Below are 234,465 nucleotides of genomic sequence, written 5' to 3' on the forward strand. Positions count from 1 at the left end.
GGAAAGACAGGATAGAAGGTGCTGATTGGGTAAGCTGTAGAAGATTCTGGAAGTGTGGGCTTTCGATTAGGTGAAAAGGGAGGTTTAGACTAGTAAAAGTAGTCAAAAGCTGCTTTTTCCATAGATCGTCTGAGAAGGGTATGGTAGGATTGGTGGTTGGGGACCTTGGGGTCTATTATTAAATAGCTTATTAGCTTTTTTGTCTGAAAAAAAGATAGGGTGAAAAGATGGGATAAGAAGAAAAAAGATCTATTTACCGCTTTCTGCATAAGATGCTGAATGCTAGGGCGCTTTACCCTTATTAGGCAGCTCTGTAAATGCCGCCGGACTGTATTTGTACCAGTTGCCTTCCAATTAGGGTGCACAAGTAAGGTATTACAGTGAATACACATAACCTTAGGTTCTCCAGTCTGTAGGCTAGCAACTTGCTGTAGACTTACCCAAATCTCAGAAGATTGACGTTTTCGGTCCCATTTCATTGAATTGCTAGCTGGTTTAGTCCCATACTGGGTTTTCAGCCACCAATCAACGAAATTTCGACTTTCTACCTTTGTCCAGATAGCATATTCAAAAGTTTGAAGTTTAATAGTCCGAATTGCTGGTGGGAGGGGTGGTGGTGGTAGTAGGGGGTATGGTAGCTGAACAGATGATATAGAATCAGATGGATCGATACCATCATAACTATCACTATAAAGTGATAATTGAGACATATGGGGTATATGTAAGGGGTAGGTAGGAGAGAAGAATAAGAGAATAATAAGAGAAGAGAGTAAAAGGGGTAAATTATACTAAGTGGGGCTAGTATTTGCTGAGAAAAATTGTCTAAGTCTAACAATTCGAACCTTTCATCCGAACTTTTATACTATTTCTAGCTATTTTTTATCAATTGAATAAAGAATATAGATAACAGGGGGTCTAATTCATTAGATTCTACTTTGAAATAGTTCAAAAACGCACTTTTGGGGTAAATTTAGTACTAAAGATGGTATGACCAGAAACATAGTGAGGGTATGCATGTACGAAATATATATCTTCATACCTCAGCAGGGTTATTAACCACTACTCTATAATATACCCTATACCCTTCCCTTATCTATTAAAAATAGCTGTTATACTAATAAAGATATATATTATCTATCCATCAACAGGGATATTTCATAAAAATACAATAGAGAAGATAGATAATAGGGTAGGTGGTATGTGTTTTGACGAAAACAGGGGTAAATAACAAAATTAATTTCGGATAAGTCATCAGATTATGCAAGAAAAATCAGGCAGAAACTAGCAAAATCAGGCCCCCACGGGCTTTTTTAGGCCCGTGGGCATGCCCGTCATGGACATGGACAAAGGCCCCCTGTCCATGGTGGACATGGACAAGGGGTCTCTGTCCATGGACAGGCCCGTGATAAAGCCTAATCAGGGTCGAACAGCATGTACCAATGGTATGGGTCACGTCTGTGTACTTGTCTGGTATTCTCTAGTCTCCACCACAGCAATTTAACATGTGGTACGCTGACTAATAAAGTTGATTACATGATCCATTGTTCCGACAAGACATGGTGAGGCTACAGGCATTGTGAGGCAGCCCCAATAAAACCACTCCCTTTAAGGTTTAAGGTGCCGGCCGATCATTTCGATCTCGCCGTCCCACTTTCCACCTGTCATCTTATGCACCCTATTCCTGACGATACTTTAGCCATTGGTAAATTCTTGATGAAAGGTCAATTAATTGGTGCGAATACTACAAAGTATCTTCTTGCTCATCTCTGTAATCGACGCGCTTGGCAGGACAAAACCTGAGACTTCACGAGTACCTTTACCCGGGCAAGACTTAGGCTGATCTGCGGGCCCTGCTCCTACCGCTCAAACTTACCGGCCACGGACCCGCTGCACTTCTGTTTCCAACAACCTTGATTGGTGAGGCATCTACAGTCCATCATGACTCACAACCCCACCACGCCTGACCAACCAAACGCCAGCCTGTCCTCTGGAAAGGCGTCGATCCCTTTTCAGAATTCCCATGTGGTGCAAGACCCACTATCGATATAACATCCTGGACCAGGAGCCATGGAACTCCATCCTTGACCGGGCTTACAAGCTAAGCTGCGAGGTACCTGCACATTCAACCATCATTACTATTTATCTACATGCGCGGTGTTATCTAATAACAGCGAATGCGATGATGAGTTGACATTTAGTATGAGTACTGTTTAGAGCCAAAACTATTACCTTGTCCCGGTGGTGAATTACTGGACTACACGGACTACCGCGATGTCAGCCATGGACGACTGTGGCGCCAAGACCACCCACCAAGACGTGTAAGATCAGTAGAGAAGATGTGAGTGGGTGATTTGGCCTTTCTGGTCGCTTAGTTCATCTTCGTATATCATCAAAATTATATAGGATGCGAAAACATAGACCTGAGCGAAATTCTTGGCAGAGGAGAGATACAAAATGGAATGGATTTATTACGTTGAATACACTTGAAGATTACAATCATATATCTTGGCGTCTATAGAATACAACCATCGTTTCATCCAACGCCAGCCCCACCACCCGTATGTAAATATTACGGAATTTTACCTTCCCAGCCAAGTCCAGCAATCAGGTGACTGCGATGGCCGTGCGTGAGAAAACATTGTGCGTGGGAGAATTAGATCAGATTGCGTGACCCACTTTTGCTATCTGCTGATGATCATCAGCGTTCAGCTGCGATCCTCATCCGCGAAGCGAAAGATTAGCACGCGCCCAGAGTGGCAGCCAAGTACCAAGGCTGACCCGGACTGTCCTACGGCAGAGCATACAGGGCGATACATGGGAGGCAGCCATAGCCAGTTCTGCGAATGCCATGTGATCCATAGCGAATCAGAACTGATACCGTAACCTCGGTACTCAGGGGTCTGCGGCGGTTGACTGGCTGACAGTGATTGGAGCTCTGAAGCGGCGCCTTCTATGGAAATAGTAGGAGCAGGTGTCGGTGGGTCGCGTAGAGCGATGATACCAGTATCGCTATGAAGGCAAGAGCCAGTAGCGTCGAAGGAGAGATTGGATACTGCAGAGCCGATCTCAACAGTCTGCAGGCAGGCGCCGGTGTGTGCATCCCAGATCTTGATTGTTTTGTCGTCTGACCCAGACGCCACGCGGCTGCTGTCGTGGGAGAACACCACTGATCTGACCCAGTCATCATGGCCCTCTAGCGTCTGCAGGCAGGCGCCGGTATGCGCATCCCAGATCTTGATCGTCTTGTTCCAAGACCCGGACGCAACGCGGCTGCTGTCGTGGGAGAACACCACTGAGTTGACCTGACTGTCATGGCCCTCTAGCGTCTGCAGGCAGGCGCCGGTATGCGCATCCCAGATCTTGATCGTCTTGTTCCAAGACCCGGACGCAACGCGGCTGCTGTCGTGGGAGAACACCACTGAGTTGACCTGACTGTCATGGCCCTCTAGCGTCTGCAGGCAGGCGCCGGTGTGCGCATCCCAGTCATTTCCCATCAGCGGCATCATCGTGATATCTTGAGGCCTCTTGTCCTCGAGCTCCTGGATCATACTCCGCGATGGACTGAATACAAGCCCACATCCGTACGCCTGCAGGGGGTAGTTCTCGATCGCGCTTCGGTGGTACAGAATGAACCGATACGCATCTTGGACGAGGCCGCAGATCGTGACAGAGAGAGATAGGAGGGCATTTGAGGCGATGCTTCGCCCAATGCTAACCTTCCGGCCGGGAGAAAGAGCGACAGTACAACAAGCACTGCACTCAGAATGGATGATAGGCTGGAGACAACCAGCCCTTGAAGAGAGTTGGGATACTTTTCATTCTGTGATGAAAGGAACACGGAAATAAATATCTCATAAGTAGACAATACTGGTTTTTTCATCTGGTGGAGTTTAGGTTATCATAATTCTGTAAAAATTCCGCCAAATTGTTTGCTGACGAGAAGCCTGTTCGGCGCAATCAATCTTAGTCTTGTACAGTGGGCATCCTTTTGGTGACTGGTTTTCCTCGCTTGTCGACTTTGGTGGAATTATCTTCTATATAATCAATGATATCGAAGCCCACGTCAGGAGATTATAGAGATGATTATAGGGATAAATATTTAATTTCAGGTGTTCATTTAGCCGAAAGCCTCCCACACAGAGCGTAGGATAGCCAGCAGCGCTCCAACTCTCACTGTTCTGGAGAGCCTGTTTGACTTTTCTAACAACGCACTGTCAAATTACCATAATATTCAATTGCCTTGCACGCACAGAAACAAACATAATGCTGTTGTCTCAGAAATAGTATCGAAAGGCTGCAGCTGACGACCACATCCATCGAGATTTTCGTGAGTATCGTAACGGGTAAAATCATCAAACTTGATTTGGTGATGGGTTTGGAGTGTCCTTAAATAGGCAGGTTTATCGAAGGGCCGTCTTAAGGAAGAAAGCGGAAGGTGTTACCTTTAGGATTCTGTGTGCCATATTTCTCACCTTTCCTCTCTGTTGGAGCCATAATGATTTCAAAACACCTCTTCTGACCTATTGGCGCATCAACTTCTTTTGAACCTTCGGATTCCTTCTAGCACTCGAGAATTTCTATACTAGGTATTAAACCCATAGGCAGTCAGGTGAAGGTGAGTAGAAATAGGCAGGGAGAGGTAGTCAGTGTATTTCACTAGGATGAGCACCATTGGACTCTTTAAATATGTCCGATAGAAACGAGAAACATTACATGTGGTCCCCATCTTAGTAGACATCATTCAGTTGAAAGGGGCCTCAGTTTAGCGCATGGTGAATTTGGATCCTTGATACATCTGTCATGACCCTATGTATGGACCCTCAGCTTCTGAAAGGGCTTATTCTCTTGAAGCTCCTAGGGGATCACGCATTATAGCATGAGTAGTGGGGGATTGGATGCCCTCCAAGGTAAGCACGAAGAACGACACTACAGAAGATTTTCAATTTAGCCTCCGGTGGGATTGTCTTTTTTCCGGCCCTGTAGAAAAAATTGGATGAATGGTTGAGTAAATTGCTGTCTTATTCATTTAGGAATCAAGTGAAACGAAGTGGAGGTCATCTTTTTGACCAATGTTGACCCCTTCAATTCATCACTCTCCCAATTCATCACTCTCCCAATTCATCACTCCCACAATTCAACCTCACTTCCTCAACCATTTGGTGGTCTTAAACGATCTCCTGTTCAATCCGTCGTTCCTCGGTCGCTGTGACACGAGATGACCCCTTGATATCAACGGTAGTTTGCTCACGCTCATAAACGCCCTCACCAACTCCACAGCTAGTAACAATGGTATCTTCCTGCCCAGAAGCATCATCACGGTATCGCTCTTCATCATTCGTTGTCGAGCGTCTGTGACGTCGATCCATCCATCTCCGCCATGGCTTATAAACCAAAACGCTCAGCCCTCCAAATATAATAAAGCAACCGCAAATGCCGCCACCAATGGCATCATAATAATCGCCGGCCACTTGTACGCCATCCCAGAACTTTCCTGTGGCGTTGGTCACATTGAGGACCATGGTAAGGAGCTGGATTACTCCAATCACAATGGCAACGATGACAGTCAAGATGGTGAGCACGATCGAGAAGTACAGGAACGCGATAGGGTCTCGATGGTTATCTCTAGACTGAGGTAATTCGTCGCCATCAATCGAGACTGTTTCTGATTCATCATTGGCAGCCTTTTGGGAAAGGAAGTTCTGTGCAGGCTGAATGTACAGGGAGAACATGAGGGCTCCGTCAATGGTGTCCAGAAGACACATACCAGCTAGGAATGGTTAGTGAAAACTGAAGTTGATCATCATTCAGATCCACTCACCGGTGAACAATGCAGGAAGAATCAAAATCACCCAAAATGATGTTCCCTTGGCAGCCTCAATGGACGAGATCCCGAGCAGCGCAATCTCTGATGAGGTGTCAAAACCAAGCCCAAACAGAACACCAAGAGGATACATTTTCCAAGGACTGAGAAACCGTCAGCTGGTGATGAATGATCGGAATTTTCGCAACATACCGGTCAATCAATTTGAACATTTTCTTCAAGATGGCAAACAACGGACCTCCACCCTCGATCTTCCATGCTTCGTCCTCTTCTCCTTCGGCCAAGTTGTACACCTTTTGCATTTGTTTGATTAATTTAAATAGAATATAGGCATTCATCAGTCCAAGAATGATCAGAAATGCTGCGCTGACGGAACTACCAATGATTCCGCCGATAGTGCTGAAGCTATCGAACTTTGAGGACACTGCAGCAGCTGTAGCTGCGACCACAATGGATGTGATGATCACGATCCTAAAAATACGTTAGGGCGGCCAGGATGTATTATTGGCTTATTACTCACGTGGAATGCCCAAGAGAAAAGAACGTTCCCACAGTGACAGGTTTTTGGCCGGTTGCCAATAATCGACGTGTCATCAAATCAATGGCCTTAAGATATTCGTGTCAGCTTGCACATATCGAAGTATGGATCCGAGGTGAACTTACAGAAATGTGGTCCGCATCAAAAGCATGTCTCAAGCCAAGGGAGTATGCAAGAGCTGCGGTGGATACCATTGTTCTAAAATATTAGTTGGAGTGTGTGGACAGGACAGACAGAAAAACATACGGATGAAAGTGCTGTCATGCCGTTAGCTTGTTTCTACTTGATCCACAAATGAGACTGAACATACCAGCACAACCGCCGCCGCAGCCCACACAATGATATTCAAAAATGCAATCAGAGTGATGATGGCGATGGCTCGAAAAGGAATCTTTCGAAGTCCCGGCATTCGACTATGGGACCGCTCAGCCTTACGGATCAGAGGCTGTAAGCTCCATTTCTTGTCACTTTCCAGGCTGGTCGAATCCGCAGGCGTTTCGTCAACAAAGGAAGTCATTTTCAGATATCCGAAGGTCAACTATATGCTGATCTGTGGAAATGCAGATCTTGAAATCGGATGAAATCCCTGCAGCTTCAATCGGAGCACAAAAACAGAGAGTGCCACTTATTATATCTTTCTTGCTCTTAGTCTTGGCTTTCACTTGGCTTGCAACAAAATTGGATACTTCGTAGCAGAGTTTTCCGCTAGTCTTATCGTCGCTTTTCCTGCCAAGGTCCCCGACAACTTTAGATCCACTTGGCGGGGAGATTCCCTACAAACACAACAGAAATGCTCAAAGTAGAAACCTCAGCTGTTGGATCAAGTCAGATAAAGTCTCTCTGAATTATCTCCATCTGTATTTGCGAGGCAAAATGCTCATCCGCAACAAGTAATCACAGAGCCACAAGTGGGGGATTAACACGTGATATGGCGGGGCAAGCCGTAACGGAGGATGCCGGTTCGATGGATATGATATTTATTATTCATTCCATCGATTCCAATATGATAATTTTTTTGGTTTCCATCTCCACTGCGTGAAATATGACTCCACCATCTTGCTGAAATCCAGGACTTGAGATCACCCGGTCGGCAAGCTCAGGCGTTTAAGCAAAACCGTGGATCGGCGACGAATAGGGTTCCGAAAGGAATATGAATATTCATGAATATTCACGAATTTTTGTGAATATGAATAATATGAATTGAATAATATAAATATGAATAAAGAGCTTATTCATATTCGCAATATTCATGTTAAGTATCACGGTGGTTAAAGCCTGTGGTGGGGATCATCATGAGACATATAAATAGATGAGGGTGTCCCACCTCCAACAAGGCAGACAACTGAAAAAAAAAAACTCATTACAGTCACTTTGATTTCAACAATTCATGAATATATGAATAATTCATATTTATTCATATAATAAAATACCTTACCTTACCTTTCGTTTCATTACGTTCGAGTAAATCATCATCGCGTACACTCTGTTCCATGGTGAATTACAGGCTAATCTTCTTTCCGAAGCATTGGAAATGACATGCATACATAACAAAGATGAAATTTGATTTTAAGACTTTTCTCTCAACAACATCAACCATCGCATAGTCTCCGCGTTCAGGCGATGTCTTCGGAGGCCCAAGATATTTCGAGCATTGCTGAACTCGCGTTCCACCCCAACCTCTGCCGAAGGAATAGATAGATAATCGCGAGCGGCTTTTGCCATGAGTGGAAAATTAAACGTGTTCGCCTTCCACCACTTTAGGACCCATTCTGCGTCCGCATCACCAATCATATGGTGGGACCAGTTGACCGGCGGAGAATCCAAATACTTATCAACATCCGACAAAGAAGCCTATTTGGATGGCTGGACTTTGCACAGAGCTCTCCACATAGTTTCCGACATCCCCGGTGGACGTGTATGGTTAGCTTCACGGGAGACGAATGGCTCTGGAGGGTATTCTTTCTTTAAGAATTCCCGCACTTGCGAAACGATAAGGGCCGAATCTTGCTCGCTCATTTGAGACACAATCAAAGATGACTTGATGCGTGGATCTAATACGGAAGCCACATAGTAAAGAAGATTGTCGTCCATTTTTCTAGCGAACTTGTTCATCTTCTGAATGCCTCTCTCCACCGCATTGCGAATTTCAATGCTTACGTCTTCAAAATCACCCTCCGCGTTTTGAACATCATTCAACAGATCGTCCAAGCTCCAGTAAATCGGAAGACTTTCCACAATCGTCGGGCATGTCTTTGAAACAGAGTTTGTATGGTCCCAGAACGGCTTGAGAACCTTCGCTACTTGCTGAAGTGTCGACCAGTCGCCATCGGTAAGCTGGAGGGCCTGAACCTCTGGATGTATTCGCACGAATTGCCCCAGCTCAGTCTGCAGCCGTAGGGCATCTTGAATCATGATATACGTTGAGTTCCATCGGGTGTCAACATCATAACTGACTTGTTTGCTCGGAGATATTTCTTTCCAATTTTGGCGGCGTTGTGGGCTTCGAGCAATCCATAGCTTCAGAAGCCTGATTTTCATAATTGCTCCTTTCGTGCTATGAAGGGAGTTGAACGATGGACTAACATGGATGGCCATGTCGTCTAGTATCGCCTTTGCTTCCCGAGCCGAGCCAGCCTTTAAAGAGGCTAACACATCTTTGCAAATCAGGTTGAGGATGTGGGCAAGGCATGGAATAAAGCTCTGCCGTCCACGGAACCGCATGAGAGGTCTGATGCGAAAGCGGTCATCATCATTGTCATACTTCTTAAGGAGCTGGTCATGCAGGCTATCACAGAGTGTTCCATTATTGCCTGCATTGTCCCCGGTGATAGTCAGGAGCTTGGGTGCGATGTCTAGTTCGTCGAGCATCTTTAGCACAACCTCCGCTAGGTTCTCTCCAGAATGCGGTCCGTTAATTTCGGTGAACTCAAGGAGTTCGTCTCACTTTTCAAACTCGGGGGATATCCAGTGACCGATGATACCCATGATTGGAATTTGATTTTCCGACATCCACACGTCAAGAGACAATGCAAGTGTCCGGCTGCTCCTCTTGAGTTCGTCTTTCACGTAAGCCCTATGTGAGTGGAATTCCTCCTTAATTCGGTTGCTCAGAGTATCAGCGGTCTTGATGGGCAAAGAAGCCCCCGTTGCTTCAATAAGTGCCTTGAAAGCCGGGTGCTCCACTATTGTAAAGGGCTGTCTTGTTTGAATGACCCATCGAATTAGCATCTCTTCAACGCCAGCCTTCCTTCTTGGCGTCTCCAAGAATCGGTCGATGTTTCCTTCGGCCGCGGGTAAGAAAATGGAGCCGGTCCCAGACTTGATATGATGCTTGGTTTGGAGGTGCACCAGCAAATTTGAAGTCGAACCATAGCGCGCCGAATCCGTGGAGGACCAGTTGCAGTGCTTGCACACCAGTAGTCGATCTTTCTTTGGCGGGCCATCCCGCCGACACCAAGTGCTATCGAGATCTGTGGTCCAAAAGTGCTCGACAGTCCAACTGGAATACGACTTGGTCTTTCGTCTTTTTGACGGGAGCGGACTCGCCGTATCTCCGCTACTCTCCAAGAATGCGGGATCAAGTGGGGAGGGTGAAGAGCTCACTAAAGAGTAAGACCATTTTGACTGAGGCGTTTAGTCGGTGTGCACAGGTAGGGACGGCTCGGGAGAGAAAGGGCTTTCTATTTCACCGATCGATTCCTCGGATTGCTCCGAAGACGAGGAAACGAGGCCATTGTGTAGAGCATTATAGTCCCGACGTGGAAGACCGCGAGTCCGCCGCAAGATCGGATGAGATATAGATGCCATGCTACTGTTTCTTGGGGTCACTATCTCAGGGAGGTATCAGCAGTAATGTATAACATACCTTGAGCTACCTGGATTGGTTGTCCTCCGGTAGTACAATAAGGAGCCGGCTGGCAAGGGATTTAAGGATGATTCCGGACGAACTCAATCATGTTCGCGCTTTTATTCCCTTCTTGATGTGGAAAATTGACAGGTCTCTTCTCAGCTTTCAGCGACGCGATCTTGATGGGTTTGAAAGTAAACAAAATGTAGTTAGGGCTACCGAGAGCTCGGCAACGTGCGGCAAACGCGTTTTTACGTGTTATTTATCGAGTTTATTGTATAGACAGAGCTTAAAGTGGATAGAAGGTATATAACAGGGCTGAGCAGGTCTATTCAATAATTTGACCCAAGATGAAATGAAACTGGGTATGTAGATATATATAATCTTCAAGGATCTTTGTGGCTGGTGTTAACGTTTCCAATGTCAGCACCCGCAAATAGGGAAAACAGCTTGAGTTACTTGCGTACGGAATAGCAGAATATGAATAAGGCGTTTATTCGCATTCCTTTATTCCTTTCGGAACCCTACCTCTTGCCATGCTTGTCCTCTGAGGCAACGCAGGTGTTGCATCGTGGAAAGTGATTGTTCGCAAACGATGCATCAAGGTCGTTTAACGGGCTTTCTTGGCAAGGATTTGAAGGAACTGACCTTTGCACAGGGAAGATGCTGTCATCTTTCGTCATAATAGGCAGTACAGTACTACAGCTTCTCACTTCACGTGACACTCCCGCTTCTCACTCCTATTCCCACTTCTTACTTATGGTTTCACTTTACGGCTCTTAATTCACTTTTCTTATATTTGTCTTTCTTATATTCTGATCTAGCTTACAAGGGTACCTGATTGAACATATTTAAAGTAGGTAATAGTTATTTACAGGAGTTTAATTAAGAAATCATGAGTCAGGGTAGAAGAAATATATATATTTCATTCAGAATACAGTCAACGCTCGCTTACGCCACTCCCTCTTATGGCCCAATCGCGGTTAGGGCACCACCTTCGCGTGGATGGACCCACTTTTATTGATTTTTACATACAAATTTTTGATAAGAGCCACATTCACCTTTACCACCACTTTTCATCATAATTTGCTGAGTCATCTCGCGCTTAATAAGCCGTATCGACCAATCAAAATGTCTGGATCCGAGGATAATGCCCCACTTCCACCCCTGACCACTGTCCGCCCACCTGTGCAGCAAAAAGTGCAAAAAGTGCCAAAATATGCTAGAAAAGGCGTATCTGACGCACAAAAGCAAGCGCTTAGGGTTTATTACTCTCAAACAACTCCTCGTCCATCACACAAAGTGTGTGCAGATTGGTTTTCGTCTCAATTTAAACGACCAATTAACCGCTCAACTATAACAAGAGTGCTTTCATCCAAATACGCCCACCTTGATAGTAGCCCAGCAGGCTTATCTATGCGTGCTTCTGCGTCTAATTGGCCACTTTTAGACGAAAAGCTTAATCAATGGGTTAATTGGGTTATTGCTCAGAAAGACCACCCACCTCTTACTGGCCATATCCTTCAGATGAAAGCTGCTGAGCTTTGGAGGACAATACCTGAATATCAAGATATGCCAAAACCACAGTTTTCAGATGGATGGTTATACCGTTTTAAGAAGCGGCATAATATCCAATATTACCGATTTCATGATGAAGCTGCTTCGGTTCCAACCTCTATTCATGAGGATATTAAGCCAATCCGGGCAATTTGTGATCAATATAACCCTGAAGATATCTATAATATGGACGAAACAGGGTTATTGTGGAGACGTATGCCTAATGGGAGCCTTGATAAGCAGAAGCAAGCAGGGCAAAAGCTTGATAAAACTCGAATTTCGGTTATTGTTGCGACAAACGCTACCGGAAGTGATCGGGTGCCCCTATGGTTAATTGGGACCGCAAAAACACCTCGCGCACTCCGGGGAGTAGATAGCCGAAAGGTGGGATATGTTTGGAGAAATAATAAGAAGGCGTGGATGCGCGGTGATATCATGGAGCAATGGTTACGCTCCTTTTACCAGCGAATTAGTATGGAAAGACGAGTCGTCCTATTGCTTGACAATGTGTCACCACATCTTGTTGGACTCCAAAAAGCACCCCCACCGCCCCGAGTTAAGGTTATTTTCCTCCCAGCAAATTCAACCTCGATTTATCAACCTTTGGACCAAGGGATAATTCAAAATCTGAAGCACCACTATCGCAAATTTTGGGTCCGGTAGATGATTTGTCTATTGGATCAAGGTCGACCAAACCCACAATCGAGGATGACTTTATTATATACTGTCAATTGGCTTACAAAGATGTGGGCTGTGAAGGTATTGGACGAAACCATATTCAACTGCTTTCTTAAAAGCACGTTGATTCGGAGATCTCCAGCTATCACCCCTACAGACGATATCCCTATACCCACAAGTACACCCCTAACAGAGCCCGGTTTAACCGAAAAATTAGGGGTGCTCTTTAACGAAGCTTTAATAAAGCTTGGGGTCAATAGCCGAGAGGGGGCCCCAGAGGCGTTTTATGACTATTTAAACCCATCAGACGAAAGTGATCCACCCCCTGAAGACCTTGATTTTGGTGGTGGTGGAGATCTATATATCACAGATCAACCGTTGGACGAAACCTTGGACCCCCCTGCAGATATGGTCCCGTCCGATAGATTGATATTAGACCATCTTGATGATATGCTACTGTGGGCTAGTATAAGAGATGGGGCTACTTCAGACCATATACGTACGATTCATGGTCTAATGCGTGACTTCAGCCGAATTCGCATAGATGGTGTCGCTATGGAGAATCATAAAATTAGGTAATCTGCTTTGTCATGCTAGCCTTAGTCAGGATCCGCACATAAGAACTGTGGTTCGAGGGCGGGTAATAATTCAGACAATTACACGATCGAGTACGGACCCCATTGGTCGATAAAATACGTCCGTTTACGTGAGCCGACATGACCGTCGAGTCACGTGAGTACTGACGGCATGTGACCTTCATTGCTGACAGATTCGCCAGGACTGGATTGGGCATCAAGGGATGCCAGTCATTTGGCGGCTGGAATCATGTCACGACTAATGCTCTATCCCTCGTCGGCTGGAAAGCCTCCGATGCTCAGCTTTCCCAGAAATTCATTTGATGCAGAACCATCATCGTCCTCCAATACCTTGTTATCAGCGAAAAGGCTGGCTCAAGCTCTGTCTGCAGATGTTGTCGATGAAAGAGACGAGAGAGAATTAACCATATAAGAAACGAATACTTTCCAGTCACAAGCTCGATCAATTGCCAATCGACCAAATCGAGACCAAACATTGTACTGGAAAAGTTCCTATTCCTTGTCAACGACCATCCCTGCGACCCACCTCGGACACGAAACGAGGGAAGTATATCATTCTAAAGCTCTGCCCAAAACGGAGCAAGAATCAGAAGAGTGATGAACGCAAACCGGGCTTTCTTGTGCTCTCTCATAGATCGCAACGCTATCGAAGGTAAACTCGTTACCACTAGCAGGAAATATTTTTGCACAGCTGCCCGCAACGCCGATTCGTCATAGTCTACCTGGTGATGCCGAACTGTCTAAAGGAACGATCGCGAAGAGGACAGCGACGATGATTCCGGGGATACCTGGTTCGATATTGACACCATTTTTCCGGGTGCTGGATTAGTGCTCTCCCTCTACCCATCTTGAAGCGGCCCCGAGGTGTCGGGAAAACAGAGACCATGCGACAGTTCAACTCAAACTGCATTCGAACGATATCACACCACCGCTACCTGTATTGCATTGAATGACAATTCGTCGCACCTGCAAAACCCAGTGTCGTCTCCTATCACGATGGTCTAGTTCTTAACCAGCAGGTGACCCTTTCTTGGAACTTTTGGCTATTCACTTGAAGACCCTACCTAATTGCTGTCAAATTGGAGAAATAAGCTCCACGGCAACGCAGAAGTTATCTACCAACAGGCGATCGAAGGCTGACCGGCACCAGATCTTATCGCCGCGAATAAGGATCTGGTCTCCCAAAAACAAAGCCATGGAATATTTATAATCGAGAAGGATTTCGTATGAGAGTTGTGTGACGCGCAAGGAAAGTCTCAAGCAGAGCCTGATGCGCGTGATAACCTAGCGCTCGGACCCAGCACCCATGCCGGAGCTAACACAGAGTCTAGTTTTCGAGGCTGGAATGGGAAGTATTGAGATCCAGTCGACGAACTTCTCTCTTCAGCCAAGATCTTTGACATGGCTTGCAAATTTGGTAAAGATAATCTCTCGGCTTCGCTGAATAGATCTCACGCTCTGGAATAGCCTTCACAAATGTCAGGATTACGCAATTATTGAAAGCCTCAGTTCTATCACATGCACTGAAAGGGAGATTCTGGCGATCAATGACCTATTATAAAAGTGTAAACACCATGGAACAACGCTGTGAAGCACTTGACGCTTTATTATTCATGCGTTTATTGGTGTTTTCCCAGCCACTCGTACACTCGGTCTGCGATCTCAATGTTATTCTTCTCCATGAAGAACATGTGTCCGTTACCATGAATGCCCTCGTTTCCTAGATCCGCGTAATCAACGTCTACGCCAACTTGCTCCAGATATTTGACGGTACAATAATCGTATGGCGCATGGAACGATGCTTCGCCTGTAACAACAAGTTCCGGGATTTTTCTCAGGTTCGTCAACTGCTTCGCTGGGTACTTCTGCATGATGCACTGCTCGTGATCAGCGTCGATTGCTGGCTCGATAGTTGTCTCGATATTTTCGGCATTCTTGCCTGCAGACGGTTCGTATCCGATTGCAAGGTCGGTGAGACCGAAAGCGAAAGCTGAGTCATTCCCAAACGGCGGCCGAAGCGTGAACGGTGGACCAGACGGCTCGAGCTGGACTATACCCTTGACTAGATCTGGCCGCATATCTCCGACCCTCCAACCTACTCAATTGTTAACCACTTCAGCGAGTGATGTTGTTTGGCTGAAGTTACCGTATGCACCCGCCTGCGAGTGACTAATGATAAAACAGTCGCCTACGAGGTCGACTAGAGCTGAATATGCCTGCGCATTTTGCTCTTCACTTATGAAGCGATCGGTCTGGAACTGCATCTGGCTTCTGTAGAAAGCGTCGAACGTTGAGTCACCAATGCGACCGGTGCCAGGCCATTGGGTATGAAGCTTCGCCTGTGGCCATCGGTTGCCGTTATTTGCTACGTCGGTGAAAATATCAGAGACAGAATTGGGGGAGCCAATGTACCCAATACTTCTCTGTCCGGGAAACCAGAACGAGCGGCCGCGCGCAGGTTGGTCTGAGAGGTAGACTGTGTGACCTTTGGAGATGAAATAGGATGCCCATCCTGGCCGTCCGTCAGGAGTATCAAGGAAATTATTGCCGGTCTGAGCTGCGCCTGCAATAAAAATAATGGGAAGTGGTGGGTTCGCTGGGGTTGGCTGGGGGGAAAGCCTCTCGACGTAAATTTGCCCTACCATAGCCATTGATGGAGAATTGATTGCGTTGTCCTGTTTGGCGATCTTAGACACGCGTAAAACTGGTGGGAATCAATACTTGCTGTGATGTTCGTGTATTGTCCGCCAACGTAGAGAACCTCGCGCTTAGGAACAATGTCCCTAAGCTGGGAACTATGTGTTTGCACATTGCCTCCTAGAAAAGCGACATGCATCAAATAAATGAGAGAGGTCAAGGTACGAAAGCTGAACATATTAACCAAATTCTTTGAGAACTGCAAAGTTTCTGGGAAGGATACGTTGGAAGGAGAAAGATTAGCTCCAGCTCGAATTTGGAGAGGAACGGTGCTTTCCGCCTTACCTTCAACCCACCCACACCGCTTCTCGTTGTTGGTGTGCCCCGGCGAGTTTGCATATTCACCTAACCCGTTTGGGAGGAATCTACCAGAACCCCTTCCAATATCTCTAAATCCTACCCCTTCCTGCCAAGGATTGCTCACCATACCCTCCGAATTCTCATTTAGATATAGCCTCATATTTGTAATGCTATTAGGATGAATACCGACAGACTCAACAGAATTTGATCAGTTTTGTCAACTCAGAGGTTTCAGGACGCACTACAGTAATATCGGAATGGACCATTGGTAGGACTGCTGCTCTGTGTTGGTGGAGTTGGCTTATTGATAATTTAAATGATCTGTTCATCGCCGCCTAGATCTAACTTAAATTTTATCAAGGATCTCAGGTGCTTTGATTAGGAAAATCACTGTATCGCGAGGCATGCTGAATACTTCGATGTGGTACACTATCAGTTTGGATAGCCGGTAGGAGGATGAGGAAGACGGTCTTATCTAGCCCTATGATGACAATACTGCTGAAGCTTGAACTTTTCCCTCTCGAGAGTCTGTTAATATGCATGATACCAATTCTGATCAATAGGCTGGCTTGAAATGGTCACATAAGGAATTAAAAACTATGCTTTGACGGAAGAAACTCTGTGATCATATGTCCAGGATGACTGTCGACGGAAAGTAGTCATCTCTTGCCAATTGCCTTTGATTTGGTCTCTTTATCTGAGAAAGATAGCCAATCAATGACAGTCTCACCATTAGTATACCGGCTTGGTGTGATATGCTAGAATGATAGAGATTCGGTCCACCTGGCTACAATTGGGAACTAGCTTTGCGACGCCTGGCAAAGGTTACGGAGAAAGAAGCTCCGTGCGCTTACACAAGGCGTCCCTAGATCCTCCATCAATACGGCGCAGAGGAAGTTTAAGAAAGCCAAGTCCGTCCTGTAGGAAGCGCGCCCATATGGTCGCGCAGTGTCGGAACAAACGGCGATCTGTATAGCCGTATAGGGACCATCCTGTAAATGCTAAACAGAGTTCTTCCGGATCACCGAAGGTAATTTGCAAAGTATATGAACAAGTCAATAAAACTTTAGCAAGGTCCACCACATTCTATATCGTGAGGGTGAGATTGAAGCCCCTTCATACTCATGTACCGGCAACCCGCTGGACTAGGCCACCACCAGCCACATCTGCTGGGATCGGGACTGTTTCAGCAGCCTACAGAAATTCGCCAATGTGATTGAGCCGTTACTAGACCTTTAATCGGTAGCAGCACGTTTGTAGAATTCCTTGTGTAACGCCAACGCCAACGCCAACAACAGACTATCAGCAAGCTGCGCTAGCCTGACCGCAGCCAGCCCAACTAATCATAACCGGTCCGATCTTGGACAAGGCTGGCAAGCGCTAAGCAAAGCTTTGTCTTTCTTCTGCATTACAAATTTCTCCTGATGCCCCGTGATCCCACTGCTCGCAAAAATATGCGCTTCTGGTGTACTCGGCAATGAAGTGTCTGCTGGCCTCAATCCATTCCTGCGGATTCTGATCCCACTCTCCCCAGTGTCAGTTCCTCGTCACTTGAATTTGTATTTTCCTGCCAGATATCCATACGTGCTGTGATTCTGCGGCTACTTTTGTCGCTGTTCTTGATATGCGGGGGTTCTGCCGACTGAGAAAGACTGCCGCTTCTCTCCGGGCTATTGTTGTTACTCTCCCTCTGCAGCCGCGCAGCTTGTCTCACTTTACTGCAGATTCGCCGGTAAAGATGCCGCGTGGTGGGCAGTATGCTAGCTATCATGTAGATGGAGGGTTCGACGAGGGCATATATCATGGGACCTCCTGAGGCGTGCCATGTTGGGTCCGAGAAGAGTGGGACGGTGAAGAACACGGAGAAGCGAAGTGCGCATGTTATTATTCCCCTATTTTATATCAATATCTTTTATTCTTCATCTAGACGAGACGCAGAAATAAGCGGAGGAGAGGCGTGATACTTACAGCGAAGCAGCCAGAAAAGTAAATATCAGGCCGATTTTTTCCGAGGTATGCATTTGTAATTTGAGAACAATTGGCCACGGGAGCACCAGTATCATCACATCCGTAACAAGACTCGGAATGCTATAGCTCTTATAAAAAAGCATGACGTCTCCACAAGTTCCATCGTTGACATCAGCTGCCTGGGTCCAGAAGTACCTGAAAGGCCGGCAAATCGAAAACGCTAAGATGATAGAAATCAAGCCTTGAAGGATGATAATCACGCCAATGCCGGCGATGACGCGACGATAACGGGAGACTTCGAAGACTTGATAGTAGAGAAATAGAGTGGCAAGCTTGGCAAACATGACGGCAAGTGTGTAGGTGAATTCGAGGACTTTGGATAATTGCAGCCAGGTCTGAAAGATGCTCACAGGGATGGCATTGACGTGGGACCCTACGCCGCCTATTTTAACCATTACTATCGAGCGTCAGTGTCCATAATTCACTAATCGAGTCTCTCAGCTTGAGTTAAGCCATCACATCTTCATCGTTGGCTTCTTTCTTTTATAGTGAAAAATGGTCAATGCTTCCGCCTCATTCATATTCTTATATTTGCTTCTTGTAGCCCATAGCCCATGCGAGAAGACAAGATGGAATACTTACAGATTCCCGTTGTCGCACTCCCCATACAAAACACATAGCACATCGTATTGCACATCAGCATGGGCACTCCCACGGCCTTGGGATTGAAATACCGGCTCACGTAGAAAACCAGCATGAAAAATGTGTCAATCACAATGAAAGCAATGCTGACCCGCTGGTCCAGACTCGGATCATTTTTCTCGGCCAGTAACTCTGACGACCCCACCGTTGAGCCTGCCATGATGGATAGAACGGGTTTTTAGGAGACGGTATATCCAAGGTCATGCACAGTGGATGTCGTACTGGGGTGTAGAGGACGCGCGTGTTCTACGTATCGGACTCACAAGTCTTTGAATGAGGAGCTCTGATATATATCTCTCTGGAGGCGGTGAATTGCGCAGATGTCCCATAAGGTCTGGTAGAAACACCAATTAAGCTAGAGCGATGAAGGAAATCGGTAGCTGTAGCTCAGGTGTACGCCCCAACTGCTTGAGTATGCAACTGGCCGTCATAGTCAATACCTCGAACCTTGAGTTGCAGGAGAAAATTAGGTTTCGCAAAACCTAAATAACAAAAAGTGGAATTTCGACAAGTGATCAAACGCCACCAAAACCATCGTGACAAAGTATAGTCGATGAACCATGGAAACGTTCGGTCGCCATTTGAAATTTTGCCAAAGTAATTAGGGTTTAAGATTCCGTCTGGTTAGAAAGCTTATCTATAAATACCGGCTCGGGCTTACTGAACGAATTTATCTGTCTGAATATTATTGAAAAGAATAGGGACAGTCGCTATGGACTCATCGGCACATAGACATTACTATAATTCTCAATGTCATCTTGATCCCTAGGTTAATAAATTTTCATGGCTAGGTGCTTGAATGATACACTTTCAAAACCGCAGGTGGTGGGGACCTTCACTCTAAGTCTAGGTCATTTCCATAAGCCAATCAGCCGCTCGTTGCAAACCTTTGTCCTAGCCACGAATAGAAAAGCCTTGATTAGGGCTTACCGTGGGTAGTCGTTTATCGTCTGGATTTCAAGTTGTCATCAAGGTATGATAGTAGCGTTAAAGTCTCATAGGGTGGGGTAATAATCAACGATGTACCTAGATAATGATCTTTTGACAGCAACAAATACCTCACAGAGCTGCCCTGGATATTAACATTAGCCCCTACTTTGCATTGTCAACAAGTTCTAGATCTTCCATTGTTCGATAAAGAACTCTAATGAGATTTGACAATGGACATTGTTGCATTCTGCCATGTCTCACAGTAGCCTTGGTTGACAAATCTTGGAGTTGAAATTCAAATTCCGCTAGCAAAGGCCACATTGTTGCTTACAGGTATAATGTTGTGCAAAATGGGGCGAAACATGATATTTCCATCTTTCACCTCGTTTCAGGATTTTGAATTCAGTCTCCACGTTGACTTCCAAACCTCTACCTCCCAGAGCAACACGATGGATCGGATCCTTTGACTTAATCTTACTCATACAGACAAAGAATGGGAAAAGACCCTAAGAACTCTCGGAGTGGGCCGGACAAGGACTGTCAAACTCAAGCCGCGTACTAGTAGACCTCTTGTCACTTACCCTTGATCTACTCGGTCGAAAGTTTCCGCTTCCAACGGGAACTGTGATCTTCTCAAGTCGGTATTGAAGCCATAACAAGAATCGGTATTCTGATCTCTACCATTGCGTTTATGTCTTGCTTTACAAGTTACGGCGCTCACCACTGTTTGGATTATGTGCTCTTGGTCCACGATATTTTTCAGGGACATTTCGTGATGGAAGCGACTCAGAGGAAAGAACGTGAAGTCACCCATTGGAAACGTCTCGATGTGATGAGTCAGATTGAAGACGAGTTTCGAATGGCTCTCGCGGAGAAAGATGACGAAAAAGCCGACGGCTCCAAATTTGTGCAACAGCTGCGTGCTGAACGGGTTCAAGAGAATTCGAAGTCGCAGGAAGCTATCTCAGTAAGAGGAAACGCCTTAGCTGAGGGCGAGAGACTTCAAAGAGAAGTTTTAGAATTGAAGCGGCAGATAGAGTCCACGAACGCCGCCATGCAGGATCAGGTCCCATAGAGTGATATTCAGGTGTTCTTGCATCAGGCAGATGACGAGCTAGTATCGGCGACCAAGCAATTATAGAACGCGATCGACGCTCTCCAGAACCGTAGACTAGCATCCTTTTTGCCCGGCTATGGAGTGATCCACGGAAATTGGACGGAGCAGTACGGCCCGCTAGGAACCTTGGGACACGATGCCCTTCCCGGGTTCTCCGCATCGGGAAATCTCCCACTAGATGCTCAGCAAGAGCCTGTGGCAAACAATGTATTCGACTCGCTTGTGTGAAGTGTCATGATCTCCGGGTTGCTGTGGATCCAATCCAAATTGATGAACCTTCATTTTGATATCACAAATCATGACATGCTTAGTTACCTCATGATCGCGTCGTCGTCTTCGTCCTACAGTCATAGCATGACTAGGTTGATAATGAAAATGATTTTATTGCCAGTCTTGAAAGAACGGAGATCTTTCCAAAAAGAAAAAAAAAAGATGAGTCCCAATCCAGGCAGTATTGTTCACCGCCAAGCGAAGTAGCCCGTAACTTGGCCCCATTACTGCTGGGTTCCCCCGATCGGTGGATCATGATCATCTCCTCTCTGCTCCGCCCTAGGCCCCACACGGAAGATGATGTTCCACTCAGCCAGTTCTAGCAAAGTCAATTCAAAGGCTTGCCACGGGTCATATGATTTGGAATTATCTGCCCAAAGCCCTGGATGTAACGCCAAAAATCTTTGCCAGTGTTCACGACAATCATTTGCTAGGCCGGCCGCTCAAGTTTCCAAATCTTGCTTTCCATTTTGTCACTCTCCGAGTTGGCAATTTTAGTAAGTGGGTCATATTGCAATGACCCGCCGGCACGAGAAAGCTTAAACGGCACGTGTTAATCCGTCCGTGCGCGCGTTCTAGCCAGGCCAGATATGGTGTCACACCGGTGGCCGTTTTCGGTATTTACACTCAAGACTAACTTACTGAATGATTAGCGGCGTTAAATCAGAGGCTTCTCTGGTTGGCCATGCAGCAGGATGCTGTGGCAGCTAGATGGGAAGATACGGTCACGTGAATCATTTAGCATTACTTTGGTAACAAAAATCTATCACATCCTAGTCTGAAAGTTGACTGGCGACGACCGGTCCACTCAGTCGCTGAACCCTCAGATGTAGAATCCTGAAATTTTGGGGCCATTGTCTCCATTGCTGCCTCCACGGCTACCAGCCGATCAACAACATCCTCCAGATCACTGCAAATAGTTTCAATCTTATCTGTAAGAGTGCTCAGCGAGCCTTGAATGGACCTGAAACAGTCAGCGGTGTCATTATATGCTGTGAAAGGGCGTGACTAACTTCACTCGGGTGTCTAATCTGAGAAATGTACGGTTAGCAAGTAGCTAGGGGAGTTGATTTCAACGCAGACTTAGACACTCACTCTGCGATGCACTGGAAAGCGATTATGATACGACTGTCTGAAGTCTCAGGCTGTCCTTGGATATTCCGTTCTTCTCCAATTTCCTCTCTCTGTATCCAGTCTTCAATGGCATCTTGCGAAATGCTACCCACCAGGTTCGTCTCACAATGGAGGCTGGGGAAGTGGTTCTCCTCCTCAAGAGATTCAATATCTGTAGTGTCACCGTCTGCCGATGGCAAAGAACTTTGTGCACTGTTCGAATCAGAAGGTGATAGCGACAAACCGCGCTCCAACCGACGTCGAAATTCTTCGTGTTGATTGGGCCGGGAACCCTTTCGAATTCTAACCATGTTTGTGCTAAAGAAGTGTTAAACCAGCGAATCTTTTGAAGGCAAAAACTACGCAGCCTTTAAAAGATTTGTCCGTAAGAGTTGAGTAGGCAATTCATGTTCTTTACTGTTGCGACAACGATAAATCTATCGGTATTTTTCGAAAATATGTAGAGCCATGAGTTTCAAGGAGGTTGCAACAATGGGCGTTTAACGATTCTTAGTGAGGTCAAGCAAGACTAACAGCAAGTACAACATACAAGTTCAACAGGCAAGGTCAACATGCAAACTTCCAACATGCAAACCTTTAGCATGCAAGTTCAAGATATGAGGTCAACACGCGAGGTCACCATGCAAGGTCAACATGCAAACATCACTCTAAACGCATTTGACTACCTTTTCATCCAGGCTGGGCATTTTGAGCATTGTTCAACAGTAATGGTCATTGTTTCTCAGGAGCGACAGAAAGATGGAAACAAATATTTAAATTCTGAATTTTAGAGATTGGTGAAAGTTTATAATATGGAGCGGCTTCAGGATGCAGAATCCTCGAAATGGCTCATCAGATCAATCCACGGAACAGATTTTGGCTTGGAGAAGTCTGACCGACTTCGCCACTGAATTTTGCTTTTAACTGACTCTTACGAAGTTTCAAATCTCAGCCTACTCCCTTCAACAAACAATCACAACTGCCCCGTCAACATCAGTTAAAGAATCACAATGTCCCCACATGGCATTATGAGCTGGTCGGAGCGAGAAGAAGAGAACCTTCTTCGCTGGTTGGATGAGAATCGTGAATTACCATGGAAAGACCTTCCGGACGCATACAGTGAGGAGTTCGGTGTGAACCGAAGCGTTGAGTCTTTACGTGGGAAAAAGTACCATATTCTGCGGAAGAAAGGTTGCACGAATGCCCAATCTCCAAACACTCGAGGTCGCCGTAAACGACCAGGGCCACCAGGGCCACCAGGGCCAAGACGCCGCGCGGTTGAAAAGAAGGCTTCACACTCAGACGCCCCAGTCAAAGCTGCACCCCAAATCAACATTGACCTGTGGTTCCAGACAATCCTCACGTCCGAAGCTCGTTCTGCTGATAATAGCGAATCAACGCTGACAAGGAGCTCCATTTCAGGTATGAGCCCGCCAAAGCCATTTCTACATGCATGCTGATTTCCATTTAAATCGCTTGACGCCAGCGCTTACCAATTACCGTCCCAAAAAGTCACGAATATCATCTTGGATTTGGGAGTATGTACATCGTGTCTGCGCCACTGGAAAGCTGGAGTTGTCAAGCACGGCGTGTGGGTGTGTTGTGAGGTATCACAAGAGAGGACCAGGAGTTAAATAGGGATGTAGAACCAATGCAAATTACCGTTCAATTCACAAATATGGTTACATGATGAGGCATGCAGCCGTTACAGGGAATGTCAGTTGCCCCTATATTCAAAGATCTCAAATAGTAGACAGATAATTGGATACAATTGAACAATTCTAAGTATACCATCGTTGTTGGTGCAACTTGTTCAAAATTGGAGGCTGTGCTTGCTTCCTAGTGGAGGATCTGAGCGACTTTCACGCGTGCTTGGTCAAGCTGCGCTCGAAAATGACAATACCATCACTCTGCGTCTGCAAGCGGTCGAGGCGGTCTGTCAAGTTCGCATGGCCTCAATTTTGAGACAATTATGCATTCTGAGCTCAACTTTGTGCCCAGTCAGGACCATTTCCCATGAAGGTACGTGTTCATTCAAAATAGACCGTCCTTAAAAAGCCGCTCACTGGTATCTCATTTGCCAGACGGTACCTCGAATTGCGTGCATAATGACCATACTCGGGTTGAAAATCCGAACGAAAATTAGTTCCGTCAAAGCATCCTATTCGCCTCAATAATATAGTATCATGGGTTTGTGAATCTCAAACAGCGTCCCCTTCATGAAGCCCAGGTCTTTTGCTGCGGAATATCCGACTGAATCTGTGATGGCCTCAGAAACCACCCAGCACAGGACTTCCCAATAAATACATGAACAGCTGAAGGCTCTTACTACCACCAAGTCATCAATCACCTCCACAGACTACACGTGCGAAAGTCGCAGTCTCCATCATGCGCCTTTCTGTGCTCCTCTTCACGCTCCGCCCGCTGGTCTTCGGCAATACCTTGGAGATCATGGACGTGGGTGGCCTGTACTATATCTACTCAAACAGCACACGAGGCTGCACATGATCCTCGGAGGCTATCGCGCCGTTAGATGGCACTTACTGCTCCAGTAAGTACAGCTACATACCAATCGGTTATGGCGCAGTTCCACTGACAGCCACCAGATCTCAGCACGATAGGGCACAACGAGCGCACCGAGACAAACGCAGTCAATATGACTGTCTGTCGTCCCCATCGACAATCTGGTCAAGAGCTTGCTTGGAACACAGCGGACAAGAGCGGTCTTCTCACGTTTTAAAACATCGGAGGAGACACAGCAGACTGTACGATCGGCAAAGAGTTCACGGTGGGGACTTTCTGCTCTGCCTCGGTGATAGTTCGATGGAAACAGCCACAGAAACGTCTGCATCGATCTCGTCTACCAAGGTCACAAGGGCTAGTACTGTCGGTTCCTCGAGCATGAAACCGACGTCACCCAAGCCCATCTCCATGGACTGCTAATCAACTGGAGCGGAAGTCGGGGACGGTCGTCTTGAATCAATACCATGCTCCCTACTGCACCCATTACTTTTCACTCAATTTTTCCTTGCACTTCTGATATTTAATGTCTGGTCTCCAGTGGACTCGTTGATGTCTGCTCGTCTTGATTCGATCTGAATGTGTTTCTGTGGTGTCAGCTGAGAAAGGATAATATGAAGACTGTCAGTAAGATTTCGAGCGTGAGTCATAACTAAATGAACTTAAACTTCGTGATTGCATTGAGAGAAACAATTGCATAACTTCCCGCTGCCTTGCGGTCCCTGGGTGGGACTTACTTTTCTCTGCCATCTACGTACTACAGAACGTAGGAGGAGATTGGAAGATGCTCCAAACGCTTAGGTGCGAATGCCAGTGGAGCTATATGCCGTAGGACAGCCAGCGTCAAGAAAGATGAGACGCATTACGTCCCACACAGTCTATCTTTTCCAACTATACACAACGACATCAATAGCCCTTAATGTAAAGATTGACTCCAAGTGGGGTTAGTGTATGATTATAGACCAGGATTTCATTTGTTCGAGCATAAATTTGAGAGTTTTCAACTTCTGCGTCCAGTCTGCCACGTGGCAAAAATCAGCTCAGCCGTGCGTTCTCAAGACGTTGTAGTATCCTGCTGAAAGCATGAAGGCCCTGATATTGGCTGTGAATATCTTGATAGAGGTTTTGCAGCACTAGCCATTTTATCTGCGATGATTTTGTTGCGTAATGTTCATCCAAAAGGCGATGGGTCCTCTCCGCTGAGCACTTCGGGGGTGAGCCAGGAATCCCAGTCAACTGCATCTTCTTTCTCAGATTGCAGACCATCGGATTGGCGGATCTCTTCCTTCTTCATTGGAGACTTTGGGGTGACGTTGACGTTCTGTGCAGTATACGCATGTTTGGGAGAAACAGCTGCAAGAGGTTTTATCAGTAAGGCTGGCACTTTGCTGCCGCTAATAGACTCACCTGGCAGCTCGCTTCGTTCAATTTCTGGCACAACCAGCGATTCTTGATCAGGCAGGAAAATTTTGCGGGTCCGAAGGAGAAGAACATGACTGGAAAGTCTTCCTGATGCACTTATCAGGGATAAATGGTAAAGTTGGAAAAAGGCTGAAAACTCTTCCTGAATACCTGAACAACAGGACAGGGCAAAGGCTTCGCGGTAAACTTGTCATGAGCCCCGATAATCTGAAATTTAGTCGGGGGTTGCTGATTGCTTCACAACATGAACGCAACGATGATAAAGAGTACTGTCACCGGCATGTGAGGTAGAGGTGAACGTGAGAGCAGGAAGAGAGAGGAGGTGAAGAGCTGAAGAAGAGATAGGAATGGACAATAAGCTTCAAGGTCAAAGCCCTAAAGCTATGAAAACTCAACTATGTGATCATCAAAAAAAGAACTCCAATTACTCTTCATGATCTTAAGCTAGGATAGACAATGCCTTGAAAATGGTCACGTAGGGATGAGACCAGCGCTTGTAGTATCACAATTAGTAGCGCCTCGCCTAGCCCTGAAATCCTTGGGTCGTAACTCATTTGAACACAATTCAAGCCAAACGCCGCTTTCGCTTTCTTGATCGACCGTGCTTGCGCAGCAGATTGACTACTTTCGAATGCTGCCCGTGTTCTGCCCACCAGAGTGGGGTTCTTCCTTGATCATCAATCAAGTTCAGGTTGATATCAGGATGTTTCAGTAAGGTTTCGGTCATGGTAACATGCCCATTAGAGGCGGCAAAGAAGATGGCTGTCCATTGTTGACGACCACGGGCGTTAATGTTGACCGTGTCTCTTTGACAGAGTAGCAGAGATACAATGGATAGATGGTTGGAATACACAGCTACTTGGAGCGGCGTGGTTCCAGTAGGGCCTCTTTGATTAGCCTGGACTGACCTCAGACGAAGGAGTGCCTTCACTGCGGGAGAGTTGCCTGCGCGGCATGCAGACCAGAGCGGAGGCACAATGTGTGTAGACTGAGAGTTGATGCATATCTGCCGCTGTTGCAATAGCAATTCAAGGACGGACAGAACAGGCCTCTCGGCAGCTCGGGCTAATGGCGTCACCCCATATCGATCAGGATCGTTCAATCTCAAATCGCTTTGACGTAGAAGTGATTTCACAAGGTCATAGTGGCCACGGTTGACTGCGTGCCATAAAGCCGTTTGTTCGTTGATGTCCGATATGTTCACATCTAATTTCGAATGCGAGAGAAGAGAGTCGACCATGAGAACAGATTGCAGGTCACTGAGCCTTTTCACAGCTAACAGGAGAGGGGCGTCATGCTGGGAGCTCTGATGGTTGATATCGATTGCTGCATGTCGCACCAGCATCTGGGCTGCTACATGATCTCCTTCGAGAACCGCAGCTTGCAGTGGCGTCCAGCCGAGAGAATCTGCGAGATTGACATCCACTCGAGAATCAGCAAGTAGAAGTTGGAGGGCAAAGTACTCGCGATGCTTCAGCGCGTATACTAAGGCAGACAGCCCATCCGAGCATCGATCGTTGACATCAAGCTCCTGAGACTGGAGAATCCGCTCCACGCTAGCAGCATTGCCGCCCATCACTGCAAGTGACAGGGGCCCTCGACCTCCAAAATCGCAGCAATAGCGAACATTGGGCCGATATTGCAAGATCAGATCCACGGCCTGTGAGTATCGCAGGTCAATAGCGAGAAGAAGCGCATTCTTGCCAGCGTGCAGACAATTGATATCGACGTGGCATTTTTCGATGAGCAGCGCTGCAATATCCAGTCTCTGGGCCTCCACGGCACGAAAAAGCAGTGGAACTTCATCACACACGATGCGTCGGAAGAGCACATCGGTGAAAAGCGAATAAAAACGTTGGCAGACCAGGCGCAGCGCTAGAATGTCTTTTTTAAGTAGAGACTCGCAAATCCCGAGCAGGAGCTCTGTCGGAAGTTCGGAAAGCATGAGAGTGTAGTGATGTCCTACTGGATATGTTGGGAAAATGAAGACAGGGGACCGCGGATGTTCTCACCAGTGGTCTCACAACGCGAGATGTGCTTCCCCTTTTGTGCACATTTTAGCCTGGCATACTCCTATTCCGGTAAGGCTCAGATCAGCGACTTAATTCGCTCACGCCAGAAATGCTAAACTGCATGTCGCGTGATGCCCTACTTGGATCCCCGAATCAACGACGACGGTTCCAGAACACAACTGCGGAGCCCCAGGAGCGATCTAGCTCCTAGGCCCACTGGTAACGTTCCCAATGCCAGTTCACTCATTCGCAGGATCACTGATCAAGATCCCAGGATCAGTTATCGCTGGCTCCGTGCGGGCCATGTGACGATCGTGGAGCGTTCAGGTTTGACCACTACGCTAGCTGGCCAAAGGGCACATCATCTGGTCAACATGAAAACGCCTGAGGTACTGTAACTACTGAATACCTGACAGACAAAAGGTCTGCACGTAGAACCAAGATGCTTGTCCCAAGAGTACCTGACCTAGATCCCCGAAAGCAAAGTTCTCGCCCTGAGATCAAGCACAATTACTCCAGGACATGGTTCAAGAGCCCCAGGAGCAGACTAGCTCCCAGATCCATTGGCTGCATTCCCATTTTCGCTTCAGTCATCCGTAGGATCACTGATTGGGATCCCAGGGCCGATTTTCGTCAACTCGCTTGAGCTAGAACTTTGCACGTGAGATCAAGTCCCGCCCCAGGAACACTTCACCTAGATCCCCGAAAGCGAATTATTACCCTGGGATCATAGGTGCGCGTTTTCGGAGCGCTGCAGCTCCCAGGACCGGTCAATATGGTCCTATACTCGACTTTGGGGAAACTAGGATAGGTCTCCAGGGGCCTGGGACTAGCTTCCGAGTGTTTTCCAAATCATCTTCAGTTACGCGCTAGGCCGTACTTTCTCGTCAATTTTGTCTTGTCGCTCCAAATTATAAATATATGGTCTTTTCTTTATTTTCCGATCTCAAAACTCACTACTGCAACAAGTGTGGAAGCTGAAATGATTACCAAAACCTATGATAATGTGGAACTGCCTCCGCTGGACCTGGCCGTGGAGAAATCTATACGCTTTGGCTGCGTAAGTCGTCCAAGCCAATTTTCGCGAACATCATCTTATCTATGCCTCTAGGCGTTCTTTCCTTGGTGTGATACTAAGCTCGACGAAAATTCATACGGGGATCAATGGACCGACTTGGAGACAGGGGATTTGCAGAAACTCCCTTTGGCATTCGTCATGCCTGACCAATCCCATCAATGGCTGCTGGAGGTAGGGGTGACCATACACTAATAAATTGCCCTCACCCAGCATCAGGTGGCCATGAGCCTCTCTGGACCGCCCTCCTTCTTGATCTGTCCCATATTTGAAATTGCCTGTGCTGGCGAGCTTTTGTCGCAGCCTCCAATATACCTGCAGCCACCTCTTCATGCCAACACGGACATGAAATAAGAATCCGCAATGGCTTAGGGTTGCTGGGGATTCAAACAGCTGGATTCTCTATGTGGGGGAGACCAAGTACTTCAGAAAGCTTGTGAATGCACCTGGGAGATATTTGCGTTCCTAGCGCTTTTTGCATTCAGATTTGTTCTATTTATTCTGTCTTGTCATAATACATTCAAAATGACTCTGGTTGTCGATCGCCATATCTGTACCAATGGATAGTGTGATAATCGCATTTCTACATTCTGTAATATCAGTCCCGAAAAGCAGCATAGACAGACATCAGGTATAGAATCGTAGTCACTGGGCGCCCCTTGACCGTTGATCTCAGTAGATCTGGAATTCCAACATCAAAGGCTCTCTGGCTAGCATTGGCCGAAGTCCGACTGATGGTCTCAATCATCGATGTTTGTTGTCCCAGGCGGGTCAAAATAAGAGCTGTAGCACCACAATCAATGCAGCATGGCTGCAGTACACTCAGTGGAAATCTTTTGAGTGGGCGATGGCTTAGACCCTGAAGATTCGATCATCAACAAGTGAAGCGACTTACTCAGAACACAGCATGATCGCCGGCCTCTGTTTTGAATCAACAGCCAATCATGAAGTGCAGATGATGGTGATAAAGGTGCATGCTGTCGCAGTCGAGCGATGATCGCTGCCCATCGTGTTCAACTGTTGAAAATAAGGTCGTTGAGACAAGGTTGATCGTTGATCAACGCTCTTCAGACACAATAATAATTAAATTAAACATTAAAAAAAAAAAAAAAAAAAAAAAAAACAGTTTAAAAATTTATTATTATTTTAAAATTCCAGAAATTGACTTGAAGGCATGATTCACTCTGACCATGACCATTCACTTTTCGTCTGCCTATTGACTTTTGCATAGCCCGTCACCTCAAGTAAGTCGAAGTTCAACAGGCCTGACTTTGCACAGGCAACTTCGATGCACCCGAAAACAATGCCCCCTAGAAATTGATAGACAGGAAAAACTTCACCGCGGCAATACAAAGCGGGCGGTAACAAGACTAGTCAAGAGACCTATAAATATGGCCTCCTTCCCTGGTTCTCTGTCGAAATAATTATCTTCCTTACTGCATCTGAAGGGTTCCCTCGAGCTAGAACCAAGGTGCATTCCTGCAGCAGACTCATGATCCCATCCTCTTTGAACCCAAGCTCTTGCTCTTACTGACGCCCACGGTGCACACTTAAGCCACCAAGTCACCTGCCTCTCTCTACCCACCGGTGGTTCACTCCGCTGTGCCCGTCTTCGTGCCTGTGGGCCAGAGCTTGAGCGTTGACTGGCGAAAATTCTTTGGTGAGTGCTGTATTCATGTGCCTTGTCGAGTGGAGCTAACAATGTGACTTCTGACTAGCTTCTTGACCACAAGATTGCAAGTGAGGCATCCTGCAGGTAAGTCCCTTGTCAACCCCATGCCCGTCGGCCAGTGCTGAAATTCCGAATGGTATGACCAGCCGGGTTTGTTAGATACGACGGCCCCAAGTCAGGACTCCGAGTGGATACATCTACCTGCCAGTCGCACCGATAAAGAAATTGCCATGAGACCACGCTTTTCATGTAAGTGATGAGCTTGTACTTGGGTTCCACTAGTGACATGTGCTTGTCAAACAATGACCTCAGCGAGATCATTAGCGATACCATCAGCCAAACCTCCGAGTATTGAACACCGTCATCCTCGAGCCCTTCCGATGCACATGTCGCCGATATCCTCGATGGTTCGATGTTCTGATAGTGTCTCAAGCATGGCTACTTGAGCACGCCATCGCGGCCACAGGTCTCGCGCGGCTGGACGTCCGTTGGATAGATACGTCTGCTCGGTGCTTCTACCCTATCACCACCCATTGATCGTCAGCCATGATCTTGGCTGGAGGGCAGACGGACCAAACCGACCTCATGGAGCTGCAAGACAGAAGAGGCGTTGGGTCAATTTGGAGTTGAGACTTGTCTCCGCAGGGCGACTTTTTTATTGTCTTGGCAGTGTCGTCCGTCGTAGGTGCAGGATAAGACTAGATAAAAAAGACCATGAGTGAACCCTCATTATCAGACACATGCCAACCATCTTGCAAGGCCACTAGTCAAGACGCTGCGAGAGATGACGTACAATTTAACGAGCCTCGCACGCGTCTTGCACTGTCGCTTCCTTTCCCATGAAGCGATGTATCCCACTTGAAGGCCATTTCGGATTGTGAAAGTCGACGTGAATGGAGAATGCCCGATCACTCCACTCTTTTGCCTTACCCACTGATGCCGACCGAGAACACCAGCTCCTACTCCACATCCTTGGAAAGCTGAGGCAGCCATGCGACCAACATACCGTCTGAGAACACACGATGCGTTGTACATGGATGCGCCGATATGCTCGGATGTCGGAAGCTTTTATGGTGGGATCGGCTTCCTCACCTGCAGAGGGTGCGAGTAAGAAGATGGCCATGAGCATTCAGATCTGCCACAAGGCTTGTGGCTTTCTGCTATTCTCGTGCCCCTGTCAAATCTGGTGGAAGCCATTGTCACCAGAGGATAGAGTCATCGCTTTCGACGACAGTGATTAATCTGAAGAGACATGCGGCTGTCTTGCAACAGCAGATCGCGGGCATATCGTTCATCCACTTTGTGCAGAACCAGCGACAGCGCCAGCTCCTACGGTCAGGCGATAAGTGAACGAAGCGACATTCGCCCCCGCGTCGGAAGACAAAGTCCTTTGCGTCACAATCGCCCAAGCGTTGGGTTCCATCCTGCCTCTGACAACTGCGCGAGGCATCTCCATTGGTAGCTTGCCAGTTTCTGTCTCGACAGCGCATCGAAGATCGTTGTCCACCGTGCACATATTGCCCTTCATAACTGGGTGCTACCATTGGGCAGAAAAAATCATTCGAACCCTGTTCCGTGGTGTACCAGAATCAGTTGTGGGCAAATTCCCTAATACAGCGCTCGTCATCGCCACGAGAGGGATGGGAATGACTTGGGTCTGCGATGCCGCAGCCTGAGCATGGCATCATTCGCGGAAGGGCCCATTCTGTTTTCATAGGCCCCTGATGCCCAAGATAAGTTCCTCGCCTTTGATTTGCCTGCGCCCCACTTCCTGACACAAACAGTGCACGCCCTGAACAATGAAGGCACCCATTTCCGATACGCCGTTGATGTTTCACCATCAGCTCGCGTCTACCAGCCAGTACCAAGGTCACAAGTCTAGACCACATCACCATATCCCGTACAGGAAGTATTGATGAGCCATGCCGACCTGAGCTGACCGGACACCACCTCTCTCAGCTTCCTCAGCCATGACAACACGAGCGATTCATCTCGTGTAGCTATGTCCCAGCCAGCCCAATATCATCGGAGACTGTGTTGAACATCGAGTCATTCGACCAGCCCAATTCATACTGGTTCGTCCCAGGTCAATACGAGGATGGTTGAACTGCCAGCTAGCTACCAAGACATGTGAGTCAGAAGTGTTTCTCTGATCAACTGACTAACCGTTCCCATTGGACATGCCTCCAGGCACACCTCGGGCGAATGATCAAGGCAAGCTACGATAGACCGCCGTCTTTCAGCCCATCTTGTATCAATGCACACGCCGCCAATGTCTCGCAAGAGTTGAGAATTGAATCAGTGTGCCAGACAAGTCTACAAACACACTCCGCCATGAACAAAGAGCTATAGTAGAGCAATATATGTGCGAGCTGAAGAATTTCTTTTAAGAGTCCCTTGTCAGGTGCGAAATGACTCAACGACACGGTACAAACGCTCAAATTCCCCCAACGACCCGCTTTCATCCCACGAGAACTCTTGAATCGACATGAACAGGAAAGCAGTCCCAGACGAAGTTCTGTACTCCCAGGCTGCTCAGAATTTGGCGCGACTGCAGGACGCTTGATCACAAGTAGAGCAGCAATCTCTTCGATGAATCCGATAGTGCGGCCTACCCATTGTGGCGAGAAGAATGAGCTTCGCAGTTGAGAATACGCTGTGACGGGTATATCGATTTGAACTCGGCGCCTAAGCTCGAAAGCATAAGGTCGACTGCAGAGGAATGGCATTTCACCTGGCGCCTCAACGTCGAATTCCGACACTGAGTGTCCCTCGCCAATCCCGACAACTTGGTATTTTCAGCCGAGACGCCAATTACAAGACCACCCTCGCACTACACATGGGTGACCAGATGATTAAGGGCGACTGAATTATATCCCATACGCTCCTGGAGCCCTTGGTATTCGTGCTTCCCATTTTGAGCAGCCCTCATCGTTAAGACTGAGGCGGGGATCTTAGGCAGGGACCATCACAAACTTCGTCTGCCTTCAAGCCCAGATATTGAGCCTTAGCTCTTTTACCAGACTTTCCAAAAGGTCACCTTGATGATTGGGCAGTCTCAAAATGAGTTTTATGAATTTGGATTCTGCACCCGTCACCCATCCTCCAATCGCCCGTCAAAACGCTGATCAGTCATCGGATAAAAGTGAGTCAAGAGTCCCTGTTCTGATCTACTTGCTAACATGTGCCCAGCAGAATGTGCCTCCGTGCGAAACCCAAAGCACGTCAACACCGCCGCAGGCGTTTGACTGCCATTTCCGGATATGCAGTTCATTTCGAAGTACACGTTGCCACATTTCTAAACGAAAGGGCATGCTGAGCAACATGCTCATATAGGGCTTGACCGCCACGGTTGTCTGGCTCAAGTCAGTGCCATGGCTGGACTTGGTCGGTCTTAGAGTCGGTCTCGTGGGAGTCGGCCTTGTGGGTGTTGGCTTGTGGGAGTTGGCTTGTGGGCGTTGGCTTGTGGGCGTTGGCTTGTGGGCGTTGGTCTTGTGGGCGTTGGTCTTGTGGGCGTTGATCTTGTGGGCGTTGCTCTTGTGGGTGATGGTCTTGTGGGCATTACTTTGTGGGAGTGGTTCGTGGAAGTCGGCCGGGAGCCGAGAGGAAATCAGATACATCTGCTCGAGGTATGCTCCATGGCCATTTCAGTCGGCTACAGTTGTGATATCACTTACGAGAGAGAGAGAGAGAGAGAGAGAGAGAGATCCGAAGCGATCTTTAAGAGTCGACTAGAGCGAGCATTGATTGACTCAAACTTGAGATCGGCAGCGCCACGAATACATGGGTTGTATTGTCAACTGGGAGCCAGCAGAGCGAGCCGAGTTCTAAGCAAAGTCGAGTATGAAGAGCTGTGAGGAGATCTTTTCGATCTGATGTCGACTGACTTTTTTCAAAGGCCAGTGTCATGTGCGGACCAACTCCGCGGGACGTCTCGTAAACAATGCTGCCCCCGCGGCTGGGACGACCTCACCGCCTTTGCCGCCGCGTTGGATCAATAGCGTCCCTTGTCAAGCACTGTTGGAAAGGCACGCTGTAGCCAACCATTCCTCGCTTTGGAGATGCGATGCTGTGTTTGCGTCCATAACGTGCAAGTGCCAAAACCGTTTTGCATCTTTGCGTAACAAGGAGCTCAGCTTGCAAATGTTCAGTTTCTACCCTGACTACCTGCCGCGCACCCGACTTCCACCGATCTCCACGGACACTGCAGTAGTCGAGCAAATGTGCATTCGAGCCTGATCCACTCGACATTTGCGATGATATGCTAGCGGACGCCGTTCTCGTGCTTGAACAGTCCGCGATCGAGACAAGGCGGAAAGCTGAAACTTCAGTAGAGCTTCAGCACAGTGAATCATCGTAGGCAATGAGAATTTTGATGGACTAGCTCTTTTCACGGGTTGATTGGACTTGACTTCCAAGTGGCGCTTTTCAGAGTGCGCCCGCTGGTACTTGATGTTCTGTCGGTGGATCGATCATGTCCAAATGTGGGTGACATGAAGCCACATCTGCCCAGCCATGCAGTGCAGTCTGCGAGCGCGGCAACTCTGGCTCAACTGACCGGGCCAATTACGGAGCCACCATCGGTGTTCTCAGCCGAGAAGCTTGCATAGTCTTCCAACTTCAAGCCCTTCAGAAAGCCTTCTCTTGAGCACATCATTCGTTCTAAAGTCTGGGAGATCTAATGTAAGGTGTTATGAATTTGCGCCGTTCCTCGCAGTATCGATCAAATTCCGGTCCTGCTCGAGCCGTTCAAAAGGATTGGATCTCTCGAAATTCTTGTTGGTTGCTGACCCGAATGCTCTGATGGTTTCCTCTCAAACGGCGTTTTCACGTGACACGTGCTACGACCCCGATGCTGCTGAAGAGAAGTCGATTTGAATTTCCCAGAATCCATGCCCATTTAGTGGCGAATCAAAAAAAACCAGAGAATTTGGTACTCGGTGATATCGGTCTCACCCTGGAATTCACTCTGGTTAGGTGTGGGAATCTATGAAGAGGAAGCCATGACCGTGTCTGGCCGACACTTTGAATTGCCAATGGCAGAACAAAGAACGGCTCTTGCACATTTGTGCTTGATATCTAGCTCAGTTCCTTGTCATTCAGGCACAACAGTGGGAGTTGCGCTAGAATGGTGTGGTGCGAGATGCAAGCTCGGTGTCTCTCTACGCTGCATTGTCCTGTCGAGTCCCTGTGACATCTGCGCCGTCGCGTGCATGCCTGCATGGCTGCCTGAAATTCATCTTTGCTCGCTTCGGGCCCTCCTCAGCGCGCTTGTGTGTTCTTCCAAGCACAGCAAGCTCTGCTGACTTTGTCCTAGGGAATGCCATCGTGCTGATCGCGGGTGATGGGTCATGACACGACGCTTCTCCGGCCACCTCATCAAATATATCTCTCAGCTACCGCGCAGTCATGTGTCTTATCAGACGAGCAGCTATGCGTCGCTGTGCAGCTGATCACAACGCATGATCCCCACCGGGCTTTGACTTGCCTACTTAGGCGCAATTTATGTTCCGCGTGAAATGCTGAATGACGAAGAATGACTGGGCTCTTTCGTAGATTCCCAGGTGCTCTCATTCAATCAAAAAGAGCGCAAACTCAAACCCAGGACCAGGTCGCTCTTCAAACGGGGCAGACTAGAGGGTGTCGGATGCCTCATCAGGGTGCGGGGCAGGGGACGCTCGCAATGTACGTGTACAGTGTCATTTCATCGGATCAACGGCTAACGCACATTATCTGACTTAATATGGAACTTACATTTGTGACCGTGGTGCTGAGCATTCGCTTCATATTTGTATCATACTTGGTCGACTTCGAATTGACATAATCCGATCTGTTTCATGATGTAGCGCAGTCGTACTTGGAAGAGACCGGTGTAGACTTCATTGGTCATTTTTTTGTGAGGCCACTAGAGAGATACAAGGCACGCGTGCCACTTTGATGTCATAGCATCTATAGTGCAAAAAGGAATGTGTTGTTTATTTATTAAAAGATGTGCGGCTGCAATATGTATATTTATTGGTGACCTCACGCAGTCAAGAGGAGCAAGAAGAGTTTAGTTTGGCCGCAACGAGTTACCTGTCGCTGCGGTCGTAGACCGTGGCGTCAGATAGGCCCCGTCCGCGCTCCCTTGAAGGGAGGCAATGTGTCTGTATTGTAGTGGATTCTATATACAGAGGGAAGGTGGGAGGGACAAAATTGACACTAGACTGCCTGAGAGATGACGAGCTACCCGCAGAGGCCATCAAATGACTCTCGTGAGGCAGTTGTAGGAGGAAGAGGCCCTCGGAAATGTCGGTGTAGATATCACGTGAGGCTACAGACATGGTGAGGCTACAGGCATTGTGAGGCAACCCCAATAAAACCACTCCCATAATGTGGAGTCTGGCTGCATCTGAAAAAGTAGCTAGTCAACCATAACGATCACGCAGGAAGCCCAAGGGGAAACCAGCATCGCACTAGCTGATCCCGCCCTCCTTGACAAGATCGACAAATTTTTTGCGTGCAATGTGGGAGAATTCATTGATCTGCCACGGCTGGTCATGGTTGGAGACCAATCCAGCGGGAAAAGCTCCATCTTGGAAGGTCTATCAGCCGTTTCCCACTCTTCATCCGATTCCGACTCTACTTCAACCCCTCGTGTCGCTTCCGTTTCCCATTTCAGACATATTTGAAATAGATAACGCGGTGGGATGGTTTTGGCCGAGTCTTTGCTTCTGTTTGGCTATGCACTCTCGTAACAGATTGATCGCTTCGGCATGGCGAGTTGAAGATTTCCAAGTGCAAGCGAGATTCGCCATGCTTTTCAGCGTGTCAGGATGATCTTTACTAAGCTTCGTCTTGCTCGTCTCCATCACTTGCACAAAGAACTTGCACAAAGAGCTGCTCGGCCTCTTTCCACCGGCCCTGGTTCCAGTATACCACTGCTAGGTTGCCTATGCGAGTGAGTATATCAGGATGATCCTCGCCGAGCTTTGTCTTGCGAGCCTCCATCACTTGCATGTCGAGCTGCTCGGCCTCCTCCCACCGGCCCTGACTCTGGTACGTTGATGCTAGGTTGCTCATACTCAACAATGTAAAGGGATGATCCTCGCCGGGCTTCATCTTACTCATCTCAATTTCTTGCACCTGGCAGAACGCATGCCCCTGGGATAGACAGTGTAGTTCCTAGGCGGTGCAGTGCAGTTCACAGGCCGTGACGGTTGATTCCCAGAGGGCACCTGGCTCCTGGACCCTGCTGAGGTATTCCTGGAGCTTGCTGACTAATTCCTAGAGACCGCTACTGGGGTTTTGGGAGCTCATGTCAGGCCTCCCAGAGACCATGATCTTCTCCGGATAGTCATGCATTTTCCCTCACTTGGCTCGTAGTGTCGGGCAGATTGCCAGGCCCTGTCATGCATTCAAGCAATCAACGCCTTGCGAGACTGACTATAAGTTGCCGTTCCACTGCATGGATTGTATACCTATTCTTTACCATTCCATTTGACACACTTTGCATTTCTCTGTTTGTCTCCCCTAATTGCACCTTGCGTCCCGAGATAATGGATCATCCATCTTGGCTGTGGAATTCGCTCTGAGGCTCACCAAAATTCGGCAGGAAATCCTCAAAACAGGTCTACATAAAGCAGTCATATTAAGGCTTATCAACCAAAATACTCATGAGCATATGATCAAAAAAGGTGTTTGCAATCAGTAGAGATCATTTCAATCTACCCCCACTTTTACCTCTCCTCGCAAGCTCAAAGCTTGCCTTTGAAATCCAACATCACCCAATATGCCACCACACAGAACAAAGCGAATGTGCCAATTCACTCGTCGGCAGCCGTCCCCCCACCAAAAGTTCGTTCAGTCCCATTCACTGAAAGCAACCAAGACTGTCCAGGAGCAATACATGCCCTTATTCTACCCAACAGGGCGTACAGTGCGTGCAGGGTGCAAGAAGGAGAGCGAAGATGATCATTACGGAAATCTCCGCTGAATGCACAAAACTGCTTGGTACCCACCATAATACCAGGATCTTGCTACGAAAAGAAGAATAGGAGAAGGCAAAACTTGAAACACAGATGCAATACCTGGTTTATTGTCTTCAGGCAGCTGAGCTTGGAGGCTTGAAGAGCGCGTCAACACGTTGGAGGCTGAAGTACAAAAAGGATCTTACCACATAATGGAAATGATACAACTTGATATTCGATTCGAATTGAAAAAGAAAATATAACACTCTCATGTGAAAGTTCCTATGCAATAGTTATAGCCCAAACATAATAACACAACGTTTACGGCCAAAGGTCAAGGTGAAAGTTACAGGCAATAATTGTCAATCGAATTTCCAATTGATCAATTCCTTTAGCGAGAAATGTACTGCCACGCGTGTTCCCTGAAATTGTTCGGCTTCTGCGATAACTTACATTTTTCGTACAATTCATATCCTGGGTAAATTTTACCACGTTGTTTCTGTGGTTTTAGGCAACGAATTGGTAAGATTCTTTTTGTTTCTTCTCAAATAGTGACGCTCAAAACCCAGTTCGAAAGCAATAAATATTCGTTTGAACGAAGTTCTTCAAAACGAGCGTAGTGGTGCCATCTTGATTCGAGGAAGTGTCACAGAAAGGGTGTTGATGATCGACGATCATGATTTGAAGCTCATGCCAGTCGGTAGTTATCTCTGTTCTGGGGAGTCGTTCCTCAATTAAGATGGTGGTTATTGTGGCTCATTTTTATTGTGGGCGGGTAGCCTTCAATGCGCCCAGGTGCTGCCTGTGAAACGATTGAAAAGCATGCTACCCAGAAAGGCACCGCCAAGTATTGACAGAAAGTAGCCAACATTCATTGTCATTACCGCCAGCATACTAAATCAAGATCAGTGATATTCATCACCAAAAATCAGAGATTCAATACTCACAGCAGATAGCTCACCCCCACAATTACCATATCGATTACGCCCACTGTCACGGCTTCATCGGCTCTCCATAGGCGGATCTGAACTTTCTCTTCAATCATGGTAGGCGGAAGCAGACTTCCACTGCGCTTCTGCTTGGCCGCGGCCGTGATTTTGAAGAAGTTGATTCGGAAAGCGATCAAGGCCCGGAATATCACGGTGAACGCGATGAGGAATATGCATGCGCCAGCGTACTGCCCAGTGGTGCTCGGAGTAAACGCAGACGACCAAAGCGGTGTGCTTGTAGAGGTGTAGAAGACCATGTCCATGGACTGCATGCTCATGCTCATGGCCATAGAAGTGGATGAGGTCATTGCCATGGAAGTGGATGTTGCCATGGACATAGAGTTTGCTGTTGAAGTTGACATATCCATATCCATGGTGGATGATAATTTTTTTGCTTTGTTTATGATTATATGCAGGAGAAGGAAGGGGAAGATAGCTCAAGATATAGGAAAGCAAGAGTTTGTAAAGGCAATAAGTGTGCTTGAGTTAGGAGGCGCACGCGATTTGGGAATGAAAAGTTTCAGGCAAGCAGGAGAAAGGCTCAAGGCACAGATTTTGATCAATTGCATGTCATGTTGTGGGGCGAATAATATTGCAATGATACTAGTGGCACGCGGAGAATATGCACCGGCCCCCAGTGGAACGGATATCGGACACTGGACTGAAGGCGCGGAGCAGTGCACGTGGAATGGAAACAACAATGCACGAGTGTTGGCCAATTGTAGCTGTTCTTGGCGGGAAACTGGGCCATTCGGAATGTCGGAAGAAGCTTGGCAGTCTGGAGTCCAGACTTTTCTCGTCACAACAAGATTTAATTTGCTCAATCGTCGGACTTGATATTATACCCAAATATTTCAATCGTCTTTCTTAGCCTTGCGGAAGATAAATCTACAGATGCGCGGAAACGAGACTTGGTCATCCGTTCAGGATATTTTCGCATCGCGAATGACTTGAAGTTTCAGCATCTCGCCTACTCGTCTACACGTCCACATATCCTTAATGAGGCCAATATCATTGATCGGAACAATAAGCGAGCACCCAATTTGATGTGTCATCAACAAGCTCAAATCTGCTCATCAAGCCTCCGCTACGCCGTTTTCGTGCGTGGCGGATGGTTCCGTGGCGGGCTAAGCCGCCACGTTGGAGCCCAGTAGTTCGGATAGCCCTGATCGATAATGAGCTTGGTGCAGATAATTCGAGCCAATCACGAGGCACCGGGTTGCGAAATCAAAGTATTTCTGTTGGACTGTTTGAGTCACTTTGCAACGCCCAAAAATCTTCGGTAGAATATTATCATCACATCGAAATGTCCGCAGCCTGGCTCACCTCCCCGGTTCAACTGACAGGGAGTCGTGAGTTCACTTGCGATGGTTTCACCACGGAACAATGTGAATACTACGTGCATCGGTGGCATTTTTGGTAAGAATTCTTCCTCGACGGCAAGGCCCTGGCAGTTGTCCCAGCTTCTGACCAAAAGATTATCGAACAGGTACATTGCAGACCACGTCTACTCGCTGCCAACAATAGCATTTTTCATGTGTTTAATTGGAATCTTCATCATTGGCCATTTCATATCATCGCAACTGCTGGGCTATCGAAGGTTTCACGGCCCTCGTGCATGGCAGAGATTGATCGCCGTGATCCGATATTTATCTTACCGTGGCTTCCACGTCAAGGCACTACGATGGAATTCGGCTCCCTTAGGAGTTCTATTACTGGGTGCCGCAGGAACTGTATTTTTCTTTTGTAAGCTGCAGACGACGCTTTGCTAATATCGGATCGTGAGCTGATTGCTGTACCTTTAGGCATGGACCTCATTCCTCAACCCTACTATTGGCCAAGTCTTGATTTTGGTGGTTCACCCCCACTGGCAACCAGGTCTGGCTGGATGGCTCTGGCATGCATGCCGTTTATCTTGTAGGCGTCCCGAGTGACTGGGACATGTTTCACAATACTGATTATCCATAGCGCGACCGCCACAAAGACGAATTGGATCACACTCCTCACAGGTGTTTCACATGAGAAGCTTCAGGTGTTCCACCGATGGATCTCCTACGCATTTTTCATTCTTGCACTATTGCACACATTCCCGTTTATCGTCTATCATATAAGGTTCCATGACATGATGATGCAAGTGGAGATGAGCCTCCTGTTCTACTGGACAGGCATTGTCGCCATCATCTTCCAGACTTGGCTTACCTTTGCATCTCACAGTGTTATCCGGTACGTGCCAATTGTGCAGATCCATTACACTCGCTCAATCGAAAATTCATTCTCAATATTAACACATTGCAAAGGAAATTTGGCTACGAATTTTTCAAGGCGACGCACTTCTTCGCCGCTGTCATGTTCGTTCTTATCTTCTTTTGGCACTGCGATTATACTCTCACGTCTTGGTCAGTGCAAGCAGTCACCCCGAAAAGCTCTATGGCAAACACTGATATCTTCACAGGCACTACTTCATCGCGACGGCAGCCGTATACGTACCTTGCTTCATATTCCCCATGTTACGGACCTGCTTCGAGTACGGTCTCCGGCAAAGGGCTCAGGTCTCTGTGGAAGAAAATGGCTTTATACGCATCACAATTCCAGTGGACTTCACCTGGCGCCCTGGGCAGCACTGCTTCCTCCGCTTTACAAGCTTCGGTATTTTACCAGCTCTCTCGGCGCATCCTTTCACCATATGCTCTCTGCCATCAAGGCAACTAGGTGTAAAGTCGCAGCTCATCTTCTATATTCGTCATCAAGGCGGCTTTACTGCCAAGGTGTACGACTATGCTATGAAGCACCCCAATGCTATGGTTCCTGTACTTATTGATGGTCCATATGGAGGCATCAACATGCAGTCATATTTCCAGAGCGACCATCTTCTTGTGATTGCAGGAGGCTCGGGCGTGTGTTGGACTTTGCCGTTCATCGAGCAGTTTATCACGTGCCGTTCGACGCCCATTGATGAGGAATATGGCCTGGCTGAAGAACGTGACATTAAACAGGCAACAAGTGACAACGAGTCCCGTCGTGTTTGCAAGATCTCTGTTCCCAGCTCGCTGCGACTGATACTAGCGACCAAAGACATTACCAGCCGAGCTTGGTATATTCGAGCTGTCAACAAGCTCCTGGCAGAGCACTCAATGGCAAATTCACTGCCCAAAATTCAGATACAGGTGCACCTGACTGGCGAGGCTATAGAAGAAATCCATTCTTCGGAAGAGCAGTCCGCGTTGCCAGAAAAGTCCAACGGTGGAAGAAAACCAGCAGAAACCTCCACATCAGTGGAGGAATGCGAAGGCCGGCCACAGCTACCTATTATTATTCAAGAAGTGGCAAGGGCCATGGAAGTAGGTGAGTCGCTTGGCGTTTATGTCTGCGGGCCAACAACTATGCAAAATGATGCTCGCAATGCTGTTGCAGATGTGAACTTGAACATCCTTCAAGGTTCAAAGTCTGGAGGCGCTTATCTACATTGCGAGCACTTCTCATGGGCATAGTGTCAAACATTCAGATATTTCATCACTGTCTGCAGATCTGATTTCTGGTCAATAAGTTACTCTTCGCCTCGGCATTTATGGAGCTATCTTCAATGAAGACAATGATATTTAGATTTCCATTTCAAATCGCTATAGTACACGGCCTCTAACGCGATCATGAACATGCACACGATAAACATGCATGGGAATAATGCATTGTAATTCAATTTGAAAATTATTAGATGAGTGCCTTGATATTAACCAGTCATTCAGTATTCGTAGTGGGCTTACTGAACGTTGAGTTGCAGAATCCCCGCTACCGTTCTATTTAGGACATAATCCTTCGGCATCCCAATCCTCACTACCAACGCCAGTTCGGACAATAAATAGGTTCTCAGGGTCCCACTTCTGATTCAGTCTGTAGAGGCGTGCATAGTTGGAGCCCCAGAAGCTGTCCTGGAAGTCTTCTTCGTAACCGTCCGCCTCATTGAGATAGCAACCACCCTCCGGTGCAGAATCTAGCGTCTTGAGAATCGGAACCTCGAGGTCACTTTGAAATCCTTTACGGCCATGATTGGGGAGATTTGATAAGCCCCCTGACCACCAAAACTGTCATGCCCCTGAGTTCTTTCTGTCTCTTCATGTAGCATGGGACTAAAAGCAAGAAAGTTACCCAGTAGTATACGGAAATCGCTATCTTCAAGCCAATGGGGCTTCCTATATGATGAAATTTTGATTGATAAGGCCTACCTATTCCACCCCGCACGACAGGAATTGACTTAGCTTTCATCAACGCGGACCAAGCCGAAGTAAACTTTGGAAACACTTTTGATCGAGCATTTCGTCTATATCGCGCGACACATGCTGCATAAATAAAATAAGCAGCGCAGAATTCCCCGAAGCGATCAACTCGATGTACCGTTGGTATGAAGAAGCCGAGATATGCTATACGTGTCTTGCGGATGTACCATCTAAATGTGAACTTCAGGATAGCAGATGGTTTACTGGAGTGGATCCTTTGAGTACTTATTGCTCATACAAACTTTATGTTACTCGATGAGACATTGAAAGAGCTTGGGAGTAAGAAAGGCCGTCAGCTTCAAAGTATTTTTTTACTGTACTCGTATACCCTTCGGATTTCTCTCTGGAGAAGACAATCTCGACCTATTCAGTGTCGCTCTCAAAATGTCCTAATAGATTCTGGTGAGGCCCAAAAAATTGAGTCAGATTGACCCTCAAGCCAACTCTTCTCATTATTGATTTTAATTTAAGTAAGAATCAAATATCCAAGAGACTGCAGTAAGTATCATCCTTTGCGGAGATTTTAACCGACATCGTCCACTGTGGGGCGACAATCACACCCCACCCAGGTTTATCGAGGATGCCAGCGACCTGATCGACTTTTTCCAAACTCACAACCTCCATAGCTGTCTCCCCCCAGGAACGGCGACTTACTGGGCCTTGAACAACCCAGGCCAAAACTCGACCATTGACCTGACAGTAACGGATAACCCCGAACTGCTTGTTAATTGCCACCTGTATCACGAGAACTACGGGTCGGACCACCACGCCACGTACTCGGAATGGATTCTTCAAACCCAGAGTAAACTAAACGGCAAAGCGAGAAAAGCGTATGAGCGTGCGGATTGGGCCAGAGTTGGCGAGGAGGTAGCTCGGAAGATGAGCCCCTGGAAGGATATCAAGACCCGGCCAACGCTTGACCGGGTTGTGGAAAAGCTCACAGCAGCGACAGCCTAGGCAGTCGACCAGTTCACGCCCGATACTCGCCTAAGACCATACTGCAGATGTTGGTTCACGCCAGATCTCAAAGTTCAACAGGTCGAAGTCAATCAAATACGCAGAAGATGGCAGGCGAGCTGCGCGGAGCTTGGACGAGACCATGCTAGCACCACTGCTGCTTTTCAGGCCATGCAAATTAAACACCGATCATGGACTCAAACGATCGAAAAGGCTCAAGCGTCACACTGGAAACAGTTTCTACATGAGGCGGGCGAAGGGAAGCTCTGGAAAGCTGCGACCTACATGAAGCCACGAGAAACATAGGGGTGCACCCCGACCCTAAAGGTAGGCTTAGAGGAGCTCACCCGGAATGAAGACAAAGCAAGGGCTTTCCTTAAAGCGTTCTTTCCCGCAATGAACCCACCAGATCCTAACCTACCAGCGTCACCACAACTGGAGCTCCTATGGCACCCGATCACCGAACTTGAGATTGAGCGATTACTGAAGACAGCGAAAGGGACCACTTGCACCAGGGGAGGACAATCTACTGATGCTAGTCTGGAAGAAACTATGGCTGTATTTGAAGGCGTTCATGACCAGCATCTTCACGGCGTGCGTAGACTTAGCATACCATCCGAAACAGTGGCGCAACGCGAAGATAATTGTGTTTCGGAAACCGGGTAAGCCAGACTACTCGTTAGCCGGCCTAAGTTACTTCTCGAAACGACGTCCCATTAAAAATCACCTAACCGCACACTTGTAGGAGAAAATCAGTCTCACCGCTACATTAGTCTTCGATATACAGTATAATAGAATAATGAGCGAAGAAAATGATAATGTTTACCACAAGCAGAAAAGGCTGCAAAAATACAGTGTTTCTGGTAAGAGCATTACATATATATTACGACACAGCAAGCTAGTGTTGCCGTCTTTCAATACGATTCAATATTTGAACCGAGCTAAGCCGGAAGTGGGTAAGTGTGTTTCGGACTAGGGTTCGTGTTGTTGCATGTGTATCTCAGTTGTATTGTTGTGGAGTTCTGTGGGTCACGACCCAATACTATAGATACAGGTCCAACCCTAATTATGAGTAGTGCGTATCAGGGTGACAGAACAATATCATAAATACAGGTGCTCCAACAGGAATACCCTGGAACCCGGAAGATAGTGATGGTGTAATTACAAAATTGGCGGGTCGTGATCCGTGCACCACGGATTTTACCTACCACACCACGTTACATAAGCTACCCTCTTACATAATTAAGAGATATCGGGAATCCTCGGAAGAAAATCACGTGCTATTCAACGTCCGATATCAAATTTTCATCACTATAGTAACCAGATTTGGGTAGATAAACGATAATTTACTCTATTCTACCCTTTTTTTTACCATTTACCTTGGCCTGATCACTCTATCTACCATAATCTGCCCTACTTTGCCCTAAAATACCACAAAAATGGCTACCAATTCTACCTTATCTGCTCACGGAAGTAGGTTATATCCTTTTCTCTGATCTTTTATAACTGATAATAACCTAATTTAGACCTTCTTCCACCCCCTGAAGCTTCATATGCTACTCGAGATGAATTAATCGAATCCGTCCGGAAGCATGCCCTCTCTCAGGGCTATTGTACTGCTATAAAAAGCAGTAATTCTGGCAAGGGTCAATATGCTTACGCGAACCTTTCAATCCAATGTGTCAAATCAGGCATACCTTTTCGGCCGATTGATAGGCCAATTACAGGCCTAAATCCTCGGGAAACAAGCTCAAAACGTCAAAATTGCCCCTTTAGGCTATATGCAAGTAATAAAACAGGCAAATGGGAGCTCCAGGTACGTAATTCATCCCATAATCACCCTGCTGACGATCCAATAGTGTTCCACCAAGCTCGGAAGCTTAATTCTACTCAAATTGATAAGATTAAAGACCTGAATCAGATCAATTCTGCCCCTAGAGATATGATCAAATTACTCCGTTTATCTACAGATCAACCGATAATCTCACGTGATATATATAACCTCTCTGAACACGTAATCAGGGTCGAACAGCATGTACCAATGGTATGGGTCACGTCTGTGTACTTCTCTAGTCTCCACCACAGCAATTTAACATGTGGTACGCTGACTAATAAAGTTGATTACATGATCCATTGTTCCGACATAACCAAAAAGCAAAATTACTCCGAGATAGGTATGGATATCAGGGAGAAATGGAGTATTTTCTCCAAAATTGGCAAATTAAAGGATATAAGTATAGATTATCTTTATCATCTGATGATAAAATCGAGTTTTTAGCGCTTGCTAACCCTAAATCTATTGATCTTGCTAATAAATACTATAGGGTTTTCGTCCTTGATTGCACTTATAAGACTAATAAGTACGGTATGCCTCTTTTAGAGGTTATTGGCATAACTCCGACTAACCAGACCTTCTTATTTGCTACTTGTTTTATGCGAAATGAGAGTGAAGAAGGCTATAAGTGGGCCCTACAAACCTTATTCTCGGATTTTATCCATTTATCTAATAATTCAGTATTGATTACTGACAGAGCTTTAGCACTTATTGGGGCAATTGAAGAGCTTTTTCCTAATATTAGCCATTTACTGTGTATTTGGCATATTGAAAAAGCTGTTTTTACTAAAGCACGTGAATTTATTTGCCAAAAAACAGCAAATCAGCCCCAAGACGACCCAAAAACACAGAATTCACAGAGTTTATGAAGATATGGAGAGACCTTTATTCATCTAATATATCAGAGGAATATAAATTAAGGTTATATAACCTTAAAACTAAGTTTAACTACCCTAATCTGATCCTTTATCTCGAAAGAATATGGCTAATCTATAAACAGAAATTCGTCCGCTGTTATACTCCGAATATTACCCATTTTGGTAATTCTGCAAGCTCACGGTCTGAGGGTATTCATGCAAGGCTTAAGTCCCATCTTCATGGCTCAAATAACGATTTTATTACCGTTTTTAGTGCCATTGATGCTGTTATTAATGGCCAATTAGATGAAATCCGCAAAGAAACAGCCGAAATCCAGACTAAAATACCGAAATTCACCATGATTCCGCTTTTTAGCCACCTTCGGTCCCATCTCTCCCCACATGCTTTGCAGAAAATCAATAATCAACGGCAATTAGCCTTAGAAAAGGGGCCAATAGGCATTTGCACCCATTATTTTACTAATTCAATGGGTCTACCCTGTAAGCATATGATCCGTGAGTTATTGAAGGTTAATCAGCCAATAGGACTCGACAAAATTGATCCTTTTTGGGTTACTCGACCACCCACAGCTGAATATCTCTCAATTCTACCACCTCGGGTCTATCTACAGCCAAAAAAGGAGGAAAAAAAGAGAAAAAGATCAGAGGAAATCACGGAAATATCGGAGATAAAGAGGCCTAAGGCCCCTAGTAAGTGCTCAGGGTGTGGAGAAATAGGGCATACTATCAGAAGTTGCCCTTTGCGGAGAATTTGATTTACTCCTGTACTTATAATTTGATATCGGACGTTGACTATCACATGACTTTAGTCCGAGGATTCCCGATATCTCTTAATTATGTAAGAGGGTAGCTTATGTAACGTGGTGTGGTAGGTAAAATCCGTGGTGCACGGATCACGACCCGAGAGTAACTAGTTAGTTATACAATTACGGCATCAGGTTCCCACAATTTGCGGGTGCGATTCGCACACCGGTGGGGCCGGTAATTTGAACTCATGCGTACGGAGTAGACCCGATAGCAGGACTGGCAGGGCAGCTACGCCACATGCTCAATAGTAGAAGAAAAAGGAGCAGCCACGTAGATCCATCTGTTGTTCCATAAGTGTCGCAATTCTTTTCAACATTCAGATAGTGACTGAAGCATCAGGTGACTCATATACTCTCTATTTATCCTTGTTATGCTGAGAGCCTGTAGGATCTTTCTTCATTTAATCTAGATCCCTTAGTGCCAATAGACCTGCGGAAAATCTGTTGAGAGCGCGCCTAAGTTGCCAGGTCTGCGAAGTCTGCCATGAACCTTCTAAACCCTCTTTCTTTACAGTAGTCCCCGAGAATGTCATACTCCTGGATGAGGTAAAATAGCACTAGAGCTCATGATAAACGCCATCACGATCGTTCCAATCTATTGGGAGTGAGATTTTCGCATGGAGCCTTCAAGATAAGTGGGCCGGACCTCAAAATCTTGGGAGTGGATCCAAGGGGCGGTCTACTAGAACGGTCTAGACACATACGGATGATTTTCCCGATCCAGCAGATCACACCGTAGACTATAAGTTAGTCTCTGCTTCCGCTTATGTAACAAAAGAACAGAAATAGAGTAAAGCTAGACCTTGATTTTAAGGTGACCCCTGTATTATAATGGTCACCTATAAAATATCATTTATCTTTCATTCAGGAAATCTTGACGTGACTTCATTATTGCACTACAGTGTTTTTGAGTTTTTGAGGGCCTAGGACGCATGCTTAGGGGTGAAGCTCGAATCGGCTGGATGAGAAGATGAAGTTCTCAAGGGCTTTCCCTATAGTCCCAAGAGAATGCAATGGAGACACAAGCGTTTCAAGCTGCGAGAAGCCTACCAGCGAAGTCCTCACTGTCGGCGTGCCGGCAGCCATTTCAGGCGTGTAAGTGGAACTTACAAAATACTGATTTTTTGTTAACCTTTATTTAGGATCGTCGTGGCGGCTATCATTGTTTTCGTTTATCTTCATTTCCGGAGCCGTGCGATTGAGAGACGTGAGGGTCTCAGGGATATAGAACTCGCGTCTAGGTACCACCATGGAAGGTCCCAGGTGCCAGGGAGCCATTCCACGACGCATCACTTCTCCGATCATCAAACAGCTGGAAATGGTGGACCTTATAGCACACCTAGCACCTCTATGCTACGATATGGGCTAGTAGCACCGACAGCGATGTTGAAAGCTGAAGGCTACCAGGAGATCCTTGAGCCTCCGTCTTATGAAAATTCCCAAGCCACATCCAAGCAATCTGATCGCCCAGAACGTAACCTGACTGGCAACGGCAAGGTTGCCACTTCTTGTTAGCGGTGAACTTCCTTTGCGTTGAGGACCTCGGTAGCATAAATTCGCTTTGAATGTACAATACTATTCGAGAAATTGATTCTATGTCTCAGGTATTTGCCCTGGAAACATGTTAACAGCGGACAGAAGGTAAAGATGGACTTGGCCCAAAAGTATTGCTTCCTTGATAACATCATCGGGTAGCAAATTATTTTCAGGATGAGCCATGTGGCATTATCTCCATCTATCTTGAAGCATAATTTAAGAGCACGAACAAAACTGGCGCAGGATTAAATCATAAGATGACCATCGTCAAAGAGGAGTGATCATCTCGAGATGGGTGAAGTTGTATCACAACCATCAGTTCTGTCTGTGACTCTCTTGCCTATAGTCATCGCGGGAACCGTTATGAAAATTTGCTTGTTATCGCTAGTTGTAATTCGTTACTCCTACTCAAACGGCGGCGTACTCTGACTAAAGTTATCTTGCTTCTCTTTAGGTAGTGCGAACGGTTAAAGGTGTAAGAATACGCCTCTAATATCTTATGTATGGTGGATTTGTACCAAGAGCCGGCATAGGTCCAGGAGCAATAAAGACTATTAACATTGAAACCAATAGTTCGCAATTGAACACCAAGTCCATAGAATGCCACGAGCTTATATGTAGACAAAATGCCTTCTGAGTGTCTTGAATGAATCACGCAATCAAGGAAAGTAGTATCTCGATATCACTTTCGACAAATACCGAAAGGCTGATGGTGGTGAGGGCAGACTTCAATCTCTTTGCGGCAACATAATTTACTGCATCCTGTCCTACTACTAACGTGCTGACCCCGGATTCCGGGGGTACATAACGCTCGACAACATAGATATCCGAACGGCTCTAATAATATCTGCATTGCAAGCCTTCCGAGCCGCGCTGGAATACAAAAGGTTGATAATTTTGGATTTTATGAGGCTGAGCCTCAGATCACTTGGAGATGACTGGTCGTGAGCGTCAAGGTAGACTATCCTTTCGGAATGTAGTTCTGGAATTGTCAAATCAAAGGCTTCATCGGAGAAAGCAGGTCGCCTTTCGTTTCGCTTTGATAACTTCTGATCTAGGAAGTTTGTCACCCAGAAAAGGGCCCTGGGGTAGCTTTTAGAGTTGAGGTGACCGCCTAAAGAGATTATCTGCGCCGCAATGCCCACATATACATTTATGGCTTCATAGCCTCCGGAGCACCCACGGCCCAATGCCTGTAAAGATTTAGCAGCGGTCGACAACTGTACGATATATTATGTACCTACCAGCATCATGATATTTGAATGCCATCAAAAGTGACTGGCTGTGCTAGATTCTCCGGGACCAAATTCTGAGCCTCTAGCTCACATCTCTCCAAGTCAACGACAGAAGATACATCAGGAACATTGTATGTGACAAAATCAATGAATGCGAAAATTTAAGCCTGAGAAGCATGGCATGTATGTCCGCCAAAGAATGCAAGGATTCTACTTTGGAAGCAAGGAGCGTCGATAATCGGAAAAGTGCGAGCCAATCGCGAAGAGCTATACAAGTTCAAACACTTTTGGACCAATGACTGTGGTAATAGTCTTTGACTAAACTCAGATTCTGACCGAGAAGCCTTGAAATGATCCATGGTTGAAGAGGGTGGTTGGGAAGCTCTGACTGTATCATGTCCCGCATCTCCACTGTAAATCTTGCTTTCCACTTTTTGCTGCTGGGGGAGAGAGAGTATTGACTTGCACAGACTGGCTTGAAGATTGTCTAGCAGATTTAAAATGTATGTCTGATCCCTTACTCAAAGAATCGACAGAATTCAGAATTGCAGAACTCGAGGTCGAGAGTGTGGCTTCACGTCGCCTTGTCGCGTAGGGACAATCGATAAGTGCCTTTTCTTGAATCTGTCTATAAAAGTGGGCATTAAATTTAGTTTTCCAAGGTTGAAACAAGCAACTGACTTCGAGAAGGACCACTTCATATTCTTCAAGCCATATGGGCGGATGAAGGTACGATGGAGATGTCGATGTTCACACCATTCACATGTAGGCTTCTTATGATCACATTGGATCTGTAACTCGTTGAGAATTATCTTTGCTCGGACAGTTGATATAAATACAAACCTTCTTTTGACGACACGTATCACAAGATTTTAGCAACTTTTTCGCCATGACAAGATTAGACCTCGCCAAACGTGGGTTTGGGTTAGGTTTTCAATTTCCTTACCCGCCCACGGGCAACCCACCGTGGGTTTTGGCCTTGATGAACCCGCCCATGGGTTCTTAGCGGGTACCCGCAGGTTGCCCAGAATACCCAAAAATATGCAAAAATCGTGGCTAAACCTGATTAGTCACCTAGTGTAATTTTGGTAATTCATCTCTATCACGCTTTTAGGTATATATTACACTGAAATAATAAACGCTATCGACCTAGAAATATATATTCTCTATAGATAGATCACCACCCTTATGTTACGGACCCACTTTGAGTACACCTCACCGGGAGAGATGAGGGCCAACCAAGTTCCCAGGAACGAGTGGTACGGCGGCTCACCGCCTGCGCCATTTCTGGCCTCTTATTCTCCATGTCAAAGATTACTGCTACTTGGGTCCTGATGAAGCTTATAGTGTGTACGATATTCTATTTAGTGCTGAGAGTTTTCCTATCCCAGTTTAGCTCCGACTGGGTTAGCTCGATTCTTGAGTCTGATTTGCTCCTTGTTAATTCTTCTCTCTATGTTGATGTTCTTGATTTTCATATTTTCAATTAGGATACTGTCCTTGAATATGCATTTTTGTCGACTTGTCGACTTGATCAATAAACGGCTTCGATGGCAAGATTATCAAAGCTTTCGAGCTTATCACAATCTCCAGGTATCCACTCAACACGGAGGGCAATCCCACGAGCCCCTGGTGTCAGGAAGCGTCCGAGTAGACGACAACGTCGGTCCTGGTACATATAGTTTCTGCCTGCTCCTTTGCTGTCTTTGCGTATGTCGCGATCTCAGCCTCCGCGTAGGCTTCACGCCGTCATGGCGGGTGTGGTTTGGGTCGATAGTCTTAGCTCGTTTGATACGACGTGCAGTACGTCTCGAAACTGGTGCTGCCTAAAATCTCCACCCCTACTGCCAAGATACACTAAACTCCATTAGGATTTTTCCGAACCTACATTGCGTTGTGTTTTGTAACATAGGGTTATTAATACTTCAATACATATATTTTCCCCACTTATTTTGACATCTCGGTTAATTCATGCGCTAATCAAGCCATTCTAAAAAAGCCGCGAGGTTTGGCTTTGACCGGCAATTCCGGCCTTTGTCAAATTTTCATTTCCTAAAGAATGGAGCCAGCGCTAGCAGGAAGGCTGTCGGTCTGCTCGTAAGATTAGTTTGCCTTAAACCAAACGCCGTGAGAGCCTCAATGATGGAAAAGGGGGCAAGGCGGATATGGGAACGCGCTCAGTCTTTCCTGTTCGGCGTACACTCTACCGGATTCCTGCACCACCAGCAGGGGGAGAGTGAGGTTGAACTCGTTACAGTTCACTCATCAAAACATGATTCCGAATTGTTATTGAATGGCCGCCAACATCAATCTCCACCACCAGATACGAACCAGCTTGGCAGCACGGTATCCCAAGACCCTCGCTGGATCACCGGTGTCTACGCCTGCGCCCGTCTAGGAGGCTGTGTATTCTTGATTAACGTGATCAGCATATGTGTCGCAGCCGGGCTATCCAAGAAATATGGTACAATCTCTGAATTATCAAACTCTAAGATCATTTACCAAGGGACCTGTTCCGCCGTCAAGAAGTGGGATACTGGTATTCATTTGATTATCAACGCTCTAAGTACGAGTATCATAGGCGCTAGCAACTACTGCATGCAGTCTCTTGTTGCACCTACTTGAGAGGAGATTGATACATATCATACAAAAGGGAAATGGCTGGATATTGGTACCGCGAGCATGGGGAACTTATTCAAAATCGGTCGACTTCGAGTTACAATGTGGTTTATCTTGCTGATCACGGCTACGCCATTCCATATGTTGTACGTGCCTGCGACGAGAGACTGGTAGTATTCGAACATAGCTAATTGAAGCTTTAGATACAACTCCATGATCTTTGAGTCAATTGCGACAAATGAGTTTGGGGTCTTCATTGGACCGCAAGATCTTACTGCCAATAATGTGATGAATCTGACAACTCCTATGCTTGACAAATGCTTCCGCCCAGGTTGTACGTTTTGCGATTTTGGAGAATACACCTGGAACCAGTTTTCTTCCGAGATCGCAGCGGGCAACTTCACCCGTATTAGCTTGGCTGAATGCATTGATATCATCGAAGATAGTAATGCAGCGGGAACGAAAGCACTCATGATTCTTGTCGAAAATCTATCTGTGAAAGATGGAGGCAACCGGGCAATCCAATACAGCTCGCATAGCGGCCTTCCTGATGCGAGCGATAAAGCAATTCTCTCGACCACGGAAACAACTGGCTCGGATAAGATAAAAGTGGATGGACTTTATTTCTATAAGAACGTCACATCAAAGACTAGTGGAGATGATGATAACTTCGCCTGCGTTTCTCCAGTCGATATTGCCTACGATGAAAGTGGCTATGGTAGCTACGGTGATGTTTATTCTACGAACACTGCGCAGGGTTGCATACGAATTCCCACAGAGGAAAAATGCGAGCTGCTCTACAGCCCGACGATCGCTATAATTGTTTCTCTATGCTCGCTGGTAAAAGTGGTCGCGATGTTTTTCGCAGCTCGAATCAGTCGCTTTCGCTCGGCGCCTCTTCTCACCTTAGGCGATGCGGTAGTATCCTTTATGAAAAGGCCAGATCCCACCACGGACGGAATGTGCTGGATATCTCAGAGTGATGTTTCTCGCGGAGTCTGGCGACCCCTCGATAAATCGAAAGGGATGGCCAAGAGAGCTCTCTTTCGTAGGTCATCGAGATCATCCCGGTTATCGAAAGACAGGAGCATATCCTTTGAAATATTGGAAGAGAGCGAACCATATGACGTGGTACGACATGAGAAATTCAAGCGACGCAAATGGTATATGCAGGTACCAAGCAAAAAGCGATGGGCGGGTACTCTTCTTCTGTAAGATCATCTAGGTAACTTCATTACTTAACATTGGCAGATACTAACTTTACTGGCTTAGATGTGTTTCGTACATTTCCGTGGCAGGATTTCTCCTGAAAGAGGGAATTAAGTCCGAAAATGGAAGCGGCGTACTCTCTACACGCTTGCTTAGTGAATGGTGGAGCGAAGGACTCAGTATAAGCAACTACAATATCTTTTTTGAGTCGGGTTCTATGATCGGAACAGTGATGTTCGCCAATATACCACAATTGTGGCTCACTGTTAGCTATTATTGGTTAAACAAGCTTATAACCGATATGCTGAGTGCGGCAGAGTATAACTCCTACGGTATCACTCGCAAACCGCTTAGAGTATCGCGTCCCGTGAAAGGTAGTCAGCAAAGATCGACCTATTGGCTGAGTATACCTTATCAATATAGTGTGCCGCTATTGCTTCTGCATGTGCTTCTCCACTGGTTGATTTCGCAGAGCTTATGCTATATCTTGGTTATCCCATAAAATATTCAGGGAGAGGCAAACTACAGCGATAAACTTAGTGCCGTTGGTTGGTCACCCTTACCAACCTTCTTGGCAATTCTTGTTGGTTCTTTGCTGGTTCTTCTGATGATTTTGCTGGGCTGCAAAAGGTTCAAGTCCAACATGCCGTTGGCTGGGGGTTGTAGCGCTGCAATTAGCGCTGCATGTCATCCACCCTGGTGTGAAAATCTGGACACTGCAACTCTAGGCCCGGTCAGGTGGGGACAAACGATAGAGCCGCCAAATCGGGCTATTGGTTATCCAGGTTATATGATGGATGAGGATCAAGGTCATTATAGCTTCACTGCGCTGGACACGGTGAATGCAACTCTGACCAAGTTGTAAAGTCTCTTGAGACATACTTTGCGAGAGACGAAACTCTGCAGTAATCGAACTCTTATTGATCCCCAACTATAATATAAAATTCGAGTGGCTATCATAATAAACCATCAATCCCTATCTACTGTGGGAGTCCAGCATTACACGAACTCGAACGAAATTTGATTCAATGATCTTCGTGAATGGAAGCTTAAATGTGGGAACAATTAAGGCGGATGACAAGATCTGTGTTCAATGCTTCCAGAGCGAGCAAGAATTTGAAGTGGGGAGTTTGAATGAATTCTCGATTCTGGCTGACGGGCCAATCTTTTGCAAGCATCCAAGATGCAAGACATGCGAGGAAACTATAAGATGGACGGTACCCAATGAAATTCTAGGGCGGCCTATTCTTTAGAGTAATTTGTATACCTTCTGTTACAACTTTACTGCAAAAGATCACATCTGTAATGGATGCTATGAGCTCGAGCATCAAAGACTCAAAGTGAGCAGACCTCTCAAGTTCGAGCACAAAAGTGTCTGTTCGCTTTGAGCTTTTTGTGTCAGAGCTCTTAGCAGCCACAGCAGATGTGATACTGTACTATAGGTCAAGTGACACAGGTTGAACGACGGTTCATAGCGCTACAGTATAGTAGAAGGTTCTCGTGAAGCGAGAAACTTGCCTCTCTATAAAAGCCAAACGATATGTGTCCGTCATTGAACTTCTCTCTCTTCCAATAGATTCAGATATCTGCACACGCCCATCAGCTTCAAGATCTTCTTTACAGAAGCCCATCATTGTTAGTAATATGCCCTAGACGCCTTCATGATGTCTGACTTGCATCTTTTAGCTCGCTTTATATCAACTCCCATTTATGAGTATCTAAGGCGCTTTGCACTTCCTGCTCCCCCTGTGGAATTTGATGATGTGTAGATACCTAAAAAGGGAACTAGCATATCTAAATAGAGCATGAAATGCTCTCTAAAAACCCACCATAACCAAAAAAGGACTTCTGCTTTCTTTTTCGAAATCTTCTGCTGCCATAAGACAGCTGCCACAAGAGAAAAGTGGGACTGCCTAAATGTGTGGATCCGAATCGAATTCTTTTTTCATGTCTTTTTCATCATTGGTACCAACTCGAAAATGTGGACAGCGTGAATTACAGTCTTTCCCCCGCTTCATTGGATATTTTTCGGCCTGGAGTGTTCGATTACAGGGAGGATCGAAATCAATTTCACCACTTCGCATACACGGAATCTATCTCGAACCCCAGTCCGAAACACACTAACCCACTTCCGGCTTAGCTCAGTTTCCAATATTGAATCGTATTGAACTGGAAGACGCGCGCGTTGCGCGCCTCGGCCCTGAAACGAAGGATTGGAAGGGAGAGAAAAAGCATTTATATTGTGTGAATTGAGCGTCAAATATATGGTAAATAAGATCGACCAATGAGGGATAAAGGATTATATGACTAAGAGCCACGTTATCGAGCCAGGTAATCAAACAGACTTACTATTCAGTTTCTATATTTCGATTATGCGAGCACATCAGCCTCTTAAGTTGCAACTAGCCTTTGAGAGCACTTCTCTAGAGTAGGAGAGCTATCCTGTGGTAAAGGCCTTGATTTGTCTGCCGTATCTAGAGCATTTGTTTTGTTGGGTTCAGAGTAAAGCTGGCTATTGAGAGAGGAGTTTAATAGGTTACTGTATAACGTTTATCCATTCAGACCTATAGTCTGCAGTATGGCCAGCATATAACGCTAAGTCGAGTAAGAAGCGGAACCTAGCAGTCATCAAAAGAAGAATAAGACGATATTAAAGATAATACAGCTTCACACTGTATACGCAGCGAACACCCGACAATAGGTATATAGTTAGCGCTAGACCTCGACATGGTCCGGTTCTGGTTCCATGATTTGAGACCTAGACCGCCAAGAGAACCGCTAAGAGAACCGCTAAGAGGTATAAACACGATTTATAAGTGAACAATTTCCTTATTAGGAGGCTTTATACTGAAGAAATTTCTTGGCGGTTCTATATCGAGGTCTAGTTAGCGCCCACATCTATAGTAAGGCCGATTAGATAAGATTTCGAAACTAGGACACAAAAGCGAGACGAGGGACAAGTACAAGGGATAACATACTCAATGGGAATCGTAGTGGTAATAAACAGCACAGCGTTGCAATAAAATGAAGGCCAAGATGCAGAAGACGAAGCAATCATAGTTGCCGAACGTGCATAAATATGCAGACATAACCCTACAACCCTAAGCCAAGACGATCTAATCCGAAAAAAGCGGCAATAATGCAGGTACCAGTGGGCAGTAACAGCGAATGAGCGACGTGCGTGGCAGAACAGTCCATACGTAGTTAAGCCACCTCTTTTTGCAACATCTCACGCACACGTACATCCGTGTTGATTACTGGAAGACGCGCGCTGGGGCACGCTGTAAGCCCTGAAACGACGTGGCATTAGTGGAAGTTGGTCTATAGAGGGTGGCAATAAAAACATGAGGCATTTGAGGCAAAGAGGCTTTACCAGACAGTTCAAGCCCAAGCCGCAAGGGTCTTGGCTTCTAAAGCACGCAATCTGCCCATTTCCACGATAAGGTCGGGGTCGGGAGAAAAGCGGAGATCATCAAGACTAATCTTCTCGAGTAAATGGAGACCTTGAAAAGACCGCAGCCTAGAAAGCTGAACGTAAAGGGAGCAGTACTTCCGGTGAGAATCTTGTCCTCGCCGCGCTGAGCCATTTTTTAGGTCTAGGATCGCGACAGAGAGAGTCGAGCCTTGTACTTTGTAATCGGTGAGACAGAAAGCTGGGCAGATTGGGATCTGCTTCCTTCTCACGGACACGTCTTTCACTGCGATGGAACGTTCTATTGGGAAGATCGGCATAGTCGAAGGTGGAAGATGGTCAAAACGCGTTTGCAAAATTCGATCCGGTTTGAATATTACGGAGGCAGGCGGTCTTGTACAGAGCGTGTAAAGGTCGTCCAGATCAAACAATTCGGCTGTGAAAGTACACTAGTGATGCGTTAGGATCTCGAATATCGAATAGACTTTCCAGCTGGATCCAGAACAACCCCCACTGCGGTGCCCGTGGCACCGTTGACCTGACCAAGAGGGGTGCAGCCGTTAGTGAGCATAACGGTCGGCATATCTCTCGTGTAAAGAAGAAGACCTGGGAAGAAAATCTGGGCACTGTGATCTGGCTGGAGCAGCAAGTCATGGGCTTGAAGCCGAATGTTCACGGGGCCAGTTGACTTAGTCCGGGTGTGAATGGCGGGAAAGATATAAATCCTCTGAGATCTCCGCCGAGCGAAATTCTCAATACGGATCCGGTTGATTGGGTGCCGTATGGCATTTAACTTGACAATGAAAGTGGCATCCTCTGATATTGGATCTGTGAGTGAGGGATAGACTTGGAATTCAGGCGGGCAACGTCGTCATCGGTCAATGCTGCTTGCCTCGTGCGCGTCAAGAACCCACGAAACGAAGGATCCTCGGATTGTCTCATTTGCTCATCGAGAATGATAACGTTTTCGAATCTATGCCAAATCAGCCGGCCGGCGGCATCATCGTCAACTCCAGATCTGGGTTTTTTCCATAATGGTGGGCCGCGAACAGGAGGGAACTGGAAGAAATCGCCCATAAGAATCACGATTGGAAGGCCGCCAAAGTGGTCGGGAGAGGACCTCGGCAATGACCGAGCGACTTTGCATTGGTTGTTGATCACACTTAACATTTTCAGATCGACCATGCTCATTTCATCAATAACCAGGATGGTCTTTCGTGCCCATAATCTTCGAACGCGGGTGCTTCCAGCAGCTTTGTAAGAAAGATTGATACCAAGAGAAGTATAATAGGTGTTCCCTCCCAAATTGTCTGCTGCGGCCTCAGTAGGGGCTGTGAGGATAATTTCGTGTTTCCGGCCAAGAATACACAGGGCGGCTTCGATGGCCTTTGGTATCCGCGTCTTTACTGTGCCACCTTCGCCCGTAATACACAGAAGTAGTTGTCCGAGTCGTGATGAGTCGCATGGATGTTCAGTCCACGACATAATTTCAGTTAACAACTTTCGCACTACAAGTAATTGCTTCGTATTTAGTGGGATATCTTTGACGATCAGCTTGAGTAGAGAATCTGATGTCGGATATTCGAGATCCAGCCTTACTGGTGAATGAATCACCAGGCGTGCTTGCGTTGATCAGTATAGGCTGCAGCATGCCATCTTCATCTATTAGATTAAAGTCGGGCAGGTGTGGGGTAGGATTAGAAAGGTCTCCGTCCTGAAAAGGCTTTTTATGGCTGGAGAGTTGATTTTCCCAGTCTTGCAGGACTGTGGGTGCGACTATTTCTAAATCCAAAGTATGATCAGGTCGGAGAGAATGGGTACTGGAAGGAAGTGGATTCATCCGTGTGAGATTGTGTGCGCGGCAGAAAGTGGCCAAGACCGGTGCTCTCTTTGCTGCGATGAAACAATCTTGGCCCCAGGTTTTGGTTACTGTATTGTAAGCGGCGATCAAAGTCTCCGCCGTGAGCCGCTCATCTTCGGGAGCCATGAAATCATCACAATCGGGTGCGTCTATCTGCTCATGGCCGGCCAGATCTATGTTATCAACATGACGGTCGTACAGCTCAGCGCGGTCGTTCAAAGGGTGTCGTAATCTAGCATCGATTTGGCAGTCGTCTTTCGATTTCCGAAGAAGTTCGATATTAGTGGCAAATTCCTGGATATATGGCACCAGTGTGGGCTTGACCGACGACCAGATATGTGACAAGACATTGGATTCAGGGGATCCACAAAGAAACCTCTCACGTAGCTTGTCCCAGGGAACAAAAAGACCGAGAAGTATCTCCGCGAGATCATTCGCAATGGCATCGGTCATTGGATGCCCTCCGCGGATGGAGTCTTCCGCCATTTGATACTGTGTGAGCTGTCCACTGAATGCGACGGTGGCTACCTGGGACGGTGAGCGGGCGACATGCTGGACGCGAGCGCCACATCTCGGGTGGCGCGGGTCAAAGTCAAAGTGATCATGATGATTTCTCCGCTGCCTTCCTATTTGGACTAGCATGCAGTACTCGAAGAATGAGAAGGTAGCAAGGCCGACCCCCCGCCATTTATAGTTGTCGAACATACTCACTGGAGCTGTTTCCCCAGCCTGGAATGTACAAGGCTCGTCGGCAGTTCCAGCAGAAGTATCAACATTTGCACTGGACCCACTTCGAAGATCACGTACATACTGCCTTAGCCACCACAGGTTGACACGGACGAATTTGGTGTCAACAGTGTAGTAGTTAGGGAGATGGAGTAAGGTACTAGCGACCTGAACACCGCTCACTTCCCGGTCGCGCGCCAGACTATTGAAGCAACGGAGCGCGAAATTATCCATGTTCCTTTCCCGAAGCCGCAAATCATTAGCAGTTGGTGGGTCGGCAGCTTTTGCTTTTTCAATTGCTTGCTTCAAGAGTCCTCCCTTCGCTATCAACTGCCATGGAGAAACGTCGTCTTTCGTGGCGTAGTTGGTGATGTAGTAGACTAGGGCCAGCGATTTTGAGACGGTCGGGATCCAGGAGATATCGTGATTTGAACGGAGACAGCTGGCAATGGCGGGATTCCATGGATTTATCCAGGGATGATTCCGAGCTAGGTGAATCACCCCAAGATCGTCGATCCTAGACGAGGGCACGATTTCACGGGGCATACCAAAACGACAAGTGCTTTTAGACAGGTCTGTTGGGTGGTTTATAAAACAGGTGGCGAAGTGCCTCTTGGAGTGCAATTGCTTAGATCGAGCAACGAGGTTGCTATCATCGGCTAGCCTGATGTGGAAATCATGATCCGATTCTGGGTCGGAAGCAGACGGGCTTATCGGCGCAAGATTGACCTCCGGATCAACGAGGGTACTCTCATCAACGCTCTGGATGATGACACTTTCGAGGTAGTGGAGCACACGCGTAGCAAATCCAGCGTCGGCGAGAACGCGGCTTCGCAGATTGGCAAATGAGAGGTTGCCTTTAAGCCACACCATTGCGTGTAAATGCAGCATTCCTCTGCCATTGGTCTCAACTACGCCATAATGATTTGGAACATCCCCAAGAATCCCAGTGCGATCGCGTCCGCTAGCGAACAACCCGTCCAAAACAGCGGTACAAACACTATGGAAAAATGAGGCAACCGCCACTGGGTTGGATGTGGCGGTCGCACCTCGAATAGCGGAATTTGAGGCTGACAATATATTGTCGGAATACTCAACACCAGCCAGGATGATGACAAGTGGACTCCGTAAATCGGAGGGGTTGATGGTAATCCAAAAAGCAGGCATTCCAAAACGGACGATGAGACCTCGGATTTCAGACCGCATTCTCAATTTTTGAGCGAAAGAGCCGGGGGCCCACATGGCAATTGCTTTCATAACATGTAGCAGACGGGAAATCCCTGGGTCTTTGATTTCATGATGGATCTCTAGATCTTGTAGTGCATTACGAAGTCAATCCTCAGTAAGAGAAGAGATGTCGTCAGTGGTTTTTGACCAGTGCCGACGTTGAAGGACCAATTTATTCGCGAGGGAAGATTTTCGAATCAGAAGCACGTCATATATCAGATACATGAAGGTTCTGTGGCGCGCAAACCTGCTCTAGTCAGAGACGGAAGTTCAAAAACTAATACTATTGCATTCAGTAAACCATACCTCCTGCTATGGTGCTTTAATGCCCACTCCGCGAAGGAAGACAAAGAGACGTCGAATGAACGCTCGTCCAGATGGCCGCCAATGCCGAGGGGAAATAAAGTTGGAAATGCGCCAGTAAAATACGCTGGATCATGCCAATGGTCAGCAAGGGTTGCCTGGCCCCGAATCCTGTAAGAAAGGCTAGGGATTTGCTGCTGGCCGCGTGTAACTGTATTTTGGATGGATGAGGCGAGAGGGTTCGAAACCATGTCCAACAAGGCTTTCAAAAGGCGCTTGTCGGGGCTCTGACGTTCACCGTTAATGTCGGTGCAAACAGACCCAGTCATCAGGGGTGCATTGATACCAGTCTCCCGGCCAGCATCTTGTGCAGCCTGGAAATCATTTTCGTGGTTACCCGCATCCAAATGGACCGCGTAGCCCTCTAGTTCCAGCCCATCGGACAGATCCACAGGAATGATATTTTCTTCAAGATCGGCTGGAATGAATTCGTCATCCCACATGTCGATCATTTGACGGTTGATAGCAACGTCGTGATAAACATGATTATGACGTGTCAGATATTGAAGAGCCGTAAGAACCCTTTGTCTACGTACCAGCAAAAATGGAGATAAGTCCGCATAGGTGGCGGGCTGCTTTCCTAGCCAAAACACCCTAATTACATCATGCAACATTACTGCTGGGCTCGGAAGAATTTCAAGAAGTGGCTCCGGATCCTGCGGAATGACTATGAAGTGGCCGCGCAGAGCACGATAGGATACCGGCGACATGTGGCTCCCAGGGCGCAACTTCCAAATTATCCCGAGGGGATGACACCTAGCAATAAGACACTCCTCGACTGGGGTGAGGCCTTCAAGCGCCGACGGATAGTTTTGACACATTGTCACATTCACACGGTTCAAAGCAGAAAGTCTCGGCACAGGATTTTGAGATAGAGACTTGAGGCAGGATAAACATATATCCCACTCATCGCCATGTTTGCCGCAATAGTCAAGGTGGGTAGCTAGTGGCAGGAGCAAAGGGTCACTGACCTCCATTTCTACAATCTCCGGAATCGGCACAAATGTCCCGCAGGATGAGCAGACGCCTTGCTTTGATGAATCTTCAATATGATTTTGATATTGGGCAATGGAAGCTCTTATTTGAGCTTCAGTCAGCACCGGTGGAAAAGTCGTAGAGGCTGAACTTCTCGACTCAAGATCATCACGCAGCAGTTTTAGAGCCTTATCGATGATGTAGGTAGAGTCAGTATCGGTGTCCAGCATGCGCCGCTTAGGTTGCGGAAGCGTTTGAGACGGGCCCGACCTCTTTGTTGGGGCGGCGGATTGAAGCGAGCTAGGTAGGTGGGGAATTGATCGGTGGCTGTAGGAATCCGGTCCTAGGAATCCATCGGTCGAAGCCCTCGGCATAGACTGGGACTGTGGGGCTGGAGACACCCCATTCCGAAGCAACGGATCTATGGCAACGGTAATTGAATTTGGAACAACTCGACCGCCAGTTGCCGAGACTGTGGGCAGACAGGGTCTTGTAGTCGTATCCAGGGTCGGTCTTGGAGCAAGAAGACGAGGACGTGATGAAACACTTTGCCTGCAAGGGCCGGCGCGGACGCCGGAGGTGACTTTAGGTGGGGGATTTGGCGGCAGTATCGTCTGCGAGAAGCCAGGTGCAACCAAGGTAGAATGGACGCTCGACGGGGTAATATAGGATGGGGGAGGGAAGTGAGGATAGGGTGGGGTCAATTGAGATGGTAGCGCCGGAGCCGGGGAAAAGCCAGTAACATGATTGCGACGAGTTGGTGAACCGTATGACGGAGGAGGGAAAGGACATGGACGTGGGGCCGACGGGGTGGGTGGAAGGAATGTAAGAGGTGGGGAGTCGGGCTGTACAGCACCAGGCCGGTAATCTGATGGGAAAGGTTGAGATGGCGAGGAGAAAGAATTCCAGAAGTAGTCGAAGGGCATGCCTGGGTTGAATCGCAGAGAAGGACATATCGATATCAAACAAGAATATGTTTATGTCTCCGTCATATCTATATGCATAGCAGGCAAGCACTTCAAGAATAAAAAGTAGACAATGGAAGGTTTCAAACAGCCCCGAAGACTTTGATGGATAAAAAAGTTAAAGCCCCAAACACAAGAGTACAGGTAAAAAGAAGCGGTGTATCTAGACACGTCAGAGTTATCTAACCAACCAGATGAAGCTCCTAAAGAAGTGCGTAGCAAAACCATGCACATAATGAGCATGAGGATATAACGAATGAATAGGAAGCACAAGGCACGGACACCAGGGTTAGAGAGTCAGCTGTTAGGGTTATAGTAGAAAGAGCCAATGATTAAGGATAAAACCCGCCAACACTAAACTGAACTGGACATTGCTCGAACAGCAATCAGAAGAGGGCGTGGAATGAAAAGGTAGCGAATCAGAGAAAGGCAGTGGATCGAAGTAGCGAATGAGAAGTCGTAATTTGGCTAACAACAGCGAAAAAAACAAAGTTTTCAGAACAGGGGTAATCCCCGCGGGCGGAGAATCCCTTCCTCTCACTTCGTTCGTTTCAGGGCAATACAGTCGTAAATAACCCCACAAAATTAGCTACTGTATTGGGCTTGTATGGCTTTCGGAGATTCTAGAATGGTAATCCTGCAAACAAGACAAACAAAAGGGAGATCTCCCTAATCCGGTTGCTAGGCCAGAGTTCGGATCCCAGTCTGTCAGCCATTCAGCTGCAGAGTGTTTGTGTGAGTGAAGCGTATACTATACAAGTTTCTCGCTTTTGTGACAGACGGCATTGTTGACTAGCATTCGCTAGACTCTGAGTGGATGAGACTGTGCTGACGTTGGATCTGTTGGATTTATTAGAGCCTTAAAACGCACGATGACTGCTAGCTCGTATTGCAATGAAAACGATCTTCAACCCTAAGACCTCGACCCTGTGGATCAAGATTCGCAATATGCCCCCACTCCAGGATATGTCGGTCATGCCTTTACGCCAAAGACCGGGCTTAGTCCTTCACCATAGTATTTCTCCGAAAGCGACCCAGAAGAGCTGTCCCAAAACGAACCAAACAGACCGAGACTACTCTAATCATCCGAATGGAACGGCGAGCTTCTCTGCACTTGATATAGATGTTGGGGCACGGACCTAGTATGTTCCTGAAGTGATGGTCTTATCATATGCAGGACCGACCCAGCATTTTATGTAGGTGGCTGCTTGTCAATTTCCGTGTCTTAGCGCCGCCAAAGTCACCTGATGATGAGGCTAAGGACATGTGCCCCTCCTTCAGCAGAGACTTAGGCAATGGCCCTCTACATAGACACGGATAACGTCTAGTGATCATGACATCGATATCTTTTGCTGGTAACAACCATGGGATCCAGGTCGGACAAAGCCATGGCTCAATCACTGCAGAGTTTCATCTGCCGCCGCGTAAGTTCGAGGAATGGGACAAGCTCCAGCCGTGACTAATCGCCGCATCCTAGTGCGACCGGAAACTCCACCCAGCCCTCTATCGACTGTCCCATTCGCGCGTGATCCAGACTTTGTCAGTCGCGACACTCTACTTCATCAGATCCATGAGAAGAGCTCCGCACCAGGGTCAAGAATAGCGCTGGTCGGCCTTGGAGGTGTCGGGTAAGTAAAGGGTCACCATTTTTTTTTAATTTCTTCATGGCTCACAAATTCGAAGGAAATCGCAACTCGCCATCGAATATTCCTATCAAGTCCGATCCCAATCGCCAGCGACATGGGTTTTTTGGGTCCATGCAAGTAATGAAGCCCGGTTTGAGCAAAGTTTTCGGGACATCGCGGACCAAATCAAACTCCCGGATCGTCAGGACCCTAAAGTCAATATATTTAAACTCGTCGAGAATTGGCTCCGGGATGAGAGTAGAGGAAGATGGCTCTTAATACTTGACAACGTTGATAACGATCAACTGCTCAGCTCATTTCCGGTAGCAGGCAAGAAAGATCCGGTCAGCAGCCGAACGAACGCCTCAACAAAACCACTATCAGAATATATTCCTAGAAGCCGAAATGGCTCCGTTATTTTCACGAGCCGCGCCAGAGATGTTGCATTAAAGATGGCCAATCATAAGGACCTTATTGAGATTAAACCGATGCAGGAATCCGAAGCGCTAGAGCTTCTCCAAAAAAAGCTTGATCAACCAAGGCAAAGCGAAGATGGTCAACAGTTAGTGAACGCGTTAGAGCTGATGCCGCTAGCGGTCGTACAGGCCGCTAGCTATATTCGAAATCGGGCACCCCGCTATTCGGTATCACAATACCTAAGAGACTTCCAAGGGAGTGATCATGAAGCAACAAAGCTTCTTGAAAAAGAGGCAGGTCACCTCTACCGAGACTGGGAAGCAAAGAATTCAATTTTAGTAACGTGGCAAATATCTTTCGACTACATCCGCCAAACAAAGCCATCAGCAGCAGAGTTACTTTCTCTCATGAGCTTATTCGATCGGCAAGGGATACCGGAGAGCCTTATCCGGAATCAACCCAAAGCCAACGACACATCGATTTCAGAGCTTCTAAGTGACTCTAGTGATAGGGAAACATCTGAATCTGATTCACGTCCGGATTTTGAAGATGATGTCATAACACTGCGGGATTTTTCTTTCATCTCTATCAGCGAGGACAACACTTTTTTTACCATGCATCGGCTAGTGCAACTCACAATGCGTGCGTGGTTGAAATCTCATAAACAAATAAATCAATTTCGGGAGAGATTCATTCGTATCCTATATGATGAGTTTCCTACCGGTAAATACGAAAACTGGGAGAGATGCAGGCCACTATTTCCTCATATCAAAGCTGCGATGTCACAACGGCCGGCATCACCTGAGTATGGAGAACTATGGGCTACATTGCTTTATAGAGGCGCATGGTATGCGTCGGAAAGCGGTATTATTACGGATACAAGAGAAATGGCAGCGAGATCAAGGGAACAAAGAATTATTTTGCTAGGTGAAGAGGATGAAGAGGCACTTGATAGCACAGGCATGTTAGCAATAGCATATCGGCTTGACGGGCGGTGGAAGGAGGCCGAGCAGCTCGAGGTGCGAGTGATGGAGACGAGCAAGACGAAGCTCGGCGAGGATCATCCCTCAACGCTGACGAGTATGGCTAACCTGGCGTCGACGCTTTGGAACCAGGGCCGGTGGGAGGAGGCCGAGCAGCTCGACGTGCAGGTGATGAAGACTCGCAAGACGAAGCTTGGCGAGGACCATCCCGACACGCTGACGAGCATGGCTAACCTGGCATCGACGTATAGGAACCAGGGCCGATGGGAAGAGGCCGAGCAGCTCGAGTTGCAGGTGATGAAGACTTGCAAGACGAAGCTTGGCGAGGACCATCCCGACACGCTGATCAGTATGGGCAACCTGGCGTCGACGTACAGGAACCAGGGCCGGTGGGAGGAGGCCGAGCAGCTCGACGTGCAGGTGATGAAGACTTGCAAGACGAAGCTCGGCGTGGACCATCCTCACACGCTGACGAGCATGGCGAACCTGGCATCGACGTATAGGAACCAGGGCCGATGGGAAAAGGCGGAGCAGCTCAACGTGCAGGTGATGAAGACTCGCAAGACGAAGCTTGGCGAGGACCATCCCGACACGCTGATCAGTATGGGTAATCTGGCGTCGACATACAGGAACCAGGGCCGGTGGGAGGAGGCCGAGCAGCTCGACGTGCAGGTGATGAAGACTTGCAAGACGAAGCTCGGCGTGGACCATCCTCACACGCTGACGAGCATGGCGAACCTGGCATCGACGTACAGGAAACAGGGCCGATGGGAGGAGGCCGAGCAGCTCGACGTGCAGGTGATGAAGACTTGCAAGACGAAGCTTGGCGAGGATCATCCTAACACGCTGACCAGTATGGGCAACCTGGCGTCGACGTATAGCAATCAAGGCCGATGGGAAGAGGCGGAGCAGCTCGAAGTGCAGGTGATGAAGACTCGCAAGACGAAGCTTGGCGAGGACCATCCCGACACGCTGACGAGCATGGCCAACCTGGCGTCGACGTACAGGAACCAGGGCCGGTGGGAGGAGGCCGAGCAGCTCGACGTGCAGGTGATGAAGACTTGCAAGACGAAGCTCGGCGTGGATCATCCCGACACGCTGACCAGTATGGGTAATCTGGCGTCGACGTACAGGAACCAGGGCCGGTGGGAGGAGGCCGAGCAGCTCGACGTGCAGGTGATGAAGACTTGCAAGACGAAGCTCGGCGTGGATCATCCCGACACGCTGACCAGTATGGGTAATCTGGCGTCGACGTACAGGAACCAGGGCCGGTGGGAGGAGGCCGAGCAGCTCGACGTGCAGGTGATGAAGACTTGCAAGACGAAGCTCGGCGTGGACCATCCTCACACGCTGACGAGCATGGCGAACCTGGCATCGACGTACAGGAAACAGGGCCGGTGGGAGGAGGCCGAGCAGCTCGACGTGCAGGTGATGAAGACTTGCAAGACGAAGCTTGGCGAGGAGCATGCTTCTACGCTGACCAGTATGGCCAGCCTGGCGTCGACGTATAGGAACCAGGGCCGATGGGAAGAGGCGGAGCAGCTCGACGTGCAGGTGATGAAGACTCGCAAGACGAAGCTTGGCGAGGATCATCCCTCTACGCTGACGAGCATGGCGAATCTCGCTTTTACTTGGAAATCTTTAGCCCACGATGCCAAAGCTATGAATCTGCTGCGAGAGTGCTTAACCAAGCAGAAGAAAATACTCGGCGTAGACCATCCCACCACTTTATCTAATTCTGAAACATTGCTAAAATGGGAAAGGGAAGCGATACGAGGGATCGAAGGAGACTGGGAATCATATGGGGAATGGGAAACGGCTGACGAGTGGGAAAGTGATAATGAATAGCAACGAGGGCGCCGAAGATAAGTAAAGTTAATAAGCTTAGGAGTATATGCTTAGATTGTGTTTTCTGCCTCCGGTATAAGTTACTTCTCGAAACGATGTCCCATTCAAAATCACCTAAGCGCACACTTGTAGGAGGAAATCAGTCTCACCACTACATTAGTCTTCGATATACAGTATAATAAAATAATGATCGAAGAAATTGGTAATGTTGTCCATTTGTCCACAAGCAGAAAAGGCTGCTTGGTCTCCTCTAACGTGCGTGCCACAATGCAAGTCACATCCCTGCTCCAAACATGTGCGAAGGGCAATTATGCGATAGAGGTTTAGGTCAGGCAGGCCATGACGCATTAGCAATCGAGAATGTTCTTGAGATGTAACTTTATTCCCGACTATCAGGTGTCTAATCTAAGCGCATTCAAAGAACATGTTATGGGCAGCATATGTACAGGAGCTCGCTGTTATGATCAAATTTAGAATGAGACAAGGATCTAGAGCTAGCTTGTAAGCCCGGTCAAGGATGAAGTTCCATGGCTCGTGGTCCAGGATGTTACATCGATAGAGGATCTTGCGCCACATGGCAATTCTAGAAAGTGATCGACGCCTTTCCAGAGGACAGGCTGGCGTTTGGTTGGTCAGGCGCGGTGGGGTTGTGAGTCATGATGGACTGCAGATGCCTCGCCAATCAAGGTTGTTGGAAACAGGAGCGCAGCGGGTCCGTGGCCGGTAAGTTTGAGCGGTAGGAGCAGGGCCCGCAGATCAGCCAAAGTCTTGCCCGGGTACTTACCAGGGTACATGCAAAGGTACTCGTGAAGTCTCAGGTTTTGTCCTGCCACGCGCGTCGATTACAGAGATGAGCAAGAAGATACTTTGTAGTATTCGCACCAATTAATTGACCTTTCATCAAGAATTTACCAATGGCCAAAGCATCGTCAGGAAGAGGGTGCATAAGATGAGAGGTGGAAAGTGGGACGGCGAGATCGAAATGATCGGCCGGCACCTTAAACCTTAAATAGCACGTGGGTTGGTCTCGAGGTCCAGTCCTTCGTGCATCTTGCTGAACACCACTGTTTGGTTTCTCAGAGTCTGGTTAAAACAAGGACAACTGCGTTGCAGCAGCTCATGGTCGATGCGCGACAATAATGGCAATAGTACCTATGATCGCACTTGCATGGCCATTGCGTCTAGCCCTCTCTGGATGCTGTATTGTATTACATCTATCGCAACTTGCAATGTAACGCAATTTCATTGCCACAGCGATCGTATCCATGGAATCCATTGCATCAATTCTGGTACCCAGTTGCCAATGTAACCCATCGCGAGAAATGACCAGTCTACATGATCGGTGTGATGGAACCAAGGGCTGGTCCCCCTGGCAACATGAGACCAACCACGGATCCATGGGGGGGGGGGGGGGGGGGTGTCTTCTGGCCAAAGAGCTCCAAGTAACTTTCCAATGCCCTCGCAAATCAGTGGCCGTTCCTATGGATTTGCGCAGGGGGTTTCTGTGAAGAGACGTAGCCGACTTGACATAAAAGGCGCGAGATTTCCGGCCCAAAATAAATCAGGACTTTCCTCCTCACACTCCCGTGTGTCATGGTTTCCATCTCTTGTCTGCAGGCTCGAGAGGCACCATGGCCACGGCTCCGCAGTACAAGCTCTGCGTTATCAAACATGCTTCGCAGGATAGGTCTGCGTTATCAATATGCCTCGTAGGAGGGCGCTGCGAGAACAAGTCCACCCCGCAGGATAGGTCTGCGTCATCAATATGCCTCGCAGGGGGGTGCTGCGAGAACAAGACTACCCCGCAGGATAGGTCTGCGTTATCAATATGCCTCGTAGGAGGGCGCTGCGAGAACAAGTCCACCCCGCAGGATAGGTCTGCGTCATCAATATGCCTCGCAGGAGGGCGCTGCGAGATCAAGACTACCCCGCAGGATAGGTCTGCGTCATCAATATGCCTCGCAGGGGGGTGCTGCGAGAACAAGACTACCCCGCAGGATAGGTCTGCGTTATCAATATGCCTCGCAGGAGGGCGCTGCGAGATCAAGACTACCCCGCAGGATGGGCTCTGCGTTAGCAACTGTTCCCCGCAGGATAGGCTCTGCGTGATCAACTGTTCCTCGCAGGATGGGCTCTGCGTGATCAACTGTTCCCCGCAGGATGGGCTCTGCGTGATCAACTGTTCCCCGCAGGATAGGCTCTGCGACACCAACTGTTCCTCGCAGGATAGGCTCTGCGATACCAACTGTTCCTCGCAGGATAGGCTCTGCGTGATCAACTGTTCCTCGCAGGATGGGCTCTGCGTGATCAACTGTTCCTCGCAGGGGGGCGCTGCGTTACCAAGTGAACTCCGCAGGGGGACGCTGTGATGACAATCGAGACCCGCAGGAGACCGCTGCGTTAACAAGTTCTCCGCAGGGGACAGCTGCGAAACCAAGAGACTCCGCAGTACGATGCTCTGCGAAATCAAGTGCTCCGCAGGGGACAGCTGCGACACCAAGGGACTCCGCAGTACGATGCTCTGCGAAATCAAGTGCTCCGCAGGGGACAGCTGCGACACCAAGGGACTCCGCAGTACGATGCTCTGCGAAATCAAGTGCTCCGCAGGGGACAGCTGCGACACCAAGGGACTCCGCAGTACGATGCTCTGCGAAATCAAGTGCTCCGCAGGGGACAGCTGCGACACCAAGGAACTCTAGCAAAGTGCAGGCACCTCTACGTGGTGCTAGGGACCAGTATTCAACTCTCGCTCTGCAGTTGAAGAAGCCAAGACCTGCGCCAACATCGATAGTTCACTTGTGTAGGCTCAGGCCATGGGCGAAGAGACTGGCAGTAGGGCCAGGAGAGCGCATTCAGAGCCTGTTTTCACTTCTAGATAACGTTGTATAGAGAACGAACAAACCCAGAATTTTGCTCTTACCGAATTCGCCGTGCATTGTAGTATCAAGTCCAGAATCCGATCTCACAAGATGTATACACACGTAGAGCATGTATACACACACATCCAGGCTGGTCGCTCGGTCAAAGATCATCACATTTGGGCAAGAACGCATTATTCACGTGTGTCTCAGAAGTCTGGAAACCCAAGATGACTGTTGAGGTTGGCTTTGGTGGTGACGGGTAGATGCGGTGATCAATAGTCCATGGTGGCAACCAGCCTGCTTCGGTGATAGTTGACTGAGCGTCGTGAACCGTTGCATGAGCGTGCGTAAATAGTTGAGTCTGCTCTGATAAATAGTTGAGCCGGGCCTGGTAAATAGTTGAACTGTTCTCATCAACAGTTGAATGAGCGTGTGTAGACAGTTGAGTCTGCTCTGGTAAACAGTTGAGCCGGCTGTCTAAACGGTTAAACGGCTTCCTCAACAGTTGACCGGCTTTCCAAACAGTTCACCGGCTTTTTAACAGTTGAAATGCTATGCAAACAGTTGAATGAGCGTTGGTAAACAATCGAGCACGACTTCATGAACAGTGACCAGCTTAAGAACCGTGACCAGCTTGAAACGTGACCAGCTTGAAACCGTGACCAGCTTGAAACCGTGACCAGCCTGGAAAATAGTGGCCAGCACTGGAGACAATTTGTCGATGATGACGGTGCCGATGCGTCGATGGGCAAAAAAGCTGAGTCTGGACGCGTTGTTGTCAAACGGGGTGAGGCGCTCAGGCGGTGTGTCTTCCCTCGCGCACGCTCCGTCCGACTTGGAGGAAGATCCCGCCCACAGCACTGTATTTCTCTCATAGGCCAACAGTGGTTGTCAAGTCCTCTCGGACAAGTAACAGAGTTTTGACATACGGTCGATAATTATATTCCATACGGAAAGCTACATCACGTCAAAAATCCCAGTAATCTACACCAAGAATCCACTCGGCTCAAACTTCCCGATATATATACCACATGTGTACAGTATATGACACCTCCAATGAACGAACAACATTTTTTTTAGCACTACGTATACTACTGTATGACATCTAAATCGCATGCATGACTGGGATTTCTAGCGGTCTCACAAAAATATGACCAATAAGTCTACACCAGTCTCCTCTGAGTACGACTGCGACACATCATGAGACAATTGGGATCAAGTTGATTCAAAGTCGACCACGTATGATACAAACATGAAACTAATGCTCAGCAGCCCGACCGTTGAGTCCCACATCACTGCGCGTGAGCCCTAGATCCGATGAAATGACACTATTCACATCCTTTGTGTACGTCTACGTTGCGAGCTTCCCCTGTCCCACACACTGACAAGGCTACCATCCCAGACATCGAACAAGTCGGTCTACTGCATGTGTCTCACAAACAGCAGTCATCAGTCTACGAAAAGGATACACCATCGAGTGTTATCAGGGAATTACGCAGGCGGTTGAAAAAGCAGCATGCAGGACGAAAGCATAATGAGCCCTGCATCACCGGCCTAGACTTTGCCTAGCATGACGAGCACTCGTCTTAGAACTAGATGAAAGCATTTGAGAATGCCACGAACGAGCCTTGCAGTCTTGCTTCGTGAGTCAACAGCTCACGCGTGATTCGAAGCCTTGTGGGAGCAATACATCGCAAGACATCAGCTACACAGCGACGCAAAGCTGCCCATCGGGATGAAAGACATAGCTACATGATTAGATGCTCAAGACTGCGATGTGGACGCGTGCCGTCATGATGCAACGTAGAGACGGCGAGCTCGCATCTCACACCACATCACTGTAGCGCAACTCCCACTGTTGTACCTGAATGACAGGCAACGGAGCTAGATATCAAGCACCAATGCGCAAGACCCCTTCTTTGTTCTGCCATGGCAGTTCGACGGGTAGCCTTACACAATGATAGCTTCCTCTTCATAGATCCCCACACCTAGCAGACTGAATTCCTGGGCAAAACCCATATAACCGAGTACGGAATTCTCCGTTATTTTCGATTCGCCAATAAAATGGGCATGGATTTTTGGAAGCTCAAATCGACTTCTCTTCAGCAGCATCGGGGCCGTAGCACGTGTCACGTGACAAAGCCGTTTTGTCGGAACAATTGATCATGTAATCAACTTTATTAGTCAGCGTACCACATGTTAAATTGCTGTGGTGGAGACTAGAGAATACCAGACAAGTACACAGACGTGACCCATACCATTGGTACATGCTGTTCGACCCTGATTACGTGTTCAGAGACGTTTGAGAGGACACAAGCATTTCGAGACCTCCAATCACTTTGAATAGCTCGAGCAGAACCGCAATTTGACCGATACTGGGAGGGACGGCGGAATTTGGTTATCTGAGACCTCCCAGACCTCAGAACGACTGACAAGATCAGTACGGAAGGCTTCTGAAGGGCTTGGGTTGAGCCAAAGTTGCCGAGCTCGCAGACTGCACTGCATAGCTGGGCAGATGTGGCTTCATCTCACCCACCCTTGGACATGTCGCTCCACCGACAAAAGACCAAGTACCAGCGGGCGCAATGTCATACGTGCCGCTTGATAGTTACGTCCAATCAGCCCATGAAGAGAGCACATCCATCAAGATTCTCATTGCATGAGATGAATCCCTGTGTTGAACCTTTACTCAAGTTTCGAGTATCGTCTTCTCTCGACCGGACCGAGGACATGGTGACGGCATCTGCTTGCATGTTACCGCAAATGCCGACTGGATCAGCCTGGAATGCATATTCGCTCGACTACTGCAGTGTACGTAGATCGGTAATAGTCGGTCGCGCAGCAGGGAGGCAGGGTCGCCAAGAATGATAAACATTCGCAAGCTGAGCTGCTTGTCGGGCAAGAATGTCGAATGGTGTCGGCACTCGCACCCTCACGGATGGAAATCAGCCTGGTGTGTCCAAAGCGAGAGAGGTTGGACTGGCGTTCCCGTCCACCAGTCTGACGCGACGGCAAAGGCGGTGAGGCCGTACCAGACGCGTGGTGCAGTGTTGTTTGCGCGACGTCCGGCGGAGTTGGTCTGCACATGACAGTGGCCGTTTGAAACAAGTCAGTCGACATCGGATCTCATCGCTTGTAACACTCGGCTCTACCTGATGTTTGATCCTCTGATGAAGTCCGGTAGATATTACAGACCACGCAATTGCTCTGCCGGTGTCCAAGTTTCGACTCAATCAATGCTCGCTCTAGTCAATCTTTCAAGATCGCGCTGGGCCTCTCTCTCTTTCTCCTAGTTGATATCAGAGCTGTAGTCGACAAGAAAGGCTATGAAGCATACCTCGAGCAGAGGTATCTTCCCCCTAGTCCTAGTCGAACCAATTCCACGAGCCGAATTCCACATATCAATGCCCACGAGCCCACTCCCACGAGCCGCTTTTCACGTATCGATGCTTTCACGTATCGAAGCCCACAAGCCAACTCCCACAAGCCAACTCCCACGAGCCAACTCCCACGAGCCCGTTCCCACAAGCCCATTCCCACAAGCCAACTCCCACAAGAAAACTCCCACAAGAAAACTCCCACAAAGCTGACTCAAGACCGACCAAGTCCAGCCATGGCACTGACCTGAGCCAGACAACCGTGGCAGTCATGTCCTTCGTGCGCATGTTCTTCAGCATGCCCTTCGTTCGAGAAACCGACAACGCGTACTTTATAATGAGCTACATATCCGAAAAAAGCAGTCAAATGCCTGCGGCGGTGATGGCGTGCTTTGGGTTTCATCGAGACAAATTCTGTTGGGGATACGTTAGCTCACAGATCAGAAAAGGGACTTTTGACTCACATTAATCCGATGACGGATCAGCGTTTTGACGGGCGATTGGAGGATGGGCGACGGGTGCAAAATCCAAACTGAATGAACTCATCTTGGGACTGCCCAATCATTAAGGTGACCCTTTGCAAAAGTCTAGCAAAAGAGCCAACGCTCAATATTTGGGCTTGCGGGCCGACGGTATTTGTGATGATCCCCGTCTCGGATCCCCACCTCAGTCTATGTGACGAGGGCTGCTACCGGGAAAACCAAGCAGGAGTGCATGGGATATAGATTGTTCGCCATTGATCACCCGGCCAGCCATGTGTAGTGTGAATGCGGTCTTCATAATTGGCATCTCGGTTGAAAGTTGGTCACTGATACCCCCAGTTGTCGGGATTGGCGAGGGATACTCGGTGTCGGCATTTGACCTTGAGGCGATGGCGGAACTGCCATTTCACCGCAATTGATTGCATGCGTGTCAAGGTCGAGACGACATACCCGTCACACGGTATGCTCAAACGAGGAGCCCATGTCTCTCGCCAAATGGGCTGGCCGCATTATCGGATTCATTGAAGAGATTGCTACTCTGATCGTGCTGATCAAGCGTCCTGCAGTCGCGCCGACTTCCGAGCAGCCTAATGCCACAGACTTTCGTCTGCCACTGCTATGTTCATGTCGAGTGATGATCTTCCCCGCGGGAAGGATGCGTTATTCGAGGATAGCGAGTATGTGCACATTGTGTCGTTACGATGTAACGCACTTGACGGGTGACTGTTCAAAGACTGTTCCAAAGATGTCAGTATACATCCGGCGATATGGGACCACTCACATTTATCATCTTGGACCTCAACTCTTCAGCCCATACATAAATTGCTCCACCATACCTCTTTGTCCACGGCGGAATGGGTTTGTAGACTTGTCTGGCACCCTGATTCGATTCTCAAATCGCGAAATATTGGCCGAGTGTGCATTGATACAAGATGGGCTGCAAGGTGGCAGTCTGTCGTAGCCTGAAGCATGGATCTTTTGCTCGACGTGTGCCTGTAGGCATAAAAATCGGGGTAGCTAGCCCTAGACAGATCTCGCATCAACGCCTCTGCCTCTTCAGTCGACTGTGCCTGCGCAGCAAGTGAACAACTCTCGAATGCCCCCCATGCTCTGCCCACCAAAGCGCTGTCCGTCCTCGGTCATCATTCAGGCTGATGTCCATATCAGGATGTTTCAGCAACGATTTGGTCACTGCCAAATACCCATTGGATGCGGCAAAGAAAATGGCTGTCCATTGTTGAGGACCACGGGTATTGATCTCGACCCTGTCTCCTTGTCGGAGAAGCAGAGATACAATGGATAGATGATTCAGAATGATAGCTACTTGGAGCGGAGTAGTTCCAGTAGGGCTTTTCTGATTGACCTCGAGTGACCTGCAACGAAGGAGTATTTTTGCCGCCTGAAAGTTGCCTACGCGACAAGCAGACCAAAGCGGAGGCACAATTTGCCTAGTCTGCGAGTTGATGCATATTTCCGGCTGTTGCAGTAATAACTTTAAAACTTGCAAGACAGGCATCTCAGCAGCTCGGGCTAATGGCGTCACCCCATATCTATCAGCATCATTCAATCTCACATACCTGTGGCTAACAAGTAATTTCACAAGATCATGGTGTCCATGATCTACAGCGTGCCACAATGCTGTTCGCTCGTCGGAGTCAGATATGTTCACATCAAGGTCGGGATGTAGGAAAAGAGACTCCACGATGCGGACTGATTGCTGTTGATTGAGCATTTTCGCAGACAAGAGGAGAGGTGCATCATCGTAGGAGCTCTGGTGATTGATATTGATTCCTGCCTGTCGTACCAGCATCTGCGTGGCGATATGATCCCCTTCCAGGGTCGCAGATTGCAGGGGCGTCCGATCGAAATGATCTGCAAAGTTGACATTCGCTCGGGGGTCAGCAAGCAAGAGATGCAAAATATAGTGCTCGCGATGCTTCAGCGCGTATGCTATGGCAGAGAACCCGTCCAAGCATCGATCATTGACATCAATCTCCTGTGATTGAAGAATCCGCTCAACGATAGCAGTATTTCCGCCGATAACTGCAAGTGACAAAGGGCCTCGGCCTCCAGAATCGCAAGAACAGCGAACATTGGGCTTATATCGCAGGACCAGATCCACGGCCTGTGGGTATCGTAGCTCAATAGCTAGGAGGAGCGCGTTCTGCCCTGCGTACTCAGCGTCGATATTCACGTGGTATTCCTCGATCAATCGCGCTCCAATGTCTAGTTTTTGGGCTTTCACGGCACGAAAGAGTGGCGGAATTTCATTAGAGACAAGGCACACAAAAAGCGCCTCAGTGAAAATAGAATTGGTTCGACGACTGACCAGGCATAGACTCAGAATGTGGTCTGTTTGGAGGAATTTGCAAATCCAGAGCAAGAGCTCTTTTGGAAGTTCGCAAAGCATGAGAGTGTACTTTTGCCGTGTTGGGTTGATTTAGGGGATCAGTATCAGCTGATGGCGAAATTGACTATCCGAGGTCTCACAGCGCCGTGTGTGCTCTTCCTTTTATGCACTCAAACTCTAGAACACTATTCAATTTGAGGTTCGAGGATCAGGTTCTCCACTCGGGCCAGAAGTCTGCACGTGAATCCAAAGTGCCTCTGCCAGGGATACCCTACTTCATTCCCTGAAAGCGAAGGTTTGGCCCTAGGATCAAACACAACGGCTCCAGGACATGGCTCAAGAGCCCCAGGAGCAGGCTAGCTCCCAGGGCCAGTGATTGCATTCCCAGTTTCGGTTCAGTCATTCGCAGGATCAGTGATTGAAATCCCAGGACCGGTGTTTTCACTGCGTGCTTGAGCCAGGAGTCTGCACGTGAAGCCAGAATGCCAGCCCCGAGAATACCCGCCTTGGGTCCCGGAAGCACAACCCTGGCCCGGGATCTTGAGTGGGTATCCTAGGAGCGTTACAGCTCCCAGGACTGATCAAGATGATCCTAAAATCGACCGTGTGGGATATGGGAGTCGGCTTCATGAGTCTGGAACTAGCTTGTGAATTCATCAACGCAAATTGCCACATGGCCGCAGTAACCACAAACATGAATGTCTGCTCTCATTCCTGGCCCACGCCTTGTATGAGAAATCATTTGTAGCGCGAACGATGGGCTATGCAGAGATTGGCGCTGGGTTCAGGGGATCACTCAACCAAGAATTATTTTGAAGATTCAGTCAAGGGTATATGCGTTTTGCCAAGGTGGTGAATAAAGTTATTTCTACAGTACTAGTAAAGAACAGATCTAGCGTTGCCGGTATTTCTCCTTGCTAGGTTTGTAAGATTTCCGGCTCATCTACATACATAATAAAATCATACATACTGATCATTATGCCAAGCCGAGTGAAGGTGTCTTCCTCGCAAGGTCAATTGACTCCAATTGGTGAGGGAAGTTGTCTTGCTGTTCTCAAAGTTGTTGACAATTTCAACCACCGACGTGATTGTTATTTGTTCATTCAATGAGCAGTAAGTACCACTAGCGAGGAGAGTAAATCAGTGCATCAAAGTGGAGCGTCTCTCAGCTCAAGGTTCGGTAGATGTATTTGGCGTAGTATGTCTCGCGAATATACCAATTTATCTCACTTAAGATTATCAACAGTAAGAGAAGTACACAATCAGCCACGTAGCCATAGATAACCATGGTATTATTCCTGTCGGAAAAGACGTTCTACTGGGTATAGCGAGGCTCAAACATGACCATGGCGACAGTAGTGGATCTCAAAGTAGGCTGTAGACAAGATCACCAGGAAGGCTGTCGCCCTTGATAGAGGCTCTCGATACATCAGCTACCGCTGTGACCTTTTGAGACAGGATCGTTCATCGTTCACCCAACCTCTTCAAACTTTTGTACGGTATTCGGATTAGAATTGGACACCATAACACGCCAGACCCCGGAAAGTAGGTCCCAGAGATCGCTTTAGAAAATCTATGAACCTTCACACAATATTAGGACTCTATTAGACATGTCCATTACTATCCAGTGCATCAATCCCTCATCCTGTTGAATACCATAGCGAGGCAGCCCCGACACCGGAGCCAAACTCATGTCATCCACACAATGACTCAACATTTACTGTACCAGTCGTCGGTAACACCTACTGATCAACTGTGAATACAAACGACGGGTACTGCCCAGTGAAGCCTTTTTGTGCCACGTGGCGAAAATACCGACCTCCCGTATCGAGTGAGTAATGACGGGACGGGCCGCGATGCGAACCCCTGATCCGCCCGACCGCGATGAACGCGAGGATACGCCACCGCGATCGTCGAGACCGAAGCGCACCACCAAACCACCGAAAAACTATGCTCGAGAGCAAGAGATCGACAACGAGCAGAGGAAGACGCGACCGCTACCAAAGAAGAGAATCGAACCCGAAGACCAGCCTGACGTGGCAACTTCGGACGACTCTGCGACCGAGAGCGACGACCTCGATGTCAGCAATTTGGTGCAAGAGATCGCCAAACTCAGGAGGGAGATCAGACTCCGCAATGAGATACATATGGAAGAACTACTAAAAGCCCAAGCAGAGTTTGGTGCCGCTCTCGCCCAGGTCCGACACGAGCTACAGAACCTGACTGATAGACCCTTGACACCGCAATGCCACTCCGAGGCATGCTCTCAGAACAACCATGATGCGATTCTCCGCGAGATTCAATCCTGACGCAAAGAAATTAGCGTCCCCGCTCCCACGAGTTCCCCATCCTATGCAGATGTCGCGCGCACTCCTCCAACCAGTTACCCGACACTAGGAAAGATACTCGAATCAATGGTTGATATCGACCAACATAACCCCCACCCCTTCTTCCGACCCTACTTACCCACCACCTCGTGCTACACATGGTAGACGCGCTTCAACTGCCGAAGATAGGATGTTGAACACTTGGAGAAGCGCCTTCAAGCCAGCCTACTAACCCACTTACTAACCCACGAGAAACTCGCTGCGATACTGCTTTCTGGAAATGTTATATGTTCTAAGGTTTTATGTATGGGCTTTCAGGAGACACAGCATACACAGATGGACATGTACAGTAGATTAGTGATAGTTGCCCTTTCGGCTCAGCCGCCGGGCGTTAATGAATTGTTTGTTTGTATGCTCAGTGAGACAAACAGCACGACACTAAGCCCACCTCCCAGAACAATGGCTACGTAGGCCAATTTGACGTTATGGTTGTTTGCCATCTCCCTGTAACTCATTATATGGCGTTTTATCAGCCGGCGGTTGAGTGCTTGTCCAATTTCATTATCGCATTCCTCAAACACAGACTTTGCATAGTTAGCTTTGAAGTAGGCGAAAAATTGATTACCAGGAGGGGAGCTGTCCGCGAAAAGGCGACGTAAACAATGCAACGGGGCATCGGGGAACGAAAAAGGATTATAATGTGTGGCTCAAAATAAAATCCAGGCGGAGTGTCAATGGGAAATACCTTGTGTGACATGCCACACTGCGAGTATGAGCAATGTAGGGAGACCCAACCGCAGGATGTTGAAATTCTCAGTTGCCTACACATCCTCCTCCCGTGTATTCCGTCTTGCGCTTTTCACTGCATCCCTGTACTCTGGCTAGACCTATGCTCGAGATACGGGGTGGGCCAAATGAACCATCCTGGGCGTCTTGGCAGGTTCAAATTGAGGGTCCGGGCCAGGTATATATCCGGTAGCAAGTCCATTCTTCGTATTTGCGAATCTCAGGAGCGAGAATTTCATTTCTTGCTGTGCCCAACGTGTTGGGCCAACAGGTGGGGCATCAGCTGTTTACTGGTGAATCCTGATTTGTTGAAATTTTAACACTTAGCGGTCGTCTTACTAGCTCATAATGTAGAAACTTGAGTCCCGTCTATTGTATAAATCTCTCCGTTGCGGCATGATTCCTTTCATCCAGCAAGCAAGCCCAATGGACCACCCACCTTCTCCTTCTTCTGCAGATCGACCCGCTAAGAGGCAGCGCCGGCTATCCAAACAGCCAATGGATGATGTCCATGTGAGAGATTTCCAGTCAGAGATAGGTCATGCAGCGATCGCTCCCAAGGTCAGTCTGTTCCCGACAGCTACCGTAATGAACGACACTAAATACTCACAGACCCCCGTCAACGCGGCCGGTCTTCTTACAACGCAGCTCATGCAGATTCTGCGCAGTCAGGCGGACCTTGCCGTGCCCGCTCTCAAACTTCTCGACCTTTTTGTCTCTGGGACTGTTAGGTCGTGAAATCCGCCGAGAAGATCCATCTGGATGAAGAACAGCAGGAACTTCGAGAGTCCAACGAGTGGCTGGAAGTCGAGAACGATCTTCTCGTACAGCGCTGTAATGAATAAGCACTATGGTTGTGGAGCCGCGAATGCGTGCTTCGTGAACTTCATGCCGGCATAACTTCAGTCCTGAAAGCGAGTGGTGAACAGACTTTTCGTGCCGACATGCCTTTGGCAAGACCCGAGTAGCTTGAGAGGAAAGGCAGGGGAGTTTTGGGGGGTTTTGCGTATCTCAAGCTCTTTGATAGCCAGTTCTTCAATGTCTTGATCAATGTTGATGGTGGTGAGATGTGGTTAAACACTGTTGAACCGGGTGAAAGATATCAATTCTGACCAATTCTGTGGTATTTTATTGCTAGACTCGTGGAAATGGAAGCTTTTCACTGCCCCTGCTGCCACGCTTCGAAGACATTTAAGCTGTCAGTCTCTACATCAATCTTCTTTCTTTCAGCTATTCTACCTCGCTAGTCAATAAATACCTGGTCTTCTGCACCACATCCATATCAGTAGGATAAAATGAACATGAATGATCTAGTTCGGGATGGTAAGTACGCGTGGATTTCTTACCAACATGTGCTCACGGTAATACAGACTCTGACTTCGACCTTGATCTCCACGCAATCTGGCGAGAGTTCTCTGGTATACCGACACCACCTCCCTGTCTTGCTGCTGACCACGGGGGTCATGCATTTGATCTTCTCACCCATTCTGCGAGAATGGACGCTCTGCCACCCCCCTTGATTGAATGCTTCTTCCACCCCAGCCACGATGATGCATCCGGCTTCCAATGGACCGGTCCGGATCCTCTGGCTATGTCCACGCAACCTGAAGATATTTTTCTCCACTTGTCGGCGTTCTTTCTCTCGGAGCATATACACTGGGTGGAATTTCGACTGACACGGCTTGATCAAGTCACCGGGAACATGATTGGCGAGCATCTGTTTTTCCTGCCTCGGATGGAAACGGTCATGGGAAACCTACGCCGAGTACGTGGGCAGATGCTCGACATCATCGCGCAATCCGCCGTTGGACCAAGGGTCTCCAGTTTCCGATTGTCTCTATGGCCGCGCATGGAACCTCTACCATACTTCAGTCACTCGGCCTTTCCCCTTCAGCTACACTGCCCACGATGCCAACCCTAGACACGTCCTTCTTTGTACGTAATATGTTGCCAAATTACAGTCAAAACTAGAGCAAGTTTTGAATGAAAGTCTAGTGATTGACTATTGCTCCGCTATAAGCGGAACTCCAAAAATTGGCTGTAGTGGCCCCTGACCGTAATTATTGCGCCACATTCCATTCCACATTTTTTCGAAACGAGCAATTTATAAAAGTTTGTCTCATTCAAGTAGATACCTACATACTATATATCAGTCTGATAATTTTGACATCAGACTCAGCACAGTCGAGCTTTCCCTCACTCACAAAGATCGACATCAACTAAGTCCGCTAGGTCACCTCTCGGGATGTGATTCCACTGGTTAAGCATGCCAGTCATGTGTTCCTGAGATGTTCTCAGTGCCTGGTCAAACAAGCGCAGTCGGGCTACTTGCTGGTCATGGCGAACTTGAAGGCTGTCCCTATCATTACTTAGGTGCACGCCAGCCTGCTTCAAGCATTGGTTGGTTTCACTTGTTTTCTCGCAGTCGCGGTGCTTCGCCACGCAAGACTCCCAAAAACGACGATAAATTCCAACAACTCGAGAGGCTTGAAAGGCAAGCTTCCGGTCATGACGCTCGAGATCTGCCAGTGCCTCCAGTACCGTTTGAAAGGGCTCAGTCAGCAAGATGTCAATATTTCCATATTAGTTGCCTTGCTGGTAATATTGCATTTCAGGAATGCCCCGTCCTATGTAGATGCATTATCTTAGTCTCGATCGGCTATGCTAGCCTCTGTTGACCCGAGAATTTTGGGGGAAGAACTTTCAGACGTCGGTGCTGGAGGACTAACAAAATACCACGAAGTCTGCTGCTGCATTGACTTGAACATCTAGTTAAAATTGCTCACTCAAGTAATACTGTACTTGCTCATTCTCATCAAATGTGTTTTTAGCCTGGAATTCCACCCCTGCCATAGCTGAAATGATATATAAAATATGAAATAAAAAAAACCCCCAATAATGGCCGAGTCACAGAAGAACCCAGGTCATTTGGAAAATCCGCCAGGGAGCATGAGCGGATTCGCACCTATATCTTGGCTGGCCAATCATGAAGTTCAACCGTGGGGTATATGATCGGCTTCAAGGTCTTTCGGTACTGTGTAGCCTGTTCAAATGCATATGAAGCACCGATAACTCTAGCCTCATCCCACCTACGGCCTACGAATAGAATGCCAGTTCTGGAAACGAGAAAGTCAGCCATTGCTGTGACAGCAACCTCAACCCGGGAATTGCAGTCACTTACGGGATCTCAGGTCCTGTTGAGATGAATTCATTGTGCATCTTTTTCAGAGGCCAGTCTTTGGGATAAGCTTGTAGGGGTACGGATACCTGTGGACAGCCGCCCAAATTTGCCGCTGTCTCTGTCCATGCTGGTGCAACCAGTATATCGCAATCATAGTGGTCAAGAAGACTTCCCAGCTCCTTGCCCATTTTCAGCCGAAGAGAGAGTGATTCTTGATACTCCTCTGAATTCATACCGTAATGTTGGGCTTGTTGGGCTGCCGTGTCGAACTCCGTTAATTGATAGTCTTCCGCTTTTTCCTTGGAGAATTTTCTTGTGTAGTTCCTGATATCGTCAAGAGTACGAATACCTTGCGAGTTTTCAGAGAATGAGTTCAAGAATGATTCAATATCTAGCACAGATGGAGAGTCAGCTGAGAACAGAAATGTGAAATCATCACGGGTTGTGCCTCACTCTGTTTCAAAAGTAATCGCGACGCAAGTTTCCACTTATCCCCGAAGTGTTTGGACATGTTTAGCGTCCACGAAGAAAATTTAACATCATCAACGATCGTTGCACCGAGGTGCCTCATTTTACTAAGTGCTTCATTGAATTTCTCGGTGGCAAATTGATCCCGCTTCATGATGTGTCGTGCGACCTGTCCTGTTTAGCCTCATAAGCCACATAAGCGTGATGAAATTACTCCTACTGCTACTCTTAAGTTTTGAAGACCAGAGGTTATACAGTGCTCTACAAAGTTAGTGCAACCGAGGGGTCGAGGGACGCTATGCAAGTCTCGTGGGTCAACCTTCTCGCAGGAATCCTCGTCTTTTGGGTCTGTACAGCATCAGATTATACCTAGACAGAAACAAAGAGGAGATCGAATGACTGACCGGCTATAGCGGTGAGTATGAGGGCTGCATCTTTGACAGTTTGAGATAAAATTCCCACGCTGTCTTGATATTCGTTGGCAATGAAAACTCCATCTCGGGAAGTTAAGCCCGCAGTTGGTTTCATCCCGATAATACCGCAGCTACGAGCTGGCGTTGCAATGCTTCCGGAAGTCTGATGATTGTCAGATCAGTGCGAATATTCGAGTTCTAAGCATCTAACCTCTGTACCCAGTGCCGCGGCCGCCAATCCCAGAGCTGTCGCAACAGCACTCCCCGTCGAAGAACCACCGGCATCCTGATTCGCGCAGAAAATACCGGCACACTGGTCGCCTACCGGAGACCAGCCATTTGGGGCAATACCCGGAGATCTGAAATTCAGCCACTCAGACATGGTTGTTTTGCCAAGAATGATGGCCCCTTCCTCGCGCAGTTTGCGAACCACAGTTGCTTCAAGTGTAGGTTTTGCGCCTACCAGACCGCTGAATCCCGCTGATCAATATCGATAGCGTTAGCGTATTGGTGAAAATATAAATAATCTGGATGCAACGATGGCCAAGATGTAGAAAGATCTTACCTGTTGTTGACATGGAATCTGTGGTAGAAAACACATCTTTCAAGAGAATTGGGACACCGTGGAGCATGCCACGAATTTGGTCATTCTGACGTTCATCATCACGCTCTCTTGCGATAGCCAAAGCATCTGGATTGATCTCACTGACGGCATGCACCTTTGAATTGACTTCTTTGATGCGAGCAATGTATATCTGAGGATATTAGACAAGTGATCCTTATTCTCTGTTTGACTCACCTCAACTAGTTGAACGCTTGTCAATCTCCGTTCCTGTAACTCCTGGAGAAGCTCATCGATTGACGCATTGCTCAGCCGTAGCCGAGACTGGCTCATTTTAGATGTCAGTCTCTGCAGCCTGGATGAGACGGAAGTGGCTAGAGTAATGACGCAGGTTGCTAAATGAGGTCTTGAGTATGAAAGAAGCCGTTACCCCGGATGTGATGAACTTCGTGAACAGGAAGTTGTTGTTGTTCAACACTATCAGTTTCTTTGTGCTTTTTTTCTTTCGTGATGTTAGGTGTTTAGGACTGTAGAGGAGAAAGAGCGGTGGTGACATTGTGATCGGGGTGTGCTACCTTTTATACAAAGTGACCGGGTGACTCAGTATAGGGTGATGACGCGTCTTTCGGGTGGAGACGATTTCATTGGGTGTCAACGAATGTTAGTAATAGAAAGATGCCTGAGCTATCATCCCTTGGTTCTATTTAGATTGACAAAACTATGGTGTGTCCTGGCTCACGGGGCGGCCCAGTGGACCTAGACCGAAAAGCGTACTTCAAGATGTGATGGCTTACCATTGATTGCATTAGCGGTATTTCACGGTGGCGTAGGGAAACTATCGATTATTCCTAAAATAGGTTGATTCGAGCAAGGGTGCCGAGATGCTCCGAAGGCATACATCAAGTCTTGGTCTCATTCCCTGTACCCTCGGCCAGGTTATCCGTATTGGGTAACGCGAGAGATACCACGCCCCACATCGCACTGAATTACAAGAACGTTTTATCTCATTGCAGCTGTACTGAGTTTCTCTTCAACGAGGTAGGAAAATCTCATACTTTCAAGGTGTTAAGACTGCTTTGAAGCAAAGTTTGATGGTCTTTTGCAGGTCTCACGTTTCGCGACGTGCAAAATTAGAAAAACCCACTTATTCAAAAATTTCCATACTTGATCAACAGTGAGGGATATTTCCATCATTTTTTACGTACTTGCGCTATTCCAAGTCGGCCGATTCTTGTCCACGTGGACAAGATTTGACTGATTTAGAGTAATGCTCCTGCAGCCCATAATCTGAAAACCACCCTCGTACTCCTTTCCCTTTACAGACTTTTCTGTTGTTTTATCCCTTTGGAGCTTCATGTTTCGCTCCCGCAGGAGATCTGATTTCTTTCCGGCTGTCGATCGGCCATTATATTTCCCGAGTCGTGACGTGTCTGTTATCCTCTTCACTGCTCGTGGTCTCGACGTCCGAGCGAGCTGCAATGAAATGGTTATCACAAATGTGAGCCTGCTTTGCGGGTCCGAGGCGCAGTCGTTGTTGCAGTTCCTCGAGTTTTAGTGTGAGTGGCTGCTGAGTGCCTGCGTATATCTCGGTACCGTTTACAACTACCCCTGCGTTTGTGCTCGAGTCTCAGTCCCAAGGGTACAATTGATAAATGGAGATGTTTTTTTACTTTGTCTTAGACCGTCCACATCTTCATGAGATAGACCTATCCTGGCTTTTCACTATCTGCTGAATTTTTCTTGGTCCTTCATTTGCGTGTATGTATCTAAAGAAATAGTTGTGGATTCCAGTTTAAGTGATGTTTTTATGTGAGATTTTATTGGAAATGTACACAAGGTGAGTTATGTCAAGAGAGATCACATGCCTACTGGGTTCAAAAATCCTATCATTCCATGGTGTGGTTTAAATCTGAACTCCTATAATATAAATATATTGCAACTTCATAACCACCTTCTTCCGTACTAAAAATAGCGTTGCCAGCAGAAAACACTATCCTTCACTTGCACACACCTTTTCAAAGTCAATCTGATCGATGAACAGATCTCCATTAACTATCCAGCTAGCTCTAAAGCCCACCCAGCAATATCATCATTCACGACCACACGTCGTATTGCATATTTTTCTTTTGTGTATATGCTGAGTAGCTCCTTGTGGGAGTTTCATCCCAACCGCTTCTGTGGACTCCCACCGGGGCAACTGCTGCAAATCTGGCGCTTGTGGCAATATAATTGCCAGGGCTTACAAGGCGGAACTGATACCTACCCTATTCCTGTGAAAGCGTGTCGTTTGCAAGTTATGAACTTGCCTGCGGTGGCGCTGAAGAGTGTCACTGCGTGTAAAAGCCCGTCCGCAGTCAGTAGCCTCACAAGGATATTGCTTTTCCGTCGAATGATTCTTCATATGGCGATCCAAATGCTTTTGGCTCTTGAAATGCCTTTCGCAGCCGGGCTCTTTACAGCGGATACGCGGGGACTTGGAGATAGCGCTGGGTCCCCTTCCATTTATGCTGTCAAGCTGAGCTTGTTCCCCTTGTTTAGAGGACTTAAGATCCTGATGGAGAACAAATCCACTTTGAGCTGATTCTTCACAAGGTGAAAAGGTCGTGGAGGTCCCAGTGCTCGATAGGGATGCCGTGGTAGACAACATTGACAATTCAGAGGAGGGAAGCTGCTGCTTCAGATGGCGAGTACAAGGTTCGATGACCAGAATGTGATGAAGAGACTCTTTTTTGGTTGAACCCTGCCGTGTTATCGAGTTACGGGATGATATACCCTGCAGTATGTCGAATACGGGCGTCGAACTCAGTATGGGTTTCGGCTGGGTAGAGGTCATCAGGGACCCGAAGGAGAGATCTGGAGACTGAGAGTACCCATTCTCTTTTGACCATGAGACCTGCTCTGATGTAGAGCATTCATTGGAATTTTGAGCACCTTGAAAGCCAGTGAGTATTTCGGGGATGAAGTTTGGCTTGATGGATATTTGGCACTTACGAGATAATTGAGTCAATCTCCATATGTCGTACTTGCGCACCGAGAGAGCTTGTTGGAGTGTTCGTCGGGTTTGTGAACTGATATTGGCTGTTTGCAAAGATGAGTTCAACTCCGCCAAAGGTACTCCCTGATCTCCACACATGATATAGAGGAGAGTTTCCGTCGTCTCTGTGAATTTTAGCAAGGACAGAAAGCCATAACCAGGTTTTCGTTACCTACGCTCTTGAGTCAATAGTTGCCGATTTATTAGATCATTGTTCACGGGCCAGCAAGGATTCTTCCAATGAGGGAGATTTTGATTTCCTTCTACTGTTTTCGTCCATTGTACCAGAATTTCACGGCTCTCATTGGAATCCAGGTCGCTGATTATGAATTCATATAGAGCTGTTAATGACTGAGGGCTTTTCCGCGTCGACAAATACATTTGCAAACAGAGTTCCTTGGTCATGCATTCTATCATGGCGAGCTGCATTTGGTTGAATGGTATGTCGAATCCTAAAGCGCGCGTCAGAATGGCTTTTCCAGCCAACGGCCAGGAGGATTACCGGTCGCATATCTCTCCATTTTTGAAAAATTCAGGACCATATCATCAGTCTGGATGAGATATCAGAAGATGACTCCTGATCGAAGCTTGCAGCTTTTGAGTCAATTCTTGTGCGAATGGGCCACCATCATCCCTCAATGGCTAAGGCTAGGCTATAGAACCCCTGAGAACCTAGTAAGAGTGGTTCCTGATCTTCGCCGATCGGGCAGATTTAGGCTTAGCAAGGATATTGATATGCTATACCTAATCAGTCATATCTTGGCCGAGTGGACAACATTTGATAGTTTGGGAATAGCGTAAATTAACTAGCTGCATATACGAGTAGTGATCTTAGGGAAACGTTCCCATCAAAACTTTCCCTACGATCCCTGTCTGAAGTAGCCCAAACTACGAAAGTTAATTTCTTTTCCAACTTTTTGAATGTTAAAAGGAAGTAGCACCCGACGCAGTGAATGTACTGAGAAAAGTATCCTTCGTATTATATGTATCATCTCGCAGATGATCGCGAAAATCTGGTTTTCTGCTGCTTTCCATATAATCGATCACCCTCTTCTTTACCGAGTACGAAACTCTGATGGGAATCCTATCACAAACGAGTATGTATCATATGCCGAGACCACTGTCTTACGACCTAAAATATTCTAGGGTTAGGCCTATAACTAAGAGTTATACAAAACCAACGACGCCATATCTCATCTCAGCCTGTTCAAAAGTGGTTTTGCCTAGTCAGACCACCTGGTTAATGATCCCTGCAAGTCCATTCCATTTTAGGCAAATGTCTTTGTTCCAGAAGAGATTTGCCTAAAACGGAATGGAAGGAAATTTATCCAGCCCTCTGAAGTCTTCGTAGAGTCAAGTGGGTGAGGTAGAGGCACGCCCAAAGACGATTGAACGGTTCGAGAATTTGGAGGCTCCAGAACGTCTTCCGAACAAATTATTGCCTTGTATGCACAAACAGAAGCAAAGACCGTAAGTTACTCGGGTAGAGTAGTAGGTCTGATGCTCTTAGCCGACAGAAAATCAAGTGGAGGTAGAATTTGTCCCAATGGTGACGCGTCTTTGGAAAGGCTCGACAAATAGTAAGACCAGGCCGAGACTGGTGGAAGACATCCCGTTGAAGGAGGGTAGGCATTCTGCGCTATACTGTTCTGGGGGAAATGCTACAGCCATCCCTCTGTGGCGAGGAATAGACAAGATGATTTCGCCCTGCCGTTCTTGGCATTACAATACTGATTTTGGTCGCTGTCCTCGGTTAACGAAATTTCAGAATTCACGGCAGCATCGATTCGATCTGTCGCAGTCAAGGCTATCGGGGTGGCGTTTGAGGCCGAGGTACTGACTTGTCTGCCTTATGGTGTTCTTTAGAGTTGGCTCCTGCAAGCGCTATGTACCATCAAGCTAGTGGAAACGAGAACTACGGAATTTATTACAAGAGTCTCTATGGAGATGGCAGAACATGTTCAGGATAAAATAGAGATGGATAGCCTATATTTCTTTGAGCTAGACTGCTTATCGGCATTTCCCCAGGCGCCAATCGGTCTAGAAAATCGGTTTAAGTGTGTTTCATCTACGATGCACATCAGAAGCGAGGCAGGCATCTTCTGGATACGGTCGGTTCCTTGGTATAAGCATACTTGTTCAATATGTAAGAAACAACGAGTCCACCCACGAACATGGTCCCATGCACGGCTGGAATTAACCCTGGTCCGCATCCCCTTTGCTTGAGCAGGTTCGTGCGCGTAGTGGGGATATGAGCCAAAGTTCGGGAGTGATTCTGGGGCCACTGTTCTAAAACAGGAAAGAGATATTCATGTGAATGTCCAACAATGGTGTTAGACAGTTAGTGACGTGGTGATAGGAAGGTAATGGCGCGGTTTCCCACATCGGGACTTCCTTTCAAGGCTCCCCGGTCTTTTGGAGTGACACCTTCCTTTCTTGGATCTTATGCTTCGGTCGGTGAGTATGGTTCGGTAAAGGCTGGCCAGGCCAATGGAAACAATCTTGACTCGACTGTGACCTTTCTTTTATGATCTATTGACAAGATATTGACTAGCTGCAGGCTTGACTAGAAGATTGACTATGCAGTATTCAGATTTAAGAATTAGGCTTGAGATTACTGCTTAACCTATGAAAAAACCCGAAATTCTCTAGATCGGCCCAGAGCTGAGGCTTGAGATATCATACTTGAACTTGTATGGCCTGTGTTCTACTTTTCAGGCGAGCCCCGCTACAGAGTAAAAATATATAATAATAGTTAACTAAATAAAAATAAATAAAAATAAAAAAAATGATCTCGACGTGCCGGAAGGGGAATCAATGCCAAAGGTAGGGCTAGAACACTGGTCTGAGCGGAGTTCCTCCTCCTATTCTTTCCACTCCAGCCTCGTCCCGTCCCGCGGGTCTCGATAGTTCTAATGGTCAATGAACTGTAAAGTGGGGGGGGGGGCCCTATCACCGGACTTTGATGCAGCTGTATCACATGGCTTGGGCTCGGTGCGCCTCAGTGACCGACGCCCCCAATGTGTGACCAGGAAATAACCAACGTCCTAGGAGGAGCGCACAGGGCGGTGTGCCAGAATCGCTTTATCATACATATATCTTCAATGAGCCCTCTGGAAATGAAAAGTCAATCTCGTGGATAGATTTCAATTTTGTCTCCTCCATTATTATCATTCCCCGATTTAGATCATTCGGTGCTGTGGCAAAACGTCGAACAACCACCGCATGAGCATGGCTGGCGCCCAAAAGCAACACAGTCGTGGTGGTAAGAAGGAAGACGACAACGATGCATTGATGCGTTTGGTTAGTTGCCCCTTCAGCTTGATGGAACATCAAAGATCAGACCATAGAAAATCTTAACTGACCTCTCCAAAGCCCGACAAGGAAATTGCAGGATGCATCAACGATATTGGAATCCCGTTCACCTCGACCGACCTCGCGAATCCGAATCCGCAACATATCCAGATAGTCTTCGAACGGTTCGCGGAACTGCTCATGAATGTGACTCGAGAAACTGTCGAGCCAGGAATGCATGCAGCTGCAAACGAAGTTTGCGGAGACTATCCAGATATTTTTCCCAAGGAGACCCGTAACCTCATGGGGCTCCTCATTAGAATCCAAAAGCTGTTGTCGGAGGTATGTCACAACGAACGCCTCCACAAGTGTTGGCGAAGAAAATTAAAATGCGCGCAGTGCGGTATTAACGACTTCACTTTCACCGACCTGAACAAACCAACCCATGATCGACTTGTGAAGGTCTTTTCCTACCTTATCAACTTTGTCCGGTTCCGTGAATCGCAGACTCCGATCATTGACAAACATTTAAACGATACTGAGGAGATGACAACGCGCATCCAAGAGCTCTCTGCCAAAAACAAGGAGATGCGACAACGCCTAGCAAGATCGCAACAAGAACAGCGGATAAAGCAGCCGGAATTACACGAAAAAGTGGCACGAAACGACGAGCTCAAGGCCCGGCTTTTAGATTTACGTCGTGAGCAATCGCAGGTAGCGGAAAATATTGATCATATCAAGTACCAGCGAGCACGGAGGCAGCAACAGCTTGAAGAAAAGACACAGAGATTGGTTCGAACTCGGCGTGAAGCTGAGAGGCTGCAACCTTACGCTTTGGAATCTGCGGTCACATTGCAGTCATTATTGAGTGAGCTAGCCGGAAAAATTAGGCGGGAGAAAAGCCAGATTGATGGATTGCAAAAACGAGCACGAGAATTGCAGACCTTGTCAGAATTGTTCACAGTGGCCTCAAATAATGTCCAGACATGTGTCACGCTACTTGAGGAAATATCCACCGAGATGCAGAAGGAAGATGAGGAAAAATCTCGCGCCGCCCGGAACAAGGAAGCTATTTCAGATCAAGGTGCCAGTGTACGAGATATTGAGCAGACAGAGAAACTCCTGCAACGCCAACTAGCTCACTGGGATGAACGAATTGGACGCCTTCATAAGAATGCCCAAGAAAAGGCAGAACTTGCACAGACCAGGATGGAAGAACTTCTAAATGTACAGCAACAACTCCGAGAAGAACGTGCAGAGAAGCAAATTCCTATGGAGCAAATTCGAATCCGCACTGAGCGGGCAGAGAAGAAGGTACGTATTTTATGCCTGTTTGCATTCGAGAGACATGCTGATTCATCGAACTTCCTATCTAGATGGAGGATCTCAAGGAGAACATTGAGAGCGAGATCCAAGCAGCAAACAGCCGGTATCTCCAATTGGCATCACGTATTGAGCTCTATATGACTGAGCTAGAACCGCTACTGTGAGGCATCAGTCATTGTAACCTCCGTTTAAATTCAAAAGTTCGGCCTGAGACTCAAAGATCCCCGAAAGAATGTTCATATTCATGAATTTTCATCATGTTGCAGTGTTCTGCTCTTGTCGTCCATCAGTATAAGCTTGTCTTTTTTTCATCAAGGGTCTCCATCAAAGCAAGTTGTTTCATGGATATATTAGGTCCGGCCCAATTTCATTCATCACAAATTCGCCCCGAATAGTTTAACAAGGGAATCTGAGTATCCCATAATCGGTTTTCCCACTTAGTACTAGGAAGATTTACGCCATAAACATATTCACCGAGGAGCAAATCTCTCTCTACTCGCGAGGCTGCTATGGCGGTCGCGGCTAAGGCTCTGAATAGCCCTTGACCCGCAAGCTCTGTTGTAATAGTAAACGCTACGGCATCTCGTGATTGAAGCAACTCATCTCCAACAGCGATAACCAACTCAGGCGGAAGGTCAAGAAGCCTCATCTGGTCTAGATTCTGGCACTTGAAGGAATGCATGCTTGGGTAGGCGGTACTTTGTCGCCCAAATGACCAATGTCTTTTGATGTACAGTATGAGAAAGGAAAACAAAGAAACGAAAAGACACAAATCGGTACATGGTTCGGCCTTTTATCTCTGGTAAGGTAGATCAATTAATGAACTGGCATTCTCTGGGAGGTTATAAATCTCTAATTCTTTCCAAAACACACGATCAAGACGTCAACATGAAATACTAAGAGAAAATTTTGTATGTTCTAGGTTGTCTTATATGATTGTCAGCATAAGTCGTAAGGCCAGCTACAAGCACCAGTACAAGAAGTCATTGATCAGGCCAGGGCGGAGATCACAGTGTCACAATTGAGTTTTCCGGAAGGACATCTCCTTCATGATGGAAAGTCCTTCATGATGGAAAGTCCTTCAATTCCCAATATCAATCCCACATCCAACCCTTTTTCTTAAAAGAAGTAAATAATTCATCATTCTCTTTTTGAGTAAGGGGCTGCCAGGTCAAATCTGGAAAGTTTTCTCGGCAGATTTTGAGCCATTCTTCAGATCCTAAGGACATCCGGAGTAGCAGCTGCGGTGGGCATCGAAAAAGCACATGATTTCTTTCCTCTGGTGTTTCTGCCTTGGCAGCGATGCAGAAAAAGAAGTCATCGGGCTTTTCAGTGCCAAAGCAAAATTCGTAGCATTTAGGACAATTTAAGATTTCGTATGGAATAAGCTCGTAGAGATCTCTCTTTCCGACCCCAATATCGTAGAGAATTTCTTTCTGGCGAAGCAACCGAGCTTCGATCTCCTCCTTGCTTGCGGAATCGTATGTGACATTCCAGAGAGTGCTTAGCTTTTCTGGAAGCCAGGTATTTCCCAGAAGACTTCGGACACGCATTCGCAGGCGGAAATCCTCTTTCACTTTCTCTTGAAGGAGGTGGACAGCCGTATGCGATCCTAAAGGATCCCGAATAGCATCCTTTAAGGCCGTGACAAGATCCTCCGATGGTTCGCGAACTTCCCCAAGAGAAGCATTTGCAGGCAAAGTCTGCGAGGCGCTTGAAAAGGAGGGCATCGTATTGAGTTCAGGTGATTTTGAGATGAAGAGCTGAAAGGGGGACTTGTAAACGCAGGCAAATTGGCTCAGAATTTGGCTAGCTTTACCTTCCAGCTCTCGCCCAAGTCGTTCTCTGGGATACTGAATGATAAGAAAACTGAATGATTGGAATACCTAAACCCTGAGGGCTCTCTCATTTAAATCGTTTGCAGGACTTTCATTCATGATCTTGTGGGCCTTTCTATTGGCCGTCAAGATGCCAGGAGCGCGAATTTGTCCGTCTTCTATATCCAATAGCAATAGGTATGTAACCGCCAGGCCTTTCCAGTCTTGAGTCCTCACGCTCAAGTGCTCAGATGCATGTGTGTGATTGCAAACTGCCATACTGCAGGCCACGTCAGCAGGAAACTTAAGTTTGGAAGTTCCTGGGCCCTGTGGCTCAAATCCTTGCTCCATGCCAGCACTGATTGCCTCTACAAGCATGCTAGAATAGGCTGTAAGTGACATTATCTTCTACCTTCTCGATGCTTTCTCCTATAGCCTACTCGCGAGTGGCCCAAGGTCCTAGTCTACGTGCAAGTCCCCAAACATGGAAAAACATAACATCCTGCACTCATCCAGTCCCTGAGTCGACCCGACTGATACTGGCTTAAAGTATCAGCCCCTCACATCTTATTTCATGAAAGACTGTTGGAGATAATGGGCCGGAGTCTATTCACCATCACGAAAGTTTTGTCGAGCCGGGTGAAGGGGGCATACGCATGCCCTTGCCCTAAGATGACCGAACGAATTTTGCGAATTTTTTGACTTTTCCCAAAAAGAAAAAAACAAAAGGCCGTCTTGGTAAAATTCTGTTCTATGAATGATGCGTCTTTGAAAAGTACCCACACAAAGCAACATTCGGGCGGAATTTGGGAGAGACATGATGTTGAAGGAGGGTATGCATTCTACGCTATACTACTTTAGGTAAGATTCACTGGTCTTCATGGCAAGAAACAGCCAAGGAAGAGGCAAGATGACCTCACTTTGGTCTTTGTGTTCAAAAGAATTTGATCCTCGGCTATTTCTTCAGTCTACGAGAAATCAAGACAAGCCGCGGGACTATCGACTCGTCACAGCCAAGACCATCGAGATGGCATCTGGGCCAAGAATGACATCAATTTTTGGCGGTTTTGATAATACATGGAGTCTGCGAGCGCTATGAATCATGAAGCCAGTGTATCATGCCAGTGTATCTATGTTGAAAGTCATTCAATTCATTAATGTCAATGAGAGGATGACTTACAATGGAGGTTAAAGACTATGAGGCTATCAGGTTTTAAGCGGGATTTTTCATTGAAATATCAACAGATGACAATCTTATTAAAAACTCGCAGTACATGTGCCTTGTCATTCGGCAGAGCTTGAAGGATGTGCTTGTCTCTCCCGTCTTAAAAAGTCGCTATTCGCTGACTCTCGTGACCACTCCATCCACAATTTTCCCCTCCAGTGGGAGCGGCTCAAGATCAGCATGAGTGTATCAAAGTCTATATCACCATTGACAAGAAGACTTCCGTTTGTTACTGTTCCTCCGGTCATGATATGAGTGCGAGTTATATCCGTCTGTGGGCTACGTTTTGCGTCACCATTCATAACTAGCGATTTGCCGCTGATTCTGGTGCTGACGCGACCTTTCTTAATATCCGTGACGGGTTTTATTGTCTCTTTTGGTACACGAGAACCGGAGAAAGATTCGTTCAGTTCATGATATAAATTGTAAATGAAAAATCGAGTTCTGGCTGATAGACTTGGTACCTTTCTCATCCAGGAGCGCATTGATCATGGTGGTCTCGGTGCTATCTGACAGGCCTGAACAAAGCATGAACAAAAAGTTGGCAAAATCTCAGGTATGCAACATACCTTTACTAGCAGTGTCATTTTCTGCATGGTACGCCTGGAGATCGAAAATGCTTGCAGATAGTGGGCCGAGTTGCGAAGCACGCTTTTCAGTCATTCTATCATTAGCCTTGTGATTCAGGACTAAAAACATCAAACACAGTCATACCGTGTGATCGTGCTCTTAGTGGGAGTCCTCGGAGTTTGGGTTGGTGGCTGCTACTTGAGCTTCGATCTGCTGGATCCCGTCTTGAGACGGTTTTATATGCTGACGAACCATTTGGAAGGAGCGGTTGAATAGCAAAGCTCTAGTCTGAGGGGATGTTGGACTGAGGGTGAGCACTTTCGTCCCGTGGTGTTGAAGAGTGTCGGTCAGTCGGGGTTGGGGGGAACGGCAATCCTACCAGTGACTTAGTGCACAGGCTTAGGCCGCATTGATAATCAAACAATCCTGCCCAATGGGACTTGTCTCGGGAACGGGCCCACATCGTCTTCTGTTGGCTGTGATAGGGTCAGCCCGACTAATCTAGTCTACACGTAAAATCACATTCTTACCACTTCCCAGGCTGTTATGACCAGTACACCGTTCCGAGAAGGACTTATGCCCCTTTCTTGGCCCGGTAATCAGCCCCAGCACCCATATATGCATCTTGCCAGTATTCCTGCCTATTTTGATAATGCCGGCTTGATCCAATCGCAGACGACCCGTTCTTATTATCTCGAATGAAGGTCATTGGGACCCACATCTGCGTGGCAAGATCGGCCTTATGGTATCGGCATACCTGATTAATACGTCCGAAAACGTATTCACCTACGGACATGGTTTCATGCGTGGCTGAAAGCATCCCTGGTGGTCATGGCCCCGTGAGCAGGTTCGTGCGCGCAATGGTTGACATGGATCAAATTGAAGAGTGATCATGGGACCCTTGCTCTTAAATAAGAAAATGATATACCTGCGAATGTCCAACAATGTGGTCCGGTAAGCAGTGCTGTGGGGACACCAAAATTGAGGGAGATAGCGCAGTTTTCGACGTCGGGACTTCCTTTTCGGGCTCCTCGGTCTTTTGGAATCACAGTTTCATTTCCCGGATCAATGCTCTGGCTAGCCGTTTGGTCTCACTTAGGGGTGGTCTAGGTTCGGTGGTCTAGGCTCTTGAGGATACGTACAAACAGGGCGGAACTATTCAATTGTCACCCATGAGAATTCACCAACGAAGGGGCTTGCGCTCCGATTGCCTTGCTGAACTGAATGTGTAGTATGAAGCTTGGAATGCGCTTTATATAAAGTAGAGTCACTAGAAAGTCAAATTGAATCGAATTCCCACGATTGAACTTGCATGCGCTCCTGCTTTCCATTCCGGCGAGCCTAGCTACAGCCGAAGCCATCTCGGCAGAACACCTATTTGACTCATTCTGTGAAACGTTTTGTGTATGTCATTCGACTGAGTCGACCTGGAATTCACTGATTTCTTTTACAGCATCTTACGAAATCTTTGACCCTTTGTTTTAAGACAACATACGATGTTGCACAAGCCCACGAAGCGGGCGAAAGGAAGATTTCCTGACATCGAAAATGGTCTCCTCACTTGGATGAAATCTCAGCAGAAATTGGGTTTTATCCCAGCGACTGTGACATAAGAAAGAAGGCTTTGGATTTGCGTGATTCTCTAGGATGATCAGAAATGTATGATGAGAAAATTCGCTCTGCTGCTTGGATGGAGAGATTCAGGGTCAAGATAGTCCAGCAATGAAATACTTTATCTGCTGTAGGCAGTGCTTTCATGGCTGCATCTCCAGAAGTCTTCACGCGTTCCAGACACTTTTCATGCCTTATTTCTCAGACCTACATCTTGCTATTCAAGAATATGGCGAGATTTCGTGACAACAGTGTCGCTGGAAGTCGAGAAAGACTTTGCGAGACGCTTCGTTGCATAGTGCTTGCATTCTTTAGATTTTGAAGACTCTTCTTCGGCCATCATGTGTTGTCATTAATCTTTCGTATTCCGAAGCCCATCATCTGGAAATGCCGGCCCGGTACTGGTGGAGGATGCGTTGGAATCGTTTGTGACCTCTGTCCACCTCCCGCCCGTCTAGCAAGATGAAGTGCAGACCGAGGCAGTCTTCGCCTCAGTGGTCTGACTTTGATTGGCTAGCTCAGCAAGTCTTTCCGGGTAGGATTGAGTGGGATGAATCTCCTCAATAGAGAGTTCCACGGCGAAGAAATGTCTACTGTGACCTGTTGGTACCGGCCCTCGACAATTACCAAACAGCCTCATATGAGCATCACCCCAAGAGCTGGATCAGATGGGGTTTGAACGGTTCAAGATATTTTGATTCATTCGCAATGTAATCTGAAGCAGCTTCGATTTATCGAACGTCGTTTCGAGTAGGCTCGAGCAGGGGGGTCTCGTGAATAGATGTGGGGACAAAGAGAGGTAAAAGCCTAGAACCATGATCTGATCATTAGCCCGGATGGCAGGTCATTAGAGAGAACTAGACATACCACCATGTATAAGCATGTAGCATGGCCGGAGGTTTACAACTGTAGGCAAGAGGCGACCACCCTAGACACGTATTGATTTTGCAAGTGTCGTGTCGGAGAACGCTCGAGCAGGAGCCGATGTGAAGCAATGTGAGGACCGAGAGAGGAAACACTGGTATTATAGTCTGAAAATCAGCTGAAGTACGTATGACAATCTATCAGAGTCAGGTCTACCACCGGGAATCAGCATGATGCAGGACCGGGGGGTTGCACTCGAAGACTAGAAGTATTATCAAGCATCGACGTTGTGATTTGATTTGAAGTGAGCAGGGCGTATTGAATGAACCATGATTTCAACATCTCACAAGCAAGGGAATTATGTCGGCTGATGAAATTGGTCGAGATGATGGAGAAGCGACGTTGGTCTCCAGGAAGGGAATGGAAAAGAAGTAGCACCTGCGAGCCCGGATGGTTCCTACTTTCCCACCCATCACTCCCCTCCACTACCCCCTACCATCCCAGGATCTATTTTCCTACAAACTATCAGCACAATGTCATTTTCACAGAATACCTACCATCACCCTCCTGTGTCACGATCTTGATATAGTATGACTCGCTCAGCTTATTGACTTATGTCATTGTCTGAGCGGGGGATGCTGGGCCCGGTCGCCTACGACGAAGTGATTTCAGAATTTGTCTGTGAGCAGTGAGCACTAGTTCTCGAGGAAGCTATATGCTTCATTTCAACAACTCCGAATAATTGGCAGTCAGGATTTGAAGGCCGGTTTTTGATGCCTTCATGGCCAGGTTGTATCTGACCTGGTTGATTGCCACAGCTGTCTTCTGTCAGGGCACCCATTCAGCTTTAGTTCACATGGTACGTATTGAGCTTCCGCAGAAGTCTTGACTTTACTGAGCCACAGAAAGCTGAAAATCTGATCTAGCACTTCACGCACATCCTCGTACTTTTCACGTTCCCCTTTCCAGTCCACTTCCGACGACCGCTGAGCTCACACGTCCTTCAGAAGACTTGAAGCTCGAGATTAGCACAATCGAGTCACGACGGCATATTTCTGCTAGCTGGAAATAATGGAGGTATCATCACTTACACTCTTTTCCCTTTCCAGCTCGACTAACCTGCAGCTGCAGCCCATTTACGGAGTCAATCGATTCTATTGAGGCAACAAGCAACACCTCGGGCTCTGTATTCAGTAATCTTGTCCCTTGACTGATACTGCCAATTCTAGGTTTCCAAAAGCTTCTTTCGCACGACACGATCTACTTACACCAATCCGCCCGAGTGTATTTCGCAGCAAGCCTCCGCGTGAACGCCGTGTACATCATCTCGAAGTCGCCGACTTTTACCAGATTTACAATCGTGGCACACCGTGTCTTTCTGATAGAGATGAGCACCGATTCAGAGTTCCTGGCAATACAAGAATTCCACAAAGCACACCAAACTTGCTGTTAAAAACGAGGATATTGAGCTAGCCCGCTTTGGTCTTTCAGTGACACATTTACGAGAATAAGGAGGAAAATACATTACTGGGTATAAGCAGATTCAATTGACGTCGTTGAAGAAAGCCAGAACTTGGATCCATGAAGCTCAGCAAGGCTATTCAATGAGCATTCATGACCCTAGAGCTCAAATACGCTAATATCTCTGCATTCCCTAGTGCAGTTCCAGCGGTCCTATCTCTAGCCCGACATGTAATACCTTCCGGGATCGTTGATTTCATCCTAATCCCAAGTGTCTTTGGCAATCATCGACGGCCATTGAAGTAGCATTCTGCGCGGTGGAAACTGGTCATACATTGGAGGGAAATGCTGCTCCTCTCCGGGAGAAGGCGGAAAACCCTCCCAGGTCGCTCCAGGTGGGAAACTCGGATCGGCATATGCCAAGTGAGCAAGATGGTGGTAGGGAATGGTTCTTCCAGGCAAAGCTTCCTCGAAGCTCCACGGCTCGAGAGAGGAATGACCATTGAATACATTCATTTGTCCTCTTTCTTGGACGGGCAACTGACAGCCACGTGAAAGACTGCCCTGTGGTTGTGGAGCTATCTCAGAGATCAATAAAAGATCTATTGCCTGACGTGCAGTCATTTATTCATGTCCAAAGAGAACACCACTTCCATCCTTTGTCAGGCTCTGCAGGGCCGAAATAGAAGTACAGAATACAAAATCAGTGACTTTTTGAACAAATGCCCGCTTTGGGTCGTTGTTGTGAGATCTTCTAGAACTGGACGATCTCAAGTGGTATGGTATATTGTCGTAGACGTCAATTAAGCCTCGAATGGTTTCAGGAGTCAATTTAAAGCCCATCTCATTCCGGGATATCATGTCGATGTGTACGACACGAGCTTGGATAAAGCGGATTTCTGATTGAGTTGCTTGTTGCATCCCGACGTCTTTCCTGGCTCTATAGAAAGCTTGAAACAGATTGGTCACGCACAGTGTCCATATGGCGGTGTCGGGTGCTAGTATCATATTCAGCAGAATACCCTGCCCGGAAGAGTCCCTTCGCCGGTGGATCCTGCATTTTGCCGGCTTTGCGATAGCTATGATCTTCGCCAGCCTTTCACTAAACTCAGGTTTGAGCACTATGAGCGGTTTGTCACGAAAAACAATGCCTTTCACTGAAGCCGGGAGTATAGTGCGTGAAATGGCCGGCCTGGGGTACAGTGGGATGAACCTCGCTCGTCGCGTCAAGCGGGCTGTATCCCCTGCATCAGTGGCCCGTGGCAAACTCATACGACGCAATCAAATAGGATTGTCAACCTGGCCAAGTCAGTTCAGAACTAGTCTGGTTGTCTCATTACCGAGCTAAAGAGTGATTCTGGGCCCCAGCAGCTAAAGCGATCCACTCTTCCAAATTAGATACCGCTTATTGGCTTGTTCCGCCAATGAGTCTAGCCTCGTGCCTCGCATTCAATTGCCTAGAAGGGATAATTCATTCTTTTCAGCCATGTTGGATTTTCCTCCAAATATTGAGCACATCAACAAGGGATGTCGATATCGACACCAGGTCTCATTGGAAAAGATCAAAGCATTGCAGCGGCGTGACCTTATCGCCAGTCAAGGCAATCCTGGAGATACTCAGACTTGGAAAAAAAGACTCGCACCCGGTGCGCCGAAGGCAAGAGTGGTATCAAAGGCCGCGGAAACATATTCACGTGTTTCTGAGGACCGGCGAAAAGAGTCAAGATCAACCAGAATGTATTTGCCTCGTATGAGCCGTAAGTACGGCAGCCAAGTAATGTCCTGGACAAGTAAATTTTCACAAAATTCGTCGTATTGAAAGTCTCTGTAATCTCCAGAGCTTCTACGCTCCTGGGAACCGGGTGTGGGCTCGCATATGGTGGCTAATGCACCAGGGCTTCCATTTATAGGCCCCGGGCCCCTTGGAGTTTCTTTGATTACCAAATCATTACAGATGGGTGCGCGCCCATTTCAATGTAAGATACACCTGCGAGTGAATTGCGTGTGCCGATCGTGGTGAAGAGCCATGTCAATCTCTTCCAGATTGCCCCCTCTTTGGGGCTCTTGCAGTGAGTATCATCACAGTAATGCATACTCCATTCCAGTGGCACCTTGTTCACGCTCTTATTCTGCCACATTGTTTGTCACTTCAATGTCCAAATTTGCATCTTCGTCATCAAAACATGTCCACTATACCCCCTTCACTTCCCCCGACCTACCGCTCGCGAGGTCTCGAGTCCCTTCCCTGGGTTATTTTATTTGAAATTGCTATATTGCTGGACGACCGTGATTTCGTCCACCTAAGCCGTCTTAGCAGGACGCTGTATGCCTCTCTCTGGACTGATCCCATCGCACGCAAGATCGTTGAGGTCAAAAGACCACCCCCCCTTTCGGAAGCCGAAAGCTGACTCTACACAGAACTTTCTCCCGTTTAGCAAAGAGGCCCACTGGGCCAAATATCGGAAAGACTATTCCTACCAGAAAGCTATTGAACATCGTTTAGAACACACGAATCAGTCGCTACGGCGGCGCCATATTCCGTGGCAATCTTAGCCTATGGAACCGACTTTCTCTACAATCAGGGGGTGCTTTGCTACCGGATAGAAAGCGAAATCCGTCTGCTGGATGCGCATGCTGTGGAAAAGCGGGAGCGCGTCCTGGGCTTATCCGTGGCTCTCCAGAGCGTGAGCCCAGAATCGATGGGCGCGGATGCTGTAGGCCGCGTGTCGTTGCTACGCTACGCAGATAACATCCTCGTCTTTCGGGTTCACGCCGAAAATGATCGAGCCGATAACAATTGGGCCGGTGACGATCAATCCGAGAATGATTTGTTTGATGATGACCTATCCGAAGATGATCTGTTTCAGCCCGTGAATGATCGGGCGCTACGCGACTTGATCGTAGTGGTTGACATGACCAGTCATCTGATCCGCTTCTCAAAGCAAATCCCTTTGAAAACTCCCGTTTTTGTCCGGCAAAGTGATACCTATCTTTGGTATGGGATTTTCAGAGCGACCGATATCTCAAACGGTAGATGGATTGTCTATGGTGTCGACCTTCGTGCCGCGGAGCCAGAGCCGATCGAAACTTTTCGTATACAGGCTGCGAACGGTGCTCTTGACCAATCTGTCTGTTTTGAGATGTACAAAAAGCATCTCTATGCCGTATCTATCCAGGATGGAGAACTATTTCTCGTACTACCATTGCTTCTGCAGTGCTCCTGGCGAGAAGAGTGATAAGCTTCGTGTTTGCAACAGAAGTCTGTGGCGCCGCGAGCATTCCGAAGGTTCCATCAATGAGTGGTGGGCCAATATGTCAATCCGGACAGATGAGATCACTGGCCGACCGGTCATCTTGGAATGCCGTCGAGAGTGGGCCGGCAACAGACGCGAGCACCATCGCACCTACTACTCACAGCCACTCCCAATACCAGAGGAATTCCTTGCTGAAACTGGCGAAGAAGCCGCAACGGACGAATTTGAGAGCGATCCTCTCGAATCTGAGCTGTCAAACCGGCACCGCAATGAGCACAGGCCAGCAAAGCGACTGCGTCATGAATTTCATGCGGAATATGAGCCAGCCGACAGCCCAGAGGATCGACAAGAGTTCATTCGTGCACGCACAAGACATTGTAGCTACAATCTAGCTGCTTTCACCTATATTGATCTTGTCAACGATCCACTACCCAACAGAGTGCGGCTCCAAGAACGTCTCCGTCTCCGCACCAGGTCTCGAAATCATGAGGATTTCATTGATGAGAAAGACGCACTACTTCCGCACAACCTACTTTCGAGCACCACAAAATGCAATGAAGGCGAAACCCCCATAACAGGCTTGAAAAAACGCTACGACTCTCATCGCACCTACCTGTGGCCTCCAGAGAACGCGTCAGTCGAGCTTCGCCGGCTCCTCTGTCCTCCCAGTTCCTTCAAGACACTGCGTGCTGTCTCAGATGAGCGCTCCATGGTCTACTCTGTACGATATCCAAATCTACCAGCAAACTATCGGGCTTTGGTTTTAGTCAGCTTTGATCCACAGATTGGTTTCAGCTTTCTGTCAGCATTGGACGACACAAAGGATTTTCACAAGAATCATCGATTTCCCTCGCTGGCGATGATAAAATCACCGGAGCCGTCGCTCCTGAGAGAGACAAACCCGCTTTATGAGCACATCCAGTGGGGATATTGGTTACGATGACGTGGGTGATAGGCCGAGGTTCATGGACACTTCAGCTGTGTAAGATAGACAATGTGAACTATAGAAGCTTCAGTAATGACATATCTGAATGATCGATAGCCTATTTTCTTGAAAAAAGACCATCAGAAGGCTTTTAAGCTCAATTGCAGCGCTGAAAATTCTTACCATTTGCGTTCCAGAATTGGTGCTGAGCTGCCGCTCCGTGCACCACTTGACGACACTATAGCACGCTATACGACTAGGCAACCGCGGAGAATCGGCGGGATCAGGCACCAAATTATCGCGCCCATGACAATATGACTCGGGGGTCTTCTATATTGTCGAGTGAGAGGGCGATGAGTAGGACTGAATCAAGCAACAGCATCGCGGGTACTTGCCAAATCGGGATCTCTTCTGGGCAGACCAGAGCCGATTGGACAAGGAGTCACCTGCCGAGTCTCCATGAATGTGCGCATGTGATCATTTCAGCTGGTACGTGCGAAGGCTAGGAGGCTTCCACGACTTTCTCAAGACTACTGAGTCGGGCCCGGGGCGTAGTGGCTTCGGGACCCTCCTTCTGGATTCTAGAATCCACCTCCTAGACCGCTAACCATCAAAGCTTCTACCCCTACCACGAGATGCATTATCTTCGTCGCCATGACAATGGTCAGGCGCCTTTGTATCACCCTGGTGTGCGTTTGACCGCAACTGAAATGAATGCCCCTATTCATGACCTACAAAGCCTAGCTCCGAATTTATTGTGAGACTTTTAGATCAGATCAGTTTTATTATTAGGATGCTTCTTCGCTTCATGTATCTGTGGTATACACAATAGCTTTCAACACGACACAAGAGTTTATCATGAAGAGTTCAAGTTAACATCTATAAGAACACTGCATGCAAGAAGCGCTCCACTTCCAGCACAAAATACCCCTCAACCCATTGTACGACTTCAATGGTAGATTTTGGTAGTGGTGTGAGTGGAGCCTTCGTTTTTATGTAACGACGTCTGCGCAGAAAACTTTTGGATTTTAAAGGCCGCTCCGGAAACGGGCTGGGTTTCGCAAGCCGGTCTGATTTCGGAAGTCTAGCCTCCAAGAAGTCAAGGAGACGGCAAAGCTTCGCAGGGGACGAAGACTCACCGGTGATCATCACGAATTCAATGGCGACGCGATTCATTTGCAGGAGAGATTCACGATCCTGACTCAGACGATGAACAGCAGCGTGACGAATTGCGGACACTGGTCCTTTCATTCTCAGTAGAGCGCGACTCGCTTGGCGGAAGGCACTGTGCTGTACTCGGGTCTTATTCCTTGCCAAAAATATGAAGAATCTGTGTAGCTCTAATTCTTCTGGGCACGTCCACCTGTTCATGAGAGACTTCACCGGCAGCCATTTGTGAGCAAACCGAAATGCATGGAACTCAAGGTGTTGCTGTATGGCTTGGAGGATTCGATTTTGGGCGCGAAAGGGAATTTTTCCTGATCGTATTCCCAAGAGTGAAGAGAGACTCTCCAGAACTGTGATTCAAGTTCGTTAGTTAATATTCGTATTGGCAAAAGATGTAGATTTGGAACTCACTCGAGATGGCATCGATCTTTCTTGGGCGAGACATTGTGATTGGTTTCGATGTACTGGAGAAGATGGAGAGAAGTTAGCAAGCACAATGAATTTATTGTGGCTGCTCACCGTTGCTTCGCAGGACGTGATGATGTGGCTGCGTTGTATAAAGGGCTGTAAATATGATCTCGATTTGACACAGATGATGCAAGTACGCTGCGTTTACTTCCTGGCATATCTTGCCTCATAGGTTGTTGGTGGTTGTGTTGACTTTGCAGAGGACAAAAATTAACACTGATCTGCAAATGATGGGCGCGGCAAAGACCCCTGGACCACTGAAGCCTGACCGTTCAGGGTTTGAAAATGAGTCCGTCGTGCCCTGACTATCAAGGTGTGATGGTAGCGTTGCAATATCAGGAGATCGACCAGAGATCGACACGGACCCAGCTGACGTGCCATGGTAGCAACGAAGGCTCTTCGGAGTTGGACTCTGCATGGGCGGCATTGTTGGGATCAACGAGATTCTGCCCTCCCGCATCGAGCCAGGATCAAGCCAGGACATTGACATGCTTCTCGGACGAGTATGACGACTCTGCACAGTCCAGAAATGACTGCTTCTCGACTGCTACAAGACCGCTCTTTTTTGCTAGCTCGTAAAAGTAAAGTGCAACTGCTGAAAGAGAGCGCTCGTTCAATCAGAGAATCTTTAGATGCTGCCCAAGTTAGTTCAAAAGCACCATGGAGCAAAGGCAGGGTTCCGTGGTACTCCTTTGAATGGTTCTGCAGTACTCATGGTGAGGCCGCGCGGTTCTGAAACGGGATCGACGCTGCCCGAAATCTCGGCTTTGGCTCTATTTGTCACCCCTTTCTTTGACGATCTATGATTGGGACATATTTGCAGGAAGATGAGAGCCATAATATTCCCGAGTGTTCCTACTTCAAGTCTTCCACCGGGAAAGTTCGACAGACCCATCTCTGTTGCGGTAAATGGCCTAATTGTGTGACGAGTGTGGTTCGAGTCTAGCAGAGCTTGGGTCCCAAATCCAGAGTGGAGAATTGGAGGGCCCAGAACGGAATGATCGCTCGGGAACACAAAGTCTAAATGACACGTGGTATTTATCCCATGGGTCAGGGTCCACGACGAACGACTCATTTTTCAGACCGGAAACTTTTTGGTATCCTGTTTCTTGACCCAAGTGTCGCGGTTTTTATGAAAGGCCGCGTAGTAGAGGCAGAGCACAGTGCTGGGATATCTATGAGAAGTTTATTAGGGAAGTAAATTTCACGTTCCCAGTCTGATACCGGTTGGAATTACTACGACGCGCTTATCCGGTCTTTATTGCTCTTCTATGACCACTCCCTTGATGGCTGACACCACAGCTCACAGTCGGTCGCAGTTCTCTTCCAAATAATCACGAAGGTCTTGACCCGGCTAGCTTCGTAGTATAAGTAGCATTCGCAATGCTCGATACCTGCAGTGCACCTCACTGAGAAGGATGCACTAAACTTCAGATATCTTCTCTGATCATGAAAACTGATCAAGTCATTGCCACAGAAAAACTTGACACTCGGTTCGCAACGCATCGCAGCGATCGGGTTGTTCCGCAAACCTCACTCTTTCGGAGTGACGCCCGCTCTCCTTCAACCCTGGTCTAAGATCCAGTCGTTTCGAGCATTTTACTTGATACTACTCACTGGGTTCTCAGAAGGACGTAAACAAGGACAACATGCGCTGCAGAGGCTTTTCATCGTTGCGCGACAATAATTTCAATGGTACCTATGATTGCACGTGCATAGCCGTTGCGTTTAGCCCTCTTTGAATGCTCTATTGTAATACATATGTCGCAACTTGCAATACAACTGCGTTGCATTGCCACAGCGATCATATCCATGGTTTCCATTTCATCATTTCTGGTACCCAGTCGCCAGTGTAACCCACCGCAGGAAATGGTCAGTCTAGATGATCGATTTGATGGAACCAATGGCTGGTCCCCCTGGCAACATGAGACCAACCACGGATCCATGGGGGGTGTGTCTCCTGGCCAAAGATTTCCATGTAACTTTTCCAATGCCCTCCCAAATCAGTGGCCGTTTCTATGAATTTGCGCAGGGGGTTTCTGTGAAGAGACGTAGCCGACTTGACATAAAAGGCGCGAGATTTCCGGCCCAAAAAAAATCAGGACTTTCCTCCTCACACTCCCGTGTGTCATGGTTTCCATCTCTTGTCTGCAGGCTTGGGGGTCTCCGTGGCCACGGGTCCGCAGTACAAGCTCTGCGTCACCAAACATGCTTCGCAGGATAGGTCTGCGTTATCAATATGCCTCGCAGGAGGGCGCTGCGAGAACAAGTCCACCCCGCAGGATAGGTCTGCGTCATCAATATGCCTCGCAGGAGGGCGCTGCGAGAACAAGTCCACCCCGCAGGATAGGTCTGCGTCATCAATATGCCTCGCAGGAGGGCGCTGCGAGAACAAGTCCACCCCGCAGGATAGGTCTGCGTCATCAATATGCCTCGCAGGAGGGCGCTGCGAAATCAAGACTACCCCGCAGGATAGGTCTGCGTTATCAATATGCCTCGCAGGGGGGTGCTGCGAGATCAAGACTACCCCGCAGGATAGGTCTGCGTTATCAATATGCCTCGCAGGGGGGTGCTGCGAGATCAAGACTACCCCGCAGGATAGGTCTGCGTTATCAATAAGCCTCGCAGGGGGATACTGCGAGAACAAGCAACTCTAGCCAAGTGCAGGCACCTCTACGTGGTGCTAGGGACCAGTATTCAGCTCTCGCTACGCAGTTGAAGAAGCCAAGACCTGCCCAAACATCAATACTTCACCAGTGTAGGCTCGGGCCACGGGCGAACAGACTGGCAGTAGGGCCATGAGGGCGCATTCCAGGGCCCATTTTCGCTCCAAAATAGCGTTGTAAAGAGAACGAATAAACCCAGAATTTTGCTGTTACCGAATTCGCCGTGCATAGTAGTATCATGTCCAAAACCTGATCTCCCAAGATGTATACACAAGTAGAGTATGTATACACACACGTTCAGGCTGGTCGGCTCGGTCAAAGACCATCAGACGGCAAGAACGCATTATTCACGTCTGTATCACGGGTCAGGAAACCCACGATGAGTGTTGAGGTTGGCGTTGGCGGTGATGGGTAGATGCGGTGTGGTGACGGGCAGATGCGGTGATCCATAGTCCATGGTGGTAACCAGTCTGTTATGGTGATAGTTGACTGAGCGTCGTGAACCGTTGAGAGTGCTTAAACAGTTGACTGAGCGTCCGTAATCAGTTGAATGACCATTCGTAAACAAGTGAGGCTACTTTGGTAAACAGTTGAACTGCTGTGTAAACAGTTGAACTGCTGTGTAAACAGTTGAACTGCCGTGTAAACAGTTGAACTGCTGTGTAAACAGTTGAACTGCTGTGTAAACAGTTGAACTGCTGTGTAAACAGTTGAGCCTGTGCTGATAAACAGTTGAGTGAGCGTTGGTAAATAAACACTTGAGCCTATTCGAAAAACAGTGACCAGCTTGGAACGGTGACTAGCTTGGAACGGTGACCAGCCTGGAAAACGGTGACCAGCCTGTAAAATAGTGACCAGCACTGAAAACAATTGTCAATGATCACATTGTCGGCGCGTCGACGAGCAGACTGTCAATGCTGAGTCTGGACGCGTTGTCAAACGGAGTCGCTGGGGCGGTGTGTCACCCCTCGCGCACACTTTCGTCCGACTTAGGAAAAGACCCCACCCACATCACTGTATGTGTCTCGCCAAAAGCCGTTGTCAAGTCCTTCTGGAGGAAATAGAGTCATAGTATAGGGTCGGCAATTATGTAAAATTTGAAAGCTATGTCTTTCACTGAATTGGGAGGCCCTACACCAAGAATCCAGATGGCTGGAGCTTCCCGGTACATATTGTATACAGTACATGTATACAGTACATGTATATATATATTGTAGCCGCACCTCCCCTCACCAATAAAAAAAATTATCTTTTTGAACTACAGATGCCATGACACCAAAGCCACACGCGTGACTTGTATATCTCTATGACCTCACAAAGACATGACCAATGAAGCCTACACCGGTCTGTTCTGAAAACGACAGCGATACATCATGATAATACTTGGGCTAAGTCAATTCGAAGTCACCACGTATGATACAAATATGAGACTAATGCTCAGCAACTCCACGGCCACAAATTTACTGTAGGTTCCATATGAGATTGAAGACAGCGACGAGCCTCATATTCGACAAATTGACACTATGAAAGTACAAGGTGTTTATACATTTTGTGAGCTGCCGTGCCCCATATCCTGACGAGGCTGCCGTAGTGCGACCATCGAACAGTATGGTATGCGTTTGTATTACCGATAGCCGTCACCAGTCCACGAGAAGAACACACCATTGAGGACTTACTCGTTTCGGGAGCTACGTAGGCGTAAGTAGCGTGCATAATGAGCCTTGCATCACCGGACTAGGGTCTGCCCAGCATGACGAGCAATCTTCTAAGAACTAGATGAAGCACCCAAAAACACTACGAAGGAACCTCTGAGTCGCTCGCTCTTCATCAGTCAGCAGCTCACGCGGAACATAAGATGTGCCTAACAAGGCAGGTCAAGGCCTTGTAGTGATCGTGCGTTACGAGACATCAGCGACGCAGCATGCACGCTGTGTATCTGATGAGACATGACTGTGTGGTAGTTGAGATCTGTGATTGATGAGGTGGCCAGGAAGCGTTGTCATTACGCATGACCCGCGTTCAGCACGATGGCATGCTCAAGGACAAAGCCAGCAGAGCTTGCAGTGTTTGGATAAAGAGCAAACACACGCACACACGCGCTGAGAAGGGCCCGAAGCGAGCAAAGATGATTTCACGCAACCATGCAGAAATGTCCGCGACGGCGTAGACGTCACAGGGACTCGACAGGACGATGCAACGTGGACACACCGCATTCGCGTCTCACACCACACCACCGGGGCGCAACTCTCACTGTTGTATCTAAATGACAAGCACCTGAGCTAGACATTCAGCACCAATACGCAAGACCCTGTCTTTGTTGTGCCACGGCAGTTCGACGGGTAGCCTTACATGGTCATGGCTTCCTCTTCGTAGATCCCCACACCCATCAAAGTGAATTACTGGGTGAAACTGATATCACCGAGTAGAGAATTCTCTGAATTTTTCGATTCGCTAATAAAATGGGCATGGATTTTTGGAAGCTCAAATCGACTGCTCTTCAGCAGCATCGGGGCCGGGGCCAAATATCACGTGATCGGATGGCAGGGGTCGTTTGGAAGCCATGGTGGCATTCGGGCCAGCAACCGACGGGCTGGCGGGAGATCCATTTTAGTTGTCCGGCTCGAGCAGGACCGTAATGTCATCGATACTTCGAGAGGCGGCGTAAATTGATAACACCTTGCATGAGATCTTTTAGACCTTGACGCGACTGATATGGCCAAGCAGTGCCTGCGATACAAAGGTCGATGGAACCCTGCCGCCTGAAGTCGATCCATCGGTAGTAGCACTCGGTAACTAACTTTGCAACGATGGTCAGATCAAAGTTCCCGGTCTTGCAGACTGCGCTGTGACCCACAATTGCACACATCGCTCCGCTGACAGAACATCAAGTACCAGCGGGCGCGACTTCATACGTGCTGCTTGGCAAATGAGTCTCCAGCCCCCATAGATATGGGTGGATCGATTGACATTCTCATCGAATAAGGTGATTCTCTTTGTTGCACCCCTGCTCCTGTTCGAGTATCGTCTTCTCTGGACTGCGAACATGCGTTCAAGCATGAGAACGGCAATCGCTGGAGTAGCTGTCCATGTCATCGCATAGGACGAGCAGATGACAGGCAGGGATCCACATTGACTTAAATCTGGTAGACGGCCTGTGGAGGTCGGTAGAGGGTAACCGCGCAGCGGATGGACTGGTTGGCAAGAACAATAATTTTGGCGGCTGAACTGTTTGTCGAGTAAGAATGTCGAACGGTGTCAGCGCTCGCACACCATGGATGGATATACAGCGTCGCCTTTCCAAAGCGAGACGTTGGCATTGGCTTTTCAGTCCATCAGTGTCTGACGAGAGGAAGCTGCTTCCTATTCAACGCGACGGCAAAAGCGGTGAGGTGCTCCCAGACGCGGGGCGCATTGTTTACGCGACATCCCGCGGAGCTGGTCCGCGCATGACACTGGCCTTTGCAATAAGTCAGTCAATATCAGATTGAGCTGATCTCCTCACAGCTCTTATACTCAACTTTGCTTAATTCTCGGCTCGTTCTGGTGAATTTCAGCTGACAATACAGCTCATGTACTGGCAGCTCTGCCGGTCCCGAGTTCGAGTCAATCAATGCTCTCTAGTCGACTCTTCAAGATGCCTCTGACCTCTCTCTCGTGGTTGGTACCACAGCTGTAGCCGACTTGAATGACCATGGCGTATACCTCAGAGTATGCCTCGAGCAGATGTGTCTGATTGATTCTCAGCTCCTGGCCGACTTCTACAAACCACTCCCACCAGCCCAAGCCCATAAGCCAACGCCCACATATCAATGCCATATCAATACCCACATACCAATGCCCACGTATCAATGCCAACGAGCCAACTCCCACAAGCCAACTCCCACAAGCCAACTCCCACAAGCCAACTCCCACAAGCCAACTCCCACAAGCCAACTCCCACAAGCCAACTCCCACAAGCCAACTCCCACAAGCCAACGCCCACGAGCCAACGCCCTCAAGCCCACTTCCGCAAGCCGACTTGCGCGTATCAATGCCCTCAAGACCGACACCCACAAGACCGACCGAGTCCAGCCATTGCACTGACCTCAGCCAGACAACTGTGGCGGTCAATCCTTCGTGAGCATGTTGCTCAGCATGCCCTTTGGTCTGAGAAACCGGCAATGCGTACTGGAAACCGGCAACGCGTACTGGAAACCGGCAACGCGTTACATTTCGGAACAAGGCTGTCCAATGCCTGCGGCGGTGATAGCGTGCTTTGGGACTCGCACGCAGGCACATTCTACCGGGCACAACTTAGCATATCCATTAGAACAGGAAATTTTGACCCACCTTTTCCAACGATTGATCAGCGTCTTGTCGGGCGATCGAAAATTGGATGACGGTGCAGAATTCAAATCAATAAACTCATTTTGACACTGCCCAATCACCAGGGGACTATTCGGAGAGTCTGGCAAAAGAGCCAATGCTCAACATTTGAGCTGAAAGGCAGACGGTGTCTGTGATGATCCTTGCCTCAGATCCCTGCCTCAGTCTAGTGGATGAGGGCTGCTCGTATTGGAAGCGGGAATACCAAGGGCTTCTGGAGCGTATGGGAGTTAATTTGGTCACCCTTAATAATCCGGTCTCCCATGTGTCATGTGAGGGTGGTCTTATAATAGGCATCTCGGCTGAAAGTACCAAATTGTCGGGATTGGCGAGGGACACTCGGTGTCGGATCTTGACGTTGAGGTGCTAGGTGGGTTGCCATTTCCTGCAGTCGATCTCATGCTTTCAAGCCCTCGTGCAATGTCGAGACGACATACCCATCACACGGCTCAACTGGGGGGCCCATAATCTCGCCATGATGGGTTGGTCGCACTACCGGGACCATCTAGGACATTGCTTGATCAATCGTTCTGTAGTCGCGCCCAGCTCCGAGTAGGCTGATGCCAAGCACCTTCGTCTGGTACTGCTCATCCACGTCGGTTCAGGGTGTTCGTGGGATGAGAGGCGGGTCGTCGGATCAATTCGAGCGTTTGCACCATGTGCCGTCGAGATGTTCCACACTTGACAAGTCATCCTTCAGAAGATGTTAGTATACATCCGTCGAAAAGGGTTCACTCACAATTTATCATCCTCGACCTCACAACTCTTCAGCACATATAGTGTGCCACGATAGCTCTTTGTCCATGGCGGAGGGTGTTCGTAGTCTTGTTTGGCACACTGTTTCAATTCTCACATCTCGCGAGATATTGACGGCGTGTGCGTTGATACAAGATGGGCTGCAAGGTGGCAGTCTGTCGTAGTCTGAAACCCGGCGCTCGGCGTGTGCCCGAGGGCATGTCCTACTGGGCACGGTATTAGTGACTGAATCAGGAAACGAACTCTGACTCACCTTTCCAGGTACCGGGCTACAGTCGAACCACCCCTGTAGTATTGACCTGAGGTGGTTGATGGATTGGGCTGGTCGCAAGTTCGGTGTTCGGCGCAGTCTTCAATTGTATTGGGCTGGCCGGGACATAGCTGCAAAGGAAGATTCGCTCGTGTTGTCATGATGAGAAAGAGACGCAAATTCGGTCGGCTTGGTGGCTAGGCTCACAGGTGTCATCCACGCGGGATATAATGATGCGGTTGAGACTCGTGACCCTGGCCCTAGCTGATAGACACGACCGATGGCGAAACATCAACGGGCAACGGAGCTCGATGAGTGCATCCATCGGGAGGTGTAGGGTCTGTATCAGTGAGTAACGAGCACCGGCACCGAAGATCAAAGGCGAGGAACTTATCTTGGGCAGGGGCCTGTGAAAACAGAGGGGTCTTTCCGCATATGATGCTATGCTCAAGATACGGGCTCGCAGACCTATGTCGCGCCCATTCCTCCCTCAGCGATGACGAGCGCTGTATTGCCGGATCTGCTCACAAAAGCTTGTGGTACACCACGCAGAACGGATCGAATGACTTGTTTGGCCCAATGGTAGCACCCAGCTGTAAAGTTCAACGTGCGCTGCATAACGATTTATAATGCGCTTAGGAGAAGAAAACTGGCAAGCTACCAATGGAGACTTCTCGCGCAGTTGTAAGAGGCAGCAGGGAACGCAACGCATGGTTGATTGTGACGCAAAGCATTGTGTCTCAGCCGTTGAGCAACATTCGCTTCATTCACTTATCGTATGACCGCAGGGAGCTGGCGCTGTCGCTGGTCCTGCACGAAGGGGATGAATTATATGCCTGCGATCTGCTGTTGCAAGACAGTCGTATGTCTCTCCAAAGGAATCACTGTCGTCGAAAGCGATGACTCTCTATCCTCTGGAGACAACGACTCTGGAGACAACGACACCATATTTGATAGGGGTAGGAGAATAGCAGAAAGTGACGAGCCTTATGGCAGGTCTGCATGCTCCATGGTCATCTTCTTGGACTGGTCCATGCCGATCGTTGTCTGTCCCGAAAAGCAAAATCTGTCCACCTATCGGATAGACTTCCGGCGTTCTTCTCACTCGTACCCCCCACAGGTGAGGATGCCGATCTCACCATCAAGGTTTCCGACCACTAAGCATATCGCTGCATCCATGTACAACGCATCGTGTGTTCTCGGTCGGTATGTTGGTCGCATGGCTGCCTCCACTTCCCAGAAAGTGGAGTAAGAGCTGGTTCTCGGCTAAGACTGCAATTCAGTCGGCATCGGTGGGTAAGAGGGAAAAAAACGAGGGATCCGGCAATTCCAATTCTCGTCGACTGACACTTCGAACTGGCTAAAGCGAGATACATCGCTTTCATGGCGAAGGTGGTGACGATAGAAGATGCATGCGAGGCTCGTTCAGCTGCACGTCATGTCTCGCAGTGTCTTGGCTAGTGGCCCTGCAATATAGTCAGCATGTGTCTGATAATGAGGGCTACTCACGGTCTTGTTATCTAGTCTCACCCTGCACCTACGATGGACGACACTACCAAGACAGTAAAAGAGTCGTCTTGGGGAGACAAGTCACAACCCTAAACCGACCCAACGCATCTTCCGTCTTGTAGTTTCATGAGGTCGGTTGGTTCCGTCTGTCCCCCAGCCACGATCATGGCTGACGATTAATGGGTGGTGATGGGGCAGAAGCATCGAGCAGGCGTACCTATTTCGACAAAAGTTCAACCACACATAACTTGTGGCCGCGATAACGTGCACCAGTAGCCTTGCTCAAACACTATCAGAACCCCGAGCCATCCAGGATAACGGCGACATGTGCATGGGAAAGGCTCGAGGATGGCGGTGTTCGATAACCAGAGGTCTCGCTGGTGATCTCGCTGGACGCACTGTTTGACAAGCACATGACAGCAGTGGAACCAAAGTTTGTCTCATGAGGATTATTATCGGTGTGACTGACAGGTAGTTGTATAACCCTGGAGTGCTGAATTGGGGCTATTGTATAGACCTGGCCGGTCGTAACATTGGGAGTTTCAGCACTGTCCGACGGTATGCGGCTGACAAAGGACTTACCTGCAGGATGCCTCACTTGCACTCTGGTGGTCAAAGAAGCTAGTCAGAAGTCCCATTGTTAGCTCCACTCGACAAGGCAAATCGATACAGCACTCACCAAAGGATTCTCGCCAGTCAAGGCTCAGGCTCTGGCCCGCAGGCACGAAGACGGGTACAGTGGAGTGAACCGCTAGTGGGTAGAGGGGGCCAGGTGACTCGGTGGCTTCTGTGTGCACCGAGGATGTCAGTCACAGCGAATGCTGAGGGTCAAGGAGAAGGGACTCATGACTCTGTTGCATGGGTATCCGTCAGATACAATGAGGAAGATACTTATTTCGACAGAGAACCGAGGGAGGGAGGCCATATTTATAGGTCTTTTGACTGGTCTTGTTACCGCCTGCTTTGTATTGCCGCGGTAAAGTATTTTCTGTCTGCAGCTTTTTGGGGGCATTGTTTTCGAGGGTATCGAAGTAACCCGTGCAAAGTCAGTCCTGTTGAACCTCGACTTACAGGGCTGACGGGCTATGCAAAAGTCAACAAGCAGATGAAAAGTGAATGGTCATGGTCAGAGTGAATCATGCCTTCAAGTCAATTTCTGGAATTTTAACATAATAATAAAATTTTAAATTTTATTTTTTTTTTAATGTTTAATTTAATTATTATTGTGTCTGAAGAGCGTTGATCAACGATCAACCTTGTCTCAACGACCTTATTTTCAACAGTTGAACACGATGGGCAGCGATCATCGCTCGACTGCGACAGCATGCACCTTTATCACCATCATCTGCACTTCAGGATTGGCTGTTGATTCAAAACAGAGGCCGGCGATCATGCTGTGTTCTGAGTAAGTCGCTTCACTTGTTGATGATCGAATCTTCAGGGTCTAAGCCATCGCCCACTCAAAAGATTTCCACTGAGTGTACTGCAGCCATGCTGCATTGATTGTGGTGCTACAGCTCTTATTTTGACCCGCCTGGGACAACAAACATCGATGATTGAGACCATCAGTCGGACTTCGGCCAATGCTAGCCAAAGAGCCTTTTATGTTGGAATTCCAGATCTACTGAGATCAATGGTCAAGGGGCGCCCAGTGACTACGATTCTATACCTGATGTCTGTCTATGCTGCTTTTCGGGACTGATATTACAGAATGTAGAAATGCGATTATCACACTATCCATTGGTACAGATATGGCGATCGACAACCAGAGTCTTCTTGAATGTATTATGACAAGACAAAATACATAGAACAAATCTGAATGCAAAAAGCGCTAGGAACGCAAATATCTCCCAGGTGCATTCACAAGCTTTCTGAAGTACTTGGTCTCCCCCACATAGAGAATCGAGCTGTTTGAATTTCCAGCAACCCTAAGCCATTGCGGATTCTCGCATTTCATGTCCGTTTTGGCACGAAGAGGTCGCTGCAGGTATATTGGAGGCTGCGACAAAACCTCGCCAGCACAGGCAATTTCAAATATGGGACAGTTCAAGAAGGGGGGCGGTCCAGAGAGGCTCATGGCCACCTGATGCTGGGTGAGGGAAATTTGATAGTGTATGGTCACCCCTATTCCCAGCAGCCATTTCAGGGATTGGTCAGGCAGAGTGGTGATTGCCCTGGAGAGTCGGTGCAAATCGCTTGTCTCTAAGTTGGTCCATTAATCGCCGTATGAATTTTCGTCGAGCTTGGATTCACACGAAGGAAAAAACACCTAGAGGCATAGATTAGATGATACTCGCGAAGATCGGCTTGAGCGACTTACGCAGCCGAAACATAGATTTCTCCACAGACAGGTCCTGTGGAGGCAGTTCCACACAATCATGGGTTTTTGCAGTCATTTTAGCTTCCACACTTGATTCAACGGTAATTCTTGTGATGAGGAAGGGTGGGGAGAAAGGACGATGAATTTATAATTTCAAGTGACAAGATAGAATAGATGAGGAAGAGTAAGGCCTAGCATACAAAGCAGGATGGAGATTTTGAAAACACTCGTTATCAGTCCCAGACCCCTGAAGACCTATCCCATATACAGCTTGGTAGGTTGTGAGGATCTCACGTATCGTTTGGTGAGGAGCGTGTCTTCCAAATGAATAAACAACATTAAGAAAGCTATAGTCGACTCTAGATACAAGACGTAGGGCGAGGAAGCAAAAGGAATATAGCTTCCTCGCGTTCAGGGGAACCCAGATGCGCCATGTGGGCCCGTTTCCTCCGTTAGCGTGTCCGCTTCGTGTATATCCCTGACATAGGTGCGAGGAATATCTTGACCGGTCCTGGGAGCTCTTGAGATCCTAGAATGCTCGCTCAAGATCCCAGGATCAAATTTGTATTTTCGGGGATCCATGTGCGGTATCCTCGGGATAGGCCCTTTGATTTCAAAATCGAATCCTTCAAGCCATACAGCAACACCTCGAGTATCATGCATTCCAGTTCGCTCAAAAGTGGCTTCCGAAGAAGTCTCTGATGAATGGGTGGACGTGTCCGGAGGAATTAGAGCTACACACATTCTTCACATTTTTGGCGAAAAACAAGACCAACGTGCAGCTCAGTACCTTCCATCAAGCCACTAGCGCCCTACTGAAACTAAAGGGCCCGGTTTCCGCGATCCGCCATGCCGCTATCCATCGCCTGATCCAGGATCGTGAATCGCTCCTACAGATAAACCGTGTTGCCATTGAACTTGTGACGGCTATCAGTGGATCTTCACACTCTGAGAAGCCTTGCCGTCTCTTTAACTTCTTAAAGACTAGACTTCCGAAATCAGACCAGCTTCCGGAGCAGCCTTTTAAATCCAAAAGATCTCTGCGAAGACGTCGCTACGGGAAATGTAGCCACAGCTCACGCTGCTACCTAGATCTACCAACAGGGTCTTACAATGGGTTGAAGGACTTTTCACCCTGGAAGTTGAACGTTTCCTGCATGCTGTATTTTGATGATATTAGCTAGAACTCATCGTGCTCTGTCATATCTGAAGTGAATAAATATACCTGAAATAAAGCTGGCTATGTCTACTGGTTCTCAACACGAAACCGGAGCAATGGTCCATAGGTCATGAATGAGAAGAATCATCGCAAATCCTGCCAGACACACGCCAGGCCGTCATAAGTGCCTTTGACTTTCGTCTTTGTGGTGGGCACCACCTCCGTCAAAATCATCTACTGTGATCGCGATCGTGTCTGAGGGGTGATGATGGTGGCTCCTTATGCCCTAGAGTGGAAGAACAGTGTGAAATGAGATGTAAAATGGGTTCCTGCCCGACCTTTAAGTTGAGGCTGCCTGGTGCATCTTTAAGCGTATTCAAGAAGAATGCAACAAAATTTCAACTTGTTTCCACCATACTCTTGTCAGATGAGTGCAACACTGAATTATTTGTACCTTTGGCACAATCCGGGCGTCTCAAAGAAAAACCAGTGGTGTCATAATTTTATCAGTGTTGATGTTTAAAATGTCCAATGTGACTTGAAAGAATGGAATCCTTTTGAATCGACGGCCTGTTACGTACATGATGAGATCAAGGGCTGTTTAAATATATAGGACAAGAGCTACGACGACTGTCAAACATTACGGAGTTGATTGATTGACTGGGAAACTTCCACTGAAGACAGCCGGTAATCGTCTTTCGCAGACTGCCAGATTATCTTCTGAGGCTGCGTTTTCATTTCCGCCGGAATAGCGAAACATGACTGATCAATCTCTGCAGCCTTTTGCGTACTGTATTGCCCATAGGCCTTAACCGGGCCTTGGTCTCCTCGGGTCCCTAGGTCTTCTCCTCGGTTTCCTCCACGTTTTCCTCCTTGGTTTCCTCCTTGGTCTGCACCCTGGTTTGCTTCCACCACATAGAGGCGTAGCGGCCCTTCAAATTGAGGAGTTCCTGATGAGTACCTCGCTCAACCACTTGACCGTCGTGAAAGACTAGAATGGAATTCGCACCTGTCACCGTGCTAAGCCGATGAGCAACAACGAGTATGGTCCGATCATGAGCAAGATTTGCAAGGGATTTCTGCACGTGTTCTTCGGTGTTCGTATCGAGCGAGGCCGTGGCTTCGTCTAGCAAGATGATCTTTGCTCCTTTCAGTATCGTGCGAGCAATGGCCACGCGCTGCCTCTCACCACCGCTCAGGCAGAGTCCTCGTTCGCCAACCATGGTGGCATATCCGTCGGAAAACCCCAGGATTGTGTCGTGTATACCGGCGGCACGACAAGCCTCGTATACGTCTTCTTCTGTCGCATCCTGGTGAGCGTATTTCAAATTATACATCACCGTTTCATTGAAGAGCACTGCATCCTGTGGTACGACTCCGATATGCCTGCGAAGAGAATCGATTGATATGTGGCGTACGTTTTGTCCGTCAATGAAGATGCCGCCCGCCTGCAGATTGTAAAATCGAAAGAGAAGCCGAAATACGGTTGATTTGCCTTGGCCAGACTCGCCCACCAAGGCAGTCGTAGTCCCGGCTGCACAATGGAAAGAAACTCCGTTTACGGCATTTTTCTTGCCACCGTATGAGAACGTGGCATTTTCCAACCGGATCTCACCCCTGCATGTAATGAGCGGAAGAGCCTGGGGACTATCTACAACGGCGGGTTGCTGTTGGAGCAGCTTTAATGTTCTTTCTGAATTCATCAGGAGTGTCTGGACCGACTGAGAGACACCAGCGGCAAAGTTCAAAGAACTGCGTAGTTGCAACAGGTACGTCGTCAAGCTCATGAATTGGCCAACGGACAGGTGCCCTTGCGACACTCGATGCGCTGTCATGAGACAAATGGCCAAAAAGCTGATCATAAAGAAAGCAAGCTGATAATTATCCGACAGCGCTCGATACAGCGAGTATCGATACTCGGCGATCTGGCGGGTTTCAATGGCATTGCAGTAGCGCTTTGCCTCGTACTGTTCCGCATTGTAGTATTTCACTGTCTCGTATAGTTTCAGTGATGCATTCCTGTAGCCGAATGTCAGTACTGTATTTCGAAGCGCCGTAGTCCCGACACTTACTTGACTGAGGATTCTTCCCGGTAAGCGACGACCGTTCGTCTTTGGAGCTTGCTTTCCCCCTTGGCCAGGCGTGCAGTCAAACAGATGTAGCCGAATATCAAGATACATAACATGAGACTCGTGTATTTGTCAAAGAGGATCCAAAAACAGCCCACTGCGATGCCGAAATCAACGAATGTAGGTATGATCCGGAATGTTACCAATTCTAAAAACGCAGTGATCGCTTCCCCGTCTTTCATAGCCGACAACAGGTCCTCATTTTGCTTGCCTAGATGAAAGTCCAAGCTTAGATCGTGTACGTGTTTGAAAGTAGCGGTGGAGAGCTGCATGGAACAATGACGCCTGACATGGTCCCAGAGAATGGAATGCAGGGATTTCAGCAGTCCTTTTTCGCCTTGGAGCCAGATGTAGATAATGTACCGCAGAATATCCCGGTAGGAATTATTTGAGACGTCAAGGAGTCTTGCAAACATGGCCTCCGTCTGAGAGGGGATGAGAATGTTGACGATACGCTGGAAAGCCATGAGAGCGAAGCAGAGACAGGCAACAAGCTGTAGATGACGTGACTTTGAGGGCCACATGTATGGAATCAGGGCTTTGTAGCTCGTGAAACATTTCCGCCAGCCAACCGACGGTGTCCGTTTCGTGTTTTCGGTTTTCTGCTGCGAATGTACAATTTCAACGTCCTCGGCCCGTTCGCTTTGTTCATGGCTCTGGGTACGCTCTGCATTGATGGAAGAGCCACGGGGATGCGTTTGATGCACCGATCCGCTGGCCTTTCTATTATTGACTTTCGAGGTATACAGTAATCGATAGAGAATGATCAGAAAGCACAGTGTAATGACTCGAACGGCTTCGAAGATCAAATTGTCCGCCGCGGTTTCGATGAATTCCGAAAACCAGCTGCCATTCCCTGTGAGTGCGTCCGACTTCGTAGGAACCAATGTCTTGGTCGACCGAAAAGCCTTGAATGTAGCAATTTCAAATGGAATAGCAATCAGCCAGCAAAAGAGATGCGCCACCGTCGGGGGTGCGTTATTGTAAATCAGAACAATCAGCTTGGTTGCGTAAAGGACGGAAATGCTCAGTCTGTAGATCTGCTCTCATGGTCAGTCGGTTGTCATTGATTCCGAAAAGTGTGTGCCAGTCAAGAACTTACTATAATCAAGTATACATGCCCTTGCTTCCTGGGAAGTTGCAAAGTAGCCAGCAAAGAGGCACATCCTTCTGTGAGGGATGTCGCGAACAGCAGCGAAGAGAGCCCAGCGAAAAGCCGCTTCACAGCCCGGGAATCCTCCTGCTTCTGTTCAGGGTCTCCTGCATCAGTAGAATCCTGGAGCGGTGCTACTCCTTTCAGAGCTTGATATCGCTTGAACAGTATTGAAAAAGAACAAGCGGCGAAGATGGAGATCAGAAAAATGATACCGCATGAATGAAACAACTCCAGTGACTCAAAAAGCACGCGAGCGTCCATGGCAGCTGAAACTTTCGCGAATGTTTCATAAAAACCAAAGTAATTATGATCACGCGAAGAGGACTGCGTCAACCTTGCAGGTTTAGAAAAGCTGATGTCAAGTTATCGGACAATTGGGCCAAGTGGAGTGATGAAATTGTAGCGACTTGGCTTGTGACTTAAGCGGACGCGTTGGTGAGGTGAGATGAATGGGTTGAAAGTAGACAAGAAATCGGATGGTAGAAACGGACAAGATCTTGGGGAAAGGTGGGAATAACACTGCGTAATTTACTACGAAAGGAATATATTACCCCCGGCAGAACTTGTAGTCCATACAGCTGGTCCCGACCATATACGCTTGTAAATTACGGCCTCATTTTGCTAAAGTCGTTGTCCAAGGCTATGCGAGTTTGAGTAACAGGGGACGAGCGCCCTAGGCCGACCTGCGAAGTGCAAAAACCACATTAAGCTACATGAGTAGGTTCGTCTCAGAATTGACTGTCCATGAGCTCAGCACCCAAAGCAGAACTCTGATATCGCTCCAAAGCATGGGGTTTCACTTCTGGACAATTGAATACGAGGCACGAGGCTGGGCCAAATGAAGGCTCCTGACCAATAGTCTGTATCTAACTCGGAAGAGTGGACCGCGTTAGCTGCTGGGGCCTGGGATTCCTTCCAGCTTGGCAATGAAGAAACAGGCTAATTCTAACTTGGTTAGCCAGGATGATGATCCTGCTTTATTATCTCGAGTGAGTTCGCCACGGGGCGCTTCTGCATGGCAAACCGTACAACCCCCGTTTGTCTCCACAAGCGAGAGCTCCAACCCTTCTGTACTCCATCTCTGCCATGCGCCGCCGGCCTTTCCTTCCGTCTTCAGCGAAGGCTTTTGCTCCTCGTGACAAACCGTATATTGTGCTCAATCCAAAGTATTCGGACTCACTGGCGAAAGTTCTTAGACAGGCAAAGCCGGAAGATTACACCATGCGCAAGCGAAAAGACTCTTCCAGACAGGCAACACTGCTGAGTATACTACTAGCACCCGACACTGCTATATGGACAATCTGTGAGACCGATTTGTTTCAAGTTTTATACCAAGCCGGACAGGAATATGGGCCGTCTCAAGCAAGCCTTACAGAGACCCGCTATATCCAAGCGCATGTCGTACATGTTGACACAATATCACGGAATGAGATGAGCTTTAAATTGACTTCCGAAACTATCCAAAGCTTGATCGAATTCTACGACATTAATATTTCATGCCATTTGAGCTCCTCCATTTCCAATGAGCCTCAGAAATCAACGGCCCCTTACCACAAAGATCCAAAGCAGGCATTTGTTCGAAAGATCAACGGATTTGTATTCTGTACTCCCGTTTCGGCCTTCGAGAGCCTGAAGAGTGATGGAACTGGGACTCTTCTTGGGAGACAAGCAATGGCGGCGCGTGAAGCTATAGAACGTCTGTTAGTGTCTGTAATAGCTACGCAGCAAGAGGGCAGTCTTCCGCAGCAAGCGGGCAGTCTTCCGCAGCAAGCGGGCAGTCTTCCGCAGCAAGAGGGCAGTCTTCCGCAGCAAGAGGGCAGTCTTCCGCAGCAAGAGGGCAGACTTTCGCAGCAGAAAGAGGGTCTGTTGCCGACCCAAGAAAGAGGACAGATTGGTTCTTTCAATAGCCATTCCTCTTTCGAGCCCTGGAGCATCGAGGAAGTTTTGCCTAATATGACCATCCCCTACCGCCCTCTTGCTCACACGGTATATACCGACCAGAGCTCCTCGCTCGGAGCAGTCTGGGGACCCCTTCCGCTTTTATCTAGAGATGAGCAGCAGTTTCCTGCACCTTATGCCCAGTTTTCATCGCGCTCTTCACTGCTTCAATGGCCGTCGACAATTGCAGGAGAGACTGGGGATACGGAGGAATTCGACGAGTCCGGAAGGCATTTCATGTCGGGCTAGAGGTAGGGCCGCTAGGACTGCTGTAGAGAACATAAAGACATTAGAAATGTATTCCAGACAATTGGTTTAGAATTAATCATTGCAGAAGCTTGCTGCGCTTCCTTGAATATGAGCTCTGACCTTTCATCAGCGACGTCAATCGAGTCTACTGATATTCAGTGCTGATTATTTTTCCTGGTTTCAACGCGGGCTGGCCCGATAATCATCGTTGGTCACACCGAATTTGATGTGCTTTGTTCAAGTTTCATCTGGCCAGTGACCTCTGAATTGGTTCCCGCCTCTACCAAAAAGACCCGAGGTGCCTCGTCAAGCAACCCCGACCCCGTGATTCCATGACCGCATACCAGGCGATTTCGATGCGAATCGGCGACTTCGAGGCGATACACCCGGCGGCTAAGCAGGGGCTAGTTTGTGATGTACTGCGGTAATACATTCGGACGGAGTGCGATACGTCATTCATTTCGTGCGAAAGAAGCTCTTGAAACCCTAAGGATGAGAATATCAGTGAAGGGATAAAATAGCTCAATACAGAACGTGAGGTGTTGCTTATTGTTCCAAGTAGAGCAGACCAGCTCAATAAACTGGCCGCAGCTGCCGGTGTGTCGAGCTCGAAGGAGTAGAAGGGGTACCCGAAGACACCTAGTCATTCTGACCTAGCAGAAATATCCATTCATGAATTAATTGTGCTCAATTTGAGCCTTCGGTCTTCTCAAGATGCGCGAGCTCGGCGGTCGTCGAAAGTAAGCTCAGATAGGGCAACGTGGAGCGTGCAAGCATTTGGATGAAGCGCTAGACCAGGCAGTTAGCTTTCCGTGGTTGAGCGAAAGAAATTGCTTCTGGGGAAGTAAGATACGTACCATGTGAATCAAAGCAGGACGGAGCGCCCTAACAGAGGAAAGCTGTGGCAATCAACCAGGCCAGATACAATCCAGCCATGAATCATACAAAGACCAGGCTTGCATTTCTGAGTGCATACCATTCTGAGCCGGTGAGAGAGAGAAGGATCACGGCTACCTCGAGAACCAGGGCTCACTGCTCACAGACAAAATTTGAAATCACTTGGTCGTAGGCGACCGGGCCCAGCATCTCACGCCCAGACAATGTCGATAGTCGTCAAGCTAAACCATCGATATAACGTCAATATCGTGACACAGTAGAGTATTGGCAGATAATCTGTGAAGATGACATTGTGTGGAGGAAGAGATCCTGGGATGGTAGGGGGTGGATGTAGGGAAGTAATGGGTGGTAGGAACATGTCCGGGCTCGCAGGCGCTACTTCTTTTCCATTCCTTTCCTGGAGACCACCATCGCTCCTTCATAATCTACGTCCCAATTTGTCGGTCAACATGATTTCTTCCCTTGTGGGATCGAATGGTTATGGTTCATGAATATGCACTGCTCATTCCAAGTCACGCCACAACTTCGACGCTTCAATTTACCTCTTGCCTACAGTTGCAACCTCCCGGCCATGCATCATGCTGATTCTCGGTGGTATACCTATATTCCTCTGCACCACTCGTCATGTATATTCTAGCTGACAATCAGACTATTGTATCAAGTTTTTATCTTTCTCGGCCCTCGCATCAATTCAGACGAGCCCCCTGATCGAACCTACTCGGACACCATGCTCGAAACTCAATGCAACCCCAGATGAGACTGTGAATCGACGAAAAGATTCTCTGATGATTGAGAGTCATACCCGCCTTATGCAGTTGGTTGGTTAATACTGATGACGTGCGGTGGACTGGTGTTTGTCAAGGGCCGGTTCCGTCAGGTTATAAGAGACGCTCCTTCGCTGTGGAGTTTGCTCTACTGTCTTTCTCGAGCTCCTTTCTAGTCGAGCCTACTCCGACAAGGACTTGCTGAGCCAACCATGAACCAACGGCAGAACGCTGAGATCAAAGGTGCCTCGGCTTGAATTACTTCATCTTGCTAGACGGGTGGGAGGTGGACCGAGATCGCGAACGATTTGAACACACCCTCAGTCGGTGGAATTGCCGGCATATACAGATGTTGGACCCTCGACACGAAATTTTGGTGGCTACACATGAGTCATATGAGAAACTTCAAAGTCTATAGAACTCGGGTACTATGTGATGGGACGTTTTCAAAAGTCTTTCTCGACTCCGAGAATCACAAGCAGCATTAATTCCCTACCATGTGTTTCATATAGCCATATGTGAAAGTCAACATATGCAACCTATCTTAAAGGCGAGGAGGAGCTTGAAGTGGAAGATAAAGCCATAGGTATACTATATACAGAGGACAAGGTCTTTCATTGAAGGGCTATTTTGACCCTGATTCTCTCCATCCAAGTAAGAGAGCGAATTTTCTCATCATGTCCTTCCGAACATCCTAGCATAGTGCGTAGTGCCACGGCTTTATCCCTGATTTTACAGTCGCTAGGATTTATCCCCAATTCCTGCTGAGATTTCACCCAGGTGAGGAGGCCATCTCAACGTCGGGAAATCTCCCTTTTGTTCGCTTCGTGGGCGTATGCACCATAGTGTGTATTCGAAGAATCAAGGTTCAGAAAGCTGGCAAAGTTCTGTTAGAGCTATCGGGCCAGTCCTGCCCAGTCGAATGGCATACCTGAACTGTTTGCGAAGGCGAGTCAAATGGATGTTCCAATTTAGCTGGTGTGAGGGCAAACAAGACACTGCCAGATGCGATCAGTGAGTATAAAGCCGCTAGGTGAGAAGTTCAATTTACAGGACTGAAAAGAAAGAGAAGAGAAACTTCGCTCAGACCAGCGTTCTGGCCCTTGCTTTTGGCATCTTCTTTTCCGGAGGGCCGAGATAGTCATTACTCTGTAGCCGGGCTCGCCGTTAAAGCAAAACACAAGCCATGCAAGTTCAATTGTCATATTTCAGCTGACCGTTTGAGCTTTGAGCTGATGAATATGATATCGATTCTTTCAAAGGGCATATTCAAGCCTGATACTAAAAATTCGGTACTGCGCAGTCAATCTAGGCGTAAAGCCCGCAGTTGGTAAATATCTATTTGAACAGATACAGTACGCATTTTCAAGAGTCTAGGCCATAACAGCCTCAGCCGAACCCGACTGACCAGTCGGGGCATAAGATCCAAGAAAGGAAGGTGCCACTCCAAAAGACCGGGGAGCCTGTAAAGGAATGCCCGACGTGGGAAACCGCGCCGTCTCCCTCATATCTGGTATCACCACGCCACTGCCTATCTACCACCATTATTGGACACTGATAGGAACATCCATTTCCTGTTCTAGAGCAGTGGGCCCAGAATCACTCTCGAACTTTGGTTCATATCCCCACTACGCGCACGAACCTGCTCGGGCAAGGCAATGGGTACTAGGAACGCTTTCGGTCATGCATGAGACCATGTCTGTGGGTGGATCCGTAAATCTTTACCTATTGAACAGGTACCTTGATACCAAGGAACCGATTCCGCCAAGCAGATGCACCTTACCTGTTCCGCTTCCGATGCTCATCATGTGGACGGACTAGTGAGATAGTGTCACTGTGGTCAATCGGCCCGCGTTGCTGACACACAGGTTGACAACATGACACTATGCGGTTCAGGTGCTTCAAATTTTGACCAGTCAAGCACAGGGGTCCATCAGTTTGCCGAGAAGCTGTCTTGGGCCTATCCCACCTTGGGAAGTGGAGAATGTGATTCCGGGCGTAGACTCTGGGTGACTCAGCCTCGGTGATTTGAGCCGTAGCTGACCCTATCAGTCCCAAGAGAAAGCATTGTGGGTCTTCTTTCGAAACAAATCGTATGGGGCTGCTTTGGTAGACTAGCGATGCAGCCTAAGCCTGTGCACAAGTCACCGGTTAGGTCTCCCTTCCCTCCTGGAAGGCCCCAACTCACCCAGACTTTTCAACTTCAGGTGGTAGCAATACTCACCTGCAAGCTCTCCTTGCTCATTCCGTGTGTACAGCTTTGCTGTTCAGTAATCCTTTCCAAATGGTCCTTCGGCACTTCACGTCGCACCGAGACGTGATCCAAGACGAGGCAGTCGACACGCCTCACGCCAATCTAACTCCTGATGGCTCCGAAACAGGCGAAAGTGGCCAGGTATGGCTAAATGTGAAGTTTATGCTGAAGCACTGTGCTTATGACAGGATGACTAGAGGCCTGCCCCGCGACCCGGCCCGCTACCTTCCTCAAGCATCACCGATTCAAAAGCGCACCATGCAGGGAGTCACACGGCTGGTAGAGGTATGTTGAGCCCCCGAGTTGCTGTCACTCGTTTGTTCAAGCTCTCTCTAGGACCATCAGACAGCACCAACACCACCACGCACAGATCGCGTGACAATGAGCAAGGTATCTTCTCCATCAGCTGAAACTCGGTTCTTCAGTTGCAATTTGCCTCATCTACTAAGCCCAGGCATTTTTAGGTCTTTGGCTTTCACATGAGACAGAGAAAACCAGCACGCGTGGTGAGGAAGGCCGCATTTGCACTGAAATAAGCGGCGGCTCACAGGTGCTGAATGGCGATGCGAAAATATGGCCACAGGCAGGTGCGAGTCGGACTCATACAATCACAGGGGGGGCAATAACACGTGGAAGCGTTCTTATCAATGGTGATATGGATCACGATACGTTCATGAAGATTTTTGGTCGGTCCCGCTGAGGTCAGCCTTTGTGGGATGGAATATTCACGGTATTCAGCAAATGACAGCTATTCCATAAATTGGAGAGACTGGCACATCCCTCAAGCTTCACTGGTAGATGATGCACATATACTCCGATTCTCTGGACAGACTAGCGCCTCCGGAAGTTCTGTTTAGGAGTCCAGCTCAAAACAATGTAGCCTCCATGTCTTTTTCATCCTCAACATGTTCCGTCATATTCATAGAGATTATTTCATAAATGTCGTTACTCACAACTCCATCAGCTGAATGGTACATAGCGCTTGCAGGAGCCATCTCCGACCAACACCACAAAGCAGGCAAGTCAGTATCTTTCTCGGCCTCGAACGCCACCTCGATAATTTTGGCTGCGACAGATCGTATCAATCCTGCGGTAATTTTGAAATCCCATTGACTGAGAAAACCGACCAAGGATCAATATTTCATGAGCCAAGAACGGCAAAGCGAAATCATCCCGCTTGTTCCTTGCCATAAATTTCCAAGGATGGCTAGTGGCATTTTTACCCAAAGCAGTATAGCGTAAAATGCATACCCTCCTTCAACGGGATGCTTTCCACCAGTCTTGACCTGATCTTACTTTTGTGGAGGTTTTCCAAAGACGCATCACCATTGGAACAGACTTTACCTCCACTTGACTTTCTGTCGGCTAAGACCATCAGATCTACTACTCCACCCGAGTACGGCCTTTGCGTCTGTTTGTGCATACAAGGCGACGGCGGAGGCGGAAATTCTCGAGCCGTTCAACCGTCTTTGGGCGTGCCTCTACCTCACCCACTTGACTCTACGAAGGTTTCAGAGGGCTGGATAAATTTCCTTCTGCCATCTCAACAATAAATTAGAAGACGGGTTGTGATGGGATGAAAGCTACATTGTCACTATCAGGTTTGGTATTCTCCATACAGAGGCTTTTCTTTCCCGAAAATTACAATAGTCAAACCCACAAACAATCTCCCCAAAGACTGAAAGCTCTTATTGGTGACTGCGGAGTTCCTCTCACTAGGTTGTTTCCAAGAAAGTGAGGCGTCTAATTAGTATTGGTCAAATCAAAGGTGCTTTGGGAAACATATGACACCTTGGAACAGAGCATTGACCGCATAAGGGTCCATTTTCTTCGTTCGTTCGAACAGCGTTGTGAAACCAGATGAAACCAAACAGAGCAAAGAAATGGTGGCTATCGCTACGTTGAACTCGTCACTCAACGAAGGCTGCAGGCTAGTATAAAGTGCCTACTGACACACGGAATTTCCCTTTTCAGCAAATATAGAAAGTCGTTTGGGAGAAACATACTGTATCTTTCCCACGTCTTGATTAATTCAGGCAATGATACAATTCATTCCATATGTAGTTCTCTGCACTATCTCCACGTTGGCTTGAATCTGTCCACAGCCTCCTGCGCCCCATGAAGCCTTTTGAATTCTTGATAATCAAACAATCTGGTTTCCAATTCTTTGGCTGTTTCTACTATGGCCAAAACTTGGGCGGTCTCTAGAGTGCATCTGCGATAGTAGATAGCCTCCAACCTCTTCACCTTCATCTTTTGTACTTCTTCGGGGGGTGAATGACAAAGCTCCGTAAAATATTGCAGAAAATTGCTCCAAAATGATGCTTCGTGATGGGGAAGACTTTGGTCCGACCCAGAGCTGAATGTGTCCATCATTTCGGGCCTGTTGTACCCGGAAACTTCCAGGAAAGCAGTCTCTCCATGAAGAGGATCTAGCCGCTCGATGGGTTTGTCTGCGATCTCGTCCTGGAACATCAGTCTGCGTCGGCTTTCGTCTGCGATCGCTTGAGCATACCTGCGGCGCCCTGAAGCATACATTCATCAATGAGGACATAATGGGTCTTCGACTAGGATCGCTTAGAAAATTTATCACGATGGTTGATAGATTGGATTTGGCCTCAACTTCTCAGACCTGGCCAGGGTGCCCCATTTAAATAGCAGTAGAATGCAAGCCATGCCCAGGGGCCTGCACCTGCTATCACACGTTCTGTGCTAGCCTAGACCCCCGTGCCTATCTCTCCAAGATTTTGTTTCGTTCTAAGCCTTTTTGGTTTAATGCCGGATTTCTGAGTCAGCTGCTTGGGATAGCCAAGTCGTCCCGGCAGTAACGAACTCCTTGCTTCACATATCGACCATGGCGAGTCTCCGCAACCCACCAGTCACGGCGGAGGGTCTGCTGCGAGACCTTTTATTTCAAATGGAGCATATGCTAGATTTTCTGGAAACGGATCTTACGCCTGCCATTATAGGACCGAAAGTAACCAAAGACAGTCCATGTGTTGTCGATCTCATTTCAGCCGGTGCAAGCTCCAGCAGATGGATCCTTCGGCTACGAACTATCCTTGAATGGTCGTCTCTTGCATCGGAAGAGGAGCATTGGCTTCAAGCACATGAAATGGAACTGGCGCCTCCAGGGAGTCACATCCAAGGCGTCTGGCTGATGCCGTCGTTTCTTCGTCATCTAGGTCGCTCAAACGATCACAATGCCCGCAGTGATCTCCAGCAGGGCAGGAAGCTGAGGCGAATGGAAGTGAAACTCGGTACTGGGATTGCGCTTGTACTAGCTCCCGTGATGCCTACCTTTCGGCGACTGTCCCTTGCGGAAGAAGCCAAATTTATTCAGCTTTTAGTGTCGGACTACCCAAGCATACTTTGCGAGACTCAAAGACTTCGGAATTTAAAAATGAAGTATCAAACATTGGTAAGTCAATTTGGCCTTGGTTGTGTCTAGTAGCTGATTTCGTCCCGATCAAGGTCACCCACCCGAGCCTTTCGTCATGCTAGGACATGAAGCGCCTAAACCATCATGAACTCGAAGACCTCTGAGCCCAGCATGTCATACCCCATTGGATCGCCACTGTTCCCTTGCCAGACAAAACATCCCCCGGCAGGCATTTCTATCTCCATTCTGATCGTTCCTTTCACGAAAAGGATTTCATGTGGCTGCAGCTTCCGCACAACTGGTCGCGTCACCAGGGTTGCCTCTCTTGGTAAATCGAGGGGATAAAGTTTGAAGACCACCTTAGCTTCGTCGCCCCGGGCAAGGTCTCGAAACGCCGATACCGCTTCACGCGACGGGTGCGCCAGTCGAGTGCCCCACGTGGAGTGGTCCTCGGTGGAGTGAACAATCACGGGTCCCTGGCGGAGAAGAAAATCGACGTCACCGATGGCCTCCGTGATTTTATTGGCGAACTGCAATCCGTCAGTCTCACCCGATCCATCTTGCGAGCACACCTACTGCGTTGTTTTCATCGGCCCCATGTCGCATAAAGCGCTTGCATGTGTTTGGGTCTCCTCGCCCATAGACGAGGGGATCCCTTTCGACTCTTGGTCTCGAGTGCAGACCTCGCTTCACTTCAGCGCTCATGTCGGGACCCTCCGAGGAAGCCGAAAATACAACGAAGCCTGTTATCTCCATGTCCGATGTAGGCTGTTCGCCTTGGTGAGGCGATATATTCGGAGGTGTTGTCATGTTGGCGGTGCTCTTTTGTCAAAACAGTCTAGCTTGATTGGGAATACGAAAACGAAGTTTTGTCAGTAATGAAAGGCAGCATGCATAGAGGGAGAGGTCTATGGCTTTATATATTCTGATTGATTGAGCAAGGTGAACGTAGGCAGGCAATTATAATAATCCTCGGTTCTCCAAGGGAAGCTCAGCCCAGTCAGATAATAATAGCGTGTATCCTATGGGCATTTTGTCTATCCTGAGCTACGTGTGCCTGTACTCGCGGTCTGGGATAAGTGCCTGAAGTTACTTCAATCTAGCTATGCGATCAAGCCTCCAAATCAACATCGTCCCATCTGACCTACATGTTAGACTACTTGTTATCCCCTAAGTTTGTGGAATACATGAGCCCAGCTTCTAGGCACGGCTTTGCATAAACCGTGTCGGATGAAATACTCTCTGACAAAATCGAGCTATTCAATTTGGGTCGGTAGAAACTGATGCAAATGTATGATTGGCGAAAGTCCTCATCAAAGAAGTCTCTTGCTCCGTACCAGGATGAAAGAAATCTCATTCGCCGCTGCTAGGGACAGTCATGCATTTCTCTGACGTAGAAAACTTCTCAGCCACTTTTTCAAGGTAGTACCTAGCCTCTCGAGCCCTTTCCCCTGTACAGATTGTTTCTAGTCCTTGCCTGAGTGTATTCATACAATTCATAGCATAATGCTTTCCTAAGCCTCGCATATACCAAGAGTAACCTTTGAAATGCTTGTTTTCGATCAAAGAACAGAAAATCCCCAACGCACATGTCGCAGAATCAATGCATTTCTCTGCAGCGGATTGTGTGTCGGATGTGATATCCCCGTCCAGGTAACTCTCAAAAGACGGAAAGTGAGCTGACTGGAGCAGATACTGAATGCAGTATCGCAATATACCCAGCTTAACTTTACACAGCTCTCCTTGCGAGTCGGAAGAATAAGGTCCTGCATAAAACTGGTTGCAGTCGTTCTCGATGCGCGACAGCTCACTCACAACTCCAGGTAGGCTCCATGATGATAAGAAGCCGTATTTCTTGCTTGCGTCGATAATGTCCGATATCGTGAGAACCCGAGACTGAAGCACGGTGAAGTCCATTACCGACAGAGATGAGTCTTCAAAGCTCATGGGCAGGTGCTGCATCTCCAAAGATTCCTTCCAATCGATACCAGCCATAAGGTATAGATTTTGAGAGACCTCTTGATCACAGGGGTCACTGTGTAGCTGGCCATTCATGAAGAGAAGCATTTTCAGGGCGATCCAGAGAGTTTTATTTTCCTCGCAAGCCATTGATTGAGTGGGGCGTCGGTGATAGCTTGTGGAGGTTGCCATTTGGTAAGCGGTGTGAAGATCTCTTGATACGTCTATCCCGCGGTGAACACGGCCATAGATTACGAGTACAAAAGCCTTCAGTGCGGCCGTCGATGGTTCAAAAGGTGGATTGTTGAGAGACAAACAATCCCAAGCAGCCTTCTCATACGCCATCGACAGCCTATCAAACAAACAAGCCCTCTCAGGGACTTCCTCCGCTCGGCATGCCAATGCCAAGATAGCGAACAGCAAGGACAGCCACGAGAGAGGCGCTCCGTCAGGATTCTGGCGGAAGCTCCTATACTCGTCCTCGAATTGGACAAAGGAAAAGGTACAAAATAGCTGTCTTGCCGTCAGTCATCGCACTTCCCGAGAATCAAGAAAAATTACCGGAAAGACGAATGCGAAGTATCGTGCCTTCAGTTTGTCAATCATTTCCCAGCCGGGCAAGGCATTGAGCGGCTCTTTGAATGTCACACAGTCTGACGTTTGATTGGCGTCATCCTCTTCGCGGTCGCTGAAGTCCAAACTGGGGGTGTGGCTTAGCTCCGATAAGGTAGTCACGGTGCTGGCCGTGGAAGGCGAGCCGACAGTATCACTTGGCCCATTTCGGATTCTCAGCGGTCCATTTATATCACAAGCGGTTGAAAGCTGATGAGTCGCCATCTTGTTAGAACCAAGATTTTTTGTCGATGTAAATTCGCACGCGTTCTCAATACTGCGAGCAATGCATGTTTCGCATGGTTTACCTTGACCGATGCAGCGGATTTTTCTTTTTCGGCACGGCAGGCAAGCGACCTTTTGTCTAGGTTGAATGAGAATCTTGCGTTTATTCTTATCATGTGGGATCTTCATTTCCTGGTAGCTTTTCTTGGAGAGCGCTGGCCTTGCTGGTAGGTCTTGTCTCAAAGACCGAGTAGTGCGGTATTGAAGCAATTATTAAAGAGTGATGTTCTTTGAATCCGGCTGGGGCCCAGGATTTTTATGATACAAGCCAGTGACTCATGACAGGGGTGAGCAAGACCCAATCTCGACGGGGTGAACTGCAGTTAAGCCTGGCCAAGAATAGAATCCCATATCAATCTTACTTCGGCGGTGGTGGAGGGGCGCCCGGCTTCTTGACGCCTGTTGTATCGTATGCGCCACGTCTGGAAGTCTTAGCTTGATTCAAAGTCCTCGGTTCATGGGCTAAACTTACCCCAGATTAGACATTGGGTCTTGCTTCAACGCCATATTATTCTTCCGCGTGTGAAAAATGTTTGAAAAGATTAGAATGATCTGACGTGTTCGCGTTGCGCAATTGGAAAGAATCTAATACTTTCAGATTCCTGCTGCCCACTCAAGATGTGGGCATTTATAGAATAAAGGAACAGCTGATAGTGGCAACTCTAAATTCAAATTGACAAATCAGATGTGGGTAATGTCTTACTTTGGAGTGGGAAATCACAAAGAAGAGAACGAATTAGAAAAAAAGCTGATTTGTTCTGCTTCTTCAATTGACTCTGTGTCCAGCACCATCTTGCGTCTATCTCATTGGCCAGTCCTCCGAGCAAGGTTGCAATGAAGTTACTAGGTGGGTCTTGTCTGCGAAGGAAATGTTTTACGAAAGAACCAATTATCGGAAAGGAGTTTCACGACGTTTTGCTAAATTCTTGGATTCGGTAGAACCGAACTAACGACGCATAAAACAAAAGCATTTGGAAAGTTGTTCAAGTCCACCTTCCCGATCTACCAGTTCAATATCAGAGGTTGAAAACTCGACCCGCCATTGCTCAATTACACCGTTCGGGTTTCGGACAGGATTCAATCGCTCCAAGACTGCCTTCTTGAACCAGCGGCCTCCCACGATCGCATCATACCCACCCTTGTATGTCGTCATGTCGTAGAACAAATCGCACTGAATCATAACCTCCCGCTGGGCGGCCAATATGATATGAGTGAACCGGCCTAGCAGGGTGCTCTTGAACTTTTCATCCTCAAGATGTTGGCATAGAAGGGCTTGGAAAGCCTTTCCCAGGTTGCCGTTCATTGTGTAATAGGCTGACCGAGTGATCATTATATCGTAGAGATAGCAGGCTGGAATGAAGTGTGTTTCAACAAAGACGTATTTGTCCAAGCATGCCTCTTTCAATTCATCCGAGGGCTCCATGTAGTGGCCTTTTTCATCGTACCAAGTAACAACTAATGGAATTCAGCATTGCTTTGGCTGCATCTTGTGCTAAACTCACTGTGGGAAAAATCTTTGAATAGCGCTTGTGGATCCATCTGAGGGTTAATAGAAAGCATGAAGACTCACCGGGCAGCTTTGGGTTTTATAATCATCGTCCAGTGGCATTGGGTGCGGCAATCCGACATTGAAAATCAAAAATCAATTCCAATAATATCGTTCCAATGGCTCGAACCTCCCCGGGTCATTCTCACCCATAAGCATTTCTTTCAGAGATCACCACCATCAATGCCAAGATACATCAAAGCACCCAAACAGCGAATCCAGGTAGTCCCGAAAGTTTTCATCGTCTCCACTATAAACCGCCTGGATCAGTTCTAACGAGAAAATCATTTTTCAGCTATTAGTTCAGTTGCAATGGACATTCTGATTGACACATTGCAGCCTAGCTAGCAATTGCGGCGTCCAGGACTTTTTACGGAAGTGAAATACAAGTCATCCACACTCTATGCAGTTACACTGCCCACTTGGATGGCCATTTATCAATTCATTGTGCAAATCACTTCTTAGTGTCTACCCACCACTAAGTCTCGGAGCAACGACGGAACAGGCCGGCCTGGCTCCGGATGCCAGGCATTTCTCACAACTAAAATTCCAAGGCTGCTTAACATCGACACTGACAGAACCTCCCTTACTGGCGTAAATAATCAGCCTGAAGTTATAATTCGCGCGTATCATGATACAAAAAAAGACACCAGCGAGTAAGTCAGCAGTAGTTGGGGAGCGTTTTCCATGCCTCTTTGTTCCCAGCTCGTAGGAAATCAACCAGGTCAGTCAGACCTGCTTCTTTCGCACTTGATAGACTCTCTTTCGAGTATGAAAGAAGGTCCGGGGCAGACGCCTTCACAGATCCAATCTTTCGGAAAGCAAGATCCTGAATGTATTCCAGAATCTCAGGTCGGCCCATTTGGTTTTGATTACAAGCAGCCCGGATGACTTCAACAGCAATATCCTGGGGCCAGCTAGGTGGACGAAGTGGACCTGCTAGAGACATGCGCATCATGACCAGGTGAAGGATGCGAGCACTGTCCTTGGTTTGGCGGACAGTGGCAGCGACCGCACAACTCCTTTGCTCGCAGACGTTATCATTATTCCACAGAAGCCAGCTAGTCGCCTCGAATCGGTCATGCTGGGCTGCGACTAGAAGGGGTGCAACATGGCCAGCTTCGGTGGAATACGGCCAGCATCCGCGCTACGTAAGCCAGTCAAAAAAAGATGCTGGGCTTGGGTGGTATTGAGCCATCGCAGGCCAAGTGATGTGAGGAAGTGTATGGACAGTAGATACAATATCAATCCCACGGGCTAGCATGCGTATAGCCAGATCTTCAGTAGCAAATAAACATACGGAAGCGTAATGTTCATGTTTGAGCACGTTTGACAGATCCAAGTCCGGTATGGATTCAATCTTCGTCCAGCAGGCATTGAACAACTCAGAATTAATCACAGACATCTCAAAGATAGACTGCTGCCAGTCATCGGCCATGATGGAGGTAGGTTCAAATATATGCTCAACGCTCATTTCCGATAATAGTTCACAGGCAATATCCACTCTTTTTTCACAAAGTGCGAGGCGAAAATAACTCTGGCTGCGCTGTTGAAGCCACTTGCAGATATGGCTTTGCTTCGGACAAGCTGTACAAAGCAATCACTTGGGCAACCACAAACAGCAAAAGAAGCCGTATCTAGGAGAAACTGCTTGTCCTGTATGAATTCCAGGCTCGCTGAAGCTTGTTTGAAGTCTTTGTAGATTCCCCAAGAGATTGCCATGATTTCGGATGAGTGCTGAAAGAACATGCGAATTTCATCCCGGGAACTCTCGGGCATCCGTTCATCTTGTTGTAGAATGTTTAGGGCATGAAGGGCCATGTGCGACTCATACGGTTCCGCGTTGAGCAGCTGCTCGTATAGGTGAGCCATGAATTCATAATCAAGGTCATCTGGGGTCTTTGGAGACATAAAAGAGCGGTTCAAAATGGACTGCAAAGATGCTGCCAAAGGGCGATCAATGGGCCCGAAGCTTGGTATGTGGGGGTTATCTGCCGTCGAAAGATCCCAGGCACATCCCGCGCTGAGCGCATCATATTCCTCGTGACTTGCTGGCGAAAGCCAAGTCATCCTATCCTTTTCAAGATCGTTCATTGACCCTCCTTGTTCTGAGCCTGCGTCTTTGATCTTTTTATGAAGTCAGATGTCATACCTAGCAATCTTCACTTTCTTGATGGGCCTTACATTTGACATTGCGTCGAACTCACATATGCAGTATGAGGGTATGAGCTGGAGATCGATCATTCATGGAACGAGGGCTACCAATGGGCTGATGGATGATTTATGTAGTGAAAGGATTCCCAATTCAAAAGCAAAGTCGCTGGATCCTGTAACAGATAAAGGCAATCAAAATTACGGCGTAGTAAATGAAAAGGAAGACTAAGACATAGACCAATTTGTCGAAATATTGATCCATTATCATTGCATTTAGAACGTGAAATTGTTGCAAGGCTCAAGCCGATTATATACCTGAGTACGAGAGCCTGAGGCCGGGAAGTTCCAGCACTAACGCGAATACGGCTGGAGCTGAGCAGAAGACATTCAAAGATAAAACACCCGTTATAATTTAATATTCTAAGCATCCTCTTATTTGTCTATTGTTAATGTCTATCTTGAGTCCCCCAGAACAATGAGGAACTGAGCATGTTGAGGCCTAGAAAGTGGGGCAATATCTACTAGCCACATAGATTGAACAAGGGCAAAGTTGATTCATTCAGGAGCATGCTCTGAAGCGCTAGATGCGGAATCAAATTGAAACAGGAATCCTTTCGATATGCACTTAAGCCAGTCTTCTCGATCCAACAACTTTTGACAGCTTAGTATCTTCTCCACATCCTTCTGCGATAAATTCTCCCCATGGATCGAATGTTCATATTTCACATCGATCTCGGTCTTATTCTTCAAAGTGGCACGCAACAATAAGAATGGGGTTTTTTTCGCCCCAGGCCAAGTTTCGACAGATTAAAATAATCCTAGATTGCGGGTAAACCCCGATATATTGCGTAGAAGCTCCGTAGTCAGACGCTGGGTAGTCTTGATTCCTTAGTAATTTGCATATATAGTGACATAGAGGCGAGACTTTCTTACTCGTCTTGAGTGCAATACATTTTTTGCAGCTGCTCCTTTGATGTGGCGGTTCGTATTTGGAGGTTCAGGCGACATCTTGAGTTTGGACTTTGAGATGAACAAGTCGAATACATAAATATACTTCTTCAAAAAATACCTGTTTTAAGAATTGGCATTTTCTTGGCTTAAATAGCAAAAATGGGTTCTCCCGAATAACTGTGTTATACATTGAAGGAACTAAGTGACCAATGGCTTAAGGAGTCCGAGGCATCGCTGCATTTATACATGATTCAGTACATGGTACCGGCTCTTTGATCTTAAGCTAACTGGTATTTTCGAAAACAACTCCAACAAACATAATGGAAAATGTTGAAATGAGGAATTGATGTACTGGCTAGTACTGTGCATGTCCAATAGAATCGGTTGATTGATTGATTGAAGGTCCCCCAGATCGGTTGAGCGATCTCTGAGACCTATTGACCGTGATCTGGTGTGTTACAACACCCTACCCGTATTTAGTCCTAGTACCATACCAATACTCGGGCAAATTGGGCGAACGATGAACAAGCCTATCCCAAAAGGCCATAGCGGTAATTGACCGCTTCCCAAGTTTGACAGTACACCCCAAACACCATTGTAAGTGCGATATTTTAAATTGTGGTGTTTCAACCTATAAGTGTTCATATAAGTTTGTGTAAGTTTATAGAATATTCAAGTGTCAAATATATCACCCTATTGTGCCAAATCTACTTTGAGGTAAAATGGTTAATGCATCACCCTGTCGGCGTGTGTTTTTGGTAATAAATGTAAATAACTATTTATTGGGAGACCTATACTAATTGATACATTGTCGGGAAATCTTCTACCAAAGATCAAGTAGTCAGGTGTTCTCATTGTTGATATATAGCCACTTTATTGGTGACCTCACGCAGTCAAGAGGAGCAAGAAGAGTTTAGTTTGGCCGCAACGGGTTACCTGTCGCTGCGGTCGTAGACCGTGGCGTCAGATAGGCCCCGTCCGCGCTCCCTTGAAGGGAGGCAATGTGTCTGTATTGTAGTGGATTCTATATACAGAGGGAAGGTGGGAGGGACAAAATTGACACTTGACTGCCTGAGAGATGACGAGCTACCCACAGAGGCCATCAACTGACTCTCGTGAGGCAGTTGTAGGAGGAAGAGGCCCTCGGAAATGTCGGTGTAGATATCACGTGAGGCTACAGACATGGTGAGGCTACAGACATGGTGAGGCTACAGGCATTGTGAGGCAACCCCAATAAAACCACTCCCTTTAAAAAATCGTGGTGTTTGGGGTGAACTACGTTAGTAATCTTGATTAGGTGATCCCCACGATTGTTGGATCACCTAATCAAGTTATTTCTCGACGGTCGGAATATCTATCCACCGCTCCCGCATTGGGGATTATGCGCCGTTGGAGCGTCCAAAGGACCCCGCATCGTCACTCCTGCCCGAAACCAACCCTTGAGGGCCCTCAAAACCAGTGTTTTCCTTTTCATGTGGGTTGCGACGACTTTTATAATCGACTATCCTAATAAATTTTCGACAGCTTCTGCTCCCAATCGGCCAGATCCGGCCTCGCACGTATCGAAACGTCGATCACATCACCCATGGCTACAAAGGTTGTGGGTGAGAACTTGGTCGAATCCCTGGACATACCAGCTTCCATAAAAGACATATACGCCGAGGCTTGCGAAAATGATCAATCTATGGCAGAATCCCTGGCCATTCCTTCTGATCGGATATCTGCCACGCTGTTGGTGCAGGGGCGTGGAAGGGAGGTTATTGCCAAGATTGAAGAACTATCTTTGGTGAGAACGCATGACTCAATTCCAAAATTCTGGCTCTGACTTTGAATAGAATAGGCCGGCTCGAAAAGAACGCCGATTAGACCATACCGGGATAAGACCTGCTATCCAGGTCTTTTCTCCGGGAGTGAACATAGTTGGCCAACCTTATATGGCAATTATACCATTCTATATCAGAGGGCAAGTGACACTCGGGGAAGAAATAGTTCAGATGAATCGTTATTATCATGTATATGGTGCATGTCGATTGATCATCGAGAATGGGGCCAAATTGGGTGTTTGGGCGTACAAATTGGGAATTTAGCATATTCATATCATGGCAATACATCAAGCCCCTGGTGGAATCATAGCCCGAAGTTTTGTTGTGCAGAGATATATTCAAAATCAAAACAAGACCTGGTGGCGATATCATTCAAAAACCCCGAAACATCGATAGGTTGAGTCGAAATTTGCTCATAAAAAATGTCCGCAAATTCCACTTGAGTACTTTCATTAAAATTTCGAGATTCGTTTATATTCTCGGGGTATGCAGCATCTTCAAACTCCGAGGTTTGTGAAACCGGAATTTCCGGGGCTTCAACAGGACACTCCCCGTAATTTCTTATAATTACTGGGTCATGACATGGACTCAATCGCGGGTAGTTCTGTGGGCTCGACATCGATCCTGAATTCTTATAAATAACTTGGTAAATTAGCACAAGAATAAAAGTACTATTAGTACGATACAACTCACCATCGTAAAAATTCTGTAATTCGATGAAGTACGGGCTAAGGTCGCGCACGAGATCAAGCAAATGAACCTTACTTTGCAAAATCGTAACATGCATGTCTTCTGACAACAATTTGTCCGCGAAGTTTGTCATTTCATTGTATCGCAACCTTCGAAATTGGTCGATATGCAGACCAACGATAGCGGAAATTGCATTGCACATGTTCGGGAGATCGCATCGTCCTAGACGGTCGGCAATGATCTTTTCCAACACCAAATGCTTGAGGCCAGCAGATAAGGCTTTGGATGAGAAGTCTTTGCTGTCATATTTGAAGATTTTCTGGGCAGGCTTCCGAAGCAAAGAGTGCTCACAAATTTCTTCAAGCTTCGTCGGTGATACCTTGTCGTCTATCTGCTTATTCGTGAATTCCAGAGCAATCGATCTGAGTGCAAGGATCCTCAGGAGTTTATCCTCATTGCCAAGAAATCGATCCCCTTCCACGCGCCTTATGTGCTCCAGCCGAGGGTCCTCGTCGCAATTCCGCTTGCGAGGCAAAATATGGCTTGTTCCTTTTTGACAAACCTCCCAAGCCCATTCTGCTGATTGCTTGACGCGTTTCAGCAAGTCAGGGACATGATCGGGAGGAGTGGGAGCATTAAGCAGTGCTGGTGATACAATGCTCAGGGAGGAGTCTCTACCTGGTAATAACGGGCAAGTGTCAGGAGATTGAGTAGGAAATTCTAAAAGAGATGGTTGGCGCGATTTCGGAGATGGTCCACCGGGTGGATGTCTTATTGCTGTCGTTTGGTAATCAGGAGAGCCGGCAATCTGAGAAGAACGAGAAAATTGTGGAGATGTAACGTTCGGGTCTCCCAGAGTTTTCTGATGGCTGACGGCAGACTGAAGAGGTCTGGGTGACTGTGGGGGAGATGGGACGCTTGTAAGTTCGCTGGGCGATGCCTGGAAACTGGGAGTCTCCGCAAATAAATTATGTTGAAGACGTTGACCGACCCTCCTGAGTGTCAAAATGGTCTGTGTAGCATGAGAGTGAAGAGAGTGATCAGATGCATTCCGTATTGTATCTAGGGCCAGTAAAAGATCCATTTTGAAGTGAAGCAGAACCAAGTGTAGCTCGAAATAACAAACTGGGGAGTCAGGCGTCCTCTTGAGTCTCCGGCGCCAAATTGCACCCACAGTTGACATTACAACGTGATCGATCGTTCCCTAAGCCTGGGCCCATAGTCGAATGTTAGACATTGCAAAGTGGAGTCACCCGCTGGACCTTGGGATCCACAGTCGTGTATCCAACATGTCGATGCAGGGTCATGCTGTGAGGTAGTTGGCTGGCCTGGATGTCTGTGCAGAGCGCGATAAGCGGCTGGAAATTGCCTTCGGCATCTTTTGTGCGGGAACTGGAGATTCAGTCGGTGGGTCATATGCGAGCTAGGGGCGGTCTGCTGAAATGATTGGACTGGTCGCAAACCTCTCAGCCAATATTTATTGACCCTTGCATGGATGCTCCAGGTCCAGCAGAATTCTCCACAATCCGACAAACAATCTTCGCCCTACTAATTATTCAATTTGGGTAGCACGCTTGGAAACAACAGCGAAGCTGGAACTTGATTGGTTGCAAAGGGGTTTGTCGGTCCGCACCCAACTTGGGTTTAAAGTGTGTGGCAATTGACGCCGAAGCTGCATGATCTTTCCGGGTAACACCTCCAAGGAGCCAGCTGACAGATCCTAGGAGCAGAGCCCCTATTTGAAACCCACAGTTATATTCCTGAAATGTAGAATAATATCTTCGTCTGACCCCCGGGGAAGGGCGCTGGCGTTTTGATCGGTATTTATTGCTACTCTGTGGAGCATGGAGTAGCACCGAAACCAGTTCAATGAAATGGGGATGGGGCTTCTGGGGCTAAATTTATCTCGACCAATAAATGACAGCATCAGGGACTTCCACCAATGCATTACTGCTTTGCACCTGATGGCAATGAAGGACGAGCTAGACATTAAACATATCACTGTCTTCCTTAGCGCTTGATCTTCTCAATTGGCACTGTTAAACCCACTCAAGCCCTGTCGACAGCCTCAAGTGGCAGGACTCCGCTTGAAAGCTCCATGCATATCTCATTGGTCAGGGTGAACGCCTGCATCATAGGATCAAAATTTTTGTTCCCAGTTTCAAAGTGTGTAAATGAAGTACACGGGTTGAATCAATCCTGAATTAAATTATTTGTAGGTCAATCACTTCAATCACATACTATGTACAAGAAGAGGACCAAGTGATATCCGGTAACTCCACCCTTCCACGTAGGTAATTTCCATGTAAAATCAAATAATGCGCAATGGACTAAGACGAATTAAACTTGACACTGTACAGGTACGTGGTTTATGTTTACATTGTGAGCTTCCCCCTTCGTGTGCCCGGCGGATCGAGAAGGCGAAGTTATTATTGACTTCCAACATCATGTAAAACGGGCATTTGTCTCACTGACAGCACGGTCGGCGGTCTACATGAGTGAAGGTATCTCATAATGGCCTGGTAAGGGCAAGTACGCAGAGAGACGAAGGAAATTTTGCAGGATGGAGGCAAAATGAGCCCCGCGTTCAACATCCATGAGCTTTTTCCGGTATGATGAGCAGCTACGTCCCGGTTCTGGATACTCGCTTCTTGGCACTAAAGGAAGGCACCTCGGAAGCCCAACAGTCTTTTTCTTATTGCCATTTTCATTGGTCATACAATTTTTCCTAAGCGATTCTTCGCTGCAACAGGGGCTCAGTGGATAACAAGTCACTCTTGGACATACACACACACGCAATTCATTAACGCCCGGCGGCTAAGCCGAAAGGGCAACTATCGCTGACCTACTTTACATGTCATAACATATACAGTACTGTGTCTCATTGGAGCCCATACATAAAACCTTGCCGTGTGTGTCTTTTCAGCCCGCAGTGTCGCAGCGGATGCTCGTGGGTTAGTAATTTGGTTAGTAGGCTGGCTTGAAGGCGCTTCTCCAAGTGTTCAACATCCTATCTTCGGCAGTTGAAGCACGTCTACTACATACTAGGCCGAGACTGGTGGAATGTATCCCGTTGAAGGAGGGTATGCATTCTGCGCTATACTGTTTTGGGGGAAATGCTACGGCCATCCCTCTATGGCGAGGAATAGACAAGATGATTTCGCCCTGCCGTTCTTGGCATTACAATACTGATTTTTGGTCGCTTTCCTCGGTTAATGAAATTTCAGAATTCACGGCAGGATCGATTCGATCTGTCGCAGTCAAGGCTATCGGGGTGGCGTTTGAGGTCGAGGTACTGACTTGTCTGCCTTAGGACAATGGTACTTTAATAGAGGGGTCGATTGTTAACCTATCCCAAGTTGGCTTAGTTGATTACTTGGCTAAATTTAGCCGGTGACAGCACTGCCCTGCTTGTAGATCGGTAATGCTTAAAGAACAATTAGTCTTAACAAATTAAGAGTAACACAAAAATATGAAGTCTCATTTTATGCAGCATCAACAAACTTCTTATTGCTTTAATATAAGTTGACCCCTGTTGTTGGATCCACGCCATCTTCGCAGGTGGAGAACATAAAAGTTGATTACTATTTAATTAATGATGAACATCAAAAAGCAATCTACCGCAGCGATTGCACTTGACAGTGGGTGAACGTGTTCATATCTAAGTATGTTCCCAAGCTCTTGCCCATTGAAATAGTTGTCGGGCTAAATAAGTCAGTCAAGCGCTAAGAAAGCGGGGGCCTGTGCGCCGCTCGTACGTCATTACTACGAGGGCTAGAGTCCTGTTTTGAAGCCTACATACTCCATGTAGCTGCACACCGGCTCTAGGTTAGACAACCCCAAACACCTCTTGGGCCAATAATGGATACGTTAGACTGTAGGAATGAGGCTGTAAAAACTTTCGTCGGAGTAGACCTAACAACGACCGCAATTGGATATGCGTGGCACAGCCTCGCGCTAATGCACGGGATTTCACGTCGGTTCTGTGCTCAGGGAAATCAGCCGACGCTCTCGGTCCAATGATACATGACATTTTTGACCCTTGTCATGCTGGAGACAAGTTGATCTGAAACCTTCATTGGAGTAACTCTTTGCTGATCCAGCCGTTCGAATTTCATCTTGACAGGGTAGCTGCAGGTGGCGTAGCCGCCGTTGTAAAGTTAAGAAAGCGAGAGCTTTGCACCGCTGATAGTTCTTTCAAAAGCTAGTGAAGGATTGAGCGCCTAGGAATTACTTAAAGGCCACAAATCCAGTTCTTTTCCTCGGAGTATTCCATCCTTTCTTCATCCACTGCTGCATCTTCAAGAAATAACTTTTCCCCATCCTACCATCTCCACAGCTTAGAAAAAAGCATGGATTTCTCACAGACCTATGACCCGACTACCTTTCACAGCATCTCCTCCCTTCATGATGCCAACAAGTATTTTGGTGAAAAGAACGGCCTTTCTTTTGTGGAAACAAAGCTAAAGCCTCTTATTCTGCGATACGGAGTGGAGAATATCTTTGGGGTCGCTCTTGTCCATCGCCATTTCGATCTGGAAGAGGGAACAGTCCTTGTGGAGAAAGACATGCTCACAGCTCCCTGGAAATGTGATGGTTCATTCGTAAAGCATGGTGGAAGAATTATCCCAAACTCTTGGTTCTTTAAAGAGGGCACGCCTCACCCTTACGAATTCGGGTTTTTCCCTTACTCGAAGGCCGATCCTCCACGACTTGAACAGCATGCATCTTTTGTTGAAGACTTTTTTGAAGCTATCAATTTTCACGGGCTGGGTCAATTTGTCGGTCTCCGTCGACTGTCTGGACACGAATCCACAGGAATGCTGGAGTGCACTGAGGGTAAAGTGAACATCATGTTTCCCAGCAATGAGGTTAGTCTACTGGCTCTGGCCTTATTATACCACAAGTCTCATCATAGAACAGATCCCCTCCAGTTATCTCCAAAATGGAACAGATACCATGTGGTTTTTTGATGGCCAGCCACCGTTCAAGATGTACCGATGTGTCTGCACGAACACAGGCAGTTCGTCGAACCCGAACCATAATCATATCGACCAGGCTTGAAGCACACTCAGCAAAGACTCTATTGGTGATTGGAATCCTTCGGCTATTGGCCGATTTGCCCATGAGTTATAATGCATACTTTTCCGCTTCAGATCAACACCCTGAGTGAATTTTGACTGTCTTTCCTGTCATTTCAGTTGTTCGAGCTCTCCTTAGAGCCTATTATTCTGTGGTTGAAAACTACTGTCATTCCGTTGAGCCCCTAGCGCTAGTTGCCTTCGTGCTTGAAATAGTATTCACAGTGATATATTTCGAATTAAATTGTGTGGAGCCAGTACATAAATTTCTTTTGTCTTAAAAGTTCTAATAAGCCTATAAACCAGAGCGAGGTCAAGTGACTTTGTCTAACGCTATAATTTCGCAATTGTCAAACGACGTTCCTGCAAAAATTGAATCACGGCAGACCGATGAGTCATCTTTTGTGGCACAAGCAAGGAGTTCCCCCCTTACATAAACCTTGCGGGCTTCTTTCACCCTCCAAAAAGTCGGCATCGTTAGCTCTTTTTTCTTCGCGTTTTAATTCTGGAAGAATTTTGTACTATAATGACAAGCTCGCTTGAATTGCTCTCTGGAGCCAGTCGCCTTCGCTTGGGAGTTAAATGCTCGCTTGCAGACGAAGATCCTTGCCTCGGTGGCTCACATCTTGTTTTTCAAATTGTCTTTGAGGACTCCGTACGGTGGGCTGCTCGAGTAAACAAAGATCCCGGCAATTGGAAAAGCGAACTGCGTGCCGTTAGACAATTTCAACACATCAAAAGATTACGCCCAGAGATCAGAGCGCCAAGTCTTTTCATTGAAGAACAGCGCCCTGTGCTGTATTCGGAATGGATCAGTGGCGAACCGTTAGCAACCTGGAATTCTCAAATTCCCATGTTTAAACGCTATAGGCTTCTGGAAGACCTTGCAGAGTTTCTGTTGCAACTATGGACTGTACCTGTACCATCCGACGTGGTCCAGGGAAAAAGTTGTCTATACTCTGTCTGGCTCACGGAAAGTCTAGATCGAGGCCTTCGGCGAACTCTCGGTGGCACCGCTAGGTGGGGCAATGCTATTGACTACCTGATCATGCGGTCTATGATCCCAGATTATGCTGCCGAGTTTGATGAATTTGCCGGCTTCGGCTTTGCTCATGGAGATCTGAACGCGCATAATATCATGAAAAGCGACGACTTTCATTTGACGGGGTAGGTACATTCTGTTGTTTCCTCTCCTTTGCATGACAACATTCTAACATTGGACTCATAGAGTCATTGACTGGGACTGGATGTCTGTGGCACCCCTGCCAGCTATTATTCATCATCCTTGGTTCATAGCAGACATTCCCGGATGGAGAAATGACGGTGTCACAGACGGCGAAAGCTTTGTGGATGATCGCCTATACCTCGAGACTTTGGTCAGGATGAAAGAGTCTTCCCAAAGCCTTCCTCTTAGGGCGTCGACACTTCTGGCTCGGTCCAGGAAGAGGCTATTTTTCCAGTCAGCCTTCCATTTCAAAGACGTCCATGAAAAATTTGTCAAGATGCACTGTCCGCGAACAGAAAATAACATCAGAGCTGCGAGACTACAGCTAGATACAGTGCTTACTTTGTATCCAGAGTTAGGGGACAAAGAAGGCGTGCTGGAAATCAAAAATATACTGGGAAGTAATGCTGAAAAATCAGACCCATGAAATAGTTCGGCTGCTTGTTGAAAAAGTACTGAACTGACGTCATTGGTACAAGTAAAAGGGACACTTACGGTTTGTTTATTCTCACTGTTAAAAGAACAAGTCGGTTAATCTCAAATGAAAAATTATACAGCATCAGAAATGGCGTCAGTCGTCTGTAGAAGATCATTGGAATTCACATCTTTCCTCATGTCTGATTTGGTATGCTCAATCCACAAATACTTAACCCTCTCTCGTCCAACTTCTGAAAGTGCGCTGAAGCTAAGAAATTTAATCAAAAATTGCGAGATTCAGTGTGATCCGGCAGGTGCTTGCACAATGGCTCTTCCAATTTTTTGTACTCTTGATCTAGAACAATTACTGTGGAAGTAAATTTCCATCAAACAAGGAAGTAGGCCGAAGATTCCCAGTCAAGAATCCCTTCTAAATTTCCACTATCCACGATAGTAGTAGTATTGACTGGTCGCATTGAGTGAAGCTATAGCGTCGGATCGAGAGCTTGACCATGCATCGGCCGTACCTCACGAACGAGGAGGTCGTGTCTTTCTTGTCAATGCGATCAACGCAGAGTTTATAGGTATGGAGACGCTAAACCGCAAGAGATAAAACCGACCCGAAGAGGCAATGTCTGCCGTTGACAGTACACCTCTTAGGTCGATACTTATTCTGTCGGATTCAATAGTCTCGTAATAACAGGTTACCTAATGAAAAATGAATGGTTTACTGCCCCTTCGTACATAATTGGTATGTGTCACGAGATTCAATCTCTGGCTCACATTGTAGAAAAATAAGTCATACTTGCCTAATTAGGAAGTAGATGCTTTCTTGAAAAGATCGCATTTCTGAAGGGTTTGTGTCTATTTTGATGCTTCTGAGAAGCTTTGAATGTTCAAGTGACCATTTATGGCAACTGCGCAGCTTTGCCAGGACTACCAAAGCTGAAGGGGTGTGTCGGAACTAGACCTGCCAATATGGGACCGGAAAAAAAATATTCTTGTCCAAGTCCCATTTGCCAAGATCCCATGGGATTTACTAAGCGCAATGGGACTCCTATGGGATTCCCATGGGATCCCATGGGAATCCCAGCTAGATCCCATATCCCTTATTTCCTGCATAATTGCCTAAAGAGGAAATGGATTAATTAATGTAAATTACGAAGGTAATTTTGGCTGTTTTATATTTGTTTTACTAGTTACAGTCAGGGATATCATAAAGATATATATCTACACCCAGGGACTACTTATATTTTCCTAGCCTTATGAATCTCTACTTTTTTTCCCTAAAATTAGCTAAAATAGTGATTTTTAATATATTTTCGATTAGAACTAGTCATTTTTATCTTATTTCTTCTAAACTCGATATCAATATAAGAGATTTCCAGGAAATTATTAAAGAGATATATGTTAGCCTACTTATCACGTGATTAACTTCACTAAAAGTTAAACCCCTAATATAGGGGTTCAACTTGATTAATCCAATTCAAAGGTAGAAGAGGGGGGAGAGGGTTATTAGTAGTAATTTTCCTCTGTATCTTAAATCCTCTATACATAGTCAATACAGCGGAAAATTTCAACAAAGTTATGCAGTCATGTGATTATTCCTAATCTGGCTAGATCGAGTCCCATGGGATCCCATGGGACCACCCTTCTTGTCCAAATCCCAGAAGCAGAATCCCATAGGACTTACGTAAGTGGGATTTCCCATGGCTTAACGTGATCCACGGTCGCCCGAGCGACCCCATCGAAAATCCACTTCAATAATAATACATACTTTTTAACCACAACAAAAATGCCACCCCAACGCTCTGAGAAAAAAACAAAATTGATAGAGCAAGAAGGTCGCCTTTTATTAGCTATAAAAGCTATAAAAGATGGTAAATATCCCTCTGCTGCAGCTGCTGCACGATCTTTTGAGATACCTGTCTCAACTTTGAAGGCCCGGATCAATGGGCGCGAATCTGCTGCTGAAAAGAGGGCATCTGGTCACATATTCGCCCAAATTGAGGAGCAATCGATAGAGAATTGGCTACTTGATATGGACTCAAGAGGTGCAGCTCTTACTTTGCCTATGTTGCGAGATATGGCCAATCTTTTACTTAGTGCAAAGAAAAACACACTATCTACCACTGGTATCAATTGGCCTTCTCAATTCATCAAATGACACCCGAATCTCTCTACTCGACTCTCTCGTAAATACGACTATCAGAGAGCACTCTCAGAAGACCCCCGGATCATTAAGCCATGGTTTGATTTAGTTCAAAAGACCATTGAAAAGTGGGGTATTGTTTCAGACGATATCTTCAACTTTGATGAGAGTGGTTTTGCTATGGGTATCGGCGCAACACAAAAAATTATCACTTCTGCAGAATACCACGGGAAAAGAGCTCTTTTGCAGGCTGGAAATCGTGAATGGGTAACCACAATTGAGTGTATTCGAGCTTCTGGAAGTGTTATGCCTCCACTCTTCATTTTCAAGGGAAAAATGTTTCCAGAGCATCTACGTCCCTATCTCCTTTTAAACCAAAAAGGAACTCATCTGAATATGAGTGAAAATGGCTGGACTACTAATACAATTGGTTTATGGTGGTTGAAACACCTTTTTATTCCAAATATTGGGACAAGAGTGGGAAAATATTGCCTACTGGTCCTCGATGGCCATGGGAGTCATTTGACCCCCGAATTTGACCAACTTTGCGAAGAAAACCAAATTATCGCAATCTGCATGCCTCCTCATGCCTCTCACCTTTTACAACCTTTGGATGTGGGCTGTTTTTCGGTTTTGAAGAGGCTTTATGGAGGAGCGGTTTCAACCTTAATGCGGAATGGAGTGAACTCTATTGATAAGGAGGATTTCCTTGAAATAATCGCAGATGCGAGAATTGGTGCTTTTAAGACCTCTACTATACAAAATAGCTTTTCAGCTAATGGATTAGCACCATTCCATGCTAATAAAGTCTTGGAAAAGCTAAATGTGCGCCTGGATTCTCTTCCTCCTTTCGAGATCATCTCTCAAAGACCACTCTCTTCCGGTAGTGATAGTGATCCAAATACTCTTTGGACTCTCTCAAAATTCACAAAATCGCAATCTCGGATCAAAAAAGGTCTAGAATCTTCTTCTTCAATCCTATTCTTCACCAACAAAAAGGGAGATTGAGAAGACCTACAACATGACTATCAAAGTGGTCCACCACCATATTTTTCTCCAGAATCGCTGCGCCCAGCTAGAGGCAACCAATAAGAAACAGACCAAAAAACGAGAGACAATACCAAAGTTTACTACCCAGAAAGGCATCTTTGGGGGTCTAGAGGGTGGTGAAGATGATGTGGTCTACAAGGATGAAGATGTAAGTAAATATATATATTTACCAGAGGTATCTACAAATGCGGTTGTTGAGCCTACCTTACCTTCTATGCCTCTAATTCGGCGGCAAGTGACATGTTCTGGGTGCGGGATAGAAGGGCATACATATAATTACTGCCCTACTCGCTTTAGATAACAAAATTATGTCGTTTTTGTGATTTTAATAGTCATTGAAAATTGGTGATTTTTGAAAAGTTGGTGGGGTCGCTCGGGCGGCCGTGGATCACGTTAGTCAGAATCCGCACATAAGAACCATGGTTCGAGGGCGGGTAATAATTCAGACAATTACACGATTGAGTGCGGACCCTATTGGTCGATAAATTACGTCTGTTTACGTGAGCCGACAGGGCCCGTAAATCACGTGCATTTCCCAATACCGACTCTTTATTGATTATTATTTCGTTCGCTCACTGAGCAGGGAGGTGAGCAGGGTGAGCATGGAGAAAACAGTTATCCAATGTTGCGTCGACGACGCCCATAATTTACCTCAGCGTTGCTTCTCAAACGGCGCCCCGGCTGCCTCCATCGAAGCTGGAGAGATCCGTGATTTGATACAGAGCGAATCTTTGACCACATCACAGATGGCCGCAGCTGCCGAGTGTAGCAGTAATCGCAATATTATTCGCTCACGAGATGACTTTCGTTCATTCGCCAGGTTATACCCCCTTTTCCAGTTCTTCCCCCTTTTCCAGTTACAGTATTCCCCCTGAATCTCGTCTGGCTTATCCCCCCTGCTTTATTGGGGCCGTGTGATCCTGTGATTATGGGGCTAAGTAGGCAGATTAGGCAGGTGGCTTGTCGATCACCTTTCGCGTTTTCAGGGGCTTTAAAACTCTTCCTTCGTCGGGCGCGGCCGCATCCTCCGTCCGTAAAGGCTCTATATTAAATCAAAAGACTGTGGCCCTGTCACCGATTATAAACTTTAATCATGTGGCAAAAAAAGCAATAGAGATAATATTTCAGTCTCTGCATTGACATCAAGATATGGAAACTTATTAAAAAGGGAAAACCCGTACCGAGACTTGTTCAACTGCAAGTATCCCCACCTTATAGCAATATCGTTGTCCGGTTTGGATAGAGCAGGTTGGAGGCCTTCTCTATCCGTACATCGATCAAGATTGTAATGAGACTTTCGGGTATATATTAAGACCCAATCAATCAGCTTTTTTACAACCAGCTTTAACAAGACCAAGAAGATCAAACTTCCCCCCAATATCTGTCAGCCACCTATATTCACATAGCTATGCAGCTCCATCTCGAAGGGAAATACTTACAGCACAATCCTGTGCCTGACGCTCAACCAACACACTTCCTTCAATCGATTCCGTTGGAGCAGCTATCACCACACTGGCAATAATTGCACAGACGAGGATGAAAGGCCTCATTTTGTAATAACTGGGGTTTTTTAAGGGCCGTAGGCTTTGGTGTTAGATCCCTGTGTCGAATGAGTTAGGACATTCACGCCAGAATAGATACACGGGCAAGGCAAAGTACTCAAAATCGAAACGAATTGTCGTGCAAGGGAGGACGAGCTTAAGAGTTACAACTGGAGAAGTAGTGCCTCAATTTTAAACCGAGCACTCGCCCTTTATTTCGCGCGACATGCCGCGAATATATAGAGCACCGGAACTCTCAAAGCTTAATGAGCCAGACTCGCGGAATCTAACTCAAGGTTCACCCCAACAAGTTGGTTCGCTTATGGAATGTGGATTTTAGTCTTTTTTGTTCTAGTGATTCTTAGCCAGCACAAATAGTGGTATCTTGGAAACTTAAAATACTTGACTAGCGTAAGATCTGCGTTTTGAATAACTGGCTAAGCTTGCTACAATTGTTTTTGCTGATTTCCATACTAAATCTTGCAAAATCCCATTGCGTTTTTGATAACAAAGCTACTCGACGGGGCACACATGATTTGGTGTGTTACTACCTATACTATAGTATTGGAATTTGGCAGATTTCACTCCACAAGACTCCACATAGCACCTTGCCTGCAGAAGTGAAGTGGAATTCAAATGGGAAAGGTAAGGGAACTGAAATAACTTAACAACGTCGGTATACAGTATGTACTATAAGTAGAGGGCCGATCCCTGGGCCGAAATATCCACCACTAGATCAGGCGATCGAGATCCCCGATCAACGTGCCAAAATAAATTCTGTAATGGCGGTGAAGAATACCTGATCAACCGCGCCTTTCCCGATGTAGCCAGCTGAGCGCGACAAAGATACAGTATACAGTGGTACAGAGTCGGCTCGCTGTTACTCCTTTCTCCACCTTAAAGTAGTGGTGAATGATTTTAATATCTCTTTGGAGGCTACTTGTCCATACCTATCAATTGTACGAGTCAGAAGGGTCTTGGCTATCAGCTGTGTGTAATCTGCATTAAAACCGTTCACCCAATAGAGCACGACCAAAGAAGTCGGCAATGATGACTGCGCCTTCGCAAGATACCTGCCTACGGCCAACATGCGCATCCGATCGGCTTTATGTTACGAGGCCTCTGCAGCCACCAACTAATCGAAGGCCGTATCTATAGCAAAAATAGAACAATTTCGCCAAAATACGTAATATGAAGGAGCTGGTAACCGCGGGTCGGCCTAAGGTCTATTGCCATGAGACCTGCTCATGGCCAATCGCGCCCCTACAAAGTTTTTAGACCCCGCAAAGTCAGAGTCTATACTGTGCTGACACTACTAGGCTAGTCATAAACCAATCCAGCTTCTTTGCCACATTTCTGGTGGGTCTGTAGTCTCTGTTTGGTTGGCGAGGACCACCCGCCCGGCTACCCAATCAAAGTATAAGGCGATTGATAAGGTCCACCATGAAGAAAGTAGCCTGAATCTAAGTTAGATGACGCCTTAATCGAGATTCATGTCTCGGGGGATCTCGGGCGCCTGATCTGATGGTGGATACTTAGCCTTGGTATCGGCCCCCTAGGCGAGGTGCTATGTGGAGTATCGCGCACTGTGGTGGAGTATAGAATCTCCAAGTGGCAATAGTATAGTATAAATACTGAGTACAGCGATATGTGTGCATGGTCTATTGTATTTTGTATTTAAGACGAAATAAGGGGTTTGCAGATCTCTATACAGATCGACATAATTTTACGCGGAGCCTGCTGGTCACAGTGAGACACCTAGGTGTGGAACACTTAAGATCCCCTACTCGTAGGTGGTTTGTTTGGAAGGTGAAATGTGAAGACCAAAGTGTACTAGGGTAGTTACCAAGTAAGAATGTGCAATTGATCGCGAAGAACTAAATGTATGATGCTGAATGAGTGTCCTTATATATCCAGTCCTTCCTATCACTGATAGAATTTATCACTTGACCACGAGTGCCTGTCGCTAACCTGAAGTCCGGTTGAGCGAGCGACCCCACCAAACTTCGAAAAATCATTAATTTTGAACTACAACCACTAAAACCATCAAGTAACTCAAAATCTTGCTACTAAACACGTGGAGGGTATCCAGGATATGTATGACCTTTTATCCCACAGCCAGAACATGTCACATGCCGCCGTACCGAAGGCATAGAAGGTAACGTAGGCTCAACAACCGCTCTTGCAGATACCTCTGGCAAATATATATCTTTACCATTATCTTCATCATCATAAACCACATCATCTTTACCACTCTCTAGACCCCTAAAGATACCTTTCTGGGCAGTAAACTTATGTATGGTCTCTCATTTTTTTGTCTGTTTCTTGTTGGTAGCCTCTAATTGGGTACAGCGATTCTGGAGAAAAATATGGTGGTGGACCACTTTGATAGTCATATCGTACGACTTTTTTATCTCCCTTTTTGTTGGTGAAGAAAGGATTGAAGATGAGGATTCTAGACCTTTTTTGATCCGAGATTGTGATTTTGTGAATTTTGAGAGAGTCCAGAGAGTATTTGGATCACTATCACTGCCAGAAGAAGGTGGTCGCTGAGAGAGGATCTCTATCGGAGGAAGGGAATCCAGGTGCACATTTAGCTTTTCCAAGACCTTATTAGCATCAAATGGTGCTAAACCAGTAGCTAAAAAGCTATTCTGTATAGTAGAAGTCTTAAAAGCACCTATTCTCGCATCTGCGATAAGTTCAAGGAAATCTTCCTTATCAATAGAGTTTACTCCATTCCGCATCAAAGTTGAAACAGCTCCTCCATAAAGCTTCTTCAAAACTGAAAAACAACCCACATCCAAAGGTTGTAAAAGATGAGAAGCATGCGGAGGCATACAGATTGCAATAATCTGGTTTTCTTCACAAACTTGGTCAAATTCGGGGGTCAAATGACTCCCATGACCATCGAGGACTAATAGGCAATATTTTCCCACTCTTGTCCCAATATTTGGGATAAAATGATGTTTTAACCACCATAAACCAATTTTATTAGTAGTCCAGCCATTTTCACTCATATTCAGATGAGTTCCTTTTTGGTTTAAAAGGAGATAGGGACGTAGATGCTCTGGAAACATTTTTCCCTTGAAAATGAAGAGCGGAGGTATAACACTTCCAGAAGCTCGAATACACTCAATTGTGGTTACCCACTCTCGATTTCCAGCTTGTAAAAGAACTCTTTTTCCATGATATTCCGCGGAAGTGATAATTTTTTGTGTTGCGCCAATACCCATAGCAAAACCACTCTCATCAAAGTTGAAGATATCATCTGAAACAATACCCCACTTTTCAATAGTCTTTTGAACCAAATCAAACCATGGTTTAATGATTCTAGGATCTTCTGAAAGAGCTCTCTGATAATCATATTTGCGTGAAAGTCGAATAGAGAGATTTGGGCGTCGTTTGATAAATTGAGTAGGCCAATTGACGCCAATAGTCGAGGGGTTATTTTTCTGGGCACTTCGTAGGAGATTGGCCATATCACGTAACATAGGTATCGTGAGAGCAGCACCTCTAGCATCCATATCAAGTAGCCAGTCTTCCATTGATTGCTCTTCAAATTCAGTAAAAATATGGCCAGTTGGTCTCTTCTCAGCCAAAGATTCACGCCCATTAAGCCGATACTTCAAAGTTGAGACAGGTAAATCAAATGATCGTGCAGCAGCTGCAGCAGAGGGATATTTACCATGTTTTATAGCTTTTATAGCTAACAAAAGACGGCCTTCCTGCTCTATCAACTTTTTTTTTCGATCGGAGCGTTGGGGAGGCATTTTTGTTGTGGTTAATAAACGTGTCTTGTTATTGAGAGGGATTTTCGATGGGCCGCCCGACCGGCAGTGTCGCCCGAGAGACCGTGAATCACGTTAGATTCAGCGCCCAGTCGTATCTGACCAGTCGGTACATCCACTTCTCGAGACAGCTCGATGGCCAACGACAGCTCACTCGATTACAAGAAAGTCTTTCTGGAGGACGGAAAGAGACAGAAGCAGGCTGAAGATAAAGGAAACAAGAAAGAGAGCAGTCGACAGATCACTTTCTCATAGAATTCATATATAATTGCCATAACCTACTTTCTCGCCCTTTGAAAGTCGCGACGCGTCTCGTTCGACCACTGGAACAGTACCCCTTCCCAAGGAAAAACATTGCCCGACACGACTGCGTCCATGGTCCAATTGCATCCCTCAACAACAGGCCGTCTACAACCGTGTACGCCACTACCTACAATCCAATGAAGGAGCCCCGCAATTATTTACCCCCTTGATTGCACTTGAAAAGCTTGCTCGGCGTTTCCCCCTGCGGCCCATCAGCAGTGAACAGGGTAACAAAAAATCAGTACATTTTAAATAATAGTCACTGCTACTATTAAAAGAGCACAATATCAAGTGTAGAGTAATATTCTGAGCTCTGAATTTTTTCTTCTCAATATTTTGGTCTTCAATAATTTTGCTTTACTAAAATTTTGAGTTTAAGAAATTTTCAAAGTCTTGATCAGAGTAGATCGACATCTGGGCCCATTACGTGGGTCAAAATCCGGCACAGCCACACGTAAAGTCACACAGAAAACCCGCTTGTTGAAACCCCAGCACCGCCTTCATTTTCTCGAGAAGATGAGACCGTTGGACTAGAAGAAGTACATCAAATCCTCGTGGAGAGCAATGAGTGTGCAATCCCTCGATCACTCCCCCGCAACTTGATCGACAGATATGAAAGGTGCGTTGAGCTCATATGCGGGTTGGCCGTTTGGCATAGCATTGGCCTCCTTGCATCGCCGACATTTCGTATGGAATGACCAATTGGTCTCTCGGTGCCTGCGATGCTTTGGAGATTCGAGGAAGGTAAATTGTGACTTCTGGAGAAACTTGACAAGTACTAAGTTTGAGCAGCATTGACATCGAAGGAAGAGGCGGAACGGAAGGGATTGCATCCGGTCTCGCATTTGCTCGGGATTGTAGGGAAGTTACTGGTAGGTGGCTGGGTGAGCAAATTATATTGCAAGAGGTAATATAAATGAGTCGGAAATTGGGGTTTCAATAGTGTGCCCGATAATAACAAAATGTCGCTGGACAATGAATGAATCTAGCCCTCTTCCCGGGGATGCGACATACCTCAGTTATCGCGTTCGGTTAAGAAGGGATTTTCGCTTTTTGGCCAGAAGACATGAAAGCGAAGCATTCCTCTATTCCTTTGCGGTCTAACCGATGAGTACCAATGCAATGCTCCAATGAAACTCTCAAGCGTGCCAATTATATTGAGCGGAATTTAAAAAAGAAAGAAAGAAAGAAAGAAAGAAAGTATCATTGTTCGTATTCTTCGTTGATGAAGTATTGCCCTTGCCTTCTGATAAAGATACTACTTTTCAGCCTTCTTACCGCTACATTACCACCAGGGGTACATGAAGAATGTAATGGACATTCCACTTCGTCGCCCTTACTTTGTCGATCAGATAGTAGATAGTTACATAATCCAGGTATTTAGCTAGTAACTGATTTAATGGCCTGTTGTTTCTTGTGCGAGGGCGGTTAATAAAAATCATTCAAGCGCCCGTGGTTGATTGAAGTTATCTATTATATCTATTCTCGAATGCCAAAGTCAATGGGTGCCGATTTCTTTCTTACACAATTATCATTATTGTATTGACAGCACCATCTAAGGTCTTTTACCTAGTGCGTTGGTTCTCACCACAGTCGGTGTGAGAATGGAGTGTTGGTATACTATGTGCCGAAAGCTCGCTGACCTTGCTCATCGAAAGAGGAAAAACGTCCTGCAAATTGTGAGTAGTGTTTGACATGAGACCAAGGCTAGGATAGAAATCCATGTATTCATGAATACGGGGTCTCCCATTTGACTTGCGAAAAGATAAGGGGTTTAATTCGAATTCTGCTGCCGAGTAAGTATTGTGCAAACTCAATTCGATGATTTTAGATGAGAATCTCTAATGACTTGTTCATAGTGAATTAAGACCTTATGTGGCTTTGCCAATCGACAAAGAGACCTTGGAAATCAGCACTACAGAACTCCCGACAAATTCTGATATCGACCTGTTAGTGGGGTTTATCGAAATGGAATATCAAAAACCGGCAGAGTCTATGTTGACAATCCAGAGACCCTCGCCCCTCTCTCGGCAAGCGAAACAAGACTAGAAGAAGTACGAAAGTCTTTTCGGCTAGTCCGCGGAAAAACAAGAAACGAGCTTGCTCAGTTTCCGATGCACTATTCAAATGTAATGGGCATTCACTCTGTTCATAGACTCTTAAAACCAAGAATTCAAGTGTACGATAGTATCAGCAACTTTGATATCCATGAGCATATGTTTGTCCCCAGATTGATAAGCCTCTGGTGATATCTTCAGTCTGTTGTGTTCAAGTTGCGCAGACTACCTGCTCAGCTTACAATAAATCGCTCAAAGCAGCCTACATACCCGCTACCAGGGAGAAATAGCAGGAGGCGTGCTGAAGCAATAACTCGGTCGGCAAACACTCGCCACCTCTAATGGCCAACAGCCAGTAGCCTCTGCATTTCTGAGCAAGATGGACGCAGAACACAGCAAGGCGGCTAAAAAACTCAATGATCACTGAACCGCATACAGGGTGATGATGATGATGATCTCATTTACCCTGACCCCTCGCCTCAAAAGCGATATGCAGGCTACCTCAACTATATATTCCTCTGTACGAACATGTAGAATGTCCCACTTCCTGAAAATGAACTTAGAGCCTCGTCACGGCCTGTCGTGGCCTGATTGCCGTTCCCATTGTTAGGCTGTCCCTGTGACGCCTCGGCGAAGTCCAACACAGCCTGGACCGTCTTGACCCGCGAGACGGTGTCTGGTTTACCTCTCTTACCTTCTTTTGAGCCTCCCAGCAGACTCGACACGCTGCCGAACGCGTCCCCAACTTCTCGCCTTAGTTCCCTTCGTAAATCCTTCAGTTTCGGACAATCGACTAGTACATGGGTGACTGTTTCTTGCGCGCCACACACGCACTGATCGTCGTCGGCATAGCCAAAAATTTTTTGCGGTAAGTGGATAGCCAGTTGTGGCCTGTGCGTAGTTGTGACAATAGGTACGCCCGGCCCCTGGGCAGGCTTCCGTACAACTTTCTTGTGTGCGCTGACGGCAAAGAATGGTCGATCTTACGTAGATGGCTACCTTGCTTCGATGTGCTCCATTCTTGTTTCCACTGAGCGAGTATTGTACTGCGGATGCACGCCCTTTCCCTTGTGAGGAGAGGGCGGAAGGGATGAGTTTTACCCGGCTTGGCAGCGTCCTTCGCCATTCGGTCCGCAGCGTCGTTACCAGGATTATCACAGTGTCCTGGGACCCACTGAAGGCGCAGCACAGTGCCTGTGGTCTGGACCTCGGTGGCAGCTAGGAGGATGGCATGAATGATCCGTTGTCCTGATTTGTTCTTGACATGCTGAATTGCTTGCAGCGCCGACGTACTGTCGCAGAGGATCGTCGCCGTGCGTCGGTTTGCCATTCTTGGTTGCTGGTGAATAATCTTGAATACCATACTGATTGCGTAGAAGATGCCAATGAGCTCCGCTACGTGGACCGACCAGCGGTCCATCGGTCCCACCTGAACCTGTTGAGATTCGACTACCTCTGCGTTGTTGTCGAGTGCTACCACCGCCGCCCCTAGATGACCCTCGCATCCCGAGGCGTCCGAATAGACTACGATATCTGATTTCAAGTGAACTTTTCCGGCCTGATCACTCGCTGCTTCTCGGTCCGACTCGATCTCAACCTCTGTGAAGGGGTCACGACGCCACAGTGCGAGTGGTTGTGGATCGATAGTTTCCAGTTCGTTCAATCTCTCCAGATCCATGGTCTTCAATGCTTCCGCGAGCGGGAAGCGGGCATAAGACCCGATATTATTCCTCCGTTTCTGAGCTCGTGAAAGCGCGGTCCAGATAGGGTGTTCCCGAGGTAGCGTGTGAAGATTCGCAATCTTGCGTTGGGCCCGATGGCGGAGGCGAAGATGAGTGGGTAGGATGTGCGCTTCTACTTCTAGGGTTTTTGTAGCTACCGTTCGGAACGCCGATAGGATTCGAATTAGCACGGTTCTCTGCACTGTGTTCAGGTGCCGCAGGTGAGTTTTGTCTCTCAGCGGGTCGTGCCAGACAGTTAATGCATAATCCACGACTGGCGTAACACATGCTTGGTAGACCTGTCGCATCTGTTCTGGGCGCAAGTGTCTTAGCCCAGCCAGGGCGATGGCTACTTTGGTTGCCCGTTTGATGGCCTGCTGTACATGCTCTTTCCACCGCAGTTCTTGATCAAAGACCACTCCCAGTAGCTTAGCTGTTGGTGAGGGCAGAACCGCTGTCCCGTTCACGACTATTTGACCTTGTAGACGTTCTCTACGCCTTCTGGTGAGATGGATCAGCTCGGTTTTCTCGGCTGCAAAACAGGACCCCGTTCGCCGCGCCCATGCTTCGATGCGGGGGATGTCCTCGGACTGTATCTTGGCTAAGTTCTCTTCGGCGGATTGACCCACCCGCCAGCGGAAGTAGTCGTCGATGAATGCGGAAGCGCCACCGTGAGAGTTGACGGGTTGATCGACCAGATCGGAGTTGAAGAAATCAAAGAGGATCGGGGAGAGAGGTGATCCTTGTGCCAGTCCTGCATTCGCCAGCGGGATCACCTCTGTGCGGAAGTCATCAAATCCTATGCTGGCGTGTCGGTCGCTCATGAAGCTCGCTATCCATTTTCTGGCTACGGCAGGGATCTTCCTAGCTCGCAGGTAGGCATCTAAGCTCGCCTTGTTGACTCCATTGAACGCTCCTTTCAGGTCAAATGAGACAAGAGTCAGGACTTTATGCTTATACCACGCCTGATCAATCGCATTTGAGAGCATCAGCAGAGCTTGCTCGGTGGTTCTTCCTGGGCGTCCTCCGAATTGGGTGTCCGGTAGCAGACCATGTTTTTCTGCGAGGTATGAAAGTCGTCGAGCTATTACTGATTTGAGAAGCTTGCCAAGCGTGTTGAGGAGTGAGATTGGGCGGTAGGCCCCGGGGTCCGAGTAATCCGGCTTCACGGGCTTCCGTAGCACCACAATCTTCGCGCTCTTCCATTGTTTCGGGTGGTACCCCAGGTTCACTGATGCATTGAATATACTGGTGATGACACTACGTAGGCGTTTCCACAGCTGTTTCCATACGAGCATCGGCAGGTTGTCTTCCCCTGGCGCGGTGGTTCCTTTAGCGGCCTTGAGGGATCGTTGAATCTCAAGCTCGGTGATAGGTTGCCACGGGAGTTCCAACGGTGCTGACGTCGACAGATTGGCAGCTGGCATGTTCATTTCAGGAAAGAAAGAGTCCAAAAAGGCTTGCGCTTTGTCTTGGTTATCAGTGAGCTCTTGGCTGTCGACCCGTAAGGCCGGGACACCTCCCCAGGTGTCTCTTGGTTTCATATAGGTGGCAGCCTTCCAGAATTTTCCTTCTCCCACCTCATCTAGGAATGTCCTCCAGTGTGATGCTTTGGCTTTCTCAATAGTTCGACTCCACGCCCGTCGGCTTTGTTGCATCGCTTGGAAGGCAGATGTGGAATGGGGGTGTTCCCGTCCGAGCATCGCGCAGCTTTCCTACCACCTCCGGCGTAGTTGGTTGACTGTGATCTGTTGAGCTTTGAGGTCTGGGGTGAACCATCGCTTCGAGTATGGCGTCGGGTTTGTGTCAGGTGTGAGCCGATTTATGGCTTCTGTTGTCACCTGTGTGAGCTTTTGAACCATCGTGTCTACGGCTGGTCGAGTTTTGATTTCTTCCCAGGGTCCGATCTGTCGCATCACCTCTTCCCCAATCCTATTCCAATCTGCGCGGGCATAGGCCTTTCTTGTCTCTGTGGGATGATTGTGCTGGGCTTGGACGTTCCATTCTGAATACGTGGCACGATGGTCGGATCCGTAATTTTCGTGGTAGAGGTGGCACTTGATGAGTAGATCAGGTCGGTCTGTCACCGTCTGATCAATAGTGGAGTTCCTCCCTGGGTCGCTCAGAGACCAGTAGGTCGCCGTGCCCCGAGGGAGGCAACTGTGGAGGCCGTTCGCTTGGAAGAAGGTGATCAAGTCACCCGCGTCTTCGATAAGCCTTGGTCTGGATTGTAAGTAACCCAATGAAACATGTTTGTATTCACATCTTGCTAACCGCGCTTCTAGATGGATCTGATTGCTATCTTGCTTCTCACACCTTTTTCCGACCGCTTCCATCGCCACAGTGCTCTTTTCTTCTCCATTCCAACATTATTCCAGATCTTGGGTCTGCTTCTCACCAGCTACGCTGGCTCTGACGAAAACCCCTGGCCACGGTACGGTGGATTGCTGATCGTCGGATTTGGCCTCGGACCTACTGTACCCATCACCATGACGTGGACAGCAGAGATCTTCCAGCGCCGCCACGGCGAAGTCGGCGTGGCTGCAGCCTCTGCGGTGGTCTCGGGTTGGTGAAACCTTGGTAGTATCATGACAACCTACGCTCTGTATTCTGGATGGGCGAGTGACGCCAATGCTCCCGGAAGGCAGAAGTACCGGAAGAGTAACCTGGTTATGATTGTATGATTGGAATCCTGATCGCTAGTTTCTTGGCTGCAGTGCTGATGCAAGTGGCCCTTCACTTCACGGATCGTCATGACCGTGATTCTGAGGAGCAAGAAGATGCTTTTGATGGTGCCGCGCGGAGAGAGGTGCAGCAGCGTGGATTACGGGGATTGGGATCAGGGATGGGTCAGTGGTTGCGGCGCGGCAAAACTGACCAGAGGTAATTTGCAATATTAATTTTAGGAAAATAATCTTATTTCATGACCTAGCTAAGGATAACAAACGACATCGATCTTTGAACCATTTTCATTGACAACATTGATATTCATAATCGTGCTTTCGTCGCCGATCCACGGTTTTGCTTAAACGCCTGAGCTTGCCGACCGGGTGATCTCAAGTCCTGGATTTCAGCAAGATGGTGGAGTCATATTTCACGCAGTGGAGATGGAAACCAAAAAAATTATCATATTGGAATCGATGGAATGAATAATAAATATCATATCCATCGAACCGGCATCCTCCGTTACGGCTTGCCCCGCCATATCACGTGTTAATCCCCCACTTGTGGCTCTGTGATTACTGGTTGCGGATGAGCATTTTGCCTCGCAAATACAGATGGAGATAATTCAGAGAGACTTTATCTGACTTGATCCAACAGCTGAGGTTTCTACTTTGAGCATTTCTGTTGTGTTTGTAGGGAATCTCCCCGCCAAGTGGATCTAAAGTTGTCGGGGACCTTGGCAGGAAAAGCGACGATAAGACTAGCGGAAAACTCTGCTACGAAGTATCCAATTTTGTTGCAAGCCAAGTGAAAGCCAAGACTAAGAGCAAGAAAGATATAATAAGTTGCACTCTCTGTTTTTGTGCTCCGATTGAAGCTGCAGGGATTTCATCCGATTTCAAGATCTGCATTTCCACAGATCAGCATATAGTTGACCTTCGGATATCTGAAAATGACTTCCTTTGTTGACGAAACGCCTGCGGATTCGACCAGCCTGGAAAGTGACAAGAAATGGAGCTTACAGCCTCTGATCCGTAAGGCTGAGCGGTCCCATAGTCGAATGCCGGGACTTCGAAAGATTCCTTTTCGAGCCATCGCCATCATCACTCTGATTGCATTTTTGAATATCATTGTGTGGGCTGCGGCGGCGGTTGTGCTGGTATGTTCAGTCTCATTTGTGGATCAAGTAGAAACAAGCTAACGGCATGACAGCACTTTCATCCGTATGTTTTTCTGTCTGTCCTGTCCACACACTCCAACTAATATTTTAGAACAATGGTATCCACCGCAGCTCTTGCATACTCCCTTGGCTTGAGACATGCTTTTGATGCGGACCACATTTCTGTAAGTTCACCTCGGATCCATACTTCGATATGTGCAAGCTGACACGAATATCTTAAGGCCATTGATTTGATGACACGTCGATTATTGGCAACCGGCCAAAAACCTGTCACTGTGGGAACGTTCTTTTCTCTTGGGCATTCCACGTGAGTAATAAGCCAATAATACATCCTGGCCGCCCTAACGTATTTTTAGGATCGTGATCATCACATCCATTGTGGTCGCAGCTACAGCTGCTGCAGTGTCCTCAAAGTTCGATAGCTTCAGCACTATCGGCGGAATCATTGGTAGTTCCGTCAGCGCAGCATTTCTGATCATTCTTGGACTGATGAATGCCTATATTCTATTTAAATTAATCAAACAAATGCAAAAGGTGTACAACTTGGCCGAAGGAGAAGAGGACGAAGCATGGAAGATCGAGGGTGGAGGTCCGTTGTTTGCCATCTTGAAGAAAATGTTCAAATTGATTGACCGGTATGTTGCGAAAATTCCGATCATTCATCACCAGCTGACGGTTTCTCAGTCCTTGGAAAATGTATCCTCTTGGTGTTCTGTTTGGGCTTGGTTTTGACACCTCATCAGAGATTGCGCTGCTCGGGATCTCGTCCATTGAGGCTGCCAAGGGAACATCATTTTGGGTGATTTTGATTCTTCCTGCATTGTTCACCGGTGAGTGGATCTGAATGATGATCAACTTCAGTTTTCACTAACCATTCCTAGCTGGTATGTGTCTTCTGGACACCATTGACGGAGCCCTCATGTTCTCCCTGTACATTCAGCCTGCACAGAACTTCCTTTCCCAAAAGGCTGCCAATGATGAATCAGAAACAGTCTCGATTGATGGCGACGAATTACCTCAGTCTAGAGATAACCATCGAGACCCTATCGCGTTCCTGTACTTCTCGATCGTGCTCACCATCTTGACTGTCATCGTTGCCATTGTGATTGGAGTAATCCAGCTCCTTACCATGGTCCTCAATGTGACCAACGCCACAGGAAAGTTCTGGGATGGCGTACAAGTGGCCGGCGATTATTATGATGCCATTGGTGGCGGCATTTGCGGTTGCTTTATTATATTTGGAGGGCTGAGCGTTTTGGTTTATAAGCCATGGCGGAGATGGATGGATCGACGTCACAGACGCTCGACAACGAATGATGAAGAGCGATACCGTGATGATGCTTCTGGGCAGGAAGATACCATTGTTACTAGCTGTGGAGTTGGTGAGGGCGTTTATGAGCGTGAGCAAACTACCGTTGATATCAAGGGGTCATCTCGTGTCACAGCGACCGAGGAACGACGGATTGAACAGGAGATCGTTTAAGACCACCAAATGGTTGAGGAAGTGAGGTTGAATTGTGGGAGTGATGAATTGGGAGAGTGATGAATTAAGGGAGTGATGAATTGGGAGAGTGATGAATTGGGAGAGTGATGAATTGGGAGAGTGATGAATTGAAGGGGTCAACATTGGTCAAAAAGATGACCTCCACTTCGTTTCACTTGATTCCTAAATGAATAAGACAGAAATTTACTCAACCATTCATCCAATTTTTTCTACAGGGCCGGAAAAAAGACAATCCCACCGGAGGCTAAATTGAAAATCTTCTGTAGTGTCGTTCTTCGTGCTTACCTTGGAGGGCATCCAATCCCCCACTACTCATGCTATAATGCGTGATCCCCTAGGAGCTTCAAGAGAATAAGCCCTTTCAGAAGCTGAGGGTCCATACATAGGGTCATGACAGATGTATCAAGGATCCAAATTCACCATGCGCTAAACTGAGGCCCCTTTCAACTGAATGATGTCTACTAAGATGGGGACCACATGTAATGTTTCTCGTTTCTATCGGACATATTTAAAGAGTCCAATAGTGCTCATCCTAGTGAAATACACTGACTACCTCTCCCTGCCTATTTCTACTCACCTTCATCTGACTGCCTATGGGTTTAATACCTAGTATAGAAATTCTCGAGTGCTAGAAGGAATCTGAAGGTTCAAAAGAAGTTGATGCGCCAATAGGTCAGAAGAGGTGTTTTGAAATCATTATGGCTCCAACAGAGAGGAAAGGTGAGAAATATGGCACACAGAATCCTAAAGGCAACACCTTCCGCTTTCTTCCTTAAGACGGCCCTTCGATAAACCTGCCTATTTAAGGACACTCCAAACCCATCACCAAATCAAGTTTGATGATTTTACCCGTTACGATACTCACGAAAATCTCGATGGATGTGGTCGTCAGCTGCAGCCTTTCGATACTATTTCTGAGACAACAGCATTATGTTTGTTTCTGTGCGTGCAAGGCAATTGAATATTATGGTAATTTGACAGTGCGTTGTTAGAAAAGTCAAACAGGCTCTCCAGAACAGTGAGAGTTGGAGCGCTGCTGGCCATCCTACGCTCTGTGTGGGAGGCTTTCGGCTAAATGAACACCTGAAATTAAATATTCATCCCTATAATCATCTCTATAATCTCCTGACGTGGGCTTCGATATCATTGATTATATAGAAGATAATTCCACCAAAGTCGACAAGCGAGGAAAACCAGTCACCAAAAGGATGCCCACTGTACAAGACTAAGATAGATTGATTGCGCCGAACAGGCTTCTCGTCAGCAAACAATTTGGCGGAATTTTTACAGAATTATGATAACCTAAATTCCACCAGATGAAAAAACCAGTATTATCTACTTATGAGATATTTATTTCCGTGTTCCTTTCATCACAGAATGAAAAGTATCCCAACTCTCTTCAAGGGCTGGTTGTCTCCAGCCTATCATCCATTCTGAGTGCAGTGCTTGTTGTGCTGTCGCTCTTTCTCCCGGCCGGAAGGTTAGCATTGGGCGAAGCATCGCCTCAAATGCCCTCCTATCTCTCTCTGTCACGATCTGCGGCCTCGTCCAAGATGCGTATCGGTTCATTCTGTACCACCGAAGCGCGATCGAGAACTACCCCCTGCAGGCGTGCGGATGTGGGCTTGTATTCAGTCCATCGCGGAATATGATCCAGGAGCTGTTCGAGGACAAGAGGCCTCAAGATATCACGATGATGCCGCTGATGGGAAATGACTGGGATGCGCACACCGGCGCCTGCCTGCAGACGCTAGAGGGCCATGACAGTCAGGTCAACTCAGTGGTGTTCTCCCACGACAGCAGCCGCGTGGCGTCTGGGTCAGACGACAAAACAATCAAGATCTGGGATGCACACACCGGCGCCTGCCTGCAGACTGTTGAGATCGGATCTGCAGTATCCAATCTCTCCTTCGACGCTACTGGCTCTTGCCTTCATAGCGATACTGGTAACATCGCTCTACGCGACCCACCGACACCTGCTCCTACTATTTCCATAGAAGGCGCCGCTTCAGAGCTCCAATCACTGTCAGCCAGTCAACCGCCGCAGACCCCTGAGTACCGAGGTTACGGTATCAGTTCTGATTCGCTCTGGATCACATGGCATTCGCAGAACTGGCTATGGCTGCCTCCCATGTATCGCCCTGTATGCTCTGCCGTAGGACAGTCCGGGTCAGCCTTGGTACTTGGCTGCCACTCTGGGCGCGTGCTAATCTTTCGCTTCGCGGATGAGGATCGCAGCTGAACGCTGATGATCATCAGCAGATAGCAAAAGTGGGTCACGCAATCTGATCTAATTCTCCCACGCACAATGTTTTCTCACGTACGGCCATCGCAGTCACCTGATTGCTGGACTTGGCTGGGAAGGTAATATTCCGTAATATTTACATACGGGTGGTGGGGCTGGCGTTGGATGAAACGATAGTTGTATTCTATAGACGCCAAGATATATGATTGTAATCTTCAAGTGTATTCAACGTAATAAATCCATTCCATTTTGTATCTCTCCTCTGCCAAGAATTTCGCTCAGGTCTATATTTTCGCATCCTATATAATTTTGATGATATACGAAGATGAACTAAGCGACCAGAAAGGCCAAATCACCCACTCACATCTTTTCTACTGATCTTACACGTCTTGGTGGGTGGTCTTGGCGCCACAGTCGTCCATGGCTGACATCGCGGTAGTCCGTGTAGTCCAGTAATTCACCACCGGGACAAGGTAATAGTTTTGGCTCTAAACAGTACTCATACTAAATGTCAACTCATCATCGCATTCGCTGTTATTAGATAACACCGCGCATGTAGATAAATAGTAATGATGGTTGAATGTGCAGGTACCTCGCAGCTTAGCTTGTAAGCCCGGTCAAGGATGAAGTTCCATGGCTCCTGGTCCAGAATGTTATATCGATAGTGGGTCTTGCACCACATGGGAATTCTGAAAAGGGATCGACGCCTTTCCAGAGGACAGGCTGGCGTTTGGTTGGTCAGGCGTGGTGGGGTTGTGAGTCATGATGGACTGTAGATGCCTCACCAATCAAGGTTGTTGGAAACAGGAGTGCAGCGGGTCCGTGGCCGGTAAGTTTGAGCGGTAGGAGCAGGGCCCGCAGATCAGCCTAAGTCTTGCCCGGGTACTTACCAGGGTACATGCAAAGGTACTCGTGAAGTCTCAGGTTTTGCCCTGCCACGCGCGTCGATTGCAGAGATGAGCAAGAAGATACTTTGTAGTATTCGTAGCAATTGATGAATCTTCTCATCAAAATTTTACCAAGGGCTAAAGTATCGTCAAGAATAGGGTGCATAAGATGACAGGCGGAAAGTGGGACGGCGAGATCGCAATGATCGGCCGGCACCTTAAACCTTAAATAGCACGTGGGTTGGTCTCGAGGTCCAGTCCTTCGTGCATCTTGCTATATACCACTGTTAGGTTCCTCAGAGTCTGGCAAGAACAGGGACAACGTGGGTTGCAGCAGTTCTGATCAATGCGCGATAATAAGGGAAATGGTACCTATGATCGCACTTGCATGGCTATTGCGTCTAGCCCTCTTTGAATGCTGTATTGCATTATATCTGTCGCAACTTGCAATGCAACGTAATTTGATTGCCACAGCGATCGTATCTATGGAATCCATTTCATCAATTCTGGTACTCAGTCGCCGATATAACCCACCGCAGGAAATGGTTAGTCTAGATGATTGATTTGATGGAACCAAGGGCTGGTCCCCCTAGCAACATGAGACCAACCACGGATCCATTGAAGGTACGTCTTCTGGCTAAAGATTTCCAAGTAACTTTCTAATGCCCTCGCAAATCAGTGGCCCTTCCTATGAATTTGCGTAGGGGGTTTCTGTGAAGAGATGTAGCCGACTTGATATAAAAGGCGCGAGATTTCCAGCCTAGAAAAATTCAGGACTTCCCTCCTCACACTCCCGTATGTTACAGTGCCGACCGCTATCGCCTTCCATATCGAATAACACATAGAAGCTCTTAGACCTCGCCAAACGCGGGTTTGGGTTGGGTTTTCAATTTCCTTACCCGCCCACGGGCAACCCACCGTGGGTTTTGTTGAAATATCCTGGTTGCCGAGATGATAATGAGGCTGGAATCACGTGCATAATTGTATATCTCTCACACTGCTTGTATCTAATGCAAAACAACGAACACAACTCCCCTCAATAACATGAAAAATTGAAGCATCACTCAATAAAAACAACACTCCGACCGCCCAGACAGCGGCAGAAGCTTCCCGCAACCTGCCGACGCGTGCATCTACTACCATGGCTGATCCGTTTGCTCCCTTGATTCCAGACTCAGCAAACAGCTTGCAGCGCCTTGGATATACCATGCACATCACGATTGGGCAAAACAGACAGACTATGTATTTGCCAATCGATGAGCACTTCATAACCCAATTTTGCGAAGGGCTTCGGCAGCACAACTTCCAGGTCTTCGTTTTTGACGTCACTCCTGGGACTGGCGACGAAGTCCTCACTGGGATGACCGGTCGTGTTATTGTCGAAGGAGTCTATTCCCACTATATGGACTTTCCTGCCTCGGAGCTTCATGCAGAATTCAATGCACAATTCAGTGCAAATGGCCCATCTAGGAAAAGAAAACAAATCGGCGGGGAAACCCTGACGCAAGCGGCAATTAGTTGGTTGGAAAAACCAAAAGCAGAAATGACGTCACAGTTCATGGATGTCGGCGCGTAGGGACATTTCAGAGGTTTTCTGACAGGCGTAGAGCAATGGAATAATCATACGTTGTCTTGATTTTGATCCTTTCCAAATTTTGGGCAATGAAAATGAAAACCGTGATTCTTTACATATTTAGGACACCTTGACATAAGAAAATCTCCCCAGATGTCGACACAGTGATGCACTCTCATTTGAGAGGCAGCTGGTACAGACCCCATAGCCTCAAACCAAGCAGCGCACACACCAATTGAACAAAATCCTCGGCCATAGTATTTCAAACTTAGCGATCCAAATTCACTGAAAAGTAATGGAAATGTATATCTTCAAGGACTCATTGGAAACTTGCAGAGTACTGTGACTACACATAAATCGATTTGATTGTCTATTTACGAGTGGAGATTGAGTACAAACCGAGTGGTGAAGCATGTAATCTCCCTAGATTCACATCGGAAAAATAACAGGAAGTGATCAAGCAGCACAGTGTTGTGCTATCAGAGTCGCCACTCTCCAAAAGTCTACTGTTGCTGTCTCGGTAGACTTTTCGGAAAGTTTCACAGCAAGCCATCTAAGCGCAAAAATTCCCAAAGAATCTTTTTGCGCCCAAGAATTCTTTTGCTCCGTCGAGATTGCTCGCATCTTGCATGCGATCTGTGGCTTGGTGTTTGGGACTGTCCCCGGCTTCTGCAAGAGCGGATCCGCGCTCAGAAGCATACGGGAAAGCTGACGGGAGCCACTGTGAAGGAACTGGCACGCTCGTTTCAATCTTGGCCCATTTTTCTTCTTCAAACCTTGCAGTCTCGTCCAGATAGGGGCCATGTCTGCTGGTTTCTCATTTGGTGAGATCAAGCCCTTGTCTTCCGCGTCTCTCTGCCAGTGGGCGACTTGTTGTCGGGCAAGCAGTTTCCACCGCAGATCCTGCCGTGCCATCTGGTGATTCGATGAGCGAAAGTGGTGAGGGGCGGAACTGCTGGTTTTCATTTGGCCGGGCAGAAGTGAGTGCTCTGTATCATCTCCAGGTGTGTTGAAAGGCGACTCGGGCTTGTTGTACAGGAGCAAGAAGAGGACAACTAGGATACAGATGGGCAACTCATCTGGCTGAGGAGTTTGGCTATCAAGCGAATTTCTTATGTGAGGTGTCATAGCGGGCTCGAAATTTACAGAGACAGGCATGGCCTCTCTGAAAGAATCAAATTCGATCCTTGGGATGAAGATAGAAGATAAGGGGTGCAGGTGCCGGTGGAGCAGCGAGGGACGGGATTCTTAAATATCATGGCCCGGAATCAGATGAATGAGTCGAAGTTTGAGGAGCGGATCAAAATATGCTTCATTGAAACCCTACATTTGGAAGCAATGTTCAATTCGGACTTGATGATGTGATCAGCAAAAATCGGACAAAGTCAGTTTTCTGATCCAAGTGCACAGAACATCATCCCACAAGTACAATACCATATTCATGAGGCGACAAGAGAGCTGCCTTCAATGAAAAAGTTTTAATTTGGGGCCACATCATCAGATAGACAGGTTTATACTCTAAATGATAGCTCTCGATCTACTTGTAGTCATGCGATAAAGCCAGAATAAATTCCCAAGCGGTTCAACGCGATATGCATGCCTTTTTGGCTGGCTTTTGATAGTCAATACAGCGCGTATCTTCAGAGTCAGCGGAGAAATGTGAAATTCCAGCAGTATTGCAAGGGACTGCAGGGCTCTGCCTGATACGCGGACCAGTCATCGATGATGGCCGACAATGCATTGGTGATTCCTGCTCGCTTCTGTGGAATGACCGGAGAATGAGCCGGTGCAAAAGAAGCATGCAGACAAAGACCAGAGAACCTCCAAGTACACTGCCAAGCACCAACGCCATACCTCGTTGGGAAATCCGTCTTGAAAACTCGGTGCCATCCATGATGGCGCCATGCGTTCCAGGGGCCGGAGTTCTTGCAGTGGTTGATGAACTCGGGGTCCAAGTCCCGGTCTCCGTGTATGTATTGAGTAGCGTCAGCCCTTTGGGTTTAGCGGTCATATATGTTTTACCACTTCCAGTCTCATGAGAGACGCTTGTGTATGATGGCGATGGCAAAGGTTGAGTGGTGGAGTTATTGACACCCACACTGTTCCTGGCTCCCATGGGCTCCTCATTGCGGGTAGAAACTCGGCTGCTTGTAGTTTTTGAGTCAGCCAGAGAGAACGGAGAGAGCCTGGGAGTATCGCGAGATGTTGGGGTTGATAAGGTCTCTGCGGCTTCTTCATTGGCATTTACCGTTTCGACTGGAAAGGAGGTGCCCTGGCTAACAGTAACCAATGGCCACGATGCAAAGCTCATCGTTACAGCGACATGGCTCGAAATATTAGCATTATCATCGCGAGAGTCACTGCTTGCCTCATGAGGCGTACTCGTGATTTTAACTTCCAGTGAAGCCATGGCAGAAGTGTCTTCTACTGGGGCGCCCACCTCTGTCAAGCTCTGGAAATAATCAAGCGAAGAAGATGGAAGCTGTGGATTGACATCCGAGAGCGTAAAGTCTTTTCTGATCGATGTAGAATACGGCTCAAAAACAGGCCAGGGGGTCAATTGCGATGCATCTCCAGGTGACGAGACTTCTTGAGTGATATCGACAATGACGACTGTCGGCTGGCGGGTGTCAGCGGACTCATTGTATCTGATAGAGCTTCTCATACGAGAGCATTGTATGCTGGAGCTCTTCGTACACATATCAGCAAGCATATCTGGGCAAAGGACATATCGGGGGACAAACGTTATAGACACACATGGTTTGGTTGGTGGAGTGAGGACAGGCATGCATGGGAAGCATCTCAAGAAGTAGGCTGTCTGTACAGAATTGGAGGGTTTGACGTGTATCACAAACTTCCGGATCTGAACTCCAAGCACGTTAATATTATAAAAAAGTGAGCTCAACACCATGAAAATCTCAGAAAGTGATGCTTGAAATTTTGCCAATGACTCAAGTATGCCGGTGTACCACGGGCCCCTTCGGATACAGCCGACCTTATATATCTGCGGTCGCAGAATACGGTCAAGCAACTTTCACAAACCTGAGGCGACCGTTGAGCCAGTCTTTCCTGCGTGCATCCCACTACATACAAAGAGAGCGACGCCCGGTGCCAACAGTATCTGCAAAATACTCTATCCAACCTACCAATGGCTCAACCTCTGAGTCGTGTCAAGCGAGAGCAACTTCGCAAACGCCGTAATAATCTACTGCGTCGGCACAATGAATTTTGGCTACTGTATGGGATCAAAACATGGCTCATCATGGAACAGCCAGATGGGCAGATCTTCACCTACCATTCGCATCCTCACGTTCCTCCACCATCACGAGAAATGATCGTAAGAATCCAGGATCCAAAGATTGAAATGCTGGAAGACTAACGTTTGAAGCAAAAACGCACCGCTGTGAACAAAACACCTCGTGATTATGCGGTTTCCGCCCAGCCTGCCGAGACAAGGCTGCCCGTGATCTCTTCTCCGGCTCATTCAAGTGATGCTTGGAAAGCGTTGGAGGAGCATCTCCAGAACAACCGACTTGGAATACGCAGTACCAGAAGCGCGCTATAGGAGAATCAATAATTGCTGATCTTCGCGGCTGTCATGCACACCACCGTTTGAACTGCATCCAGGCTCGCTAGAAATACAATGCCATTTTCTCAAATCTCAGTTCTATTGCTATTTCTACTGTTTCTGATAATCTTGTTTTTTGATTTAATTCACATACATCAGTCCCTCCTAGCTAGTCAATGGTCCTCATGCGTTCAGAAGTGACGTCGCAAAGATTAACTGGGGTCCATCAAATGCCGCCGATGGTGTCGATGAGCTCTTCCGTGGCTCGCACTCGGATCAAAATGGACTAAATCCACATCAGAAACGTATGGAATGTGAGTATAGAGGTGATAAGTACCTAAGCGTTGACCATATTCTTCTCCGTCTCGGTCGCTATCGTGAGCCAGAAGGGAGGGAGTGATCTGTACCATTTAGCCAAAAACCCCAATTGCGCATAGAATACCCGTACACGACTTACTTTCGTAATCGTAGTGCTTTCCTTGGAAATAAAGGTCGATGGCCAAAGGGGCCTAGACATCTGATACTTGATCAGCATACAACCAAGCCCAGTAAGCAGAGCAGGGTATACGCAACTGAGCATGCTACAAAGAATCCCATTGCGAATATACTGAACGCGACCATAGTAGCAGATGCACGCAGTCTGATTTGATGACCTTGAGAAACTCTGCGGCTGGATTTATATCCTGCAACTCATTCCAAAATATTTGAGGCTTGCCGCAAAATGTTGGTAGCATGATCGCCCAGCTGAAAAGCCCATATCATAATCCGGCTGGCGACATGGTCTCAATTTTGGTCACCTGCAGAAAAGCGCGAGGCTGCTTGTACGACGCAAACACCATGTGCGCGTAGGTATATCTGGCGAGTTCGATTCCCTTCAAATGCGTTCTTTCCTTCTCATCGAGCAGCCGAATTCCGGAAGAAAGATCAACACCACTGTCTTGAGATTATGCCGTCGGAACAGGCCTTAGTGTCGACAGGTAGGTGCGTATGTGCGATACTTACATCTGGGCTGACTCTCTTCGCGACTAGACACACAGGAATTGATAGAGCCACTACTGAGAACTTCCCAAGGTTCGATTCCATTCCCAGCTCAACACGCTATTCTGAAAGCGATCCAGTACCACCTCGAAGACCACATCTTTCAATTCCTTCAGAAATGGCTCTTGGCCGAATCTCAGGCTGTAGGCTGGACATGCGTTGAGGCAGTCGAGTTGCACAAGGTTTTCGAGTTCTTGGCCGACCACACAGAGCGAATAGAAGCGCAAATAAATTGTCCACCAGCACAGTCGATTCAGAAATGGCATCGCGTGATTAGCAACGTTCGTCACGCGTCTGTTCACCGTATTCCGCAAGCTCGAGACATCTTGCTTCGAATGGTCCGACACGCGATCGGCTTTGTGGGAAGCATCGCCGGCGGAAGAAGCCCACAAAGCCTTCGTCGACTTTATCGCTTCGTCAAGACAATACTTCATGTCTCAGATCGCTTGCAAGCCCAGCTGAGAGATAAAGTGAGGTTCCAGGTGCAGTTGTGCAACGCTCACCCTGAGCAGCTCGGACGCCGATTACAATTACTGCCAGAGGCCATGAAAAGACTTTTGAGAAACATCGAGCAGCGCATGGTGTCCCAAATTCAAGATTTTCTACAGCTCGAGTTTTCCTAAGTCAAGGACGGCGACCGGTTAGCGTACGAGAAGAGCACAGATCTGGCTAGTGCGCGACGTAGTCTCCGCAGAGAAAGCTGCAGTGAATGTGTGAGCGGCAGCAGCTTTGTATGTGTCTAATCACCAAATATAATATTCACGTCTGTGGTCCCATGTACAATGCGTATCCCAGATCCATGGAAGTAGTCAGCAAACAAATTGTAGGTCCTTCACCTCATAGCCATCTCGTCGCAACTTTCTTATCCGAAAGCCCACACTGTCGTTTCCATTCGGTTTCCGCCTGCGCTTCCTCCGTGCGTGATTTGTCCAAAGCCGTTCGGAGCAACACAATTGTTCGGATCAGGCGAGGATCTCCAGCGGGACTTGCTCCAGGGTTGAAATGGTACTGCAGAGCCAGATCCTGAGTGGAGTCCATCACGGCCGCGACGAGTCGATGGAAGTTCTTGAAACAATCGGTGTAAAAATCATTCTCTCGCTCTTGCTGGTTTCGTTGTTGCAGCCATTGCTGTTTCAGTGCTCGAGGCGTGGTCTTGGGGGATCTTTTCGACATCCTGAGTCGGGGCCGCGTCGCTTCCACAGCCATCGTAGACCCTCCCGCCATGGCAATTTGGTGATCGAGTGAGTTGATTTCCGGGAAAGACGTTTGGAGTGGCGGAGCAGCCGGTGTCATTGCAATCAGCTCGGCATCTTGTGCAGGGTCAGCAGGCCGACTGTAGATGCTTGTGGCGCTGTCGCGAAAATGGACGGAGAGGGCTTTGCGGAAGGCGTTCATGGCGTCGAAAAATCGACAGGAGTGATCTCTCTAGGCGCGAGAGCGTATGTCGAAGACTAAAACAAAAATATCAAATCGGGATCGGGCCGTTGACATTTGAGCTAGCGTGTCTTACGTCGGCTCTGTAATGGTGGATCTCAACATACTACGAAGCTTAGTCTCTCTTTAACTACCAGCGGTGCTCGTGGAGCGCAAGAAATCACTTCAACAAAAAACACACATTATTTTGTTTTCTCTCTTGCGACAGCCACGATAGTATGATCTGTAAGCCAAACCCGAAGGATTAAACGCCCCATTGCATATAACGAGAATTGTGAGACTCACAATCGACCGGGCCATCAACATCACAGCCGCCTTCGCTTCTGTCGTGCCGTCGGCTCTACGAAACGAATCGTCCTCTTTGCCTCACAAGCACAGTAGCAGTGTCTCACGGGCGGCCAGGGTGGCGTTTGATGGTCTGCACGGCCAAAGTGAGCAAAGGCCTGCTGCGCTTCAAGAAACTCCTGTGCGCACTTTGGAAATCCGCCAATCTTCTCACAACAGGCACCATTGGCGATGTTTATCGTAAAGCGCTCTTCAAGACTGGCAACGTGAAAGGCGACGCGTTTTCTGTAATATCCGCAAGGTGTGCAGCGGTCATTGGGGTCTACATCACCCAAGGAATGATCCTGACCAATCTGAAATTTCGCACCAGGGATCTCAACTAAGACGCGCGCGAGGATTTCGCCAGCCCCCGGGCGTGAGCAAAGGATGGACCCTTCGCAGTGAAATCCGACCTGACCCGGGACAGGAGTGGCGTCAAACTCGAAGAAAAACATTGCGGATGCGAGCACCGTTCTCACCAGCTCGACTGGAATGAGATACTCCATTTCGGACAATTGGTGTAATGCGCTGGTGTCATCTAGTTCGGGTAGCGGACCGGGGATGGCATGATCGAGTCGAAGTACATCCGGTTTCGACCAATGCGGTAAGTAATTCAAGGCTTCCAGAAACCCTTGGGGGCCGTCCATCGAGGGCGATGACATTGTGGCGCGAAACAAGCGAGGGAGCGCGCCGTCCCAGGTCGAATATTGCGGGCATTGCGCAGAATCAAGCGCGGTACATCCCGTGCCAACCGATAAAAGCAGATCATGTCGTTTCGCGCGCGGCCAGATGACGCCCGACTCCCTCCACGCAATGGCGAGCGGGTTGTTCGCGCGTACTCCACCATCTTGGAAAGGGCCGAAGCCTGGTAGCCGTCTCGGCTGAAAATAGCTGCCGCGTGTTAGCCGTGTTGGTTCCGAATCGATGGTCTTTCACTTACAAGGGCGCTGCGACACTGCATTCAGCTCTGGTGAAAGAAAAACGTTAGCTCTCTGCACTGTGGCCCACAAATCGCAAGAATTGTTCGCAGAAGCCAACTCACATGTCGCACAGATATGGATTCTCTTGGTCGTGGCTGGGCGTCAAAAATTCGTAGGCGGCGTCTGCACGGCGATGGCCCGTGCCTCGGTAATTGGCAAGCACGCAGGCCTTGCCGTCAGATGTGCGACTCGCAACGACGGCCACCCGACATCCGGCAGGACTGGCAGTGGTCACGTCAAAAATACGACGGTCCGCGGGCACTGCCTCTTTTAGGGTCTGGGCTAAATTCTGTGAGTCATACAAACTACTGGGGATCACGTTGAAAGCCGAAGCCAACCATCGAACGAATCGCGGCACCGGGACCCGTGAAGCATGGAATATTTTTCGCGCTAGGTCGGGGAATGCCCGCGCACATTGCTCGACCGAAGCGTGGTTCAAAAAAATATCAATGGCCGTTAACGCGCCTGCGCATAGTACTGTTAGCGTGGTGGTGGAAAAGGAGGAAGCGCGGAACGTACCAACACTCGTTCCGAGACACAAGTCGGGCAGAGACTCGATCGGCAAGCCAATGCGCTTCTCCAACGCCCGCAGCAGGCCCAGTTGGATCAGCCCACGGACGCCACCGCCGTCCAAACTGAGGACCACCGGGTGCTTCGTAGGGGGTAATTGGCGTATACGGACGAGGAAAGTGTCCTCGCAGACGGGGCATTCAGTGAGGTCCCAATGATACTCGCCGAGAGAACTTGACTTGCCAAAGATCACGACACAGGTGTCACAGAGTGCATGCTTGCATGGCATCATGTGTTCGGGCGGCCGACACAAGCATAGCATGCAGGTTGTGGTGGAGTACAGGCCACCCCATTGGCGAAAGTAACGCCGCAGGAGATCCTTTCGGGTCGTGGCAGAGGTGTTGTTGGCGTTCAGTTGCAGGAAAAGCCGTTTGAAATGCGAACCGATACCGTCGCAGAGACTGCGAGTGGCACCTTCACTCGAAATTTCGGCACAATGCTTCTCATACAGTGCAGCAAAGACAATGGGCGGGGAGAAACCTACGCGTGTCAGTATGATGAGCATTGAAACGAGAACTGTGATCTTACCGTGCATTTCAGGGGGGTACGCATGCATGAGGATGGCCGAGGCCACAAAGACCTGCATCTCGTCCTCGGCGCAGCCAGCCGATAAGACGATCTGAGCGCCTTCTCGAAGATAGCGACCCATGGCTCCGTCGTCGGGATAACCTCTCCGGGCTTCGGTCAGGAGATCAAAGGGCGGTGCGATTCGACATCGCTTGTAGCTTTGAATAAACGATTTCCAGAAGGCGCCTAGATGAGACGCTGAAACGTGACCTCCGGGGGACGCTTGCTGATCCCGAATGGCGGACAGCTGCTCGACAAGGAGAGCCCGAAGAGGTTCGAATGCAACCGTATCGGAGAGGCCACATCTTGGTCGCAGATCCAGAACGACGGTCTCTCCAGTCTCAGCAAATGCTTCGAAATCGGCCAGGTGTCGCGCTGGCATAGGATCCGAATCGTTGTGCTTGGTCAAGACGATGACTATTCGCATGGAGGTAGAAACAGGCTGGCTGCCAACCGCAAGTCGTCGACGGGGCTGCTGCAACAGGTCTCGGGCAGACTGCAAGTCGGATTGAGAATTGATGAACAGGCAAAGAATCTGGGTCCATGGCAGAACGAGTTGAGCTTTCACTTCTTGGTGTAATTTTGCCGGTAAACAAGATTTTTCGTCATCTTGAATAGCATATCGCCGGTGTCGCTGAGTCGAACGGTGTTTGCGCCATCGGGAATCGCCCTGGCTTTTCTCGAGAAGCAGGCTGCTCTCGGCAAAAAGAACCGGGTTCTCAGTATGACCGGATCTCCCACCCAGGTGAAGACGAATCCAGCCCGCGGGACCTTTGCGTGTGACATTATTGTGGGGGTTCAGCGCTCGCAGAGCCTTCAGACGATTCGAGTTCCCAGCGAAGTAGACCAAAGATGGACATTGGCGTTTCGGAGATGGCATTCCCTGCACCAACTCCTCCAGACGACCGGTATCGACCAAAGTCCAGGCTCCGTCTTCATTGACAAGATCAAGCCACGCTGCCATGGGGCCGTCTGATTGTTTGGACACAGAATGAGATCAGGGTGGGTCTTATACCAGCTAGGCCGGACGGATTGCAATTAATGCTGCGGAAAACATGCCGCTTGTATTGTAAATTGAAGGCTTGCACTTTGCTTTGACCCAGAATATGAGGCTAGGCTATCGAATTAAGTGCTGCCATACTAAGAGACCCCACATCCTAAATAGCAGTAAATGAGTACATGAGTACATATCAGGGGACATTACCCGACGTCGCTTTTACTAGAGGCTTTGAATGGCTATAGAACGGAAGCCTGTGTCAATATAACAGCTACTCCACAGGCCAGGGCTGTCAACACTCTGATCGCCGAGCTATAAAAAAAACATCTCTCAGCTCAAAAGTGCTTAGACATTTATGCGCAACAATGGGAGCCCACTTATCGAAATATGTGTAAAAGCAGAAAAGCGACGGACGCCTCCTGATGTGACTGATTTATCAATCATTGTCATACTCACCAATATTAAACATACGCGTGAGACTCCAAAGCAGCGGCAAGAATATCTGGTAGAGGATTTGATCGGTAGATGCTCGGCAACATTTCTACTGCATACGAGATCTTGTCTCAGGCCTGCAGTGTTTGCACTCCACTTGCCTCTTTCCAGGAATATGTAGCAATTGAAAGGAATCAACTTTACAATATTTATTCGAAAGCAAGCATGAGACTGAATACACATAATAGAAATAATCAACTACATACATCGTAAACATACTCCGAGGAAACCCCCATGACTCAGCCTGGCCCTTAATCTGCACCAGCATCATATCAAAATACAATATCAACGAGGGTAGACGAAAGTCTTGAGAATTTTCGAATCAGGTACATCAAATACACCCTCATAAATTGGCAGAAACAAAATGAGGTGATACAGTAACTGTCGGGATATACTCTTCTGTCAGAACAAGCTTGCATCTGATAGATCACATTTCTGTGCACGTAACCTTGCGCCAAGCTGCGGCTCCGGCGTATGGGATTGAGGGGTATTCTGAACCTGACTTGGAGGACACATCTATCTACATGAATCAATTGACTTTTGCTTTCCAAGCATACGCGCTGTCCACTTAAATGTGTACACAGTACCTAGCTGGTGATACCAACAGTAACTGGATGTCTGGATGTCACAGGATGATCCTTACCGTACCCATGTGCGCCAGTCGCCCCATAGGGCAACATTACATCGTCATTGGTTACTTCTTGGGATATGCAGATGAATACTCTCCCAAGCTTGATACGGGAACCAATCACAAGCTGAATGTTTGCAAGGTCTAGATTAACTATCATGTAGTTCGGAGTAATTTGGGCGTGCTATTGCGGGACAGGAGACTGCATGCAATACGGTCAAAGCGAGCATGACAGGAGTTTCAAGAAAAAAATACTTTGCTGCTGTTAATTCAACTACCTAATTGACTAACGAATTTTTTTTTGCTTGTTTGTTTCCTTTGTTTTTTGTTCTTGCTTTTGTTTTTGTTTTTTTTTCTTTTTTCTTTCCTTTTTTTCCAATACTTTAACGAGACAGATCAGTGAGACCAGAGCATAATTTGGACGTGCTTGTTACCAATCGGCAATTAAAGTTCCTCCTCCGTACTATCGGTCATATCCAAATCCTTGACCACGATTCCGTTGTTCTGTAGCATCGTCGCCTTGTAAATGTCATACAGAGCGTGGGCTATCACTTCCTGTTTCTGCCTTTCCGAGGGATCCATATCTTTCCATGTTTCGCTTCCTTTTTCCTTCATAAATTTTGCCCTGCTGATTTCGACAACGGGAAGCTGACCCTGGGGTCTGGATAGATCCCGGTCTGTTATTCCATTCGACGTAGCAGTGGTATTTGTCGATCCTGACGAGGCATCAGAATTGACGCTCTCCGTGTCCTCGTCACGACTAACTGGATTGGATCTGGTGCCCGTCACATTATTTCGCTGGTTGGGTGGAGGGGTGCCGCAGCCATCATCACTTAGAGAAGAAATCCTGATATCAGGTGTCCTCAAGCGCGAGGTGGCTCTCTGTAGCTGAAGCCGCCTCAGAGAGTCGTTCAATGGACATGGTGTGGTGGAACGACAGCGATTTTCGCTTCTAGGTTGCTTTCGGGCCCAGGCCACGTATTGCCCCTCCTGATGATCCCAAACTTCTTTGATCTTTTCCTCGGCTGCCTCCCGCCCATGGCAAAGCCGTTGGAAATCGCATTTAGGAATCCACGAATATCCCTCTGTGACTTTGCACTTAATCATGTCTTCTTCCCTCAAACCCTTCCATTCGACTCTTGCCCATGAGCATGAATTACGGGTGGAGAATCTCACACCCGTATCTTCGAATGCGGCTCCAAAGACGCCGGCGACGTTTTCGATCGTATACCGATAAGGCTTTCTCCCACCAACACCCTTGTCTCTGATTTCGGTAATTCGAAGGTCTTTGTCGGAGATGTTGGCAGTGCGTTCATTAGTGTACCCGGATCGGAGCTTGAATGTGAACCTGGCTGACTCGGGGGGACCTTCTACCACAATCACGAAGGTCGATTTCCCTCTCCAAGTTCCCCATCCATCCACAACATCTTCGGGGTCTGGAGCTGGACTGTGCGTGATGCGATCTTTGTTGTTTTTCTTGGGCGGATCGAGAACAGCAAGACATTTGAAACCCCTCGCTAGGCTACCGACACTCTGCTCGCGCGATGATCTCACGCTGGAAAGGTTCGGCTTACTTGGTACGTCCAATGTGTTGTTTTGCATGGGTTCCGGCTGGTATTCGGTGTTGCGGTTTGCACCAAGATCTTTCATCTCAATCTCCCCAACCTCTATCGATTGGATGGGCTTGTCATGGTGTGGGGTTGAATTGTCGTCCACTGGGGCATACTGTTGTGTCTGGTCTGAATGATTTTCGTCGGGATACGACTTCGTCTTCATATTTGGATTCGCATCGGATACGATTGCTTGTTGGTCTCCACTTTCCAATTTCTGTCGAGACAGAGCTCCTTCTTTTGCCTTTTCCACTGTTTTTTGGAGCTTCTCAATATGTTCTGACTTTGAATTAGATTTCTTGGTGACACCATCGGATGGCATAATGGCAGGTCAGAACAATGATCGCTCTGAGATGGGCTGATGTGTCCAGCAGGAGCTATTTATGCTTTTCTGGCCTTGCTGAGAATCATCTTGTACACCATAATTTTCAGTGGACACAGAAAGAAGATTGAGCCTCCCATCATTTTTAGAACGTTGAGATGCCATCAAGATTCAGGGATGAAAGAGAAACGAAACACATTGGCCACAGTGCGCATTTGAGGATGCAACATCACGTTTTTTGTACACTGCCAGACGTGTGACTATGATCCGCACAATAAAGTGACTCAGAAACCGAATTTATCACCTCAAGTGACTGACTTCGCATAGGCTTCGTGACCTGCGGGTAAAAATATGAAGGTATCGGAGGCAGGTTCTGCACTTCATGCATGCTCGTGCTTCCGCTACAGATCGGCATCACAATTCACAATAGACCTGTCTTCCGGTGGTTGAAAGCAAAGTTTCCTTTTCTAGTAAGAGGCTCGCATCTCGATACACCTACTCGCTGGGCTTACTTTTCTTTGCTTGGCCATAAGGAATTGACCTCCCAGATCCCCATTACTGTTCTCAGACTTACATCAGTGGACTTTCTTAACGCTCAGCGCTCTCCACTGAGAACTCGATTTTTCAGTATCACAATGACATTGAGGTCTCTCTTTATGGCATTTCAGTGTTTTCGTTTGATTGCTGCAGCGTCTCATGCTCCTTCGACTCTATCTAATTTCGTGGAACCCCGCGGGATTTCACCTCACAAACGCAGCACTGGTCTTTATGCTGCGGTACTGAGGGGTAACGGTATGGTTGCCGACGGCTGGCCCGGCATTGACCAGTGGGTTGAGTCTTTTGAAGCTATGTTCGAGAACAACAAAGGCGTCATCTCCGTCAGCTGCTCCCAGTGGGGTCTCCCCAATAACTCAGAAGGCGAGACCGAGTTCATCCATGATGCCATCCAGCAAGTGGCCCACTCAAGTGGCGTCGACGCCCGCTTCATTTTGTCAATCGTCATGCAAGAGAGCAAAGGGTGTGTTCGTGTTCAGACTACTGACAATGGTGTGGTCAATCCGGGACTAATGCAAAGCCACGACGGCTCTGGTTCCTGCAACAAGGATGGAGCCATCCAGAACCCTTGTCCTGAGAGCGAGATCCATCAAATGATCATGGATGGCGTCGAGGGCACCTCGGCCGGTCCTGGCCTCAAAGCGTTGATAGACCAGGAGGGGGGTTCCGCACATGTAGCTTCATTCTACAACGCCGCCCGAGCTTACAATTCCGGCGCGGTTGCCTCTAGCGGGAATTTAGGTCAGGGAATTGCTACTCACTGCTACGCCTCGGACATTGCCAATCGCCTTATGGGTTGGACCAATGGCCCTAGCTTGTGCGCTCCCAATGTGATCGGCGTGTTATCTGCTGCGCATTGGGAGGGCAAGAGCGTCAGTGCTTGCCATGGGACAGCAAAAACCTCACATTTCCGATCAACTCCTTCGTCTCACATGTACTCGCTGTCGTCCCACCCAGTTGCAAGTGCGCTGGATTCACCGTATACTTCAGGATTTGCCACGACTCCTGTGGTGATTTCTCTTGGCACGGCCACGTGTGCTTGTAGCAAGAGGAGACTTCAAGCGAAGGGACGACAGCAGTAACTTTTTCTTTTATCTACCTTTTTTCTTGCTGCGTCCGGTTTTGGATCCCGAGACCAGTGATTTCAGAGTTCAGTCTGTCAGTACAAAGAGACGCCCGTGGCATCTGGCTCTTGTGGCTGAAGACATACTGTTTTTGACTGTTCTCGATTGATCTAGAGCTCCTCAAACCAGAAAAGGAAGCATTTACCATCTACGCAGCGAGCCATATCACATCCGACTGGCTCAACTAGCACGCCTAAACGAAAAGTAATCGCAAAAAACAGCTCAAATAACTATTTCGAGTTTTCTCTCTGTTCTAAAAGAGCAAAAAGCTTGCCTTGCAGTTCCTTCTGTTCCGCCTCTCGCTTCTCTTCCCGTAGCCTCTGCTGTTCCAATTGAACGAGGAGCTTCTCTTCTCTCTCCTTCTGTTCCGCCTCTCGCTTCTCTATCCGTAGCCTCTGCTGTTCCAATTGAACGAGGAGCTTCTCTTCTCTCTCCTTCTGTTCCGCCTCTCTCTCCTTCTGTTCCGCCTCTCGCCTTTCTTCCCGTAGCCTCTGCTGTTCCAATTGAACGAGGAGCTTCTCTTCTCTCTCCTTCTGTTCCGCCTCTCTCTCCTTCTGTTCCGCCTCTCGCCTTTCTTCCCGTAGCCTCTGCTGTTCCAATTGAACGAGGAGCTTCTCTTCTCTCTCCTTCTGTTCCGCCACACGCTTCTCTTCTCGTTCCTTCTGATCTGCCAGCTGCTGTTGTAATGTTTGCACCATAATACGTAGCTCTGGTTGTAGACCGCGATTCTGCAAAGAGGCTGCTCGGCGATAGCCCGGGCGTTCCTGCAATCCCACCATAGACACCTGAGAGTCAAGCTCGTCGACATCGATACCAGACACATCCTCGTTTGGGTCTGAGATTTTCTCGAGTATCCGCATCAATCGATGGGTATGAATCGGTAGGAATTCACGGTCCAAGTTCTCTACAAACTGATAACATGTCCATCGATTTTCTTTGACCCAGACGTTGGGTTGCGCAACAGGCCAGCGATAGAATGACACCTTGCCATCATCAATCTCAGGATAGTAACCGTATATTCGAAAGCCTTCGAGCTCATGCGATATTGAAAAGCCCAAAATCCGCCGATGCACCTCTTCCGTGCAGCCTGCGGCTTGGCACAAAGAAACCACGGCTCGCAGAGCAATACACATGCTATGCATGTTCTGCCGATCGGCAAGTTCCAGCGCCTGATTCCCACATTTGATTTCTGCGGTCAGATACGGAAAGTACATGTCTTCTCGTACTGTGTACGGTGACTTCTCGTCAGGCTTGATCCCGAGTTTGCGCCGCTGAGTCTCGGAAAAGGTCGACCATCTCAAGCCTCGCGCGTGATCGGGCTGCGGTTTGGGTCCATAAATCGGCTCGGTTTTCAGCCAAGGATCATTGTACCCGTCTATCACATCCTTCAGAGATTTGTTCCCCTGAATGTATTGGTTCTCCGCGCAGGGCATAATAAGAGGGTGAAGGTCCACCAAGAGACGCGCTTCAGATCGATTCTGCAACGCAATATGGAAGTCTGTGATATACTCGTCTTCGAGCATTGTGCCGATCGGAGGTTCGATAGGTTGACTGAGGAGACGCTCGCACAGCGCGATATCCTCGGGTACTGGGCCGGCAGAGGACTGTCGCATGAAGCATCCTTTGGTCTCTAAGATGGTGACATAGTTCACAGCTCGGTACGCATATGACCTGGTGTCGCGAGCCGAGCTGCTCTCGCTGTTGTCCGACGAGACCGACCGAGCACGCCCCCGATCCGTTGAGATCGAACGCGATCGGGATCGTTTTGACGGGGGTTGGCTCATCACTTCTAGTGGATCCACCTCCGGTGGCGCAGGAATCCACTGGTATATCGTATCCGTGTTTTCGTCGGTGGTATTTGCGAGGGACGTGGGAGTTCGCTGTTCGAGAGCATCAGGTAGCTGGGCAGTCAGTGTGATGATTATCGCAAGCGGAGGGTCAAGACTCACTTTACTACCACAGTCGGGAGAGAAGGGAGAAAGCGGGTGCTGCGCTTTGCTATGCTCGTGCTCTTCCTTCCAAAGCTCTGATTTCGTGCTGGGGCTTTCTCGCCGGCGCGCTTTTGCTGGTCGAACGTCACCATCACTGTTGCAGCCATGTAACTCAGACGGTACTTCGCGTTTCATGGTGTCGACCTGACCAATACAAGAAGATCATTGTCGCTGTCAAAATGCACCCATCGACTAGGAGATTCGGTTGTTGCGTTTCATGAAGGAGCCCAAGTGGTGATGGATGATCGGTTTAGCGCGCGGCATGGCCTCTTGGCGTGGGCCTGTGCGCGAGAATATTTTATCCACTGCCCCTTCATCACGGACCCGCTCATGCCATTTCACCCATCGACTCCACGACGAAACAATTCTGCAGCCCAGACCACGGTGGCGTCATTGATGCCAGCTTTATAGTCTATGGAGGTGCTGTGTAAAACAGAGAGCACATACGTATATAAATAAATGTATATATTTTTGGCTCGGGCTATCCATTTTCTGGATCAGACATCAACATCTAAGTCAACAAAACTATCGACTACCGCCGAACCGAATAAGTTCGACTCCTGAACTTGAAATCGATGAATATCACAAAATGGAGAGCTTGACAGGATATACCGACGTCAGTCAGCTAGCAAAAGATTTGTGGAGGAGAATGGACATTCTTTTAGGAAATGATTATAGTCTGATTGAGAGTTTCCAGATCAGGATACGGGCCAGCCTGTCACAAAGGTCAGCACAATACCAACCGACAATGGTGATCAATTGTGACTCACCCCAATGAGTGTGGCATGAGCCACGTTGATCTGGGCCTGACCTGCCGCAAAAGCGAAGGGGACTGTGACCGTGAAGTTCTGGTAAGGTGGCAAGTAGGTCTCGTGGTACACAGGGTCAAACAGCCCGTTGTAAACGATGGAGGCAAGAGACAAGACCAATAGCGACAGCCATCCCTGTCGAGCCAGTCAGGGAATTCTGAATGCAGTTAGATAATGATATTGAGCCAGAAGAACGGGAGGTTGACATACGGGTCGCTGGATCTGAACGACGATATCGCTGCCAGAAACGACTGTCTGGTTGGGGTAAGGTAGTCCGATCGCCGCATTCTGGGCCAGAGCGAGACCAGCAAAGACAGCGAGGGAGGAGAAAAGTTGCATGATGATGATGAATTGTAAGCAGCGAACACTATCATACGAAAGAAGAGAGAAGATGGAAAGGAAGGTTTATGAAGAAGCGAGAGTGATATTGAACCAGAAAAAACATTTTGGACCGTAATCTAGTGCGTTCATCCTCAAGCTCTGCAGTCTCCGTTCTGGTGATGTGAGTTGCCCTTGTGATGATCCACCAGATGTCTGCACAGTGAAGCGTCATCATTCTTGTAGTATTTCCAGTTCCTCTTTGTTGGTACTTCTCGCCTAGGACAAAATCCAGCAGGTAGTTCGCGCGCTTCGATAGGGCAAAGTACCTTCGAGCATGGCAGTACTTTTGCATCAGACATGCCTCCCAATTTCGAACCGTTTCCCGAAATACCAACAACCTTGAGCGTCTTCTTTCCCAGCTTTCCCATCATTCGACCATGGGATCTCGTTCCGCAAGTGGAGCATGCGCTTTGCCAATGCATCAAACTGTCCCCCGTCGGTATGTTCCACCTTTTCCACTGTCATTTCCAGGCCCAGGACCGCTCGTATGAGCCTCTCGTTCATGTCCCCTTCGATCTTCATATTAATCACAAACACCCAAGTCCGATACCATATCTCATCCAGGCGCTTTAAACCTTTATGACCCATGCATGCAAAGATGAGTTCTTTTCGAAACCAGGACGGATGTTGTCGTTTGCGACCTTGATGATAGGCCTTTCCATGCCACATGGAATTTGGCGGCAGTGCAAGCCCAATCGCCTCTTCTAAGCGGCCGATATGGTCCCTTATTTTGCCTGGCGGAACTCCATGCTGTCTAGCAATGATGTGAACATAGTGCACCATTTCAGATGTAGGGAGCTCGAAAGATTGCTGGCAGGTAGGAAAAGTGCAAAAATCGCGACGAATCTATACAAAAGGGAATGGACGGTGCTGCTGCTACTGAAAGGTACTACAGACACGCAATACCGGTGCTTCAGATATCAATGGGAAGACAAAAAAATCGCAATTGGATCTTTGAGTCATGATATGATTCCGGTCAACATGTTGACCCGCAGGCTCAAGTAGCTGCTTCAGGTCGCATGTCTCATTCTGCGATAGGAGAATAGTGGAGGGAATCGAATTATGCTCAGCTTAAAAGAAATCAAGAAAAAACATTTTAGATTTCAACACTTCGCTTCTTAGAAGTCATACTGTATCATTTATCTAGAAAATGCACTGACCGGGAGAAGCCCTTTTGAAAGCGCCCGCCGCAGACGGCCCACACAGCCTTCCAGATTACCTCAGGAAATTCCTCCATTCCAACCATTAGGTGACTGTCAGCTTTGACATGACACCTGCCTCCCCGACCGCAGCTTTGACACACCACTCCACCAACTAATTATGTTCCAGGTGCATGCTGGAAGCTGCCTGGCTAAATTGTACGCAAATCATCTACGCCTCGTAGCGGTCAGGAGCCCGTCTCTTCCTACCTGATCGACGAAGTGATGGCGGGTCTGATGATGGAGAGGCCACAGGAAGAAGCGGATAGTCCACGTGCTCCGATTCTTGACGCACCTGGTGTGTACTTGGTCCAGCGGTATCTAGCACCGCTTCTGCAGGTGTAGGAGAGGTCTCGTCAGAAGCTGCGGTATTGACCGGTGGTCGCTCGTTGTGTACTGTGATCGGCAAACTCCGGTGATCTGCCGCGGAGGCCCGCCTTTGCCGTTGATTCCACGCAGCCTCCACAGTTCGCATATCATAGTATGCATTGAATGGTGCATCGCTTTTACTGTTCATTTGATTAGCTCTTGCTCCTCAATTTTCAGAACAAAGACGCTTAACATACCATACTACACAAGAAGATTTGCTTCCGGGCGAGAGACTTTGAAGCCACGACGACATACACCCTAAATGGACGCAAGAGGTGCATCGGCCACATTTCAACACGAGGGAGTCATTCTGCTCTACCCCTAGACAAATCCCACATGTCCCGTCTTCTAAGCTTGATGTTGGGTGGAAATCTTTCAGGCAAAGTAGAGTCTCGTCCCCTTCCTCCCTTTCGATTGAAAGCACCGTCAGATAGTCCCCCGAAAGATCCAAGGGAGCCCCCTCCTCTCGTAGAAGAATCTCTATCATTCTCCGACCGGAGGGATGGGAGGACTCCAAAGCTCTGGCATCTGTCGTGGGCTGAGCAGGGTCAGGCTGGCCGGGTGACATCGAAGAATTGAATCTTTCACGCTCCATGCCAAGGCGAGCCTCTGGTGATAGCTCTCCTTCCTCCCTGGGAGAAGGTCGTGACGTGCTAACCAGGGCAGAATTACGGATGGCGGCTGTTGTCCATCGCTCTCGGACATTGTCGACTTGAAGTCGACGGTGCCAGCGCGCGCAGAGGAAATGAGGAACAATATCCTGTAGCCTCGTATGTAGAAGACGAAGGTCAAAGGGATCGCATGAGAGGTCGTTCAACTTTTTAATACCCATTTGTTGGACTTCCTCTGTCACGATGAGTTTGCACGGTCTGGCTTGCCTGGTGAGACCACAGCATGTTCTGTTCGCTTTGTCCGGCACTTCACAAATCGCGAAGGCATCCCAGAGATAAGGTAGAGGCATGATGATAGTCGGGCGAATAAATGCTGCGAGGGCGATGATTCGACGAAATAGAGTGTTGTGAACGCCGATGATTTAAATTTGAAGTTGACTGTCAGTCATAGCCAGACATCTTATAGTTCTTGATCATAAAGGCAACCACAGGGAGACGACGAATAATGTAGACATATGCATTCCTCGAGCCTGGTGCTGATGATGGCACATATCATTCTCGATGGGAATATCTACAGGATGAGAAGTGCTGCTTGAAGTGCATCAAGGGGCAATAAGGGCCACCGGCGCCTGCAACCACAGTTCCGCCCCCAGGTCACCTTACCTAGATCCCAGGAATCCCGATCCTAGCCCTGAGATCTTGGGTGAGCGCTCTAGGAGCGCGGCACCTCCCAGGACTAATCATGATGATCCTTGAATTGACCGTGAGGGACATGGGATTTCGCTTCGTGAGTCCAGGAGCAGCTTGTGCATTCATCAACGCACATACCACTCGGCGCAGCAATCACGTATATGAGCGTCCGCCATCGTATCCTAGGCTAAAATTTGTGTGAATGCATTGCGTGTCTTGTCTTTTGAAGAGCATGTAAAAAAGCACTTTGCCAAGTCGGCATTGTTTGAAACCACATACACGAAGTAAAACGGGTAATATGGCGAAGAGGTTTTTTAACCCAAGGGTTCAGGTACGATATCTTGAATTCCATCAGTACATCAGCGATAGTCAAATGAAAAAATGACCCGTGGAAGACAGCGCCTTGTTTCCAGGGTTATAGCCCCAGATGTCATGGATGGCACCCGAAGCACAGGGCCAGATCCTGGGACCGGGTCGATGCTTTGAAAAGATTTCCTTCTAGCACCAATACATACTATGTTCTTAGCCACCTATTATCGTCGTGGTTATTTCTATAGGGCACCATCGGAATTCTAGGTGGAATTTATCGGACGATGCAGAAAACAGCGTTCATTCTGCGCATCCCAAGTCGACGTATCTATTCAAGAATGCAGTCAACTAGGCCTGAACATATGGAATATTCTCTAACGATCTGGCGGATGTCCTTGCCAGCATATATAAACCACCATCCAGATTTTTACACCACGTTGTCAATCTAGCAATACCTCATCCCTCATATCTCTTCCAATACATCCATTCTCACCACCATCATGTCAAGCGCTCTGTCATACCCTAGCCCTCCACTGGAGCAACAGCTCTCCCAGCCCGATGCGCTCCAAAAGTACCTCTGCAGGTGCACTACGGATATCAACAAGATACATGGAAGACACACGCCCTTGATGCTTGCCGTCCAAGCGAGGGATCACAAGGCTGTCGATCTCCTGTTGGAGTATGATGATCTTCGTGCTTCTCAATGCAATATCTACGGTCAGACTGCTCTGTCGATGGCCATCACGCAGGGCAGTGTTTCAATCGTACGACAGCTGCTCCGCCGCAAAGATATCGAGTTCTACAGCCCCAATCGAAAGGTCCAGCAGCCACTTCTGGTGGCTTTAGAACGTGAACAGTATGAGATTTTGGAGATCCTCTTGCAGGATCCGCGGGTCAATATCAACCAGAGGGATCACAGCGGCCGAACCATTCTGCATCTGGCCGTGATCTACGGAGACCTTCATGCCGTTGGAAGCCTTGCAAGAGAGGAGCTGATTGATGTCGATTGTCCCGATCAACTGGGGGAGACATCCCTGATGTTGGCTGCGAAGCTCCACGCCTGCGATCAGCCCAGCAACGTCAAGATCCACAAGTGTCTGCTCTCGCGGTCCAAAGTCAGGGTCGATCGAGATCAAGGGGTCAATCCAATCTTTCGCATGCCGTGAAGACTTTCAATGCCGAGCTGATCGAGTTACTCGGCTTCGTTTGAACAAACAATGTAAGGTATCGATGGAATCACTCCGTTGGGTCGAGTGAGGGGGCAATTTTCGACCGTCAAAATTAGGTTCCTTCAACCCGCGTACCACGATGCAAGTCACATCCCTGCTCCAAACATGTGCGAAGGGCAATTATGCGATAGAGATTTAGGTCAGGCAGGCCATGACACATTAGCAATTGAGAATGTTCTTGAGATGTAACTTTATTCCCAACTATCGGGTGTCTTATCTATGCGCTTCCAGAGAACATGTTATGGGCAGCATTTGTACACTAGCTCGCTATGAATATCAATTTTAGAAAAAGGCAAGTTTCTAGAGCTAGTTTGTAAGTCCGGTCAAGGATGAAGTTCCATGGCTCCTGGTCCAGGATGTTACATCGACAGTGGGTCTTGCGCCACATGGCAATTCTAGAAAGTGATCGACGCCTTCCTTGAGAACAGAATGGCGTCTGATTGGTGAGGTGTCCGCAGTCCACCATGACTCACCCCAACACACCTGACCAATCAAGGTTGTTAGAAATAGGAGCGCAGCGGGTCCGTGGCCGGTAAGTTTGAGCGGTAGGAGCAGGGCCCGCAGATCAGCCAAAGTCTTGCCCGGGTACTTACCAGGGTAAATGGAAAGTTACTCCTGAACTCTCAAGTTTGCCCTGCCACGCGCGTCGGTTACAGAGATGAGCAAGACGATACTTTGTAGTATTCGTAGCAATTGATTGACCTTATCAGAAGTTTCCCTTCTCATCAGGAGTTTACCAATGGCCAAAGCGTGAACAGGAAGAAAGTGCATATGAGAGGTGGAAAGTGGGACGGCGAGATCGAAATGATCGGCCGGCACCTTAAACCTTAAATAGCACGTGGGTTGGTCTAAGGTCCAGTCCTTCGTGCATCTTGCTGAATACCACTGTTTGGTTTCTCAAAGTCTGACGAAAACAAGGGCAACGTGCGCTGCAGAAGTTCTTGATCGATGTGCGACACTAATGGCAAGAGTACCCATGATTGCACTTGCATGGCCATTGCGTTTAGCCCTCTTTGAATGCTGTATTGTAATACATCTGTCGCAACTTGCAATGCAACGCAGTTTCATTGCCACAGCGATCGTATCCATGGAATCCATTGCATCAATTCTGGTACCCAGTCGCCAATGTAACCCATCGCGAGAAATGAACAGTCTACATGATCGGTGTGATGGAACCAAGGGCTAGTTACCCCTGGCAACATGAGGCCAACCACGGATCCATGGGGGGTGTGTCTCCTGGCCAAAAATTTCCATGTAACTTTTCCAATGCCCTCCCAAATCAGTGGCCGTTGCTATGAATTTGCGCAGGGGGTATCTGTGAAGAGACGTAGCCGACTTGACATAAAAGGTGCGAGATTTCCGGCCCAAAATAAATCAGGACTTTCCTCCTCACACTCCCGTGTGTCATGGTTTCCATCTCTTGTCTGCAGGCTTGGGGGTCTCCGTGGCCACGGGTCCGCAGTACAAGCTCTGCGTCACCAAACATGCTTCGCAGGATAGGTCTGCGTTATCAAACATGTTTCGCAGGATAGGTCTGCGTCATCAATATGCCTCGCAGGAGGGCGCTGCGAGAACAAGTCCACCCCGCAGGATAGGTCTGCGTCATCAATATGCCTCGCAGGAGGGCGCTGCGAGAACAAGTCCACCCCGCAGGATAGGTCTGCGTTATCAATAAGCCTCGCAGGGGGGTGCTGCGAGATCAAGACTACCCCGCAGGATAGGTCTGCGTTATCAATATGCCTCGCAGGAGGGCGCTGCGAGAACAAGTCCACCCCGCAGGATAGGTCTGCGTTATCAATAAGCCTCGCAGGGGGGTGCTGCGAGATCAAGACTACCCCGCAGGATAGGTCTGCGTTATCAATATGCCTCGCAGGATAGGCTCTGCGTAAGCAACTGTTCCTCGCAGGATAGGCTCTGCGTGATCAACTGTTCCTCGCAGGGGGGCGCTGCGTTACCAAGTGAACTCCGCAGGGGGACGCTGTGATGACAATCGAGACCCGCAGGAGACCGCTGCGTTAACAAGTTCTCCGCAGGGGACAGCTGCGACACCAAGGGACTCCGCAGTACGATGCTCTGCGAAACCAAGTGCTCCGCAGGGGACAGCTGCGACACCAAGGGACTCCGCAGTACGATGCTCTGCGAAATCAAGTGCTCCGCAGGGGACAGCTGCGACACCAAGGAACTCTAGCAAAGTGCAGGCACCTCTACGTGGTGCTAGGGACCAGTATTCAACTCTCGCTCTGCAGTTGAAGAAGCCAAGACCTGCGCCAACATCGATAGTTCACTTGTGTAGGCTCAGGCCATGGGCGAAGAGACTGGCAGTAGGGCCAGGAGAGCGCATTCAGAGCCTATTTTCACTTCTAGATAACGTTTTATAGAGAACGAACAAACCCAGAATTTTGCTCTTACCGAATTCGCCGTGCATTGTAGTATCAAGTCCAGAATCCGATCTTACAAGATGTATACACTCGTAGAGCATGTATACACACACATCCAGGCTGGTCGCTCGGTCAAAGATCATCACATTTGGGCAAGAACGCATTATTCACGTGTGTCTCAGAAGTCTGGAAACCCAAGCTGACTGTTGAGGTTGGCTTTGGTGGTGACGGGTAGATGCGGTGATCAATAGTCCATGGTGGCAACCAGCCTGCTTCGGTGATAGTTGACTGAGCGTCGTGAACCGTTGCATGAGCGTGCGTAAATAGTTGAGTCTGCTCTGATAAATAGTTGAGCCGGGCCTGGTAAATAGTTGAACTGTTCTCATCAACAGTTGAATGAGCGTGTGTAGACAGTTGAGTCTGCTCTGGTAAACAGTTGAGCCGGCTGTCTAAACGGTTAAACGGCTTCCTCAACAGTTGACCGGCTTTTTAACAGTTGAAATGCTATGCAAACAGTTGAATGAGCGTTGGTAAACAATCGAGCACGACTTCATGAACAGTGACCAGCTTGAAACCGTGACCAGCTTGAAACCGTGACCAGCCTGGAAAATAGTGGCCAGCACTGAAGACAATTTGTCGATGATGACGGTGCCGATGCGTCGATGGGCAAAAAAGCTGAGTCTGGACGTGTTGTTGTCAAACGGGGTGAGGCGCTCAGGCGGTGTGTCTTCCCTCGCGCACGCTCCGTCCGACTTGGAGGAAGATCCCGCCCACAGCACTGTATTTCTCTCATAGGCCAACAGTGGTTGCCAAGTCCTCCCGGACAAGTAACAGAGTTTTGACATACGGTCGATAATTATATTCCAGACGGAAAGCTACATCACGTCAAAAATCCCAGTAATCTACACCAAGAATCCACTCGGCTCAAACTTCCCGATATATATACCACATGTGTACAGTATATGACACCTCCAATGAACGAACAACATTTTTTTTAGCACTACGTATACTACTGTATGACATCTAAATCGCATGCGTGACTGGGATTTCTAGCGGTCTCACAAAAATATGACCAATAAGTCTACACCAGTCTCCTCTGAGTACGACTGCGACACATCATGAGACAATTGGGATCAAGTTGATTCAAAGTCGACCACGTATGATACAAACATGAAACTAATGCTCAGCAGCCCGACCGTTGAGTCCCACATCACTGCGCGTGAGCCCTAGATCCGATGAAATGACACCATTCACATCCTTTGTGTACGTCTACGTTGCGAGCTTCCCCTGTCCCACACACTGACAAGGCTACCATCCCGGACATCGAACAAGTCGGTCTACTGCATGTGTCTCACAAACAGCAGTCATCAGTCTACGAAAAGGATACACCATCGAGTGTTATCAGGGAATTACGCAGGCGGTTGAAAAAGCAGCATGCAGGACGAAAGCATAATGAGCCCTGCATCACCGGCCTAGACTTTGCCCAGCATGACGAGCACTCGTCTTAGAACTAGATGAAAGCATTTGAGAATGCCACGAAAGAGCCTTGCAGTCTTGCTTCGTGAGTCAGCAGCTCACGCGTGATTCGAAGCCTTGTGGGAGCAATGCATCGCAAGACATCAGCTACACAGCGACGCAAAGCTGCCCATCGGGATGAAAGACATAGCTACATGATTAGATGCTCAAGATTGCGATGTGGACGCGTGCCGTCATGATGCAACGTAGAGACGGCGAGCTCGCATCTCACACCACATCACTGTAGCGCAACTCCCACTAGCTAGATATCAAGCACCAATGCGCAAGACCCCTTCTTTGTTCTGCCATGGCAGTTCGACGGGTAGCCTTACACAATGATAGCTTCCTCTTCATAGATCCCCACACCTAGCAGATTGAATTCCTGGGCAAAACCGATATAACCGAGTACGGAATTCTCCGTTATTTTCGATTCGCCAATAAATTGGGCATGGATTTTTGGAAGCTCAAATCGACTTCTCTTCAGCAGAATTGGGGCCGTAGCACGTGTCACGTGACAAAGCCGTTTGAAGGACACAACAAGCATTTCGAGACCTCCAATCACTTTGAATAGCTCGAGCAGAACCGCAATTTGACCGATACTGCGAGGGACGGCGGAATTTGGTTATCTGAGACCTCCCAGACCTCAGAACGACTGACAAGATCAGTACGGAAGGCTTCTGAAGGGCTTGGGTTGAGCCAAAGTTGCCGAGCTCGCAGACTGCACTGCATAGCTGGGCAGATGTGGCTTCATCTCACCCACCCTTGGACATGTCGCTCCACCGACAAAAGACCAAGTACCAGCGGGCGCAATGTCATACGTGCCGCTTGATAGTTACGTCCAATCAGCCCATGAAGAGAGCACATCCATCAAGATTCTCATTGCATGAGATGAATCCCTGTGTTGAACCTTTACTCAAGTTTCGAGTATCGTCTTCTCTCGACCGGACCGAGGACATGGTGACGGCATCTGCTTGCATGTTACCGCAAATGCCGACTGGATCAGCCTGGAATGCATATTCGCTCGACTACTGCAGTGTACGTAGATCGGTAATAGTCGGTCGCGCAGCAGGGAGGCAGGGTCGCCAAGAATGATAAACATTCGCAAGCTGAGCTGCTTGTCGGGCAAGAATGTCGAATGGTGTCGGCACTCGCACCCTCACGGATGGAAATCAGCCTGGTGTGTCCAAAGCGAGAGAGGTTGGACTGGCGTTCCCGTCCACCAGTCTGACGCGACGGCAAAGGCGGTGAGGCCGTACCAGACGCGTGGTGCAGTGTTGTTTGCGCGACGTCCGGCGGAGTTGGTCTGCACATGACAGTGGCCGTTTGAAACAAGTCAGTCGACATCGGATCTCCTCACCGCTTGTAATACTCGACTTTACCTTATGTTTGATCCCTCTGATGAAGCCCGGTAGATAACACAGACCACGCAGTGGCTCTGCTGGTGTCCAAGTTTCGAGTTGTTGTGATATGAGGCTGGTGCAGATCAGGAACCAAGCCGAACCATCGGAATTAATCCCGAAGTATGTTCACGAGGAGTCAAGTTGATTGGAAATCAACTTGATCTTCTCGTTGTATATATAGCAGCCTTATTCTTCCCTCTCAAATAAATAACAAGACAATCAATCTTCCTTTGAACTACAACACGAGTCAATCAATACTCGCTCTAGTCAATCTTTTAAGATCGCTTTGGACCTCTCTCCTAACTGATATCACAGCTGTAGCTGACTGGAAGGGCTATGAAGCATGCCTCGAGCAGAGGTATCTGATTTTGCCCCAAGTCCTGGTCGAACCACTCCCACAAGCCGTTTTCCACATATCAATGCCCACGAGCCCACTCCCACGAGCCGCTTTTCACGTATCGATGCCCACAAGCCAACTCCCACAAGCCAACTCCCACAAGCCAACTCCCACAAGCCAACTCCCACGAGCCCGTTCCCACGAGCCCATTCCCACAAGCCAACTCCCACAAGAAAACTCCCACAAAGCTGACTCAAGACCGACCAAGTCCAGCCATGGCACTGACTTGAACCAGCCAACCGTGGCGGTCAGTCCTTCGTGAGAATGTCGCTCAGCATGCACTTTCGTTTGAGAAACCGACAACGTGTACTTTGAAATGAGCTGCATTCCGAAATAAGGCAGTCAAATGCCTGCGGCGGTGATGGCGTGCTTTGGGTTTCACCGGGACAAATTCTGTTGGGGATAACTTAGCTCACAGATCAGGAAAGGGACTTTTGACTCACATTTATCCGATGACTGATCAGCGTTTTGACGGGCGATTGGAAAATGGGTGACGAGTGCAGAATCCCAAAGTGAAAAATCCCATCTTGGGACTGCCCAATCGTCAAGGTGACCCTTTGGAAAGCCTGGCCTGGCAAAAGACCGAATGCTCAATATTTGGGCTTGCGGGCCGACGGTATTTGTGATGATTCCCGTCTCGGATCCCCACCTCAGTCTACGTGACGAGGGCTGCTACCGGGAAAACTAAGCAGGAGTGCATGGGATATAGATTGTTCGCCATTCATCACCCGGCCAGCCATTTGTAGTGTGAATGCGGTCTTCATAATTGGCATCTCGGTTGAAAGTTGGTCACTGATACCCCCCAGTTGTCGGGATTGGCGAGGGATACTCGGTGTCGGCATTTGACCTTGAGGCGATGGCGGAACTGCCACTTCACTGCAGTTGATTACATGCCGCCGAGCTCGCGTGTCCATGTCGAGACGGCATACCCGTCACTCGGTATGCTCAAACGAGGAGCCCATGTCTCTCGCCAAATGGGTTGGCCGCATTATCGGATTCATCGAAGAGATTGCTACACTGATCGTGCTGATCAAGCGTCCTGCAGTCGCGACGATTTCCGAGCAGCCTAATACCACAGACTTTCGTCTGCCACTGCTATGTTCATGTCGAGTGATGATCTTCCCCGCGGGAAGGATGCGTTATTCGAGGATAGCGAGTATGTGCACATTGTGTCGTAACAATGTAACGCACTTGACGGGTGACTGTTCAAAGACTGTTCCAAAGATGTCAGTATACATCCGGCGATATGGGACCACTCACAATTTATCATCTTGGACCTCAACTCTTCAGCCCGTACATAAATTGCTCCACCATACCTCTTTGTCCACGGCGGAATGGGTTTGTACACTTGTCTGGCACCCTGATTCGATTCTCAAATCGCGAAATATTGGCCGAGTGTGCATTGATACAAGATGGGCTGCAAGGTGGCAGTCTGTCGTAGCCTGAAGCATGGATCATTTGCTCGACGTGTGCCTGTAGGCATGTCCCACTGGGCACGGTATTAGTGACTGGATCAGGAAACGACTTCTGACTCACCTTTCCAGGACCGGGCTGACAGTTGTACCACCCTTGGAGTATTGACCTGAGGTGCTCGCGTATGAATTGGGCTGGTTGCAAGTTCGGTGTTCAGCGCAGTCTTTAATGGCATTGGGCTGGCCGGGACATAGCTGCACAACACAAATTGCTCGTGCTGTCATAATTGAAGAAGCTAAGAGAGGCGAATCTCGGTCGACTTGGTGGCCAGGTTCATAGGTGTCAAACGTGCGGGATATGGTGATGCGGTTGAGAACTGTGACCCTGGCCCTAGCTGATAGACATGACTGATGGTGAAACATCAACGGCGTGACGGAGCTGGATGACTTCATCCATCGGGAGGTGTATGGTCTGTGTGAGTGAGCAGCGAGCACCAGCACCAAAGGTCAAAGGCGAGGAACTCATCTTGGGTATCAGGGATCTGTGAGAACATAGGGGTCTGTCCGCATATGATGCTATGCTGAAGATACGGGCTCGCAGACCTTTGTCGTGCCCATTCCTCATTCAGCGATGATGAGCGCTGTTTTCACGGATCAGCCCACAAACGCTTCTAGTGCGCCACGCAGAATGGTTCGAGTGATGTTCTTGGCCCAGCGGCAGCACCCGGTCGTGAAGGGCAACATGTGCACAATGGATCATGAATTTTGATGCGCGAAAGAGGCAGAAACTGGCAAGCTACCAATGGAGACGTCTTGCGCAGTTTTAAGAGGCAGAAGGGAACGCAACGCTTGGTTGATTGTGACGCAAAAAAATTTGTCTCCAGGCGTTGAGCAACAGTTACATCATTCACTTGTCGCATGACCGTAGGGAGCTGTCGCTGTCGCTGGCTCTGCATGAAGGGGATTGCTTGTGATCTGCTGTTGCAAGACAGTCGCATGTCTCTCTGAAAGAATCACTGTCGTCGAAAGTGATGACTCTCTATCCTCTGGAGACAACGACTTTCGCCAGATTTGACAGGGGCAGGAAAATGGCAGAAAGCGACAGGCCTTGTGGAGATCTGAATGCTCCATAGCCATCTTGTTGGACTGGTCCATGGCGATCGACGCCTGTTCCGGAAAGGAAGATCTGCCCACCACCGGATGGACTTCTGGCATTCTTCTGACTCGCACGCTTTCCAGATGAGGAAGCCAGCCTCCCGTGAAAGGGTTCCTCGACAGTCAAACCTATCGCTTCATATAACTACCACGCGTCGTGTATTCTCGGTCCATATATTGGTCGCATGGCTGCCTGAACTTCACAAGGGTGTGGAGTAGGAGCTGGTGTTCTCGGTCGGCATTTGCGGGTGAGGCGAAAAAGTGGAGGGATCGGGCAATCTCCATTCACGTCGACTTTCACACTTCGAAACGGCTTTCAAAGCGAGATACATCGCTTCATGGAAAAGGTAGCGACGGTGCAAGACGCGTGCGAGGCTCGTTAAGCTGTAACTCATATCTCGGAGCGTCTTGGCTAGTGGCCCTGCAAGATAGTCAGCATGTGTCTGATGAAATGAGGGTTCACTCACGGTCTTTCTATCCAATCTCACCCTGCACCTACGACGGACGACACTGCCAAGACAGTGAAAGAGTCGTCCTGTGGAGACAAGTCTCATCTCCAAACCGATCCAACACATCTTCCGTCTTGCAGTTCCATGGGGCCGGTCTGCTCCGTGTGCCCTCCAGGCAAGATCATGGCTGACGATGAATTGGTGATAATAGGGCAGAAGCACCGAGCAGACGTATCTATCCAACGGATGTCCAGCCGCACGAGACCTGTGGCCGCGATGGCGTGCACAAGTAGCCATGCTTGAGACACTGTCAGAACATCGAACCATTCAGAATAACGGCGACATGTGCATCGAAAGGGCTCGAGGATGGCGATGTTCAATACTCGGAGGTCTGGCTGATGGTCTCGCTGATGATCTCGCTGAGGTCATTGTTTGACAAGCACATGTCACTAGTGGAACCCAAGTACAAGCTCATCACTTACATGAAAAGCGTGGTCTCATGGCAATTTCTTTATCGGTGCGACTGGCAGGTAGATGTATACACTCGGAGTCCTGACTTGGGGCCGTCGTATCTAACAAACCCGGCTGGTCGTACCATTCGGAATTTCAGCACTGGCCGATAGGCATGGGGTTGACAAGGGACTTACCTGCAGGATGCCTCACTTGCAATCTTGTGGTCAAGAAGCTAGTCAGAAGTCACATTGTTAGCTCCACTCGACAAGGCACATGAATACAGCACTCACCAAAGAATTTTCGCCAGTCAACGCTCAAGCTCTGGCCCACAGGCACGAAGACGGGCACAGCGGAGTGAACCACCGGTGGGTAGAGAGAGGCAGGTGACTTGGTGGCTTAAGTGTGCACCGTGGGCGTCAGTAAGAGCAAGAGCTTGGTTTCAAAGAGGATGGGATCATGAGTCTGCTGCAGGAAGGCACCTTGGTTCTAGCTCGAGGGAACCCTTCAGATGCAGTAAGGAAGATAATTATTTCGACAGAGAACCAGGGAAGGAGGCCATATTTATAGGTCTCTTGACTGGTCTTGTTACCGCCCGCTTTGTATTGCCGCGGTGAAGTTTTTCCTGTCTATCAATTTCTAGGGGGCATTGTTTTCGGGTGCATCGAAGTTGCCTGTGCAAAGTCAGGCCTGTTGAACTTCGACTTACTTGAGGTGACGGGCTATGCAAAAGTCAACAGGCAGATAAAAAGTGAATGGTCATGGTCAGGGTGAATCATGCCTTCAAGTCAATTTCTGGAATTTTAAAATAATAATAAATTTTTAAACTGTTTTTTTATTATTATTTAATGTTTAATTTAATTATTATTGTGTCTGAAGAGCGTTGATTAACGATCAACCTTGTCTCAACGACCTTATTTCAACAGTTAACAATCACGAACCAGCGATTAATAAGCCTAACTATTAGATTATGCTTTCTCTTTCGGATTGTGAATTTGCTTGGCAATCAGGGGTTCAAGTCCTCTTATTGGCGAATATAGCGCCGCTTGATAAAAGAGACTATGAGGCATTTACCACTTATCCGTGCCAAGAAATGCCCACCCGGAAGGGGGAGGCTCTTGGCACTGAGTTCGTGGCTGGGCAGGCCCTCTTGTACTGAATAGTTATGTGGAGTTATGAACAAGGATGTAAATAATTACATTGATATTTACTCCACAGGCACGGCCCTCATGGCTCGGGGGAACTTAAGGGTCGGGTAAATCATCATTTCAAACTTTGGTATTCCCGAAGTTCAGTCGGGAGCCAATGAGCACCTTATCAACCCCAGCGAGCTGACGTGTACCTGAGGGGAACCTGTGTTATCATTAAAATCCAGGGGCCTCAATCAGTGACTTCTAGGACCCTAGGGGATTCAGGGATTTCAGGGACTTTAGTGTCTGGTCCCTCTGTCTGTGCATGATCAGACTAATTTAAATATGGCCTGCTGAATATCAGCTGAGAATTCTGGTCGGGGTAACGAGTGCGTATATTGAATTTCTAAGGACACAAGGAGCCGCATAAATCTAAGCTATCAAGCTTTCTCACATAATTTTAGACCTAATGTTGTCTAACTTGTGAGATTGATTCCGAAGCGGGTGTGGGTGATTTTAATATATTAAGAAGCGGGCAATTTAAGTTCTTTGCCAAGCTTGACTTACAATGAAGACTAACAGGAGCGATATGACCGCTAGACCCAAAATGCTCCATAGACTGCATTCTTATCAAATTAAAATGATTTGTGCATTGGACAAATTCATCAAACCGCCAATACTAGCGCTCAATATTTCGCTCAATAATTCATGATACAAGGCCCCCAAAGTAGCTGCAGCGCCTTTTGAGAATGTGATTCAATAATTCAATATAATTTTTGGTCGAAAAACATAGTATATGGCCTGGGATATGTGCTATAATAACCAACCACCATTGTTCAAGCAGATCTTTGGAAAATCAGAATATTATTGATTATGCTAAGCGCAGGGGCGTTAGACTTTTGCCTCGTCACTAATTCTTGTTAGCGCGAAACCAGTGCATCCTGTCACGGGGCTGAGGTCCGCGGAAGATGACAGAGATGGATCAAGTCACGAATTTCCCTTTCACGTCGAACTTCCTCGCCCCCACGAATTCAAAATTTCCAATCTTCGCTGTCCTCTTGACCTATCTTTCTTTGTATTATCAGACTCTAACCCTCTCTCATGTCTCAATTTGGGGCAATGTATTATTTTATCGTGCTTTCTTTGGCTTTACATGCTTTTGCATATGACTGGACTCCATGTTCTTTGGGCGCTTGGATTCGACATCTTCAAGACTGTTCGCAACCATGCTATGGCGAGGCATTCTACGATACTTTCTACAACAGTACTCTGTGTGGAGACTATACGAGCACGATAAATAGCACCAAAAAGTCGGATGTCAAGTGCCTTTGCCTTCATCAGCTTGGCTCGATATCGGAAGCGAAAAATATCACAAAGTGCGACAACAACTACTGTGCCGACTACAACGTCACCTATTACGACCTTAATCAGGATGCATATATAAGGATGTGCGACTGGGCGTACGGTTAGTCAAAGAACGGGAAATTCTCTGTGCAAGACTCCACTAATCGCGTCTTTATGACAGGAGAGGGAACTTGCAACGCTACTACGACTTCTATAGCCGTATCCCTCGTTCCACAACCCCTAAGTTTATTGACTGGCCTGAGTTTCGTAATCAGTGCCTTGATATAATGGGTCTTCCGGAAATAGGGAGGTTTTGGAGGATGACCGTGAGATATGATCGACTTTGTTCAAAATTGAGTCCTAGATAAAACATCGGAGTATGACGCAATGGAATATTCGATCTGCTTTACTGCGCTAATATTTCAATTATTCGTCAATTTCGACTTCTATTGGCAAAAATTATAATAACACTGGGTCCCCCCCCCTGAACTATATAATATCTTTGTTCTAAATACTACGTTAAATCTGCCTATTTAACAATTTACTTATGGCTACCTGTTCTCAGAAGGCGGTGGATCATTGTTACAGGCGGTCTGAAAGTGGGACCCAAATTCAAAGATTATCCCTGTGTCCGCTACGGCCGGCGACTTCGCTATCCGCTTTTTCTGCGAAGACTCATCGTACACAGTATATTCAGCAAGTATGTGGCCCTGCTCGCTTAAGCTTTGCGGGATTTAGAGAAATCATCCAATGGTCGGCTGCAATGGCTTCTTAAAAGTATCAATGACAGTGAAAGTCGAAAACAAGCTCTGACAAGCTAAGGAGGGGATGATTTTGCGTTGGCGATAGTTCTTTTGAGTGGAGGAGCGGTGGGTTCGGCGGGGTTGGTAGGGTTGGCGATGGAGAACGGGGGTCGAAGGGCCGGGAAAGGCTTGCTCAAGCTTGCTCTGGATGCTGTGAATCCTTCTCAACCTCTGTTTGCAAATTGTCAACCATACAGTGCTCGGCAAGATGCCAGAGAATACAGTCGGTCGGTGAGTTAGTTGACGTCGTTTATCCCGACGCCTTGCAGAAAAGCGATATACAGGATACCGCAACTATGTAAATTTACATATTTAAATTTAAGGTGTTCCACTTCTTTAACGGACTTGGAGGCTCGCCGAGGCCCACCGTGGCCGAGATACCGCCTGTGCTCGTTGCTCTTCTAGCTAGACATTGAAATGGTATGGACGTTATGGACAAATCTAGGCTATCCATCATGTCCCTAATGCAGGGTTGAATAGACCAATGCCATATTATGCAGTAACTTGAGTATTCATCTAATGATATTTCAGAGGAAAATTGAGGCTTAATTTAGACGAAAGTGAGGCTTAATTCGATTATTTTCTAAAAACAATTCTAGTTCTCATACCCCTTCGGAGCGCTTTCCGAATCTAGCTCTGCATAGTAGGCAAATTATCTTTGTCGTAATCATCATCACTCATTAGATCACTGTCATCTTTAGATGCAGCGCTCTTTCATCCTAGATCATTAATACATTAAAATGACACCTACAGTAGTGGCAAACATCATGGACTGAACAAACAGCCGTTCCACTATCACCGCTAGCCGGGATAGGAGAGACTTGTGGGCTACTTGTGCTAGAAATAGAACCTTCGTATTAAGAGTCTTTTATAGGGACCGAGCCAAACGAGGCCGTCCGCTGGTTGAACATTGCGGTTCAAAGCTACGGCGCGTTCATCCCCAGTGTGCCGAGTGATGGCTTTGGCGAAATTTAACCAGTCACTGCGTTTCGCCCAGCCATGACAATTCAGCTCCCGCGGAGCTGTCGTCGCAGGACACCTTCGTGCAGAACTCTTGGCGCACATATCACGACGGCAAAGGATCTTCAAAATACCTTTCAATACAATGGAAATATCAAGCTGTCATTCCATACTCGAGTAAAGAAATGGAGCGAATACGAGTAGTTTCGGCACTTTTGATAAATGCATTTAGATGATCGGAATTGCCACATGTGTGATGAGGAACTCCTACACGAAATGCATCTTCGGAGGCACGCACAGCATTTTCATCCTCTTTACACGTACCGACCAGATTGTAGTCCCGTGAAGAGAAGGCCGCGGAATCTTGGGTTTGTCTAGCAGAGACTACTTTCTTTCTCGGAATTATTGCGCAATAATAACATTCCCGTAATTGATGCAGAGTTTATAGAATCTAAGTCAAAATGTAGCGCGAGGAAGCAAATCAAATGTACTTGCTTGCGTTCAAGGGAGCCCAGATAGTCGTTCCCTTTTCTCGCCTGACAAGCAGGGTCTCTAAGGCGGATGGCCTCTTTTGGGAAATAACAGCCTCCATCCACTTTCTTGGCAATGATAGCAAGTGGAAGTTGTCTGATATGTAATGGCGCCCGTTATTCCCAAAATGCTGCTGGTTAAGGCTGGTGACATTTTGACGAACTTTGGTTCCACGAGCAGGGGAAAAAACACACTGACGTCGTGAAACCCAATAGACTCAATGGACCGTGCATTGTTTTGAAGGAATTTGTGCAGGGCAATCTGGGAGACAGTGATGTGACACAAGTCTAATCGCTGAAGATGCAGCACGATCCAAGATAGTGTCTCCAATGGCGATCCTGATGCACTCAGAAGTAAAGTCTGAGAAAGGCCGACTAAATCACGAAGGTATTCTCTCAAAACCTGCGCTCTTGGTATTTGCCACGAACAATGATAGGGAAGTTCAAGGTTGGACAAGTGAATGGCGCGAATAAAAGCCCCAGAGTCCCTGTGAACCTTGAGGGCGCTTGAAATGACTTGAAGATGATGTTCATATGTCTTTTCTGCTAAGAACATTTGCGTGTCCATGTATGATATGACCCAGTCCTCTTTTGCGAGTGTTTGGCATAAACACAAGTTGAATTCAGCCATTCTAGGAAGTCGTGAGAGAGCAGAAGAGAGAATAGTTGAATCCCCCTGTCTGCTTATAATTTGTTGTTGTTCTGAGCAAATACCTCTTAGACTTTTGTAAAGCAGCCTATATGGGGGACGCATCCCAGCCGGGTGTCTCTGATCGTCTAACTCCATGGGTTCGTTCCCATAATTTTCGGGAGTAAAGATGTTCTTCTTAAAATCCTCGAAGTTCATGATACCTGGACGCGCTTTAGCAGCCTTCTTGTGGTGCATATCATGGAAGCGTTACCAGGTTTTAGGAGTTTCGGTATGACGTAAGTTAAGGAGATCACGTGCTGGCGCACATCGGACAGCAGAAGTTGCTGTAGCACATCGAACCCACAGTCAGAAAATTCGTAACGGAAGTTGTGAAACAGAGATGGTAAGCAGGCCTCCCTTAATCGCTTGCTGACACACGATAGGTGCTTGAGGTCTCGGCTGAAGATATGTTTCACGATAAGACAAGTTATCTCGAAAGGAAGAAGCTCGAGGCAAGCTGATTGACATTCTGAGTTCATTATAGTTCAATTTCACATGATGACTGAAGGAAGACAGTGCAGAAGATGGTTCAAAGTTGAAAGCTTAGTGCTCTACTCGGATTCTTGATTTTTTGGACCACTCCCCGGCAAGGCGGTGACTATCTGCCATTCCCTGTCGGAGTGACCTGTGGAATTGCTCGGTGCCTGACAGCAAGAAGCAGTGACTTATAGTAAACTCCCGTTTTCGGCAGCACACTCCCAGGTTGGGCACAATTAATTAGACACACCGAAATCTGGTGGACGAACTCCACTTATCTTTCCTCATCTATAACAGCACCATCCGGCACACTTTTTGTCTGGCACGCAAAGTTCTTTTCAATTCTTGCTTAGTCATGATAATCGGCCAATCAGAATGTAAGATTCTGCCACTTCCACTCCGTCTTCGGTCGTCTGTTAGCCAAGCAGGCCATCCCAAAACAGTGCCCAACAAAGGCATATCCGACGCTCAGATAAAAGCACTACGTATCTACGCATCGGGGCCATGCCCTAGATCGACTAAGAGAACATGTGCTTCCTGGTTTACGTCTCAATTCGGGACGTGATATCAACCATGCGATCATCTCGATGGGTGTCGATGGTGGTGGGCAGAAGAGTAAGGATGACCAGGACAGATATATATATTCGGTCTATCACTTGTCATAGGTAGTCTCTCTCGTTGTTTCCCAAGGCCCCACTTAAGCCGCGCTAGTCCGTATTAGGACATATTTCCGCTAGCCTTGCGTCTGCCGATGTACAGTGACCGGACAAAAGTGTTAACAACCCCCTAAAGACCCGCCTTCCCCACCGCCTACTGTGCTTATCCAAATCGCATACAAAAATCCAGCTAAACATTTCAAATATCTCCGAGAGCCCCGAATGCAAACTTTGATTCGATTTAATGGGTTGCATAGGCCTTACTATGTAGTGGTGTATACTAAATCGCCTGGTTTCAAAAAGTTTTTTGACTGGCAGAATATTACATAATCAAAGGGGTTGTTAACGTGAAGTCCGGTTGAGCGAGCGACCCCACCAAAAATCCACTTCCATATTAATACGTCTTCTTCAACCATAACAAGAATGCCCCCTGAGCGCTCCGATAAGAAAAAAAAGCTAATAGAGCAGGAGGGTCGTCTTTTATTAGCTATAAAAGCTATAAAAGATGGTAAATATCCCTCTGCTGCGGCTGCTGCACGATCCTTTGATATCCCTGTCTCAACTTTGAAGGCACGGATTAATGGGCGTGAATCTGCTACTGAAAAGCGACACAATCGCTTTATTTTCACCGAAATTGAGGAAGGATCGATTGAAAAATGGCTACTGGATATGGATTCTAGAGGGGCAGCTCTTACTTTGCCTATGTTGCGAGATATGGCTAATCTGCTACTTTATGCCCGAAAAACTACGCCCTCTACTGTGGGTAATCATTGGCCTGCTGAATTTATCAAACGACGCCCAAATCTCTCTACTCGATTCTCTCGCAAATACGACTATCAGAGAGCCCTTTCAGAAGACCCTAGAATCATTAAACCATGGTTTGATTTGGTGCAAAAAACAATTGAAAAGTGGGGTATTGTCTCGGACGATATCTTTAACTTTGATGAGAGTGGTTTTGCTATGGGTATCGGCGCAACACAAAAGATTATCACTTCTGCAGAATACCACGGGAAAAGAGCTCTTTTACAAGCCGGAAATCGCGAGTGGGTAACCACAATCGAGTGTATTCGAGCTTCTGGAAGTATTATGCCTCCACTCTTCATTTTCAAGGGAAAAAAGTTTCCAGAGCATCTACGCCCTTATCTTCTTTTAAATCAAGAAGGAGCACGTCTCACTATGAGTGAAAATGGCTGGACTACTAATACAATTGGTTTATGGTGGTTGAAACATCTTTTTATCCCAAATATTGGGCCAAGAGTGGGGAAATATTGCCTACTGGTCCTCGATGGTCATGGGAGTCATTTGACCCCCGAATTTGACCAACTTTGTGAAGAAAACCAAATTATCGCAATCTGTATGCCTCCTCATGCTTCCCACCTTTTACAACCTTTGGATGTGGGCTGTTTTTCGGTTTTGAAGAGGCTTTATGGAGGAGCGGTTTCAACCTTGATGCGGAATGGAGTGAACTCTATTGATAAGGAAGATTTTCTTGAACTTATCGCTGATGCGAGAATTGGTGCTTTTAAGACTTCTACTATACAAAATAGCTTTTCAGCTACTGGATTAGCACCATTTGATGCTAATAAAGTCTTGGAAAAGCTAAATGTGCGCCTGGATTCCCTTCCTCCTCTCGATATTGTCTCACAGCGACCACTCTCTTCCGGCAGTGATAGTGATCCAAATACTCTCTGGACTCTCTCAAAATTCACAAAATCACAATCTCGGATCAAAAAAGGTCTAGAATCTTCTTCTTCAATCCTCTCTTCACCAACAAAAAGAGAGCTTCAGAAGACCTATGATATGACTATCAAAGTGGTCCACCACCATATTTTTCTCCAGAATCGCTGTACCCAATTAGAGGCTACCAATAAGAAACAGACCAAAAGAGAGCGACCATACCTAAGTTTATTACCCAGAGAGGCATCTTCGGGGGTCTAGAGGGTGGTGAAGATGATGTGGTCTATAAGGATGAAGATGAAAGCAAAGATATATATTTGCCAGAGGTATCTACAAATACGGTTGTTGAGCCTACTTTACCTTCTATGCCTTCGGTTCGGCGGCAGGTGACATGTTCTGGGTGTGGGAAAAAAGGGCATACATATACTTATTGCCCTACTCGCTTTAAATCTATATTGTTTATGTGGTTTTATTCGTCATTAGAAATTGGTGATTTTTGAAAAGTTGGTGGGGTCGCCCGACCGGTAGTGACGCCCGCCCGACCGTGAATCACGTTAACACCTTTCAGTTAATGCGCATATTATGCCTTGGAAAATGAGATGTGTCGTAAGCGAGCGTTGACTGTATATATACATATTCAACAAACATTGGAGGACAATACGCTATACTCTTTATAAGCGCGATGAATGCCTTTTGTCGCACAAAGAGAAAGCTAGGGGATTGAAAATACAACCTATCAATAATGTCACAGTTTTAGTACGGTTAAATCTCTTTAAACTGCTGCTCTAGAAGAGTAGCAATATTGAGTCAAAGGAACAATTTTGAACCGACACCCTATCGTGGGCCGCTAGGAAGGGGCATGAAGCCGTCGTCTGCTTACTGCGAGCCTACCTTTCATATTATGGCGTATGACAAAATACCCAACGGAATACCTTAATTTCAACTTACTTTCCATATTGAGAAGAAGCTTATGCTATGTCTAATAAATCTAAACGAGTGTAATGTCCCAACAATCAAATGATTCATAAACAACATACGAACTGTTCTTCTAGAGAATATATATACGCTTTGTAGTGGACCTAATTCCGTACAAATGGGTCACTTATAATGAATAGGAGCGGAATCCAAAGAGCGTATGTTTTGACGCATCGATTATGCTATTATTTCAATCAAAGGAATGGGTGAAGCAGCTTGTGTATTGGCTCATCTTCGAACAGGTTATCTATTTGAACTTTACAGAACGGGATTCATCTGATGTCCTTCAGTGAGGTAGCGAATTGCCTCTTGATCTGTCTGCTGAATCTGCATCTCCCATATCAACCAAGATATCTCATCAGAGTTCCCCGAGCGAAGCGTAGTAACTATGCGGCAGAGAGCGGCATGAAAGCTCAAAAGCTCAGCAATATAAGCCTTGGATCTACGATCCCCTAGTGGGTTGTAGATACAGTCGCACTTTTCGGTAATGCATCTTGTGCAGGGTATCGTACCGGAGCACTGCGCAAGTTGTTTTAGTATCGTTGCGAAATATCGTCAGAAGCCTGCTGACCTTCGACTTTTTTTTCTGGCATTCGGTGCAAGCGAGCGAAACATTGCTTCGTTGTTTGATTGACGAGCCTGACTGAGGAGGTTGAATAATGGATCCTTTACTCGCAGGCAGGAGCTTGCGCAGAGATCGGTTCTTCGGCATTGAGATGGTAGGTCAAAAATGCGGCTTTGCAAGGTTCTGAGGAAAGAGGTTTTCACCAACGGAGGGAAAGCTTAGGAAGATAATTGAGGATTTCAGAATCTCAGGGGCAATTTCCAGACTTTATTCTTGCATTTCCACCCATGTCCGCAGTTCTTTGTTTGCTACGCAGTAAATAATCCAAAGCAAACAAAGAAACCAGCAAGATGACCCACTTTCGGCTTCCAAGCCGTCTTCCGATTGGAAGAGAGCGCTGCAGCCTCCCTCAAAATTGGCTGTATTTCTTGAAATTACGCTGGTCGGTTCAAATACGAATCATGTTTATGTGCGCTTTGAGAGACACCCATGAAGAAAGAGTTGCACCGGGGATATATTTTAAATTCATTACCACCACCGAGGAAGCAGAAATAGTATGATGGAACAAGGTTAGCAGATCTTGACAGGCGGTCAATCTAGCGCACGAACCTGTCGAAGTTCCCACACCGGATTGTCCCGATCAAGCCTTCACGCTCAAACAATTCAGAGCCAGTCTATGCTTGCGGACCAGCGCGATGAAAGTCTTTGGAGAGGCGGTAAGTCGGACGAGTCAAGCCGTCGAATCCACTGCACCAGGAAATCCGGATTGAGCTGGACGGTTCGAGCTGGATGGTTAAGCGATCTGTCGTTCAGTCTAAGAGTGTAGAGGTAAATCCGGCTTCGAATATTACTGTAATGAACGCCCCCAGTGAGCTCACACTGGGCAGCAGCCGTCGCCAGTTTGTTGGGACGATAGATTCATACCTTCTCGTGCTGTCCGGTGTTAGTTCCCATTGGGGAGACCATAGTGATTTTTGGGGTCGAGGGTTTCACCAAGCATGATGCTGTATGTCTCTGCCCGTTTCATTCTAGGCGGAACGCTAGTCTTCACATAAACCATGGCTCCAGCGTCCCGCAAAAGCTGAATTATAGGGCTGTTAAATTGAACGGGTTTATCAACCCGGGAAGTCAAACCCTGAGCAGAGTCTATACCTTTGATATGCAGATTGTCTTTAACAAAATTGGCAATCCATGCAGAGGCCATTTCGGCTTTCCGGCTGACCGTAGATGTTCATCCAATGCCACCGTTCAAACGCTCTCACCTTGACGAGATAATATCTTCCCATATTCGAGTCATCTTTTCCTCGTTTGTTGGTTGCTGGTTGCTTGGGGAAATAAATAAGGGCTTGTTGTCCGACAATGGATATTTCTAGGAAACATCAAGTATTTATACCCCAGCAACGCTATCTTGATGAAAAAAGTTTTGATGATAGTAAAAGTGACTGTATTGCTATCAAAAATTCATGTTATGCCATTGTATGCAACATAGTCAAGATCTTTGAACGACTAAGACAAGAATTTATTATGTCCAACGAAAAGTAAAAGGCTCTTTCTCAAAGGAGAGGCATCTTTCATTCCTGTTGTCTGCATGGAAAAACCTCTTGTTGCGTTAAAAGTCGATAAAAGCCAGAAGAACCAAAAACGAGGGAAAGATACACAAGAATATAAGGAATGTACTCCATTGTTGGGAATGAGATAGGGAATCTTAGGTCTTTGTAAAAAAAACAAGTGATGTTCGCTCGGCGAAAAAGAAGCCGCAATCCGCCAAGAGTCTTATCTGACAGGTTAGCCAAATCTCCTAAGGCAGATTAAACTAGAATTAGATATCTACAGGCAAGACAGAGGCAAGGAAATGAGCCATCGATTAGGTGAGGAGAGGGTATTGACCTTGGCCGCACAGAGTTTGAACAGATCTGCAGGCCACGCCACTTCAGGGGGTTTGAGGTAGTGTCATGAGGAAAATGAAAATGCTAAAGACACGACGGTTATCGCTTAGGAAGGTGTGGTTGATGCTTTACTCGCATCCGCAGACAGTCTTGGTGACATAGATGGTGGTGGCCTCGGGGGAAACACCGGTGGGAGCAGCGGTGGGGGCAGGGGCGGTCCCGGTGTAGGTAGAGTACATAGTCTCAGTGTAACTAGAGGTACCACCACCACTGACGATGGTCTCAGTGTAGGCAGTGCTGTAGCTGACGGTCTCGGTAGCGCCAGCATCACCAGCACAGGGAGTGCTCACAGCAGTCTCAGTAGCGGCGGGGCCGATGGGGATAGCACCCGAGCCGGAAGGGATATAGTCAGAGCTTGTAATGATAGCACCATAGCCGGAAGTAACTGAGCCGGAGCCAGCAGGGGTAGAGGGAGCCGAGCCAGAAGAAAAGGACCCAGAAGGAATGGAGCCCGAACCAGCGGGGACAGTGGAGGCAGGTCCAGTGGGAGCAGGGCCGGAGGGAATAGAGCCAGCCCCGGCGGAGACGCTTGGGAGGATGGAGACAGTGGAAGAAGGCAGGTTGGGGACGGAGGCTGAACCAGATGGGGAGGAGCCAAAGCCAGAGCCGGAGCTGGGGATTGTGCAGCCGGTGAACCACTCAATAATAACAATCTCAACGACAACGCTTATGTCGATGCTAGTGCAGCCACCGAGGAAAGCAGCAAGCTCAGCACGAGTATCCCAGGAGAGCAGGGTTATACTCTCGCCGGCGGCAAGGAGGCCGAGGGCACCACGGAGGTTGACGCTGAGAAGAGAAATGACTTCCTCAGTCAGGAAGGAGGTAATGTCAACAAGAAGACCAGTGACAATATCGACGGAGGCCTCGACGGTGACAGCAACAGACAGCCACAGCAGGATAACAGCCTTCAGTTCAACACCGAGCGAGCAGTCAGAGCTGGACAGCCAGACAGCGAGGGAAGTGCGCAGGTCCAGGCTCAAGGCAGAGGCTAGCTTGCCCTCAGCACAGGCATTCAGGGCAGCGCGGATGTTCACATCAATGTCAACGGAGACATTAGCCTCGAGGAAAGCAGCAATGGAAGCGAGGGCGCCGGTGGAGAGAACACCAGACTCATCGACAAGAACCTCAACGGAGGCTCCAACGGACAGGGAGGTCAGGGCATCGGTGGAAAGAGAGCCAATAGCAACGAGATCAGTACCAGCCTCGCCGTTGATCCAGGCAAGAACTGAAGCCTTCAGAGCGACATCGAGACCGCAGTCAGAGCCCTGAACCCAGGCGAGGAGGGAAGCCTTGATGTCAGCACTCAAGCTGCCAACAATACCACCAGAAGCGCAGAGGTGGAGACCAGCCTTGACATCAACATCAAGGTCGACATGGGCAGAGATGAAGGTAGAAAGAGAAACCTGAGCGGAGGCACTGAGGACAAGAGTAGACTCTAGCTCGGAGGCGTCGAAGATACCATCAATGGTGACGTAGATGGATTCCTTAGCAGCCAGGTCGGCACAGGTGGGGATGTAGACGGCCAGGCCGGCAGTGACACCAGCATCTAGAATGGTGACGGAGCCCTCACACCAGGACAGAAGCGAGGTCCTCAGGGATCCAGTAATGGGAGTCTGGCTACCCAGCCAGGTCTTCAGCTCAGCACGGGCACCAGCGTGGATGGTGGAGTGACTGCATCCAAGAGCACCACCCTCAAGAGCAGCAGCACCGCGGGCACTCAAGCCGGCGAGCAGAGTGACGGAGTCTTGAGAGCTAGCACCACCACCGAGAACGGTATCGAGGATAGAACCAACTTCATGGCCGACGGAGCGAAGGATCTCAGCAACAAGGCCAAAAGTACGGCGGTCGACAGAAACCTCTGCAGGGTAAGCGAGAATCGAACCCGCCAGACCGGCGAGCAAAGCGATAGAAGAACGCATTTTCTTCAGCGTATGTTAACGAGTTTGCGTATGATTTATACCAAAAGGTATCGTAAGGGAAAAAGACAGGAAATGAAGTAGCAAGGCGGATCTAAAGCCGTCTGAAAAAGAGATTGACGATAGACTGAGGAAACGGTTGAAGGGGAGAAAAGAAAATTGAGGGGATTATCCTCAATTTTTATATACCTCTGATCATATTTGGGTCAGGAGAATCGGCCTGGACGGTGACACGTCCACTCGAAGCCTCGATGCACCAAGAGGACTACCCCGGTCTGGAAGCATTGCTGCATTCAGAGTTTACCTTACACACCCCTTAGGCTCTCGGATACGTGGATGTAGAGTTGGGTCTTCCAAGGCAAACGTGAATAACAGAGGACCACCAGACTGCAGACGGTTGTCAGAAAAGGTGGCAGATTTCGCATCATCTTCGATCTGCATACCAACTGTGATCCACTCATCAGCGATACCGGCCCATCACTATTCCGTGAATGTTGCCAAATCATTCAGATCCTGTACAATTGAAGCTAAATAACTGACACATACATATGTGCAAAAGGATGAGGTCCACAATGAGCACGCAAAGCTCAACGAGGTAAACAGGAATGAAAATCACAACCAAACATTCGGTCATCGCCCACATTACCTGGGTACAGGGGGATATCACCATGACCCACCAACGGTTGATGACCAATAACCCGAGAGTTGTAATTTCGATAAAACCATTTCTCACCTCCTCTTTTTTGGGTTGAAAGTCTAGTCTGTCCATGTATGCCTCTTGTAGCCCTATCAAACAAAGCACCGCATGGAAAGCTCGGTGTAGAAGGCTTCCGAGTGGTTACAGATCCCCCCAATATGGCTTGGGGTTTAGACAAGGAACATAAATATATAATCTAGACGCTTTGAGGAAATATGTGGATTCACCTCTCTACTTTGTCAATTCTACTGGAAAACCTAGAAAAGAACTATCGAGAAGTCAGCTAAAGTACCCAGCAGTAAGACTTTCTTATTTGCGATTGATTTAGAACTCTCTTATTATCAATTGATGTATCAAGTTCACGGTCAGATAAAATCAAACTGTATCCGTAATTTTCGGTGGCTCAACACTCTATCCGATGTAATGCCACAGCCGTTCAAAATGCCTGAACCCTGCCGTTTTGAATACAAGACAAAATCCTTGCAATTGCTCTATAACGGAAATTCATAAGAAAGCTTTGGGTGGTGACTCATATTACGCCTCGTCCGCGGGTATGCGGTACATACCAATTGTGTCCACTTCATGGGCTCATACGCCGCCGGTGTGTCTGTAATTCTATCTCATAGCATTAAGATCTGAGAAAGCAAGACGGGTGCATCCAAAGTTCAACAAATGGCATGATCCTTCATCCCAAACTTGACTCTTTCAAAAATGAGAAGTGAATTACAATCAATGTAACGGCCTCCACACCTCATTATGTACCGGGCTTTGTAAATTGGAACGTTTATCCATTGGTTCTACACCCCTTTGTAGCCCCCGTGCAAGTTAGATGATATTGTACTGCTACTCTCCTGTGCGTCTCACGATAGATGCATGCGCCGCGCCTTACAGCTCCAGCTTCCCAGTGGTGCAGACACTATGTACATATTCCCAGATCCAAGATGATTCTAGTGTTTTTTCGGGAAATGAATTGTTAAGCGCTGGCGTCAAGCGATCTGAAATGAGAACTTAGAATGTATCCAGAGATGGAAACGGCGGGCTCATACCTGAAATTGAACTTCTTGTCAGCGTTGATTCGCTGCTATCAGTAGGGCTAGGTTTAGCCGTGAGGATTGTCTGGAACCACAGGTCGATGTTGCTGTGGGCTGCAGTTTTGACTGGAGCGTCTGAAAGTGAGGCCCTCATTTTGACCGAGCGGCGGCTTGGCCCTGGTCGTTTACGGTGATCTTGATTTTTAGGAGATCGAGCACCAAAGCGACCTTGCTTCCGCAGAATATGGTACATTTTCCCTCGTATAGATTCAACGCTTCGTTTCACACCGAACTGTTCACTATATGCGTCCGGAAGGGCTTTCCACGGCAATGCGCGGTTCTCGTACAACCAGGGAAGAAGATTCTCCTCTTCTCGCTCAGACCAGCCCATAGTACCACGCGGGGGCATTCTGCTTGTTCGAAGTTCTGTTGATGAGAAGATTGTGAACGTAGCTTTGACAGGAGTACGCTGAGGTTTAAATTCTCACTAGGCTCAGTTCAAAGCAAAAATCACCAGCGGCCTCGAAATTGTTCCCTCGAGCCTAAATGTGTTCCGTGGATTAGTCTGATGAGGCATTTCGGTGAGCCTGAATGCTGAAGGTCTGTCCCCATATTTCAAACTTTCACCACGTCTATCAACCCTGGGTTTGCAGATCAACAAATCCTCATTATTTCGTCGCTCTTGTGCAACAATAGTTATCGCTGTTTAACGCTGTCCAACATGCGCAGCTTGTATATCTGACCACGTCTCCATGTGCGTTTAAACGTGATCTCAACAGACTTCAACCAACGTCCCCTCTGTGCCAAACATCTACTTGAGATTACCAGTGACCCTCAACGGTGCATTTCCCGCAAATTTATCGAAAATCATCGTGTTCCATCTTTTCGACTGAGCCGGATATTACGGTTGAATTTCGCGTTATCGCTACAGACAACCAGATCGGTTGCTTACTCAGATAGTAGTTACGGACCAAATCCTATAAAGGCTGCGGGTATTTCCTTAGGAATGTTGACTTAGAAAATATCGCTGTTTTAGCATCTCTTGCACAAGCATGGGTGGCATTCGAAAGGTTTCCCACCCTAATCGACACAGTAACTTTCGACGTCGGTTGGAGCGTGCTTTATCGTTGTCACCTTCCGATTCTGAGAGTGCACAAAGCCCATCGCGATCGGCAGAAGGTGACACCACAGAAGATGAGTCTCTTCAGGAGGAAATTCGCTTCTCCGGTCTCCAACGAGGGACAAACCTGGTGAACAGCATCCCGCAAGATGCTGCTGAAGACTGGATAGAGGAAGATAAGCTTGGTGAAAAGCTGGATGTCCCGAAAGAGGAAGAAAATATGGAGAGTCGTGCCATGATCGCCTTCCAGTGCATCGCAGAGTGAGTGTCTGAATCTGTTTCGAAATCAGTTCCTCCGGCTTACTTGCTAACTGTGCAATTCTCAGACTTGACACCCGAATGAAGTCAGTTGCATCCCCTTTATAGACTACGACACCTCTAATGCTGTCTTAGGAATATGCTGGGCTCGCTGAGCACGCAGATCAACAGGAGTGAAACCATTCGCAATAATCTAGAGGATATTAGTAATCGGCTGGCAGCTGTGGAGGCAGCAATAGAGACGGTGATCTCAGAAGGGCAGAACACAATGCCAGTGGGTAGAATGACTGGGTGGACACATCGTCGCCAATCAGCTTTGGGACCAAGATTACTTTTGTTACTAAGGAATGCTACATCATCGATTCACCGTGTCCGCATTTTCCCACCTAGTCTACCATATCATGCTTCATGGCCAAGTAGAGCAGGTTCTAGATTGAAGCCGCTAACCATGTATGTTCTTGAGTGTAAATACCGAAATCGGCCACTGGTGTGAAATTAAAGTCTGGCCTTGGCTGGCTAGCACGCGTTCACGGACAAGATACCTCGTGCTATTTAAGCTTTCTAGTGCCGGCCGATCATTGAATTTTGACCCACCCGCTCCTCTTGGAGCCAGATCCTGTCAATAGCCAATTCTGGGAAAGATTAAACTCGAAGCAGTGTTTAGAATTCCGAGCGACACTGACAAAGTTTTACGGCTTGGCACGCAGGGCTCTTGGCATATTATTTCAAATCGGATGACCCGTGGCAAGCATTTGATTTGACTTTGCCACAGTAGTATTCGAAATCAAATTTACCTTCACCCTCTTAGACCTTCATTCCCGAACCCTAGCCTGGAACACGCTAATCTATATATAGTTATTTTGTACGTCCCCTGGTTCTCAAAATAGATAATGTATTTTACATGACGTGCCGAGACCTTTCCTGGTGTAATTTACACGAACATCCTATACATAGATCATGTTATGGGGCAAAGGAAGAGCCCTCATCGTCAACGGTTGGTTTCAAAGACGGCCCGGTTGCAAAGAAGGTTAAAGCAGATTTGCGAGCTATTCATTGCCCTAATTTGTGGGATTTTCCACTATATCATCTACTTTACGTTGATGAATCTAGGGGCAATAATAGAGCAGGATTCAGGCTTACAGCTAGTCCCCACTTGGTGTGGCCCCCCTGTAAGTCAAATACTACCGGCGTACGCTTAGGATGGGATTATTCTCTCGCGTGTATTCAGCGATTTAACAGATACCCCGCACCTACAATACATTAGGCGATACTGTATAGTCCATATGTCTTTTACCACGATACCATGAAGCGGTAAGGGAGTAGAGTTTCTTCGGGGGAAATGGGTGGAAATTGCCAAATCATGAGGATTGTTCACTTTGTTTGGTCTCTTTGCATGAAAGATTCTATTCCATTTCAAGGCAAATTACAACATTATTACAGTGACCCATACATAGTTACCAGGAAATAAAATACGGTCTGACAGGTATTTCTGGGGAATGGCCAAAATAGACTAGCGTGTTTCAGGCTGGGGTTCAGGAATGAAAGTCTAAGAGTGTGGAAGTAAATCTGATTTCGAATACTTGAAATCTTTATACAACGGATACTCACGACCTCTTTCCTCCCCTCTCGCATCTCAGTGTCATTCATGACCTGACACTCAGCAAGCCACCCACGTCAAGCTGCCTACGCCGCTGGATATATTAGGCGTCCAGTCATCAACCTTCCCCAATAGAGGGACCCCAAGAACTCGTGCTATGTCGGTTGACGGAGAAGCTTAACCCATAACCCCTCGAGGTGTGCTATAAACACCTTTATATCTAAGGTATGCCATAATTAAGTTCATTTTACTACGTGGCTAAGAAGGGAAACGTAGCTGAGAATTTTAGGAAATAGTGACTTTGCATTTGCATAACAGTATAGGAAAACCTATTTCGGAGAAAACCTTTACCAAGTCACAAAGAAAAGAAGAGCAAAAGCTGAGGGTAGAGCCCATACTATAGAATCCATTATTAAATCAGAGATTGATTTCGTGGATAATGATATCCTTTGGAATACTTACAGAATCAAGGAATTTCGAAGAGTACACCTTGGCTATAGATTTTTGAAAGGCTGCCTTACTAAAAGGCCCTACCAGTCAGCACTGTGTGCTTAAAGTCATCGGTCTTGAGTCAAGGGTCATCATTTAAATCCTGTTCACGTCCGTCTCAGTCAGCGCTACACCCTCAAAGTAATCACTCTTCAGTCAAGGGTCCTAACTTACCCACTATTTACGTCCATCCCAGTTAGCGCTATGTGCTCAAAGTCATCAGTCTTTAGTCAAGTCAAGATTCATCACTTACAGTCTATTCACGTCCATCCTAGTCAGCGCTATATACTCAAAGTCATCTCTCTTTGATTAGTAGTCATCACTTACGGTCTATTCACGTCCATCCTAGTCAGCGCTATATACTCAAAGTCTTAAGTCTTAAGTCAAGATTTATCACTTACATTCTTTTCACATCCATCCCAATCAGCGTTATATACTCAAAGTCATCGATCTGAAGTCAAGTGTCATCACTTACAGCCTATTCACGTCCATCCCAGTCAGCGCTATATACTCAAAATCATCGATCTTAAATCAAGGGTTATCACTTACGGGCTATTCACGTCCATCCTAGTCAGCGCTAGATATTCAAAGGCATATCTCTTCAGTCAATAGTTATTACTTACATGCTATTCGCATCCATTCTAGTCAGTATTATATGCTTCAAGTCATTGATCTTAAATCAAGGGTCATCACTTACCAACTATTCACATCCATCACAGTCAGCGCTATATACTCCAAGTCATCAATCTTAAAAATAAGTCAAGGGTCATCACTTACCAACTATTCACATCCATCACAGTCAGCGCTATATACGCCAAGTCATCGATCTTAAAAATAAGTCAAGGGTCATCACTTACAGGCTATTCATATCAATCCTAGTCAGTACTCCAACCTATCATTTTCAATGGTTGGAAATTTTCATACCTGTCTTTCAGCTATTTTATTACCAGATGATCCATCCACAGGTCCTGCCACCGTAAATGCGGTAAAGAACAATGCTATTGCTAGAGACAGCACCTTCATATTGACAATTATACTTGTTGTGGATGTTGCTGGCGTGTTTGATTTGGTGGTTGATTTGGTGGTTCAACAGGAAGACTGATTCAAGTGGTATCAGAAGAATATATTGGCTATTTATGATAAAACGAATTTTGCTCTCACCGCAATGAATCAAGGCCGGGGATCATGCAGGATCCACATATTTAGGACGCAATTTGTAAATTCCTGCTTGTCCCTTGCATCACACATATTTTCTTTGTTCTTCTTATGAACGTAATCTATAGCCATACTGGGGAAGCAGGATGATTAACTATCCTTACTATTTAATATTTATTATGTGCTGTAAATACAAAGAATAATTGAGGTAGAGGGAGCAGTAAGAGCAGGATCAGCATCTAGATGTCACCCTATGTGATGCAAGCAATGTCTAGTAAAGTTGGTGCGATTTCGGTATGGGACGCCGAATTTAAAAAAGGTTGTGGGCTTAGTGGGGCTGAATAAGCTGGTGTTTTAAACTACCAATTACAAGAATTTCATATGCTGCACATCTTTGAATCAAGGATAGCACTCTCTGAGGCCCTATAATACTATCTGAATAATGCTTCAAGACGATGTGGGAGTTTTTAATCCCTACAGCACGATATTGTGCGAATATTTGGTTCCGTGGGGCATGGGACTAGCACCTTCCTAGGATCAGCTCGAGCCGAGCCTAAAGACATCATAGCATATAGCTTTCCCCCCGATCTGATAATTAATCGTCAATGTTGGTTTCGCCACAGAAGCAGCAGAATAAGCTTTCGCATTTTCCCTTCGTGCGCTTGAAACGGGGGGAAAGGCGATGGAATAAGGCTCATTATCGCGTAATGCACTTGATCTTGTTTTTCAGGCTCGGGCCGGGTAAGTTCCTGGAAGGCGCTAATCCCGACTCAGGGAGGACCAAGTCACTTCTGGATGTGGGAGGCCTGCCAATATAGTTTCCTCCCTCAGCGCTGCGTAGTCACCTGATCGTGAGGCTAAGGGCATATGCCCGTAATTCAGCTAAGACTCAGGCAGTATCTCTTCACATAGACCTAAATAACATATTTTTCGTGGAATCGATATCGTTGCCTGGCAACAACGATGGAATCCAGGTCGGATATAACTGTGGATCAGTCACGGTAGAGTGACATCTGCCTGCGGGTAAGATGGAGGAATGGGACAATGCTTGCGTGATTTAGGATGAAGTAGATGTAGATCCTGCTCGTACTGCTCTAATAATTACGTGAATCTGCGTTAATCCTTCTCAAAATTCCTAAATGTTAGTTGGAAATGATACGTAAAACCCCTCCTTGCATAATATGTCCATGTTTGCTTCCATAAAAATAAAAAATAAAAACTTATGTGATACAAGGGAGATGATAGAGGTTGCATGATAGATATTAAATATGTAGATCCTCAAGTATCTCCCTCCTTGAGTAATTCTGGTGAGAGGAATATTTATGTCATTATCAATAGTACACTTCTATACCACCGTTTCAAACACTTTAGCTACCTTCCACAGCCAGTCCAACCCTATCAACATAAAGGTATTTTCTCTTATTATGGCATTTGTCTTTGCCGTGCTTGTGGCAGCAAGACCTGTGGATGAATCATCGAGCAATATAGTAGCTGAGAGACAGGTATGGGGATTTTCATCCAAGGAACGGTCCAAATAACATTCAAGTGCTGACTGGGATGGACATGAATAGGCTGTAAGTGACGACCCTTGACTGAAGACCGATGGCTTTGAGCACGCAGACTGACTGGGATGGACCTGTACAGATTTCGTGGGGTTTAAACCAGGGTTCAGGAAAGAATCAAAGAGACTGAAGTGGTAATGACTGATTTCGATCCTTCCTGTATGCACTTCACTCACACAAAGACTATGCAGCTGAGTGGCTGACAGACTAAAATCCGAACCTTTGGCCTATTAACCGGATTAGGGAGATTCCCTTTTGTTTGCCTTGTTTGCAGGATCAACATTCTATAGGGATGGCAAAACGAAAATTCGAGAATTCGAAATTCCTGAAATTTGGCCGCTTGAAATGAAATTTGAAATCGGACTAATCCGAGAACGGCAATGATCATATTAACTATATTACTATAAATTTGGAGCCTCAGCGTGGAGGCCCTAACAATGAGCTTAGCTACTATCTACACGCCGCCGACGAGCTGGAGGCTCGCAATTATCTGTCACCCCTTGGGACTTTTCAGGTATCCGCTTTGACCTCGTACGCATAGGAGGTTCTGAGCTTAGATTTGGTGCGGATTGCTTTGGGGTGGATTGCTTTGGGGGATTCGGCAGAATCTCTGAGGTCGAGTTCAACAGCAATTTGAGCCTTGAAATTTACGCAGAAACGAGGGCAGGATTTGTTGATCCAGAAGTAGAAGTCAATGCCAAATTTATTACCGAAATTAGCGTAGCATTAGGTGTATAAGGCGATACAGAAGTTGATGTTAGATTGGGGATTGGATCTGGTGCTTGATCTGGTGCTTGGTCTGGTAGAGGATAAGTGCAGGATTTTGCGCTTGATTTTGCGCTGGATTCGATACGGATGGGGACCTAGGACTTGACGTAGGACTAGATGTGGAATCGGAAGACGCATCTGAGCCCTCTGATAAATGGTCTTGCACTTGTTTTCACTGCAAAACTCTCTTCACCTCGTTATCCTCTTCTTCGAGAAGGGATTCCAGTGTGACTTTGGGAGGCTGCTCTGCTCGAAATTGTCGTTTATTAATCTGTACGAAGAGCAGCTATTCAACACGGTGAGGTTCGAGCCTATTTCGGACCTTTGTGTGCTGAAGACTCATCTGTGAAAAAGCTCTCTCAGCTGCCGCTGAATTCGCCACAGTATTACAGAGACGACGAGCAAAGGGTGCAAGAAGGGGAGCGAAGTCTTGCTATGTAATAGTATCATAAGTAAGCCTTTTTTCCAATCATCGATAGTATAACGTACAGCCTCAAGCCAAAAGAGAAATGGACTTTGAGCCTCTCAGCAGGAGGCATTATAAAAAGCGCCTGTTCTCTGCCTGAACGAAAGAAACTCATGCCAAGCAGAACAGCTTTTGTCGTCTTTCTGTAGAGGCCGTAGCACACCTTCGATATAATTACGAGAGCTCTGGTCAACTTTCCCAGGGACTCTAGCGGGATCAAGATGATAGGCTACCCAGTGGATAGGCTCAAGCTGACGTAGTATTCGACTTTGCCAGCCTATGCCATCCAAATAGGACAAGAAATCGTCCTTAAGAGATGTTTGGGAAGCCAATGTTCGTAGATCTTCATGGAGATCTAGCCATCGCTGCGTTACCTCCATAATCGACGAGTTCCGAGCTTCGGACTCTTTTTGGGCAACATGTAGAGGCTTAAGGATTTTAATCAACTCCTTTAGTTGCCACCAGAACGAATGCGAGTTCGCTATCCGAATAATCTCCCTCCCCCTAGCAGTCGAGGTAGCAGGAGTGATAAGTGTCCACTCACAGATAGCTTCTTGGCAGTCGTGGAGCGAGGAGAGCATATTATATTGCGTTCCCCATCTTGTAATGACTGACGCAATAAGAGCCTTCCTATATCCCCACTTCTCAATCTGCTTTCCTTGCATCCTTGCGTACTCGAGTGGTGAGTGGTGGAAGAAGACGACTATTTCAAGGGCCGACTTAAATACCTCCGCAGCCCGTGGAACCTTCGAACCCTTAGCATTAATAATATCCTTTATAATTAACTATAGGCCGTGAGAGTCACAAGGAATCATAAAGCAGTATTTAAGCTCTGGTGTGTTCTCTAGCTTCTCCTAGACTGATTTAATAACAGAATATATATCTATCGAGATAGAATTAATTCTTTTCCAGTTAATCGTTATATCTAGTTATAGTAGGAGACATTTGAGACTATTCAAGATCTAACCACTAATAGCAAGAGCATTAAGAGTCTTGTCTTCTATATCATTTAAGTAGACAAACCATAACTTTATCGGCGTTATTATAGTCATCACTATCACCCGTTAAGATCTAATATTAGTGGTCTCATCCACTATAACATTTAAGAACTTAGTTCTCCGTAACTCTTTAATAACCTTCTCTAGTAGTTTATTATATACTTTATCTAGCAGGTTATCGGCGACTCGTTGGCGGGAAGGAATTTGATACGTCGGGCTTAACGCATAGATAAGTTCTCACATTTCTTGCTATTCGAAAAAGGTTAAATAGTCTAGCCCCGGTGAAACAGACCTAAGCGATTAGCTAATCAATGCTTCTGGCTGGCTAAGATGTAGAGAAACTTAGCAATTTCTGTTTCTTCTCTACGGCGGTCTTAGGATCCATCAGAGCCTATGCTTTTATGCATTTATTAACATACTCACTCTGGCGTGTAGTATTTTTGGCGCGAGTCTTCAAGCATCCAAGACATTGTGCTTAAGGCACCTATAGAAGCTGCAATTAGGGGAGTAGAGGATAAGTTTATAAATTAGTTCTTACCTTTTTATCACCCTGTATGATTTTGAAGCATCTCTGAAGCTCGAGCTCTGAGTAGGAAACCTTTCCGGAAGGATGATTAGGAGCCATTTCGAAGGTGAGGGTGCTAGGAACGGGTGAGACCTTGAGAGTATTCTAAACAAGCCAAAGATATATATTCTTCCACCTGTTGCCATGAGCTACAGCATACTTGATGAATACAATGGCAGAAAAATGAAGTATAGGCCTTTATTGGCTATAATAGGTTACCGCTTCTGATGACTCAGCAGACGCCAGCCCCTTGAAATGTAATTGAAACGAGAAGATGAAATGAAATTTCAAGATTTCGTAATGAGTTGGCCAATTTCGTAATTACAACATCCCTATGGATCTAGATAACAAAATCGTCCTTACAGCACATTACGGAATCTATTTTTATTCGTTTATTTACACTTTTATGAGAATACCGCCGCATAGTGGGTCAGGGATTGTCTAGCCCAAACCGGTATAATGCAATGCAAGATAAGGTTTCGAAAAATTTCGAAAAGAATAAACAGGTGAAGCTGATTTCGAGCGGCCCTGTAATGAATCAAAAGGAAAGGACTGTATCTCGACTGGGCGCCTGGACTGTATCTCGACTGACTTCTCTGTAGTTCAAAGGGATCGACTGTATCAATACGGGAAAACAGATATCAGGTACCCGTTTGTGAGACCGAGGAGCGCCTTTTTGTGCCACGTGGCGAAAATACCGACCTCCCGTATCGAGTGAGTACTGACGGGACGGGCCGCGATGCGAACCCCTGATTCGCCCGACCGCGATGAACGCGAGGATTCGCCACCGCGACTGTCGAGACCGAAGCGCACCACCAAACCACCGAAAAACTATGCTCGAGAGCAAGAGATCGACAACGAGCAGAGGAAGACGCGACCGCTACCAAAGAAGAGAATCGAACCCGAAAACCAGCCTGACGTGGCAACTTCGGACGACTCCGCAACCGAGAGCGACGACCTCGATGTCAGCAATCTGGTGCAAGAGATCGCCAAACTCAGGAGGGAGATCAGACTCCGCGATGAGATACATAAGGAAGAACTACTAAAAGCCCAAGCAGAGTTTGGTGCCGCTCTCGCCGAGGTCCGACACGAGCTACAGAACCTGACTGATAGACCCTTGACACCGCAATGCCACTCCGAGGCATGCTCTCAGAACAACCATGATGCGATTCTCCGCGAGATTCAATCCTTGCGCGAAGAAATCAGCGTCCCCGCTCCCACGAGTGCCCCATCCTATGCAGATGTCGCGCGCACTCCTCCAACCAGCTACCCAAGCAACATACGGACACTGTCAACGCTGGGCACGACACCGACCACCTTTACCGAAACTTTGTACTGTACGATAGACACCTCGAAGATGACCGAAATTGAAAATGAAAAGATATCCGCGGGCTCAATCAGGGCCGCAATCGAGAAAGAGATCCGAACGATGGATGATCACACCCACTGGCGCTGCCGCGCGGTCACCGTGAGTCCAAGAGACCCCAATCGGATCAGGATTGCGTGTCGTGATGAAGCCGAGCACCAGCTGGTCAAGAAAGTGGCGGAAGACAAGATCGGAACAGGATCCCGGGTGCTCCGGGACGAGCTCTACCCGATCAAGGTCGACGGCGTCAAGAGGGCTGCGGTGCTGGATGACAACCATGCCATTCTGGCTGGAGCAACCGTAGCACTGAGTGAAGAAAACGAAAGTACAGTCGCCAAGATGACGTGGCTTAGCAGCAAGGAAGCCGCGAAGCCATATGGCTCGATGGTCGTGTACCTCACTAAAGGCTCCGACGCGCGGAGGCTCCTGGCCGATGGATACTTCCACGTTGGAGGGGAATCCGGGACAACCAGCGTCTTCGAATATCGGCCACGACCGATGCAATGTTATAACTGCCAGGAGATTGGTCACAAGGCATTCCAATGCCGGAAGACCCAGAAGTGCGCAAAGTGCGCCTCGGAGGGTCATCACCACAGTCGCTGCGATCAAGAGGTTCCAAAGTGTGTTCCATGCGGTGGGCCACATGAGTCGTTTAGCAAGAATTGCCGGAAGCTCTACCCACCACGTCATGAATAAAACACTTCGAATAATCCAATTGAATGTGAGGAAGCAGGGTGCCGTGCATGAAAGCTTAATGAACGACGAACAAACCAAGGACGCAGTGGCGTTAGCGATTCAGGAACCCCAGGCGAGGAGGATTCAGGGACGACTCTTGACCACCCCAATGGGACATCACAAATGGACGAAGATGGTACCCTCCACCTGGAGGGAAGGCAGATGGGCGATCCGGAGCATGCTTTGGGTCAACAAAGATGTAGAAGCGGAGCAAGTGGCCATTGAGTCCCCGGATCTGACAGCAGCGGTCATCCGACTACCCGAACGGCTGATCTTTATAGCATCGGTCTACGTCGAAGGGGGAGATTCCTCGGCTCTGGATGACGCGTGTGGTCACCTGAGAAGGGCAATTGCGATGGTGCGGCGAGACACGGGCGCGGTGGTGAACATCATGATTATGGGAGATTTCAACCGCCATGATCAACTCTGGGGCGGAGACGAGGTGTCCTTGGGAAGACAAGGCGAAGCGGATCCAATCATTGACCTCATGAGTGAATTTGCTCTAAGTAGCTTGCTCAAACGAGGCACGAAAACATGGCATGGCGAAGGACAGTACGGGGACTGCGAGTCCACAATTGACCTCGTCCTTGCCTCCGACAATTTGGCAGACCTGATGACCAAATGCGTAATACACGGGACTGAGCACGGCTCGGATCACCGGACGATTGAGACGGTGTTCGATGCACCGTGGTCAGCCCCGAAACATCAGGAACGACTTCTTCTGAAGAACGCGCCATGGAAAGAGATTAATGCTAGAATCGCGAGCACCCTGGCCACCACTCCGTCGGAAGGCACAGTGCAGCAGAAAACCGACCGACTGATGTCCGCAGTCTCGGATGCAGTGCATACTTTAACTCCAAGAGCGAAACCATCGCCACACGCGAAGCGGTGGTGGACAACCGACCTGACACAACTCCGCTACATATACACACACTGGCGCAATCGCGCTCGCTCGGAGCGACGGGCGGGGCGAAAAATACCTCAGCTCGAAAAGATGGCCCAGGATGCGGCAAAACAATACCATGACGCCATCCGCAAGCAAAAGAAGAAGCACTGGAATGAGTTTCTCGCAGACAACGACAATATCTGGAAAGCCGCTAAGTACCTGGAATCGGGAGAAGACGCGGCATTCGGGAAGCTACCACAACTCGTCAGAGCAGATGGGACTACCACCGCTGACCATAAGGAGCAAGCAGAAGAGCTGTTGTCTAAATTCTTTCCCCCTCTACCGGACGTGATTGAAGACGAAGGGACGAGACCACAGAGAGAGCCGGTGAGGATGCCTACGGTTGCCATAGAAGAGATCGAAAGACAGCTTTTTGCGGCTAAATCATGGAAGGCACCGGGTGAAGACGGTCTACCGGCGATAGTCTGGAAGATGACATGGCCGACTGTCAAGCACAGGGTTCTCGATTTATTCCAGGCGTCACTGAGAGAAGGCGCGTTACCGACACAATGGAGACACGCGAAGATCATACCGCTCAAGAAGCCGAATAAAGAAAATTACACCATTGCAAAGGCGTGGAGGCCGATCTCACTCCTAGCGACACTAGGAAAGATACTCGAATCAGTGGTTGCTGAAAGAATCTCACACGCAGTGGAAACGCACGGATTGCTCCCGACCAGCCACTTCGGCGCCCGAAAGCAGCGATCCGCAGAGCAAGCACTGGTGCTCCTGCAGGAGCAGATCTACGCAGCCTGGCGCGGCCGTCGAGTATTGAGCCTGATCAGTTTCGATGTGAAAGGTGCCTACAACGGAGTGTGCAAAGAACGACTGCTCCAGAGGATGAAAGCGCGAGGCATACCAGATGACTTGCTCCGGTGGGTCGAGGCATTCTGCTCAGAGCGAACGGCCACCATCCAGATCAACGGGCAGCTTTCTGAGGCCCGAAGATTGCCCCAAGCTGGCCTGCCTCAGGGCTCACCCCTATCTCCGATCCTATTCCTTTTCTTCAACGCAGACCTCGTGCAAAGACAGATCGACAGCCAAGGAGGAGCGGTCGCTTTTGTGGATGATTTTACCGCATGGGTGACCGGGCCAACCGCGCAGAGTAACCGGCAAGGAATCGAGGCAATTATCAATGAGGCGCTCGATTGGGAAAGGAGAAGTGGAGCAACTTTTGAAGCGGAAAAGACAGCTATCATACACTTTGCTCCCAAGATGCGTAAATCGGACCATGAGTCGTTTATCATCAAGGGACAGACGGTGGTACCCAAAGAGCACGTCAAGATCCTGGGTGTCTTGATGGACACGAGACTGAAATACAAGGAACATATGGCGAGGGCCGCGTCCAAGGGCCTGGAGGCAGCGATGGAGCTTCGGCGACTTCGCGGCCTTTCCCCAGCAACGGCGCGGCAGTTATTTACATCGACGGTGGCGCCAGTTGTGGACTACGCCTCCAATGTCTGGATGCACGCGTGTAAGGACAAGGCCGTGGGGCCGATCAATCGAGTCCAAAGAGTTGGAGCACAAGCCATTGTGGGGACATTCCTCACGGTCGCGACCAGCGTAGCGGAGGCGGAAGCCCACATTGCCACCGCGCGGAACCGATTCTGGAGACGGGCCGTGAAAATGTGGACGGACATGCATACCCTTCCTGAAACAAACCCGCTCCGCAGAGGTACAGACCGGATCAGAAAGTTCAGACGATATCATCGCTCGCCGCTGTACCAAGTGGCAGATGCGCTTAGGCACATCGACATGGAGAGACTGGAAACAATTGACCCGTTCACGTTGGCCCCATGGGACGAACGCGTACAGACCAATATTGACGGACAACATGAACCCCAGACTGAAGCGGGCGGGTTGATGCAGATCGCGGTCAGCAGCTCGGCACGGAACGAGCTGGTGGGATTTGGAGTCGCAATCGAGAAACAGCCACCTCGAAATCGAAAATTGAAGCTCAAAACGTTTTCTATCACATTGGGCGCGAGGGCAGAGCAGAACCCGTTCTCTGCGGAGCTGGCAGCCATGGCACACGTGTTGAAAATGATAGTGGGAATCAAGGACTACAGGACTACGTTGCTCACAAGCAACAAGGCGGCGGTGCTCACGCTAAGAAACCCCCGACGACAGTCTGGCCAGGAGTTTGTTTGTCAGATGTACAAGTTGATGAGAAGGTTGCGGAGGGATGGAAACCGCATCGAGTTCCACTGGATCCCTACTACCGACGACAACAAGCTGTTAGGTCTGGCTAAAGAACAGGCCAGAACTGCAACTCAAGAAGATGCTCTCCCACAAGAACACGTCTCGAGGATGAAGTCGACAACATTGAACATCGCACGGTCCCAAGCAGTCCCCAGCAGTGAGCTACCAGAGAACATAGGAAGACACGCAAAACGAGTAGATGCCGCACTGCCAGGCAAACACACCCGGCAGTTGTATGATCGCCTCACGTGGAAAGAAGCGAGCGTACTGGCCCAGCTCCGAACCGGCATGGCTAGGCTCAATGGGTATCTCAATCAAATTAATGTAGCAGAGACGGATCAATGCGATTGCGGACAAGCAAGAGAGACCGTGGAGCACTTCCTCTTCCGATGTCGGAAGTGGATGGCGCACCGGACGGAAATGTTACAATGCACGCAGACTCACCGAGGAAACATATCTTTCTTCCTGGGCGGAAAACAGCCTTCTGATGATCAGAAGTGGACGCCAAACCTAGAGGCAGTACAGGCCTCCATACGTTTCGCCATTGCGACGGGCCGACTCGAGGCCACTTGAACATATCGACTAACATAACCCCCACCCCTTCTTCCGACCCTACTTACCCACCACCTCGTGCTACACATGGTAGACGCGCTTCAACTGCCGAAGATAGGATGTTGAACACTTGGAGAAGCACCTTCAAGCCAGCCTACTAACCCACTTACTAACCCACGAGAAACTCGCTGCGATACTGCGTTCTGGAAATGTTATATGTTATAAGGTTTTATGTATGGGCTTTCAGGAGACACAGCATACACAGATGGACATGTACAGTAGATCAGTGATAGTTGCCCTTTCGGCTCAGCCGCCGGGCGTTAATGAATTGTTTGTTTGTTTGTAGCAGCGTGAGCTGTGGCTACATTTCCCGTAGCGACGTCTTCGCAGAGATCCATTGGATTTAAAAGGCTGCTCCGGAAGCTGGTCTGATTTCGGAAGTCTAGTCTTTAAGAAGTTAAAGAGACGGCAAGGCTTCTCAGAGTGTGAAGATCCACTGATAGCCGTCACAAGTTCAATGGCAACACGGTTTATCTGTAGGAGCGATTCATGATCCTGGATCAGGCGATGGATAGCGGCATGGCGGATCGCGGAAACCGGGCCCTTTAGTTTCAGTAGGGCGCTAGTGGCTTGATGGAAGGTACTGAGCTGCACGTTGGTCTTGTTTTTCGCCGAAAATGTGAAGAATGTGTGTAGCTCTAATTCCTCCGGACACGTCCACTCATTCATGAGAGACTTCTCCGGAAGCCACTTTTGAGCGAACTGGAATGCATTATACTCGAGGTGTTGC

The 234,465-nt window shown here is 47.7% G+C and overlaps 54 protein-coding genes across 54 annotated transcripts; 22 read left to right on the forward strand and 32 right to left on the reverse strand.

Moving 5' to 3' along the window:
- Positions 1-2,705: 2,705 nt before the first annotated feature.
- On the reverse strand, positions 2,706-3,548 carry N7520_009636 (WD40 repeat domain-containing protein; the record flags this gene model as incomplete). Its single annotated transcript, XM_057143570.1, has 1 exon — positions 2,706-3,548. The coding sequence occupies one exon, from the start codon at positions 3,546-3,548 to the stop codon at positions 2,706-2,708; it is 843 nt and encodes a 280-aa protein (XP_056992858.1).
- Positions 3,549-5,165: 1,617 nt separating this feature from the next.
- On the reverse strand, positions 5,166-6,876 carry N7520_009637 (HoxN/HupN/NixA family nickel/cobalt transporter; the record flags this gene model as incomplete). Its single annotated transcript, XM_057143571.1, has 7 exons — positions 5,166-5,767; positions 5,819-5,964; positions 6,014-6,292; positions 6,342-6,427; positions 6,485-6,557; positions 6,606-6,616; positions 6,670-6,876. 7 exons carry the CDS (start codon positions 6,874-6,876, stop codon positions 5,166-5,168), a joined length of 1,404 nt encoding a protein of 467 aa, XP_056992859.1.
- Positions 6,877-8,210: 1,334 nt separating this feature from the next.
- N7520_009638 (uncharacterized protein) lies at positions 8,211-9,227 on the reverse strand (the record flags this gene model as incomplete). The annotated part of the gene is made up of 1 exon (XM_057143572.1): positions 8,211-9,227. The coding sequence occupies one exon, from the start codon at positions 9,225-9,227 to the stop codon at positions 8,211-8,213; it is 1,017 nt and encodes a 338-aa protein (XP_056992860.1).
- Positions 9,228-9,299: 72 nt separating this feature from the next.
- On the reverse strand, positions 9,300-10,166 carry N7520_009639 (uncharacterized protein; the record flags this gene model as incomplete). The annotated part of the gene is made up of 2 exons (XM_057143573.1): positions 9,300-9,961; positions 10,049-10,166. The coding sequence occupies 2 exons, from the start codon at positions 10,164-10,166 to the stop codon at positions 9,300-9,302; spliced, it is 780 nt and encodes a 259-aa protein (XP_056992861.1).
- A 4,490-nt stretch (positions 10,167-14,656) lies between these two features.
- N7520_009640 (alpha/beta hydrolase) lies at positions 14,657-15,688 on the reverse strand (the record flags this gene model as incomplete). Its single annotated transcript, XM_057143574.1, has 2 exons — positions 14,657-15,132; positions 15,184-15,688. The coding sequence occupies 2 exons, from the start codon at positions 15,686-15,688 to the stop codon at positions 14,657-14,659; spliced, it is 981 nt and encodes a 326-aa protein (XP_056992862.1).
- A 1,841-nt stretch (positions 15,689-17,529) lies between these two features.
- On the reverse strand, positions 17,530-18,864 carry N7520_009641 (uncharacterized protein; the record flags this gene model as incomplete). The annotated part of the gene is made up of 3 exons (XM_057143575.1): positions 17,530-17,926; positions 18,003-18,459; positions 18,645-18,864. 3 exons carry the CDS (start codon positions 18,862-18,864, stop codon positions 17,530-17,532), a joined length of 1,074 nt encoding a protein of 357 aa, XP_056992863.1.
- Positions 18,865-20,409: 1,545 nt separating this feature from the next.
- N7520_009642 (uncharacterized protein) lies at positions 20,410-20,979 on the forward strand (the record flags this gene model as incomplete). Its single annotated transcript, XM_057143576.1, has 2 exons — positions 20,410-20,601; positions 20,776-20,979. 2 exons carry the CDS (start codon positions 20,410-20,412, stop codon positions 20,977-20,979), a joined length of 396 nt encoding a protein of 131 aa, XP_056992864.1.
- Positions 20,980-21,765: 786 nt separating this feature from the next.
- On the reverse strand, positions 21,766-22,445 carry N7520_009643 (uncharacterized protein; the record flags this gene model as incomplete). The annotated part of the gene is made up of 2 exons (XM_057143577.1): positions 21,766-21,985; positions 22,117-22,445. 2 exons carry the CDS (start codon positions 22,443-22,445, stop codon positions 21,766-21,768), a joined length of 549 nt encoding a protein of 182 aa, XP_056992865.1.
- Positions 22,446-23,144: 699 nt separating this feature from the next.
- On the forward strand, positions 23,145-23,772 carry N7520_009644 (uncharacterized protein; the record flags this gene model as incomplete). The annotated part of the gene is made up of 2 exons (XM_057143578.1): positions 23,145-23,556; positions 23,621-23,772. 2 exons carry the CDS (start codon positions 23,145-23,147, stop codon positions 23,770-23,772), a joined length of 564 nt encoding a protein of 187 aa, XP_056992866.1.
- Positions 23,773-24,480: 708 nt separating this feature from the next.
- Positions 24,481-24,985, reverse strand: N7520_009645 (uncharacterized protein; the record flags this gene model as incomplete). Its single annotated transcript, XM_057143579.1, has 2 exons — positions 24,481-24,600; positions 24,704-24,985. 2 exons carry the CDS (start codon positions 24,983-24,985, stop codon positions 24,481-24,483), a joined length of 402 nt encoding a protein of 133 aa, XP_056992867.1.
- Positions 24,986-26,641: 1,656 nt separating this feature from the next.
- Positions 26,642-28,021, reverse strand: N7520_009646 (uncharacterized protein; the record flags this gene model as incomplete). The annotated part of the gene is made up of 1 exon (XM_057143580.1): positions 26,642-28,021. One exon carries the CDS (start codon positions 28,019-28,021, stop codon positions 26,642-26,644), a length of 1,380 nt encoding a protein of 459 aa, XP_056992868.1.
- Positions 28,022-39,566: 11,545 nt separating this feature from the next.
- N7520_009647 (copper transporter family protein) lies at positions 39,567-40,147 on the reverse strand (the record flags this gene model as incomplete). The annotated part of the gene is made up of 2 exons (XM_057143581.1): positions 39,567-39,678; positions 39,732-40,147. The coding sequence occupies 2 exons, from the start codon at positions 40,145-40,147 to the stop codon at positions 39,567-39,569; spliced, it is 528 nt and encodes a 175-aa protein (XP_056992869.1).
- Positions 40,148-41,079: 932 nt separating this feature from the next.
- Positions 41,080-43,261, forward strand: N7520_009648 (ferric reductase family protein; the record flags this gene model as incomplete). The annotated part of the gene is made up of 6 exons (XM_057143582.1): positions 41,080-41,192; positions 41,263-41,519; positions 41,579-41,690; positions 41,742-41,996; positions 42,071-42,169; positions 42,226-43,261. 6 exons carry the CDS (start codon positions 41,080-41,082, stop codon positions 43,259-43,261), a joined length of 1,872 nt encoding a protein of 623 aa, XP_056992870.1.
- Positions 43,262-43,564: 303 nt separating this feature from the next.
- N7520_009649 (uncharacterized protein) lies at positions 43,565-43,812 on the reverse strand (the record flags this gene model as incomplete). Its single annotated transcript, XM_057143583.1, is given in 2 exon segments — positions 43,565-43,780; positions 43,792-43,812. The coding sequence occupies 2 exon segments, from the start codon at positions 43,810-43,812 to the stop codon at positions 43,565-43,567; spliced, it is 237 nt and encodes a 78-aa protein (XP_056992871.1).
- A 5,674-nt stretch (positions 43,813-49,486) lies between these two features.
- Positions 49,487-50,031, forward strand: N7520_009650 (uncharacterized protein; the record flags this gene model as incomplete). The annotated part of the gene is made up of 2 exons (XM_057143584.1): positions 49,487-49,611; positions 49,659-50,031. The coding sequence occupies 2 exons, from the start codon at positions 49,487-49,489 to the stop codon at positions 50,029-50,031; spliced, it is 498 nt and encodes a 165-aa protein (XP_056992872.1).
- Positions 50,032-53,429: 3,398 nt separating this feature from the next.
- Positions 53,430-53,912, forward strand: N7520_009651 (uncharacterized protein; the record flags this gene model as incomplete). The annotated part of the gene is made up of 1 exon (XM_057143585.1): positions 53,430-53,912. The coding sequence occupies one exon, from the start codon at positions 53,430-53,432 to the stop codon at positions 53,910-53,912; it is 483 nt and encodes a 160-aa protein (XP_056992873.1).
- A 207-nt stretch (positions 53,913-54,119) lies between these two features.
- Positions 54,120-55,980, forward strand: N7520_009652 (uncharacterized protein; the record flags this gene model as incomplete). Its single annotated transcript, XM_057143586.1, has 3 exons — positions 54,120-55,117; positions 55,179-55,605; positions 55,627-55,980. The coding sequence occupies 3 exons, from the start codon at positions 54,120-54,122 to the stop codon at positions 55,978-55,980; spliced, it is 1,779 nt and encodes a 592-aa protein (XP_056992874.1).
- A 2,516-nt stretch (positions 55,981-58,496) lies between these two features.
- N7520_009653 (uncharacterized protein) lies at positions 58,497-64,605 on the reverse strand (the record flags this gene model as incomplete). Its single annotated transcript, XM_057143587.1, has 6 exons — positions 58,497-58,976; positions 59,042-59,343; positions 59,442-60,068; positions 60,127-62,421; positions 62,500-62,588; positions 62,648-64,605. The coding sequence occupies 6 exons, from the start codon at positions 64,603-64,605 to the stop codon at positions 58,497-58,499; spliced, it is 5,751 nt and encodes a 1,916-aa protein (XP_056992875.1).
- A 13,042-nt stretch (positions 64,606-77,647) lies between these two features.
- N7520_009654 (uncharacterized protein) lies at positions 77,648-78,647 on the reverse strand (the record flags this gene model as incomplete). The annotated part of the gene is made up of 2 exons (XM_057143588.1): positions 77,648-77,714; positions 77,815-78,647. The coding sequence occupies 2 exons, from the start codon at positions 78,645-78,647 to the stop codon at positions 77,648-77,650; spliced, it is 900 nt and encodes a 299-aa protein (XP_056992876.1).
- Positions 78,648-84,877: 6,230 nt separating this feature from the next.
- N7520_009655 (Amidase) lies at positions 84,878-86,657 on the reverse strand (the record flags this gene model as incomplete). The annotated part of the gene is made up of 7 exons (XM_057143589.1): positions 84,878-85,272; positions 85,335-85,518; positions 85,570-85,697; positions 85,754-85,925; positions 85,974-86,242; positions 86,328-86,517; positions 86,562-86,657. 7 exons carry the CDS (start codon positions 86,655-86,657, stop codon positions 84,878-84,880), a joined length of 1,434 nt encoding a protein of 477 aa, XP_056992877.1.
- Positions 86,658-92,583: 5,926 nt separating this feature from the next.
- N7520_009656 (Kinetochore protein Nuf2) lies at positions 92,584-94,142 on the forward strand (the record flags this gene model as incomplete). The annotated part of the gene is made up of 4 exons (XM_057143590.1): positions 92,584-92,661; positions 92,734-92,994; positions 93,052-93,966; positions 94,029-94,142. The coding sequence occupies 4 exons, from the start codon at positions 92,584-92,586 to the stop codon at positions 94,140-94,142; spliced, it is 1,368 nt and encodes a 455-aa protein (XP_056992878.1).
- A 930-nt stretch (positions 94,143-95,072) lies between these two features.
- N7520_009657 (uncharacterized protein) lies at positions 95,073-95,708 on the reverse strand (the record flags this gene model as incomplete). Its single annotated transcript, XM_057143591.1, has 1 exon — positions 95,073-95,708. The coding sequence occupies one exon, from the start codon at positions 95,706-95,708 to the stop codon at positions 95,073-95,075; it is 636 nt and encodes a 211-aa protein (XP_056992879.1).
- Positions 95,709-97,431: 1,723 nt separating this feature from the next.
- On the reverse strand, positions 97,432-97,683 carry N7520_009658 (uncharacterized protein; the record flags this gene model as incomplete). The annotated part of the gene is made up of 2 exons (XM_057143592.1): positions 97,432-97,538; positions 97,590-97,683. The coding sequence occupies 2 exons, from the start codon at positions 97,681-97,683 to the stop codon at positions 97,432-97,434; spliced, it is 201 nt and encodes a 66-aa protein (XP_056992880.1).
- Positions 97,684-103,709: 6,026 nt separating this feature from the next.
- On the forward strand, positions 103,710-105,723 carry N7520_009659 (uncharacterized protein; the record flags this gene model as incomplete). The annotated part of the gene is made up of 3 exons (XM_057143593.1): positions 103,710-103,849; positions 104,030-104,668; positions 104,742-105,723. The coding sequence occupies 3 exons, from the start codon at positions 103,710-103,712 to the stop codon at positions 105,721-105,723; spliced, it is 1,761 nt and encodes a 586-aa protein (XP_056992881.1).
- Positions 105,724-106,584: 861 nt separating this feature from the next.
- Positions 106,585-107,317, reverse strand: N7520_009660 (uncharacterized protein; the record flags this gene model as incomplete). The annotated part of the gene is made up of 2 exons (XM_057143594.1): positions 106,585-107,222; positions 107,284-107,317. 2 exons carry the CDS (start codon positions 107,315-107,317, stop codon positions 106,585-106,587), a joined length of 672 nt encoding a protein of 223 aa, XP_056992882.1.
- A 12,590-nt stretch (positions 107,318-119,907) lies between these two features.
- On the forward strand, positions 119,908-120,390 carry N7520_009661 (uncharacterized protein; the record flags this gene model as incomplete). The annotated part of the gene is made up of 1 exon (XM_057143595.1): positions 119,908-120,390. One exon carries the CDS (start codon positions 119,908-119,910, stop codon positions 120,388-120,390), a length of 483 nt encoding a protein of 160 aa, XP_056992883.1.
- An 811-nt stretch (positions 120,391-121,201) lies between these two features.
- Positions 121,202-123,911, reverse strand: N7520_009662 (ABC transporter integral membrane type 1; the record flags this gene model as incomplete). Its single annotated transcript, XM_057143596.1, has 3 exons — positions 121,202-122,384; positions 122,438-123,534; positions 123,597-123,911. The coding sequence occupies 3 exons, from the start codon at positions 123,909-123,911 to the stop codon at positions 121,202-121,204; spliced, it is 2,595 nt and encodes an 864-aa protein (XP_056992884.1).
- Positions 123,912-124,736: 825 nt separating this feature from the next.
- N7520_009663 (uncharacterized protein) lies at positions 124,737-125,837 on the forward strand (the record flags this gene model as incomplete). Its single annotated transcript, XM_057143597.1, has 1 exon — positions 124,737-125,837. One exon carries the CDS (start codon positions 124,737-124,739, stop codon positions 125,835-125,837), a length of 1,101 nt encoding a protein of 366 aa, XP_056992885.1.
- A 3,945-nt stretch (positions 125,838-129,782) lies between these two features.
- On the forward strand, positions 129,783-130,452 carry N7520_009664 (uncharacterized protein; the record flags this gene model as incomplete). Its single annotated transcript, XM_057143598.1, has 3 exons — positions 129,783-130,037; positions 130,089-130,142; positions 130,207-130,452. The coding sequence occupies 3 exons, from the start codon at positions 129,783-129,785 to the stop codon at positions 130,450-130,452; spliced, it is 555 nt and encodes a 184-aa protein (XP_056992886.1).
- Positions 130,453-132,606: 2,154 nt separating this feature from the next.
- N7520_009665 (uncharacterized protein) lies at positions 132,607-133,203 on the forward strand (the record flags this gene model as incomplete). Its single annotated transcript, XM_057143599.1, has 1 exon — positions 132,607-133,203. One exon carries the CDS (start codon positions 132,607-132,609, stop codon positions 133,201-133,203), a length of 597 nt encoding a protein of 198 aa, XP_056992887.1.
- Positions 133,204-133,268: 65 nt separating this feature from the next.
- N7520_009666 (fungal specific transcription factor domain-containing protein) lies at positions 133,269-135,930 on the reverse strand (the record flags this gene model as incomplete). The annotated part of the gene is made up of 5 exons (XM_057143600.1): positions 133,269-133,664; positions 133,711-133,956; positions 134,472-134,497; positions 134,724-135,606; positions 135,655-135,930. 5 exons carry the CDS (start codon positions 135,928-135,930, stop codon positions 133,269-133,271), a joined length of 1,827 nt encoding a protein of 608 aa, XP_056992888.1.
- Positions 135,931-136,936: 1,006 nt separating this feature from the next.
- Positions 136,937-137,293, reverse strand: N7520_009667 (uncharacterized protein; the record flags this gene model as incomplete). The annotated part of the gene is made up of 1 exon (XM_057143601.1): positions 136,937-137,293. The coding sequence occupies one exon, from the start codon at positions 137,291-137,293 to the stop codon at positions 136,937-136,939; it is 357 nt and encodes a 118-aa protein (XP_056992889.1).
- Positions 137,294-138,197: 904 nt separating this feature from the next.
- Positions 138,198-138,974, reverse strand: N7520_009668 (uncharacterized protein; the record flags this gene model as incomplete). The annotated part of the gene is made up of 2 exons (XM_057143602.1): positions 138,198-138,683; positions 138,837-138,974. 2 exons carry the CDS (start codon positions 138,972-138,974, stop codon positions 138,198-138,200), a joined length of 624 nt encoding a protein of 207 aa, XP_056992890.1.
- Positions 138,975-139,006: 32 nt separating this feature from the next.
- Positions 139,007-139,630, reverse strand: N7520_009669 (uncharacterized protein; the record flags this gene model as incomplete). Its single annotated transcript, XM_057143603.1, has 1 exon — positions 139,007-139,630. The coding sequence occupies one exon, from the start codon at positions 139,628-139,630 to the stop codon at positions 139,007-139,009; it is 624 nt and encodes a 207-aa protein (XP_056992891.1).
- A 3,409-nt stretch (positions 139,631-143,039) lies between these two features.
- On the reverse strand, positions 143,040-144,238 carry N7520_009670 (uncharacterized protein; the record flags this gene model as incomplete). Its single annotated transcript, XM_057143604.1, has 2 exons — positions 143,040-143,095; positions 143,158-144,238. The coding sequence occupies 2 exons, from the start codon at positions 144,236-144,238 to the stop codon at positions 143,040-143,042; spliced, it is 1,137 nt and encodes a 378-aa protein (XP_056992892.1).
- Positions 144,239-147,506: 3,268 nt separating this feature from the next.
- Positions 147,507-148,218, forward strand: N7520_009671 (uncharacterized protein; the record flags this gene model as incomplete). The annotated part of the gene is made up of 2 exons (XM_057143605.1): positions 147,507-148,025; positions 148,078-148,218. The coding sequence occupies 2 exons, from the start codon at positions 147,507-147,509 to the stop codon at positions 148,216-148,218; spliced, it is 660 nt and encodes a 219-aa protein (XP_056992893.1).
- A 543-nt stretch (positions 148,219-148,761) lies between these two features.
- N7520_009672 (uncharacterized protein) lies at positions 148,762-149,406 on the forward strand (the record flags this gene model as incomplete). The annotated part of the gene is made up of 1 exon (XM_057143606.1): positions 148,762-149,406. One exon carries the CDS (start codon positions 148,762-148,764, stop codon positions 149,404-149,406), a length of 645 nt encoding a protein of 214 aa, XP_056992894.1.
- Positions 149,407-164,777: 15,371 nt separating this feature from the next.
- N7520_009673 (uncharacterized protein) lies at positions 164,778-165,379 on the forward strand (the record flags this gene model as incomplete). The annotated part of the gene is made up of 2 exons (XM_057143607.1): positions 164,778-165,057; positions 165,210-165,379. 2 exons carry the CDS (start codon positions 164,778-164,780, stop codon positions 165,377-165,379), a joined length of 450 nt encoding a protein of 149 aa, XP_056992895.1.
- A 729-nt stretch (positions 165,380-166,108) lies between these two features.
- Positions 166,109-167,819, forward strand: N7520_009674 (HoxN/HupN/NixA family nickel/cobalt transporter; the record flags this gene model as incomplete). Its single annotated transcript, XM_057143608.1, has 7 exons — positions 166,109-166,315; positions 166,369-166,379; positions 166,428-166,500; positions 166,558-166,643; positions 166,693-166,971; positions 167,021-167,166; positions 167,218-167,819. The coding sequence occupies 7 exons, from the start codon at positions 166,109-166,111 to the stop codon at positions 167,817-167,819; spliced, it is 1,404 nt and encodes a 467-aa protein (XP_056992896.1).
- Positions 167,820-169,488: 1,669 nt separating this feature from the next.
- Positions 169,489-170,082, forward strand: N7520_009675 (WD40 repeat domain-containing protein; the record flags this gene model as incomplete). Its single annotated transcript, XM_057143609.1, has 1 exon — positions 169,489-170,082. The coding sequence occupies one exon, from the start codon at positions 169,489-169,491 to the stop codon at positions 170,080-170,082; it is 594 nt and encodes a 197-aa protein (XP_056992897.1).
- Positions 170,083-172,113: 2,031 nt separating this feature from the next.
- On the forward strand, positions 172,114-172,548 carry N7520_009676 (uncharacterized protein; the record flags this gene model as incomplete). Its single annotated transcript, XM_057143610.1, has 1 exon — positions 172,114-172,548. One exon carries the CDS (start codon positions 172,114-172,116, stop codon positions 172,546-172,548), a length of 435 nt encoding a protein of 144 aa, XP_056992898.1.
- Positions 172,549-173,001: 453 nt separating this feature from the next.
- On the reverse strand, positions 173,002-175,210 carry N7520_009677 (uncharacterized protein; the record flags this gene model as incomplete). Its single annotated transcript, XM_057143611.1, has 2 exons — positions 173,002-173,600; positions 174,400-175,210. 2 exons carry the CDS (start codon positions 175,208-175,210, stop codon positions 173,002-173,004), a joined length of 1,410 nt encoding a protein of 469 aa, XP_056992899.1.
- A 483-nt stretch (positions 175,211-175,693) lies between these two features.
- N7520_009678 (uncharacterized protein) lies at positions 175,694-176,110 on the forward strand (the record flags this gene model as incomplete). The annotated part of the gene is made up of 2 exons (XM_057143612.1): positions 175,694-175,882; positions 175,934-176,110. The coding sequence occupies 2 exons, from the start codon at positions 175,694-175,696 to the stop codon at positions 176,108-176,110; spliced, it is 366 nt and encodes a 121-aa protein (XP_056992900.1).
- A 949-nt stretch (positions 176,111-177,059) lies between these two features.
- Positions 177,060-177,774, forward strand: N7520_009679 (uncharacterized protein; the record flags this gene model as incomplete). The annotated part of the gene is made up of 2 exons (XM_057143613.1): positions 177,060-177,090; positions 177,143-177,774. The coding sequence occupies 2 exons, from the start codon at positions 177,060-177,062 to the stop codon at positions 177,772-177,774; spliced, it is 663 nt and encodes a 220-aa protein (XP_056992901.1).
- Positions 177,775-177,988: 214 nt separating this feature from the next.
- Positions 177,989-178,546, reverse strand: N7520_009680 (uncharacterized protein; the record flags this gene model as incomplete). Its single annotated transcript, XM_057143614.1, has 1 exon — positions 177,989-178,546. One exon carries the CDS (start codon positions 178,544-178,546, stop codon positions 177,989-177,991), a length of 558 nt encoding a protein of 185 aa, XP_056992902.1.
- A 344-nt stretch (positions 178,547-178,890) lies between these two features.
- N7520_009681 (patatin-like phospholipase family protein) lies at positions 178,891-181,990 on the reverse strand (the record flags this gene model as incomplete). The annotated part of the gene is made up of 5 exons (XM_057143615.1): positions 178,891-179,800; positions 179,850-179,876; positions 179,952-180,354; positions 180,409-180,939; positions 180,988-181,990. 5 exons carry the CDS (start codon positions 181,988-181,990, stop codon positions 178,891-178,893), a joined length of 2,874 nt encoding a protein of 957 aa, XP_056992903.1.
- Positions 181,991-183,587: 1,597 nt separating this feature from the next.
- Positions 183,588-185,075, reverse strand: N7520_009682 (uncharacterized protein; the record flags this gene model as incomplete). Its single annotated transcript, XM_057143616.1, has 1 exon — positions 183,588-185,075. The coding sequence occupies one exon, from the start codon at positions 185,073-185,075 to the stop codon at positions 183,588-183,590; it is 1,488 nt and encodes a 495-aa protein (XP_056992904.1).
- A 635-nt stretch (positions 185,076-185,710) lies between these two features.
- On the forward strand, positions 185,711-186,712 carry N7520_009683 (uncharacterized protein; the record flags this gene model as incomplete). The annotated part of the gene is made up of 1 exon (XM_057143617.1): positions 185,711-186,712. One exon carries the CDS (start codon positions 185,711-185,713, stop codon positions 186,710-186,712), a length of 1,002 nt encoding a protein of 333 aa, XP_056992905.1.
- A 272-nt stretch (positions 186,713-186,984) lies between these two features.
- Positions 186,985-188,880, reverse strand: N7520_009684 (uncharacterized protein; the record flags this gene model as incomplete). Its single annotated transcript, XM_057143618.1, has 1 exon — positions 186,985-188,880. The coding sequence occupies one exon, from the start codon at positions 188,878-188,880 to the stop codon at positions 186,985-186,987; it is 1,896 nt and encodes a 631-aa protein (XP_056992906.1).
- Positions 188,881-212,999: 24,119 nt separating this feature from the next.
- N7520_009685 (Zn(II)2Cys6 transcription factor domain-containing protein) lies at positions 213,000-213,453 on the reverse strand (the record flags this gene model as incomplete). Its single annotated transcript, XM_057143619.1, has 2 exons — positions 213,000-213,260; positions 213,313-213,453. The coding sequence occupies 2 exons, from the start codon at positions 213,451-213,453 to the stop codon at positions 213,000-213,002; spliced, it is 402 nt and encodes a 133-aa protein (XP_056992907.1).
- A 796-nt stretch (positions 213,454-214,249) lies between these two features.
- On the reverse strand, positions 214,250-214,510 carry N7520_009686 (uncharacterized protein; the record flags this gene model as incomplete). Its single annotated transcript, XM_057143620.1, has 1 exon — positions 214,250-214,510. The coding sequence occupies one exon, from the start codon at positions 214,508-214,510 to the stop codon at positions 214,250-214,252; it is 261 nt and encodes an 86-aa protein (XP_056992908.1).
- An 810-nt stretch (positions 214,511-215,320) lies between these two features.
- N7520_009687 (uncharacterized protein) lies at positions 215,321-217,171 on the reverse strand (the record flags this gene model as incomplete). Its single annotated transcript, XM_057143621.1, has 1 exon — positions 215,321-217,171. The coding sequence occupies one exon, from the start codon at positions 217,169-217,171 to the stop codon at positions 215,321-215,323; it is 1,851 nt and encodes a 616-aa protein (XP_056992909.1).
- A 1,579-nt stretch (positions 217,172-218,750) lies between these two features.
- N7520_009688 (uncharacterized protein) lies at positions 218,751-219,305 on the reverse strand (the record flags this gene model as incomplete). Its single annotated transcript, XM_057143622.1, has 2 exons — positions 218,751-218,860; positions 218,912-219,305. The coding sequence occupies 2 exons, from the start codon at positions 219,303-219,305 to the stop codon at positions 218,751-218,753; spliced, it is 504 nt and encodes a 167-aa protein (XP_056992910.1).
- Positions 219,306-219,948: 643 nt separating this feature from the next.
- N7520_009689 (uncharacterized protein) lies at positions 219,949-220,398 on the forward strand (the record flags this gene model as incomplete). The annotated part of the gene is made up of 2 exons (XM_057143623.1): positions 219,949-220,277; positions 220,383-220,398. The coding sequence occupies 2 exons, from the start codon at positions 219,949-219,951 to the stop codon at positions 220,396-220,398; spliced, it is 345 nt and encodes a 114-aa protein (XP_056992911.1).
- Between the last annotated feature and the right edge of the window lie 14,067 nt (positions 220,399-234,465).

The sequence above is a fragment of the Penicillium odoratum genome (genome assembly GCF_028828045.1).
Source record: "Penicillium odoratum strain IBT 22623 chromosome Unknown utg000006l_segment0_segment0, whole genome shotgun sequence".
In the NCBI taxonomy this organism is placed as follows: Eukaryota; Fungi; Ascomycota; class Eurotiomycetes; order Eurotiales; family Aspergillaceae; genus Penicillium; species Penicillium odoratum.